A 223,394-nucleotide genomic window follows, 5' to 3' on the forward strand; every position below is an offset into this window, starting at 1 on the left:
TGTTAGATCTCCCCCGCCCCCTTTGAGATGGGATGGCCTAATGTGTGGGCTTGCAACAGTGGCTGTGGTGGCTGAACCATCCGTTCCTGCCCTTCAGCCTAGATGATAGCAGCCAAGTGCAGGTCTTTCCCCACTTCTGAATTGCAGGTGGTCAGCAGGGCATAGATTCTGAGATCTCCCACATCTGATATAAGGCAGCTGTTCCAGAAAGTGCATCACCTTTGCAGTGTTTCACTGTGGTCTAACTGGTTCTCCAGGAGGCAGTGCATCTTTGCTGTGTGGCAGAGACCAGTGGTTGGCCGGTCCCTTTGTCTGCAGTTTACAAAAGTCTTTTCCTTAGACCTGGGGGCTGCTACCTTCACAGTGATCAAATTCATCAGTCTGCATTCTGGATGGAAGAGGGAAGAAGCAGAGGGCAGTCTCACCTGTGGGTTCTGCTGAGGTGATGTGCAGATCACTCAGATTCTGCTCTCACTGCTGGCTGGCATTCCTAAATCTGAGGACATTTTTGCTTTCTGTATTTTTTCCTAGCATTTGTCCATATCCAGTTTCTAGAGGGACCATATTCCTGAGCTTCTATTATGCTCTGAGGTGGAACAGAGTAAGAACCTAGGATGACCCACCCCTCACCAACCCCATCCACCCCCATTAGGCCATTTTGAGTGCAGTGAAGTGGCTTGCATCCCAGGAGTTGGAAAGTGCCTTCCCTGGACTATACTTGGCTGGGCTCTAAGAAGAGTCCTGAGACCTCCCAAGTCCTCACAGGCTGATCCCAGCCTAGCTGGGATACACTAGATTTCACCTAAGCCAATCTAGAAATACTGTACTTCCCAAAAGCATTCTCTGTGTTTCCTCTTTTGTACTGAAGTCGTTCATTCATTCATCTACCAAGCACTGCACATCTAGTGTGTGCAAGGCATCAAGCTAGGCTCTGTGAGTAATAACATTAAAGTGTTTTCACTCTAATGTAGGAAGAGACCTAGAGGAGACTGGCTAATAAACAGCAAAGTCAAGTAATGGTTCTCGAAAGAACTGCAGGCTCTATAGGGAGGTGAATATTCCCAATTAGAAGGAGTTAGGGGTAGCACCCTATAGGAGGTGACCGAGCCAAGACTTGGAGGATATCTGGCAGCTAGAACCATATTCTGCATATTTAGGAATTCAAATACTCCTTATTCAGCCTGAGTGAGAAGGGAGCACAAACGGAGGTGAGTGGGGAGAGGACAAAGGCACACTCCCCATACACTGAGGTTTCTGGGAGGCAGTTTTGGGGACACTTGTCCTTAGTGAAGAAAGTCAAAACCCTGACTGCCCTTGCTGGACGCTGGCCCGTCAGCTTTATTCTGCTGTGCAGCGGCAAGCTAAGGCCTTCCTGCGGGGGCCGTGTGGGGAGTGGGAGGTGGGACGTTCGGCCACTTACTAAGATAAAAGCCTCAGTTCTGCCTCTTCTAGTTTTGACAGGACCGCCTGTAGGACTGTTGCCCGTCTCTGCTTCTTTCATCGAGATTACCACTTGACCAAGTGCCCCCCATGTTATCTCCCAGACACCAGGTTTGGGGGCTAGTGTGACCTGGAAGGCACGATGTCCCACACTGCCAAGCGTACAGGTCACTACCTGGGCTTCTCCGAGGCGCCAACTCAGGGCCTTCGACAGCAGGTGGCAGCAGCGCGGTGGTGGTGTCACTAGTGGCAAGGAGCCAAGGATAAAGCTGAAGGCTTGTTTGCTTCTGGCTTAGAGCACCTCCTCTCATCTCCGGGTCTCCACTGCTGTCCTCAGCCTTTAAAGGACCACCCAGCTAGCTTGCTGACACTGCGCAGCTGTGTGATCCTAAACAAAGCACTGCTATAGAAATGGGGTTGAGAAATATAAGACAAGGGCCATCTGTTGCTAATGTTGCTGATGTTATTTGATTCTCATTTAAGGAGCTGCTGTGTAGTCTCTGAGCAACTGGCGAGACTAACTCAAGTATTTGCAAAGGACAAGGAATCCTGGGGTGGACAGGACAGGAGAGGGAGGAAAAGGGCTCTGATACAGTGAGAGATAAAAAAGCTTTCTTAAAAGTGAAACATGTATATTATCTAGGGTGAAACAGATCACCAGCCCAGGTTGGATGCATGAGACAAGTGCTTGGGCCTGGTGCACTGGGAAGACCCAGAGGAATCAGGTGGAGAGGGAGGTGGGAGGGGGGATCGGGATGGGGAATACATGTAAATCCATGGCTGATTCATGTCAATGTATGACAGAAACCACTACAGTATTGTAAAGTAATTAGCCTCCAACTAATAAAAATAAATGAAAAAAAAAGTGAACAATGCAAAGAAATAGAGGAAAACAACAGAATAGGAAAGACTGGAGATCTCTTCAAGAAAATTAGAGATACCAAGGGAACATGTCATGCAAAGAGGGGCTCAATAAAGACAGAAACATATAGGACAGTAAGGACCTAACAAGAAGAAGAGATTAAGAAGAGGTTAAGAAGAGGTGGCAAGAATACACAGAACTGTACAAAAAAGGCCTTACAGCCGGGATAACCAAGATGGTGTGGTCACTCATCTAGAGCCAGACATCCTGGAGTGTAGTTCCTAGTTTGTTACTACAAACAAAACTAGTGGAGCTGATGAATTCCAGCTGACCTATTTCAAATCCTAAAAGACAATGCTGTTAAAGTCCTGCACTCAACATGCCAGCAAATTTGGAAAACTCAGCAGTGGCCACAGGACTGGAAAAGGCCATTTTCATTCCAGTCCCAAAGAAAGGCAATGCCAGAGAATGTTCAAACTACTGCACAATTGCACTCATTTTACATGCTAGCAAGGTAATGCTCAAAATCCTTCAAAGTTAGACTTCAACAATATATGGACCGAGAACTTCCATATGTACAACAAGCTGGATTTAGAAAAGGCAGAGGAACCAGAGATCAAATTGCCAACATCCACTTGATCATAGCAAAACCAAGGGAATTCAGAAAAAGACATACTTCTGCTTCATTAACTATGCTTAAAGCCTTTGATGGTATGGATCACAACAAACTGGAAAACTCTTAAAGAGATGGGGATACCAGACCATCTTACTTGCCTCCTGGGAAACCTGTATGCAGGTCATAAAGCAACAGGTAGAACTAGACATGGAACAGCGGAATGATTCCAGATTGGGAGAGGAATATGTCAAGGCTGTATATTGTCACCCTGCTTATTTAACTTGTATGCAGAGTACATCATGCAAGATGCCAGGCTGGATGAAGCAAAAGCTTCAAGATTGCCGGGAGAAATATCAATAACCTCAGATATGCAGATGACACCAGCCTCATGGCAGAAAGTGAAAAGGAACTAAAAGCCTCTTGATGAAAGTGAAAGAGGAGAGTGGAAAAGCTGGCTTAAAACACAGCATTCAAAAAACTAAGATCATGGCATCCGGTTCCATAACTTCATGGCAAGTAGATGGATAAAAAGTCAAAACAGTGACAGGCTGGGCTCCAAAATCACTGCAGCTGGTAACTGCAGCCATGAAATTAAAAGACGCTTGCTCCTTGGAAGAAAAGCTAAGACAAACCTAGACAGCATATTAAAAAGCAGAGACATCACTGCTGACAAAGGTCCCTATAGTCAAAGCTGTGGTTTTTCCAGTAGTCATGTACGGATATGAGAGTTGGATCATAAAGAAGGCTGAGCGCCAAAGAATTTATGCTTTTGAACTGTGGTGCTGGAGAGGACTCTTTAAGAGTCCCTTGGACTGCAGGGAGATCAAACCAGTCAATCATAAAGGATATGAATATTCATTGGAAGGACCAATGCCGAAGCTCCAATACTTTGGCCACCTGATGCAAAGAGTCAACTCATTGGAAAAGACCCTGATGCTAGGAAAGACTGAAGGCAGGAGAAGGGGATGACAGAGGATGAGATGGTTGGATGGCATCACCGACTCAATGGACATGAGTTTGAGCAAACTCCTGGGAGATGGTGAAGGACAGGGAGGCCTGGTGTGCTGCAGTTCATGGGTTGCAGGAAATTAGACATGACTGAGCAACTGAACAACAGCAACAGTGAGAGACCTTACTGGCTTGTTCAGATTTAATGAGATGAGTATTTTTCTGTCCTGACAGTTGGTCCTTGAAATACGTACAGATTAGACAGGTCTCTGGATGGACCACAGGATATATTCATGACAAGGGTTCAGCCTTGAGCCCCAGCTATCTCCAGTCTAGAAGGAACTGTGGAGGTGATGTGGCTACAAAGGTTGAAGAAGGAAACTAGTGTGTACTGAGTTACTACTCTGAACCTGACATGTTAAGGTACCTGAGTGCCTGTTATGTGCTGCACATTATTAGGCACTTCCAAATGCTTTATATCATTGCTTATCAGCTCAAATGTGATATAATGGGGATAGCACAGGATTTGCTTTGGGAAGTTCTGGATTCAGATTCCACACTGTCACTGGTATAGTAAGTGTCCTTGGGCCAACTACTCAATCTTTGTGTATTGCAGATTTCTCATCTATAAAATGAACATTGTATTCATTTTATGTGGGGACACAGAAACCAAGAGGGTCTTCCTTCTGGGTGATAATGTGGATTAAGGCATTTAGCACAGTACCTGGGGCAAGGCTGATACTGGGCCACTGCTGTTTTTCCTCCGGTCTGCAGGTGGGTGTAGCAGTTGTGCTTTACAGGGCTCTCAGTGACAAGACGAGAATCTTGAAAAGTTAAGTCATCCTACATAAGCAGTGTTGAAGGCTGTTGCCATGGGCTGTCATGTTTGCTGTACACTACAACGGGACACGGTGAGAACGGGGAAGACAACAGAGGCGAGGGAGCAAAGGGTAACTAGCATTTGGGGTTCAGGAGATCAGAAGGAGTGGAACTGAGCTTTTCTGTTAATGGCCATTGCAGATGATGGGGTCCCAGGCTGGTGTGGCATCTGGGATCCAAGCACAGCTCAGCTCTGACCTCCCTTAAGGGACAGTCAGAAGGGACACCCTCCTGAGTGTTACCAGGCTTCTAAGGGCAGCTCCTTCCCACAGTGACAGTGACTGCTGGGCAGCGGCCTTGGCACTTGGGTTCAGCCTCTGTGCCCCTCAGAGTCCCTGAGGGAAGAGGCGGTGCCGGGGCAGGAGACTGTGCGCCCACCCACGGGGTACAGACAGCCCCAGGTAAATCCATGGGAGAGTGACGAGAAATCAGAGTTTTCACCCTCAGGCAAAGGAAAGTGGCTGTGAGCACAGCCGTATATGACTACAAGAGGGGGCAGAGCTGGATCATCCTTCTGATTTGGGAAAGGAGACACACACAATCCAAGGAGGCCTCAGGAAGTCCAGAGAATTGTCCAAGGTCTCAAAGCGTCCTTGGCCATGTGACTGAGAGAAGGAGAAACACAGCTCTGCAGCTTGAGGAGGACGAGAGATAGTTGACAGTCATCATTAATAGAAGAACAGACCAGTGGGGCTTTATTGGGTCGGTAGAAAAAACTATTGTAAACCAAGGAATTTGGGGATTAGAATATCTGCTTGCCAGAACTATAAAAAACTGCAGGCCTAAGGAAAGTGATCAGACTTCACTGGAAAGAATTCAAAGAACAAACTCAAATCTGTCAAGAACACAGTTCTACTCATGGTTATTTTTAGGAGAACAAAATAGACAAAGCTGTTTTCATTTCCCTCAGAGGGCAATTCCCTGAGCAGTATTAACAGCTTAAGAATTAAAAGCCACTTATGTTTTTCCTTTTGACACCACCATTTTGAAATATCACTAGTCATAAGTGAGTCAGACTTTCTCAGAGGAAAAGACAGTCTGGGGAGGATCACAGGCCTGAGCAGGCAAGGCCACACGAGAGTGCAGGGGAAGGAGCCTGTGTGGCTGGAAATAGGTCAGTCAGTGATGTTTAAGGAGCAGAGTCCTGTGCTGTGTTCTGATAATGGACTCCTGGATGCAAAGGTGCTTAAAACCCAACCTTCAAGACAAAAGCAAGCTGATTCAGAAATACAGTTCACTTGAAGTTTTTGGATTTTTTTTTTAAGTTAAAAAAATGCTTAGTGTTAGTCGCTGAGTCATATCTGACTCTCTGTGACCCCATGGACTGTAGGCCACCAGGCTCCTCTGTCCATGGAATTCTCCAGGCAAGAATACTAGAGTGGGTTGCCATTCCTTTCTCCAGAGGATCTTCCCAGCCCAGGGATTGAATCTGGGTTTCCTGCATTGTACGAAGATTCTTCACTGAGCCATCAGGGAAGCACCCCCCCCCCCAAATGCTTAGGATCATTATAAATCAATATTTATAAACAAGTACAAGTATATTTAGAATAATTTTGTTTACCTGATTAAATATCTGGTTTTTGGCTTGTGTAGATCTGTGCAAATTGTGAATTTGTACTTATGGACTGTGGACTTTTCTGGGTGTCTCCTCCTTTACCTGTACCCTTTTTCTGCAGATGTGTCCTTTTCTCAAGCCTCCCTTCCCACGGGCTGAAAAGAGGAAGGAGACTAAGCCAACTGTGGCACAATCCATACCACAGTCACCTAGGTACAGCATCCATGTGTTTTTAATAAACTCGTGCAAGAAAATTAGATTCATGGAATACTGTTAAATGACTGGGAAGTGACCAGGAAATACACAACAAACACTGTTAAAAAATTCTAAGTTTTAAAGGAGGATTAATGAAGAGCAGTGCTCTCCTGCTTGGTCTGCCCCACAACCAAAGCCAAAGGGCGGATGGTAGAGATTATCAGACTTGGTACAACCCCAAGGCACAGAGCTACCACATTTATCTGAGCCTGTACCTGCCAGCCCTAAAGCCATATCCCTTTTTCTGAGTGACTGAGTGGAGCACTGAGGTCCAGAGTCTGACTTGTGATCTTGGCATCCCCCCACACCCCCAAGCAGCAGATCATTGGAGTGGCCAGGACTCATCAACTCTGCCTCTGTGCAATCTTTTCTCTCCGCTGTCTTGACTGCTTGTCTGGCCTGCCCTGCTCCTTGATAACCGATTGGTGATACGCACTCAATCATGTCCAGCTCTTTGTGACCCCACAGACTGTAGCCCCCAGGCTCCGGGGAGTTCTCTCAGCAAGAATACTGGAGTGGGGGTGCCATTTTGCTCTTCAGGGGACCTCCCCAACCCAGGGACTGAACCTGCGTCTCCTGCATTGACAGGCAGATTCTATACCACTGAGCTACCACAGAAGGCCATTGTAACATACAGCACAAAACTACAAAATCAGTAAAACTAAGGCATCTAATTCCTTGGACAGATACCACTTTTTAATGTTTGGGTTGCAGTTTTAGGTTCCTAGCAAAGTTGAACCAGAAGTTCAGAATTCCTCCACTCACAGCTGCCCAGCCTCCTTCACTGTCAATATCCTGTGCCAAGTGAACACAGTGAAGTGAAGTCATTGATTTTCTCCTGTTTTTCCTGCCAGTCACCCTTGACTCCACTGAGTACTCCAGGTCTGCTCTATTAGTTTTCCAGCACGTCTCCGTTCCTATTCTAGTGGAAGAGACTGTTATTTTGTGTGCTGCAGTAACCTTTTCAGTTATTCTGTAAAGCCCTCCGACCTTTCATGTGGTCCTAACACAGCCCCTGAGACTTACAGGGTGAAACAATTTAGGGAGGAGGACACAGAAGCCCAGAGAAATCAGATAGATGGCTTGAGTAGGTCACATAACTATTTGGGAACCAGAAATAGACCCTAATGCTTTTTGAAAATCATGCAGCTGCCCTGTTTGGTTAAACCTCTAATTCCTTTCCCTTTTGACCATTTAGCATATTCCTAATACAGATACATATGTGTCCTGCCCAGACTAACAGCTAGACATTGAAGGCCAACTGAAGTTCCTGAGCCAACTAGAGTTTTCCCCTCTATCCAAAAGCCATCTGTCTTCTCTTAGCAACGTGTCCCTGGGCCCGCAGTCATCTGGGAGGAACCATTCCTGATCTCCCATGGGAATCTGGCCACACCTGTGAGTCTACTTGTGGCTCAGTCAGAGAAAGCAGCATGACAGTTTAGGGGACAGGAGACAGAATTGCCGAAGTGCTAAGTCTACAGGAACCTGTAAGATAGACCGGAGTGGAGATGCTTAAGTTGGGTGCAGGTGGACACCAGTGAGGAGCAGGACCAGGAATTAGGAGACTGGATGGTCAACATTTTCAGCTGAAATCTAGAAGGTGGAGACAGGAAGGCCAGAAGCCAGAGCTCTTCAGAACAAACTTGTGTTGATACGTTACGTGAGTATCCACGATGCTCTGAGATTGCATGGGACTAACCCTGTACTTGGGTAATGAGGCACCACTAATCATGAAAGATGGTCGTTAGAGATGAAGCACTTTGGAAGGAGAAATGAAAAAAGGGTCAAAGAGAAGTCAAAACAGAAAAGGTTATTAAATCTAGAAGAGATTTAGAAAATGGGTCAAGATAGCAAGGCATTAAATAAAAAGTCAAATTCAGGATATCATAAAACAACCAACTTCTTTAATTAGAAAGCAATAAACATGCAAATGGCAAGTATAGACATTTCTTTGAACCAATATTTTCACTATAATGAAAATTCCTCTTCAACATTGATCCAAGCTCCCACATCTGAAGGTTAGGGAAAATATTGCACTTTGCACTTTCTAGCACTCCTCACACATGGCAAAAAGTTTTAAAAACATTTTGCTAGTTTTGTTTTACACACACTCCCAAATTCATGCACGCAATCATTCCAAACCAATGTTAGGTTATCCCCCCCAAAGGGAAAAAACTCAAAAAAACCACAACCTTAAAATTGCACTAAAGCTCTGTAAAGAAAAAAAATATATAATAAATGTCTTATACAAATTTCAGAACATCTAAGTGCTTGCCAGTAGGAATTGATTATTCTTCATCCTCATTTTCATTCTCCTGACCAGAGCCTTCTGATCTGTCACTCTCCAACCGGTCTGGAAAACACAGAAGATAAAAAAACAAAAAAACACCTTTAGTATTACAATCAAAATAACTGTCAATGCCTTAAAACTGATTAAAATGTGTATAATTCAAAATATCATCATGTAAAAATCAGCTCACAGCTATGTGTAGAAGTTATTTTTGCCTCTAGAGGCAAAGAATATAAAGGAAACAGCACTATTAACTTAGAATATTCATGTAATTCTAAAGATTAAAAAAATTACAAAGTAAAAAATAAATCTTGATCTATTGTGGTCTACTGCAATGATTTCAAACTGTGTTCCTTGGAGTCTAGGAGCCCTAGGAGTTCTATCAGGTGTCACCAAAGGGAGTGAGAGGGAAGCTGTGCAAGATATCTGACAATCACTCCCTAGTTGGCTCAGATGGTAAAGAATCTGTCTGCAATGCAGGAGGCCCAGGTTCAATCCCTGGGTCAGGAAGATCCCCTGGAGAGGGAAATGGCAACCCACTCCAGTATTTCTGCCTGGAGAATCCCATGGACAGGAGCCCGGCGGGCTGCAGAGTTAGACACGACTGAAGCGACTTAGCACATAACACACATATTTCTGGTTATAAAAATATTTCTTAAATATCTGCTATGTTCCAGGATACAGTGGTGACCAAAGCAGTCACAGTGTCTTCTCTGTCCTCAAGGAGCTTATCTAGGTTGCACACTCAAGGGAGTGTACAGTACAGCCTGGTGAGCCAGCATGGTGAGTCCTCTCAAGTTCCACGCTTCACACTTGCTGCCCCTCTGCTTAGGACACTTTCACCTAGTTCTTCGGCTATGAAGGTTATGCTTACTCAATACAACTATTTTTCCCTTTGTGAAACTTTCCCCAGACTTTCTCAGATACCCAACTTGCAGAATTATGAACTCCTTCCTTCAGGTTCCAGAATATTTTATATGTACCATATGATGATGATTCTAATTACAGTACTAGTCTATTTTCACATCTTCTTGCAGACTGAGCTCCTGGGAGGGTAGGAGTTATTTCTTTTTATCTTTTATCCTCAGGGCCTAGTACAAGAGGTTCAATGAAGGTTTATCAAATAAATGAATATAAGTTTTACTAAGACAAGATATATTACATTAGGGTGTATAAAGTATCAAATCACTACTGCCACTAGGATGGAACCCTTTCTATCATAGAAACACTTCTCCAGGAAACTGGGAGGGGTAAAGGTTAGACGCAGTGGAAATAATTCAGGCTTCTCAACACCAAGAGAAGATGGAATCCTGAGATTTTATTATTCACAGGGGTTTAAATACTCCCAGTGAATTCTAAATTGTCAACACCAGTATACAGAAGGGATGTATGTTTAATTTTCCAGCACCAACTCCATTTCAGTGTCAACCTAAGGAGATAATATATGTGTATATGATTTGTAACCTGAGTTATACAAGTTTTAGTTATTATGTAAAAGTGTTCAATATACATTTGTAAGATAAAATAAGATTATAATAAATCTTCACAGGTCACTAAGGAATCTAAATACAGTGGAAGACTTTCTGATCAATAATAAGTTACCTAAGGGATGTGAGTATAAAAGAGATTATGCCGTATTTATTGTGTGATATACTTTCATGGGAGAGAACAAAAAATGAATTTGCTGTTCTGCTTACCTAGAGTATCATTAAGTAAGATGCCTGTCATCTTAGTGGAACATGTTTAAATCGCATCCACATATTTTAAAATGTGCAGGATGACCCAGTTCTTTTTGGTTGTCACATTATGAATGAAGATGGGGAAATGGAGGGTTAAGATGAAATGTCACAGCCTTGAAATCAGGGAGTTTACAGCAAAGTCCAAAGCAAGCAACATGAAGTCGAGTGAGGGCCTAGGGTCTCTTATATAGGTCACAAAGTAACTGACAGTGGCTTCTGGAATGAGGAAGAGGGCAGAATGGTGGTTCTTTTTTCAGATATTTCTCACACAACTTCTGCAGAGTCATCTCTCTCAGAATATAAACCCAATTTTTAAGAACAAAATTAAATAAAATATTTTTGTCCACAGAGTACTACTGAGGTAATAAAACTGCAAAGCAGTTGAACACTTTCACAAATCTCTGGTTGGCAATTGCAGGCCAAGGACGGCTGAGAACACTGTGTTCTTTAAAATGAGAACTAGAAATAATGGCTTGGAAAGCCACTGTTTTCAAAAGCAAGACAGCACCAAGTTGCTATTGTAAATAAGGGTTACATTTGTGGTAAGGCTCCTTTAATTCTCTTTTAAAAATACTTCTGAAATTATTTTTGATCAGGGAAAATATGAGATACTATTAATAAGCTGGCTGGGGCTGGAGAGGGGACAACAGAGATGTGAAAACAATTACCCGAAGGAAACCTGTATTCCACAAAGAATCAATACAGTACTCCTGATTAGCTAGAGATTTGATGCTAGAAGTTTATTCATTCACTCACCCATTCATTCACAAAACACTGACTGGGCAACTATTATGTGCTAGGCACTGCTGTTCTAGGAACTAGCTACCCAGATGTGAAAGAGACAAACTAGGTCTCTGGTCTTAGTGAACTCACTTTCTAGAAAAGAAAAACAGAAAACAAGACAATGTATTTTTCTCCTTTAATCTGTGTAACAAGGCAACAAATAAATGAAGTTAGAATAAGTACTTGAGGAAAAACAGGCAATGACCAGAGAGTGAGTGATGAGGAGGGTGTGCGTATTAAGCAACTTCACAGAGTGACGAGGGAACACTTCTCTAAGGAGGTGACACTGGACCTGAGGCTCAATTGTATGTTCAGTTATTAGTGAAGCTGGCAAACAAAGCTGCCTAAAAGGCAGAGAAACAGCCAGTGAAAAGGTCCTAAATATGCTAATAAGCTTTATGAGTCTGAGGAGGAAAGCAGTCACTTTTGGTTAAAATGTAGTGAACGAGCAGAAAACGAATGCGTCGACTCAGTGGCTGGCAGGTCTATCTCTTGTAGACCAGAGTATGAAGTCTAGGTTTTATTTTATGAGCAGTGGGAAGCCCCTGAGAATTTTAAGCAAGGGTGACATAACCTAATGTACTTCTTAAAAAAGGGAGTCAGCAAACTATGGCCCCTGGGAAAACCCTCCCTGAGCCCATTTTTGTAAATAAAGTAGTATTAGGGCACAGCCATGCCCTTGATCTACATATTATCTACGGCTGCTTTTGCAACACAGTGTCAGAAATGAGCAGCTGCAACAGAAACCACATGGCCCACAAAGCCTATTTACTTTCTGGCCATTTAAAGAAAAGGTTTACTAACCCACAAGCAAGGAGGGATAAGAAAGCCTTCCTCAGTGATCAATGCAAAGAAATAGAGGAAAACAATAGAATGGGAAAGACTAGAGATCTCTTCAAGAAAATTAGAGATACCAAAGGAACATTTCATGCAAAGATGGGCTCAATAAAGGACAGAAATGACATGGACCTAACAGAAGCAGAAGACATTAAGAGCTGGCAAGAATACACAGAACTATACAAAAGAGATCTTAATGACCCAGATAACCACGATGGTGTGATCACTCACCTAGACCCAGACATCCTGGAGTGTGAAGTCAAGGGGTCCTTAGGAAGCATCGATAAGAACAAAGCTAGTGGAGGTGACGGAATTCCAGTAAAGATATTTCAAATCCTAAAAGATGATGCTGTGAAAGTGCTGCACTCAATATGCCAGCAAATTTGGAAAACTCAGCAGTGGCCACAGAACTGGAAAAGGTCAGTTTTCATTCCAATCTCAAAGAAAGGCAATGCCAAAGAATGTTCAAACTACCACACAATTGCACTCATCTCACACGCTAGCAAAATAATGCTCAAAATTCTCCAAGCTAGGCTTCAACAGTACGTGAACCATGAACTTCCAGATGTTCAAGCTGGATTTAGAAAAGGCAGAGGAACCAGAGATCAAATTGCCAACATCCTTTGGATCATAGAAAAACAGAAAAAGAGACACAGACGTACAGAACAGACTTTTGGACTCTGTGGGAGAAGGCGAGGGTGGGATGTTTCGAGAGAACAGCATCGAAACATGTATATTATCTAGGGTGAAACAGATCAGCAGCCCAGGCTGGATGCATGAGACAAGTGCTCAGGCCTGGTGCACTGGGAAGACCCAGAGGAATCGGGTGGAGAGGGAGGTGGGAGGGGGGATCGGGATGGGGAACACATGTAAATCCATGGCTGATTCATGTCAATGTATGACAAAAACCACTACAATATTGTAAAGTAATTAGCCTCCCACTAACCCACAGTTTTAAAAAGCCTCCTCTTACTGCTATGGAATCAGACTATATGAAGGTGGGAGCAGAAGTGGGGAGATCACGATACATGAATGTGGACTGTATTCTGGAGTAAGGCTACCCTGACCAATGGAGTGAATCGGTACATGACTGGGTAAGCGCCTGCACATCCAGTGTGACGCTAGTCCTACAGATACGGCTATCGAGATCTACACGTGCCATGTTCCAGAGGTATGAATGAATGCTTCAGGGTTTCAGAAACCATGTTAACACTTGGGACTTTATCCTAAGAGCATGAGCAGGCACAGGAGAATTTTAAAGAGAGGAGTAAACTGAGTAGATTGTAACATATTCTAGAAGAGTTTGGAATGCTTCACACACCATCTCTCCAAAGCCTGTCAAAGCTTCTAGGAATCTCAAAACTGCCTTTATCTCTCATGAAGTTGCCTAAACTAAATGTCTTTAGTACAGCATTCATGAGAATAATTTTGGGTGCTTTTTTAAAATGCAAAAGCTCAAATCCTATTCAGATAAAATGAATCAGGATCTTTAGTGCGCAGGAACCAGTATTTGTAGTTTTGAAAAGATTTAAAGCACTCTTCATTAAAAATCACATCTACAGCAGGATGGAGCTGACTTCCCAGGAAGCCTGTGGGGTAATGGAATGGCTGAAGTATTCTGTGGCTAGCTTGTGCTTCCACAATCAAAGTCTGTTAGAAACTGTCCTTGAATATACAGACATCATTGTACTTGGAATACAGGACAATGAAGAAAAGGAGAGCAAAGGAGTAGCTGACTCATCAAATAACTAGATATCTTAAGAATAAAAGCAGGAGGGACCGCTCGAATTCCGTTTGGAGGCTTCTTTGAGCTCGCAGAGTAGACATCATGAGCAAAGCACACCCTCCCGAGTTGAAGAAATTTATGGACAAGAAGTTATCATTGAAATTAAATGGTGGCAGACATGTCCAAGGAATATTGCGGGGATTTGATCCCTTTATGAATCTTGTGATAGATGAATGTGTGGAGATGGCAACTAGTGGGCAACAGAACAATATTGGAATGGTGGTAATACGAGGAAATAGTATCATCATGTTAGAAGCCTTGGAACGAGTATGAACAACATCTGTGTTCACCAGAGAAATCAACTGCTTCCGTGTGTCCCCTTCTCCACATTTTACTACCAGAAAAATTGGGTTGTGTACATTTTCTTACTGAACTTTTTTGTTAAATAAACTTTTGTAATAGCCAAAAAAAAAAAAAAAAAAAGAATAAAAGCAGCAGAAATATCAACTCTTGGTTACCTTTTCATATCAAGGATTTTACCTAAGAGAAACAAGAGGGTGAGTTAGGTTGACTAAGCCAACTACAAAGTGTCTCCCTTTGATTGCTGGCAAAAAAAAAAAAAAAAAAAACAATAGAAGAAAGGGAACTTTACATTATAAGCATCTAATTCTAAAATCAAAGAAAGATAGTAATAACTGAGTTAACAAACCATTGATACATCAGTACCCATTTAAAATAGATTCTTGCACAAATGAAAGGAGAAAGTTTCCTACAGGCAAACTCAGAAAGAGCCATTCACCAGATGAACTCTTCATATGAACAAGCAAATTTATTTATCATAATCAGCAAATGTTTTTCCTGTTCTATAAAATGGTGCCTCCTCAAATCTGAGGTCAAGTGAATTTTAAGAGTTACTTATTCTTATTGAAGAAAACAGATCAAAAGATGTCGTAGTGAATAACATGGGGGCCAAAAGAAGTACTATGATAATATTCTGTTGGACTGCAAACATTTTCTATTTTCATTTTAGGTTTATTTTTTGTTTTGCTTTGACCATTTGAAATTTTTATTCTTTCCTTGTAATAGTTGATATTGACAATTTGAGGGTTTTCTTTCCAGCTCCTTTAATTACAGACATAAGGAGCTTCTTTCAATTCTTAGATGTACCATAATCTTCCAGGACTTAAGACAAATGCTATATACTCTTTTTTTCTGCCAGGAATACTTAATGTCTCCCTTCCCCACTCTCTGAGGAAATGATATGCAATCTGACGTTTATATAGACCTGAAGGTCTGAAACAGAAAGGTGAAAGTGAAAGTCACTCAGTCGTGTCCAACTCTCTGTGACCCCATGGACTGTAGCCCACCAGGCTCCTCTGTCCATGGAATTCTCCAGGCCAGAATACTACAGCGGGTAGCCCATTCCCTTCTCCAGAGGATCTTCCCAACCCAGGGATCGAACCTAGGACAGAAGTTATCCTAACAAAGAGTGAGGGTGGGAGGGGACAGCATGACTGTAAAGATTCTGAGGTAGGAAAGAGTTTGAGGTACCCGCACATTTAGAGAGGGCCAGAGAGGATGGAGAGGGAAATGGCAACCCACTCCAGTGTTCTTGCCTGAGAGAATCCCAGGGACGGTGGAGCCTGGCGGGCTGCCGTCTGTGGGGTCGCACAGAGTCGGACACGACTGAAGCGACTTAGCAGCAGCAGCACAGAGAATAGAGAGGACAGAGAAGGAAAGAATGGAGCAGAAAAGCAGTAAGAAAAGTAGTTTGAAATCAGGTCATCCAGAGGACTGCATGTCTTATTCATGACTTGAATACATGTTCCTGCCACTGAAATTTGTAGGTAAAAGGGGAGTGAGTGCTTGGAAACTAGTTTCAAATTCAGGCTTTACCATTTATCAGTTGTGTGACCTGGAGTGAGTTATCAAAAATAATCTACTATGTAGAGGGCAGGAGCTAACTGAGGATACATTTGTGAAATGATTGGTATGCTGCCTGATTCATTAAAGGTACTCTATACATGGTTGTTGTTGTTATTAAATAATACTCAACATATAAAGAAACTTGTGTTATCAATGAAGTGATAAACATTTTGTTTATAATCGAACTGGATACTTTCTATTGTTATGAACACACGTTATTCCATTCCTTCTTGAAAATTAAGTTGTAATATAATGTAATTAATTGTAATGTGAAGTTTTGTGTCTGAAGCACTGAACCCCATGGTTTATCATCTAAAACAAACAAAAATTTGAAAAATACATTGATCTGTTGTTTCAAATCTTTGTAGTAATACATTTATTTTTATCTGGGCTGTGATTGATTTTGGCCAAATGTATCACTAAAAGGTACTTACTATAACACATCTTAAGGTTTATGGTATGATATTCCACTCTGAGAAGAAAACCACAGCTGATAAAGTTCTGAAGTGATGTCATCTTTTTATTATGACAATTCAATAAAGTTGGCTCATGGGGATACAAATTACTGTACTAAGATCAAGAATTCATACCACTCAGTTCAAAAGTTAAGCTGCCTTCTATGTAGTCTGAGAGGACCTAATGCCAGCAAGAAATAAATTTCTTGTATTTAAAAAAAACAAGTTAAAAAGTTAAGGCCAAAAAAAAGTTGGCCTTGATTTTGTAATTTAAGGAAATTAATAGAATCTCTTTATTTTCTGGCTGCATCGTGTGGGATCCTAAGTTTCCCAACCAGGTATCAAACCCCTGCCCCTTGCAGTGGAAGTGCACGTGCCAGCCACTGGACTGTCAGGAAAATCCCTTTTTTCTCCCTTAAATATAAATCCCTTTAATGTCAATCTTAAATAATGTTTTTTTCAAATATAATAATGATTTTAATAGCACACTGACAGTTCTTACCAGCTCGAATATGGTTCAGTGAAGCCAACATCCTCAACATGAAAGAGGCTGGAACTGTAATGGTGTTTCTAGTCTCTTCCAGCATGAGTTCATTTCGAGTTATAACCTATGAGGCAAGTTAAATAACCATGTCAAAGGTCACAGAGTAACTGTATGTTTTCCTTAGATACTAGGAGAACTGTAAAGAATTAACAGGAATTACTTCATGCTTCACATGTATCTATATGGGTCTATATTACCATCTTAAGGCTACCCAATGCCAAATAATTACTTAAGCTTGTAATCAACAGAGTAAGATCAGAAAACACTACTCTTTAACTGGAAGAAAGACAAAGATCAAACGCTGAGGCTACCTGAAACTTGTAAGAATTCAATTTACTTTTACTTAAAATTTATTTATAAAAGCAAAGCAGTCTACTTTGTGTCCGCTTATTATTTTTTCCCTCTAGTGGAACTAATATTTTTAGTGAGAACACTGTTAAAATTATTATCCCTGGGTCACTTGGGCCCCTCAAGGAAAATGTTACGTTAACTTCAAAAATAAACCTCTGGATGAGAGTTACCAATGAACTGTGTCTTAAGTACGAAGAACAGGACTAAAGAACATCCATGAACATCTAGGATTTAATGCATAATTACAGGCAGAGGGAAAAAGAGGAAACCAAAGGGAATGGCAAAGGAAAAACAGAAAGGAAGGAAAGAGTGGAGGAAGAAAAGACACTAACCTGACCAGCAGCCCCCAGTGACATTACGTTTTCAGCTCACGCGGGGTCCCACGGGGCCCTGTACAGCCCGGCCTCATCTGCTGGTCCCACTGAGCTGCTTTCTTACGTGTCCTCTAGGTGTCAGCGCACGGGTGGCCTATCTACCTTACAGTAACTTGAAACACTGTAACTTGATCCTTCTGTCTCAAACGCTCCTTTGATCCTGGTCCACCTGGTAAACTCAGTTCAATTCTGATTTCCTCTGTGAACAGACCTTCCCATCCCATTTGCTCCAATTGAAAATTTCTTTCTATGAGTTTCCAGAACACTACGTGCACATTTCTGACACAGACCACACTGTATTCTGGTTGTTCATACATATGCCTGTTTTTTCTCACAGTCTTTGGGTTCTGAAAGAAGGGGTTTATCTTTTTAAATTCAGGACTCTATCTGATATAGGGGCTTCCTACGTGGCACCTGCTTGCCAATACAGGAGACAAAACAGACTTGGGTTCAATAGCTGGGTTGGGAAGACCCCCTGGAGTAGAAAATAGCAACCCACTCCAGTATTCTTGCTTGGAAAATTCCATGGACAAAGGGGCCTTAAGTGTTTAATATAGGTCTATTGACATAATGAGTAAAAATATATGTGGGAATCTCACTATGAACTATCAACTGTGGTCTAGAGAATGAGTTTTTCAATTTACTAATGTTTTTAGCAATGCACCCCTTATTGTTTTAAGAGAGGGCTGTTGTTCAGTTGCCAAGTCCTATCCAACTTTTTGCAACCCATGAACTACAGTATGCCAGGCTCCTTCACTATCTCCCAGAGTTTGCTCAAATTCATGTCCATTGAGTGATGATATCCAACCATCTCATACTCTGCCTCCTCCTTCTCCTCCCACCCTCAATTTTCCCCAGCATCAGAGTTTTTTCCAATGAGTCAGCTCTTCACCTCAGGTGGTCAAAGTATTGGAGTTTCAGCTTCAGCATCAGTCCTTCCAATGAACATTCAGGACTGATTTCCTTTAGGATGGACTGGTTTGATCTCCTTGCAGTCCAAGGGACTCTCAAGAGTCTTTTCCAACATCACAGTTCAAAAGCATCAATTCTTTAGCACTCAGCTTTCTTTATAGTCCAACTCTCACATCCATACATGACTACTGGAAAAACCATAGCTTTGACTAGATGGACCTTTGTTGGCAGAGTAATGTCTCTGCTTTTTAATATGCTGTCTAGGTTGGTCATAGCTTTTCTTCCAAGGAGCAAGCATCTTTTAATTTCATGGCTGCAGTCACCATCTTCAGTGATTTTGGAGCCCAAGAAAATAAAGTCTGTCACTGTTTCCATTGTTTCCCCATCTGTTTGCCATGAAGTGATGGGACTGGATGCCATGATCTTAGTTTTCTGAATGTTGAGTTTTAAGCCAACTTTTTCACTCTCTTTCACTTTCATCAAGAGGCTCTTTAGTTCTTTGCTTTCTGCCATAAGGGTGGTGTCATCTGCATATCTGAGGTTATTGATATTTCTCCCAGCAATCTTGATTTCAGCTTGTGCTTCATCCAGCCTGGCATTTCTCATGATGTACTCTGCATATAAGTTAAATAAGCAGGGTGACAATATACAGCCTTGACGTACTCCTTTCCTGATTTGGAACCATGTCCAGTTCTACCTGTTGATTCTTGGCCTGTATGTAGATTTCTTAGGAGGCAGGTCAAGTGGTCTGGTATTCCCATCTCTGTAAGAATTTTCCACAATTTGTTGTTATCCACAACAGATTTGTGCCTGGAGAATTTCATGGACATAGAAGCCTGACAGGCTACAGTCCATGGGGGGGGGGTCACAAAAATGATGGACACAACTGAGCAACTAACACTTTCACTTTACCTAATGGAGGAAGTAAACTTCCTCCATTGTTGTTGTTATCTCTCCTGGCATTCTTGATTCCAGCTTGTGAGTCATCCAGCCTGGCTTTTTGCATAAGGAACTCTGAATATAAGTTAAATAAACAAGGTGAGATCTCTAGTCTTTCCCATTCTATTGTTTTCCTCTATTTCTCTGCACTGATCACTGAAGAAGGCTTTCTTATCTTTCCTTGCTATTCTTTGGAACTCTGCATTCATATGGGTATATCTTTCCTTTTCTCCTTTGCCTTTAGCTTCTCTTTTCTCAGCTATTTGTAAGACCTCCTCAGACAACCATTTTGCCTTTCTGCATTTCTCTTCTTGGGGATGGTCTTGATCACCACCACCTGTACAATGTCATGAACTTCCGTAAATAGTTGTCAGGCACTCTGTGTATCAGTTCTAATCCCTTGAATCTAGTTCTCACTTTCACTATATAATAGGAAGATATTTGATTTAGGTCATACCTGAATGCTCTAGTGGTTTTCCCTACTTTCTTCAATTTGAGTCTGAATTTGGCAATAAGGAGTTCATGATCTGAGCCACAGTCAGCTCCTGGTCTTGTTTTTGCTGACTGTATAGAGCTTCTCCATCTTTGGCTGCAAAGAATATAATCAGTCTGATTTCAGTATTGACCATCTGGTGATGTCTATGTGTAGAGTCGTCTCTTGTGTTGTTGGAAGAGGGTGTTTGCTATGACCAGTGCATTCTCTTGGCAAACTCTGTTAGCCTTTGCTCTGCTTCATTTTGTACTTGGACAAATCTGCCTGTTACTACAGATATCTGTTGACTTCCTACTTTTGCATTCCAGTCCCCTATAATGAAAAGGACATTTTGGGGTGTTAGTTCTAGAAGGTCATGTAGGTCTTTATAGAACCATTCAACTTAACCTTCTTCAGCATTACTGGTTGGAGCACAGACTTGAATTTCTGTGATACTGAATGGTTTGCCTTGGAAACAAACAGAGATCATCCTGTCATTTTTGAGATTGTATTCAAATACTGCATTTCAGACTCTTTTGTTGACTATGATGGTTACTCCATTTTTTCTAAGGGATTCTTGCCCACGGTAGTAGATATAATGGTCATCTGAGTTAAAGTCACCCATTTTAGTCCATTTTAGTTCACTGATTCCTAAAATGTTGATGTTCACTCTTGCCATCTCCTTTCTGACCACTTCCAATCTGCCTTGATTCATGGGCCCAACATTCCAGGATCCTATGCAATATTGCTCTTTATAGTATCAGACTTTACTTCCATCACCAGTCACATCCACAACTGGATGTTGTTTTTGCTTTGGCTCCGTCTCTTCATTCTTTCTGGGGTTATTTCTCCACTGATCTCCAGTAGCATATTGGGCACCTACCGACCTGGGGAGTTCATCTTTCAGTGTCCTATCTTTTTGCCTTTTCATACTGTTCATGGGGTTCTCAAGGCAAGAAAACTGAAGTGGTTTGCCATTCCCTTCTCCAGTGTTACTTCCTCATTACTGTCGTCCATGAGAGTGGTATCACCTGCGTATCTAAGGTTGTTGTTACTTCTCCTGGCAATCTTGATTCCAGGTTGTGCTTCCTCCAGCCCAGCATTTTACATGATGAACTCTGCATATAGGTTAAATAAGCAAGCCTTGATGTATTCCTTTCCCAATTTTGAACCAGTCAGTTGTTCCATGTCTGGTCTAACTATTGCTTCTTGACCCGCATATTGGTTTCTCTGGAGACAAGTACTAAGTGAGTGTTTTGCTCAGTCATGTCCATCACTTTTGTGACCACTTGGATTATAGCCCACAATGATCCTCTGTCCATGGGATTCTCCAGGCAAGAATACTGGAGTGGGTTGCCATTCCCTTCTCCAGGGTATCTTCCCAACCCAGGATTGAACCTGGGTCTCCTGCACTGCAGGTGGATTCTTTACCATTCAGCCATCAGGAAAGCCCAGCGGCAGGTAAGGTGGTCCATCTCTTTAAGAATTTTCCAACACTTGTTGTGATTCATAACAAACTACAGTTTAGCATAGTTAATGAAGCAGAAGTAAATGTTTTCTTGGAATTCCCTTGCTTTCTCTGTGATCCAACAAATGTTGGCAATTTGATCTCTGATTTCTCTGCCTTTTCTAAATCCAGCTTGTACATCTGGAAGTTCTTGGTTCACATACTGTTGAAGCCTAGCTTGAAGGATTTTGAGCATAACCTTACTAGCATGTGAAATGAGTGCAATTGTGAGGTAGTTTGAACATTTTTTCACATTGCCTTTCTTTGAGATTAGAATGAAGATTGACCTTTTCCAGTCCTGTGGCCACTGCTAAATTTTCCAAATTTGCTTACACCAAGTGCACCACTTTAACAGCATTATCCTATTTTAGGATTTTAAATAGCTGAGTTGGAATTCCATCACCTCCACTAGCTTTGTTTGTAGTGATGCTTCCTAAGGCCCATGTGACTTCACACTCCAGTGTGAAGTCACATGTCTGGGGCTGTAGGTGAGTGACCACATCATTGTGGTTATCTGGGTCATTAAGACTTTTTTGTATAGTTCTGTGTATTCTTGCCACCTTCTTAATATCTTCTGCTTCTGTTAGGTCCTTACTGTTTCTGTTCTTTATTGTGCCCATCCTTACATGAAATGTTCCCTTGATATCTCCAATTTTCTTGAAGAGATCTCTAGTCTTTCCCATTCTGTTGTTTTCCTCTGTATCTCTGCATTGTTCATTTAAGAAGGCCTTTTTATCCCTCCTTGCTGTTCTCTAGAACTCTGCATTCACTTAGGTATATCTTTCCCTTTCTCCCTTGCCTTTCACTTCTGTTTTCTCAAATATTTGTAAAGCCCCCTCAGGCAACCACTTTGCCTTCTTACATTTCCTTTTCTTGGGGATGGTTCTGGTCACTGCTTCCTGTGTGTTACAAACCTCTGTCCATAGTTCTTCAGGCACTCTCCACCAGATCTAATCTCTTGAACTTATTCATCAACTCCATTGTATAATTATAAGGGATTTGATTTAGGTCATACCTGAATGGCCTAGTGATTTTCCCTACTTTCTTCAACTTAAGCCTGAATTTTGCAATAAGGAGCTCATGATCTGAGCCACAGTCAGCTCCAGGTCTTACTTTTGCTGATTGTCAAGAGCTTCTCCATTTTCAGCAGCAAAAAAATATCAATCTGATTTTGCTATAGACCACCTGGTGATGTCCATGTGTAGAGTCTTCTCTTGTGTTGTTGGGAAAAGGTGTCTTTGTGACCAGTGTTCTCTTGACAAAATTCTGTTAGCCTTTGCCTTGTTTCATTTTGTATTGCAAGGTGAAACTTGCATGTTACTCCAGCCCTGACTTCCTACTTTTGCATTCCAATCCCTATGATGAAAAGGACATCTTTTTTTGGTGTTAGTTCTAGAAGGTCTTGTAGGTCTTCACAGAACCATTCAACTTCAGCTTCTTTGGCATTAGTGATTGGGGCATAGACTTGGATTATTGTGATGTTGAATGGTTTGCCTTGGAGACAAACCAAGATCATTCTGTCGTTTTTGAGATTGCACCCAAGTACTGCATTTCAGACTCTTGTTGACTATGATGGCTACTCCATTTCTTCTAAGGGATTCTTGCCCACAGTAGTAGATACAATGGTCATCTGAATTAAATTCACCCATTCCTGTCCATTTTAATTCACTGATTCCTGGGATGTTGGTGTTTATTCTTGCCATCTCCTGCTTGACCAAGTCCAATTTACCTTGATTCATGGACCTAACATTCCTATGCAATATTGTTCTTTATAACATTGGACTTTACTGTCACCACCAGACACATGCACAACTGAGTGACATTTCTGCCTTGGCTCGGCCCCTTCTTTCTTTCTGAAGCTGTTAGTAATTGCCCTCTGCTCCTCCTCTATAGCACCTCCTGACATGGGGGCTCCTCTTCCCATGTCATATCCTTTTGCCTGTTCATACTGTTCTTGCCATTTCCTCCTCCAGTGGACCACGTTTTGTCAGAACTCTTTTTCTCTCTTGGGCAGCTCTCACGGCATGGCTCATAGCTTTATTGAGTTACAGAAGCCCCTTTGCCATGACAAGGCTGAGGTCCATGAAAGGGTAAGAGGTAGCAGTATCAACCTTAGCTGCACTCACCTCCTCACAGAAGCTCAGTAATTTGTTAGTAGCTGACTAATGCAATGGATCCTTATTTTCCTTATAAGAAATACTTGTAAGAAATGTTAAATGAAACCCATAAATGGAAACTCTGGAGTTGAGGAGGAAATACCCAGAGTTTAGCTTTCATATCATACACCTTCCTGCTCCCAATCCTGCAAAAAACCTACAGCTTCTGAGAACTTAATTTCAAGACTACTGATATAACAGCAGCTTCAGAAGCTGAGGAAACCTTAAAATAAAATCATAAAGTAAAGATTCTCTGATCATTTGTTCTGCTACCCATTTGGCTATGATTATGGAGAAAAGTTATAGTAAAACTACTTTCTTAAAAGGACACAAGTTGTTTTTTTCAATTATTATTCTTCATTGCATCAAGCCAAAATAGTCAATCTATTCAACTATAATAAATTTTATCTGTTACTACCAATAATCATCATTCTAATTATCAAAATAGTATTTCAGTTTTTACCTCTCTAGTATTGTGGGCATGTTTTATTCTTTTTTCTTAACATTTGACCTCATTAACTGAATTAACCTGTTTCATGGTACCAAGTAACAAAAACTGAGCTGCTTTGACTGTCCTTAAAACAGCATTTCAGGGGCCTCCCTGATGGCTCAATGACAGACAGTCTGCCTGCCAATGAAGGAGACAGGGGACTGACCTCTGACCTGGGAAGACCCCACATGCCGTGCAGCCACTGACCCTTTGCGCCACGACTATTGAGCCTGCGCTCCAGAGCCCGGGAGCTGCAACTACCGAACAACTGCAGCCACCTCCCACCACCGCTCCCGAAGCCCACACGCCTAGAGCCCAAGCTCTGCAACAAGAGGAGCCGCTGCAGCGAGAAGCCCGCACACCGCAGCTACGGAGCAACTCCCACTGGCTGAGACCAGAGGAAGCCCACACAGCACCGAAGGCACAGCACAACCAAAAACATGTACATACGTAAATAAAGTTACTGAAGCATTTCAGGAACAAAACAAAATACGTTCTATAATAAATATAACAAAAATCTTACTTCATCAGCAAGTTTTCGGTTAAAAATCCTTGATTCTTCTAGTGGTGACCAGATTTTTATGTCATAATCTATGCCAGATGAGGCAAGAACTAGAAAAAATCGTTCACATTAATATAAAGCTTAGAAACATGCCATTAAGTCACGTAAATGTATAATGTATATATGCATGGATGTATATGTTCAGCAAAATTGAGTTAGAATGGACATTGTTCTGATACATTTAACTGTTAACTAAGAAAACTGTTTGGAAGATTTCCTAAAAGTTACCCTATAATACAATTTTAAGACCATCTTGAAATCACTCAAACTTTTTTCCTATTTACTGTTCTTTTATGAGAAACATGGGAATTTCAAATGGAATGCAAGAACAAGTCATTGCTCCTTTGTTCTGGTAAATTAATTCTGATATGTAAATACTAAAAGGCATGGAATTTGGTTAAGCAGGGAAAAGTTCAATCAACTGAAGCTCTTACAGCTTGATAGAACTTAGAAGAACTATTAGGAGAATAAACTCTTTAGTCTACTTCTCTCCGTTTTCTGCCAAAAGCAGGTTGTAAATCTTTTTTGTTTTAAACCCAAGAAGAGCAATACTTGACCCTAGTAGCTGCCTACTAGGATAATTTGGATTATTCTTATATATTTATTCTTAAAACTAGAAAAAAGTTGGAGCTGATTAATCATACTAATGATTTTGAACCCTTGCCTTATTAAAGGTCATCTTACTTGGGTCAAATGGGTGTGGCTGCAGGCAGTTTACCACATGATTATCAGCCTCCAGAAGCATTAAATGCTCAGCAGTGTGACGATCCCAGATGAAGATATGGCCACAGTCAGAACCACTCATTACAAAGTTTGCACCCCAGAAATTGGCTTCTTTTATCTAAGAATTAAGAAAAACAGAAAATTATAAGAGATTTCAAATCAAAGTTATTAAAAAAGATTTTTCTATTCTCAAGTTTAAAAAATTAATTGGCTTAGAAAATAAAAAATTGAAGAGAGTCTTGTCTTCCAGTATATTGACCATGACAGAGATTTATTAGTAGGGATAAAATGGAAGAATATAAAAGTCCTCCATGATGAAGATAGGTATTTTATTTTGTTCAATACTATATTTACAGTGCTTGAAACAGTACCTGGGCACACAGCAGGTGTTGAGTTAATAACTGCTAAATAAATGAATGAGATTTCTGGGTTATGGATAGTATAATGAAAATTTATATATATATAGATGTCACAGAACTTTCCAAAACTGGTTCCATTTTAGCTCTAAAAGATAATAAAAACAATTCATAGGAAAAAATGAATTGTTCCCCCCAGTATTTTGCTTTATGCCAAAAGAACAAATTTACCAACCTTTTTATTAGTTATCAGAAGTTCTCACAATCAAGAAGGAAAGATATAAATACATATTTACTTACATGAAGCAATGAAACAAAGGACATGTTAAGATTATTATGATGGAGTTTTTCAGCAGATGCCCAAAACCATCAAAAATCTTTGTATTTCAGATCAGAATTTTTGAAATCATATTATGAACAGCTGCGACTTTGATATTTTTGGCAAAGCAAAGGAGGGGAGCCAATTTTCTTGTTACTTGGAACTACTATTATATTTATTTGTCTTCTATTTTTTTCCATTCCTATCCCTAGTTATTTCCATCCAAAATTTTAACCATAAAAACACAAGAAATACAAATTGATTGCTTCTATTAATAATGAGTAGTCCTTGTAAAATAAGTAAATTGCTACTACATGGTATCTATAAAAAGAGCTAATTATTTCCTCATCCCAAAGTTACTTTTTGCCTCTACCCTAAAGAAAGGAGATTGAAATCAATTTGGTAGATACTTTTTGAAAACTCAATGAATATATGAGAACACTTTCAGATATGAATGGTTCAGAGTGACAGTTGTTAATCATCTAACAAGATTTTCTCAGTAAATAACTAATATTGCATTAGGTAGACAGACTTCTGGGTTATAAACACTAGAAATGATCTTAGATATCATCTGGTCTGTTTTTATTCATAGATGAGAAAATTAAAGTTTAGAAAGACAAGGTGACTAAAATAAATCTTTGTCAATCTTTAAAAAGTTATAATTGATCTGACTATATTTTGTAATGAACCTGGATTTCATATATCCAAATCTTTCTCTTTACAACCAACAAAAGAAACTAATATGAACTAAAACAAATCTACTACGAAAGTAGATAGCAAGTGTGAGAGAGCAAAAAAGCATCAATGGTTACCTATACAAGCTAACATTTTTAAAGTTCTATAATAGTTCCTCAGTAGGGTAGAGTTTTCTTATAAAAAATAATGCTCTTTCACAACATATTATAGGACAAAAAGAACTATGTTTGGGTAAAGAGATAACTGTGAAGGTGCAATAAATGTTATGTACAGAGATAACTATATAGAATATAGTAGAATCAAACTGGCATGTATAAAAACAATCATTATGGAAAAAAATGCATTCTATGAAACTGCAGTTCTTCGAAACAATGTCATGAGTCTGTGGTACCATTGTCCTGGAGTTGCGATGGCCCTTATAAACCATCTTTACTAGTGGCCTTCTAATGTTCAAAGTATCCAGTTCCTCCATTTCTTTCCTTTCTTTTCTCCGCCTGAAGAACTCCTGAATGCGGGCAACAGCAGAGCGTCTATGAATTACATATTAAAAGAAAAATACAGAAATAAGTATAAAACATTCACGGGCCACTACAGAATGAAAGTGAGCAACATTAAAATCAAGTGAAATCTAGAAATTATTTAAACAGAACATTATCTCAATGAGGCATCCCCAGTCAAAAGCATAAAAAGGCAGACAAAACAGTAAGACTACATCAAACTAGTTGAGTTACTAAAACAAAATGTTTTAGTTGAGAGATCACTTAGAAATTTGGTACTGGTTGAGAGTAAATGAAATAGCATGCGGCACACTATTTAAATGGCTATTTTATAAAAATATAATACAGACAAAATTAATATGCAATTTACTATAAATAAAACAAAACCTAGTCAATATTATTTGTCCTCTCCATATCAGGAAATATAAAGGCATAAAGAGAAACCAAAAAAAGAAACTAAAGGTAACATATAATTGCAGTGGATGTTTTGAGATTTTGTTTAAAGGTGTTCTCAGCAAAGAACAAACTAGTCAAGGAAAGAATATTGATATCTATGAATAAAACAAGGATCTTCTAATAGAATCTATTCTACATGAACTTCATTTTAGAGTACAGAATGGAGCTAATGAGGCTGATTTTTACTCTCCTAAGAACCCAGTTGGGTCACAGAGCTAGAGAGTGAAGAACAATGGACCCTTTTTTTAAGACTGATTTTATTACTAAAAGAAACTTTCCCCAACATCTACTACTAAATAACTGTTAGTTTGAACTTGTTATTTAAAACATTATATTCTGAAGTATAACAGACAAAAATCCAAAATATATCAAGTGTCTACAAATCAGTATGAAATATAAGTACTATAATAGAAAAATAAGGACATGAACAAGGAAATTACAGAAGAAAGAGACTGTTAATAAATAGGCAAAAAGATGCTTAGCCTCACTAATAATAAAACAAATTCATCTTTTGGTATGTCTATCACATTAAAAAATTTTTTACATCTATCAGAGTGGTTAAGAGCACAGGAAAATAGGCACTACTGGTAGGAGTTTGAAGGTTTTATGTATATAAAGAAAAAGCACTCTTTGGCTGTAAATTTTTCACTTAAGTAGAAACATACAGGAAGGTATAAGTCAAAAAGGTGTAGCTCAATGCAATTTTGCAAAATAGGCCCATGTAACCAGCATAAGTATTGAGAAATAGAGAATAAATAGAATTCAGAAGTCTCCCCATTCTCCATTTCCATTATAATGCTGCACTATTCTGACTTTTAACATGATGGGTTAATTTTGCCTGTTTCATTAATTAAACAAAATCATATGATATATTTTGTATCTAGCTTCTTTAGCTCAATATTATATTTGTAAGATTCATCCATGTTACTGTATTTAGCTGTAGTTCATTCATTCTCTTTGCTGTACAATACTACTTTACATAAATACATTATAATTTATGTATCCATACAACTGTTGGTGGACATTGCGTTGTTTACAGGTTTTGATGACAAAAATAGTACCCTGATGAACATATGCACATATTTCTCTTGAGCATATATTTAGAAGTGGATATGCTGGACCACAGTATGTGCATATGATTATCCTTAATAGATACTCTCAAACAACTTTCCAAAGTGGTTACAGCAGTTTATAATCCCACTGGCAGTATATTACTGTTCCAGTACAATATATTTTTGAGGAGAAATTAAATAATATCCGTTAAAACCTAAAACATGTATTTGTTTTGATATAGCGAACTTATCTTTTAATGAATGTATGCTATAAAAAACAAATATGCAAATATGTATTTTCACAATATATATATACACACATACACACATGTATTCACCACACTACTTTGAGAAACACTGGAATAATCTAGGTGTCTTATACCTAGAAAGGATAGGTTAAATAAATTAAGGTACATCTGTACACTGGAATACTTATGTCATTAAATAACACACGTCATTAAAAATGACATAATGATCCATAAGCAAGAATATAGAAAATATCAGCATTATCTTAAAGAATCTATAATATAGGTTAAAAAATAATTCAGAGAGGAAAAATTTATATATACATAGAGAATCTAGAAAAACAGACACTAAACTTAATAACACTTTCTAAAACAATCCTATAACAATTATGTAGTCTTATAAAGTTTTCTTTTTCATAAAATGGTATATTATAAATTCTATGGGCTATTTAGAAAGTGTTTTAAAAATGTTATCCTATGTTACACATATTTAAAAAGGGGGGGGGGCAAAATTTTAAGCTAGACATGATTAGAAACTTCCACAGAGAAAGCTGACATGTTCAGTTTACTCTGATTATCTCTTTCTGATTGGGAAGTGATAAATGGGAAGGGTTGAGAGTTCAAATGCTCTCAAACGAAACAATTAATATGATTAAAGTTCTTTTTTCTAAAAGAAGAAAAAAGGACACTTGATCAGTTAAAAATATGTGAATGGCAAGAAACTGAAAAGAAAAATCTCTTGCTAAGAAAGTTGAGTATCTAGAAATGAATGCAACACTGCAAATCAACTATACTTCAATAAAAAAAAAAAAAGAATAAGTAGAGTATCAGGTAGCAGAAGAAACAGAAATAAACTTGCTGATAAAGCAGAGGCCTTAGGAGCTATAAATGGAAAAAGAAACTGTACAACACAGCAAGAATCAGAACTCAAATCATTTTTAAACAGCAGTGTGGCCAAAATTAAAGCTGAAAGAGTAATGGGAGGATAATAATTAGTGAAGATGGCACCAAACCGTAAGTGTTCGTTTCACTTAAATGTTTGCTCTAGGGACTCCCCTGGTAGTGCACTGGGCAGGAACCAGCCTGCCAATGCAGGGGACAGGGGTAGAGTGCCCGGCCTGGGAGGACCCCACAGGCCACCAGAGCGACTGAGTCCCCACGCCACCACTTCTGATCTGCGCTCAAGAGCGCGCCAGCCACAGCGCCTGAGCCATGCGCCGCAGCTACTGAAGCCACATGCCCTAGGACACACGCCACACAGATTCTGTGCCCGCGCGCTGCAGCTACTGAAGCCACGTGCCCTAGGACACACGCCACACAGATTCTGCGCCCGCGCGCTGCAGCTACTGAAGCCACGTGCCCTAGGACAGCCCTAGGCCACACGCCACACAGATTCTGTGCCCGCGCGCCGCAGCTACTGAAGCCACGTGCCCTAGGACACACGCCACACAGATTCTGCGCCCGCGCGCCGCAGCTACTGAAGCCACATGCCCTAGGCCACACGCCACACAGATTCTGTGCCCGCGCGCCGCAGCTACTGAAGCCACGTGCCCTAGGACACACGCCACACAGATTCTGTGCCCGCGCGCTGCAGCTACTGAAGCCACGTGCCCTAGGCCACACGCCACACAGATTCTGTGCCCGCGCGCCGCAGCTACTGAAGCCACGTGCCCTAGGCCACACGCCACACAGATTCTGTGCCCGCGCGCTGCAGCTACTGAAGCCACGTGCCCTAGGCCACACGCCACACAGATTCTGCGCCCGCGCGCTGCAGCTACTGAAGCCACGTGCCCTAGGCCACACGCCACACAGATTCTGTGCCCGCGCGCCGCAGCTACTGAAGCCACGTGCCCTAGGCCACACGCCACACAGATTCTGCGCCCGCGCGCTGCAGCTACTGAAGCCACGTGCCCTAGGCCACACGCCACACAGATTCTGCGCCCGCGCGCTGCAGCTACTGAAGCCACGTGCCCTAGGCCACACGCCACACAGATTCTGCGCCCGCGCGCTGCAGCTACTGAAGCCACATGCCCTAGGCCACACGCCACACAGATTCTGCGCCCGCGGGCCGCAGCTACTGAAGCCACGTGCCCTAGGCCACACGCCACACAGATTCTGTGCCCGCGCGCTGCATCTACTGAAGCCACGTGCCCTAGGACACACGCCACACAGATTCTGTGCCTGCGCGCTGCATCTACTGAAGCCACGTGCCCTAGGCCACACGCCACACAGATTCTGCGCCCGCGCGCTGCATCTACTGAAGCCACGTGCCCTAGGCCACACGCCACACAGATTCTGCGCCCGCGCGCTGCAGCTACTGAAGCCACGTGCCCTAGGCCACACGCCACACAGATTCTGCGCCCGCGCGCTGCAGCTACTGAAGCCACGTGCCCTAGGCCACACGCCACACAGATTCTGTGCCCGCGCGCTGCAGCTACTGAAGCCACGTGCCCTAGGCCACACGCCACACAGATTCTGCGCCCGCGCGCTGCAGCTACTGAAGCCACGTGCCCTAGGACACACGCCACACAGATTCTGTGCCCGCGCGCTGCATCTACTGAAGCCACGTGCCCTAGGCCACACGCCACACAGATTCTGCGCCCGCGCGCTGCAGCTACTGAAGCCACGTGCCCTAGGACACACTCCACACAGATTCTGCGCCCGCGCGCTGCAGCTACTGAAGCCACGTGCCCTAGGACACACGCCACACAGATTCTGTGCCCGCGCGCTGCAGCTACTGAAGCCACGTGCCCTAGGACACACGCCACACAGATTCTGTGCCCGCGCGCTGCAGCTACTGAAGCCATGTGCCCTAGGACACACGCCACACAGATTCTGTGCCCGCACGCTGCATCTACTGAAGCCACGTGCCCTAGGCCACACGCCACACAGATTCTGTGCCCGCGCGCTGCATCTACTGAAGCCACGTGCCCTAGGCCACACGCCACACAGATTCTGCACCCGCGCGCTGCAGCTACTGAAGCCACGTGCCCTAGGACACACGCCACACAGATTCTGTGCCCGCGCGCTGCATCTACTGAAGCCACGTGCCCTAGGCCACACGCCACACAGATTCTGCGCCCGCGCGATGCAGCTACTGAAGCCACGTGCCCTAGGCCACACGCCACACAGATTCTGCGCCCGCGCGCTGCAGCTACTGAAGCCACGTGCCCTAGGACACACGCCACACAGATTCTGTGCCCGCGCGCTGCAGCTACTGAAGCCACGTGCCCTAGGCCACACGCCACACAGATTCTGCGCCCGCGCGCTGCAGCTACTGAAGCCACGTGCCCTAGGCCACACGCCACACAGATTCTGCGCCCGTGCGCTGCAGCTACTGAAGCCACGTGCCCTAGGCCACACGCCACACAGATTCTGCGCCCGCGCGCTGAAGCTACTGAAGCCTGTGCATCTAGACCCTCTGCTCCGTAACAAGAGAAGTCACCACAATGAAGAAGCCTGCATACTGGAACAAAGGGCAGCCCCTGCTTGCAGCAAATAAAGAAAGTCCTCACACAGCAACGAAGACTGAGTACAACCAAAAAAAATAAAGTGAATTTTTTAAAAGTTTGCTCTACAGTATGGTCTAATTTACTGCTTAATGTTTGTTTGGCTTACCCATCCTGATAAAGAATAATACAGTGCAGCTTGTACTGTACAATTTAGGTCAAAGATTAGGGTACCTACCACTGTAGGAAATGATGTAAAACAGAAAAAAAGCTTAAAGTGCACAAATTTCAACTTAGAAGATAAAAAGTGACAGTAAATGCTATACTTATATATACAATCAGATAATGTCCAACACAGCAAACAGTTCTAAAGAAATGAATAAACTTAGAATGAAAACATTGAAGGAAATTCCCTGGCAGTCTAGTGGTTAGGACTCTACATTTTCACTGTCAAGAGCCTGGGTTCAGTCCCTGCTCAGGAAGCTAATATCCCACATGCTGCATGGTGTATATATATACACACATCACACATACATCACACACATCATACATAACGCATGTGTGCACCACCTATAAAACACAGGCATGTATCAAACAGATGTGCTACATATCTTCCAACCCAGTGGACCAAAAAAATGAAAAAAAAAAAAAAAAAAAAAAAGAAGGATAAAAATCTTCATCCTAAAAATGACAGGAAAGTTAAAAAAAAAGGTATAACAGGAAAATCAGAAGTAAAAAGCTGGAAAGTGAAAAGTGAAAGGTTCTCAGTCATGTCTGACTCTTTGCAACCCCATAGACTATATGTAAGTCCATGGAATTCTCCAGGCCAGAATACTGGAGTGGATAGCCTATTCCTTCTCCAGGGGATCTTCCCAACCCAGGAATTGAACCAGGGTCTCCTGGATTGCAGGCAGATTCTTTACCAACGGAGCTATGAAGGAAGTCCCCCCCACCCCCAAAAAAGTTGGAAAACAAGTCCAAAAATAGCCATGATAATAAGAAACTTAAAAAGACTAAACTGACCAACGGAAAGAAAAAGAAACTGTTTCAGACATACCTAAAGTATGAGAACAAAGCAAGGGTTTCAGGCAAAAGGATATTGTGAGAATAGTAATCAAATGAAAATGGCATAGCTATGTTAATATCAGATAAAAGAGACTATGATAAAAAGTAATGTCAAAGGTAGAAAGAATTACTACATATATAGTAAGTTCAGTTTACCAGGAAGAAATAACAATTTAATATATATATACCAAATAAAAAGCCTCAAACCTTGTTAAAAAAAAGAAAATGACAGAACTACAAGGACATAATGACTTCAATACATCTCTCTCACTATTTTACAAGTCAAGCTACCAAAGCACAGAGATAATTTGAACAGCACAATTAACAGTCTTAATCTAATGCTAAGCCTTAAATCAGAGGTGGCCACAGGTCTGGAAAAAGTCAGTTTTCATTTCAGCCCCAGAGAAAGGCAACGCCAAACAATGTTCAAATTACCATACAATTGCACTCATTTCACATGCTAGCAAGATTATGCTCAAAATCCTTCAAGCTAGGCTTCAGCAGTACGTGAACCAAGAACTTTCAGATGTACAAGCTGGATTTAGAAAAGGCAGAGGAACCAGAGATCAAATTGCCAACATCCACTGGATCATAGAAAAAGCAAGGGAATTCCAAAAACAATCTGCTTCATTGACTACGCTAAAGCCTTTGACTGTGTGGATCACAACAAACTGTGGAAAATTCTGAAGGAGATGGAACACCAGATCACCTTTACCTGTCTCCTGAGAAACCTATATGCAGGACAAGAAACAGCAGTTAGAAATGGACGTGGAACAATGGACTGGTTCAAAATTGGGAAAGGAGTTTGTCAACACGGTATACAGTCACCCTGCTTATCTAAATTACAAGCAGAGTGTATTATGCAAAATGCTGACTCAGCTAGAATCAAGATTACTGGGAGAAATATCAACAACCTCAGATAATGCAGAGGTTAATGCACTCAGATAATGCACTTTAGTGGCAGAAAGTGAAGAGGAACAAGAACCTCTTAATGAAGGTGAAGGAGGAAAGTGAAAAAAGCTGGCTTAAAACTCAACATTCAAAATACGAAGCTCATGGCATTCAGTCCCATGACTTCATGGCAAATAGACTGGGGGGATGTGGAAACAGTGACAAGATTTCGTTTTCTTGGGCTCCAAAATCATTGTGGATGGTGACTGCAGCCATGAAATTAAAAGACACTTGCTCCTTGGAAGAAAAGCTATGATGAACCTAGACAGCATGTTAAAAAGCAGAGACATCACTTGTCGACAAAGATCCAGATAGTCAAAGATACGGTTTTTCCAGCAGTCATGTACAGACATGAGAGTTGGACTATAAAGAAAGCTGAGTGCTGAAGAATTAATGCTTTCAAACTGTGGTGCTGAAGAAGACTCTTGAGAGCTTCTGGACAGCAAAGAGATCCAACCAATCAAACCTGAATATTCATTGGAAGGACTGATGTTGAAGCTGAAGCTCCAATACTTTGACCACCTGATGTGAAGAGCCAACTCACTGGAAAAGACCCTGATGCTGGGAAAGACTGAGGGCAAGAGAAGAAGGGGGCGACAGAGGATGAGATGGTTGGACTCAATGGACACAAGTTTGAGCAAACTCCAGGAGACAGTGAAGGACAGGGAAGCCTGGCATGCTGTAGTCCATGGGTTGCAAAGAGCTGGACACGACACAGCAACTGAACAACATAATGTCATGGTCACATATAAAATTCTACATTAAAAATTAAAGTCACATGCTTTTCAAGCACACATGAAACATTTACAAATTTATCACATAATAGGCCACAAAGCCAGTGTCTATAAATTTCAAAATATAGGTCTAAATCAACCATGTTCTCTGACTGCAAATTAAATGTTAATGAAAAAAAGCTGAATGCTAAATGTATAAAACTAACAAAGTTAGAAAAAGAACCAAAGAGGAATTTTAAATAATAAGGAAGGAAATGATAAAAAAAAAGAAAAAAAGTAGAAATATAAAACAAAGAGGTTAACAAATATGAGAGAAAACAATTCAGTTGTTCAGTCATGTCCGACTCTTTAAGACCCCATGAACTGCAGCATGCCAGGCTTCCCTGTCCATCACCAACTCCCAGAGCTTGCTTAAACTCACATCCATTGAGTTGCTGATGCCATCCAACCATCTCATACTCTGTCGCCCCCTTCTCCTCCTGCCTTCGATCTTTCCGAATATCAGGGACTTTTCCAACGAGTCAGTTCTTTGCATTAGGTGGCCAAATTACTGGAGTTTCAGTTTTGTCCTTCCAATGAAGAGTCAGGACTGATATCATTTAAGGATTGACTGGTTTGATCTCCTTGCAGTCCAAGGGACTCTCAAGAGTCTTCTCCAATACCACAGTTCAAAAGCATCAATTCTTCAGTGCTCAGTTTCTTTATAGTCCAACTCTCACATCCATATATGACTACTGGAAAAATCATAGCTTTGACTAGACAGACCTTTGTTGGCAAAGTAATGTCCCTGCTTTTTAATTTACTATGCTGTGTATCTTGGTCATAGCTTTTCTTTCAAGGAGCAAACATCTTTTAATTTCATGGCTGCAGTCACCATCTGCAGTGATTTTGGAGGCCGAAGAAAATAAAATCTCTCACTGTTTCCATTGTTTCCCCATCTATTTGCCATGAAGTGATGGGACCGGATGCCATGATCTTAGTTTTTGAATGTTGAGTTTTAAGCCAGTTTTTTCACTCTCTTTCACTTTCATCAAGAGACTCTTTAGTTCTTCTTTGCTTCCTGCCATAAGTGTGGTGTCATCTGCATATCTGAGGTTATTGATATTTCTCTCAGCAATCTTGATTCCAGCCTGTGCTTCATCCAGCCTGGCATTTCGCATGATGTATTCTGCATATAAGTTAAATAAGCAGGGTGACAATATACAGCCTTAGGGTGACAATATACAGCCTTGACATACTCCTTTCCTGATTTGGAACCAGTCTGTTGTTCCATGTCCAGTTCTAACTGTTGCTTCTTGACCTGCATACAGATTTCTCAGGAGGCAGGTAAGGTGGTCTGGTATTCTCATCTCTTGAAGAATTTTCCAGTTTGTTGTGATCTACACAGTCAAAGGTCTTTGGCATAATCAATAAAGCAGAAGTATTTTTACCCATTTCTCACCATTGTACATGTATTGAACCATTAGTCTACTAAAAAATGTTAGTCTTCATGAATCAATATTGATGGGGAAATAAGGCTGCAAAATGCCTAAAACACTTTTCCCAAGTACAACCCAAGGAAGACTGTTCGCACTATTCCCAGACATTTTAAACTGCCTAATGGACCATTAGAGGCCTGGTGAATGAATGCTACACAATTTACTCCATTTAACAGACATGTTTTATTTGTGGTCTGTATGTTTTCACAGTGAACCAAAAGCCAGGCTACTGTCTCTTCTGAGGATAATCTTCTTTTGGAAAAGATTATCCCTATCTGGGGAAATTCTTAACTTCACAGTGACTGGCCAGGTGCTTCAAAATGTCTATACTCTTTGGCTAATTTTACAACCTTATTACTGAACCCTCAATCTTCTGGTTTAGTTGAATGCACTACTGGCATTATTAAGATTCAATTGGCAATATTTTTAAAGGCCCTTCAAGTACCCTGGCCAAAAGCATTGCAGCTGGTCCTTCAAAAATCTCAAGTCCACCTCTTGTAACTCATAAACCCTTAGCCTTTGACATAGTCACAAGATGCCCAAAGCACTTGGCTCCTGTTTCTTTTGACCTACAACTGACAAAAGAAGAGATACTCTAATATTTTGAAAGCCTAATTGCTTCTATTGAAAATAATGTTTTGGGAATTCCCTGGCAGCCCAGTGGTTAGGATTCTGTGCTTCCACTGGAAGTGGGCTGGGTATGATCTTTGGTGAGTAAACTAAGATCCTGCAAGCCACACAGCAAGACCAAAAAAGGAAAGTTTTGACAGAGCAAATTTGGGGAAATGAAAACCTGAAGCATGACACCTTGCAACCTGGAAATTCCCTAGAAATTTTGTCTATTAATAAAGGCACTTCCAGGGAATTCTCTGGAGGTCCAGTAGTTAAAACTACACGCTTCAATTGCCAAGGGCACAGGTTTGACTCCTGGTGGAGGGGACTAAGGTCCCACAAGCTGCAAGGTACAGAAAAAAAAAAGACACTTCCACATGAACTCTCTTCAACTTGCTGGAAAGGATCCAAGTACTGCTACCAACCCTTATGTTGCCGAAGGTCAAGGAACAGACTCTTAGATTCACATGAGACACCAAAAGAAACCACCAAGCACGTGTGTGTGTGTGTGTGTGTGTGTGTGTGTAGTATGTATAATATATATTTTAGAAAACTTATGAATTTTTGCCTAACTAAAAAATTTATGACATTTTGATTCCACTTGTTTGACTTAGTATGAATAGAATGCTAGATTTCTAATTTTAAAAAATAGATATGCAACAAGCAACAAAGATTTACTGTATAGCACAGGGAACTATAGTCAGTATCTTGTAATAACCTATAATGGAAAATAATCTGAAAAATAATATATTTGTATATGTATAACTGAATCACCTTATTGTGTACCTGCAACACTGTTAAGTCAACTACACTTCAATAAAATATATATATACATAAATATAAAGGAAAAAAAAGTGAAAATTTTAAGTAGAGAAAGAAAAAGAACAAAAGAGGGACACTCTGATATTTGATATTTTGAAAACTTCAAGTCTCACAACCAAGACTTACACAGTGGCAGTTCCTGGGGAAAAGAGCGTACCATCAGGAAACAATGCCGAGCCCTGCCCCAAGGTCACGCGTGCGAGGCCCTGCACCAGGCTACAGAGGCGGAGCCCGGAGCCAAGGCCAGCTCCGAAGCCGACTGAGCCCCTTCGCACCTGCTGCCAACAGCCCTGCTCACCACTGACAAGCACTCTGACTCCCAACCAGGCAAAGATGTCCACTCCAGTGAACACCCTAGAGCGCCCTAAGTGGTCACCTAACACCAACCAGCAGGAGTCCCGTCCAGCAGGAATTTTCTTTGCCTTGAGTCTATAAAAATTGGCTATTAACCCACGAAACTGTCAACTCTCCCTGATCTGTCAGGAAGTCGTCTCACTGTGCTCTCAGTACCCACATTATCCCTGCCCTTTGTTGTTAATAAACTTATTCCCTTCTGAAATACTCTGTGTCTGAAAATTCTTTTCCAGTCTGCACTCGGACTGCCTCAACAAATAAGCTCTGAGGCTTTTCTTAGGAATGCACTAAACTTAACTCTAAAAGTAAAATATACTTCAGAAAAATCTGTAGGGGTAAAAAAAAAAAGACCACTACCTAGGCAAAGTGGTACCACTGCAATTACTGTTGTAATTATTTGTGTGTCTGTGTACACCGCTGACCAAGAGCTCAGAGATGATGTGTTATTACAGGTGCAGTGTGCCGGCTTCTCCTGTTGCGGAGCACAGGCTCTAGGCTGCATGGGCTTCAGCAGTCGTGGCCCACGGGCTCAGCAGCTGCGGTTCCCGTGCTCTAGAGCACATGCTCAATAGTTGTGGCACACGGACTCAGTTGCTCCGTGGCACGTAGGATCTTCCCAGATCGAATCTGTGTGTGTTGGCAGACAGATTCTTTACCACTGAGCCACCACGGAAGTCCCTAATTTTACATTTTGAGCCTTTCCTCTTCCCTGAAAGTCTTTATATTTAACACTTCATATTCGGGAAAATTATATTTCTAAAATGGTTCAACAAAACATTTTAAGATATCTCCAAGCTTAAATTCCCCAGGGGCTTAGTTTTAATGAAACTTCTTTAAAAAAAATTTTTTCTTAATATGTAACGTATTTTTTTTTCATTTATTTTTATTAGTTGGAGGCTAATTACTTTACAATATTGTAGTGGGTTTTGCCATACATTGACATGAATCATCCATGGATTTACATGTGTTCCTCATCCTGAACCCCCTCCCACCTCCTTCCCCATCCCATCCCAAACTAAGCTCCTCAATCAAAATCAATTAATGATTTTATACAAATCAACATGTTTCTAGACAACTACTTTAATTACATTTCAGAAAACACAGATGTTTGGTCAAAGACTTTGTGTTAAGCTGTTGCTGCTAAGAACCTATATGTACTCAAATCAATATTTCAAATTTCCTGGAAATCTTTTAATTGTACAAAACATTAAAAACTAAAGTGGATGGTCCTGAATTTAATCTTGTATAAAAGTTTGTGAGGTTATTCTTAAAGCTGCTCTAATGAAAACCTTAGCTCCAAAAACAAACAAAAAAATTCCCTGGGGGTTCAGATGGTAAAGAATCCACCTGCAATGAGGGAGACCTGGGTTTGATCCCTGGGTTGGGAAGATCCCCTGGAGGAGGGCATGGTAACCCACTCCAGCATTCTTGCCTGGAGAATCCCCATGGACAGAGGGGCCTGGCAGGCTCCAGTCCTGCGGGACTGCAGAGTTGGACACAACTGAACAACTAAGCACAGCACAAGCTTTAATTAGAAGGTTATACCAATCAAAGGGTCTACAGGCCTTATTTAAAAAAATACAAAATTGGCACACTTTAGTAGTTAAAAAAAACTTTGGCTAAACTAGACTCATTGGAAAAGACTCTGATGCTGGGAAAGATTGAAGGCGGGAGGAAAAGTGGATGACAGAGGATGAGACGGTTGGATGGCATCACCAACGCAATGGACACGAGTTTGAGTAGGCTCTGCGAGTTGGTGATGGACAGGGAAGCCTGGTGTGCTGGAGTCCAGGGAGTCGCAAGGAGTCAGACACGACTAAGCGACTGAACTGAACTGAAGGCTAAACTGTAAAGAGACATTCTTAAACAACACTAAAAACATAAAGGAAGTTAATTTACCTATTGTTTTCAACATGGCAAAAAAAAAAAAATCATTGTAAAACACATTTACACATAGCTAGAGTTGGGAATTCCCTGGCGGTCCAGTGGTTAGGACTCCATGCTTCTACTGCAGGGGCATGGGTTCAATTCCTTGTCAGGGAACTAAGATCCCCCAATCCCATGTGACATGGCCAAAAAGCCAAAAAAAAAAAATATATACAGCTAGAGAGGTACAAATTAATCAATACTATTATTAAAATAGCTTACAGAAGAACAGATGTTAAGGTAGAAAAAATGGCTTAAACAAAGATTAGGAAAGAATTGATTTATTCAACCTGGAATTAAATGACTTAAAGGGTAATTCAGTAGCCAAAAATAGGTTAATATAAAAGGACACTATACTAACGATAGAATATGAGGACATGACGAGAATTATACCTGGTGATTTTTGAAGTAACCTGTAGAAAGCCATTCTTTACTAACCAGGTGTGAAATACTAAAAGGAAATCCAAGAGTCTCTGGTCCAGATATTTAAAGAACTCAATACTCAAAATGTAGAATGTAACTTCTAGACTGCTGTCAAGAGAACACACTGGTCATAGCAAACACCCTCTCTCAACAACAACACAAGAGAAGACTCGACACATGGACATCACCAGATGGTCAACAATCAGACTGATTATATTCTTTACAGCTAAAGATGGAGAAGCAGCTCTATACAGTCAGCAAAAACAAGACAGGGAGCTGACTGTGGCTCAGATCATGAACTCTTTTATTGCCAAATTCAGACTGAAATTGAAGAAAGTAGGGAAAATTACTAGACCATTCAGGTATGACCTAAATCAAATCCTTTATGATTATACAGTGGAAGTGAGAAATAGATTCAAGGAATTAGATCTGATAGACAGAGTGCCTGAAGAACTATGGACGGAGGTTCGTGACACTGTACAGGAGACAGGGATCAAGACCATCCCCAAGAAAAAGAAATGCAAAAAGGCAAAATGGTTGTCTGAGGAGGCCTTACAAATAGCTGAGAAAAGAAGAGAAGTGAAAGGCAAAGGAGAAAAGGAAAGATATACCCATTTGAATGCAGAGTTCCAAAGAACAGCAAGGAGAGATAAGAAAGCCTTCTTCAGTGATCAATGCAAAGAAATAGAGGAAAACAATAGAACGAGAAAGACTAGAGATCTCGTCAAGAAAACTAGAGATACCAAGGGAACATTTCATGCAAAGACGGGCTCAATAAAGGACAGAAATGGTATGGACCTAACAGAAGCAGAAGATATTAAGAGGAGGTGGCAAGAATACACAGAAGAACTATACAAAAAAGTTCTTTATGACCCAGATAACCACAGTGGTGTGATCACCCATCTAGAGCCAGACATCCTGGAATGCAAGGTCAAGTGGGCCTTAGGAAGCCTGACTATGAACAAAGCTAGTGAAGGTGATGGAATTCCAGTTGAGCTATTTCTAATCCTAAAAGATGATGCTGTGAAAGTACTCCACTCAATATGCCAGCAAATTTGGAAAACTCAGCAGCGGCCACTGGACTGAAAAGGTCATTCCAATCCCAAAGAATGTTCAAACTACCACACAATTGCACTCATCTCACACTCTAGCAAAGTAATGCTCAAAATTCTCCAAGCCAGGCTTCAACAGTACATGAACCATGAACTTCCAGATGTTCAAGCTGGATTTAGAAAAGGCAGAGGAACCAGAGATCAAATTGCCAACATCCACTGGATCATGCAAAAAAGCAAGAGAGTTCCAGAAAAACATCTATTTCTGCTTTATTGACTACACCAAAGCCTTTGACTGTGTAGATCACAACAAACTGGAAAATTCTTCAAGAGATGGGAATACCAGACCACCTGACCTGCCTCCTGAGAAACCTGTATGCAGGTCAAGAAGCAACAGTTAGAACTGGACATGGAACAGACTGGTTCCAAATCGGGAAAGGAGTATGTCAAGGCTGTATATTGTCACTCTGCTTATTAATAATATGCAGAGTACATCATGTGAAATGCCGGGCTGGATGAAGCACAAGCTGGAATCAAGACTGCCAGGAGAAATATCAATAAGCTTAGGTACACAGATGATACCACCCTTATGCCAGAAAGCAAAGAAGAACCTCAAAGCAAAGAAAAGCCTCATGATGAAAGTGAAAGAGGAGAATGAAAAAGCTGGCTTAAAGTTCAACATTCAGAAAACTAAAGATCATGGCATCCAGTCCCATCACTTCATGGCAAATAGAGATGGGGAAACAATGGAAACAGTGAGAGACTATTTTCTTGGGCTCCAAAATCACTGCAGATGGTGACTGCAGCCATGAAATTTAAGACACTTGCTCCTTGGAAGAAAAGCTATGACCAACCTAGACAGCATATTAAAAAGCAGAGACGTTCAAAAAAAAAAAAAAAGCTTTGTCAACAAAGCTCTGTCTAGTTAAAGCTATGGTTTTTCCAGTAGTCATGTGTGGATGTGAAAGCTGGACTTTTAAAGAAAGCTGAGTGCCGAAGAATTGATGCTTTTGAACTATGGTGTTGGAGAAGACTCTTGGAGTGCGAGGAGATGAAACCAGTGAATCCTAAAGGAAATCAATCCTGAATATTCACTGGAAGGCCTGATGCTGAAGCTGAAACTCCAATACTTTGGCCACCTGATGCGAAGAACTGACTCACTGGAAAAGACCCTGATGCTCGGAAAGACTGAAGGCAGGAGAAGGGGACAACAGAGAATGAGATGGTTGGATGGCATCACTGACTCGATGGACATGAGTTTGAGTAAGCTCCAGGAGTTGGTGATGGACAGGGAAGCCTGGCATGCTGCAGTCCATGGGGTTGCAAAGAGTCAGACACAACTGAGCAACTGAACTGTAGACTGTAGAATGTAAACTGAAATGATCTGAAAAGCATTTTCCAAGTTGTGAGATTTTTGGAGGCTTTCCACATAACAGGTTTGTGTTCAAATAAATGTATAAAACAATGAATTAAGAAGAGCTAAAAAGGTTTCCTTGTTGCAGGTTTTCTTACAGGCTTTATTACACTAATGTGGTTTATAAGTTTCAGACAGAGGTACAATGTAGGATTTTCCAAACTTTGTGACATCACTGTAGTGTATCAGAACACTTAAGGCAACAGTAACCTCCATCTTCCTAAATTCTTATAACTAACTAAATTCTTATAAACTAAATTATAACTAAATTCTTCTATCTTAAAATAAATTGAGTATGCATTTACTTACAAAACTTGAGACTGAGTTTCCCATTCAAAGATCAAAATATTAGATATTAAGATTCTCAGTCCCTATCTCCTACCCTGTCCTCTGCAACAGGAGACTTTATGCAATAAACACTACATTCTATGTCTCTATTTTCAGCACACCTATAAAACTTTGGTATGAGATCCAAAGTTGCTACGGTATATGCCAAGGAAACATTCCTAGGCAAATGATATTATAACCAACAAATAAGTTAAATTTCATTTAGTTATGCCTCACTGAATGCTCACTTTAACTCTAAATACCAGTATATGAAGTCTACTATATACACACTTTTCTCATATTTACTTAGTGGTTTTTAGAAAGAAAACCTCACTGGCTTGAACCTCCAAATTTAGAGTCTTGGATTTTTCAGAGTTAAGCTCAAATTTACCTTTAAATTATTTTTTAAAAAAAGTTTCATGGCCATATGGATCTATGAATAAAAATTTAGAAAAGATGCTACTTGTGTTTTTTAAAAATTATACTTTTATGTGCTTTAAAGCCCTTGTTTATAGGTTGTCTATTGTTACCAATAACAAAGGCCTCTGGATTGGAATTCCAGTCACTATCTTTTACAAGTACCAGATATAAGAGACATGGATGAGTTGCTGGAGACTATCTTGCTGTTTCTACTTCTATGTCTGTGGTATGTGTTTGGAGTGGGATGGGAGTGGGGGAGAGAGTTTCAATTCTTTGCCTCAAAGTGTATTAATAAATAAAAGTAAAGGATAGCAGGCCCAATGCTGCTATCTTTAGAAGGGTCTGTTTCCAAGGCTGGCCCTTGGCTGGTGCCTGGGAACTTGACTTTATAATGTTTCCTCCATTGTTCTGCCTGCCTGGGACAATGAACCCTGATATACCTGGTTGCCAAGATGGTCTGTACAAATAATGTGATTTATGGCGAACATCTACTTTCCTTTGGGGTCTGGAACTCAGGTGGTTGTGGTTTGGTGCAGAGGGTGTCTATATGACTTTCCTTCAGTAAAACTGGTGGATTTTGAGTCTTAAGCAGGCTTCTCTGGGCAGAAACATTACACTAGTGTCAAATGCCTTTTACTGCTGGAAAAAGGAGCACATTGTATGGACCATCTTGGGTGGGAGAACATTGGAAGCTTGTGCCTGGATTCTTCTAGATTCTGTCTGATGTGTTTTTCCCTCTTCATAATAAACTATAGCCATGATTAAAAGTGACCCTCAGTTCTTTCCAGGAAGTAATCAAATGTGTGGGAATGCTGTCAGACCCCTAAAAGAGTAATTTATAGATTTTCATTTATTTCAAATTTTAGGAAGCAGAGGAAGAAAACAATAAGCCAGATCATCTAAGGAAATATGAATAAAAATTCAGTAGCTAGAATTTTAGATAAAAAGATAATCTTCTTTGCCAACTTTTATTTATGTATGTATGTATATATAATGCTGGCCTTAAAAGGAACTTACATCTTACACAGGGAAACATACACATACACATATGCAGTAAATGTTATAGGTAGCATAATATATATAAAGGCATACAGAAGAAATGTTCAGCCCTACTTGGAATTATGCAAGGTATAGGCTAAGAAAAGTTTCAAGAAGAGCAGCTGAAGATGCATGTTGAAAGATGAAATGGCCATAATGATGATGGTGGTTATAGGAGGTCATTTCAGTTAGAGGGGCATACAGTAAGTAAAGATATGGAGACACAGGTGCATTCAGAGACCCTCTGAAAATGACCAATGTAGGAAGTATAAGCAATTCTTGGCAACAATCATAACACAGAGTGCCCTCCACTTCAATGTTTTAGCTTCTCTATAACTCATTTAGAGTGACATGGTACTTTTAAGTTGCAATCTTCCCTGTAAAATCAGATTGAGTGCTTAGGATTCAAGGTATAAATCAGAAAACCAAATAGGCCTGAAACAAATCCCATTCTACTATTATATAATTAGAAAGTAGTAATTACCAATAGAATAATTTGCCAAAAGTTACATTCATATATATTTTATGTTAAAACAACCTAGAAACACTAATACAAAAGTAAAAATAACTTTGAGATGTTTAGATGCTCCTTATGAGAATAGGACTTTACCAAGGATTTCTATATACTTAAAATATTTTTGGCTTATTCCATCAATTCTGTATCCCCACCAGGAACTCTTAATTTTACATTTCTGATGGCTGCTATATATTATGTTTTATGTTTTAGAAACATATAGTAAATAACATACATGTGCCACTATAATTTTAGGTTAGTGCAAAAGTAATTGTGGTTTTACACTACTAAACTTTGCCATTTGATATTGGAATACATTCTTATGTAGGGTTATGTTACACGTCATTTTAATGAACATCTCTCACTTTATGTTTTTTTGCTAATAACTCATTAATTGCTGTTGATTTTATATTTATTTTAGATTAGGAAAATGATGTTAGACAAAAAGCAAATTCAAATGATTTTTTAATTCGAGTTCAAAGTATGTCATATAGTAGCGGAGATAACCTGCCACATCAACAACACATTTGGCCCAGGAACTGCTAACCAAAGGACAAAGCAGCAGTGGTTCAAGAAGTTTTGCAAAGGAGATGAGAGCCAAAGATGAGAAACGCAGTGGCCAGCCATCAAAAGCTGACGACGACTAACAGAGAGCAATCATCAAAGTTGATCCTCTTAAAAACTACATGAGGAGCTGCTGAAGAACTTAGTGTTGACCATTCTACACTCATTAGGCATTTGAAGCAAATTGGAAAGGTGAAAAGGCTTGATAAGTGGGTGCCTCATGAGCTGACTGAAAATTTTTTAAAAGTCGTCCTTTTCAAGTATTGTCTTCTCTTATTCTATGCAACAACACAAACCATTTCTTGATCAGACTGTGACATGTGATGAAAAGTGGACTTTAAACAACAACCCGTGACAACCAGCTTAGTGGCCAGACCAAGAAGCAGCTCCAAAAGCACTTCCCAAATCCTAACTTGCACCAAAAAAACCATCTAGATCACTGTTTGGTGGTCTACTGCCAATCTGATCCACTACAGCTTTCTGAATCCAGCAAAATCATTACATCTGAGAAGTATGCTCAGCAAATCAATGAGATGCACTGAAAACTGCAATGCCTGCAGCCGACACTGGTCAATAGAATGGGCCCAATTCTTCTCCACAACAACTCCTGACTGCATGATGCACAACCAATGCTTCAAAAGTTGAATAAATTGGGCTATGAAGTTTTGCCTCATCTGCCATATTCACCTGACCTCTCACCAAACAACTGTTGACTTCAAGCATCTCAACAACTTTTTGTAGGCAACATGCTTGCAAAAACAGCAGGAGGCAGAAAATGCTTTACAAGAGTTTGTAGAATTCCAAGGCACAGTTTTTATGCTACAAGAACAAACCTAGTTCTCATTGGCAAAAATGTATTTGGTGTAATGGTTCCCATTTTGATTAATCAAGATGTGTTTCAGCTTAGTTATAATGATTAAAATTCTCAGTTTGAAACTACAATTACTTTTGTACCAACCTAATAAGTACCAAGTTGATTTTGTCAGTAAGTCAGGTTTTGGGTAAATGAATAATAGAACTGAAACTTTAACTTAGATTTTAAAATGTATCCCCCTGTTAGTCTTTAAACTACAGAAGTCTTTGAGGGCTAAGTATCACTTGATGTGTGATACTAAGTTACCAAGCTATTCATGAGAAAGTCCCTTTCTTAAAAAAAAAAAAAAAATCAGAATTTTAAACCTATGAAGAGACTTAGAGTCAAATCCATTTTTTGTTACTGATCTCAAGCAAAAAGCTGCTAAATGCTACCCCAACTGAGTTTTTTAAAAAACACAAACTGCATTCTTCAACAAATTAGCCAATAGCTACTTGCTTTGAATATTTTGAAGAATGCAATCCAGTAATTTAGTATCACACATCACTATCAGTTAATATTTAAAGTACATCATTTTAGATTATGGGCTCCCCTGGTGGCTCAGCAGTAAAGAATCCGCCTGCAGGAAACGTGGGTTCATCCCTGGGTTGGGAAGACCCCTTGGAGAAGGAAATGGCAACCCACTCCAGCATTCTTGCCTGGGAAATCCCGTGGACAGAGGAGCCTGGCAGTCAGTCCATGGGATCATAGAGACTAGGACACACCGGGGCCACTAAGCAACAATTTCATGACAGTTACTTTATCACATGACACGCTTGAAGTGAACGTCAATCACATCTGCACACAAGAAATCTCTTTCGTTCTAGTCCCATGCAGTGCATGCAGCTAAACATGGTTTCTGAAAAGCAACCCAGTTTATAATGCTTAGCACTTAAAGAGCTCAGTTAAGTTCAAAGAAGTATTAACTGTTAATAGGAAGAGTGGTTAGCTGTGGAAAAAAGACCTAGCATATTCATCATAAAGTAAAATAATGAAGGAACATACTGAATTACCTCATTATTCTATCACCTATTGTTGTTCCTCTGATATTAAATCTAATGAAGGGAACACAATAACTAAAGTCACTCACAAAGACTTCACTTCAAAGAACCAAATATTTAAAGCATGAAGGCCACCACTTTTATCTTTAATCATATAAATCTAAAATACTTTTGTTACCCTTTGTGACTCAGGGTATTATGTGATAATATGTCATTCGACTAAATATATGAGAAAATTAAAGACACAAATAGTTCACTGAAGATAGATTAGAAGGAAAACATTGTACTTAATCCCTTTTATCTTCTAAAAAGATTAGAACCTAACCTTGTTACAGAATACAGGGAACTTGCACAGAGTCATATACCATCCACTGGAACACCTACATTAGCTCCCCAGGGCTGAACTGCTCTTTAGGAACTAAATGACTAAGCCCTGAGCTGATTCATTTGTCCTAACCATAAGACTGGATAACAAGCAAGTAAAGAATAACAGAGCTTTTAACTCCCTCGGAGTTCAGTTCTTTCTCTATGCTTATTTTTTTCTCTGCAATTTTAAAAAGAATAGACTTGAATCACTAGAAATACTGAAAAATGATTATAATGATGATTCAATAGATGACAACAAATTTACAGTATGCAAAGAATTTTGGCTTTAAAAATGAAGGCCATGTCCCAAAGTCCAGAGTAGGTAAATAGAACTGAATTTCTATGCAAATAAGAAACATATTTTTTAAAAGTGGTATCTTTAATCTTCACAGAAAAGATTTTTAGAGCATCTTAACTGAGTCTATAAAAACTATTCAAGACTATTTGAAAACTTTTTCAGAAAGCTTACTTAGATGCTTGTCTCTTTTTATAGAGTAAAAACCTGTGGGGTTTGTCAAGAGGATAAACTGTCAGGCCATCCTACCATTTACTAGAAGTTGGATTTGGTGTGCTGAAAACAGTTTACATGAAGACCATCTAAACAATAAACCTCTAAACAAAAAACCACTTTTCTTTCATTCCAAGGGCACCTGTTTATGTCTCTAAATCTAATACATAAAATTCCTAAGAGATGTACATACTACTTTTATTTATTTTTTAAACCATATTAGAAAGTAGATATGTTTGATTATTTCTTTCTTCACTTTAGTTTCCATTTAATGTTCTGAGTTCCTGCTATAAACAAAGTTAAAGGAGATCTAACATGGTGATTCACATTTGTTTTGAACTTTGGTAACCTGTCAACAGAGGAATTTTACCATATACTATAGCTTGGTTTCTCTCTGTAAGACTGATCTGCTATAAAGCAGGGATAAGTAAACTACCGCTCTTGGGCCAAATCTGACCAGCTGCCTATTTTTGTAATGAACGACTAGAGACCAGTGGTTTTTATAAATGGTTACATCTTATGTGGTTATGTAAGTGCTTACATAATAGCCTCCATTTTGCCTCCTGGCCAGTAAAGCCTAAAATATTTCCTCTTTGGCTTTTTAGGAAAAAGTCTGCTGACCTCTGCTATAGAAAGTCCCAGTTATATTTAGACTGAGACTAGCTATATTTAATAAGAAGGGATTTAAAAATACCTATGTTAGTCATTAAGGCTAACATTTTATTTTCTAAGACATTTCCTTCTCATGCTTGATCTCAGCTCAAAAGTGAAAACGTGGATCATATTTATTTAACCAAATTATAAGAATGCAAATCTTTATTTTAAAAAATTATAACTTTGTATTGCAAAGAACTGTTTTGATATTTTCATTAAATGTGTCAAAATGGCTTAGCTACAAACTTTTTAGGTTTCATTTAAAAATTAATTGTGTGGCAAAAAATTTATGAGATCCACTATATAATTCTTCATCAAATTAAAGTACAAATCTAAGTATATACTCTTTAACCATTTTTAATTTGGGAACCATCTCTCTGGCCTTACTAAACTAATCTTGACTAGGTTTCTCAAATGGGAGCAAGAGGGGACATGTATCCTTTTAGTTTGGCATTTCATCCAAGTGAGATCCAACTTCTGCTAGTCTAGTTTACTTAGACTCTAAGAACCAAATGGTATGATTTTTATGGCAGAGCTTTGGAATTCTTTATTCCTTTGGAAATAGAAATTCACAAAAACAAAAATCATATGCTTATTCTTAAGCTGGTGAATGATTTTTTTTCATGTTCTTAAGAAGTAAAATTTCTTAAACTTTCTATCTTTAGAACAAAAAAGTCAACATACTCATTCCTCCAAATTTTGGAAGTAAGATAAATGGCCAGGGATGAAGAGCCTTAGAAAGGTACAGAAATAAAAAGTATACTTTATATAGGTAGTTCAAAATTTAATCAATTTGGTACTCAGGAAGTTAGGAATTATCAAAATTATTTACAGAAAAGTCAGAAGGAAGATCTTACACCATTTGCAAATTTTTTTTGGTAAATAGCTAGGGAAGAATAATGCATATTTCAAAGGAAAACGGAGGTAATTATGAAACAGCCACTCTAATCACCTCAGCATTATCTCAGTATGTACAACTTTGTGTATGGACGTGTACACACTGATATATATATATAATATTGTACCTAATTTCATATATTTATTAAAACTGTTTTCTATTTATAAATGGCTTGTGTACTTGTCCTCTTCAATAAATTAATTTTCTCAAAATTAATTTTATTAATTTTGAAGAAGAATTTTATTATCTTTTTATTACTCTTTAATAAGTTTACTGCTATGTCCTATAGAATAATATATAGGACAAATAACTAAATAATACATAGGACAAAAAAGGCTAAATACCTAAACTGGCTATACAGAATATTAAACAATAGTTTAAAAAAAAGCAGGGAAGCAAATACAGATCAAGAGGTGGTTTCAAATCTGGATCTAACCATGAGAGCACAGACTCAAGAGCACATGCGAGAAGTGGGGTCACTTTCAGGCTGTTGAACCTGGTCACCTCTCCTCTAAAAGATTCTGCTAGTCTAGTTCAGCAAATGGGTTTCTTGGGTCAATGAAGCTATCAGCTGCCAATTCTGTGGCATGTCTAAGCCTCAGGAGAATCCCTAAAATATATAAATCATGTAAGTATTACAAAAATGATAAGTAAATGATAATGTTCAATAGAAAGATAATATAGCTTCTAGTAAGATATCCAAAATAAGGACAATATGCTGCAAGATGTTCTGTATTCTCTAGAACCCATTCTCCCCACAAATTCTCTTTTCTCATTCATGTTATACTACCGTGTTAAAAAAATTTTTTTTCCTTAGGTCTAGAATATACAAAATCTCTGCTTAGCACCTCAGTTTCCTCACCTATAATGCAGGCCAAGTAAAAGTGTTACATAATTAGCCTGAATATAAGATGTTAAATAATCATTTTTTCAAGTGTCTAATATTTACCAAAAATATATAATTCCTATTTAAGCAATCAGACCTGGTAAGTGACATGGTACATTTTACTAGAAGTGGATACTTAAATTTCATTTTCAATTACTACCTTAGTATCATTTAAGCTTTGTAAGTATAGATAAAAAATGAAGGACATATGTTTGCTTATATAATTTGAAAGCCAAAAATGTACAAGCATAAAATAGTTATAGTCTCTGGTTCTCCATCCTAGGTTTTAGAAAACATCAGTTTGATTTATAAATTGTGCCATCCTTGCCAACCTTATTTGCATACATCAAGTGGTAATAATGCTCTATGGGACTCCCTCTGAGTATGAAAAGAAATGAAACTAAGTTTTACTTGTCTAAAATATATACTAAGAATTTGAAGACTAATGTGTGTCAGGTGAAGACAAAATGTTTGTTTAAAAGTCACTACAAAGTAAACACTTTGACCAAATATGACTAAAGGCAGATACCTATCCATCTTTTCATAGTTAAGAAAAGGCAGCTAAACTGAACTTCAAGTTACTATATTCAGGAATTTTGCTTGTCTTCTCTAGAGCCATTCTTATTATAAGTAATTGCTTTTTAAAGTTTAAGTAGCACATGGAATGTCTTGGCTGTTTAATACACCTATCATTTATTTAGTGCCTTCAAAGTGAGACAAGTCCTTTGACTGATTTTTTTCTAAGTTCTGACAACAATTCTAAACAATTATAATCTCATTTTATAGATAAGGAAATCAAACCTTTAAGAGATACTAAGTAATTTGAATGAGGAAACAGCTAGTAAATGATAAAACCAGAATTCAAGTCATTATGCTCTTGATCATTGTATAACATTGCCATTCTTTAATGGTAAATTAATATTTTCATTGTATTTTTATTTTTCACTTGACAGAAATGTCAGAACATTTTATAAACAGCAGTACATTGAGCATAAATACATGTGATACAATTTCATGCCTGTGAAAACTACGATTTTAAAGGTAAAATTTGATTCTCTGGACTAGGACAGAACTTACAATGAGATATGATGGCACTAATTATAGAAATAGTTTTAGGAATGTATGAAATGCAATATACTTTGAAGATTTACTTTACCTACTAAAAAAATAAAATATATCCTTATGAATACATAAAATCAAAAATGGAAAAAGTTATGAACACATAAGCAATTTAATTCTTTACTGCAGTTAAAATATTTGTTACTTGGTATGACTTTTCATTTCTGAAACTGAGCTACTTAGTAGAAGTCAGAGAAAAACACAATGTTCTCAAAAAGAGAACCTTGTCACACTACCTTAATCCAGGGTTAAGAGAAAAGTAGAAAAACTAAATGCTAAGAAAAAACCCCAAATTGATAAAGATCAAGATCTCTATGAGGCAATGTGACAACTAAAGATAACCCTAACTCAGTAAATAACCTGCTGGTCATTCTCAATATTCCTTCCTCTGAATCTGTAAACTGAAGACGAAGCCTTTGTGCTAAAGATAAACAGCAATTCTTTGTATCTTCTTTATATTCTTTTGCTCAAAGAATGCAATACGTAATATGTGAAATTACTTATAGTTTACAAAATTCTATGAGTTTATGACTGAGACACACACTTAGAGGAAGTAACTGTCAAAAATGGAAAGACTCTTTTCCATGACTTCAAGCAAAGAAATAAAGCCTTGTGAATTATATTTTTGTAGCTCATGTTAATTAAAAATTTACCAACCTGTCACCAGGTCCTGCTCGATACCTTGCACCTGGGATCAGGACTGGGTCGTCGTCACTATCATCTGTGTCCTGGAGAGCAGAGTCCCTGGTCAACGTCTCCTCACGGGCCGGAGGCCCAGTGGCTTCTGTTTGTGACTGAGGCTCAGGGTCGCTGGTACTATGTCTGGAAGCACTTGTGCTAGTTTGATCTGAAGTTCCTGGTTCTTTGCCTTTTTCAGACAAAGTGGATTCTTCTGCAACCCCACAAGGGCTATCAAGATTGAAGTCATTTCTTTCTCCTGGGCCAGAATCCAATGACTCAGAAGTAAACTTATCTGATTGTGCTGTCAGAAAATAAAGTAGTAATAACTGGTCATGTCAGCAACACTATTTAATCTAACTTCAGACATTTTCTAATATAAATCTAATTCCCCTACATGAAGAACAAAATTCCACAATACATCTATTTGGAAATGGTCTCTAACTCTGGACAGACTAACACAGATTAAGTCTTCTTGTTTTCCTATATAAAGGAATTCTCTAAGGAGAACAAAACAACTCACCTGTATCTATATAGTTTTGAACTGTGCTTTCTGGAGATGTACCTTCCTGAAGTGTCACATCCTCTGATGATTCTTCAGGAGCTTCTGGGAATTAAACCAAATTATCATTAAATCCTAACTTTTTTTTTTTTTTTAGAAAAATAAACACCAGTTTAATTAATATTCTAGGTTTCCTATACACAAGCAGCTCTTAACCCTTTTAGGGTCATATATATTTCTGACACTCAGATAAAAACTCCCCCAGAGTATAATACAAACACTATCTTTGTACCCACAAAACTGTAAAATACTATCAGGAACAGATGTGGGTATTTGCTATTTGTTTATCAGTTCTGCCCTCTGCCTCTTCCCAAAGTCTATGCATGGACCTTCATGAACTCTATGTGAAAAATCCTGCTTGAGATTATTCCTCCCAACTGACATTCCTCAATTTTGATTTTATTTTCCCCCTAAATGTCAAAGAATATAAACTTAAAAACTGAGTATTTTTCTTCCTTTTGTCATATACTTGGTCTAATTTGAACTATCACGAGCAGAGAGTAAAGTTAGCGCCACCATAAATTCTATTTGGTTACTGGAAATATTTATTTCTGGGGTTTAACTCTAAAGACCTATGAAGGATTAGGTTTTTTGTTCCTAATTGGACATTTGCTTGCTAGACAGTCACCTTATACGTATTTTATTCTTGCAAGCTCTGCTACGCTGAAGTATGTATTCATTTAATGAAAACAATTCATGAATTCATTTATCAAATATGTACGAAAATCTACTGTGTTCTAAGGCTGTACTGACCCTTAAACTTTATATGATGATCACATAAAAATATTTCAGGAAGGGGTTCTAAAAACATTCTCCAAATGGCTCTTCTTACATGAAACAGGATTCATTCATAACCTGTTTAGATTTTATTCTTTTTTCTTTTCCTCCATAAACAACCTATATACTTTGAAAAAATCAAGATAGATACTCTGGCTTTCACTGCTAGGTATAAAAATGGTAAAGATAACTCAAACCAACATTTATATCTAATATATTGTCCGTATGATGACCATCTATCCTGGCCACTGTGCCCACAGATGGGAACTATGCTTCCCTGTGATGCCTCATCTTAAATGCTTAAGGTCCCTATCTTTGGCATTTGCTATTGATAATTCATCAACAGCAGTAAGTGGACTACTGAGGCAAAAGTGAAAAAACAAAACTGTAGCACTGATGTATCAGAAAAATAGGTAAACAAACATCCAACATCGGGTTTTGTCAGGACAAAAGCAAAATATCACCTTACTTGCTTCATTCTCTCCTTCTGATGGTTGCACTGGGCTCTGTGGGGCCAAAGATTCCTCCTGATCCTCAGATTTGCAGTGGCTCCCATTTCCTCTGGAACTTGAGGCAGTACTGCTCCTACAATCAAGACAAGCTATTTCACCAAGAAGTTAATAAATGTCAACTTTTAGGATAATTTTTGTAATTTACAACTAGAGAAGCTGATCAAAAAACTCAGACTATAATATTTTACAACTAGAGAAGTTGATCAAAAAAATTCAGGATACAAATAAAACACAAGATTTATATTAGCAGTACTTGCGAAACATCACTTAAAAAAAATCAAGGTGATTATTCTAATCCACTTTTAATATTAAAAAGAGATTAAAAAAAAGAGATTAAAAAATATAAATTCTTCACTGACTGATGCTCCTACGATCTGGTATATATATACAAGTCTCTATTGAATTTTAACTTAATTACATAATCTCTCTTCTTGTCCTCACTACAGATGTTTCACCATATTAAAATTCTTACTGATTTTACAAACTTTGATCATATACCCTTTTAGACTTTGTTGTTCTAGGCTACTTTTAAATTGATACTTGAAAAGAGGCCTAGAAGTTCCTTTGGTCTTTGAATTGCCCTTTGTAGATCACTGCCAGTTCTAGATTGCTGTTCAAATATGGCAAGTGATCGACACCATAGTTTTGTAGAAGGAGAGAATGATGTTTTCTATTTTAGTTTTAATACCTACCTGATGATAACCATAATCCTGTTAGAATTTTTGGCTAGAGCAGAATACCATACCAAGTTAAATAGATAATTTTCAATGAACATTCTGTGACAAATCATGACATATGTATAAGAAGGGGATTGAGTGGGAAAGAAAACAGAAGAAAATGTATAACAATCTTTATTAAGGTTAAAATTAAATTCAGAAAAATGGAACAATTTCTTAAATTTAGTAAAGATGTGAACAAGAATAAACTGAATGGCTACAACAACTTAAAAAACATTATTCGTAGACGAATAGCAGTGACTCAATAAACAATGCAAATTATCATGGAATGTTTGTCAAAATTTTCAAAAAGCTTTTTTTGGCTAATTATGGAAGTCAATTTAATTTTTTAAAAATACCATCCATATATAATGTATTTTTAAGAAAAATGCATATCTACATGGGTATATACACAGAGGAAAATATCAGAAAGGATATTTATCAGAAAAATATCAGAAAGATGACACCAATGTTAACTGTCATCTCAGTTGGGTTACTGTAATTTTTTTTTAACTTTTCTTTAGATTCTTATTTCTTTTGCAATGAACATGTATTTCTTTTTAACCAAAAAGTAATGTACAGCAATTCTGATAAAGATAAGCCAATGTGATATATAAATCTTTTTTTTTCCCCCATTGAGAAAGCTATGATGCAGGGTTAAATAGAATGCCCAGTGTAGAACAGTTATGACAGGGCACTGATGTAGGAATACAGAGCCATTAGTGGAAAAACAAGTAATCAAGTAAATACATTTAGCATGTGTGAATATGGTATTTTAAAATCATAGATAAATGACTAACTAGATTGTTCAATAAAAGGTACTGGGATAAAGGAAAAGACATGTGGAAAAATTGAGCTATAAGCCCTATATCATACTTTATGGTAAAATAAACTATAAAAAGATTATACATATTTTTCATATAAAAGCACAGAACTATAAAAGGAAATAAAGAAGAAATCTTCCCCTAATTCTGAGAACAACAAGGAGCATTAATTAGCTCACAGGCTGAAACCATAAAGTGAAACTACCATAAGCAAACTTAAAGACAAACAATAAACTGGGAAAAATATCTGCAACAAATGAAAGACAAATGATATTATCCTCACTTAATTCTATATAGCTCTTATAAGTCAGTAAGAAAAACATAAACACCACAGTAAAAAACTGGGCAAAGGATCTGAAAGGCAATTTATAAAAGATGACAATTGTAGCTATCAATTATTTAAAGCTTATCGTGTGCCAGTCAACGAGCTAAGCGCTATGTACTTTTTCGGCATGGTCTCATTAAATCTTCCCAAAATCCCTGAGGAAGGTTGTATTAAATATTCCCATTTTCAGATGAAAAAACTGGTATTTACAGAGGTCCAGAAGCTAGTCATGTTCAGAGTCCCAACTCTCTGTCTGTGCTCTATTGCCTTCCTGTCATCAAAGAAACTAAAATAAAAGCAAGACACCACACTAGCACAGATGAAAAAGACTGCATTTTTAAATCTTTTTTACAATGAATACAGAATATTTTTATAACCAGAAAAAAAGGCTAACTACTTTTTTTATAAAGAAATAAGAAACTAGTGAATAAGAGAATATAATTCAGGTTAGTTTTCAAAGAAGAAAAAGCACCATTCAAAAGAAGAGTGGGACTAAAGATGTTTGGTTAAAATATGCTCAGATGAGATTCTTCATAAGAAATCAGTCCCTTCTGTACAGAAACATAAGAAAAGACTTAAGAATAAATTATGATAATCTTTTGTGGTCTTAAATAATGTACTAAGAAAAAGAGCCATGGATATCATGATTTTTAAAAGCTGAGGTTAAACAGTGGAGATCATAAAGAAAGTCTATTGACCATGCCTTCAAATACACATCTAGAATCCAACCTCCTTACTACCTCCACTGCTCCCATCCTGGTCCAAGATGCCACCTCAGCCTAGCGTGCTGCAGCCCATGGGGTCACAAAGAGCCGGACACAACTAAGTGAGCAACACCTCTCACCTTGCTTACTGCCGAAGCCTTTTAACTGATCATCCAGTTTCTATCAAAGGCCTGCTCTCTACACAGCAACCAGAGACATCCTTTTTCCTTTTAAGACCCTTCTCACTTCCCTGGCTGACCTTATCTATTACTACCCTCTCCTTTGGTCACTCCACTCTAGCTACACTGTTGTTTTTTTCTTTTAAGATCTTTGAACACATTGAGACTGCTCCTACTTCAGTGCCACTGTACTAGCTTTCTCTCTGCATGGAATGCTCTTCCCCTGGATATGCACTCCTCCTTACCCTTGAAACTGCCCAAATGTCATCTTCTCAATGATGCCTACCCCTTCCGGGGATTTTACAATAATCTTTACCTGCTCTATTTTCTTCCATAGCACTTAGTACCATTTAATAGGCTTTTGCTATACAATTCATTTATTTATTATGTTTATTATCTGCCTCCCATACCTAGACAGTAAGCTTAAATAGGGCAGGGATTTTTTTTGTCTATTTTTTTCATCAGTGAATTACCAAAATCTAGAGCAGTCTTTGAAACACAGAAGGTATTCAACAATAATATATGAAAATCCTATTTAATCAAAGATTTTAATATAAAAAAACACAGAGAAAGACAAATGGAAACCTGTAAATTAGAATATCATATATCAACATATAATTAATTATATATTAATAAACAATATATAACTATATTATATATCATTTATATACAACATATTATATATTATACTAACATATAATATATAATAATGTATAATTTAATATATCAATTATCTAGAATAATTAATATATTGGTTATTAAATGACTAACATAACCACCATATATTAATCACATATGATTATATTAATATATAATTAATTATATTAAGAAAGATTGTATTGCCTATATATTAATTCATATAATAACAGCAATAAATTTAAATACAGTATTTTGGATGCTGTCTCTCATGCAAAAGGCAATGAGACAGTGGCAAAGAATTTAGGTAAGTTCACATAACTAATTTTTTAAATATCATATTTAATTAGACTAATGAACAATAAATATAATCAGAAATGCCATCAAAAAGATTCTATACAACCACTGAAGTTCAAACTCACTAATAATAATCTAAATAAAAATTATTTAAAAATCAAATACATAAGTTACAAATAAATGAATATACTGATATTGAATACTGGCCTGGAGACAGCAAAACATGTACTTTCATATGCTGTTGGGAGAAATGTAATGACAGATGATCCTTTTGAAAATAATTTTTCAATATCTTTTAATTTAGATACAGTTTTATTTCTGGAAAAAAATACCCCAAATAATCATCTTAAAAGTAGAAACAAAGCTTGTAAACAAAGATATTCATAGTCTTATTTGGTAAAAATAAGTAACTTCACTGCCTAACTAAAAGGAAATGGATAAGTAAAGCTATGGTACATCCTTTTGGTGGATTCTATTAGCTGACAAAATAATATTTATGAAAACTAAGGAGTAATATGGGAATATTTACTATAAAGTTAACTCAAATAAATGTAGGGAAGAATTAAATATATTCAGTATCATTAAAATAATGTCAAAGCAAAAATATATATGTATATATACATAAACACACATTTTTACATAGGACCAAGCCTGCAAAAAGCTCCAAAATGTTAGGCTTATTAATTTTTGCACTATTAGTATATTTATGATTGATCTTCGTTTGCATTTTCTATCAGAGAAATATCCCAGGACCAGCAATATCAGTATCACTTGGGAAGTTTTTAGAAATGCAAATTCTCTGACTCCACCTCAAATTCTGATTGTGGGGTCTAGTGATCGGTGTTTTAAGAAGCTCTCCAAGTGATCCTGAAGCACGCTAAAGTTTGAGAACCAATACATTATTACAAAACAAAGATGAACTGTTAAAAATAATATCTAATAAAATCCTACAAAATGGCTAAGAACATCTTTACAAAAATATTAACTTACCATTCATCTGTAAAGTTCAGTTTTATTGTGCTTGTAGTTGTTCCTTCTGTGCTGTAGTGCAAACTTAAAACTGGTTCACCTGTCCCTGGTTTGGGGCTCAGCTTTTCATTATTGTTATCTGAAAATTGTGTTTAAAACATTTGAAAAAAGTCTCTGAAATCAATAAAAAGATGACATTTCCTAAAATTTCTAAAACTTAAATTAGGCTGTCCTTGTCATAACTCTTTCTCACATCTGTTATGGTTCTCACTTAAAGTTCAAAAGCAAGTGTTATAGAAATACTCTATATTTCAAAGTGGCATTGAATCAAATCCTAGCTTTGCAACATGACTCCCTTTGATTCAGATGAAAATCACACACATTTGAGAACCATATTTAATTGTTAGGGAATCAAAGAACATTAACATGAAATGACATACTTTATAAACTGGTATTTTTATTTAATGGAATTCTCAGGACTTATTTTCTTCAGTTGCTAAAGCACTAAGAATAATTATCATTGGCTCCTTCAGAAATTCTGAGAAGTAAGATGCAAGGGCTCCAAAAGAAGCTGTTTAGTAAAAACTTTGTTGCAATTAACTGCTATCAAATTCTTGCTGTTCTTTCAAACTCATAGACTTACAATCTAGGGAGGGATTATAGCCTATACTCTATTGGGAAGGAGTGGGGAGAAAAATCTAGTTATTTTCTAAAACTCTGTTATAAGATCATACCTTTTGGTATATTCCATTCTCCCCTCCTGACTAATCTTGAAAGAAATTTGTTTTCTAAATTATGGGGAGGCAACTCCATCTTAAGATTTCATAGATTTTACTCATAATACATGTCTATCTCAACATATAAAATCTTTATAAAATGGTAAATAAATTTAAGAAACTCAGAAATTAATACAAGTCACTTTCAAGTCACCTCTTCCTTCCTCTACAAAAGGAGTACTCAGATATTCAAAGACAAATTTGAACAGGGCTTTATAAATTTTTCATTTTATGATGAATAACAGCTTGGAGAACATTAAAATGTATAGAGAATAAAAACTGCTATATAATCAAACATGTAATATTTCTGCCAGTTCCTTGCAGAAAGAAAACTCATCTGTAACATAATTATTTTCTGGATACTATTTCGAGCACCTGATGGTACTAAAAAGAAGCTTTCTGTCATGAAAACAGTATCAATGAAATCAAAATTACTCGATTTTTGGTTATTGGGCCCACTTTTTATTGCAATAAAGAACTTTTATCTTTCTGTATTTCTTTTGAACACGCTAGAGCACTTACTAAAAGAGAATCTGACAGAAACTCTGCTCTTGCTTTTATCCTGTAAGAGGAAAATTAACAGGACTTAAGAATACAGAATAGTAGCAGAAAGGAAAAAGGATTCTCTCCAAGAGAGGAGAAGCCAAGCTGATAAAATTCAGGAGTATCAATTCTTACATCATCACTTCTAACTCATGTGACATCCTCTCCTATAATATTAATTGCTTTTTGAAAGTAAAAGTATGAATCAAGTTATAAAGCTGGCCTACCAAACGGTATTCATTCTGTTTCTGTGCTACTTCTGTTGACTATGTCCTTGATATAAACAGCTGCTGAGAAAAAAAAATTAACCATCCATTACAACTTCCAAAGATACGGTAATTCAGTGTTTTAGAGGAGGTATTTTACCATATGGCTCTCTTATAAAATAACCAAATTAACCTATCTTGAGCTAATGTAAAATTATCAAGAACAGGACTTTTTTTTGGTCCACACCATGAGGCTTGCAGGATCTTAGTTTCCTGACCAGGGACTGTGCACTCTTGGCAGTGAAAGACAGAGTCCTAACCACTACTGGACAACCAGGGATTTCCAAATGGCACTTTTAAAGCATCTGTCCTATCCTTGAAAACCTTTGAAATATTTGTTGTTAGTCACCTGTCCACATACAGTTTTCCCTTATTCTTTAGTTATGTTGCTGAAGTTTCTGTTCCACTAATGCCAAAACCACAGTCATTCTTAAGATACGGAACTGGTAATGACAGCCAAAAGGCTGAATGATAAGATTAAGAGGTTAGTTAAGAGGTAGAGTTGGGGCTATTTTTTTCATTATCTCTCAAAAATTATACAAACTGCTTTGCTATTATTTTTCTTTTAAAGTAAAGAAGGAGTGGGGGGAAAAAAGCAGGTGTGAGAGAACCGTAGGACTGAATTTCATAAGCCTACTTTGGTTAATAGGAGCATAAGTTTTAAGAAGACATTTAACATCTGAAATTAACACAACACTGTAAATTCAACTACGCTACAATAAAAAAAATGTTTTAAAAAAAGCTATTTACTGATTCATGTTGATGTTTGGTAGAAACCAATACAATACCATAAAGAAATTATCCTTCAATTAAAAAAAGTTTAAAAAAAGAAGCCATTTAAATGTTTTACCAAAACTTCCTTTTCTAGTAAAATTAGAGGCAGCTATAGATATCTGCATGCTAAGACTAAAGGAATTTAGTAGACAAAGAGCTAGCTGTTGAGAGGTCAAGATGGTGTAGAAAACATCTACCAGCCTCCAGAAGCAAGAAGAATCCTTAAGATGACCGGTGTGAATTAACACTTTCTTCCGGGGTTACCTATTACCAAGTTATTATTTAATCTCTCTGGAATATAACCCACACATTATAAAAATTCATGCAAAGCACAGTAGTACTCATTTAATTTACAAGATGACTACAGTTGACAGAATTTGTTCATTTAAACAGTCAATGAAGTCATCAGCCTGGAGTAAAATGGGCCCATCACTATATGTCTGTTAGTTACAAATACTTCAGATCACCCCTCGCCCCCATCTGGTTCTCTCTTTGTAGCACTAAATATAAATAATATCTCAGGCAGAAACAATGCACAGCACAGAACCTAGTTTCGTCAACTGAAGCACTGATGCAAGTATATATCTGAAATTTAAAAATTTATTTCCTAGTCTTGTTCATTCTACTCTTCCTAATTTAATACTCCTTTTCTTGATTGTGTACAATCTATCAGATTGAATTTTCTCAGAAATGTAGATAAATAAACAAATAGTTTCTAATAAAGTGCAAATTTTAAGCTAAAAATATCTGTAAAAATCTAAAGAACCAAGAAACTAAATTTATTTTATTATTACCTTACTTGAAAAAATACTTGTAATCATTTTAATTTTCAGTAACTTGCTCTGTGTGTTAGAATCTGTATCAGCAAATACATCCTAAAACCTGCATTATTCAAATGCTTACTTAGAAATATATTACTGAAATATTTTTCTTAAAAAGTAGAGATTTTAATTTAGGAGGAGTCTTGGGGTTGAGAATTTAATCAAACCCAATGACTACATAGAATGCACCATCATAACAGTAACTAAAGTTTGTTGAACATTACTATGTCCCAGGATATGTATAACCTTTGTAGCACATACTTTTATCTCCATTTTATAGATGATAAAACTGATAATATTGTAGTAGATTCCTTTTCTCTAAGTTTCTTTCTATATGAAGTTCTTACTATACTATCTTGGAAATACTTTGAATACTAAGTAGAAAATAAGATTCCTTCAACACATATTTTAATTGAGAAATATCAATTGTTGGTATTATTTCTCAGAAATGATATATAATTCATATCAGCAACTTTAACAAAGTTCTGGTAATGCAAACTGTCACTTTGGCATCAGACTATTGGAAAACTAGACTGTATCTTTTCCAGGGCACTAAGAGGTTAAACTGTCAATAAAATTGTGGTGCACTCAGCACAAGGACAGTGTGAGGGGAAAAAAAAAATCACTTTAAATTTGATCAACCCTGCTAAGGTGGCCATACATATTGCTTTGAGTTCAACCATTAAGAACAACAGGTGATGTTAGTAACTTACAGTGATCTGTAACCAGGCAAACTACCACCCATTCAAACACATGCTTCAGAAGCACAGTCATAACAACATAAAAATCAAGACAATATACTGTAAAAGACTTCATTTTTTGGAGATAGAAGTGAATAGTCGGTAACATGAGATTCTGGAAAGCAAATTTAAAAGATCCTTTCCAGAAAGAGCCCTTTTCAGATTAACGCACTGGCTCAGAAAAAAAATTATAGAATGGGCTGGAATATAATTTGAAAGGAACTTCTTTGACCTTTACTTAATTAGGGAGCTTCCAAGCCTTTCACAGTAATAACCACAAATAAACTTTTTTTGTTGTTGTCTAATACACATGTTTTCAAGTCTATGCATTTTGACTATGAAATGATCATTTGTGGCTCTAAAAAAAATGCTCAAAGTAGATAACAAAATATGCTATCTTGGTAACTAGGTTTGTATATCATCTAAATATTGATATGGATGTTTGGTCTTTTAGCTAGGATGTCCCTGGAGACCTATCCTATGTATAAATTTAAACAAAGTTATCAAAATGATGATAATTAAGTAGACTATCGCCACAATAATTAGTTCAGAACCACTACGCCCAACATTTTCTCTGCTGCTAGGTCACTATTCTAACTGTACAATCATCCATTAATCAAGTAGAGTAGTTGAGATAAGCTATGGATCATGTAGAAATAATCTATTCCTTGCCTCAGGGATTTTCTATTACACAAAGAACTTGTCAATATTTCCCCTTTTGTTATGCCCAATGTTTAAAATAAAAATCAATTTACAAGGAAACAAAATGTATGATGAAATCCTCTGAAAAAATATTGACACATCAATAATGAAGCTCAACTATCTTCACAAATTTGGCACCCCCAACTTGCCTGGCATGCATAGAAAAGGCAAACATCTCAAGCATAATTTCTAGATCAAAGTGAGATTTCCATTCTTATATGTCAGGAACCTATAACTGTTCTGCATAACTCAAGACTATTGGATATCCAAGTCTTCCAATCAATAAGAAGGCATATTCTGATTCAAAGTGGAGAAATTGTTTCTAGGAGTAGATTCTAAACAGAGAACTCCTATCCACTACATAGATGACTGTGAGGCAAGGCTCTTATTTTGAAACTCAATGTTCTCACTAGTGAATCTGACTTTATACAGAAATGAACTATTTTATGAAAGACAAAAACAAAGTACAACTTTAACACTAATATTTACTAGGAAATCTCTCCTATATAATCTTTTGGAAATAACATTCTAGTCAAATTTTACTCCTGACAATCAAAATCCACCTGTATATCAATAACAATCATTTTAATCCAATATACTTTTTTCATGACATAACAGAAAAAAGTGAATTAACTTAAAACACGGGGTTGGGACACACACAGAACCAGCCTGTGCCTGGCTCCTTTTTCCCTCTGATATTTAAAATTTACGAACTGAAACACAGTTGTTGTTTTATCTATGCTTCATAGGCTGTGTTTCCCTACACTTCAGAACTTAGTCTTATACCCCTCTGTTCATAAGTCGTCTATTCCTATTTCACTTTCAGTTTTGAGGGAGAACATATAGTAAGAAATTAAGTAAAAATGCGTGTGCATGTGGCACATAAACCCTACCAAAATTCTCATCCAGTGTTTTTCTTTTCTTGACTCTTTCCTCAGCTATACTCTATTTAAAAAAAAAACTCAAATCTGTCTGTCACTCTGATTGATCAGATTACTTAGCATGGTAAAATGTGACTTCCAGATGAAAATGAAAATGAACAGCTTAGAAGAACTCTATCACCACTTTCCCCTCCAGCTACCATTCTCCTTGCTTATTGTTTTGGAGTACTTTTCTTATTTTTCATCTCCATTTTTTCTCCTAAATCTGCCCTATATCAATCCAGTGAAACTGCTCTCACTAATGAGACTGACCACCTCTGAACTCACTAATCTAGTGGGAGAATTTTTAGAACTCACCTACACTTGACCTCTCAGCAGCAGACGACTCTCTAGCATTTGAAAATTCTCCTCTCCCCGTCACATGCTCTATAATACTTCCCTATTACCTCTCAGTGTGGTCGTCGCTTCTCCATCCCCTTTATAAGCTTTCCTCTAGCAAAACATTTAATTCTGGAATTTTTTCTGATTTTTTTTTGAGATGTTTTAGACTTCTCACATCTTACTTTCATCTTAGATGATTTCACCTATTGTCATTTATCATCTACATGCAATACATACTTCAATTATCATCTACATTCATAAAGTTCTGATTTACTTCTCCAGCTCTGCCATCTTTGCTAAACTCCATAACCATACAATCAATTGCTCAACAGATCTTTTTACTTTGATGCCTCACACAGATTAGTTAAATTAAGCATATTCAAAACTAAGCTTGTGACCTCCACCTCCTTCTACACATCCTCTTCCATATATTCTTCCTTTTCCAGGGTTAACTATTTTAGGAAGTAGACGCTCATTTAATTATACTCAGTCAAAACCTGGGAGTTTTCCTTGGAGTGCTAGAAATGTCACCTAATCTCTATTATAATCTTGCCCAAACCATCACAAATAAATGTATAATCTAAGTCAAAAACACTGCATTTACTGTATAAAAGCATGTTTAAGACACAGCCTCACCCTGCTCCCTCCAAACAGGTTTTCACTGCTAAACCACCCCCCAAATAGAAATTCTGGAGTTGTTACTGCAGTTTATACTCTGGACTCCTCTTCAATTATTTGCCACATTCATCAAATCCTACATACTCCCATTCTAAATATTTCTTGACTCTCTTCACATTTCCACCTTATTTCTATCATCAGGTCAAAATCCTTACTGGAGATAAGAATTTTAAAGAGAACCTCCTAAGTGATTTAGTCTGTAGTCAATTCTTCATATTCTATTCAGAACAAATGAGATCAGGCCATATGTCCCATTTTAAATTCTTCACCAACTTCCTATTGCTCTTAAAATCTAAAACCCTAAAAAGCTCAAAAGGTCCTTCTTAGTATGGACTCTACCTATCTCTTGAAGCCACAGCACACCCCAGCCATACTGGGATTCTTCTAGCCATTCTAAGGTGATTCTCTCAGAGCCTCTGCACATGCTATTAGTGTCCATTATCCATTATCCATGCTATTAATGTCCACTATCCCCTTTACTCCTTCTCCTTGACCTAACTTGCTCACATAATCATCCTTCAGATTGCAGCTAAAATGCCTCATCCTCAGGAATACCTTATTTGAGACCATGCCAGAAGAAACAAAGACTCAGTTATATGTTCCCCACTAAACCTTGTTTCCTCTTTTAAAATTCTTATGACACTTGTATTTATTTTTCACATCATCTGTCTTTATTGTTAGATGAGGCAAAGGGTAGTGGTTATGATCAAAGACACTGGAACCAGACTGCTTTGATTTGAATCACATTTCAAACACAGACACACAATGTGTGACTTTAGACAAGTTTCTTAACCTCTCTTTACCTCAGTTTCCTTATCTGAAAATGGGGATAATAATGATACCTGCTGTATAAGACTGTGATGAGGATTAAATAAATAAACATATAAAAGGTGCTCAGAGTAAAGTTTGACACACACAAAAAATGCAATATAAGTGTCTGTTATTATTATGGTTAATAACTATATTATTATTATCACTATTAGTAATTAACTCTATGTTCCAAGCACAGGGAGCATTCGCTTTATTATCTGTGCATCCTGGTGCCAGGCCAAGTATTTGCCACAAGATAAGAGGCATTTGAGTTGAATTAATGAAATAGATACGCAGATATGACTCTACTACTTATTTCACTTGTCTTTACATATCTCTTGGAGTCTTGGCTTCTTCATCAGTAAAATGAGGATCGTTTCACCTCATTAAACTGCAACAAATGGGATAGTAGATACACACCGTGCCAGTTACATACTTAAAGCTCAATGAGAGCTATTTTTATCATAGACAATTCTGAATTAGAAAACAATTTAACTAAAAATGTAGACACTGATTTGGGTAGCAAGAGGTGGAACAAGTGAGCACAGGCAAATGAACTATCTTATCTCCTTTTCCCCAACTTCCAAAAAATAAAATATATCATTAATTGTTAGAATCTAAACTAGTAGTTGGGGAAAAGGAGATGACCTACTTCATTCTAAGCAACTAAGTGATAACCAGTTCTAGAGAATACAAAAAAAAAACCTAAATGAAATATGATTTCACCAACTTTTTTCTTCTAGAATTTACATACAGTATACACAAACATTTTCCAGTGTGAATACTGAACTTAATTTCCCAACTAATACAGCAGACTTCAATCATTAGATATTTAATAAAAATTAAATTTGTCAAAGTACATTTAAAATATCACTTGATGTAATACTGTCAAAATGACATTATTAAACTTTCAACTTGGTGACAGTATATAATCTTGAGGGAATAATACTTAACACAAGACACATTCAGTTTTTCCATTCCCAATCTACCCTAGTAGAATTAGTAAAATCTGTTTTACTGGTTTCTGACTATCCACAAGTCTTTCTGTAAGTAAACATTTCGTTAATGTCAAAAGAAGTCTGCTTATTAAATAATGGACAATTAGTATTTATGTTTCTAATGTCCCAAATTAGCATTTTTATTTCTTTAAATCTAGAATGGAAAATGAGTGTCTGACATATGCGTAATTGCCTACAGGTTTAAGTTTCAAACTTAATGCATTATCAACTTCCACTTAATGATTATCACTGTAATGAATATAAAGCAACTTACTACAGTCATGGCCATAATTTAAAACTCAGGCAAAATTATTTCCTTATACCCTCTCAAAAATTAAATGTTAAGATTATACATTTCTTTTGTCATTGTTGTTATTGTTACTAAAAGAAGGGGGAATTTCTGGCCTAAATATTTTTAACAGGAAAAATTTGCTAGTTTTATTAAGAGGCAAGAGCAGTACATGTCAGAAGAGGCTTTTTCCCCTTATGGTAAGTATAAGAGAGATATAAATAAAAGGAAAATCAAAACTACTCATTAGAATATATCATTCAAACTAAATGCGTGACAAATGTAGTGTGCTTATTCAAATAGTTTCTAGTCAGCACAGAAGGGTTGTCAATGTGTGTACACACAGCTCTAAGTTTGGAGAATAGAGCAAAGTACTTTACAACAGGAGAAAAACAACATATATGCTGTACACTTATTTCTTTAAAAAATATTTTAATAAAACAAAAACTATTGAGGCAACCAGGCAGCTGCATTTATGATCTTAAGGTTTAAACTAAATATATTAGACTAAGCTTTTTTTTAAAATTCAAAATAAATACATGAAAACACTGATTGGAATCAATCAGTTCAATAATGTATATACAATTATTGAAAGAAAATAAATCTTTGCAGTGAAACATGTCAATTACTATTAAAATTTTTTTTAATTAGTAACATTTTTATCCTGGTAATCCCTAAATCAAAATAAAGAAAATCTATGAACTCTATGGGAAATTAAGTACCTGGACATCTGGAAGATGAACACTGTCAGGAAAGTATAAAACTGAATTATCAATTTAAAAATGTAATAGTGTCTCTTTAAAAGTAAGAAAAAATGAAAAAAAAAAGTAAGAAAAAAGAAATTTAAAATATGCTTAAGATAATCATTATATATTCAGGAAAAAACAATATATTACTTTTTCCATTTTATAAGGTAAAACGGAGAACCAGGGTCTCATCAAAGACTAAAATAGCTTATCTGAGGACATTAATTATTCCCTATACATACTCTTCTACAAAGATTCTTTACTTTGTAAACATACTCAGTTAGACATTACCTTTTCTCTGTCTTTTCATTTGTAATGAAGAGCTTACTGAAAGAGTCGTCTACATAACAATGTCTCCACTTTAAAAAAAAATCTGTCTCCTTCAACCACTACTATCTGGCTTCTGCCTTCACATAATAACTGCAGTGCCAAAGCACTGCCAAATTCAAGAAAATTTCTCTGTCCTTTTCATATCTGACAGCCTTACATCGCAATGCACTTACTGACCAGTTCCTCCCAGAGCTTTACTTTTCCTGTGACTCTGGATGCAGCATTGTTTCTGCCCTATTTCCCAGCTCACTCTTTTTCTGTCTCCTCAGCCAGGTCCTTTTCTCTGCTTGCTCTCTGTAACGTAGACTTTCCTCTCTTCACTTAATCCTCTCTTCCTAGACCATTTTATCCATCCTCACCATTTCAACGGTTATCTGTAAATTGACAATTCCTATTTTTATCTCCACCTCAGACTTCTCTGGTGACTTCCAGAAACTATGATATTTCTCCATATGATGTCCAAAGGTAATTCAGACTAAACATATCAAGAAAATCTCATGTATCTTTTTTCCCCTGTAACTGGAAGTTTCTCCTGAAATCCCTTAGTTGACAGTATTACGATCTATTGCCCCATCGAGACATCTGGGTTATCATTCTCTCGTTTTTAAAAACTAATCTTTCTCAAAGTCCCATCAATTCTAGCCCTTAAATATTAAAAAAACAAACAAACAAATAGGTCATGTGACCTTTTACATGGTCTTGCCACCTTCAACTTTACTCCCTTCCAATCAACCATCTATAAAGCTGCCAAAATGATCCAACACATAAATCTGGTCATGTTTCTCCCAAGCTAGAATAATTTCTAGGGCATCTCACTGCTTAAACAATTGTTTTATTCACTCATTCAAAAAATATCTACCGTTTAATGACAACAGATATGGTGTTAGGCATTGAATATACTACAGTGAATGAAAACATTCAGAGAATACAGAGAAAGACAGGTATTAAACAATCCCTAAAATAAAGGTATGATTATAAATTCTGACAAATGTGATGAGAGACAGCAGGTCACAAAGAGATAAAGAGAGGAGAACTACTTCAGATTAGAACATCATACTACTTTTGGAAAAGTAGCATCTAAGTGAGTTTTGATGAGTAGAAGTTGCTGAAGACAAAAACATTTCGGTAGAGACAACAGCATTCACAAGAGATTTAAGAGGGAAATGAGCTTAGTGTTAGAAAAACGAAATAAGGCCAAATTGTCAAAAGCTTAGTGAGTGAGAGAAAGGGCCCGGTGTGTATGGCTCTGCAAGCCAAGGTATGGATTTAGGTTGCCTTAAGGGCAAACAGGCCGTTTAAAAGTTTCATGCAAGTGAATAATAATATGCTTAGATTTACATTTTTAAAAGTTTACTCTGCCTGGTGATAAGAGAACAGATACAGCCTGAAAGGATGTGAGGAGACCAGTTAAGAGGTTACTGTATTAGTCAAGGTGAGAAAGACAGTAGTGGGAAGTTTCAGTTCACTTTTATAGTAGAGGTTATCTCTAGGTGATAAAACCCTGTCATGTAGAAGTCCCCAGTACATTAAAAGAGGTACCGCTAAACAAAAAGGCATGTAAAACCTCAGGACCTAATTCATTTGGATATGCTGTCATTTGAACATTTCTGCTCAGAGAACTTCCTACCAAGTTACACTGTTGATGGTCTATCATCATGCAGCTTCTGCCAAGCCTACTCAGTATCTGACCTTTTATATAACATCTCCACTCATAACTACAAAGCAAACATGCTTTACATGGCCCAAAAAGTACTCCTGATTTCTGCCCCCGAACTAGCTTACCCTAGTAAATGGAATCGTTTACCCAGGCATTGATGGCAAAAATCTGGGAGCTATCTTTTATTCTCATTTCTTTCTGTCATATGTCATAACATATATAAATTAATTACCAACGTAAATATAATATTCAACATAATTCTATGGAAATTTTTCTGTAAGATTAAATAAAATATGAATGTGGCTACAAACTCTTCAGTAGTATTTACATTCATATAGACTTACCAAAAAAAAGATTATTTGATTGGAGAGCAGTTCTAAACAGTAGTACAATATATTATATATAATAATTGTGTTTTACACTTTAATCATTCTTTACTGTTAATATCTCTACAATAAATGTATAAAGATAAAACATGCATAACTTCTTAGTTCTCAAATTCACTTATGAATTCATTCATTTTCAAGAACAGAAAAACCTATAGCAAATATTTGCCATCTCAGGTCTATAACGAATAATTTAAGATCAGATGTACAGAAGGAGTTTTTAAATTTGTTTCAAAATTAGTTTCTGAATAATTCTCCAAGAAGACAGTTAAAATTAGATCTATTTCACACTAAATAGGTACTTCAGCAATATTTCATTTCCCCAATGACAAATGAGTCACCCTACATATGGAAACTTTGTCAACTAAAGCTTATGGCTTTAGGGCTAAGTTACATTTTTGAAAAATATTTGTAAAATCTACTTCATCAACCTCCGCTTAAGGCTCCAAAGTAGACTGTACACCTCTCCTACTTCAGAAGGCAAGTGGAAGAGGAAGTTATTTTCCCTTCTGATTTGTGACTTCGGAGCTTATCTCTGCATTGACAATCGTATTTCTTAAAGCTACCTAGAGTTCAACCATCAGATAAGTGAGACATAAGACCAAGTATATGACAGCAATGTAGTAATGCAGAACATTTTTATGCTCAAATAACTTTTTCAAAAGTAGCCACCAGGTAATATGCTAACCTCACACCTAAGCTCTACACACAATTTTATGACAGCTAGAATTTGTAAAAAGGGATCTTTTTTATATACATATAATACTGTTATAGGGAGAGATTTCAAATAAATTAGCTTACACAGAAAGTAATTTGTATGGTCCAAGGAGGCTCTTTGGGCATAATACCACCTAAGATAATTTAGCCCACAAAATACTGACTATTTAGACCATAATCACAATGAAATGCTATGAAAAAGTGAGAGAGAGCGTGGTTTATGCATTGCAATAAACTATGGATGGATGGGCATAGCGCATCTCCTGTTGCACGCACCCTGTTGCTCGTCAAGTGACATGGATCCAAGCTGTTTGTTAACCACAGAAGAAGGAGAATCTGAAACAAAAATGAGATTTTAACTTAAAAGTAAGCAGCAGAAAACTGCACAGCAATGTCATGATCATCTCTAAGCTTAAGAAACAAATGTATAATGGTGGGGAATAGAAGTAAGTACTGTGGTGTATTTCCCAAGCAGTGAGTAAGCAAGGCCATGTGCTTAAGATATGTTATTCCAGGCAAGCATTTAGCAACTTTGAGAATGAGTTGAGAAAATGTTCTTCTACTTCCATGCATATACTTTTTATCAAACTCATTTAGCACAGGCACAAAGTGCAAGGTAGATAAAATAGAAACAGAGTATCTCCCTCACCAAAAGAAAGACTCCTTGTCTTTCTCAAACCCTCTTTCCAGCTCCTTAAGATGGCTTTATTTTGGATTGGAGGATTCAAAGCATGAAATGAGATGCTGACTACACTTAGCTAGATGTTATCTTGAGTTGAAAAAGGAACTCAAAGACATAAGACAAGGAAAATGGCTTATGAGCAATATTTAATGATGTAATTACCATTATAGAAACATAGTAACTTTTAAAAACTCTATGGTATGTGGTACATATTAAAACTGTACTGTGAAGCCTTTGGTTTCTTTAGGTGTATGGTGAGAAAAGGAAAAGAAAGGCAAAGAAAAGGCTTATGGTTTGGGCTTCACGCTTCCTACCTTGGCTTCAAACAGAATGTTTTATTTTTACCCTTTGGATACACTGAGTTTCTATGTAAAAGAATTTGTTTTATAAATAAATGGGTTCTACTGTTTGAAAAACACTCGTATAAAGTAAGGCAGCATGATGAAATGGAAAATGCACCAGTCTAGAATTAGTCAGTGTTGATTCCAACTTTGGTTTTGACAATAAATTAACTGTGTGACAGAGGACAAGTCACAATATTTTTAGGTCTAACACGCTCCTTTCTTCCTGGTCATTCTAGAGATCTGGTAACTAAGAAAGGCATGAGGGAACAGAAGGAGGTAGCTACTATTACTGGCTTGGGTTCCAGTGTCCTAGCAGAGCTACAGGAAAAGAGAAAATGTGGATAGCAAGCATACAAAGCTCTCCACTAAATGTAAGAATAATTCCTAGTTTCTAACAACCTATGCTCTGCTGCTGCTGTGAAGTCACTTCAGTCGTGTCCGACTCTGTGCGACCCCACAGACGGCAGTCCACCAAGGCTCCGCTGTCCCTGGGATTCTCCAGGCAAGGACACTGGAGTGGGTTGCCATTTCCTTCTCCAATGCATGAAAGTGAAAAGTGAAAGTGAAAGTGAAGTTGTGTCCGACTCTTAGCGACCCCATGGACTGCAGCCCACCAGGCTCCTCTGCCCGTGGGATTCTCCAGGCAAGAGCACTGGAGTGGGGTGCCACTGCCTCCTCCGAGCCTATGCTCTAGTTCTTAGCAAAGTTGTTCATAAAAACTCTGCACTTCTGACTGATCAATAGCTATTTATAATGACACATTATTCTCCCAACGGTAAGTATTTCGATTTATGAGTGACCATAACTCAATAGCTAAGTTTTCTAATATATCCTTGATTCTTAGCAATTTTATACCACTTGACTGCTTGTACACTTAAAACTCTGAATCCTGCTACCAGGACTACTTATATTAATTTCAAATTGTCTGCCTTCTGAGGTAACCAGTTTGGTCATAAATTTTTACACTACTAGATTTTCATAAAGCATGATCATTATTTAAATAATAGTATCCTTATCACTGCTTCATCAGAATATTCAGCTCAACAAATCTGTTGCTGTCGTGTAGTCGCTCAGTTGTGTCCAAGTCTTTGCGACCCATGGACTGCAGTCTACCAGGCTCCTCTGCCCATGGGATTCTCCAGGCAAGAGTACTGGAGTGGGTTGCCATTGCCTTCTCCAGGGAATCTTCCCGACCCAGGGATCAAGCCCACATCTCCTGCAAAGGCAGGCATTTTTTACCTATGAGCCACCAGGGGAGCGCCGACATATCTGCACTAAACAAAAAAGAAAACGGGAAGATGGTAATTTAACTGGTTCCCTAATCTAGTCACACTATACGTTCTTTTATAAGACTTCTCAAATATCAGTTTCTGAGTTAGACACAATATTCCTGTTTATGTTCTTTCTGAAGAGCAGATGAGTCAATCTTTGGGAAAAAAACATAATTATATTTTTTAAGAAAAATGAAAAAATGTGAGTCAGTGAAATGAGTATTGGAAAATCTTCCTAGAAAGCCTCTTATGAAATATTTTTTATCCCTTTGGATCCATTATACATTCCATTATACTCTTCCTAAGAGCCTGAGAACAACTTTCCATGCAATCTTTTTTCAAATATTTAATTTTGTCACGAATATTATGGAATGCACAAATCTTAAGAAATAAAGTGCATCTTATGCAAGTTTTTAAATAAAACACACTGAGAAAGGATCAAAATGCTGTCATCTCAAAGAACTGTGTATGTTCAAACTCTTGAAGTATTTAATTAATGAAGCTTAGATTAAGGCAGAAAGATAATGTTAAATTAAAAGGTCTTCCTTCTTGGTTTTACAGTCTGTCCAGATATTATGTATATCTGGGGAATAATCTTTCTTCACATGTTGAAGAACAATTTTTAAGAAGAAATCCTTCTTGATCATTGCTTCCATTCTATTTTTAATTTTGGGTACTATGCAACTGTTTTTGAAAGGATTACTATCCTGTTACATAAACATTTGAAGTAAAATGTTTCTATATCACTAGATATTCATAAATATAATACCTATAACTTCTAATTTACAGAAATACTTCCAAATATCCAAATATTGACATAATAATCATCAGAATATCTAATATTAAAAAAAAGTAAGTATTATTTCAATGGTTTTTGCTTCAATGTTTGCATACTCTACTCCAACTCTCTGTGAAATATCTTCTAGAAAGCACTATCACAAAATAAAAATTGGCTATATGGTCCCATAATAATTTATTACAAAATGCAGTACAGTTGGTCAGCTTATTGCCAGTCTCTTAGATTATTATTATTTTTAAAGTATAGATAAACTTTAAGCAAAAACTCCTTCAGTCTAAGCTAAGGTGTCTCATGCCTAATTACTATATATCTCCAAATATTTCATGTTCTAGTTTTGAGAAAATTCTTTAGCCCCTTGACATTCAAACTTTCTTAACTGTAGGAAAAAATAAAGAATTATAATTTAAATAACAAAGACTCTAGTCAGACTCCCTGGGTTCAAATCTGGCTTTTCTACTCAGTAATACTGTAATCATGGGCAAGTTATTTAACATCTCTAAGTCTCAGTTTCTCCATCTGTAGAATAGGGACAATTATGATATCTACCACATACTGTTCTTGTGAGGATCTAATGAGATAATCTATGTAAGCTACTTCAATAGCACACAGGAAAGGGTCAACTAATGTTATTACTTGCTTGTTTTTCTCAAACATAGTGTTGAATGAAAAACACAGAGCACAGTCCCACATTTAAAGTTCTAAGCGACCCATCACTGTGTTGCTTAGGACCCTGTCATTTAAAGTTGTTAAAAAGTACTTGCAGAACTAAGTCAACATCACATTTGATTTACTAAATGCTCATGTTATAAACACTAAAAACCTGGGTCAAATGCATCCACTTGAGAAGTGCTACCTGTAATTAACATCATGGACACTGTGGGGAACTGGATGTTGTACAGAAGACTATTTTCACAGGACTGGGTAAATGCTGATTTTTTCCAATATGGCTCAGTTTTGAAAAGCCCTTTAAAATATTCACCAATGTTTTATACCCTTTACAGGGCATAAAAATTACTTTTTTCTTTTCCAATTGGCAAAACCGTGCCATAAAGTGAAAAAACAGTTCCTACCTGACACCCTCTCTAGGCTGGCTCCATGCTCCAGTGGGGCTCTGTGGTGGTTGGGCCAGTACCAGCAGACTCCACAGGGTGTCGTCACTCTGAGCAGGAGCCAGCAACCCATGACTTCAGGGGACCTGAAATGGAAAGAAAGAGTTGGGTTTAAAATCAGCCATATGCTGAATGCCTCTGCCACAGCTGTTTATGGCATTCATCTGAAAAACATACATACAGCTCATTCAAAACCCTGAATACTATCAATCTTTCATGGTCGTAATATGAGGATATCTTTAGGTATTTATAGTAAGTTAAAGCTACTATAATTAAGATAGTCCAATATTATGTGTACTTTTCTATTTAGGAGGATAAAAACTTTATACAGTATTCTCTATCCCATCCTTATGCCACGCTAACTAAATAAATCAATAGCTGGGAAACTGAGGCATAAAGCAACCAAATGACCTGCCCAAGGTCGTTTTTCATAAGGCCAGGAATAAGAACTCAGCCAGTCTAACACCTAGACAGTGATCTGATGAAAGTAAATTCATCTCTTTATGATTAAAAAAAAAAAATCACTGAAAGATTAGAAACGAGTTATGATGTATTTCCTAAAAGTCTAAAAAAAGTGCACTTTTTAAAAACTAAAAATGTGAATATTTTATAGAAATACATACTAATTTTGAAAAATAAAATATTAGAAATTAGCTATGAATAATTATCATTTACAGGTGTCAAAAATTGTTTTAGAGCAGTGGTTTTTCTTCTGAGAGCAGAGGTGGCTTGGGTGTGGCAAGAGGGACAAGGAATTAGGCTGTCATTTCTTAACACTCTTCTTTTTGTTCAGTCACAACAGTGTGTCATTTATGTATTTTATATTAGAATTTCCCCATGAAATTCTAATTTCACAGCTGAAAAAATGGGAGGGGGAGAATTGTTTAAAATGTATATTAACATCTATCTTATACAGATCATTTTAAATACTGCTTGGTGCCTTGGAGAATTGTTTAAAACGTATACAATCTATCTTACACAGCTCATTTTACTACTGTTTGATGCCTTAGAATGTTTTAGTCTTCAATTGCCAAGAAATATTGGCATCAGACACGTTCTCATTTGATCCCATTAAAATGTAGACTCTATAAAACGGCTTGAGGGTTTGATGCCATTTTCCTACAGAAATTAGGTATTAGGTAGCTTCATCTAATATTTATCCTGTCACAAAATATTCTCATGAGTCCTGTACTTTGAAAAAAGAATAAAATATTTACCAGACAATGTAATCACTCAGAAATTCTGCATTTGTTAAAATTTCTTGGTTTCCAAAATTACATTAATGCCTCCTTTGAATATCTTATACCTAAAAGACTTAAACAGGTGAGATGATGATAGAAATATACTTTACTGATAGTATCATCATTTGCTGACACTGTGAGGATATCAAGACACAATGGGAAAATGTTTTATGAGAACTGAGCATTAATCTATTGCTAAAAAGTTAAGATATAGAATGTTAAATTTTCTGCTAACCATATTCATGATTTTAGTAGTAATATCTAGCATGAATGAATGGATCAATTAATGCCCATAATATACACACACAAAATTGTATTCATACATTGTGAAATGTAGGAAAATGTTTTGTGAATTGTTGTTCAAATATAACCAATCTCCCTGCTGAATTTCATAAATTTAATTTCTACTCTGTATTTCTAAAATTTGGATGTTCCAAAATGAAGAATTTTGCATTAAGTCAACTCATCTTTCCTCCTTTTCAAGATTTACTAAATGAACAAGATATTCTTTGTAACAAACTAACAATACATTATTCAGCTGTTCTTAAAGTTTTTAGTTACCAAGCAGTGTTCCTGCCATGTGAAGAAAGAATAAGATAAAAGTAAGGCTAACAAATGAACCTAGGGCATGTTAGAGGTTAGATTACCAGTGGTCTTACATGCATGCTGTATCAGAAAGCATGCGGTACGGACGTATACAGCCTATCTCACGCTGTAGGGCAGAGCAGACACACACTGAGTAAGGGGCCTCTAACATTGGTCCATGTGGGCAGCCTCAGGGGCCCAAGGGAGTTGTTCAGTAACAACAAATAAAATTAACGTGTTTCTCAGCTGCAAAACTGGCAAGGTATCCGATTCAACACTGGCTCCATAAAAATTACCACAAATGCACTGGTTATCAAACTAGGTATTATTTAACAAGAATGATGCTAAGAGTGGGGAAAACAGCATCTTATTTCACAAAAAAACATATAACCACCCAAAAGCTTTTTGATTCTAAAAAGAACTGGTTTCAATTCAAATGAATGAACTAGATATAAAGACTCAGTGTCAATATTTTCCTAATGTCCACAATGTATATTTCTCTACCAATAATGTAGGCAGTTTTGTTTTATACTCAAATTCACTCTAATATTTGGTTTGTTATCTGCTAAATTTCAGTATTTTAAAAATATTTATACATGTAGAGACTTCTTTCTTATTGTTTTATATGTTGTATATTTTTACTTTTAAAACCCCTGTGCTAAGCATGTGTGTGTCCTCAGTCATGTCCCTCCCACTCTGTAACCCCATGGACTGTAGCCCACCAGGTTCCTCTGTTCATGAGATTTCCCAGGCGAGAATACTGGAGTGGGTTGCCATTTCCTTCTCCAGGGGATTTTCCTGACCCAGGGATCAAACCCAGGTCTTTGGCATTGGCAGGTGAGTTCTTTACCACTGAGCCAACAGGGAAGCCCTGTGCTATACAGCACAAAATCATAGCAAAATGTCTTAATACTAAGTGTTACAACTGTAATCGAATCAAACTTTCTTATTAATGTATGGGAAAAGATTGCTCTACGGTAAAAAAAATGAGAGAAAAACATCTTTGCCTCACTGATATTCTATTTATATAGTACCAAGTTAAAAATCAGGTCCATAATTTGTTACAAATATCACAGCTATATTGCAGTTATTTAAATCTATTTTATTTCACCATGGTATTATATAATATGCTTTTGTTACCACAGCACTTAGTGGAAACAGATATTTATTTGTAAAGAAGAGGTTATCCGCTTCTAACAATATACAGATTAATTCCAAGTAATTTAGTCAGAGTTCTCAAAGTAATTAATTCCCAACTCATCACTCCTTAGAGTGGCAAAATAAAGTATGTCAAAGTAGTAAATCTCATTAGCATGACAGCACCTACTGTAGTACCTATAGTATAAGATGTATATTTATTATCTTTCTTGAAAGAATTAAGTTGACATTACTCTATGCTGTGTCTCTCACTAATTCTTTCAACAAATGTTTACTGAGCATCATGAGCTTTTGGCTATTAAAAAAAAGTGAGCCACTAAAATACTCAATGAAAAACAGAGTAGTATAGATTATTACTGTCTTATCAGAGTTTTATATATTAAGAACAGGAACATAAAACCAGAATATTTTTCCTGCCCTACATATGAGAAAGTTGAGTATGTGTAGGAGGACTATGAAAGCAAATATTGAAAATTTTCAAATGATTACAGAATTGGATGATTGGCCAAAATCTAGCATTACTATGTTTATGTGGTAATAGAAGTACTGGTTAACTCTCAAAGCAAAAAAAAAAAGAGGAGGAGGTAGGAGCCTTAAGCACAGATATCATTTCAAGATACAGGAAATTTCAATAGAAATATCAATGCAGGCTCCAAATTCACTAGATTATTAGATGGTAGCTCATTAGCTGTAGAAGTAATAAATATTTGCCCTTCTCTAAAATTACAAATAAAATAATAAATTATTTTATATTCTTCTGGCTAGCAAGTGCTGTTGGCAATCTGTCCTTCTAGCCCTGTGATGATAAATTTCACCATATACTAAAAATGAAGAGAACAGCCTCAAGCGCATCAGCTTTCTTTGAAAGGGGAAAAGAGAAGCATCTTATACACAGCAGCAGTGTTAAAAACAAACAAAGAACGATACCAGCTGCTTAAGAACACTCGGTATTAACAACCTGCAGTCTGAGGGTCCTGTGAAGAGCCCTCGGGAGAAGACTGATCAGAGGCGGAAGGCTGTGGCTGGGGACGCGCAGCGAGCTCCTGCTGCCTCTGCTGCTCCGCCCTCTTAAGCCTCAGTTGCTGCAGGCGCTTACGGAGCAAAGCTATCTCAGGCCCCCTTAGAAATTCTGATACAGGTAGGAAAACAAAGATGAAAAGATAGCAATGAAACAGAAAATAGTAAGAACACAAGTACACTTTAAAGAGAGAAGGGTATAATTAAAACGTCTCACAGAAGAATGCTAAAAGCAAACTACTCATAAAAAGTCACTGATCATTAAATTATGAAAAACTATACACACTTATAGTTTAACTGTGTAACTACGTTTAACTACGATGAATAAGACAGAGTTCTCTAAGAACATTTATGTAATTATACAGAGTGAAAGTAAAATCTTTCATAGTGAAACATTGAAAAGTGAACATTCCTTTGCTAATTGCATCTCCTTTTACAACAATTAGAAAATATCAGTTATCTCATTTAATCTATATACAAAAACTACTTTACAAATTTCAATCAGATAATAATTAAGATTATGAAAAAGTTACACGTTTGGAAACAATTCTTGAAATTTATTAGTAGAGAGCCCTTTAAAAAGGTAAAAGCTACATATTTTTCAGCTAAAATGTTTCTTTTTATGTTAGAATTATCATTTACTTTTTCTTTTAAGATGAATAATATTTACATAATCTTTAACATTTTCTTATACTTCATCTGAAGCAGTGGCCATAGATAAAAAATAGTATAACATGAAACTGTGCAGAAAATGCTGAGTACCTAACTAAGTATGAGGCATTGTTTTAGGTTCCTGGGATAAGTAAAAATTGAACAAAAAAACAGTTCCTACTGATGTGTTCTGAGAAGAAAACATACTACTGTGTATTTGTATGTGTTTGTATCATGTAGGGATAACTGCCATGAAGTAAACTGGGCAGGGTAAGATAGGGGTGATGAAGACAGAGGGGGACTGGCTGCTGTTTTATATATGATCATCATGGAAGGCTTCTTCTCCTAAGATGACTTTTGAAAAAAGACTTCAAAGATGTAAGGGAGTAACCCACATGGCCATCTGGAGGAAAACTGTTCCAGGCAAAGAAAAAAGTACAACTGCTCAGAAGGGGAAGTGTATCTGGATGTGGGATATATATGTTACAGGTAATGACAGAAAAATTTGCTGATAGCTTGAATGTAGCGTGATCCCAGCGTTTTCAGTGTGGATAACAGGAAAAATGAAGTTGCCATTTATTGTGACAGGGAAGAGCAGAGGAGGAAGTAGTACTTAAGAAAAAAATTAGTACCCAAATGGAGAAACTGAATAGGGACTCACTATGATAGGTTAGAATTCACCAGTAAATCTGGATGTCAATGACAACGTTACTTTCAGTCACTGAAACAGTAAGTAAAAATAAAGAAGTCTAAGTACTAAACTGAAGGGAAGAGCAGCAAGAATAAGGAGAATGCAAAAAGGAGATTGGAGGACTGAGTGAACCGAGTTCTATAAGCTCAGGGATCAAAGCATTTCAGGAAGGATAAAGTTAGCAGCTGTGTCTGCTGATACAATGAAAAAGACACTGACCAAGAACTAACCACACACACACACACACAAAACTAACCACAAAGAAAATGGCTTGACAAGAGCCATTTGAGTGAAGTCACAGAGGCCAAAACCCGACTGGAATAGGTTCAAGAGAAAAGGGAAGTAAAGAAGTAGAGAGACAAAGCATATGTACTTTTTCCAGAAGTTTTGCTGTGAATGGGGAAAAGAGAAACTGGCTGACTGTTGGTGGGAGAATAGAATCAAGGGAGATTTGCTTTAGTTTTGGACAGACTACATATGTCTGTAGACTGATGGACATACACTTAATTGGAAAGAGGAGAGAAAAGAAGAAGAAGAAGTGGGCAAATGCAGGAATGATGCCCTTGAATAGACCAAAAGAGATGAGTTGCAGTAGATAAGAGGAGGAACTGACTTTAGACATGTACATAAAAATTTCATCCACTCTAACAAAGTAGATGTACTACCAAGTATATGTGTAGAAATTAGTTGTAGATCTGATGTAGGGAGTACATGGAATTTCTCTCAGTGACACAGAAAATTATATAAATTACCAAATAACTTTCAGTTAGTTCAGTTCAGTCACTCAGTCATGTCCAACTCTTTGAGACCCCATGGACTGCAGCACATCAGGCTTCCCTGTCCATCACCAACTCCTGGAGCTTGCTCAAACTCATGTCCACTGAGTCAGTGATACCATCCAACCATCTCATCCTCTGTCATCCCCTCCTCCTCCTGCCTTCAATCTTTCCCAGCATCAAGGTCTTTTCAAATGAGTCAGTTCTTCACATCAGGTGGCCAAAGTATTGGAGCTTCAGCTTCAGCATCAGTCCTTCCAATGAATATTCAGGACTGATTTCCTTTAGGATTGACTGATTGGATCTCCTTGCAGTCCAAGGGACTCTCAAGAGTCTTCTTCAACACCACAGTTCAAAAGCATCAATTCTTTGGCACTCAGCTTTCTTTATGGTCCAACTCTCACATCCATACATGACTACTGGAAAAACCACAGCTTTGACTAGACGGACCTTTGTTGGCAAAGTAATGTCTCTGCTTTTTAATATGCTGTCTAGGTTGGTCATAACTTTCCTTCCAAGGAGCAAGTGTCTTTTAATTTCATGGTTGCAGTCACCATCTGCAGTGATTTTGGAGCCCAAGAAAATAAAGTCTGTCACTGTTTCCATTGTTTCCCCATCTATTTGCCTGGATCTTAGTTTTTTGAATGCTGAATTTTAAGTCAGACTTTTCACTCTTCAGCTTCTTTTATATAGATTATAAGAGTGCAAATTTGGTTTATTGCTTCAGAATCAATCATGCCAGAGATACTAACGTTTGTTACCATGTCCTCTATTTATAAAGAATTTTATTCAATTGGCGGTTAAGATTTCACAATTCAAGTATCATCAGTCTTCAGTTCCTCCTAGAAAATTCTCCATACCAAGTAGGATAGTATTCACTAACAAATAAATTGTAATGCTCAATATTATTGTGTCTTCTTTTTAAGTATATACATATTCTACAGTTATTGTCAGCATAGTAGTAACACTTTTAGCAATATAAAATAAAGCATTATTATGCAGCCATGAAGTTTGTCATTTTATACTTCAAAAGAAATTACCATAGAGAGATAACAGATACATCAAGTTTTGCTTAAAAAAAAAAAAAATCACAAAATATTCATCCAACTTCGTGGTTGTTTCAAACCGTCTTTCTTGCAGTGACAAATGTTTTATGAGGATATGAGTCTCCATCCTTGACCCACAAGACAATGACGATGTAGCAAATCTACTGTAGCAGGCTCTAAGTATGAGCAGTGATGTTCTACAACTTGGAAAATTAAGGTTTAGTTATGATAATGTCATGAACATTAATTCAATGCTCCCAGTGCCTTTTAAAGAAGGATTTGTTTGCTTACTTACAAGGCTGGTTGTGTTTAAAAATTAAAAAAAAAAAAAAAAAAAAAAGAGAGAGGCTAGGGAAAGAAGTCATCACAGACCTAAATAGAAAAGGCAAATTTTGAATTAAAATTTCAAGCAGAAATACCAGTCTGAGCAAATAGTACTGTTAGCAGTTTGAAATATTAAAGGCATGAAAGATACATATACATTACATTCTTTTAAAAATGTATAAACAAACATATACCATCTGTGATATGAATAAATACTTGGAGACTTAGTCTTTGCTAACATTAACCAAAATCAAAAGTGAATACGAGTATCTTTGGGCTGAATTTTAAAAACAATAACAGCAACAACAACAAATGCTCAACAATGAGGCAGGAACTGCTAGCGGGAAATTTGTACTTCCATCTCCTGATACTAACTCTACTCTTCTTGCTTTTAAAGAGTCTAGGCACGTCTCCGTAATGACAATTCCTACTGATGTAAAACAACAATAAATCATAGGTAAGCTCAGCAAGTAAAGAATCCACCTGCAATGCGGGAGGACCTGGGTTTGATTCCTGGGTTGCAAAGATCCCCTGGAGGAGGGCATGGCAACCCACTCCAGTATTCTTGCCTGGAGAATCCCCATGGACAGAGGAGCCTGGCGGGCTACAGTCCATGGGGTCGCAAAGAGTCAGAGACGACTGAGCAACTAAAGAGCACAGCACAGACCCGAGGAAAGTCCATCTGGTTGTAACCTCCAGTCCTGCCTCTCTTCCAGTACATAGGTTCTTTTGTCCTGGAAGCTGGACTATTTTTACATGTAATTTGGTGGTACTTTACCTGCTTGCTATCACTCCCAACTTGCTCCTTTGTACAGGTGATCCTTGGGTATTTTTCCTCCTAGAACACAGGCAGGAAATAGATGGGCTCCAGGCTGGGTATTTACAACTGGCCTCATGTTTACATTTCTTGGGGCTAAAAAGATGGGCTTCAGGCCAGACACTTACAACTAGCCTCCTGTTTGCATTTCCTGAGACAGGAGATAGGCTAGATATTTACAACCAGCCTCCTTCAGAAACAGAAATAACAACAGAAATTGGGTAAATAGCCTGACTTTGTCTCCTTGAGGACACTTTAAGACAATAGTCATGGCAGACACAAAGAGGGGCTAAATCCTGTTGAGAAAAGATCAAGAGATCGAGTATTATCTACCCTTGGGGCAAGGGAGACATTGCACATGTTCAGAAAGGCTTCTCAGGGGTCAAAAGGAGGGGGTACCAATCCATAATGTGTGATGCCACAGGTGACCCACTGGCCTCTGAGCTGGAAATCATTTTGGAAAAAATTGTGCATGCGTACTGGAGAGGGTCCTAAAGAATTTCAGATGTGGAAAAAGAAACCAAGTAATTGGCCTGGAAGAACTCTCTATATAAATGACTTAACTTCCTCTTTAGGAAGTTAAATGTGCTCCTCCACATTAGGGAGGATGCCCACACCCTTTCTCTCAGGATGTGCATCTCTGCCTTACTTCAATTTTAACTAAACCATTTCTCTGTGTGCTCTCCCACTTGTTGTGCTGTGTCTCTAATAATAAACTTTGTACCTGTTTTACAGTTTTGCCTCCATGAGAAAAGCATTTTTCAATGGGGGCAAGAGCCAGGGAAAACTTGCTTCTAGTCAGTAGCCCTTGCTGGTCTGATGGTTAGTATTTCTGATTTTCATCCAGGCTTTTTGTTGTTGTTGTTTAATCATTAAGTTGTATCCAACTCTTTTGTGTGTAGCCTGCCAGGCTCCTCTGTCCATGGGATTTCCCAGGCAAGAATACTGGAGTGGGGTGCCATGCCTTCCTCCAGGGGATCTTCCTGACCCAGGAATCAAGCCTGTGTCTCCATTGCAGATGGATTATTTACCACTGAGGCACCAGGGAGGCCAGGCTACACACATTCAATTCCTGGGCAGGGAACTAAGATCTCACTTCATGTCGCCATTCACTGCTATCTCCAAGATTGGAACTGGTCATTCCTTTACTGATTTACAAGTTCCTCTGATCTCTTCTTTAGTTTCTCCAAAGTGGTCATTAACCTAATAGTTCCACTTTTTTCTACTCTCTAAACTGCATATATCTCATCTGATTAGACCCTGACCCTTTAAAGGAAACTGTAAACTGGATTATCTCAGCTTTGAAAAGTTTGCTTTGCTATGCCATACAAGAGTTTTTACTTCCCCAGGAATTTTTCAACAGAGCTCAATGCTGCCATAAAGATTCTGAATAGACCTAAATAAATGTAAAACTTGAGCTGACACAGAAATATGTAAATAAGCAGGAATCTACATGTAAGTCATTATGTACTATCATAAAAAAATTCCGTTCTCATGGTCTGCTGCTGCTGCTAAGTCGCTTCAGTCGTGTCCGACTCTGTGCAACCCCACAGACAGCAGCCCACCAGGCTCCCCCGTCCCTGGGACTCTCCAGGCAAGAACACTGGAGTGGATTGCCATTTCCTTCTCCAATGCATGAAAGTGAAAAGTGAAAGCGAAGTTGCTCAGCCGAGTCCGACTCTTAGCAGTGGTCCATTAATTAGAAACACATGGATCCTCTAGGTGACGCACCGCTCAAGGTGAGCCCCCCAAACTAAATTTTTTATGTACTGATATCGTTTACCCAATCCAAAGAAACTACCTTCTCTTTCTTAGATTAAAATAAGACCAAAGGAGGAAATTAAAGTATAACACATTAGAATGACTGTCTCATTTAACACACTCTCATTACAAGAAGCTCCTTACCATGGGAAAAAATTACAAATAACACACAAAGGCTTAGTTTGAGAAACAACTAAAACTGATGTCTGATAGGCATTATTGAGAAAGAAAAAAATATTTTGTAGTTACTTTGAAATATTTTTTATAAATAAAATTATGAGGATCTCATTTTAACCTTATATAGTTTCAGCTCACATTCATACCTTTCTGGTCTTTAAATAGGTAATCTTATAACCATACTTTGAAAAGCACCATCTTTTGTTAAACATTCAAGAAAAGACCACGAATAAGAAACAAAATGTCTAATCAGATTCTGTGCTATGTATACAGAATGTAGTTTCAAATGGTCTATGTGAATAAAAATAAAATTCAAGAATACAAAGGGTGAAGAAATTAAAATTTTAAAAGAGTGACCAACTGACTTCAAATTCCACTTGAGTATATTATCTTCCTAATTCAGCTACAAAACTCAAAGTCAATTCAGCGGCCCCTCTAACACTACTCTTCAGGCACATACTTTATATATTCATGTCACTGTGGCTCCATTTTTTCTCCTACCCATATTTTACCTGTCCTGATTTCATCGTATCAAAATGCTTTTTTAGGAGTATTTCCATAAGTTACCATAAAGTATTTCTGGAACAAAGTAAGAAAGAAGTATCCAGTCTTATGTTGTCTGGAAGGCTAAGGGCAAATAATGAATCCAAAAACAATAAATTACTGGATATCTATTCACAGCATCTTCCCTACATATCATCAAATTTGTGGAGCCTACTGGAAACATCCAGAATGAATGAAATGGAACTGAAACTATAAAGACTATCAAATAGCTAAATATACATTACATAGGTTATACCAGCTTAAAAGGACTTAACAGTATCTTTGAGAAACTTATGATAGATAAAATCTCTGTCTTTATGAGAGCATATTTTAATGAGAAAATAGTCATAAACAAATCTATAAAAAATAAAATAATTACAATAGGGCTATACAAGACACAATAAAATTTTGGGGCAGGAAGGAAAGGAAGATGAACCTAGCTCTGAGAGTTATGAAAGACCTCCCTTGGGTGATATTTGAGCTGAGAACCAAAAAAAAAAGGAAGAACCAAGGGAAGAGCTTCTCAAGTACAGAGATCAGTAAGTTTGTTACAAAGACTCAGAATCCAAAAGAAAGAGGCAAAAGAAAGCTTACCATATTCAAGGAACTGAACTGAAATCAGTACAGCTACGTGTGATGATCATTGGGAAGACAGAGTACGGTACGAAACGAGCCTAGAAAGGTAGACAAGGCACCAGCCATAAAGACTCAGTTCTTTTTCCTCTTTTATTTATATTTAAAATGCAATCAAAAGTCTTTGAGGAGTTTTAGATGGCAAAGTTACAAAATCTGATTTAATATTTAAAATACTCATTTTGGCTGCCTCATGGAGAATAAAGTATAAGGGAATAGGAGTACTGGGTTGGCCAAAAAGTTCATTCGGGTTTTTCCATGACATCTTGTGCAAAAAACTTGAAAGAACTTTTTGGCCAATCCAGTAAGATGAAAAGAAGTAAAGGGTATCTTAGATACAGAGAAAATAGATGATGAATTGGGTGAGGGACATGAAGGAAAGCAAGGAATCAGATCAGTAACCCATAGTCTGTTAAAATAAGAAAATAAGCAGTAATTATAATTTACTAAGATATGAAATGATCAAGATGAAAGAGATTAGTGAGATAGGAAGGGAAGGAAGATAAATTATAGTTGGACATATTAGACCAAAAACAATAAATTACTGGATATCTATTCACAGCAAAGATAACCAAAACAAAGTGTTAAATAAACAGTTGGACACAGGAGTAAGTAACTCAGGGTAGAAGATCAGATTGTCAGTATACATTTGGAGATATTAAATGCTCCAGAAATTGATACAATTTTATGAGGGACAGAGTTCATGTAGAGAAGACAGCACAGGCTATGGGGTTCTACTAAAATATTGACAAGTAATTATAGAATGAGAAATATCAACAATGGTTACTGAAAACCAGAGATGCTAGTAAGAGTTAAGTAGGCAAAAGTGGTATCACAGATGCCAAAAAAGAAAAGTGCTTCAAGAAAGAAGTGACAGACTATGCTAAATACAACTGGGTTAAAAGAAAGAAGTATACTTTAGGGGCAAAATGGAAGTCACTAGTGACTTTGACAAAAAGTTTCAGTGAAAAAGGAAGTTAAAAGGCAGATTAGGGTTGGTTGGTAAGTAAGTGGAACATGGTGAGAAAAAGGAGACAGTATATGTCAGCTACTCTCATGAAGACTCTGATTATAAAAGGAGCAAAGACATGGGTCTGGAGGGGGATGTGGGACAATGAAGAGATTTTAAGACAAGATAATAACAGAGCATGTTTGAGGCAGAAAAGAAAAATTCAGTAGAAAAGGTAATAATAATAAAGATGCAGGACAAGGAGAAAACTCCTTGAAAAGATGGAAAGAGATGGAAACTGCACTGGTTAGCTTCTGTTAGGAGCAGATACACTTCTTCCCACAATGTGACCACTTCTGTCTTAGACAATGTGAGTATAGATGCTGGAAAGTTGAGAGATTCAAAAGTAGGAAAGTGAATGCTTTTTTCCCCCTACTATGAATGAAAGAAGATTATCAGCTAGGGAGCAGGATGAGAACAAAGTGTAGTGCTAGAAGTCTGAGAGACATAAGGTGTGAAACTGACAGTTGGAGAGCAATTGTGTTAAAAGACTGTTCTAACACACAGTGCGGAGCACCCAGTGAAATCTGTGGTCATGAATCTCCTCACTAACATTCAGTGACTCAGTTACAGACTAAGAGAAGCAAATAATTCGGTTCAATGAGATGGAGTGCTGCCCAGCAAGTCTTCACATTCCCATTGTGCCTCTCCTTCACCCCAGCAAAAGTGACAGAAGAAAAGGAAGGGACGTAAATGAAAAATACAAACATTTACAATAGAGAGATATTCACAGAAAAAGCAAGAAGCATATGTTTTCATTTTCTCTATTTCTATGCAAGACAATAACAGAAATCATGGTTCCAACATGACACTCCCACCAGTATAGGCAATTCCTACCACTCAAAAACCCATCTGGACTTAGAACTGAATAAAAGATTGAAAAAACAAAACACAACATAAAGAGCATTAAGTCCTTATTGTTAAAATGCTAAAGCCTATTGTCAAAACAATCAGAGACATAATCTTTAGATGTTACATCTAACATCAAATCATTTTCCTCAGTAGCAATACTATCTTAGTAACATGGAAATATCCCCATTTTCCATAGTTTGGTCAGCCGAAATTCTTTCCATAACCTACCAGTTAAGTCTTTCTTATCTTTGAAAAATTTATAGACAAAAGTGCTAAGTAATGTTCAATGTCAGAGGATCATCACAAAATTTTTTTTTCTTTAATGATTCAATGACTGCAGTATCTAATACTTACATCAAATATTAAAAAGGATTTAATAATCTGAAATGCAGTACTAGAATGTGTTAAGAAGCTATGACAAAATGGAAAAATGAAACTCCCTACAAGGTAGTATACTCAGAAATGTGTTTAAGAAACAACTGGAATCAGGTAAGATTCAGTGGAGCATAAAAATGAGATAGACAATCTTCTTGCTAAGCTGTGATCAAACTTACAATTGATCAGACTCTTTAAGAGTATTCCCAAGAATGTTATCACTTCAAAAACTCTTATTTTTACCAATTTTACTTGTTTTGGAAAGCAAACTTTTAGCTGATTTTGTCCCAGCTTCCCAAACCCTCCAAAATATGTTATTTCCCCAAAACTTGAAATGCTGTATCAATGAGAATGTGGAAAACCTAATTTTATAGCTCATCTTTAGCTCATTGCTATAGGTAAATTATACACATCTATTATTTAACTGTCATGTAACTGACTCTGGCTTCTACTCTCATAGAAATTGAAAATAAATTACCAAAACTGGGATATACTGATAAAAGTGCTTAATTTAAAACACCTTATATTTGGTGATCTGGTATCAGATTTCAGAGAAGCAAGAATAAAGTACCAACTTGGCAGTTAGGAAAGCTGTTAGGAATTTTTTTTATAGGTTTTAGCTTAGGCCTTCCAGCTGTATCTTTATTGCTAACATTTTTAATTATATATGAGTAAAATACTTCCTTAAAAATCCCAAAGAAAAATATGAATGAACATCTTATTGGTTATTATTAATTACATGTATACAGTTAAAATGCCAAGTAAGCTACAGACACATACGCTAAATTACTGATGTAAACAGTAGTACATTCCATGGAGGAGGGGTGTGTGAACATGAGGAATACTGAAAAGAAAATACAATTTTAGTAGAATTGAGAAGTTGATTTTTTTTCATTAACATCAAATACCAAGAAGACCAAGATCTGTTAAAATTTTTTTCATGTAAACAAAGGAGAAATAATTCTTTCGGTAAATTGCATATACATATAACAAAAGACCATATAAAATTCACCATAAAGAACATATTGAAAGTATTTCATGATTTGAAGAAAAATAATTTAAAAATAAATAAATACAAAGTAACTAATAATAATCAGGGCTATATTTTCATTAAAGCCTAAGAAAGAAATTTTGTTCCATAATGGTCTATAATGGCCTATAAAAATAATCACTAAGTCAATACATTAAACTATGTCTAAACACTATCTTCTGATACTTACATTTTATAAAGAATTGTCTTGGGTAAAGTGAAGTTTCCTGCTATGTGATAAAATTCATGCAAGCGAGGCACACTTGAATTCTGTTTTTAAGTTACATATTCATGTATTACAAGTAATTTTGATCATTTTTTTCAGCAAGAATAAGTTGATGTAATTCAGTTCCTTTCAAAATAACCCATTAAAATGTTTCCATTATCAAAAATCATCAGATGAATCACAGCCTATTTAAAGAATAACATCCTCACCAGACTGATGATGTGTATGGTGTCCAGATGCCTCAACAGACTGCCTTTGGTCACTGTCTGGAGAAGACAGCACAGAAGCAGAATGAGGGCCTTCTGTAGAAGGTGACGCCAAATGGCCCTGAGCTGACACGGCAGAGGACGCAGAAGGCTGAAGAAACTGCTCATCTGGGGCATCTACTTCCATTGCAGTTTCACCCGCATCCAAATCAGCACTTGATGGGACCGCAGGAAGAGCTGAAACATCTGACTGATTCGTCCCACCTTCAAAAACACATTGTAATACAAACTGAAATATCAAACGCTTTCCAAAACTAACTCCTCTAAAGAGATACGCTCAAGAAATATATGTGCACACACATACACAGAGAAATAGATAATTTCAGGATATCAAAAGTACCCACTGGTGGTTTGGTACCTTAACCAAACATGCTAATTAATAGGGGTAAAAAACCTACCTACGGCACATTCCTGTTACATAATCAACCTTCCAAGCAAAATGCTCAACATCGTAGCTTGACTTAGACAAAGCTAAATAACAGCTTGCAAGATGCCTGTAAATAATGTCTTGTTCCTTAAGTTTGAAGATGATAATTCTGATTTAATAGATGGACAGGGAAACCTGGCATGCTGCAGTCCACAGGGTCACAAAGAGTTGGACACCACTTGGTGACTGAACAACAACAAAAGGATAAGGGACTTATATTAATATATTTCCACTCTGTAACATAATAATATCCTTGGAAAATATTTAATAAAAACTTTTATTAACAAGAGTAAAGCTACAATTAGGTCCGAATGGGATTAAGTTCCCAATTGCCATTTCATTAGCAGTAGTGCTTTAACCATTAAACTAACATGATGCAATCATGATTTTAAAAGGCTTGAATATCTGCTATGTGTTGCGGCAGGCCTTGTGCTATCTGCAACAGAATAATTAAGAATACTCAATAAACATTAAAAACTTTCCTGATTTTGCTTCAAATCTATATTATTAAAAGAAAGATACAAAATGAATTAATCAAGTTCATGTCTTAAAAGATGCTACTATAGAATATAAATTTTTTTTCCTTTAATTATCTTGATTTAAATATATCTTAGTTTAAATTTAAGCACAAATGTGATAACCCTTAAGCAAATCCATAGTCTAAGAAATTTTTTTAAGTTTATATATGCAGAATTTAACAAGAACTATTTACAAAAGAAATTCAATAGAAATTTTCATTTTGGGACTTAAAGCATTTAGGAATTAACTTTAATATTCATGATTTTTGACAGAGATAGGTAACTTGCCAAGATCATAAAGCTGGAAAGTAGTGAACCAAAATATGAAAACAGGTCAGCTAATACCTGAAATAGCAATTAATAACCATTGTAAATAAATAACCAAAAGAAGAAAACTATTCAATTATATAAAACTTACTTATCCACAGAGTTTAATCTACATCCACTCAGAGTACATACAAATGGACTTACAAGGCAAGTATCAGATTCTCTTAGTTTCCTTGAGAAAAGCAAACAATGAGGGCTAACTAAAGGAACAAATAATACCCAACACCCTTTGTCCTCTACTGCTCCACATAATACAGTAAGAACTTTATGATCACTAAGGACATAAAATATGGTATACACTAAATAATATAAATAAAATTGACTTCAAAAAATAGTCTTTGCAAGCTTTCTGGTAGCTTTAATCAGTAATGAAAATTACCTCTGGATCTAGGTCTTCCTCGTCCTCTGTTGCTTTGTGCAACTTCACTTGCTTCTTCAAACCACCTTGATAACATGTCAGACATTCTCTGCATCAATGACACATTGGGACTTTGCTCTCCTATGATAACAAAACAGGTCTCATCAGTGAACTTAGTAATCAGTCCGGATCTTTCATTAATGTAAAAATCTATATTTGAAGGCCTTTAAAGTGAAAGCAATTTTAAAAAATTAAATTGCTTAAATAAATTATATGAATGCATATGTAAATCTACTAGGGCTGTCATCACATTTTACAGTAAATGTACATATGAATCACTCTCTGTCTGCAATTTGAGCTCCTCCTGCATCTCTGCCAATCCGAGGTACTCCCACACCCCTACCCTTACCCCAGCCCACATCTTTAGGCCTGAGAGTACACAGATAGGAAGAGCTCGTGGATTTTAAGTTGGATAGACTGAAAACAAAGCATGACCTCTCACCTAAATTTCCCTAAACTGAATTTATTTTCATCATCATTTACTGCAAATTACATACAGTTGAAATTAAATGAAACCAGAAAATGTTTTATCTTTTTCCTCCCCCCTTTTCTTCCTTCAAATATTTGAGCAGTCTTAAGGGCATTATCAAATTAACTATCCCATCAAATTGAAACTGTGGTAATTCTATTCTACAATCATATAATTTAAAATAAGAACTATTTTTGTATTTTCTATGAAAACAGAATTTATTCTATGCTTTATTACCTTTATATAATATAGCTTTATATTTTAAAATATGATGTCAAATAATACAAACACTAATATATTGGAAAATATGCTTTTGATCTTAAAAGCTTCCAGAAATCATTAGAATAAGACTTTGGCTATAGACTCATTTATTATATAAAATCACAAACATTACTTCTATTTTACATGTGCACCTTAACACTCCCAAATAGTAATTTCTTATGCTTACCAAAGGCATCTGATAGGAGGGGAAAAAAAATTTTTTTACGTGCTCTTATAAACTCTCAGACTGGAAATTGGGAGTTTTCAATTCTCTCTATATCAAATACAAAGGTAAAAATTATAAAGTTTGATAATACCTAATCTTTCTGTGGCAAAAAATGTATTCTTGGACTTTCAGTGGAAATGCAAAATAGTATATACTTTTCAGAGGGTAATTTGATAACTATCAATATTAAAATCCACTTATCCAGCGACCCACACATTCCACTTTTAGGAATTCATCCTAAGACACACTTGCACAAGTACATGTACAAAGATATATGTACAAAGATGTTTGTTATAATATCACTTATAAAGCAAAAAAATGGAAACAAGCTAAAATATTTTTTTAAAAGTTGACCAAATATAGTTACCATCTCTTTCTCGTTCACTCTCAGGCCTTGCTCGGGGTCCAGTATCTGACCAATCACCACGAAGTCTCAAACGTTTAACTGGAGGCTGTCGTAACTAAAAGATGAGAAGAAAACTCGTTTGCTAAATTCTTAAAGCACACTGTAACTCTAATAGAGTCTTTCCATTTTTTTTTAACTTTCTTTATTGAGATGCTAAATCAAAATATGGGGCTTACCTGGTGGCTCGGTGGTAAATAATCCACCTGCCAATGCATAAGACATGGGCTCAATCCCTGGATTGAAAAGGTCCCATGGAGAAGAAAATGGCAACCCACTTCAGTATTTTTGCCTCAGAAATCCCATGGACAGAGGAGCCTGGCAGGCTACAGTCCATGGGGTTGCAAAAGAGTTGGACATGACTTAGCGACTAAACAACAAAAAAACCAAAATATGAAAGACAGCCATAAATATCCATTGATGTTGACAGCCTATACTTAGTATCTTCAACCTAAAGACTGAATGCAACTTTAAAATCATGTAAATGTGATATCAAATCCCATCATTTTTCAACTGACAAGAGAAAAGTTATCTAACTACATTAAACCTAAGCCTCCTATTATGAATGATAAATATAGTATAGGTAAAGTAGCTACACACCTAGTTGGCAATAGGAGTACCCACTATTTTCTTATTATTACTGACCATTTGCTCTCTGGTTCTCCCCCAGCATCTATTCCAACCTGCATTACTCACCTCAGTGTCTTTACCTTGTTCCCATTCTCAGCTACTAACTCTTCCTACTACTTCAGAAAAAATAAAGCCAGTTCTATAGAAACGACAACAATCTCCTCAAGTTCATTCTATAAACTTATCTACTTCTTAATTTCTTCCAGTCTTTCTTAGCTGATGGATCATTTGTTGTGTTTAAGCCTAATCTCTATTTGTGCTTTTTATTTCATCCCTTGAATAATTATTCTATTTCTATACCTACATTCCTCTCTTCTTTCTTGATTCTTCCTCACAATATACTAAAGGTTCTTATCATTTTTAATAGGTAAAACACTGCAATTTACTATTTCTATTCAGCTACATTCTTTTCACATGCTTTCTGAAGCTTTACTGTCAATCTTCTTTTAAAAAGTCTGTATTTATTCTATTTTTATCTACCACTCTTCACTCAATTCACTGAAGTCAACTCATTTTTCCATGGAATTCTCACTCATATCACCAGTGAACGATCAATTGCTAAGTTCACTGATCAATGATAAAATGATCAAAAATCCATTTCCAATTTGAATGGCACCTTTTAGAGATTCTTCTATTTGATACATATGGTATCTGACACTCTTAATCACTCCCTTTAACTTTCACATTTTTAACATCTTTTTATTGATGTATAATTCACATACCATAATATTTACCCTTTTAAAAATATTTATCCTTTTAAAGCAGACAAATCAGTGGTATATATTCACAAAAGCTATGCAGCTACTTGTATCTCACTAATCCAGATCATTTTCATCACTCCCCATTTGCCCCTCAACTCTCCTCCTGACAACCACTCATCCACTCTGTCTCTATGGATATGCTTATTCTGGACACATCATGTAAGTGTAATAATATAATATGTGGCCATTGTGTATTATTTCTTTCATTTAGCATAGTATTTTTCAAGGTGCATCCACACTGTAGCATGTGTCAGTATTTCATCGCTATTTTTATGGCTCAATAACATTCCACTTTTTAAACATACTACATTTTGTTTACTCATTCACCAGCTGATGAAAACAGCTCTTTCCACTTTTTGGCTATTGTAACTAATGCTGCTATGAACATACGTGCAAGTTTTTATGGGGACATGTTTTCAATTTTCTTGGGTATATAACCTAGCATGGAATTGCTAAATCATATGATAGCTTCCATGTTTAAATTTTGAGGAACTGCCAAGCTGTTTTCCAAGGCACCTGCACTATTTCATACTCCTATCAGTAATGTATGAGAGCTCTGATTTCCCCCACATTGTCACGAACGCTTACACTTGTCACTGGCTTTTCAGTCAATCTATGCAGTGGTGCCTCACCGTGGCTTTGATCAGTGATGTCGAACATCTCCAAATGTGCTTAGTGGCCACTTGTACACCTTTTCTGGAGAAATGTCTATTCAAATCCTTTATCAATTTTTTAAATTAAGATATTTCTCTTTTCATTGCTGTGTAGCAAGTGTTCTTTATATAACATATTCTGGATACTAGATTCTAAATCATAAACTAGATGTATGATTTGCAAATATTTTCTCCAATGTTGTGGGTCACTCCCTTATATTTTAACATAACATTCACTTTTTCCTCCTCACAATTTAGCAAGTTTTGATAGAAATTTAGTGATAGCTTAGTGGTAAATTTTCTATTTTCTCCTGGAAACTATACTGAGCAACAAGGAGAACGGGGGCGGGACGGGGATGGGGGGTGGGGGGGGGGTGGGGAATGGGGGACTTTCCATCCTTAGCAAAGGAAACAGAAACTCCTTTAAAATAGTCCGTATTATATATAAGTATGGTTAAAAGCAACTGAGAATAACAAAACCTGCAGAGGAAGTCACAAGTGTGAAAAGGAACAATTAGAAGATGCCTGGTGTGGTAGCTGTTTAAATGTCAGACAAATAATCATTTCCAGAGAGAATCTCACTTGTATATAAACTGTACTTAGAATAACAAACTAGAGCTCTGTTCCATGGTTACAAGAGAGAAATTTTTATATTGTACAGGCAAAGAACTGATGTTATAATCTCAGCAAGTATATCTGGAACAAGATCTTCAAGTTAAAAACAGTCCCAAGTTTGATTTTTTGAGATATGCAAAATAATCTAGTCAAGAATCCTGAAAATGGTACAATCAGTCATTCCATAAAAAATCTTAAAAATGATATTCAGTCAGTCATTCCATAAAAAATTTTTCAGCACCTTTTATGTGTCAGCCACTACACTTGGTATCAGGGAAAGATCAACAGACAAAACATAAATTCTCAATGTCACAGAGTTTACAAAATACGTGAAATTAAACAAGTAAAATATACAGAGAAAGTTGTGTTACAGAATAAAATCAAGTGGAAAAGGGAGAGGTAGTACCAGAGAATTAAGAGATACAATTCTAAATAACGTGGTATGTTAGGGTCTAATGGAGAAAAAAACAAGTGCAAAGCACTTTAAGAGGTAAAGGAAGAAGAAATCCAGATAATCTGGGGGAGGTCATTTCAGGCAAAGTAAATGCAAAAACTGTAAGGCAGAAGCACACTTAGCCTGCCTGAGTTAATAAGTAACTAGATGTGGCTAGAGCAGAGCAAACAAAGGAGAGAGCCACAGAAGTGACAAGAACCAGGTAACATAAGATCCACTATATGGACCTCAGTTTTGAGTGAGGTGGTGGGCCATTTTGGAGTGTGAATCAGAACAGTGGTATGATTTGACTTATGTTTTAAAAGATTACTTTGGCTACTGTGTAACTAAAGGATTGGAGAGGGTGGAATGAAAGCAGGGACCTAGTAAGAAAGCTATCATAATAATCCAGGAGAGGTGCTGATGCCTTGGATCAGTGTTAGTGGTAAAATGGAAGTAATACTAACACATTTTAGATACAGGTTTCCCCTGCTATCTGAAAGCAGAATGCTCCTATGAAAACCTTCATAAGTCAAAGTGGAGTAACACAAAGAAGCAATTACATTAAGACACATCTTGCTAACTGATGCACAAAATAAATCAAGACAAGGCACAGATGTTTACAGATGCAATTCAACACTACAGAGCTTAATGCTGAGATATAAACACAATTCAAAGCCAGGGCAGCTTGACACTGAAATGCCAAGGGTAGCTCCCTGGGAAGGAGTGTGGTGGTAGCACTGGCTGCTCAGGGTGCGCACTGCAAACAATCACTAGGTGCTAGTTTCACTTTTCACCTTTCTTTTCTGTAAAAGTGAAAATCCTCTTTGGATTTTTTAGTCAGTGAGATCAGGTACTGATGCAGGTCTTCAGTAAAAGCAAAGTGATATAGAAGCAAACTTTCAAAAAGCTGAGGATATGTGTAAAACTTTTAGGGATAAATCATGAGGACCAGGAGAAAATGCGAGATGGGATTCAACAAAGCAATCCAATAATGTGCTAGGCAGGTGGGGAAAAAACATCAAAAAGATACGAGAGAAAAAGGAAAGAAGAAAGAAAAGGCAATAAAAAGAAAAAAGGAACACCAAAATAAAAGGAGAAGTGGGAAAAAAAATCTGAATAAGACAAAAGAATATGGTAAATAAAGAAGGGGAACATGAACTCCCTGGTGGTCCAGTGGTTAGGACTCCATGCTTTCATTGTGAGAGCCAGGATTCAGTCCCTGGTGGGGAACTGAGACCCCACATGCTGTGCAACATGGCCAAAAAAAAGGGAACAGGAGCAAAAGAGAAATTATTAGAGGATGTAGGAAATAATCCTGCAGAAGGAAAAGGCTACCCACTATAGTATTCTGGCCTGGAGAATTCCATGGACTATATAGTCCATGGGGTTGCAAAGAGTTGGACGCGACACAACTGACCAACTTTCACTCACTCAAAGGAAATAATATGGAAAAGAGACCCCTACAAATTAAGAAAGTATAAAAATATGAAAACACAAGAAAAAAATCATATATTAAACTTTTATTAATACGTTAAAAACCTGCTCAACAGTTTCTTATGCTCCAAATTAAATACAATTATTCTGTCTTTGGTCTACTTATATGGAACATTAATTCTTACATATAATTGTTATTTTAACTTTCACAATTTGCTTATAAATCTTACTATTTTATCTACTTATTTGCAAACTCCTGAATGACAGGTCATATCTTTGTAACAGTCAGCCTTGATTTTCTCAAGTTTAGTAGATTTCTCAAGTTTACTGTACTATCATACAGTAGATACCAAATAATTATTTGGTGAGCTGAGAACAGCTTGTCTGAACGTTACCACAAAAAATTTAACATAAAACACTGAAAGAAAAGATGGTTATATTAAGAGGAAGACAGTTTATTAATTTCTTTTCCTAGACAGACCTGTAAATTGTTTCATTTATTATAATAAGCATAATTTTTATACTTTTAATCCATTTCCAAAATTATTTTTCTTAATTTAGTTAATTCAACAAAGAACATTGAGAAAAACATGTTAAAAAAAACAACTGCTCATGACTCAGCCTCATTCACTCTGATTATATAAACATCCTTTGGCTAAATTTTCTATGGCATAAAATCTAGTTGGCTCGCTTAAAATGTTTCTGCATTTCCAACTCTTTCATTATGTAACAACATTCACACAGTTTGACTGTAACATTACTAAAGTTCAGTCTTTCAAGAGGAAATTACATAGTAACAACAGAACAGATTTCACATTTTCAATCAGACCAATAATCTCAAAAATAGCTTTCATTAGCAACATACTCTCTTCATAAATCTCTTAATTCAGTTAAATACAGTGCCACAAGTAATCTTGATTTTTTGTTTTATAGCCCTGTCAACCTGCAAATATAAGAAATGGATTTAGTTTTCCATCTCATAGGAATTACAAAATCATTGTTGTTCTTTAGTACCTTTAAAATTATTAGTAAGAGGTGAACCAATACTTAACAGTCACTGATAATTAATAAAAAGCAATGGTTTACTTCAAAAGACATTAACAATCCAAAGAATAGAGTGGTTAAACACAGGACATGTAAAAAAAAAAAAAAAAAAAAAAAACGCCAAAAAAACCCAAAGTGAAAAATACAAGGTGAAAGAAGCTTAAGAGACAAACATTATTCTACTGATGTATACTGTCAATGACATATTATTTCTGGTGTCTGCTTTTCATAAGAAAATGATTGACTATTTTAAAGTCATTTTAGGAACAGTAATTCTTTCACCTATCTTTCAAAACATAGTATATCTGTATCTAGAAATTGATGAAGAAAAGGGTATCTATAGATACCAGTTCAGTTCAGTTCAGTCACTCAGTTGTGTCCAACTCTTTGCAACCCCATGGACTGCAGCACACCAGGCTTCCCTGTCCATCACCAACTCCCAGAGCCTGCTAGATATAGGTATGTATACAGATACATATACATATGTATCTGTATATAAAATGTAATGTATCAACTTCCAAGGCACAAAATGTTTATATACATGTACCAACAGGAGTTTCACCTATTACCATTTACTATTCATATGTAGACAGCAAGCTCCTCCTCTCCTGATTCTGTATATGTGTTGTGTTGTGTGTGAATGTAGACACATTTTAACTTACCTTTTCTCACTCACTCATGTGTATTTTATAAAATGTACCTACAGATAATAATACATGCCACTAGCTCATGATTGTGAACAAGGCAGAATCCGAAGAGAGGAAGGAGGGCTATCCACATGTGAATAGTAAATATTTTTGCATGAATATAAACAGTAAGTCTCTTGGAAGCTTATATATCACATTTTTTAAAATTATTTTAATTACCTTTTCTGCAACTATCAGAACTGTTACTTTTTCTTGGTGCTGCTATACATTCATAAACATGGAGAAACATTTTGCTACTAGACATTTACTCTTTAAAATATTATACAATACTTTCATCTGGTACCTTTTCCTAACTTATTACTCCCATTCTTTCATGCATGTTTCATGTCTTTGCTCCACAGACTGTAAATGCCGTGAAAACAAACTATTTTTTGAAGCCCTTAAGGCTTCAAATTTAGTAGTTACTGAATTAATGCCCCAAGAGTTAGTGAGTTAATGTTTTCTGAATCGAATAAAAGAACATAGTTTTGAGGAAATTTACCTCTTCTCTTCTCTCTTCTGCAGAAGGAGTTTTAAGTTCTCGTGCTGTATCATCTTTCGGGTCAAAAAGATATATATAGTCTGAAGAGTAACTAACAAGAATCTCCTGACCATCTTCACTGTAACACAGAGATGTCACCCTGCATGACTTATTATTCAGATGGGAAGGGATAAAACGAGCAACCATCCCAGTCGTTCCTCGGCCGGCATAGTTCCCTAATAATAAAAAAGAAACTGTTTACAATTTACAATGTTTTTCAAGAAAAACACTTTAAAAACTCATCTGAATTATAAGATATGTATTTAATGTGGCAAAGTAAATCCAAGCTATCATATTCTATTTCTGGAAAAGACTTTGTTATCAACAATCAGATTTTGTAACAAAATGAAAAAGAATAGAGCATAAAGGTTATATTATCTTCCAAAAAGAATTCATGATTTCCTAGAATTCCAGATTAAGTCAATGTGGTTTTTTTCCAAAATATTAGCTATTTAATCATTTAAAATGATCTATGATTAGAGGATTAGAGTCATACTAAATCATCTCTTAAAATTCTCCAAATTAAGATAATATAATTTTCATAAGGTAAATCAGAAAGTTAACATTTACTAATATACTAGATAAAACAGTATAGTATCTTTTTAATAAGATTTATCTTTTACTTTATATCATTAAAAGATTTTATATTGCTGTGAAATTCACCTCTTATAAAATAACAGAGTGGGAATATCACTTTAATTTTAATTAATTTTGACGGTCATCAACATAATGCAATATAACAGGGAGAGGTACAGTTGGCACTTGGTGCTTTGCAGGCCCAGAAATGCTAAATTTACACAAAGCTGCATTATCTTGCACTCTGGGGTTTTGCCTTGCCCAAAAGAGCAATCATGTCTCAACCAGTGAGAAATGATAGTTGGGCCTACAGTTTCATATTATATTACTACTGTTCCCATTAAATATGTCTATTCAAATAGATAAGACTTCTCAATCATAGTGCAAAAAATGGAAAAAGATCCCCTCTGGTTTTCCCATTTCAACATTGTATGTCCACTTTCACTGGACATAAACTGACATTGAGATAAACACTGTTAATTTATGATCAAATCCACTTTTATTTTTATTTACAAATCTTTATGTATATATGGGGTGTGTATGTGTGTGTGAGAGAAAGAGGAAATCTTGACATTCCTTGGCAGAAAATTTTGACCTTCCTAACAGAAGTTGGCTTTGAAGTGAATATTTCAGAAGTGGTTTGATCTCAAAGCAAAGGAGAAACAAATAAAGAGTTTAATGCAAATTCAAATTCAGTACTGCAGCACCATTTACAGTACTTTAGCTAGGCTACATGAGATGATTAGATAGCATTACTGACTCAATGGACAAGAGTTTGCACGAATGCCAGGAGACAGTGGAGGGCAGAGAAACCTAGTGTGCTGCAGTCCACGGGGTCACAAAGAGTTGGACTCGACTTAGCAACTGAACAATAAGAAGCTAGACTATGAAGTAGGCATGAACATATGATACACATTAATACACACCCAAGTCACTGTTCTTTCCTAAACTTTTCTCCCCACCACGCTTACTATTGATTGAAAAGATGGCAAACAAAAACCAGGAGAGCCAAGTGTTGTGGGCTGAAGTGTGCCCCCTGAAAACGTATGTATGCCAAGAACCACAGAATGTGATCTTGTTTAGAAATAAGGTCTTTGTAGATGCAATAATTATCAAGATGAGGTCATAGTGGATTTCAGTGGATCTTAAATACAACTTAACTAGTGTCCTTATGAGGGGGAAATGTAGACAGAGATACACACAGGAGAGAATGGCACGTCAAGATGGAATTAGAAATTCGACTGATACATTTAAAAGCTAAGGGATGCTAAAGAGTGTCAGCAACCTCCAGAATATAAGAAAAAAGCAGGCAAAAGATTCTTCCAGACAGCCTCCAACAGAAAACCACTCTGCAACACCTTGATTTCAGCCATTAAGCCTCCATATATGTGCGAATAAATTTGTTATTTTAAGTCACCCAATGCAATTCCAGTTGAGCTATTTCAAATCCTGCAAGATGACGCTGTGAAAGTGCTGGACTCAATACGCCAACAAATTTGGAAAATTCTGCGGGGGCCACAGGACTGGAAAAGGTCAGCTTTCATTCCAATCCCAAAGAAAGGCAATGCCAAAGAATGCTCAAACTACCACACAATTGCACTCATCTCACACGCTAGTAAAGTAATGCTCAAAATTCTCCAAGCCAGGCTTCAACAGTACATGAAATTTGAACCTCCAGACGTTCAAGCTGGTTTTAGAAAAGGATGAGGAATCAGAGATCAAATTGCCAACATCTGCTGGATCATCAAAAAAGAAACAGAGTTCCAAAAAAACATCTATTTCTGCTTTATTGACTATGCCAAAGCCTTTGACTGTGTGGATCACAATAAACTGTGGAAAATTCTGAAAGAGATGGGAATACCAGACCACCTAACCTGCCTCTTGAGAAACCTGTATGCAGGTCAGGAAGCAACAGGTAGAACTGGACATGGAACAACAGACTGATTCCAAATAGGAAAAGGAGTATGTCAAGGCTGTATACTGTCACCCTGTTTATTTAACTTATATGCAGAGTACATCATGAGAAACTCTGGGCTGGAAGAAGCACAAGCTGGAATCAAGATTGCCGGGAGAAATATCAATAACCTCAGATATGCAGATGACACCATCCTTATGGCAGAAAGTGAAGAACTAAAGAGCCTCTTGATGAAAGTGAAAAGGGAGAGTGAAAAAGTTGGTTTAAGAGCTTAACATTCAGAAAACTAAGATCATGGCATCTGGTCCCATCACTTCATGGCAAATAGATGGGGAAACAGTGGAAACAATGGCTGACTTTATTTTTCTGGGCTCCAAAATCACTGCAGATGGTGACAGCAGCCATGAAATTAAAAGACGCTTACTCCTTGGAAGGAAAGTTATAACCAACCTGGACAGCATATGAAAAAGCAGAGACATTACTTTGCCAACAAGGTTCATCTAGTCAAGGCTATGGTTTTTCCAGTGGTCATGTATAGATGTGAGAGTTGCAGCTGTACTATAAAGAAAGCTGAGCGCCAAAGAATCGATGCTTTTGAACTGTGGTGTTGGAGAAGACTCTGGAGAGTCCCTTGGACTGCAAGGAGATCCAAACAGTCCATCCTAAAGGAGATCAGTCATGGGTGTTCATTGGAAGGACTGATGCTGAAGTTGAAGCTCCAATACTTTGGCCACCTGATGTGAAGAGCTAACTCATTTGGAAAGATCCTGATGCTGGGAAAGATTGAAGGCAGGAGGAGAAGGGGACGACAGAGGATGAGATGGTTGGATGGCATCACCGACTCGATGGACATGGGTTTGGGTAGACTCCAGGAGTTGGTGATGGACAGGGAGGCCTGGCGTGCTGCGGTTCATGGGGTCGCAAAGAGTTGGACACGACTGAGTGACTGAACTCAACTGAATTTATAATAATTTGTTATGACAGCTCCAGGAAACTAATATATGAAGTGCTACAACATTCTAAAGTGATAAACTGCAAAAGCATCACCTTGATGGGGTCATAAAAACTTGGTGAAATGCTATTTTTTATAATAATTCATAGTTTTTAAATAAGCTCTATATATTGAATTTTATGTCAAACTAAAGAAATTTTAAAATCATAACAGGTCATAAAGATGTATCCTTTGAATTGATACAGTCTCATATTTTCTCTAATATATGTCTTCTTACCTGTAGCTCTTGTGCCTAGCATTCGCCGATCATATATACGTACTGAGCTATCAGAACAACCAACAGCAAGATAATATGGTATTGGTGGACAAATAGCTACAGATGTGGCAGCACGTCGGCAGTTGATTAAAATATCCTACAAGAGATAAAAGAATATTAGTTACTAAGTTTTACAACAGATAATAATCTACTTAAAACATTTTCCCTTCAATTAGAAGAAAATCTTTCTCAGAAATCCTAATTCAGCCAGTATGACAATGCAGCAGAAAAAACAACATGCTTCCTAAATATTCCCATACTCAAGAATAAAATGAACATTATAATTAGAAATACTAGAAAATGCAAATATTTCCTATGTAATATGTCATTACATTAATATCATTAAAAATGTCTGCTATTATTGGTCCACTGGACAGTAAAGATGGAGGTATAATCCACCTTTGTCTATGATAAGTGTATTGATTATTTATATGGTACTCATGATATCTTAATTTTAGTTAGTTATTAAAATATAACAAAAGTATCATGACCTGATTTTAAAATATCATGACCTTATAAAACCATCCTCCTCACCAGTTCAAAAACAAAGTATGTACACACATATATACAAACTACGTCAAAGACAGGCTTTATGATAATGTCACTACTTCTCTCCACACAAGCATTAGAAAATGTAAGGGCTATCATCCCAAAGATATAGTCTTAAGGTATTCTGTTAATATACTCTTTTGTCTATAGGCTAATACCTCACTCCTCTCAGAAAAGTCAAGTTTTTAAGGTACAGTTATGCTATTTTATGTATTTAATTATTGACCTCAGAACTTTATTCCTATTACAAACAACTTATTCATCAAATTCTATTCATTCTAAATTTTTAGTACTTAAGAATTACCCTACTTACCTGCTTTTTTTATACTGTATCTATTCACTTTTACATATAAAGACTTCAGACGTATTATTGAGGAAAAATACAACAATATTTTACTGTTGCTGTTTTAGTCGCTAAGCAGCGTCTGACTCTTTTGCAATCCCATGGACTGTAGCCCACCAGGCTCCTCTGTCCATGGGACTTCCCAGGCAAGAATACTGGAATGGGTTGCCATTTCCTTCTCCAGGGGATCTTCCTGACCCAGGGATTGAACTCACACTTCCACGTATTGTCAGGTGGATTCTTTACCACTGAGCCACCAGGGAAGCCCTTATTAGTTTTATTTATTCTTTAGTTTTACAACAAAGTTTCTAATTATAAAAGCGAAATTAAATCCAACTACACTGTACAATACTGCTTAAAAGAATCTGACTTAACAAATTTTAGGACTTATTATTTAACAAAAAACAGGTATACTAAATGCCCCTCATAAACAACCGACTATTTCAAACTTATTTCTGCCTTCAGTTCAATACTCCTAGTTGTATGTGTATACACATATATACAACACAAAAACTGATAAAAATTTTTTATTTCTATTTTTTCTTTTTCTTCTCTGTTTTGAAGTATAAAATAACCTCTTCTCCTAAGGCATGTTAACAACAATAACCAGCTTCATTAGTGAACACTCAGCCTGATTATGGCAACCCGCTCCGGGATTCCTGACTGGAAAATGCCACGGACAGAGGATTCCGGAGGGTGGGCTACAGTCCATAGAGTCACAAAGAGTCAGACACGACTGGGTTACTAACAACCTGGTTACTAATAATTCTTTTTTTGGTAACTGTCAAGAAAAATGTATTTAGAGTACTTTAAAAATCTTTTTAATTGGAAGATAACTGTTTCACAGTATTGGATTGGTTTCTGCCGTATATCTCAGCCATAGGTTGGCAGTATTTTCTTATTTCATTTACAACTCCAAAATGATCCGAGACAAAAGCTACTGTCTCTGAGTAACATTTAGGGTTAGTAGTCTGGGGCCTTAGACTGACTGATTTCACAGGTGTTTTTCAAGTTTAAAATATCATTTTAAAAAATATAAAACTAAGGCCACTCTCAGCTTCTGACACAGCCCACACTCTAAATAAATCCACTTCTTATTCAACTCCCCCTTCTTATTCAACTCCCCCTTCTTATTCAACTCCCCCCCAAAATACAAAATTGACAGTGAAGCTCTATATTTAGAGAAATGAGCTAAATCAACAATGAACATGTGGATAAAATGGAACCTAACTGTCTAAAACAAAAGATACATAAATAAGTCTTGGATTACAGGACAGGGTAAAAATAAAGAGAAGACATCAAATTACTATATGCTTTTATCAGTGCTACTGGTAAAGCCAAAGTTGCCTCCATACATAAATGAAATACTTCTAAGTTTTTACAATGCCATGGTATATACTGAACAATTATATAAATCTTCATAAATGTATTTGAATTGCCTGGTTTAATATACCTTCCTTAACTTCACTACCAACATTTTAATTAAGAAAATTTTTAATAAAAAATTAAAATTTATAAAATAATTTTAATTATTTTATAATTAAAATACATATTTATTAAAGATTTTAAAAATAAAAAAATGTTAAATTTACTGATAAGCTCATAACTCAGAGATAACTTACTGTCCAACTTTAATCTTAATTTTTTTCATTATTTATATAAAAACTTGATTCTTACATCTTTGCAATCTTCTTTTGTACAGCTAGTTTTGATGCGTGTATCAAACCACCTAACAGTTCCATCTTCACCACAAGACAGAAAGGTATACGGGTCATTAGGTACAGTCATAATCTGAAGATGGAAAGGTAATTGTACAGGTAATGTTAGTGAACATTTAAACAGATGACTTTGAAAAATATTACTGCTATATCATAAAATGATTAAGGCAAAAGCAACTAAGAACCATTTATTGGAATTATTTATGACTTACCCATACCATAATGCAAAATAGTGCTATACATATAGATATATGCAAAACATAACTGCTGAATTAATGTGATTCATTTACTTTCATTTGAAATCAATGTACCTCCAGATACAAAATTCTTTAAAATTATAAATGTCTTACAACATGACACCCTTGGAAGCCTGTTCAAACTTTAAATAGTCAAATTTTTATGTTTTCTGGATATGAATTTACACTTGCTTTAGAAATAAAGTATAAAATTTTCTTCTCTGACAATCTTTATAAAACCCGGTAGTGCTAAATCAAGCATTCAAACTGACCTCTCAAAAAATTTTTGAGTGATGGTAATGGTTCTATAACCACATAAAAGTACTAAATTGTCATGAAGTGTACAGTTAAAAATGGTAGGAATGGCAAATGTTACATTATGCATATTTTATAAAAAATTAAATTTTTTAAAGAAATGAAACATTTTAGATATTCCTGTATCTATTTCTGGTTTAGCAATAAGGCAGTAAATTGAGCCTCTGTGTACCCTCCTATCCAACATATTCCCCCACCCTTCTCTGTCCCAAGAAATAGAAACTACCAAAATTGGGTGTTCAGCAATCCCACAGAGACTTTTATGCACACATAAACAATGAAAAGTAGGTTCCCATGTTTTAAAACTCTGTATACACAAAAAGGTATTCGGATTAACTAGTCTTCAAGGAAAAAAAATTATATTTGTATTAATTAGGTATTTATTAGGATTTGTATTTATTAGGATTAAATACAAATTATAATCCTAAGTAAGTATCACTAGACATCACTGGAATGACCAAAACGAAAGGGATTTGATGATATCAAATGTCAGTGAGGATACAGAACAACTAGAGTTCTCATACATCACTGATGAGACGGTAAAATGGTACCATCACTTTGAAAAACCATGTGTTAGTATCTACTGAAATTGGTAATATGCTTCTTCTATGACCCAGCAATTCCACTACAAATAAATGTCTGCATAAAGTCACCTAAAGCTGTGTACTACAATGTTCAAGGCAGCACAATTCATATCAAAGACTGGAAAGAACCCAAATAACCAGAAAGACAATAACTGATTTATTCTTAAAATACTAAAGCAAGAACAATAAACAAACACATTATTTTCAAGTTACATAAAACCAATGACTAAAAGTAAGAAAATTTCTTGCCAGAAAAGAGTGGAGTAACATCTTTAAAGCAGCAAAAGAAAAAAACTGTCAAACTAGAATTCTATATCCACAGAAATATATTTTTAAAACAAAAATAAAATAGAGTTTTTCAAAAATAAAAAAGCTGAAAGATTATTCAATAACATAGAAGTTAGCAAAGGTTGGGTGCATGAGACAAGTGCTCGGGCCTGGTGCACTGGGAAGACCCAGAGGGATCGGGTGGAGAGGGAGGTGGGAGGGGGGACTGGGATGGGGAATACATGTAAATCCATGGCTAATTCATTTCAATGTATGACAAAAACCACTGCAATGATGTAAAGTAATTAGCCTCCAACTAATAAAAATAAATGGGAAAAAAAAAAAAAGAAGTTAGCAAAGGACACCTCTTACCTATTGACCACTATTTTTATAAGAGTTTATATGCAAATCAGCCATATCAAGTCATTTACATATTATCCAAGTCTGTTTTCCTGATACAAGGACATATTTGAGTAGTTGTGATAGATTATATGGCTCCCAAAGCCTAAAATATATACTATACACTATCCTGTTACAGGATAATTTTCTGTAAAACCCTTGCATTAATAGACCAGCACAATAAAAACTGTATTTTTTAAAATTCTTCATGTAAAAAGAAAATAATCCCAGTAGTAATCTGGATCTATGCAAAGGAATAAAAGATTGGAAATAATAAATATGTAAGTAAATATAACATATTTTTTGTTTTAAAATAATTTTAAAGATAATTAACTATTAAAGGAAGAATATTAACAATATATTAAAGAGTTCATAAAATATGTAAGAATAAAAGGTTAAAAAAAACAACGAATTTCTAGGAGAGGAAAAATGGAAGCAGAGTGTTGTAAGATTCTTATACCATATTTGAAGTGGTACAATATTACTTGATGGTACACTGTGATAAAGTTTATAATGTGTAATTCCTAAAGCATACACTAAAACAACAGAGTCACAGCTAATATATCAACACAGGAGATAAAGTAGAATCACAAAAATACTCAGTTCTTCTAGAAGACAGGAAAATTGATGGAACAGAAAAAGAGAAAAAACAAAAACCAAGACACAAAATTTAAATTCAGCAACTTCTATATCAATTATATGAACTGTAAATGATTAAACAGCCCAATTAAAAAGCAAACATTGCTAGACTGGATTAAAAAAAAAACTATAACTTGATTATAAGAATGAAATATAAAACCACAGATAGGTAGACTAGAAGTAAAAGGATAGAGGTAAGAAATACCGCAATAACTGCAAAGATGCGAAAGCTAGATGTGCTGCGTGTGTATATGTGTGTTTGCCACTCAGTCGTGTCCAACTCTGTGATATGATGGAGTGTAGCCCGCCAGGCTCCTTTGTCCATGGAATTCTCCCAGCAAGAATACTAGAGTGGGTAGCCAATCCCTTCACCATGGGATCTTCCCGACCCTGGGGTCAAGCCCAAGTCTCCTGCATTGCAGGCAGATTCTTTACCATCCAAGCCACCAGGAAGTCCCAGATTTGCTATATAAACAGCAAATTTCAAAGCAAAGAGTGTAATGGGAATAAAGAGAGTGATTTTACAATTATAAATGAGTCAATCCATGAACAGAAACATTAAAATCCTGAATGTTTAGGTACTTAAAAACAGATCTTCAAAATATATGAAGCAAAAATTGAGGACTGAGAGGAGAAATCAACAATACGTAAATATTAGATTTCAACATTCACCTTTCAATAACTGATAGAACAAGTGATCAGAAAATCAATAACTACATAGAAGAACTGAACATGGTTATCAGCCACTTTGACATAATTGATAATTATGGAACATTCCACAAACAAAAAAATAAACATTTTTTAAATGTATAAATTTACCAATAGACTATATTCTGGGATGTAAAATCAGACTGATTAAAATTTAAAAGATTCAAAAAAATAAATAAATAAATAAAATTTAAAAATTTAAAAGATTCACATCATATAAAGTACATATTTAACTATAAATGAAACATCAGAAATCAGTCCATACAAAGACAGTTAAACAAATGACTAAAACACCTTCAACTGCAATAATCCAAAGGGGAAAAATAACTCAAATGTTCAAATATTTCCAAGTATTTGGAAACTAAATGACACACTTCTCAATAAACAATGAATCAAGAAAGAAATCACAATGGAAATTAGAAAATACATTTAATACAAGAGAAATGAAAGTTCAGTATATCAAAATTAGGAAAACCTAAGGAAATACTCAGATTTCACCAGTGGCTCAGCAGTAAAGAAACTGCCTGCAATGCAGGAGACGCAGGTTTGATGGATCCCTGGGTGGGGAAGATCCCCTGGAGGAGGGAATGGCAACCCACTCCAGTAACCTTGCCTGGAAAATGCCATGGACAGAGGAGCCTGGTGGGCTACAGTTTATGGAGTAGTGGAAGAGTCAAATACTACTGAGCAACTAAAAAACAACAAAGAAATTACCCAGCAACTAAAAAACAACAAAGAACTACTCAGTGGAAATTTTGTTTTACTAATTGCCTCTATTGGAAAGGATAAAGGTCTCAAATCAGTCACTTCAGCCTCTACTTTAAGAAACTAGAAGAAAGAGAACAATGAAACCCACCACAGTAAACAGAGAAGAAAGAAAAAAGCAGATACCAAAAACAGAAAAAGAAAACAGGAAAATAAAGAAAATCATGGAAACCAAAGTTGGTTCTTAGAGATGATCATTAAAAGCAACTGAATCTCTTATCAGGCTGATAAGAAAAATAAAAAGAGAGGGAATACAAACTATCAATATAAAAAATGTTAGAGGTGGTATCACTATAGCTTCTACAGATGTTAAAAGGATAAGAGGACTTTTCCTGGTGTCTAATGGCTAACACTCCCTACTCCCAACACAGGGAGCCCAGGTCCAATCCTTAGTAGTGAGCTAGATCGCACATGCTACAATTAAGACCCAGCACAGATTGTGCTTCTCTGGTAGCTCAGCTGGTAAAGAATCTGCCTGCAAAGTGGGAGATCTGGGTTCAATTCCTGGATTGGGAAGATTCCCCTGGAGGAGAGCACTCCATATTCTTGCCTGGAGAATCCCTATGGATAGAAGAGCCCGGCGGGCTACAGTCCATGGGGTCGCAAAGAGTCAGGCGCAACTGACAAAATAAGCACAGCACAGCAAATAAATTAAAATATTTTTAAAAAAAAGTATAGTGAGTATTGTGAACAACTAACACCCACAAATTCAGCAATATAGGTGAAAGACGGGTTCCTTAAAATGGGTAAAATACTGAACCTATTAAAGCATAAAGATACAGCCTGAATAACCAAATATTCATTTTAAGAATTAAATATGTAGTTATAAACATCTTATAAAGAAAACTCCAGGATCACATGGCTCTGTTGGTAAATGTTCCCAAAGGTACAGAGACAAATACTACCACTTCTATACAAAAAATGAAACGGACAAACATTACAAGTCACCCCAACGAATCAGCATTACGCTGACAACAATAGACAGTGCTTAGGAACACATCTGCAAAAAAAAACCTTAACAAAATAAACAGAACAACACATAAAATGGGTAATATATAAAATACGACTATGTGAGGTTCATCTCTGGAATACTAAATTGATATTAACATTTGAAAAATAAATGTAGTTCACTGTGTTAAGAAACTAAAAGAAAAAATATATAATGTTTTTTCAAATAACACAGAGAAAAACATTTGACAAAATCCAACATCCACTCCTGGTTAAGTTTAATATATAAATAGAAAGGAATTAACTGGATAAAAAAGCATTACTAAAATATACTTGCTGTTATACTTAATAGTGAAACATCAAAGATCAGGAAGAATGTTTAGTCTTACTATTTTTATTCAATATTGAACTGAAAATTCTAATAACAACAAAAAGAAATAAAAGAAGTCCAGATGGGAAAAAGAAGTAAAAGTGTCTCTATATTCACAGATGACATAATCATCTAAGCAGAAAATTTCTATGTGATTTTTTTTCCCTAAAAAGTTATTGGAACTAGTAAGTGAATATAGCAAAACAGGGGAATACAAGATTGAACATAAAAATACTAGCAACAAAACCATCAGAAATTGACATTTTAAAAATAGTACCATTTACAATAACATGACAAGTATGAAGCATTAAGAATAAGTCCTGAGACACACAAAGCACTGCCAGTAGCACAGAGCCCGCGTAAGGGAGACCTGCCGTGACCACAGACTGGGCTGAGCTTCCCAAGCCGACACACAGACTCAGATAAACCACAGGAGAGCTGCGGTGAGCACTGACCGCTACCAAAGTCATGCGGAAATACAGAAATCTAAAACACCTCAACCAATCTCAAAAAGAAGAAAGGACTTATACTACCTGGTTTTAAGAGTTAATATTAAGTTACAGCAATTAAAAACAGGGTGGTACACGCATAGTGATTAATCACGGGAAGAGAAAAACATACTGCCCAGAAAGAGACAAAAATAGATATGGTCAAATGACCTATGATAATGACGCAAAAAAAGTTCAGAGGCAAGAAACAATGTTGGAAAACTGGATATCCACATGCAAAATAATGAAATTAAAGCAGTATCTCAGACTCCACTAAAAAGCTAACACAAAATGGATCATCAATCTAAATGGAAAACATAAAACTACAGACCTTTTAGGAGAAAATTTTTGTGACATTTGGTGAAATAAAGATTTTTACTCATGACATTGGCTCCCCCTCCTCCAAACAATAAACTTGATAAAACGGACTTCTTTAAAATGAAAAAATTTCTTTTTGAAAGACAGTGTAAACAAAATGAAAAGACTAGCCACTGACTCTGAGGAAAAAAATTATAAGTCATATGCCTGAAAAATATACAGAACAAACTTTTAAAACCCCTCAAAATTCAATAATAAGAATTAAAACAATGGGCAAGGGCTTCCCTGATGGTCCGGTGTCTAAGACACTGCCCTAATAATACAGCAGGCCTGGTTCAATCCCTGATCAGGGAACTAGATTCTACATGCTGCAACTAAAAGGTCACACGCCACTGCAACTTAAAAGATCCTGCATTCCACAGTTAACACCTAGAGCAGCCAAATAAAGAAATAAAAATGTTTTTTAAAAAATGGGCAAAAGACTGAACAGACAATTCACCAAAGAAGCACATGAAGAAATGGGAAAACATGACTCAAACAAAAGAACAAAGTAAATCTCCAGAAACTGACTCTAATAAAATGGAGATATATGAATCACCTAAAAAAGAACTGAAAGTAATGGTAATAAACATATTCAATATGCTATGTGCGTGTGAGTGTGTGCACTAGGTCACTTCAGGCATTTCTGATTCTGCAATCCCCTGGACTGTAGCCAGCCAGGCTCCTCTGTCCATGGGATTCTCCAGGCAAAAATACTGGAGTGGGTTGCCATGTCCTTCTTCAGGGGATCTTCCTGACCCAGAGATTGAACCCGGGTCTCTCACATCTCCTGAATTTGCAGGCGGGTTCTTTACTATTAGTGACACATGGGAAGCCCCAATATGCTACAAGAGAATACAAATAGATAACTAAACAAAATCAGGAAAACAATGCATGAACAAAATGAGAATATTACCAGGGAGAAAGAAACTGGAAAAATGAGAGAAACAGAAACTACAGAGTTGAAGAATGTAACTAAATTCACTAGAGGAGGATCAACAACAGGCTCAATCAGGCAGAAAAAAGAAACAGCAAATTCAAAACCTGCCATTTGAAATTACCAAGTCAAGAACAAAAGAAGAATGAAGAAAAGTGAAAAGATCCTAAGGGAACTTACAGGATAACACTAAGATGACCAATATTTCCACTATGGGATTTCCAGAAGGAAAAAGGCGGAGTGGATAGAAAGCTTATCTGAAAAAGTAATGGCCAAAACTTCTCATATCTGAGGGAAAAAAAGAACATCCAGATTCAAGAAACTCAGGAACTTCAACTAGGATGGACCCAAAGAGGCCCAAATCAAGACCCACTATAAACTACTTGTCAAAAGTAAGTTAATCTTGAAAGCTGCAAAAGTAACATGAACCATTACATATAAAGGAGCTCCCACGAGATCAGTGGGTTTTCTCAACAGAAACATTAGCTGTCAGAAGGGAGTAGGATAATATATCCCAAGTACTAAAAGAAAAAACCTGCAAACCAGGAATACTATATCCCCCCAACTGTCCACTACAACTGAAAGGGAAAAAAGACCTTCTCAGATAAAGAGTACAGAAGGTTAGCACAAGACCTGTCTTACAAGAACTGCTAAACAAAGTCTTTCAAGTTGAAATTAAAGACATCAGACAGTAATACACAGCATATGATAATATAAAGATTGTCACAAAAGTAAATATACAAATACAGAAATCTGTAATACTGTACTGGTGATGCAAAGTCACTTTAAATTTAAGTATAGAATTTAAAGAATAGAAGCATTACAAGTTGTCATGCTTTTATGGTGTCTGTGACACTGGTAACAAAGTGGGGTAAGGATGAAAAGGAACAGAATTTTTGTATGTGATTTAAGTTAAACTGTTCTCAGTGCAAGACAGATTTTGTAACTATGTTTCATGTAGTCCTCATAATGAACACAATGAAAAAAATCTATAAAATACGCTCCCCAAAAAGGAGTTAAAGCATGCCGCTACAAAAGAAAGAGCAATAACAACAATAAAACACAAGAGAAAGCAGACAAGAGAAAAAGAGTGAAAAAATATTTGTAAGACATACAGAAAAAAATTTTTTAATGGCAGGAGTAAGTATTTTCCTATCAGTAACTACTTTAAATGTAAACCGTACAGTACTAAGGGGGAAGTTTATAGTAATAAATATCTACATTAAAAAACATCTCAAATCAACAACCTAACTTTACACTTCAAAGAACTGAAAAATAACAAATTAAAGCCAAAGTTAATAGAGGAAAGAGATAATAAAGATTAGAGCAGAAATAAATGATACAGAGAACAAAAAAAAAGTAATTAAGTTTTTTTAAAGAGCATCAAAATCAACAAACCCTCACTGAGACTAACAAGAAAAAAGTAACATGATTCAACAAAAGTCAGAAACAAAACAGGAAATATTACAACTTATACCACAGAAATAAAAAGGATCCTAAGGGACTATGAACACCACAATGGAATGACAGAAGTAATAAATTTTTAGAAATATACAGCTTACCAAGACTAAAAGATAGATAAACAAAGGGACAAACCAAACAAACCAACACTACAGTAAGGAGACTGAATTAGTAACCAAAACATCTGAGGAAAGGAAAGCTCAAGACCAGATGGCTTGAAAACATGTATATTTAAAAATTTTTCTTCCAAGAAGCAAGCACCTTTTAATTTCATGGCTGCAGTCACCATCTGCAGTGATTTTGGAGCCCCCCAAAATAGTCTGTCACTGTTTCCATTGTTTCCCCATCTATCTGCCATGAAGTGATGGGACTGAATGCCATGACCTTAGTTTTCTGAATGTTGAGCTTAAGCCAACTTTTTCACTCTCCTCCTTCACTGTCATCAAGAGGCTCTTCAGTTCTTCGATTTCTGCCATAAGGGTGGTGTCATCTGCATATCTGAGGTTACTGATATTTCTCCCGGCAATCTTGATTCCAGCTTGTGCTTCATCCAGCCATGTATTAATTCATTAATCCATGAAATTAAGACGCTTGCTCCTTGGAAGAAAAGTTATGACCAACCTAGACAGCATATTAAAAAGCAGAGACATTACTTTGCCAACAAAGGTCATCTAGTCAAAGCTATGGTTTTTCCAGTAGTCATGTATGGATATGAGAGTTGGACTATAAAGAAAGCTGAGCACCGAAGAATTGATGCTTTTGAACTGTGGTGTTGGAGAAGACTCTTGAGAGTCCCTTGGACTGCAAGGAAATAAAACCAGTCCACCCTAAAGAAAATCAGTCCTGGGTGTTCATTGGAAGGACTGATGCTGAAGCTTAAACTCCAATACCTTTGCCACCTGATGTGAAGAACTGACTCACTGGAAAAGACCCTGATATTGGGAAAGAATGAAGACAGAAGGAGAAAGGGATGACAGAGGATGAAATGGTTGGATGGCATCACCGACTCAATAGACATGAGTTTGGATAAACTCCAGGAGTTGGTGATGGACAGGGAGGCCTGGTGTGCTGCGGTTCATGGGGTCGTGAAGAATCGGACACCACTGAGAGACTGAACTGAACTGAACTGAAATAAAAATCCTCAGCAAAATGCTAATAAAAAAAAACTCCAACATAGTAACATACTAACAAGATTATTCATCATGGTTAAGTGGAATTTACTTCTGGAATGCAAGGATGGTTAAACATACACAAGTTATTCAATGTAATTTCATCATAATAACAAAATGAACAAAGCCAGTGGAGGAGATGGAATTCCAGCTGAGCTATTTCAAATCCTAAAAGATGATACTGTTCAAGTGCTGAACTCAGTATGTCAGCAAATTTGGAAAACTCAGAGGACTGGAAAAGGTCAGTCTTCATTCCAATCCCAAAGAAAGGCAATGCCAAAGAATGTTTAAACTACTATACAATGTTACTACCATACAACTACCATACCACTCATTTCACATGCTAGTAAGGTTATGCTCAAAATTCTTCAAGCTAGGCTTCAGCAGTACATGAACCAAGAACTTTCAGATGTACAAGCTGGATTTAGAAAAGGCAGAGGAACCAAAGATCAAATTGCCAACATTCACTGAATCATAGAAAAAGCAGGAAACTCTAGAAAAACATCTATTTCTATTTCAATGACTATGTTAAAGCCTCTGACTGTGTGAATCACAACAAACTTGAAAATTCTTAAAATAATGGGAATACTAGACCACTCTACCTGTCTCCTGAGAAACCTGTATGTGGTCAAGAAACAGAAAGTTAGAGCCTTACATGAAACAACTGAATGGTTCAAAGTTGGAAAAGGGGTATGACAAGGCTGTATACTGTCAACCTACTTACTTAACTCATTTAAAGAGTGTATCATGTGAAATGCTGAGCTGGATGAATCACCAGCTGGAATCAAGATTGCTGGGAGAAACATCAATAACCTCAGATACGAAGATGATGCCACTCTTAACATCAGAAAGTGAAGAGGAAGTAAAGAGCTTCTTGATGATGGTAAATGAGCAGAGTGAAAAAGCTGGCTTAAACTCTACATTCAAAAAACTAAATAAGATTATGGTATCCAGTCCCATCACTTCATGGCAAATAGAAGGGCAAAAAGTAGAAACATTAACAGATTTCATTTTCCTGGGCTCCAAAATCACTGTGGACAGTAATTGTAGCCATGAAATTAAAAGATGATTGCTCCTTGAAAGGTAAGCTATGACAAACCTAGGCAGTGTATTAAAAAGCAAAGATCAGTTTGCTGACAAAGGTACATATAATCAAAAATATGGTTTTTAAAGGAGTCATGTATGGATGTGAGAGCTGGATCCTAAAGAAGGTTGAACCAAAAAATTGAATGCTGAGTACTTTAGAACTATAGTGGTGCTGCAGAAGACTTCTGAGAGTCCCTTGGGATGCAAGGAGATCAAACCAGTCAGTCCTAAAGGAAACCAGTCCTGAATATTCACTGGAAGAAATGATGCTGGAGCTGAAGCTACAATACTTTGGCCACCTGAAGAGCAGACTCACTGGAAAACATCCTGATGCTGGGAAAGATTGAAGGCAAGATGAGAAGGGGGTGGCAGAGGATGAGATGGTTATATAGCATCACTGACTCAATGGACAGGGGTCCATTTGAGAAAATTTAGGAAATAGTGATTTTGAGAAAACTCCGGAAGATAGTGAAGGACAGACAAGCCTGGTGTACTGCTGTCCATGGGGTCACAAAGAGTCAGACAGGACTTAGCAACTGAACAAGAGCAAATCAAAATTTAAACGCAAAAGACAAAACAATAATCTTTCTAAAAGAGAATCTAAAACAGAAGAACATCTCCCTAACGTTCAGAAAGGAAAAGATTTTTTTGAGCAGGATACAGAAAGCACGTACAATTTTTTTTTTTTAAAGACCAATACATTAGACAACACAGAGAACTTCTGTTCATGAAAAGATACAATCAGGAGAGTGAAAATACAACCACAGAGTTGGAAGAGATAGTTTCACATGCTGAAGATAAAAGAAATTTCAATAAATCAACAGTAATAATGAAATAAAATGGAGAACCCAATAGAAAGATCAGGAAAGAATTCTGAATAGGCACTTGACAAAATAGTATATCTAAATAACCAATAAACTATGCAGTAACCTCAGCAGTAACAACAGTAAAAGGCATTTAAATAAGCCTGTTTAAAATTAGAGATTAACCATATTTACTGTTGGCAAAGATGAAGAGCAAAAGGAATTCTTATTATATGCTATTGGTGGGAACGTACGCTGTTACAGTTTGGAAAAGTACTTGGCACTATCTCTAAAATAAACAAATACATATCCTATGACAGAAAAAGTTTACTTCTAAACATAAATATACTGAAAGTCATGTAAAGTATGTTCTTCAAATTGGAAATCAAATTTAAAATTTTCATCAGCAGTAGAACAGATCCATCAGCTGTGGTTTATTCACACAATCAAACACTAAAAAGCAGTGAAAATAAACACACTATAGTGGCACCCAACATGGATGCGTTCCACAAATGTAAGGTAAGATTTTGTTCAGCAAATGATATAAAATTTAAAAATAAACAAAAGACCATTTAATATGAGTCACTGCATATAATGTTCAAAAACTAAAAAACTAAAGTGGTTAGAAAAATAAGATGATGGAAATCAGGATAAAGCAGCTTCGGGGAAGTCCTTAATGCCTGATATTTCTTGATCTTTGTGACGGTTACATGAACAAATTCACTTTGTGATAATTTACTGAGATATTCTCAGTGTTTTGTACTTTTCCTTTATGCTTTGTACATCAATGGGGGAAAAAAGTTTAATGCTAGATGGAATAAGAAGGTTAACATATATCTAAGCAGAATTCCAGAATAAAAAAAATACAGAGAATGGTAAAGAACTAAAAACTTATTATCTATAAATTTCCCTCATTTTTCAAGATTCCAATTTTTCAGACTAAGAAAACATATAAATTCCAAGAAAAATCAAAAGGAAATCCATACCTCGATACATTGTTGTGACATCAATGAAGGAAAAACAAAAAAAAAAAACACAAAGAAAAACAGAATTAAATTCAGTCAAGGAAGAGATAACTTAAATACAAAGGTATCACAATTAAACTGTTGATTGACTGCTCAACTTCAAAAGTAAAGTCAGAATACAGTGGAATATCACCTGAAATAGAGTAACTGTCAAACTAGAAGCCTGTATCTAGTAAGACTACCTCTGAAGAACTGACATAAAAAAGGTATTTTCTAGAAAAGGATGAAAAAGGAAGAAGTGAATGATATAAAAGGAATATAGGACTAAAATTGTTTTATATCTGCAAACTCTGACTTAAAGGAACTGGTAAAGAATGTACTTTAGCTCTGGAGCACTAGCACAATGGCATCTGGCTGCAAAATTGGCCCGTGCATCCACAACAGTGACCTGGCCAGTTTAGGGGCCGAGTACCTCCAGGTGTTGGACTCTGAGGCTTATTATCTGCACCTGGATGTAATAGATGGGCACTTTGTTCCCAACATCACCTTTGGTCACCCTGTGGTAGAAAGCCTCCAAAAGCAGCTAGGCCCAGACCCTTCCTTTGACATGCACATGATGGTGTCCAGGCCCGAACAGTGGGTTAAAACCGATGGCTGTAGCAGGAGCCAATCAACATACCTTTCATCTGGAGGCTACTGACAACCCAGGAGCTTTGACCAAAGACATTCAAGAGAATGGAATGAAGGCTGGCCTTGCTATCAAACCAGGAACTACAGTTGAGTATTTGACACCATGGGCTAATCAATCAGATAGATACGGCCTTGGTTATGACAGTGAAACATGGGCTTGTAGGGCAGAAACTCATGAAAGATGTGATGCCAAAGGTTCACTGGCTGAGGACCCAGCTCCCACCTTTGGACACTGAGGTTAACGGTGGAGGAGGTCCAGACGCCACCCATAAATGTGCAGAGGCAGGAGCTAACAGAGTTGTGTCTGGCAGTGCCATTATGAAAAGTGAAGACTCCAGATCTGTGATCAACCTGCTAAGAAATGTTTGCTCAGAAGCTGCTCAGAAATGTTTTCTTGATCGATGAATTCACAAGGAGCCCAAGGCTCCTGCTTATGAGATCTTTACTAGAAAACGAGAATACTGACTACCAAATCATACCACAGTTGAGGCAATGCTGCTTTTCTGAGAAATCAGTCATTCCAATGACTAAAATCCATCATGCAGAGTGCTGCAAGAGGCTGAAAATTGTTGTGTATAACTACATTTTTAGTGATGGAATTGAAAGATTAGTGTGGTAAAATATCATTTTTACTGGGAGACTTGATTTTCATAAAGAGTAAAAATATGGATGCATTAAGGCTACAAGCAGAAAAAAGTGTGTTAATGCCTAAAGAAGGCATGTTAGCTGCTATGAAAGAAAATTTTTTTCTGAATTTCTAAAATGAACTGTCTTCGGTTTCTTCGCTGTTTTCTGAAAGCAAAAGAAGTTCTTCAGTTTTTCCTGTTTCATGTCATTTTTGATTTGTGTGTGTGATAACTAAGTTTGTATCTGACTAGGAATAGCATACTTACTCTCCTAGCTTCAAAAACATTTGTTTTTCACTTTGCACCTTATATTTGATACATTAAAAAAAAAACTGTATAATAATAATATAAAAAAATGTGCTTTAGGTACCAAATGACCCCATACAGAAAACCTGTAACAGAAAAGGCAAAAGTACAAGCAAAAATGTAGGTAAATCTAATAATAAGAGTAAATACTAATAAAATAATAATAATATTTTTGATTCAGAAGAAGATAGACTACACCTACACTGTGAACAATATAAGCATATAAAATTAGACAAGGGATGGAAAGATTATAATGAGCTAAGGTATATGCTCAGGAGAAAGGCAAAGGTACTTATTGACTGTAGACTTTGTTAACTACTCTGTAAAATACGGATGTCTATCTTCCTTGCAATAGCAGAATCAAAACGGGCCAAAGGCAAATTTTCAAGAATTTCAAAAGGATGTCAAAAAGAGGATGGGGAAATCAATAACAAAATATTTTCAAATGAAAAACTTATAATAAGATATACAAATAATCCAAATATATCAGCACTCACAATAAACATAAATTGACTGAAATCTCCAGTTAAAAGCCAAATTTGTGAGAAACAGATTAAAAAAAAAAATCCAGCTACAGAATACTATTTTTGTAAGGATGTATAACATGAGGGTACAGAAGAACTGAAATTCAAGTAATGAAAAAAATATACCATGTCAGCACCATATGAGAAAACAATGAATCATTTGATACAAAGAAAATGAAATGACAAGATTACAAAAGAGCTTTCTGAAGAGTAAGCAGTTTTTCTGAACCAAAGCAATATAACTGAGTCTCAGCTTCATTTCACCTCATTTTAATTCAGCTCAGGGCTTGTGCTAATATTAATAACCTTTAGGAATCAGATTCCTTTGTCTAAGTGTACTAGCATCTCTTCTGACATTTTGATAACCATGCCAGCAACGACTTCATATAAAACAGTGAGAAAGTGGTAATGAGATTAAAGCCTAGTATAGAGCCCTATAGCACAATAAAGAAGCATCTTTAAAGTCTGATATCTGTTTTCTTATAGTTGCTCAAGGAATTACAAACCCCATTACTATTATTCACATCTTATTCCTTAACTTTATTCACAAGCCTATCAAGGTACAGTTTCTCAAAAACTGAAATCTAGACATTTTGTCAATAATAACTTTACTTATTTATGCATGAATATGTACATACACACATCTATCTACACATACATACACACTTACACAAAACACATACATTTATATATGTATATATATACATATATATCTCATATAGATAAATCATAGTAATACTGTACCTCATAGGTAGTTCCATAATGGCATGTAAATTGGCACTGTCTGTTAGTTTCTGCATCTTGCTCAACATTGGTATAAAATATTACTCCATCTCCAGAGCAGGATACAATCTGCTTATCATTTGTGCATGGTAAGAACTTTGCACTAAATATATTTGCTCGGTGCCCTGAACGAATTGTTGTCAAAACCTAAAACACAGAGAGGAGTTTTTAGTAATTTATTACTAAATTACTAAAGAGTAAATTTATTACTAATTACTAAATTACTAAGAGCAATTTTTAGCAATTTATTATTTCCTAAAAAGAAGCATTCAAATTCAAACTTAATATAATCCTAGCCAGGAATAAATTCTCATTAACACTCTCAGCTCAAATGAAAAATTACCATTTGATTCCAAGCTATTGGGTTGGCTAAAAAGTTTGTTCAAGTTTTTGTGTAACATGGAAAATCCCAAATGAACTTTTTGGCTAACCCAATATTATAATTAGAAGAAAAAAAATCGGAATCTCACATATTTTATTTCCCTCTGAGATGTAAAGAAGATTAAGTATATCAACAGGAATAGTGCTGAAACAGAGTCCCCCTAAAACTAAGTTCCTCTGCAGAGTTTATGATTAACTTCTCTATCCAAATTTTATTTCCTGTCTACTCCAATATCTGTTTCTCTCATTACTGAGGAGAATCAAAGAAAATGGGACTGAGACCAAGCAGGAACCTGTGAGGCCATCCCAGGCATAAAAGTCTTTCAGTGTCTTCCGTCTCTTGTTTGTAGGAAAACAGCTTTCAGCCTCCTAGACCTTCCCTGAGTTCCAAAAGGCAGATTCAGTTACTAATTAGAAGACAGGAAATGTAGAATGGGTTCTGGTTCTTTGCAGGGGAGTAGAAGGGGTTGTGCATGACCGTTTGATATACATCTCTGAGTTCTACAAGAACTTAAGGCCCCTAGCCAGAAGGAGGATGGTAACTTTAGGCTGAGCATCTGGACCACAGGCTGGAGATTCCTAGAACAATGTTACCTCACCACCAGCCAATCAGGGGGGGTTACACACCTGGCAGCCCTCCCCCCAAATTCTACTTGTAAAAATTTCTTCCCTGAAAACCATGGGGAGTTTGGGTCTCTTAAGCAGGAGCCTACCTGTTCTTCTTGCATGATCCTTGCAATAAACCTTGCTCTGCTCCAAATTCTAAAATTTTGGTTTGTCTGGCCTCATTGTGCAGGCACACAAACGGGTTTTGCAACAGTGCCTATTTGGTATATGTGACTCATTCATAAACTCATAGTAAATATGAAAAGACTATCTTGGTTGACTTTTGAAATTGTTTCCTAAATGATTATTAAGTCATTCCCTTTCAGGATGAAAAAATAAAAACAAACTGAATCTCAAAGAAGCATAAAAGTAAAGCAATAAAATGGTACAGAAGTTCCCACTTCTGTAAAGAATAAAGAAGTTCCTACACCTAAATCCTTAATAATTTAAAAGATCAGAATTCCTGTGACAGAAGTATGGTTTAAAATAAACATTGCAATATTTGTAACATACATAGCAGATAAAAGACCAAATCCCCCTACAGTGCTTAAAAATTGAGAGGAAAAAAAAGGGCAAAAGATCTGAACATAGTCCAAAGATAAACAAATGGGCCTTAAAATTTTGAAAAAGCATCAAGTTCATATAGGAAATGCAAATTGAAACTACACTGAGATCACCGATTTCCACTTTTTAGATTAGCAAAAATTGAAAAGCTTGACAGCATACTGTATAAGTGAGTGTGGTGGGGAGGGGGACACCAGGCTCTTTAAACAAAGCTGGCGGGATGCTAAATGGTGCGAGACCAATAGAAAGGCATTTAGCAATCCCTCACAAAACTACATATGCAGTAACTCTTTGATCAGACAAGTCTATTTCTAAGAATTTACTCTGAAGGTATATACATCCAACAATATATATATTTTTTAAAAAGCAGTTATTTACTGAGTCATTCACGATAGCAAACAAAACACAGGAGACTGGCTGAATAAATTCCAGTACATCCCGACAATGTATATACAATGGAGATTTAGCGCAATGAAAGTATCTGTTGTGGTTTTGTATTTTAAAATATGCTTGAAAAAAAGGGAGAGTATGTCAAAACAGAAACACAAAGTTTCTTTAGCTCACTTTAAATGTCTTACTGAATAAAACTAACATACTACTGTAAATCAACTATACTCCAATAAAATTTTTTTTAATAAATAAAAGAACAAAAACAAAAAATGTTTTACTGAACAAACTGGAGCAATTTGAGGAAATGCTCATATTTACCAAATAATGTCAATTAGTAAATGTGGAAGAAACGGTAAAATTAAAAAACACTATTTGTAATGACATTATAACAACTGATTAAGGCAAGAATCAATGAATATTGAGACCACTTTATGAAAGATAGCTATGAAAAAGAGTATTTACACAATCTCCTTAGATAAAATCACAAAGGGTAAATATACCCTCACAATGGAAAGATCGAATTTATCATCACCAGTCAGGGAACAAATTAATATCATGCACCACATCATCATCCATAGAGAATTCTTAGCAAAAATGTTTACTTTTAATCAACTCATGAAGAAACAATCGGACAAATCCAAATGGAGGGACATTCTATATTGACTTGATAGTCAATATAACAATAAAACAACATATCAATATCATGAAAGACCAAGAAGTTGCATGAACTATTCTACAGCAGACAAAGGAAATATGACAACTAAATGAAATGTGTGATGCTGCATTGGGGGCTAGATTAAGAGATGCAAGGCAGTGCTAAAGAACATTACTAAAACAAATGGGAAAATTTGAATATATACAGGTACATATGTACATGTACTATGTGTGGATATATGTAATATACTATAGATACATGGTAATATATATTTAATATGCTGGTTTAGTCACTAAGTCATGTCCAACTCTTGTGACCCCATGGACTACAGCCTGCCAGGCTCCTCTGTCCATGGGATTCTCCCCAGGCAAGAATACTGGAATGGGTTGCCATTTCCTTCTCCAGGGGATCTTCCCAATCCAGGATCAAAGGCTGGGTCTCCTGCACTGCAGGCAGATTCTTTCCCAATTGAGATATAAGGGAAGCTATATAATATACTATAGATACTATGTATACTATAGATATGGCAGGCATATACTAGGATATGCCTGCATAACACTGGAGAGAGGATGTTACATTCAACAGTCACTGCAGTCACCCCAAATGGTTAACCCTGAGGGGAACTTAGAACAGCGATAAATAGGCTGCCAGTCATCAAGCCATCAGTCTCTGCAGACACCCCCAATGGTGTACCCTGAGGGGATTCAGGATGGAGGGAAAAAAGAACCTTAGATAGTTAAGGGACAGGACAAAGGAACAATTTCATTAAGCCCAGATTCCATTATCTTCCTCAAGAAAAGAAAAAATTTATCTTCCTAAATTTATTACCCTGAGATGTTTGGGTTTTCTAAAATTAGCATTAATCTTTTGATGTTCTGATTACCTGGAGTTTTGTGAGTTGTTTTTTCTTTTGCAGAAACTTTTATACTTATCCTGGCTCCCCTTCACCTCTTCAGAACAGCCCTTCAGAGCTATCCGAGAGGCTGTCTCCCGGGCTTAAGTCCTCAGAATGTCCACTGAATAAAACACAATTCTCAACATTTAGGATGTGCATTTTTTTAGTTGACAGTACAAAACCATATATATTATATATATAGCATACAGGCAATTCTCATTACTACTGATAGTTGTGTTCTATAAAGTCACCACTAAGATTACATTGTTTTTAATCAATAAGTTGTGTCTGACTCTTTTGTGACTCCATGGACTAAAGCCCATTGGGCTCCTCTGTCCAAGGGAATACCCAGGCCAAACACTGGAGTGGGCTGCCATTTCCTTCTCCAAGGGATCTCTCCAACCCAGTTATCGAACATATCCTGAACTGGCATGTGGATTCTTTACCACTGAGCCACCAAGGAAGTCCTGACACTGCCTTAGCAAGTGTTGTATCCACTAGCAACTGCTCCCATGGACATACAGGGTTAGGTTTCTGTGAGGCTCTGGTCGCAAACTTTTCATCAACAAATCAATAAGTAACTCTGTTGTTTGTGTTTGTTTAAAGACACTTTATTTAATACATAATGTTGATTCATTAACAATGAACTTAGGGCAAAGAGTACTATAATTCATATCTAAATATTCATTGGAAGGACTGATGCCAAAGGTGAAGCTACAATACGTTAGCCACTTGATGTGAAGAAATGAGTTATTAGAAAAGACCTTGATGCTGAGAAAGACTGAAGGCAAAAAGAAAAGGGGGAGGCAGAGGATGAGATAGTGTCACTGACTCAATGAACATGAATCTGAGAGAATTACGGGAGATAATGAAGAACAGGTGAGCCTGGCAGGCTGCAGTCCATGGGGTCACAGAGTTGGACACGACTGAGCGACTGGACAACAAACAGTAACAAATGAAACTCATCTAACATATTTTCTCTATAAAGTATATTCCAGGTTTCTTATACCTAGGAAGACTAGACGGTACTTAACAAGATAACTGGGGACCCTTTTAACCATTGAAGTCACCAACAAAAAGCACAAAAATGCAAAATGAGTGATGTTCAATACATCACAAAAAGGATGCAGTATGCTTACAGTATTCAAGGTGAAACAAGAAGTATCAAGCAGCACCTTGTTTGATCTCATCTGAGAACATGTGTACTGATGTATTAGTTATGCAATTCAAATTCTTTGCCACTCTCTACATGTGAATGGCCTTCAATGACCAGAAAAGCACTGAAAGTTACGACATGGAAGGGTAAAAGTAAATTTAATGAGTTCGTAAATTTGCAAACAGGATCTGTAAGTAGAGAGGATCAGCCCTATACTCAATATGACACGTCCTGGCCGTGGTAACTGCACTACAGTTACACAGGATGATGTTCCTGTTCTTAGCAGACAGACGTCAGAGTATTCATGAATTCGGGACACCTCCAAGTTATGCTGAAATACTGTTTTCAAAAGTCTATTTCTGGATGTTGATTGTATTACCTTTTTAACTTATCAATCAGTTTTCAAATTTAAAAAAAAATTAGGAAAAGATACATCAACTTTATTTCTGGTTTGGTTTCAAGTAACTATTTACAGTATAAGACTAATTGACAAATTCACTAACTGACAGTAGGACACTAAACCAGAACACAGATAAATATTAGCAGCTAATTACCCTGACAACTTCAGTGAAGCAAATACTTAAATTTAGATACTTAAGTATTACAAGTCACTTCACCTAAGTCCTGGGGTCACAAACAAAACAAGGATTTGCTGAGTACCATACAGTACTCCACTGTAAGTCTTATCTGTTGTTGATCAGTCATTTAGCCATGTCCTACTCTCTGCAGAACTCCAGGCTTCTCTGTCCATTAACGCACATTTAATTAGGGCCAAATAAAAAAAGAGAAGAGTCTTTGCACCTACATTAATCAAAGCCAACGGGCAATAAAAATTGTCTGTAAAACATGTTAAACTTTTTCATTCCTCTCTCCAAGTGTAAGACACTGAGACCTGCTCAAGTAAAGTACAAGAAATAACAGAGAATAATTAATGTAAAGCTTTTAAACAAGACAGAATCATACACTTTAATGTCATCATATATTTCAGCATAATTTACCAACTCACATATATTTCAGCATGGTTTACCAAGTAGCTAAGTACATATAATTACACACAATGTATGCTAGGTCTTTCACAGTTTTAATCTGATAGGTCTTTGACTGTAGCACCTTCAGCAGACATTATTAACAATTTGATTTATCTCCATTCAACAGGTTTATGCATAGCTTCAAAAACAAAAGCAGGAATCTCATTCAATATACTAATGTGTGTTGGCCTATCACATATCACTCAAAAATGCAAAGAAATTTCTTTATTAATCAGAGTAACAATTAAAGTAATTAGTAAAAACTGAAGTCCTTTCCACTGAACAAATCTGTTCTCTCTGAAAAAAATCTCTTCATTTCAGATATCCCACTCGAAATTTATTCCCTCTCTAGTAGTCCACACCTTAATAACATCACTATCCACCCACACCTAGTTGATCACTATCCACCACACCTTGACCACCTAGTTGATCAAGTCAAAAACTAACATTTCTCTTTCCTTAATCCACTATATAAGAAAGTGGCAATACTAACAAAGGCAATGCCAAATAATGCTCAAACTACTGCTCAATTGCACTCAATATGCCAGCAAATTTGGAAAACTCAGCAGTGGCCACAGGAGTGGAAAAGGTCAGTTTTCATTCCAATCCCCAAAAATGTTTAAACTACCACACAATTGCACTGATCTCACACGGTAGCAAAGTAATGCTAAAAATCTTCCAAGCCAGGCTTCAACAGTACATGAAACTTGAACTTCCAGACGTTCAAGTTGGTTTTAGAAAAGGCAGAGGAACCAGAGATTAAATTGCCAACACCCGCTGGATCATCGAAAAAGCAAGAGAGTTCCAGAAAAACATCTCTTTCTGCTTTAGTGACTATGCCAAAGCCTTTGAATGTGTGGATCACAATAAATTGTGGAAAGTTCTGAAAGAGATGGGAATACCAGACCATCTGACCTGCCTCTTGAGAAACCTATATGCAGGTCAGGACACAACATTTACAACTGGACACGGAACAACAAACTGGTTCCAAATAGGAAAAGGAGTGTGTCCAAGGCTGTATATTGTCACCTTGCTTATTTAACTTATATGCAAAGTACATCATGAGAAATGCTGGGCTGGATGAAGCACAAGCTGGAATCAACATTGCTGGGAGAAATATCAATAACCTCAGATATGCAGATGACACCACCCTTATGGCAGAAGGTGAAGAAGAACTAAAGAGCCTCTTGATGAAAGTAAAAGAGGAGAGTGAAAAAGTTGGCTTAAAGCTCAACATTCAGAAAACAAAGATCATGGCATCTGGTCCCATCACTTCATGGCAAATAGATGGAGAAACAGTGGAAACAGTGGCAGACTTTATTTTTGGGGGCTCCAAAATCACTGCAGATGGTGACTGCAGCCATGAAATTAAAAGACGCTTACTCCTTGGAAGAAAAGTTATGACCAACCTAGATAGCATGTCAAAAAGCAGACATATTACTTTGCCACCAAAGTTCGTCTAGTCAAGGCTATGGTTTTTCCAGTAGTCATGTATGGATATGAGAGTTGGACAATAAAGAAAGCTGAGCACTGAAGAACTGATGCTTTTCAACTGTGGTGTTGGAGAAGACTCTTGAGAGTCCCTTGGACTGCAAGGAGATCCAACCAGTGTATCTTAAAGGAATCGGTCCTGAGTGTTCATTAGAAGGACTGATGCTGAAGCTGAAACTCCAATACTTTGGCCACCTGATACAAACATACTACTCACTGGAAAAGACCCTGATGCTAGAGAAGACTGAAGGCAGAAGGAGCAGGGGTGATAGAGGATGAGATGCTTGGATAGCATCATCAACTCAGTGTACAGCCTAGTATGCTGTAGTCCATGGCATTGCAGAGTCGGACATGACTTAGTGTCTGAACTGAACTTCCCTAATTAATAGATAATTGTTGAACTAATTGTATTTATGTGCATACAATTAACAATTTTACCAAAGGTTGGAATTTGTTTTTAATTGTGGAAATAGGTCAATGTAATCAATAGAGAGGCATGCTACTGGAGGTAAACTGCAATAAGGTCTCAATTTAAGAAAAAATAGATGGGCAGGTGCAAACAGTTATACATTTTAAAAACTCAAGTATTTTCCTATGTATGCTTTCCTTGGATTAACGGGGTATAAAACTTTTTCAGAAAACATCTAAAACTAATGGCCAACAGAGATGTAAGTTGGCAGAGTAACAATATGAAATGAATATAACATATTGTAAAATACGATTAGCAACAAATGTGAAAGTGAACTAGCTACAATGTGTATCACTTTGCTGATCATCAGGTTACTGTCACTCATCTAGCTGGCCAAGCAGGTATTGCTTTCTTCATGCATCATGTTACACACAACACTTCTAAAACTTCAAGCTTGGTCCAGGAGTATCCAATTAGAAGATATTAGCTCTTCAATCTCTTAGTAAAAATCATCCCTCCCCAAATTCACCCCTACTCCTGTCTAAGGCACTGAATACAGAAATTTCTTGCCTTCTTTTACTCACACTTATTGAGCACCTACTGTATAACAGATAATCTATTAAGTGTTGAGGAAACTAAAAAGAAATTGTCATTGTCCCAAATAAGTTAGAATCTAATAGTGAGCAACATGCGAACACAAACAAAGCAATTGCTGCTGCTGCTAAGTCGCTTCAATCGTGTCCGACTCTGTGCGACCCTATGGACAGCAGCCCCGTCCCTGTGATTCTCCAGGCAAGAACACTGGAGTGGGTTGCCATTTCCTTCTCCAATGCATGAAAGGAAAAGCGAAAGTGAAGTCACTCAGTTTTGTTGACTGTTAGCGACCCCATGGACTGCAGACTACCAAGCTCCTCCATCCGTGGGATTTTCCAGGCAAGAGTACCAGAGTGGGTTGCCATTGCCATCTCCACACAGTAATTGAGTTATCCATAAAATACAAGAACATGGGGAAGGAATGCCTACATTCACCTAGAGGAAATTAGAAATTATTACATTACTTCGGATGAAGCTGAAGATCCAATACTTTGGCTACCTGATGTGAAGAACTGACTCACTGGAAAAGACCCTGATGCTGGGAAAGATTGAGGCAGGAGGAGAAGGGGATGACAGAGGATGAGATGGTTGGATGGCATCACCAACTCAGTGGACATGAGTTTGAGCAGGCTCTGGGAGTTGGTGATGGACAGGGAGGCCTGGCATGCTGCAGTCCATGGGGTCTCAAAGAGTTGGACACGACTGAGCAACTGAACTGAACAGGTAAGAGCTGAGGCTCAAAGGATGAAATTAAACTTGCCAAGTAGGTAGGAGGCGCATGGGAAAGGAGAACACACCACTAACTGAGAAAAGTAGAAGCAAAGCATAGAAGAAACAAATAACATTTTATGCTCTAAGAACTAAAGGTAGCTGGATGAAGCCAAATCAAACTTTCGCATATACTCAGGGTTTCTTTAACAGAGGATGCTCCAAGGCTACCAGAGGACTAACCTCCTTCTGTTCCATCTATACCATGAGAAAAACTTTCGGGAGTGCTCATGGTACAGACAGAGCCCCAAAATACTGCATAAAGTCTCTACAGGAGTCCACACATGATCGGGACCCTGAGCTCTGTTTCTAGTCACCTTGGCCTTCAAGGCCGCCGAAACTGAAGTGTAGATACAAGGCTGACAAGCATCTTCAGGGCAAAAGTTGTCACGCTCACTTCTCTGGATTCACCTTTTCCCCTCCATTTTGTATAATTTTATTTATTTATGTACTTTTGGCTCTGCTGGGTCTTCGTTGCTGGGTGGGTTTTTCTCCAGGTGTGGAGGGCAAGGTCTACTGTCTAGTTGCAATGCGCAGGCGTCTCACTGTGGTGGCTTCTCTTGCTGTGGGGCACAGGCTCTAGCGTGCACGGGCTCAGGGCTGCCACTCCCAGGCTCAAGGGTTGTGGCTCGCGGGCTTAGCTGCCCCACAGCACATGGAATCCTCCCAGATCACGGACTGAACCCGTGTCTCCTGCACTGGCGGGCGGATTCTTTACCACCGAGCCACTAGGGAAGACTTCCCTTCTATTTTAGACTGATAATTCTTCACTGTCAAGATAGCTTTTTGTTACTTTTAGTATAACTTTTTAATCAAGTATTTTTGAGTTCATTTCAGTAGGAGAATGGGTCCAAAGAATCTAGCCTGTAACTTTAAGGGGTAAAAGCTTTTATATATATATTTGAGATCTATGATATATATAATTAAGATATGATGCCATTAATAAGGAACACTTAAATCTTTTAAAAGTTTCAAAAATTTTATATGCCATAAATTAATTTTCCCATTAACTCACAGGATCTAAAAATAGAGTGGAACTATAAGAACAGGTAAGATCTGACTTAAGATCAAAAAACTTTACTTTCCTATGTAATGAATTATCAGTGCTTGAAAACAATAAATATTCCTATATGAGAGCAAATTTAGTCTATTAAAACCACAATAAGAAAACTATAAAGTTTTTTTATACTTAAAATCTATTAAAGTATTATCTGTTAGTCATTTCTCAAATTGAAAAGAGTAATCACTTTAAAGGGAAAACAAAGTCTTTTAAAAATTATTCTAATAGGTATATTCAGAAAATAATTGAAAGCAGGGGCCTGGAGAGATATTTGTACTGTTAAGCTCATAGCAGCATTATTCACAATAGCCAAAAAGGTGGAAATAACCCAAGTGTCCACTGGCAGATGAAAGCATAAACAAAATGTGATATATACATACAATTATCAGCTTTAAAAAGAAAAGAAATTCTGACACATGGATGAACCTTCCGGACCTTATTCTAAGTAAAATGAGCCAGTCATAAGGAAAAATACTGTATACAAACACTTTATGAGGTACCTGCATTAGACAAATTCAAGAAGATGGAAAATAGAATAGTGGTTGCCACATGCTGGAGAAGGGAAGAAAGGAGCGTTACGGATTAACGAGCAGCATCAGCTTTGCAAGACTAGAGTTCTGTGGCTCAGTGATGGTGATGGTATCACAACACTGTGAATCAACTCAATGCTGGTACACTGAACTCTAGAAAATGGTTAACATGCTGAATTTTATGTAATGTATATTTTCACAATTTTTACTTCAAAAAGGAAAGCTCTATATTTTTTAAAAAATCAAAAAAAATATTCCATTGGTATCTAGATGAGTGATTTAAATACTATAAATATTAAGCTTCTGATGTGTGCTGCATGCTGTCACTACACTTGTGTCTGACTCTTTGCAACCCCATAGACTGTAGCCCACCAGGCTCCTCTGTCATGGAATTCTCCAGACAGGAATACTGGAGTGGGTAGCCATTCCCTTCTCCGGAGGATCTTCCTACCCTAGGAACTGAATCTGGGTCTCCCGCATTGCAGGCAGATTCTCTATCTGACTCACCAGGGAAGGTCCAATTTCTGAATGTGATAATCCAAAAGTATTCCACATATACATTATTCTAGGAAGTTTTCTCTGTTGTAAGAAAAAGGTTCTTTGAGTATTTGCAGAGCTAAGACAAGATTTGGAAACAACAGGTTTCCCTCTGCTAAGTCAGGACAGTTAAGTAAAGCTATCTCTCCTTCAATGAAGGAGAGCCTCTATATGAACCTCTTTTTAGGCTGCAGAACCACAAACATTTATTTAATTATCTAAGCTATTTAAATGTAGAAAAATTTTTTTAAAAAATGAACCATTTATTCTGTAAGATTGCTAATATTAAAACTTTAGTCTGATAACCTACAATGTTTTCATTCACATCAAAGTATCTGTATACCTACTTACTTACATAAAGTCAGAAAAAGAGCCAATAAAAATTAGAACATAATCCTAATTAAAACTCAGTATGACATCCCAGTTTACTGAATTGGATGTTATGAGCATTTTATGAGAACCTAGCCACTCTGTGTAAACCGAAAAAATTCAGTTTCTTAAAATGCTTGGCTGATTCTGTGATTATAAGATTAATTCTGTGAGCATAAAAGAAAAAAAAAAATCACATTTTTCCCCATGAAGAATGGTTTATTGAGATGCCATTTTTTGCAATTTTATCCACATGAATAAATGAAGCATATTTAAATTTTCTAGAGTTGAATGAAATCTAATGTTTTCCTAAAGAAACTAAGTAACTGCATGCAATAACTTCTATTTATGTAATAAACTTTAGCAAAATAACAACATTCTTTGCAAATGCCCACTTCATGATTATGCACCATTTGATTTCTAGCTTCTGGTTTTTTTTTCTTGTTAAGTTGTAGATTTTTAAAAACCACTTTACCTTTCTGCTGTAAGGATTACTAATTACTAGCTTGGTGTCATCTGAGCCAGATAAAATATATTCTCCAGTCTCATTCCAACAGATTGTATTAACCTAAGAAGAAAGCAAAAGAAGAAATTTAAGCAGACTCAAAGTAATAATAAGTATGCCATCTTCACTTAGTTGATGGTTCAGAATTTTATATCACTAATGAGATTACACCTATGGTAAATAATATTTACCAGTTTACTTAGTGAAAATATATACTGAATACCATTTAGCAAACACGATGTTCTATAAATTTATAAAGACACATAAATTAAGTATGAGTCTTTCTTAAGTTTTATTTAAATTTATTTTAAATAGTCCATTTTATATACAGGGATATAAAACCAAGTCACCTAAAAAGGAATTAGAAAAACTCACTAAAGAGCTATAGCAATTAAGGCTGTGTGGTACTGTCATGATCACAAACATATATATAAATCAATGGCATGGAACTGAGTCCAGAAATAACCCTTATACTTATGGTCAGATAATTCTTCATAAAGGGGCTAACTAAGACCATTGAATGGAGAAAGAACAATCTTTTCAACAAATGGTGCAATAACCACTAGATATACACAAGCAAAAGAACAAATTTGGAACCCTACTTCACATCATATACAAAAAGTAACTAAAAATGATCAAAGATTTAAATGTAAGAACCAAAACTTTATAACTCATAGAAGGAAACAGGTCTCAATCTTCATGAAAACTAAAACCACAATAACCACTTTACGTCCATTAAGATGGCTATAATAATTTAAGAAAAAACATAGAATATAAGAAGAAAATGCCAAGAAATTGGAACTCTGATACATTTCTGGTAGGTATGCATTACAGTACAACTATCTGGAAAGCAGTTTGGAAGTTGTCAAAAACTGAAACAGTTATCCTATGAGCCAGCAATTCCATAACAAAATGTATATACCCAAGAGAACTGAAAACATATCACATGAAATCTTGTACACAAAAGTTCATAGCTACATTATTCACAATAGGCAAAAACGGAAGGGAAGTAATTCAAATGTCTACCAACTCATACTGAGTGAAGTAAGTCAGACAGAGGAGAAATATCTTATGATATCCCTTACATGTGGAATCTAAAAAGAAATTATACAAATGAACTTACTTACAAAATAGAAAGAGACTCACAGACTTAGAAAATAAACTTATGGTTGCCAGGAGGAAGGGAGTTTCAGAAAGTCACGTACAGGTTGCTAAACTCAAAATGGACAACCAACAAGGACCTACTGTATAGCACATGGGAGTCTCTTCAATGTTATGTGCCAGCCTGGACAGGACGGGGGTATGGGGGTGAATGGATACACATATATATATGTATGGCTGAGTCCCTTTGTTTTTTGTTTTTTTTTTTTTCCCTTTGTTATTCAACTGAAACTACCACAACATTGTTAATCAACTCTAACCCAACACAATAAAAAGTTTTGAAGTTTGGAAAAAAAAAATATTTTCCCCCCTACCAAAAAAAGTGACTAATTCATTTGCTCATAATAAAATACCCACACAATGAAGTATTATTCAGCCATAAAAAGAAATAATAATACATGGTGCAACACGGATGAACCTTAAAAATATTACAGTAAGTAAAAGAAACCAGTCTGAAAGGCTACATATTATATGGTTCATTTACATTAAAATTACAAAATAAGCTTATCTAGAGAGACCAGAAAGCAGATTTAGTGACTGCCAAGAGCTGGCAGAGGGGGAATGGGTGTGACTGATAACTGGTATGAACTTTCTCTTTTGGATGGTGAAAATACACTGGAATTAGGTAGTGGTGACTGCTATACAACCTTATGAATATATAGTAAAAAGGCACTGAACCAAACACTTGAAACAGATGAATTTTTATGAAATGTGAACTATATCTAAGTAGTTTCAAAAAAATGACTGACTTCCACTATTCAGTCAAGATGGAATAACAAGAACCAGATTTACTATGACATCTGAAACAACCAAAAACAGCAGAATATACATTCTTTTTAAGTACACATGAAATATTTACCAATACAGAAAACATTTACTTATGGGCCATAAAATAAGCCTCAAGATATTTAAAAGACTTCAAGTTCCACATAAATATGCTGTGTCCAAAACAGAATTAAATTAGAAATCACTAACACAAAGAAATATTTGAAAACTATAAAATAACAGACGGTCAAAAAAGAAATCACAGAATTACAAAATATTTTTAACTTTTGTTTGGCTTTTATTAAAGCAAAAAATATCTCAATTTATGGACTGCAGGTAACACAGTGCTTAAAAGCAAATTTATAGTACAAAAACACTTATATTAGAAAGATAAAGGTCCTATAAAAATGACTTTCGCTTCCACTCTGAAAACTATAACAAGGAGACCAATGAAATCAAAAGTCAAAAGACAGTTGGAAATAATGAATATAAGAGCAGACATCAATTAAAAAGAAAACAGGAAAACACAGAAAACTGGTAAAACCAGAAACTGGTGCTTTGAAAAGACAAATAAAATTAATGCACCTCTACTCGGATTAATCAAGCAAAAGAAGGGGTGGAGGAACTTATTACCAATACCAAAAATGAGAGCAATAACACATAACATCATTATGAATACCTGAGCATGTAATATAATACCATGAACAACTTTATACAATGAATTCAATGACAGAGAGAGCTAACAAAAGTCTTGAAACATATATACTAAACAAAATTTACTCAAGACATTGTCCATTTTTATTAAAGTGTAGTTAAAATTTTCACCAAAGGAAACTCTCCAGGCCCAGACTGCCCTACTGGTGAAATCTGCTGAATATTTTTTTTTAAATAATGAAAATTCTGTACCAACTCTTTCAGAAAATTAAAAAGAATTGAACACTTCTAAACTCACTGGCACAAGCTGATGGATCGATATCCTTAATGTACACAGAAAAATTCTAAAACAATTTTAGCAAACTGAATAAAACAGTGTAAGAAAATAGATAAGGCATCACAACTCAAGATTTATCTCTGAAATGCAAGAACAGTTTGACACTCAAATCAATACAATCCATGATATTAACAAACGAAAACAGAAAATCATGATCACTGCAATAAATGCAGAATAGACATTTGAAAAATATCCAAGTAACAATTCATAATAAGAGCTCTAAGCAAAATTGAAAGGAACTTTCTTCAATCTGACAATGAATATTTATTAAAAAACAATCATACTAAATAATGAAAGACTGGATGCTTTCCCTCTATGATTAGAACAAGACAAGGAAGTTGGCTCTCACCACTCCTGTTCAACACTCTAGAATTTTAGAGAGTACAATAAGATAAGAAAAAGAAATAAAAGGAAATCAGACAGAAAAGAAGTAAAATATATCCTCAGATTACATGACTGCTTATGTAGAATAATGAAGCTGGCTTAAAGCTCAACATTCGGAAAACAAAGATCATGGCATCCGGATTCATCACTATATAGCAAATAGATGGAGAAACAGTGGAAACAGTGGTTGACTTTATTTTGGGGGGCTCCAAAATCACTGCAGATGGTGACTGCAGTCTTGAAATTAAAAGACGCTTACCCCTTGGGAGAAAAGTTATAACCAACCAAGACGACATATTAAAAAGTAGAGAAGTTACTTCGCCAACAAAGGTCTGTCTAGTCAAGGCTATGGTTTCTCCAGTGGTCATGTATGGATGTGAGAGTTGGACTATAAAGAAAGCTGAGCACCGAAGAATTGATGCTTTTGAACTGTGGTGTTGGAGAAGACTCTTGAGAGTCCCTTGGACTGCAAGGAGATCCAACCAGTCCATCCTAAAGGAAATCAGTCCTGGGTGTTCATTGGAAGGACTGATGTTGAAGCTGAAACTCCAATACTTTGGCCACCTGATGTGAAGAACTGACTCATTTGAAAAGACCCTGATGCTGGGAAAGATTGAAGGTGGGAGGAGAAGGGGATGACAGAGGATGAGATGGTTGGATGGCATCACCAACTCAATGGACATGAGCTCCGGGAGTTGGTGATAGACAGGGAGGCCTGGCGTGCTGCAGTCCGTGGGGTCACGGAGAGTCGGACACGACTACTGAGAGAATCATAAAAAAAGGGAATGGACTAACAAGTAAGTTTAGGAAGTTTGACGGACACAGATCTACACCATACTCCCTGGCTATCCATGAGGATGAGTTCCAGGACAACCTAACAAATACCAAATCTGTGGATGCTCAAGTCCCTTACACAAAATGGAACAGTACAGTCAATCCTCAGTATCCATATAAGAAACTTGTGGACATGGAGGGATGACCATATGTAAAAATAGACAACATAAGGGATTAAAACCACATTTTAGGGACTTGCCTGGCAATCCAGTGATTAAGATTTTGCCTTCCAATGCAGGAGGCATGGGTTTGATCCCTGGTCGGGGAGCTAAGATTCTGTATGCCTCACAGCCAAAACATCAAAACATAAAACAGAAGCAATACTGTAACAAATTCAATGGTCTACATTAAAATAAAAAAATTTAAAAAAAAAACACATTTTGATATCACTTTTTGATATCTACTTGTTGTTCGGTCACTAAGTCGTGTCCGACTCTTTGTAACCCATGAATTGCAGCACACCAGGCTTCCCTGTTCTTCACTATCTCCCACAGTTTGTTCGAACTCATATTCATTGAGTTGGTGATGCCATCCAGCCATCTCAGCCTCTGTCCCTCCCTTCTCCCCTTGCCTTCAATCTTTCCCAGCATCAGTCTTTTCCAATGAATTGGCTCTTTGCATCAGGTGGCCAAAGTATTGGAGCTTCAGCTTCAGCATCAGTCCTTTCAATGAATATTCAGGGTTGATGTCCATTACAATCGACTGGTTTGATCTCCGTGCTGTCCAAGGAACTCTCAAGTCTTCTCTAGCACCACAATTTGAAAGCACTCAGCATTCAATTCTTCAGCATTCAGCTTTCTCTAGGGTCCTACTCTCACATCCCTGTATGACTACTAAAAAAAAAAAAAACAATGTAGCTTTGATTACACAGTCCTTTGCCAGCAAGGTACTGTCTCTGCTTTTTAATATAGTGTCTAGGTTTGTCATAGTTTTTCTTCCAAGGAGCAAGTGTCTTTTAATTCCATAGCTGCAGGCACCATCCATAGTGACTTCAGAGCCCAAGAAAATAAAGTCTCACTGCTTCCTTTTCTTCCCCATCTATTTGCCATGAAGTGATGGGACCAGATGCCATGATGTTAACTTTCTGAATATTGAGCTTAAAGCCCACTTTTTCACTCTTCTTTCACTACCATCAACAGGCTCTTTATTCCTCTTTGCTTTCTGCCATTAGAGTGGCATCATCTGCATATCTGAGGTTGTTGATATTTCTTCCGGCAATCTTGATTCCAGCTTGTGAGTCATCCAGCCCAACATTTCACATGATGTACTCTGCATATAAGTTAAATAAGCAGAGTGACAATATACAGCCTTGACATACTCCTTGCCCAATCTGGAACCAGTTCCTTGTTCACGTCTGGTCTTAATTGTTGCTTCTGTCTTGAATATAGGTTTCTCAGGAGGCAGATAAAGTGGTCTGATATTCTCATCTCTTTAAGAATTTTCCAGTTTGTTTTGATCCACACAGTCAAAGGCTTTAGTGTAGTCAATGAAGCAAATGTAGATGTGTTATGGAATTCCCTTGCTTTTTCTATGAGATCCAGTGGATGTTGGCAATCTGATCTTTGGTTCCTCTGCATTTTCTAAAACCAGGTTTTACATGTGGAAGTTCTCGGTTTATATACTGTTGAAGCCTAATTGAAGGATTTGAGCACTACCTTGCTAGTATGTGATATGAGTGCAACTGGACAGTAGTTTGAACATTCTTTGGCATTGCCTTTTTTGGGGATTGGAATGAAAACTGACTTTTCCAGTCCTGTGGCCACTGCTGAGTTTTCCAAGTTTGCTGGCATACTGAATGCAGCACTTTAACAGCATCATCTTTTAGGATTTGAAATAGCTCAGCTAGAATTCCATCACCTCCTCTAGCTTTGTTTGTAGTAATGCTTCCTAAGATGCACTTGACTTCACACTCCAGTATGTCTGCCTCTAGTATCTACTAGAATGTCTAAAATTTTTTTTAAAATGAGTATATCAGGTTTGAAGGAAGAAAGCTAAAACAGTGTAACAGTAGCAAATTTCAACATACCACATAAACAATGAATAAATCATACCGACAGAAAGTCAACAAGGAAACATTAGATTTGAAATATTTAGATCAAATGAATCTAATACATATGGAGAATATTTGATCCAACAGCAGCAGAACATTCTTCTTAAGTGCACATAGAACATTCTCCAAGATAAATCATATTAGATCACAGAACACGTAGGAGCAAACTTTAAAGAATAAATCATACTAAGTATCTTTTCTGACCACAGTGCTATGAAAATAGAAATCAATAGGAAGAAAACTGAAAATTTTACCACATGTGGAAGTTAAATAACACACTTCTGGACAACCAGAGCACCAAAGAAAAAAAAATAATCAAAAATATCTTGATACAACTGAAAATAGAAATAAAACATATGGGATGCGGCAAAAGTAGTTCTAAGTAGGAAGTTCACAGCAATCAATGCCTACATTAAAAAAAAAGAAAGATCTCAAATAAACCACCTAAATTTACACACTGAAGAACTAGAAAAGAAAATGTCCAAAGTTGGCAGAAGGAAAGAGACAATAAATATTAGAGCAGAAAGGACTGCTGTTGCCAGTGACCCTATCCCCTCTGTGAGCCACTGCTGACCCACGCCTCCACAGGAGACCCTCCAACACTAGCAGAGGATGCTATAATATCCTTAATGATATCCATGGCAACTGTACTTCTAATTGGAGGATTTATTTGAGCTTTATCACAAAGAAGAGCCAGTACCCTCATCTCACAGTACAGTTCAGGCCAGAGATCCAGGGCTTCTTACACCCATGGCCTCAAAGGAACTGGATTTTACCGTCACAGTGCCTGTGAACATCAAAGCAACCTCAGCCTGGCGAGCCTCACTTTTCAGCAGCAAGTTTCCTCGGAACAAGCCGATTCCTTTCCAAGAAAATCAACCTTCAGCAACTCAACTTTCCATCCTTTCCTGCAAAGTCCACCATTTCCCGTGGAAACTGAGTCATCTGGTGACTCTCCCTTCTTCCAGTATCTCCTTCACCATCAACACTTTCCACAGTCTGGGCCATCCTGACTTCCAATGGCACAATAACAGTCTTTGAATTGGCCTTTCAATACTACCCTCACCTGCCTAAGTCAATCATAAAGGTTTTCCCTGAATCCTAAGTAGGAGCTTTTGTTTTCATTTCTTTTTATCTTTTACTGAAAGGAAATCACAAATATACTGAACAGAATTCTGAGGATATGGCCTAAATGCCTAATGAGTTTCCAAGCTAAAACGTACACACACTAGCTGGACATGAAAAAAAGTGAAAGTGAAAGTCACTCAGTCGTGCCCGACTCTCTGTAACTCCATGGACTATAAGTCCGTGGAATTCTCCAGGACAGAATACTGGAGTGGGTAGCTATTCCTTTCTCTAGGGGATCTTCCCAACCCAGGGATCGAACCCAGGTCTCCTGCATTACAGGCAGATTCTTTACCAGCTGAGCCACCAGGGAAGTCCAGGAATACTGGAGTGGGTAGCCTATCCCTTCTCCAAGGGATTTTCCTGACCCAGGAATCAAACCGGGGTCTTCTACATTGCAGATGGATTCTTTACCAACTGAGCTACAGGGAAGTCCTAGTTGGACATTACAATGTAAAAAATATTTTGTCTCAGAAAAAAATACTATTTTTCCAAACAGCTACATATTTATGTCTTTTTGTATTAAATGTAGGAATTATTAAAGATAGTGATTCTTACCTACAAATTTCTCATGTTTCAGTGGTTTCGGTTGTAATGTCCTCTTTCATCTATATCTTTATAATCTTGTTAAGTCTAGCACAAAGTTTGTCAATTTTGCTAATCTTTACAAAAAACCAACTATTAGTTTCACTAATCTTTTATTTTCCTATTCTCTATTTTATTCATTTCTGCTCTGATCTTTTTTTTTTAACCACAAATTTTCTAAAGTTTTTATTTTAGTGTAAAATGTGCTGTGCTAAGTTGCTTCAGTCGTGTCTGACTCTATGGACCATAGCCCACCAGGTTCCTCCGTCCATGGTAGTCTCCAAGCAAGAATACTGGAGTGGATTGCCATGCCACCCTCCAGGGGATCTCCCTGACTCAGGTACTGAACCTCTCTGAGGTTTCCTGCATAGGCAGGCCTGCTCTTACCTACAAATTACCCTGGGATTCCCAGGTTGAGCAAGCGGTAAAGATGCAGGAAACCTCAAAGAAACGGGTTCAAAAAAAAAGATCAGAGCAGAAATGAATAAAATAGAGAACAGGAAAATAAAACAAAAAGATCAGTGAAAGTAAGAGTTGGTTTTTGGAAAAGATTAACAAAATTGACAAACTTTGTGTTAGACTTAACAAGATTATAAAAATATAGATGAAAGAAAAGACATTACAACTGAAACCACTGAAACATATAAGATACTAATATGAAAAAATATACAGCAACAAATTACATAATCACCAATAAATTCAGAGGAACATATACCTGACCAAGACTGAATCATGAGAAAAGAAAATCTGAAGAGACAAATAATGAGCAAAGAGATTAAATTAAAAACTTCCCAACAACAACAGGAAAGCCTTTGGCCAGATAGCTTCACAGGCTTTAAATGTTTTCCACACATTTAAAGAATTAATACCAATCCTTCTCAAACTCTTCCAAAAAACTGAAGAGGAGAGAACACTCCCAAACTCATTTTCTGAGGTAAGCCTCAGAAACGTAACCTTCACATCAAGGCCAGATAAGGATACTACAAGAAAACTACAAGCCAACATTTCTGATGAATACAGAGGCAAAAATTCTCAACAAAATACTAGCAAATCAAATTGAAAAGCACATTAAAAGTATCATACACCATAATCATGTGGGAGTTACCACCTGGATGCAAGGATGATTCAATATAAAGAAATCAATCATTGTAATACACCTCATTAATGGAATGAAAGGTAAAAATCATATGATTGTCTCAAAAGATGCAGAAAAGCATCTAATTCAACATCTTTCAAGATAAAAATTCTTAGCAAACTAGGTATAGAAGGAATATACCTCAACATACTAAAGGCCATACATGACAAGTCCACAGTACAGGTAACGTCATACTCAATGGTGAAGCTGAAGAAAGCTTTTCCACTACAATCAAGAGCAAGACGAGGAAGTCCAATTTCATCACTTTTATTCAACACAGTACAGGAAGTTCCAGTCAGAGTAATAACTGGACAGGAAAAAGAAACAGAAGGCATCTAAACTGGAAACGAAAAATAAAACTCTCTCCGATTGAAGATGACCTCATCTTATATACAGAAAATTCTGAACAATCCACCAAAAATTTGTCAGTGCTAACAAGTGAATTGAGTAGCTCTGAGATATAACATAAACAAAAAACAGTTGCATTTCTATACAATAAAACAATGAACTATCTGAAAAAGAAACAAAGAAAATGGCCCATTAGCATCAAAAACATTAAAATATATTCAGGAATAAATTTAATCAGGAAGCTGAAAGATCTATCTGGTATCTATATAACACAAAGATGAGAAACACTGAAGTCACATATAAATGGAAAGACAGGTGTCCTCATGTATGAGAACAGTTAATATTATAGTATACTACCAAACAGCCATATATATATATGTATATATGTATATTCATGGCTGCTGTTGCTAAGTCGCTTCAGTCGTGTCCGACTCTGCGTGACCCCATAGACGGCAGCCCATGAGGCTCCACCGTCCTGGGATTCTACAGGCAAGAACACTGGAGTGGGTTGCCATTTCCTTCTTCAATGCATGAAAGTGAAAATTGGAAGTGAAGTCGCTCAGTCGTGTCTGACTCTTTGCGAACCCATGGACTGCAGCCTACCAGGCTCCTCCATCCATGGGATTTTCCAGGCAAGATACTGGAGTGGGTTGCCATTGCCTTCTCCAATATTCATGGCAATCCCCATCAAAATACCAAAGGCATTTTTTCACAGAAATAGAATTCTAAGAAATCCTAAAATTTGTATGGAATCACCAAAGACTCCAAATAGCCAAAGCAATCTTAAAAGATTAAAATAAGGCTGAAGGCATCAAACGTCTTGATCTCAGACTATATTGCAAAATTGTTTAATCAAAACAATATGGTATTGTTTTAAGAACAGATACATAGACCAATGAAACAGAACAGAGCCAAGAAAATAACCCACGCATATATGGTAAATTAATTTACAACAAAGGAGCAAAGACTACCCAATGGGGAAAGAATATTCTCTTCACTAAATGGTGCTGGGAAAACTGGATGTTCATATGCCAAAGAAAATTACCATGAAATGGATTAAAGACTTAAACATAGGATCTGAAGGCAATAAAATTTCTAGGGCGGGGGGGAAATGTGAAAAGCTCTTGACCTTGATCTTGGCAAAGATATTTTTGGACATGACAAAATCAAAAGCAAAAATCAACAACTGATAATTACATCAAACTTAAAAGCTCTGTATAGCAACAGAAGCAACCAACAACATTAAGCAACCTACAGAAGAGGAGAAAAATATATGCAAACCTTCTATTTGATAAGTGATTAACATTCAAAATATATAAGAACTCATATAACTCAATAGCAAAAAAAAAAAAAACCACAAGTAATCCAATTTTAAAAAATGGGCAAAGGCTCTGAATAAATATTTTTACAAAGAAAACATACAAATGGGCAAAAAGGACACTAAAAGGTGCTCAACATCACAAATCATCAGAAAAATGCAAATCAAAACCACAATAAGGGAGGTGCCTCGTGGTCTCATGGTTAGGACTTGGTGTTTTCAATGCTCTGGCATCGGTTCAACCCGCAAGATGTGCAAAATGGACCAAAAATAAATAAATAAATAAGTAAAGCACAATGAAATATTTTCTCACATTGTTTAGAATGGCTATCACCAAAAATACAAGAGATAAGAAGTACCGATAAAGGCATGGAGAAAAGGGGACCCTTGTGCACCATTTGTGGTAAGGAAAACTGATACAGTCAACACAGGAAAACAGTATGGAGCTTCCTCAAAAAATTTTAACTAGAACTATCATATAATCCAGCAATCCCACTCTTGGGTATATATCTGAAGGAAATGAAAATACCATCTTACAGCAAACATTATCCTCAATGGTGACAAATTGAAAGCATTTCCCCTAAGTCAGGAACAAGACAAGGGTGCCCACTCTCACCACTACCATTCAACATAGTTTTGGAAGTTTAGCCACAGCAATCAGAGAAGAAAAAGAAATAAAAGGAATCCAGATTGGAAAAAAAAGAAGTAAAACTCTGTTTGCAGATGACATGATCCTCTACATAGAAAACCCTAAAGACTCCACCAGAAAATTACTAGAGCTAATCAATGAATATAGTAAAGTTGCAGGATATAAAATTAACACACAGAAATCCCTTGCATTCCTATACACTAACAATGAGAAAACAGAAAGAGAAATTAAGGAAATAATTCCATTCACCATTGCAATGAAAAGAATAAAATACTTAGGAATAAATCTACCTAAAGAAACAAAAGACCTATATATAGAAAACTATAAAACACTGATGAAAGAAATCAAAGAGGACACAAATAGATGGAGAAATATACCATGTTCATGGATTGGAAGAATCAATATAGTGAAAATGAGTATACCACCCAAAGCAATCTATAGATTCAATGCAATCCCTATCAAGCTACCAATGGTATTTTTCACAGAACTAGAACAAATAATTTCACAATTTGTATGGAAATACAAAAAACCCTCAAACAGTCAGAGCAATCTTGAGAAAGAAGAATGGAACTGGAAGAATCAACCTGCCTGACTTCAGACTATACTACAAAGCTATAGTCATCAAGACAGTATGGTACTGGCACAAAGACAGAAATATAGATCATGGAACAAAGATAGAAAGCCCAGAGATAAATCCACACACCTATGGACACCTTATCTTTGACAAAGGAGGCAAGAATATACAATGGAGAAAAGACAATCTCTTTAACAAGTGGTGCTGGGAAAACTGGTCAACCACTTGTAAAGAATGAAACTAGAACACCTTCAAACACCATACACAAAAATAAACCCAAAATGGATTAAAGATCTAAACATTAAGACCAGAAACTATAAAACTCCTAGAGGAAAACATAGGCAAAACACCCTCTGACATAAATCACAGCAGGATCCTCTATGACTCACCTCCCAGAGTAATGGAAATAAAAGCAAAAATAAACAAATGGGACCTAATGAAACTTAAAAGCTTTTGCACAACAAAGGAAACTATAAGCAAGGTGAAAAGACAGCCTTCAGAATGGGAGAAAATAATAGCAAACAAAGCAACTGACAAAGAATTAATCTCAAAAATATACAAGCAGCTCCTACAGCTCAATTCCAGAAAAATAAATGATCCGAATCAAAAAATGGGCCAAAGAACTAAACAGACATTTCTCCAAAGAAGACATACAAATGGCTAACAAACACATGAAAAGATGCTCAACATCACTCATTATCAGGGAAATGCAAATCAAAACCACAATGAGGTAGCATCTCATGCCAATGAGAATGGCTGCTATCAAAAAGTCTACAAACAATAAATGCTGTAAAGGGTGTGGAGAAAAGGGAACCCTCTTACACTGCTGGTGGGAATGCAAACTTGTACAGCCACTATGGAGAACAGTGTGGAGATTCCTTTAAAAACTGGAAATAGAACTGCCATATGACCCAGCAATCCCACTGCTGGGCATACATACACACCAAGGAAACCAAAATTGAAAGAGACACGTGTACACCAATGCTCATCATAGCACTATTTACAACAGCCAGGACATGGAAGCAACCTAGATGTCCATCGGCAGATGACTGGATAAGGAAACTGTGGTACATATATACAACGGAATATTCCTCAGCTATTAAAAGAGAATGTATTTGAATCAGTTCTAATGAGGTGGATGAAACTATTATACACAGTGAAGTAAATCAGAAAGAAAAACACCAATACAGGTGTTTGTCAATGGATTAACACATAAAGAAAATAAGATAAACACACACACACACACACACACACACATACCCACAATGGAATATTAGCCATAAAAATGAAGGAAATCCTGACATTTGCAACACAAAAATGAACACTGAAGGCAAGATAAAGAATGACAAATACTGTGTAAGATCACTTATATGTGGACTCTAAAAATGCTCTACTAATACAAACAGAGAAGACTGGTAGCAGAGGTTGGAAGATGGAGGAAATAAGATGTTCAGAAGAATATAAACTTCCAGTTATGAGTAAGTTCTGGAATCTAATGTACAGCATGGTGGTTACAGTCAACATTACTGCGCTATATACTTGAAAGATGCTGAGAGAGTAAATATATTAAATGTTCTCACAACCGTCATGATGACAAAATGGCAATTACGTGACATGATAAATGGGATGACTAAGCTTACTGTGGCAATCATTTTGAAATACATATATGTATCAAATTATTCTAATGATATATATAAAGTATATCACAATAAAGGTGGGAAAAAATAGAGTAAAAGGATATCCATGAAACTAAAACGAGTGATTATATGCTTCAGGGAGCAGAAAGAAGTGGAGAAGACACAAACAGAAGTGGGAGCCATATATACTTTATTTTTATACCATGAGAAGTTCAATTCAGTCACTCAGTTGTGGCCAACTCTTTGCAACCCCATGGACTGCAGCATGACAGGCTTCCCTGTCCATCACCAACTCCCAGAGCTTGCTCAAACTTATGTCCATCAAGTCAGTGATGCCATCCAACCATCTCATCCTCTGTTGTCCCCTTCTCCTCCTGCCTTCAATCTTTCCCAGCATCAGGGTCTTTTCCAATGAGTCAGTTCTTCGCATCAGGTAGCCAAAGTATTGGAGCTTCAGCTTCAGCATCAGTCCTTCCAGTGAATATTCAGGATTGATTTCCTTTAGGATTGACTGGTTGGATCTCCTTGCAGTCCAAGGGACTCTCAAGAGTCTTCTCCAACACCACAGTTCAAAAGCATCAATTCTTCAGCACTAAGCTTTCTTTGTAAGTCCAACTCTCACATCCATGACTACTGGAAAAAACAAAACTTTGACTAGATGGACCTTTGTTGGCAAGGTTATGTCTCTGCTTTTTAATTTACTATGCTGTCTAGGTCAGTCATAGCTTTTCTTCCAAGGAGCAAGCATCTTTTAATTTCATGACTGCAGTCACCATCTGCAGTGATTTTGGAGCCCAAGAAAATAAAAGTCTCTCACTGTTTCCATTGTTTCCCCATCTATTTGCCATGAAGTGATGGGACCAGATGCCATGATCTTAGTTTTCTGAATGCTGAGTTTTAAGCCAATTTTTTCACTCTCCTCTTTCACTTTCATCAAGAGGCTCTTTAGTTCTTCTTCGCTTTCTGCCATAAGGGTGGTGTCATCTGTGTATCTGAGGTTACTGATATTTCTCCCAGCAATCTTGATTCCAACTTGTGCTTCATCCAGACTGGCATTTCTCATGATGTACTCTGCTTATAAGTTAAATAAGCAGGGTGACAATATACAGCCTTGATGTACTCTACCATGAGAAGGCATTACCTATTTAAAAATTAATGCAAAATAGGACAAAAATCTTTGTGCAAGCAGACAAAAAACAATGTGCAAGCAGAAAAGATATATTTAATCTTGTAAGAAGTTTACTTTCTACTCATCCTTAGAAAAATATTTGAATCCATGGCTAATTCATTTCAATGTATAACAAAAACTACTGTAATGATGTAAAGTAATTAGCCTCCAACTAATAAAAATAAAAAAAAATAAATAAAAAAATAAAAAAGAAAAAAAAAAGAAAAAGAAAAATATTTGAGTATACCCAGTTAAATCTCACAGTGAATTCCAAACTGGAAAGGTACAGAATCCACAGCTTGTAAAAACTTGAGAAAATCTTAAAGGCAGTCATACAGTATGGGAGAATCCATTTGAAATCAACACCAGGAAACTCTCCTTTGAGGAAGGAGAAAGATTTGATCTCAGATTCTTAAAGAAGGAAATAAAATTCAACATGTACACATGATTTATCTCTTCAATAAACACTTCGTAAGTACCAAATATATGCAAAGCACTCATCTTGACACTAGACGAAGAAAATAAGTTTATGACGATGTATCTCGGGTCTAGAGTGGTGCAGCAGAGGGAGGCAGGTGGCTAGACTACGAAAAAATAAATGCATGATTATAATGTCACTACAGTGGGGTAAAAAAACAAAAGAGAAAGATATTGATGCAATGTGGAGAGCTTTTAGGGTGGTCAAGGAAAGCATCTCTGTTAGGTAACACTTAGAACTACTAACAAAATGAGGAGGTAATCTTAAAGATATGTGAGGAGGAGAGTTCTAGGTAAGAAACATAAAATACCTATGGCAGAGGAGTACTTGGTATATTTAAAGAAACAGCAAAAAGATTAGTGTGACTAAAACAAATATATGTAAGCCAGAAACCCACTGGGGAGTTTTGAGCAGTTAAGCATGTTCATGTATAAAACAGATGACATATTATATAATTTTCTTCCTACTCTCTCCTTATTGTGAAGAGTTTTAACAAAAACAAAGAAATGTACATATGTATAACATTGTTAACTGAATTTTGACTTTTAGAATACATAAATTTTAAAAAAAAGTATACATAAATTTCAGAAGACAACAATGGCTACAGAATACAAAGTAAATGTAATCAACATCGACAATACAGAATTATATATAGCTGAAAGAGATGTGAAATAGAGACAGGAAGGTGGAAGAAGGGTGAAAGCTTTATATAACTATTTTACAGAATCGGGATTCAAGAAACACTGTCTACAAATGACAGAAAAAAAAGACGTTTAAGTATGTAATTTACGATTAAAGTGACAACTAGAGAGACTGAGAACAGTAACAAAATTTGGGGGAAGCCTACGTCTTATAAATTAGTTAATTTCTCTTCTGTAATAGCAAGAAATTAATGGACAATGCTCAACGTTGGCAAGTCAAGAAAGATAAGAGTATCAGAGATGAAAGAAATTACCAGAAGATCTGAAATAAAAATCGATTAAAAAAGTTTGCTTAAGAGGGTAAGAAAGAAATAAGGGAGTGCAGGATATGTCTGTTGCTTTTTGTTATATTCCACTTTGAACCATTGTTGTTCAGTCGCTAAATTGTGTCCAGGTCTTTGTAGCCTCATGAACTGCAGCATGCCAGGCTTTCCTGTCTTTTGCTATCTCCCTGAGTTTGCTCAAACTCATGCCCATTGAGTCAATGACACCATTCAACTATCTCTTCCTCTGTTGCCCCTTCTCCTCTTCCCTCAGTCATTCCCAGCATCAGGATCTTTTCCAAATGAGTCAGTTCTTCGCATCAGATGGCCAAAGTATTAGAGCTTCAGCTTTAGCATCAGTCCTTCCAATGAATATTTAGGGTTGATTTCCTTTAGGATTGACTGGTTTGATCTCCTTGCAGTCCAAGGGACTCTCAAGAGTCTTCTCCAGCACCACAGTTTGAAAGCATCAATTCTTTGGTGCTCAGCCTTCTTTATGGTCCAACTCTCACATCCATACATGACTACTGGAAAAACCATAGCTTTGACTAGACGGACCTTTGTTGGCAAAGTGACATCTCTGCTTGATAAGTCTAGGTCTGTCACAGCTCTTCTTCCAAGGAGCAAGCGTCTTTTTAATTTTGTGGCTGCAGTCACCATCCACAGTGATTTTGGAGCCCAAGAAAATGAAATATGACACTGTTTCCACTTTTTCTCCCATCAGTTTGCCATAAGCATATATCATTTTGATTCATTCCCCTCAAGAATGGTTTTGAGTTTTAAAATAAATAATACATTTCTAAACTGTATTTATACATTATTCCACAATCAAAGATAGGAAAAAAAAAAATAACAGCTTAGTAGTCACGGCACACAGGCTTAGTTGCTCTGTGGCATGTAGAATCTTCCCAGATCAGGGATCGAACCCACATCGTCTGCATTAGCAGACATATTCTTTACCACTTTACCACTGTGCCACCAGGGAAGCCCAACACAAAGGATATAGAAACAAAGTAAATGACATCACAAGGAAATAAACCAGTATTTAGTATGAGGGACAATGTTTAGGAAAATTGACTCCATTTCTAAAACAAGTCAATGGCAGGGACAAAAAAGGGAAAGATTATTCTACACTAATAGGGATTTAAGAGGTACAGCCATCAAAGTATGGATGTCACCTGGATCCTCTTTTGAACAAACAACTATAAAAAAATATTTTTAAACAATGGGGAAATTTTTATTTTGAACTGTATATTAGATGATATCAAAAATATACTGTCAGTCATTAAATTATAAAATGCCATTTTGATTATGTAGGGAAAATGTCCCATTACTCTAGCACATGAGAATGAATGACCCATCAATAACCAGCAATGAAATGGAGATCCTGTTATGATAATTGTATAGCACTAATGGAACCACAGTAGCCACAATTTTCATGGATTCAGATTTACAGAACATTAGCTAATAAATTTCAGGTATCTGAAGCTGCTTAAAAAAAAAAGAAAAAAATGCCCATTACTTTTAGGTTACATATAAAAGTGAAATGATATATCTGAGATTTGCTTTAAAATAATTCAGCAAGGAAAAAACATGAAATAGAAAATGTGCCAAAATCTTAACTGCTAAATCCAAGTGCTGAGTATATAAGAAGCAGGACTCAAGTTTTCGTAACAAAAATTTTAAAGGACTTTATTTTTATCTGATTAATTTCAGGGTGCTACTAGACATGCAATTCGGAATGTTTAGTACATAATTTTATATATAAATTGAGTTCTGGGAAGAAGTAGAAAATTAGAAGTTATGTGTTCTAGCCATGGGACTGAACAGAATCACTTAGAAAAGTGAGAGGGTGGGAGAAGCCAAGATAGAGTGTTGGTATGTCTAACAGTTGAAGGTGGAGAAGTAGAGAAGTCAGGGAAGAAGACAGAGAAGATGCAAGAAGTCACTGAGATAGAAAGAAATCCAAGAGAGTGTGGTGTTACCAGAAACCAAGAGAAAAGTACTTCAAAAGGGAAAATGTATTCAATGAATGTCTAAAAGTTTCTGGAAAGTTTGGAACTTTCCTAGAAGTTCAGTGGTTGGGGGTCTGCCTTGCAATGAGGGAGACGTGGGTTCACTCCCTGGTGGGGAACTAAGATCCCATATGCCACAGAGCAGCAAGACTCACATGCTGCAACTAAGATCCAACACAGCCAAATAAATAAATACTTAAAACAAAAAATTTCTGAAAAGTGACTAATAGATTCGGAGACATGAAGATCACTAGTGACCCCTCACAAAAGCAGCACCAACAGTGAAAGAGATGAAGGCCTTTTGATCATCATTCTTCAAAAAATCTCCCATATATTTTCCTAAATTCAACATATGTTTTAATGTACAACAATTCTCCCATTTTATTACAGTTAGTCCAACCTCCTCTGGAAGCATTGGGGCATTTCCTCAAATATCTGAATACTTAGTATTACAGTTCTCCACAGTTGAGAATTAACTATTACTTACACAGCCATCATGCACATTCAAGGTTGCTTCAAGTTTTAATCTTTGGATAAATTCTCTTCTTCCTGTTTAAAAAGAAAGAACTCAATAAATCAAACAACTCAATGCTTAGAAAAGTGTAACACTGTTAAGAGCCTAGCAACTGACCTGAGTTAGATTCAAGCTCTAACTTGAGTGACAGTGGGCAAATTAACCCCTCCTCAGCCCTAGTTTCCTCACTAGAGTACCTGCCTACCTCCTGTGGTTACTGTTAAGAAGTAAGTGACTCAAGGATATAAAGGGCTTAGCACATTATCTAGAACCACAATAAATACTCAAATGTTCCCTTCCTTCATTCATTCACCAAATATACTACCTGCTTACTCCATTTCAGGTGGTGTTATAGGAGCTAGGGATACAATGGTAAAATAAAAAAGATTCCTGACTCTAGTTAGCTTAACAAAAGACAATATACAATACGTGACAATACACAAAACAGTATAAGGAAAAATAAAGCAGCTAGAAAAAGACTTAAAGAAGATTGGAGGTGGGTAATACAGTTTTCAATTTTAAACTGGGTGGCAAACAGTGTTTTATAAGATTCCACCTATTTTTAAACACATCTCAATTTCAGAAATGCTAAAATACTTAAAATTCATTTCACAATGATGAAATGTGACAGGAAAAAAATAAAATCAGCCTCACTGTCCATCAATAGCAGAACAGTTATAATACTTCAAAAGTAGAATAAATTACTCCTTTGAAAAACAGAAACATGTTTCTTTAGGAACGAATCATCTTTACCAAAAATGGACCAAAAAAGCTTCATGTTTATTCAGAAGCTGTAATGAAAAGAAGCTGAATATATGACAAAGAGTGGTAATTAGCTAAGAAATCAGGCTGATGAGATTTCAAAATTAAATTTGACTATGCTCTCTGTATACTGTCACAAGGGACAGATTTCTCTACTACAATTTTCTTGTGTTCAGTGTGAAAACCAAGATCTTGAAGACAAACTGTTTTCTTAGTCCTTGTTTATAACTGGTTAAGATGGCTATATAATGGATGAACATGTGGTTAAAAATTCTGTGTGTGGGGAAGGTGGGAAAAGGGGAGTATGGTTCTTATTAGAATAAACTTATTAGAATAAAACAACCTGCAGAAATTCAGCAAAGTATTTTCACAAATTACATTATACTTTATATATAATCAACTTTCCACATCTGATTTTCAGTTTTTTTTCTTTTTCTCATTGACTTTATAATTGATTTAGTTGCCCTATTGTCTATTTCAGCCAGTTTTAAAACATTTCCTTCACACTGGATATGTGATATGATTCATTCTATTTTTAATCAAGTTTAATTTTCTATCAGATCCATTACATACTATAATAGTGAAGTGAAAGTTGCCCAGTCGTGTTTGACTCTTTATAACCCAAAGGACTATACAGACCATGGAATTCTCCAGGCCAGAATACTGGAATGGGTAGCCGTTACCCTCTCCAGGGTAATCTTCCTAGGTCTTATATGAACCCAGGTCTATAATACAGCCTACATAAACAGACAAATGTATTGATTTGTTTCTTCAAATTGGTAGCAAATTAAAACTGTAAGCCTTCGAAAAGAATATAAAGTTAACCACCAAATTAATGTGCAATGTCTTCAAGATGGATTTAATTTGTGCCACTTGATAACAACCTTTACTGGATTTGTAACTGTCTCTTTCCACTGGCTCGCTGCTTCATGGTTACTGTTTTCCCTTATCCAAATCTGTCCCAAAAAATGTCTTTAAAAAATGCTAACTGTGGTAAACATAAAATTTTTAGAAATCTTTCCTTTGGCTGTCAGCATCTGTGGTAATCTTAATGAGCTGCAAATTTAGAGTTCAGAAATAAAGTATTCAAATTAACATGATGGTAACTAAAATTCATTAAAATGCTAAGAAAAAAGTATTAAAACTTTTTTCTAAATTTCTAAACATCTGGGTTTGAAAACATGGCTCTAGCCATTTCCAACTAGAGGAAATGGCAGTGCAACATAAGAGAACAGAAGACGAAGTGAGTAATTTGAGCAAGAGCTCTCATACATGAGCCTGTACATAAAAACGTGCCCTGAGACAAGACAGCTCCCGAATGATATTTTTATATGTGACTTAGGAGCTCAAAATGACTACTGTCCACACATTCCATAAAAAGGGCTTCAAGAACAACCTAGTATAAACCTCCTCAACTCTTCTGATAATTAAATGCACTACACCGAGAAACAGAAGCTGAAACCTAGGACAAAATAAGAACTGGAAGTTAAAAAACTGAGTCTTCTCAAATTAAAACAAAAATAAATTATTACCTATTATCAAGAACTTTGGCCTAGCTGTAAGCTAACAAGTTACCTGCCACCATCTTATGGATGCTAGCAGAAGACACAAGACTCCACTCAGAGGCAAAGAACCATTCTACTCTAGCAGAGTGAGCTTCAGGATCAATGGTTCCTCTTGTCCAATTCCCACATGGCAATGTAGAGAGGGGCCTGGGGGGATACTGCACATGCAATGGCTTTGAATCACAGCTGGAGTACCCTGAACTGAGGAAACCCAAATCTTATATCAAGCACATCTACCTAACCTTTGTCCCAAAAGACATTATCTTTATTATTTCGGACAATAAACAAATCTGCCTTCTGCTTCACACACATACTGAATGCTCTATCTCCCAAGGCTGTTCCCTAAAAAAAAAAAAAAAAAAAAAAATCTTGTAAAGACAGTCCAGAGCAAAGAAGCCAGTGCCTCTGCTCAAAAGATGTACAGAAATACAAAGGCGACATGGAGAACTGTCTCCCAGCTATTACACATTTATTATGGATCAATGTACCTACCATTGTGGCTTTCTATTCAAGTGTTTCTGTAGCCCAAGCTGCCTCATTTAATTCCATCTCTTTTACATTCTATTCTATGTGATAGATTGTAAGCTGCATTAAAAAAAAAGGAACACTCTTTTGTTGACCGAAGTATCCTAAATGCCTAGAACAGTGCCTAAGACAATGTAGAAACTGAACATAGGTTTTCTGAATCAGTGAGTAAAATAACAGGATCATAATACTTATTTTGCTCTTTAACATGTTTCCTCTCAAAAAGGTGAACATCTTTCATTGCAATAGTGCTCATATTTAATGGTTTTGTAACTTACTAAACTGTTTCATAACTCATTTATTCACGTACTTATCCCTGTTATTAGACCACGAGTTGCTTGGGACAAGAATTGTTAGGCTTAAATATCTAACTTGGATCATTACACATGTATATGGGGCAAAACTTAACAACTCAGGGCCTTAGTACTATATTTGTAAAAATTTTATATTTGATGGGAATAATACCATCAACTTCATAGGCTTATTGTCATAAGCAAATTAATCAGCATATGCAAAACTCATAGATATGTCTGATCTACTACAGACACTTAAGAATAGTTCTCTCCTAAAGGGAACCCTCCTACACTATTGGTAGGAACGTAAATCAGTTCAGAAAAGAATGGAGGTTCCTTAAAAAACTAAAAATAGAGCTACCATATGACCCTGCAATCCAACTCCTGGGCATATATCCAGAGAAAAACATGATCTGAAATGATACATGCACCCCAATATTCACTGCAGCACTGTTTACAATAGCCAAGACATGGAAGCAACCTAAATGTCCATCAACAGATGTATGGATAGAGAAAATGTGGTACAATGGAATACTACTCTCTGAGTAATTCTGCTTCTTTGATTGAACTCATTTATGATTAACACTTTCAGCAAACTAGCAACAGAGGGAAACTTCCTCAATCTGATAATAAGCACCAGTAAAAGACCTAAAACTTATACTATTTAATGGTGAAAGACTGAATGCTTCCCATTTAAGATGAAGACAATACAAGGAAGTTTCACTTTCACCACTACTATTAAACATGTTCCTGGAAGTTTTAGAGATAGAGATAATGTAAGAAAGAAAAAGAAAGGTACATACTTTGGAAAGTAAGAAATAAGACAGTCCCTACTGAAAGATGATATAATTTTCCATGTAAAAAATCTCCTGGTATATACCTCAAAACCTCAAAAGATGTATATACAGACTACATCATGCAAAATGCCAGACTGGATGAAGCACGAGCTGGAATCAAGACTGCTGGGAGTAATATCAATAACCTCAGACATCAGATGACACTACCATTATGGCAGAAAGCGAAGAAGAACTAAAGAACCTCTTGATGAAAGTGAAAGAGGAGAATGAAAAAGCTGGCTTAAAACTCAACATTCAAAAAACTAAGATCATGGCATCCAGTCCCATCACTTCATGGCAAATAGATGGGGAAACAATGGAAACAGTGACAGACTTTATTTTCTTGGGGCTCCAGAATCACTGCAGATGGTGACTGCAGCCATGAAATTAAAAGACACTTGCTCCCTGGAAGAAAAGCTATGACCAACCTAGACAAAGCAGAGACATTACTTTGCCAACAAAGGTCCGTCTAGTCAAAGCTATGGTTTTTCTAGTAGTCAGTTATGGCTCTGAGTTGGACTATAAAGAAAGCTGAGAGCCGAAGAATTGATGCTTTTAAATTGTGGTGTTGGAGAAGACTCTTGAGAGTCACCTGGACTGCAAGGAGATCCAACCAGTCCATCCTAAAGAAGATCAGTCCTGAGTGTTCATTGGAAGGACTGATGTTGAAGCTGAATCTCCAATACTTTGGCCACCTGATGCAAAGAGCTAACTCACTGAAAGGACCCTGATGCTGGGAAAGATTGAAGGCAGGAGGAGAAGGGGACGACAGAGAATGAGATGGTTGGATGGCATCAACGACTCAATGGACATGAGTTTGAGCAAGCTCTGGGAGTTGGTGATAGACAAGCTGGCGTGCTGCAGTCCAAGGGGTCGCAAAGAGTCGGACAGGACTGAGTAACTGAACTGAACTGAGGAAGATTACAGGATATAAGACCAACACATACCAAAAAAGAAAAACATACTGTTATATACTAATAATGAATGGGCAGAAGTTGAACTTTAACACAATACACTTAAAACTGCTCTTAATTAAAAGATTATTAAACATTTAGACATAAGTATAACAAATTTTGCTGAGGATCTGTATCCTAATAATTACTGAGTTGGCCAAAAAGTTCAAATAAACTTGTAGGCCAATCCAATACAAAATGCTGATGAAGGAAACCAAAGAACTAAATAAATGTAGCAATATACTGTGTCTATGGATCAGAAGACTCAACATAGTCAAGATATCAGTTCTTTTCAAACTGATATGTAAGTCCAATGCAATTCCTATCAAAATTCCAACAAGGTATTTTGGAGATAAAGACAACCTTACTATAAAATTCACATAAAAAGGCAAAAGACCTAGAAGAGCTAAAACAATTTTGAAAAAGAAGAGTTGAAGGGGGAAACATTATTCAACCTGATGTAAAAACTTACTATATAGCTACAATAAGCAAACAGTATGATATTTACAGAGAGATAGACACACATACCAATGGAAGAGAATAGATAACACAGATTAGACACACACAAATATGCCCAAAAGGTACAATAGGAATTCAACAGAGACAGTTTTTTAAATAGTGCTAGAGCAAGTGGACATTCACAAGCATGAAAATGAACTTCAAGTTAAATCACATACTCTTACAAAAATTCACACATCATTGACAAGAAACATATTAATTTATCTTTTGTTACTTGAAAGTATTGAACTGAAATGTTCAATATTCACTTACATAACAAATCACCAGCCACAGGAGTTAGTTTCTGCAAAAATCCCCCAGTCAATAATGTGACAACACAATCGACCCTGAAATTAAACGTAAAAATGTAAGATTATAAAACTTCAGAGAAAACACACAGGAGGTGATCTTTAGGACCTGGGGCTAAGTTAAGAGTTTTTAAAAATGATACCAAAAGCAAAGGCCATAAAAGAAAAACACTGATAAATCGAACCTCATCAAAGTTAAAAAGCTTTACTCTGCAAAAGACTCTGTTAAGAGAAGAAAAAGACAACTACATGTTGGGAGAAAATATTTGCCAATGGCATATCTGACAAAGGACTAGTACCTAAAATATGTAAATAAGTCTCAAAACATAACAGTAAAGAAAATAATAATCCAAACAGAAAGTGAGCAAGAGACATGAAAAGACATGCCACTGAAAATATCAAGACAGCAGGACTCCTCCAAGCACCAACAACCAGCTGCCTTAGGACCTGGTCTTACCTGCCAGCAGGCAAGAATCAGACCCAGGATTCCTTCACTGCATAACCAGCCATACCATGACCTGACCCCAGCCACAAACAGCTGGAAGCCTCTGTACTATGAAAAGCCTGCAAGCTGGCCCCATGTACCAGACTGCCACAGCAGTCAACCTCAACTACATCAAAAGGGATACCCCAAGGTCATACAATTCTAGCAACCTGAGAGGAATGTACTTACTGACTCACCAAGATAACTACTATATTAGGCACTTATCCAACATCAGGAAATACAATGGGCCTATCTAATACACAGAAATAGATAATTAGGCAAAATGAGACGACAGAGGTTCCAACTGAAAGAACAAAATAAAAATCCCAGAAGAAAAACTAAATTGGAGACAAGCAATTTATCTGACAGAGTTCAAGATAATGCTCAAAAGGATGCTCAGTGAACTTGGGAGAAGAAAGAACACAGTGAATAGTTTACTAAAGATTTAGAAAATATAAAGAAGAACCAAACAAAGTTGAAGAATACAAAAGCTGAAATTAAAACTACACTAGAAGTAAATAAGATGGCAGAGAGAAAAGAATCAGCAAACTGGATGATAGAGTAATGGAAATCACACAAGCTGAGCAGAAAAAGGAAAAAAACAATCTTATAAAGTAAGGATAGTTTAAGAAACCTCAGGATTTTCCTTCATAGTCCAGTGGTCAAGATTCTGAGCTTCCACTTCAGGGGACATGGGTCTGATTCCTGGTCAAAGTACTAAGATCCTATATGCTGTAAGGTATGGTAAAAGACACACAAAAAAAGAAAGAAAGACTTTGGAAACAACATCAAGCACACGAACATTCACATTATGGAAGTTCCAGGAAAAGAAGAGAAAAAAGGACACAGGACTTATTTGAAGAAATAATCACTGAAAACTTCCCCGTGCATGTGTGCTAAGTCTTATCAGTCGTGTCTGACTCTGCGTGAACCTAAGGACTGTAGCCCGCCAGGCTCCTCTATCCATGGATTCTCCAGGCAAGCAATCTCCCCAACCCAGGGATCAAACCCACATCTCTTACATCTCCTGCATTGGCAGGTGGATTCTTTACCACTAGCGCCATCTGGGAAGCCCTGCTGCTGCTGCCGCTAAGTTGCTTCAGTCGTGTCCAACTCTGTTGGACCCCACAGACAGCAGCCCACCGGGCTCCCCCGTCCCTGGGATTCTCCAGACAAGAACACTGGAGTGGGTTGCCATTTCCTTCTCCAATGCATGAAAGTGAAAAGTGAAAGTGAAGTTGCTCAGTCGTGTCCGACTCTTCGCGACCCCATGGACTGCAGCCCACCAGGCTCCTCCATCCATGGGATTTTCCAGGCAAGAGTACTGGAGTGGGCTGCCATTAACTCTATAGCTAAGTTTTCTAATATATCCTTGATTCTTAGCAATTTTATACCACTTGACTGCTTGTACACTTAAAACTCTGAATCCTGCTACCAGGACTACTTATATTAATTTCAAATTGTCTGCCTTCTGAGGTAACCAGTTTGGTCATAAATTTTTACACTACTAGATTTTCATAAAGCATGATCATTATTTAAATAATAGTATCCTTATCACTGCTTCATCAGAATATTCAGCTCAACAAATCTGTTGCTGTTGTGTAGTCGCTCAGTTGTGTCCAACTCTTCGCGACCCCATGGACCGCAGCCCACCAGGCTCCTCCATCCATGGGATTCTCCAGGCAAGAGCACTGGAGTGGGGCACCATTGCCTCCGCTGGGAAGCCCTAACCTGCCTAAACTTCCCTAAGCTGGGTGAAAACAAAAGACATCCAGGTCACAAAACTGACTATCCCAAAAACATCCACACTGAGACAAAATATAATGAAAAAGGCAAAACTGAAAGAAAAACAATCTTCCAAGCAATTAAAAAGGAAAAACAGTTACCTACAAGGAAACTCCCAAAAGACTACTAGATCACTTCTTAACAAAAGCTTTGCAGTTCAAAAGGGAGTCGTATGATATATTTTAAGTGATGAAAGGGAAAAAACCTACAGCCAAAAATACTCTATCCAGCAAGGCATTCAGATTTGATGACGAGTTCATTTTACAAATAAAAGCTAGAAGAATTCAGCACAAGTAAACTAGCTTTACAGTAAAATTTTAAAGTATTTAAGCAAAAAAAGAAAAGATTAAAACTAGAAAAATGAAAATTATGAAATAAAAAATTTCACCAGTAAAGGCAAATATATGGTAAAGGTAACAAATCAACCACTTATAAAGCTAGTAGGAATGTTAAATGACAAAGGTAGTAAAATCATCTATATCAACAATAAGTAATCAAGAGAAATACAAAACAAAAATTGTAAAATATGACGTCAAAAACATTAAACAAGGGACTTCCCTGGTGGCCCAGTAGTTAAGACTCCACCTGTCAAAGGAGGGGAAACAGGTTCAATCCCTGGGCCTTGAAGATCCCACAAGCCATGGAGCAACAAAGCCAGCACACCACGACTACTGCACCCAGGCACCACCACTACTGAAGCTCACGCACCTAGAGCCTGTGCTCTGCAAAATAAGAAGCTACCACAACGAGGCCTGCACGCCTAATCTAGAGTAGCCCCCTACTGCACAACGAGAGAAAGCCTGCAAGTAGCAACGAAGACCCAGCACAGTCAAAAGGAAAAAAAAAAAATGAGGGAAGAAGTAAAAATTCAGGGTTGTTAGAATGCATTTGAACTTAAAATCATCAACTTAAAATAAGCACACATGTATAAAGATGCTTTATATAAACTTTATAGTAGCCAAAAACCAAAAAATCTATAAAACATACATATAACCAAAAAAGGGCTTCTCAGGTGGCTCAGTGGTAAAGAATCTGCCTGCCACTGCAGGAGACACAGGTTCAATCCTTGGATCAGGAAGATCCCGTAGAGATGCAAATGGCAATCCACTCCATTTCTTTCCTGGAAAGTCCCATGGACAGAAGAGCCTGGTGGGCTACCGTACATAAGGTCACAAAGAGTTGAACATGACTGAGCATACACACACATACATATCAAAAAAACTGACACCAAACACTAAGGATGGTCAACAAATCATAAGAGAGCAAAAGAAGAATGCAACTACAAAAACCTCAAAACAATTAACAAAACTGCAATAAGTGCAAATTTATCAATAATTGCTTTCAATGTAAATAGACTAAATACTTTAATTAAAGACAAAGAATAGCTGAATGGATGAAAAAAATAAGACCCATAAAAATGCTGTCCACAAGAGACTCACTTCAGGATGAAAGATACAAAAAGACTGAAAGTGAGAGAATGGAAAACGTATTCGACACAAATGAAAACAAAAAGAAAGTTGGGGTAGCAATACTTATATCAGAGAAATCAGACTTTATAACAAAGACTGTAAAAAGAGACAAAGAAGTAAATTACATAATGATAAAATGATCGATCAAAAAAGATATAGGGAATTCCTTGGTTCTCCAGTGGTTAGTTCGTGGGGTTTTCACTGCTGAAGCCCAAGTTCAGTCCCTGGTAGGGGTCCCACAAGCTGCATGATACAGCCAAAAGAGACAAAAGAAAAAAATATAATAATTGTAAATATAGATGCACCTAACATAGGAGCACATACATACATAACACAAATATTAACAAAGAAACTGACAGTAACATAATAATACTAGGGAACTTTAACACTCCACTTACACCAATGGATAGATCATCCAGACAGAAAATCAATAAGGAAACACTGGCCTTAAAACAATACATCATGCCACTACTGGGCATTTATCATGAGAAGACCATAACAGAAAAAGACACATGTAACCCAATGTTCATTGCAGCACTATTTACATTAGCAAGACATGGAAGCAAGCTACATGTCCACTGACAGATGGATAAAAAAATGCTGTACTATATATATACAATGGAATATTATTCAGTCATAAAAATTAATGCATCTGAGTCAGTTCTAATAAGGTGGATGAACTTCAAGCCCATTATACATACTAAAGTCAGAAAGAAAAAACCAAATCTTACGTATTAATACATATATATATATATATATATATATATAATCTAGAAAGATGGTACTGATGAACCTGTCTGCATAGCAGCAATGGAGAAGCAGACGTGGAGAACAGACTTAAGGACATGGCAGGGAAAGGGAAAGGAGAGGGTGGGATGAATGGAGAAAGCAGCATGGGAACATGTAATTACCATATGTAAAAGAGATAGTCAGTGGGACTCTGCGGTGTGACTCAGGGAGTTCAAATCTGTACTCCGTGACAACCTGGAGGGTGGGATGCAGTGGGAAGCGGGAGGGAGGTTCAAGAGGACGGGGACGTACGCATACCCACGGCTGATTCACACAGATATACAGCAGAAAACATGACAATATTCTGAGGCAAATATACCTTGATTAAAAAATACTTTAAGTAACTCCCAAATAAGAAAAAAACTATTCTGTTCATCAGTTCAGTTCAGCGGCCCAGTTGTGTGCAACTCTTTGTGACCCCATGCACTGCAGCATTGAGTAGGTGACACCATCCAACCTTCTCAACCTCTGTTGTCCCTGTTATTCAAAAGCAGAATACACATTCTTCTCAAGTGCACAAGGAATATCTCAAGGACAGATCATAAGCTGGCTGACAAAGCAAGTCACTATAAATCTTCTTAAGACTGAAATCAGCTGTTGAGAACAAGAGAGTGGAGGAGTAGGTGGACGGTGGAGAGCATCTCTCTCCACGGATACTTCAGGAATACACCTTCAGACACAGAAGTGCAGGCAGAACACCAGCTGAGAGTGGACAGGAGTACCTGACCAGTGGGAAAGAATATATAGAACCACGCAAAACTGGTAGGATGAAGGAACTAGGGGGAAAAACAGGAGTGTTAGTAGGACTGGACCTGCCCTCAGTGGATGGGGGAACTGAAGCAGGGGTCCAATCCCCACATTGGAGCAACTGTCTGAGTCAGAGGAGAAACACTTAAGGCTGAGAGTGAAACAGCTGATCTGTGGCAGCCTAAATGGGATGAGAATCAGACAGTCCTTGTCGCAGCTATACACACCCTGGATACCGACACAGGTGCCCAGGAAGGTGCAGCAGTTGGGAGCTGCAGTTTAGGGACTGTGGAGCAATCCCAGGGCGAGGGTTGCAGAGAGACTGCAGAAAGAAGTATCAAGGGGATGTGAGGGAGGAGACTGTGGTGGGAAATGCCTGTGGAGGAAAGCTGGGCAGCCATGGAAGCAAGGCAGTACTGCTGAGTCATGCCTCAGGGGTGGAACCAGCCATAGCCTCTCTCTCCCCGAGGCCAGCATCGGCAGCTGAACAACAGAGACAGGCCCACCAAACACCCGACGCGCTGAACTACAGAGGAGCCCGCCCACAGCGCCCCTGTAAGTGCCTGACACACCAGCCTACAGAGTGGGACTCCAGCCAGGGGGGCCCTCTATGCGCCTGATGCCCCGAACAGCAGAGAAGCACTTCAGGCAAGAGAGCCCTTTGAGTGCCTGACCGGGCGGAGCTACAGAGGAAGACTGGCCAAAGAGGCCTTCTGACTGCCAGCTACAAGAGGCTCAAAAAGAGACTCTGATAGGGCCATAACTCCTGTGGCTGGGGCAGTCCACTTTGCACTGCCAGGGTCCCCTCAAGCCAAGCAGCTACCATCTTCATGCTCAACTCTCACTGGGGCAGAGCTGCCACAGGCAAAAAAGTCTTGCATCTATGCATGCAGGGCCGCTTCGGTCATTTCCAACTCTTTGCTACCTGGCAGACTGTGGCCTGCCAGGCTTCTCTGTCAAGGGGGTTCTCCGGGCAAGAACACTGGAGTGTATTGGCCAATACTGGTTGCCATACCCTTCTAGAGCACTATATTTCCTGCTGCCCTAGCCGCCAACCCCCCTGAGTACCTGGTGCTGCCAGAACCCCTGTGACCCAAGCAGCTGCACCACCTCCACACCTGGCCCTCACTGGGGCAGACCCAAGTCCTCCAGGGCAGCCTCAGGAGCAAACCCCAGTGGACGACCCACATGCAGAGGTGGAAATAAAACCACAATTGAAACCCAGGGGCAGTGTGGCTAAGGAAGAAGACCCAAAACCTTCCCACCAGCTGTACAAGCTGCAGATTAAATCCACACGATCAACAACTCAAGGCAGACTCTGTGTCTATGGAATATATAAAAGGTCACTGAGAGCTCCCACAAAAGAAAATGCACTAGTTCTGATAGCTGTGGACACTGGAGGCAAGAACACACAGGAGTAGGACCAGATTAGAATCTGAGCTGCCCCCACAGCAGGTCCAGAGATCAGCACAGTGTTGGAGGGCATCCTAGGGAGGTGAGGTGGACTGTGACTCCCAGCGAGGGAAAGGACTCTGACAGCAGTGACTCAAGAAAAACATTCATTATTTATGTTTTGACTTGTTCTATAGATTTCTTTTTGATTTTTGTTCTTTGTCCTTACACCCCCCCTGTTGTAGTTGTCGGTGTTGTTGGCACTGTGAAATCTAATTAAGCTTTTGAGCTTTTTTTTTCTTCCTCAGTCACATTTTTTATTATTGTAATAAACCTAAATGTTGGGCTTTTGCAGTTTTGTGGAGTTTTCCTTTTTTTTCCTTTACTTTTTAATTTCTTAAACCTATCATTATTTTTTCTACATTTACTCCTTTGTTTGCTTTTCCTACTGCTCTTTTCCCCTTGCAGTTAATCTTTAATGCATACAAATCTTCACCTACCTCTATTTAACTATGCTTTCTTTCTTTTCTTTCCTCTCAAACTTATTTTTCAGTTTTGTTTTCACTACTTTATTCCCCACTTGGTACCTTGCTTTAGTTCTGTTTTCTGGTATGTGCTTTAGTTAGTCTTGCTCTTAACTGGTAAATATAATTTTTTATTTCCTTTGTTCGCCAGCTCAATCTACTGTGTACTTTATTTTAGTTGGACTGTTTTCACTTTGCTTATGGGTGTATATGTATATTCCATTATTTTAATTATTATTTGCCTGATTTTATAACTGCCATTTGTCTGGGGTTCATCTTTGGTTTCTGGTTTTTGGGTATTTGTTTTAATCTCACTTAATGCCATAACAAACCACTTGCGGTATCTTCGTTCCTGACCAGAGATCAAACCCTGAGCCTTCGGAGTGGGAATACTGACTCCAAGAGCCTAGACTACCAGACAACTAATACTAGGGAGCATCGAATAGTGAGAAGTTTCACACAGGAAACCACTTGAATACAAGACCAGGCATCACCCAACCACCAGTAGCACCCTGTGCAGGACGCCTCATCTAAACAACAAACAAAACAAAAATACAAACCCAGTCATCAGCAGACAGGATGACCACCTCACTCAGCCTTGCCCATCAGAGGAAAAACAAACAAACAAACTCAGCACAAATCTCACCCTTTACAAGCTTATGCAAACCACTGGACCAACCTTGAAAGTGAAAGTGAAGTCGCTCAGTTGTGTCTGACTCTTTGCGACCCCATGGACTGTAGCCTACCAGGCTTCTCAGTCCATGGGATTTTCCAGGCAAGAGTACTGGAGTGGGCTGCCATTTCCTTCTCCAGGGGATCTTCCCGACCCAGGGATCAAACCCGGGTCTCCCGCATTGTAGGCAGACACTTTACCTCTGAGCCACCAGGGACCAACCTTAGGAGGGCAGAAACCAAAAGGAAGAAAGAATTCAACCTTGAAGCCTGGGAAAAGGAGACCTCAAACACAGTAAGTTAAAAAAAAAAAAAAATGAAAAGGCAGAGAAATACTACACAAATGAAGGAACAAACTAGAAACACAGAAGTCCAAATAAATGAAGAGGAAATAGGCAAACTACCTGAAAAAGAATTCAGAATAATGATAGTAAAAATGATCAAAAACCTTGAAAACAAAATGGAGAAAATGCAAGAATCAATTAACAAACACCTAGAAGAATTAAAGAATAAACATAGAGAGACAACACAATTACTGAAATTAAAAAAACTCTGGAAGGAATCATAGCAGAACATCTGAAGCAGAAGAACGAATCAGTGAGCAGGAACATAAAACGGTGGAAATAACTTCTGAAGAGCAGAATAAAGTAAAAAGAATGAAAAGAACTGAGGACAGTCTCAGAGACCTCTGGGACCATATCAAACACACCAACATTCGAATTATAGGGGTCCCAGAAGAAGAGAAAAAGAAAGGGTATGAGAAAATTTTTGAAGAGTTGAAAATTTCCCCAACATGGAAAAGAAAATAGTCAATCAAGTCCAAGAGGCACAAACAGTGCCATACAGGATAAGCCCAAGAAGAAACATGCCGAGACACATAATAATCAAACTAAGACTAAACACACACACACACACAAAGACTAAACACAAAGTAAGAATATTAAAAGCAGCAAGGGAAAAGCAACAAGTAACATACAAGGGAAACCCCATACGTTTAACAGCTGATCTTTCAGCAGAAACTCTGCAGGCCAGAAGGGAATGGCAGGATATATTTAAAGTACTGAAAGGGAAAAATCTACAACCAAGATTACTGTACCCGGCAAGGATCTCATTCAAAATTGATGGAGAAATAAAAAGCTTTTCAGACAAGCAACAGTTACGAGAATTCAGCACCACCAAAACAGCTTTAAAACAAACGTTAAAAGGACTTATATAATCAAGCAAACACAAGGAAGATCTACAAAATCAACCCCAAACAATTAAGAAAATGCTAATAGGAATATGTATATCAATAATTACTTTAAATGTAAATAAATTACATGCTTCAACCAAAAGACACAGACTAGCTGAATGGATACAAAAACAAGACCCATATATATGTTGTCTACAAAAAATCCACTTCAGACCTAAACACACATATAGACTGAAAGTGAGAGAATACAAAAATATATTCCATGTAAATGGGAAGCAACAGAAAGCTGGAGTAGCAATCCTCATATCAGACATTATAGACCTTAAAATAAAGAAGATAACAAGAGATAAGGAAGGACACTACATAATGATCAATCCAAGAGGAAGACACAATTGTAAACATCTATGCACCAACATAGGAGCACCTCAATACATAAGACAAACACTAACAGACATAAAAAGAGAAACTGACAGAAACACAATAGTAGGAGATGTTAACACACCACTCACACCAATGGACACAGCATCAAAACAGAAAATTAATAAGGAAATACACATCTTAAATGATATCTTGAGGATATTCCGTCCAAATGCAAAGGAATACACCTTCTTCTCAAGTGCACATGGAACATTCTCCAGGACAGACCACATCTTGGGTCACAAATCAAACCTCAGTAAATTTAAGAAAACTGAAATCGTATCAAGCATCTTCTCCAACCACAACGCTATGAGACTAGATATCAATTACAAGAAAAAACTGTAAGAAACACAAACACATGGAGATTAAACAATACATTTCTAAATAACCAACAGGTTACTGAAGAAATCAAAAGGGAAATAAAAAAATTTCTAGAAACAAATGACAATGAAAACATGACAACTCAAAACCTATGGGATGCAGCAAAAGCAGTTCTAAGAGGGAAGTTTATAGCAATACAATCCTACCTCAAGAAACAAGAAAAACATTGAATAGACAACCTAACTTTACACCTAAAACAACTGGAAAAAGAACAACCCCCCCAAAAAAAAATTAGCAGAAGGAAAGAAATCATAAAGATCAGAGCAGAAACAAATGGAAAGAAATGAAAGAAACAATAGTAAAGATTAGTAAAACTAAAAGCTGGTTCTTTGAGAAGATAAACAAAATTGACAAACCTTTAGCCAGACTCATCAAAAAAAAAAGAGAAGAATCAAATCAACAAAATTAGAAATTAAAAAGGAGAGGTTACAACAGACCATATAGAAATACAAAGGACTATAAAAGACTAACTATATGGCAATAAAATGCATAATCTGGAAGAAATGGACTGATTCTTAGAAAAGTTCAATCTTCCAAGACTGAACCAGGAAGAAATAGAAATTATGAACAACCCAATTACAAGCACTGAAATTGAAGCTGTGATCAAAAATCTCCCAAAAAAACAAAAGCCCAGGACCAGATGGCTTCACAGGAGAATTCTATCAAACATTTAGAGAAGAGCTAATGCCTATCCTTCTAAAACTCTTTCAAAAAATTTCAGAGGAAGGCAACACTTCCAAACTCATTCTACAAGGCCACCATCACCCTGATACCAAAACCAGACAAAGACAATACAAAAAAAGAAAACTACAGGCCAATATCACTGATGAACACAGATGCAAAAATCCTCAACAAAATTTTAGCAAACAGAATTCAGCAACACATCAAAAAGTTCATACACCATGATCAAGTTGGGTTTATTCCAGGAATGCAAGGATTCTTCAATATATGCAAATCAATCAATGTAATACACCATATTAAATTCAAAGGTAAAAACCATATGATAATCTCAATAGATGCAGAAAAAGCCTTTGACAAAATTCAGCATCCATTTATGATTAAAACTCTTCAAAAAATGGGCATAGAAGGAACCTACCTCAACATAGTAAAGGCCATATATGATAAGCCTACAGCAAACATTATTCTCAATGGTGAAAAACTGAAAGCATTCCCCCTAAGATCAGGAACAAGACAAGGGTGTCCACTTTCACCACTATTATTCAACATAGTTCTGGAAGTCCTAGCTATAGCAATCAGAGAAGAAAAAGAAATAAAAGGAATCCAGATTGGAAAAGAAGTAAAGCTCTCACTGTTTGCAGATGACATAATACTGTACATAGAAAACCCTAAAGATAGTATCAGAAAATTACTAGATCTCATCAGTCAATTTTGCAAAGTTGCAGGATACAAAATCAATACACAGATATCACTTGCATTTCTATACAGTAACAATGAAAAATCAGAAAGAGAAATTAATGAATCAATCCCACTCACCACTGCAACAAAAAGAATTAAATATCTAGGAATAAACTTACCTAAGGAGACAAAAGAGCTGTACACAGAAAATTATAAGATACTGATGAAAGAAATCAAAGATGACATAAACAGATAGAGAGATATTCCATATTCCTGGGTAGGAAGAATCAATATTGTGAAAATGACAATACTACAAAACGCAATCTCCAGATTCAATGCGATCCCTACCAAATTACCAAAGACATTTTCACAGAACTAGAACAAATAATTTCACAATCCATATGGAAACACAAAACACCCCTAATAGTCAATGCAGTCTTGAGAAAGCATAATGGAGCTGGAGGAATCAACCTTCCTGACCTCAGATTATACTTTAAAGCTACAGTCATCAAGACAGTATGGTACTGGCACAAAACAGAAATATAAGACCAACAGAACAAGATAGAAAGCCCAGAAATAAACCCATGCACCTATGGGTACCTTATTTTTGACAAAGGAGGCAAGAACATACAATGGGGCAAAGACAGTCTCTTCAATAAATGGGAAAACTAAACAGCTACATGTTAAAGAATGAAATTAGAACACTTCCTAACATCATACACAAAGATAAACTCAAAATGGATTAAAGACCTAAATGTAAGACCAGAAACTGTAAAACTCTTAGAGAAAAACACTGCCAGAACACTCGATGACATAAATCAAAGCAAAATCCTCTAAGACCCACCTCCAAGAGTAACAGAAATAAAAACAAAAGTAAACAAGTAGGACCTCATTAAACTTAAAAACTTTTGCATAGCAAAGGAACCTATAAGCAAGGTGAAAAGACAACCCTCAGAATGGGAGAAAATAATAGCAAATGAAACAACTGACAAAGGATTAATTTCCAAAATATACAAGCAGCTCATACAACTCAATACCAGAAAAACAAACAACCCAATCAAAAAGAAGGAAAAAAGGCATTTCTCCAAAGACATACAGATGGCTAACAAACACATGAAAAGATGCTCAACATTGCTCATTATTAGAGAAATGCAAATCAAAACTACAACGAGATATCACCTCACACTGGTCAGAATGGCCATCATCAAAAAGTCTACAAACAATAAATGCTGGAGAGGGTGTGGAGAAAAGGGAATGCTCTTGCACTGTTGGTGGGAATGTAAATTGACAGAGCCACTATGGAAAATGGTACGGAGATTCCTTAAAAAAACTAGGAATAAAAGCAGCACATGACCCAGCAATCCCCCTCGGAGGCATATATCCTGAGGAAACCAAAACTGAAAAAGACACATGTATCCCATTATTCACTGCAGCCCTATTTACAATAGCTAGAACATGGAAGAAACCTAGATGTTCACTGACAGATGAATGGATAAAGAAAATGTGGTATATGCACACAATGGAATGTTACTCAGCCATAAAAGGAAATGCATTTAAGTCAGTTCTAATGAGGTGGATGAACCTAGAACCTATTATACAGAGTGAAGTAAGTCAGAAAGAGAAAGATAAATATAGTATTCTAACACATATATATGAAAACTAGAAAAATGGTACTGAAGAATTTGCTTACAGGGCAGCAATGGAGAAAGACACAGAGAATAGACTTGTGGGCATGGAGTCAGGGGAGGGGAGGGTGAGATGTATGGAAAGAGTAACATGGAAACTTACCTTACTGTATGTAAAATAGACAGCCAATGGAAATTTGCTGTATGGCTAAGGAAACTCAAACAGGGGCTCTGTATCAATCTAGAGGGGTTGGGATGGGAAGGGAGATGGGAGGGAGGTTCAAAAGGGAGGGGATATATGTATACCTATGGCTGATTCATGTTGAGGTTTGACAGAAAACAACAAAATTCTGTAAAGCAATTATCCTTCAATAAAAAAATAAATTAAAAAAAGACTGAAGTCATATCAAACATCTTTTCTGAACACAGTGCTATGAGACTAGAAATCAACTATAAAGAGAAAAACCCCAGACATCACAAATACGTGGAAGCTAAACATGCTACTAACCAACCAATGGAATCACTGACGAAATCGAAGAGAAAATTAAAAAATACCTGAAGACAAATGAAAAAGGAAACACAACGATCAGAAATTTATAGGACTCAACACAAGTAGTTCTAAGAGGTAAGTTTATAATGATAAAAGCCTAACTCAGGAAACAAGAAAAACTCCACACAGCCTAACTTTACACCTAAAAGATACTAAAGAAAAGAACAAACAAAACCCACAGTTAGCAGAAAGAGCTAATAAATAATAAAATTAATGAAATAAAGACTAAAAAACGAATAGAAAAGATTGATGAAACTAAGAGCTGGTTTGTTGAAAAGACAGACCAAGCTGACACACCTTTAGCTACATGCACCAAGAAAAAAAGAGAGACTACAAATGAATAAAATCAGAAATGAAAAAGGAGAACACAAAGGATCATAAGAGTTTACTCTGAAAAACTATACAGGAATAAAATGGACAACCTAAAAGAAACAGAAAAATTCCTAGAAATGTACAATTTCCCAAGATTGAATCAGGAAGAAAAACAAAACTTGAACAGACCAATTATCAGTAATGAAATTGAGTGAACAACTAAAAAACTAAGAATTATCAAATGTCTAGGATCAGACAAAAAACAACACCCAGCTGTAGATGTGACTGGTGATAGAAGCAAGGTCCGAAGCTGTAAAGAGCAATATTGCATAGGAACCTGGACTGTTAGGTCCATGAATCAAGGTAAATTGGAAGTGGTCACACCGGAGATGACGAGAGTGAATGTCGACATTCTAGGAATCGGCAAACTAAAATGGACTGGAATGGGTGAATTTAACTCAGATGACCATTATATCTACTACTGCAGGCAGGAATCCCTTAGAAGAAATGGAATAGCCATCACAGTCAACAAAAGAAATATAGTACTTGGATGCAATCTCAAAAATGACAGAATGATCTCTGTTCGTTTCCAAGGCAAACCATTCAATATCACGGTAATCCAAGTCTATGCCCCGACCAGTAACGCTGAAGAAGCTGAACGGTTCTATGAAGACCTACAAGACCTTTTAGAACTAACACCCAAAAAAGATGTCCTTTTCATTATAGGGGACTAGAATGCAAAAGTAGGAAGTCAAGAAATACCTGGAATAACAGACAAATTTGGCCTTGGAGTACAGAATGAAGCAGGGCAAAGGCTAATAGAGTTTTGTCAAGAGAACGCACTGGTCATAGCAAACACCCTCTTCCAACAACACAAGAGAAGACTCTACACATGGATATCACCAGATGGTCAACACCGAAATCAGATTGATTATATTCTTTGCAGCCAAAGATGGAGAAGCTCTATACAGTCAGCAAAAACAAGACCAGGAGCTGAGTGTGGCTCAGATCATGAACTCCTTATTGCAAAATTCAGACTTAAGCTGAAGAAAGTGGGGAAAAACACTAGACCATTCAGGTATGACCTAAATCAAATCCCTTATGCTTATACAGTGGAAGTGAGAAATAGATTTAAGGGACTAGACTGACAGACAGAGTGCCTGATGAACTATGGACGGAGGTTCATGACACTGGACAGGAGACAGGGAGCAAGACCATCCCCAAGAAAAAGAAATGCAAAAAAGCAAAATGGCTGTCTGAGGAGGCCTTACAAATAGCTGTGAAAAGAAGAGAAGCAAAAAGCAAAGGAAAAAAGGAAAGATATACCCATTTGAATGCAGAGTTCCAAAGAACAGCAAGGAGAGATAAGAAAGCCATCCTCAGTGATCAATGCAAAGGAATCAAGGAAAACAATAGAATAAGAAAGACTAGATATCTCTTCAAGAAAATTAGAGATACCAAGGGAACATTTCATGCAAAGATAGGTACAACAAAGGACAGAAATGGTATGGACCTAACAGAAGCAGAAGATATTAAGAAGAGGTGACAAGAATACATAGAAGAATTATACAAAAAAAGATCTTCATGACCCAGATAATCACGATGGTATGATCACTCACTTAGAGCCAGACATCCTGGAATGTGAAGTCAAGTGGGCCTTAGAAGTATCACTACAAACAAAGCTAGTGGAGGTGATGGAATTCCAACTGAGCTATTTCAAATCCTAAAAGATGATGCTGTGAAAGTGCTGCACTCAATACGTCAGCAAATTTGGAAAACTCAGCAGTGGCCACAGGACTAGAAAAGGTCAGTTTTCATTTCAATCCCAAAGAAAGGCAGTGCCAAAGAATGCTCAAACTACCACACAATTGCACTCATCTCACACACTAGTAAAGTAATGCTCAAAATTCTCCAAGCCAGGCTTCAGCAATACATGAACCATGAACTTCCAGATGTTCAAGCTGGTTTTAGAAAAGGCAGAGGAACCAGAGATCAAATTGCCAACATCCACTGGATCATCAAAAAAGCAAGAGAGTTCCAGAAAAACATCTCTTTCTGCTTTATTGACTATGCCAAAGCCTTTGATTGTGTGGATCACAGTAAACTGTGGAAAATTCTGAAAGAGATGGGAATACCAGACTACCTGACCTGCCTCCTGAGAAACCTGTATGCAGGTCAGGAAGCAACAGTTAGAAATGGACATGGAACAACAGACTGGTTCCAAATAGGAAAAGGAGTACATCAAGGATGTATATTGTCACCCTGCTTATTTAACTTATATGCAGAGTACATCATGAGAAATGCTGGGCTGGAGGAAGCACAAGCTGGAATCAACATTGCTGGGAGAAGTACCAATAACCTCAGATATGCAGATGACACCACCCTTATGGCAGAAAGTGAAGAAGAATTAAAAAGCCTCTTGATGAAAGTGAAAGAGGAGAGTGAAAAAGTTGCTTAAAAGCTCAACATTCAGAAAACTAAGATCATGGCATCCAGTCCCATCACTTCATGGCAAATAGATGGGGAAACTGTGGGAAGAGTGGCTGACTTTATCTTTTGGGGCTCCAAAATCACTGCAGATGGTGACTGCAGCCATGAAATTAAAAGATGCTTATTCCTTGGGAGAAAACTTATGACCATCCTAGACAGTATATTAAAAAGCAGAGACATTACTTTGTCAACAAAGGTTCGTCTAGTCAAGGCTATGGTTTTTCCAGTGGTCATGTATGGATGTGAGAGTTGGACTATAAAGAAAGTTGAGTGCAGAAGAATTGATGCTTTTGAACTGTGGTGTTAGAGAGACTCTTGAGAGTCCCTTGGACTGCAAGGAGATCCAGTCAGTCCATCCTAAAGGAGATCAGTCCTAGGTGTTCATTGGAAGGACTGATGTTGAAGCTGAAACTCCAGTACTTTGGCACCTGATGTGAAGAGCTGACTCATTTGAAAAGACCCTGATGTTGGGAAAGATTGAAGGCAGGAGAAGGGGACGACAGAGGATGAGATGGTGAGATGGCATCACCTACTCACAATGGACATGAGTTTGGGTAAATTCCAGGAGTCGGTGATGAGGTGGGCTGGTGTACTGTGGTTCACCGGGTTGCAAAGAGTTGGACATGACTGAGCGACTAAACTGAACTGAGGATCAGACAGGTAATTTCCACCATTTAAAAAAGAGCTAATAACCATTCTCAAACTATTCAAAAAAACTAAAGAAGAACTTCTGAACTCATTCTATGAAGCCAGAGGCACCTTCATCCCAAAACCTAATAAAGACAATACAAAAATAATAAAGGAAATTATAGGCCCATAGGACTGATGAGCACAAAAGCAAAAAGTCCTCAACAAAATATTAGCACATCAAACTCAACAACATATTATAAGGATCATATACCATATTCAAGTTGCGTTTATACTAGGAATGCAAGCATGATTCAATATCTGCAAATCAGTCAATGTGAGAGGCCAAGCCACGTGTCCCAAATTGACCAGCTCATGCCACCTAAGGCTGAAGAAGGCTCTAGGCTTGCCCATAGCAAGAGTGCCGCACCATTCTTTCATTTACTGAGTGCCTTCTGAGTGTTGACAATACCAGGAATCAAACCCTACTCTCTTTCCCAGCCCCTGCTCCTAGCCCTGGACAGGAAACAGGGCAAGGCCCTGGTGGAGATTGGGGATATACCATATTAACCAATTTAAGAATAAAAATCGTGTCATCATGTGGTCATCTCCACAGATGCAGAAAAAGACTGTGACTTAATAATCACTTATTATTAAAAAAAAAGGGGGGGTATAAAGAGAACACACCTCAATGTAATAAAAGCCCACTTCACTGACAAGTCCACAGCTAACATCATACTCAACAGAAGAAACCTAAAAGCATTTCCCCTAAAGTCAAGAAATGAGACGAGGATGCTCACTCTTGACATTTTTATTCAACATAGGACTGAACGTACTAAACAAAGCAATGAGAGAAGAAAAATAAAAGGAATCTAAATTAAAAAGAAAGAAGTAAAACCATCACCATTTGCTAATGACATGATACTATACAAAAAAAGTTTTAAAAGATGCCATCAAAAAACTGTCAGAATAAATGAATTCAATAAAGTAACAGGACTCAAAATTAATATACAGAAACCCATTGTTCCTATATACTCAATGAACTATCTAAGAAACTTAGTTTCGTAAAGAAAGAAACTAAGAAGACAATCTCATTTACAATTGCATCAAAAAGAATAAAACACTTAGGAATATATCTAACTAAGGAGGCAAAAGACTCAAAAAAAACTATAAAACACTGACAAAAGAAATTGAAGATGACACAATTGGAATTATACTGATTTTGTGAACTGGAAGAATATCATTAAAATGTTTATACTACCCAAGGCAAGTTACAGATTTCATCCAATGACTATCAAAACACAAATGGCGTTTATCACAGAAGAAATAATTTCAAAATTTGTATGGAGACACAAAACATCCCAAATAATCAAAACAATCTTTATTAAGAAGCTAAAAGTATCACACTCTTGATTTCAAACTATACTACAAGCTAATGCAAAAATAGTATTGTACTGGCATAAAAACAGATACAGACAATGGAACAAAACAGAAAACCCAGAAATGAATGCACACATATGTAGTCAATCTATGACAACGGAGGCAAGTATATACAATGAGGGCAAAAACCTCTTCAATAAATGGTGTGGTAAATAGTATAATTAAGTGGATAACCAACAAAAACCTATTGAATAGCACATGAAGTCTGTCCAATGTTAAGGGCCAGTCTGGATGGAAGGGGCTTTGGGGGGAAAATGGATGCATGTTTCTGCATGGCTGAGTTCCTTCACTGTTCACCTGAAACTATCACAACATTGTTGATTGGCTACACCCCCAAACAAAATGTCTTTGGTATTAAAAAAATACTAAAAACTTTTTTTAAAGGCCAAAACAAAAAAATGGAGTAGTAAAATTGGACAGCTACATGCAAAAGCATCAAACTAAACGAACTTTCTCACATCATATGCAAAAATTCAAAATGAATTAAAGATTTACATGTCAGACTTGAAACCATAAAACTTCTAGAAGAAAACATAGGCAGTAAGCTCTTTGACATCAGTCTTAGTAGTTTTCTTATATGCTTCCTCAGCAAGAGAAACAAAAGCAAAAATAAACAGGGTTTCATCGAACTAAAAAGTTTCTGCACAATAAAGAAAACTATAAGAGGCCACCAACTGAATGTGAGGAGATTTTTGCAAACAATATATTTTATAAAGGGTTAATATCCAAAATATACCAACAACTCATACAACATAATATCAAGATAAAACTCAACTACAAAATGAGAAGACCTAAATACACATTTTCTTTTTTTCTTTTAATAGATCCTTTTCCCAAAGAAGACATATAGATGGCCAACTCACACATGAAAAGTTGCTCAACGTCACTAAACATCAGAGAAATGCAAGTCAAATCACCATGAGGTATCATCTCACACCTGTCAGAATGGCTATTATTAAAAAGATAACAAATAAGTGTGTGAGAGGATGTGAAAGAGAGGAAGCCACACTGTTGGTGGGAATGCAAACTGGCACAGTCACTATGGAAAGTGATGTGCAGGTTTCTCAAAAAACTGAAAAGAGGACTACCTTACTATCCAGCGATTTCACTTCTGGGTATCTTCCAGAAGAAAAGAAAAACAGTAACTAAAACAATATATGCTCCCCTGTTTTCTTTGCTGCATTATTTATACTAGTCAAGATGTGGAAGCAACCTAACAGACCATCAACACATATTTTGATGTGGACTACTTCTAGTACTTTGGCCACCTCATGCGAAGAGTTGGAAGAGACCTCATTGGAAAAGACCCTGATGCTGGGAAGGATTGGGGGCAGGAGGAGAAGGGAATGACAGAAGATGAGATGGCTGGATGGCATCACTGACTCGATGGACATGAGTTTGAGTAAACTCCGGGAGTTGGTGATGGACAGGAAGGCCTGGAGTGCTGCGATTCATGGGGTCGCAAAGAGTCAGACACGACTGAGCTGAACTGAACTTCTTGCTTAGTCACTAAGTTTTGTCCAATTCTCTGCAACCCCATGGACTGCAACATGCCAGGCTCCTCTGTCCTCCACTATCCCCTGATGTTTGCTCAAATTCATATCCAACGAGTCAGTGATGCTATGCAACAATAACATCCTCTGCCTCCCCCTTCTCCTTTTGCCCTCATCTTTCCCAGCATCAAGATCTTTTCCAATGAGTCAGCTCTTTGCATCTTGTGGCCAAAGTATTGACCTTCAGCTTCAGCATCAGTCCCTCCAATGAATATTCAGAGTTGATTTCTTTTAGGATTGACTGGTTTGATCTCCCTGCTGTCCAAGGACTCTCAAGAGTCTTCTCCAGCACCACAGCTCCAAAGCATCAAATCTTCACCACTTAGCCTTCTCTTCATGGTCCTACTCTCATATCCATACGTGACTACCAGAAAAACCACAGTTTTAACTATACAGACCTGTGTCAACAAAGTGACGTCTCTGCTTTTGAATACGCTATCTAGGTATATAATAGCTTTTCTTCCAAGGGGTATCTTTTAATTTCATGGTTGCAATCACTGTCCACAGTGACTTTTGGAAGCCAAATCTGTCACTGTTTCCATTTTTATCCATCTATTTGCCATGAAATGATGGGACTGGATGCCGTGATCTTAAGTTTTTTGAATGTTGAGTTTTAAGCCAGCTTTTTCACTCTCCTCTTTCACTTTCATCAAGAAGCTCTTTAGTTCCTCCTTGCTTTCTGCCATTAGAGTGGTATCATCTGCATATCTGAGGTCACTGATATTTCTCCCAGCAATCTTGATTTCAGCTTGTGATTCATCCAGCCCAGCATTTTGCATGATGTATTCTGCATATAAGTTAAACAAGCAGGGTGACAATATACAGCCTTGATGTACTCTTCCCAATATGGAACCAGTTTGCTGTTCCATGTCTGGTTCTAACTGTTGCTTCTTGACCTGTATACAGGTTTCCCAGAAGACAAGTAAGGTGATCTGGCATTTCCATCTCTAAGAATTTTCCAGTTTGTTGTGATTCAAACAGTCAAAGGCTGTTTTCATTTCATAGCAAAGAAGCAGAAGTAGATGTTTTTCTGGAATTCTCTTGCTTTCTCTATGATCCAGCAAATGTTGGCAATTTGATCTCTGGTTCCTCTGCCTCTTTGAAACCCAACTTGTACATCTGGAAGTTCTCAGTTCACATATTGTTGAAGCCTAGCTTGAAGGATTTTGAGCATTACCTTGCTAGCATGTGAAATGAGAGCTAGTACAGTATTTTGAACATTCTTTAGCATTGCCATTCTTTGGGACTGGAATGAAAACTGACCTTTTCCAGTCCTGTGGCCACTGCTGAGTTTTCCAAACTTGCTGACATATTGAGTGCATCATCTTTCAGGATTTGAAAGAGCTCAGCTGGAATTCCATCACCTCCACTAGCTTTGTTCTTAGTTATGCTTCCTAGGGCCCACTTGACTTCACACTCCAGAATGTCTGGCTCTAGGTGAGTGACCACACCATTGTGGTTATCCTGGTCATTAAGACTTTTTTTTTTGTATAGTTCTTCTGTGTATTCTTGCCACCTCTTCTTAATCTCTTCTGCTTCTCTTAGGTCCTCGCTGTTTCTGTCCTTTATTGTGCCCATCTTGCCATGAAATGTTACTTTGTTATCTCCAATTTTCCTGAAGAGATCTCTAGTGTTTCCCATTCTATTGTTTTCCTCTAATTCTTTGCATTGTTACTTAAGAAGGCTTTCTTATATCTCCTCATTATTCCTTGGAACTCTGCATTCAGTTACCTATATCTCTGCCTTTCTCCTTTGTCTTTTGCTTCACTTCTTTTCTCAGTTCCTTTTAAGGCCTCCTCAGACAACCATTTTACCTTTTTGTATTCCTTTTTCTTGGGGATGGTTTTGGTCACCACCTCCTATACATTGTTACGAACCTCTTTAGTTCTTCAGGTACTGTCTACCAGATCTAATTCCTTGAATCTATTTGTCACTTCCACTGTATAATTGTAACGGATTTGATCTAGGTCATATCAAAAGGCCTAGTGGTTTTCCCTACTTTCTTCAATTTAAGCCTGAGTTTTGCAATAAGGAGCTCATGATCTGAGCCACAGTCAGCCCCCAGTCTTGTCTTTGCTGACTGTACAGAGCTTCTTCATCTTTGACTGCAGAGAATATAATCAATCTGATCTTGGTATTGACCATCCAGTGATGTCCATGTGTAGAGTTGTCTCTTGTATTGTTGGAAAAGGCTGTTTGCTATGACCAGAGTGTGCTCTTGGCAAAACTGTTAAGACTTTGCCTTGCTTCATTTTGTACTCCAAGGCCAAACCTGCCGTGTTACTCCAGGTATCTCTTGACTTCCTACTTTTCCATTCCAGTCTTCTGTGATGAAAAAGACATCTTTTCTGGTGTTAGTTCTAGAAGGTATTGTAGGTCTTTATAGAATCATTCAACTTTAGCTTCTTCAGCATTAGTAGTTGGGGCACAGACTTGAATTACTGTGACGCTGAATGGTTTGTCTTGGAAACAAAGAGAGATCGTTCTGTAATTTTTGAGATTGCACCCCAAGTATTGCACTTCAGACTCTTTTGCTGACTATGGCTACTTCATTTCTTCTAAGGGATTCTTGCCCACAGTAGTAGATATAATGGTCATCTGAATTAAATTCACCCATTCCTGTCCATTTTAGTCACTGATTCCTAAAATGTGTACTCTTCCCATCTCCTGTATGATCACATCCAAGTTACCTTGGTTCATGGACCTAACATTCCAGGTTCTATGCAATATTGCTCTTTACAGCATCAGACTGCTTTCACCACCAGACATACCGACACACCTGAGTGACATTTCCATTCTGGCCCAGCCTCAGTAATATACTGGACACCTCCCAGGGCTTCCTCTTGGCTCAGCCAGTAAACAACCTGCCGACAATGCAGGGGACCTGGGTTTATCCATGGGTCCAGAAGACCCCTGGAGAAGAGAATGGCAACCCACTCCAGAGGTGCCTGGCAGGTCACAGTCCATGGGACTGCAAAGAGTCAGATGTGACTGAGTGACTGACACCTTCACCTTCACCAACCTGGGGGGCTCATCTTCCAGTGTCGTACCTTTTTGCCTTTTCATACTGTTCACAGGGTTCTTAAGGCAAGAATACTGAAGCGTTCTGCCATTCCCCTCTCCAGTGGACCTTGTTTTGTCATGCTTCAATTTAAAATATTAGGTCAGTGCAAAAGTAATCGAGGTTTTGAATCATGGAATTTTGCTGTTCGAGATTGGAATACATTCTTAGATAAATGTGATTATGTTACATATTACTTAAAGCACATTTCTCGATTTATGTTGTTTTGCTAATGACATTACTTGCTGTTTATTTTATATTTATTTTAGACTAGAGAAATGACATTAGACAAAAAGCAAATTTGAGTTTTTGTTTTTTACTCAAATTCAAAATGGGTCATAAAGCAGTGGAAACAACTCACAGTGTCAACAATGCACTTTGCCCAGGAACTGCTAACAAAAATATACATGCACTGCACTACACTGCAGTGGTGGTTCAAGAAATTTTGCAAAGGAGATGAGAGCCTTGAAAATGAGAAGCACAGTGGTTGGCCACTGGAAGCTGACAATGACCAACAGAGTGGATTATCAAAGCTGATCCTCTGACAACTTCACAAGAAATTGCTGAAGAACTCAATGCCAATCCTTCTAAGTGGTGAATCACTTGCATTTGAAGCAAATTGGGAAGGTGAAAAAACTCCATAAGTGGGTGCCTCATGAACTGACCACAGCTCAAAAGTTCATCATTTTGAAGTGTCATCTTCTCTTATTCTATGCAATACAATGAACCATTTCTTGATCAGATTGTGACATGAGGTGAAAAGTGGATTTTATGCAACAACCAGAGATGGTTGGACTGCAGCTCAGTGGTTGGACCAAAAAGCTCCAAAGTACTTCTAAAACCCAAACCTGTACCAAAAAGGCCAGGGTCACTGTTTGATGGTCTGCAGCCAGTCTAATCGACTACAGCTTGCTGAATCCTGACGAAACCATTACATCTGAGAAGGATACTCAGCAGCAGATCGATGAGATGCGCCAAAAACTGCACCACCTACAGCCAACATTGGTTAACAGAAAGGACTCAATTCTCTACTCCAACGTCCAACCAAACCTCGCACAACCAATGCTTTAAAAAGTTAATGAATTGGGCTTCCAAGTTTTGCCTCATATGCCATTTTCACCTGACCTCTTGCCAACCAATTACCACTTCTTCAAGCATCCTGACAACTTTTTGCAGGGAAAATGCTTCCACAACCAACAGGATGCAGAAAATGCTTTCCAAGAGTCAGATTTTTATGCTACAGGAATAAACAAACTTATTTCTCATCAGCAAAAATGTGTTGATTGTAATGCTTCCTATTTTGATTAATAAAGATGTGCTGCGACTTTGGACCAAAACAACAATTACATTTGCCCTAAAACTTCAATCTTTAAAAAGTAGAAAAAAATATAAAGATAGTAAAAGGAAAAGCATATGAAGAGATGTTCAACTCAGCCTTTAGGGAAATTATGACTTTAAACCACGATTTATTACTACATACTTATTAGAATTACTAAATAAAAAACAACAGCAACATCAAAAGCTGGTGATGATGTAGAGAAAATAGATTACTCATACATGGGTGATGGGAACATAAAATGGTTCAGCCACACTGGAAAAAAATAGGGCCATTTCTTACAGAAGTAAACAATGTGCTTATCATATACTGCAATAACTACAATTCTTGGACATTTATCCCAGAAATGAAAATTTATGTTCATACAAAAACCTGTATATGGATATTCTTAACAGCTCTCTAATAGTCAAAACCTGGAAACAATATATAAACATCAGTCAACAAATGAATGATTTGATAGTTGTACATCTGTTATCACAAAACAACAATCGACAATAGAAAGAAATAAACTATTGATACACACAATTTGGATGGATCTTAATGGAATTATGTGCAGAATGAAAACTCAATCTCCAAAGTTTACATGCTGTTATTTACAACATTTGTTACTGTTTAGTCGCCAAGTCAGGTCTGATTCTTTGCAACCCCATGAACTGTAGCCCGCCAGGCTCCTCTGTCCATGAGATTTCCCAGGTGAGAATACTGGAGTGGGTCACTATTTCCTTCTCCACAGGATCTTCCCAAACCCAGGGATTGAACCTATGTCTCCTGTATTGACAGGCAGATTCTTTACCACTGAGCCACCACGGAAGTCCCCAATTTATAATAATACATAACAACATGTTATTTATATAACATTCTTGAAATGACAAAATTATAGAAATAGAGATCAGTAGTTACCAGGGGTTAGCAGTCAGGAGAAAAGGATGTAGCTGTGATTAAAAATGGTATCACAAAGAATTATTGTGATAGAACTGTTCTATGTCTTAAATATGCTGGTAACCACTTTAATCTATTAACATTAATTGACAATTTATTAAAATTAATTAAAACCAATGTTAAAATTGCATGGAACAAAATACACAAACGCACACATAAAACTGGGGAAATGGGAATAAGATTTCTCGATCTATGTCAATTTCAAGATTGTGACACATTAATACACCAATAGTTGTGCAAGATATTACCATTGGGGAACTGACTGACGGGTATGTGGGATCTTTGCATTATTTCTAACAACTGCATATGATCTACAGTTATCTCAAAATCAGAAGTACCAAACAAAACAAAACCTTCCCACAAAGAAAACTCCAAGCTCAGATGGTTGCAATGATGAAATCTATCAAACATTTACGGAAAAAGTAACTTCCGAGTCTACACAAAGTCTTCAGAAAAAAAGAACACTTCCAACTCATTTATGAGGCCAGCATTATCCAGACACCCAAAACAGACAAAAATATAACAAGAAAACTGTAGGCTAATAGCCTTAATGAACAAAAACAGCAAATTCTTACCAAAAGTGAAACCAGCAATACATAAAGATTTATAGCCATAGCCCACAAATTGAATGTTGTGTCAATTCAAAAATCAATGTTTATGTATTAATATAATCTATGAAAAACAAATCATATTATCAACTCAATAGAATAAATCTTGACAAAATTCAACAGCTAGTCATGATAAACACTCTCAGCAACTTAAGAGCAGAAAGGGATTTCTTCAATGGATACCTACAAACACCTACAGTCAACATTTGTAATAGTTAAAGACTGAATTCTTGCTAGGACAAGGAATAAAGCAATGATCTCCACTCTTACTACTTCAAGATTCTACTGGAGTCCTAAGTACAATTAAGCAATAAAACTGGAAAAAGGAAGAAAAAAATAACAGAGATGAGAAAGAGGAAATCTTTTTTTTTTTTTTTGGCCACACCACGTGGCTTGTGGGAGCTCAGTTCCCTAAACTTGGATTGAACCCAAGTCCTCAGCAGTGAGAGCATGGAGTTCTAACCACTGTACTGCCAGAAAATTCCCAGGAAGAAATCTCAATACACAATGACATAATCATTTACAAAAAAATCCAGGCTCATGGCTCATGTGGGAAAGAATCCACATGCCAACGCAGGAGACATGGGTTCAGTCCCTGACCCAGGAAGACCCTGCATGCCATGGAGCAACTAAGACTGTGCTCCAGCCCTGCTGAGCCTGCGCTCTAGAACTGGGGAGCACAACTACTGAGCTCACACGCCAAGCGCCTGTGCTCAGGAACGAGAGAAGCCACCACAGTGTGAGAGTCAAACATTTAAAAATTCTAGGAAAAAGCACAGTATATCTTTGTCACCTTGGATTAGGTAAAGATTAACGATAAAGATTAATCTTTAAACAGCACACAAAAAAGCATGAACTATAAAAATAAAAGATGCTGTCAAGAAAAAGACAAGACACAACAGGGAGAAAATATCTGCAAAATACACTATCTGGTTAAGGATTTGTATCAAAGGCTACATAAAAAACTATTACAATATTAAGAAGGTAAATCTAAATATTAAACCAAAGCATATGGATGGCAAATAAGCCATGAAAATATACTCAAAATCATTAATCATGAGAATTAAATCAAATGCAAATTAAAACAATAATGGTATCATTATACCTACATATCTATTTAAAAAGCTAAAATTAACGAGACATAATGCCAAGTGTTGATAAGAAGTAACAACTAGAACTCTCAAACATTATAGATGTGAACGCCATATGGTATGATTATTTTGAAAAAGTTTCTTACGGAGTTAAACACACCACACAACTCAGAAATCCCATGGTAAGTATTACTCAAGAAACAAGGATTTAGGAATTCCCCAGCAGTCCAGTGGTTAAAACTCTGGGCTTTAACTGCCAAGGCTCTGGGTTCAATCCCTGGTTGGAGAACTAAGAAAAGGCCTCAGGACACAAAGGCCAAGTATTTAAGTGTCCTACCCTACTTATTCTTTGCCAAAGTATAAATTTAAAGTTTTATTATCTGTATCTTCATTAGCTATCAGCAGTATTCAAAAAAAAATTTTTTTAATCTGCCACCCTAAGTCAGTCACCCTAACATTCAATTACAACTATAAAAAACACACACCACCTAGTAGTTTTGCAAACCTCAAGCCAATACTCATCAGTGGATATTCTACTGGGTAAACACCAACATTTTTTAATAACATGATATGAAAACAGAACGCACCATACCTGCTGCTGCTGCTGCTAAAGCGCTTCAGTCGTGTCCGACTGTGCGACCCCATAGACGGCAGCCCACCAGGCTCCTCCATCCCTGGGATTCTCCAAGCAAGAATACCGGAGTGGGTTGCCATTGCCTTCTCCAATGCATGCATGCATGCATGCTTAGTCGCTTCAGTCGTGTCCGACTCTATGCAGGACAGCAGTCCACCAGGTTCCTCCGTCCACAGGACTCTCCAGGCAAGAATACTGGAGTGGGTTGCCATTTCCTGCTCTGGCACCATACTTAGTAAGGTTAAATGTCATTTGGGAAATCTTTTTAGTTATGTGTGTATCACAAATTGCCATGTAACTGTAATATTACTGTGGATAATGGTCAAAACATTTGAAAAACACTGACATAAAACATACCTGTAATATAAATTTCATGCTATCAGAAGTTCCTATCCCTTTTAAACACTTTAATTCTACACCAAGTAGGAATGAAATCTACAACAGAGCTATTCAATGGTCTGCCATCATTATGATTAATAATATGCATTTGGTGGCCTAATCTTCAGGAATTATCAGTATATTCTCTAACATATATTTGTCATATCTGTCACTCACTATTAAAATCAGACATTTTTCAGCTTTCAATGAGATTTTTTTTTTTGAAGACTAAGGAAACAAAATACAAATATTTTCACTTACTTTCCCCAGTAGCTAACAAAGGGGCAACACTCAGAATTTTCTGACCCTTATAAAATATATTGTAACTTTGCAACACTTTGTGAAGAACTTTGTAAGTCTGAATATAGATGTACTCAAGATACACTACAAGACTAATCTAAATGCAAAATTAACCATTTCAATACATAGTGACCCTAATGATATTCAAAGGACAGAGACATTCTAATCCCCTTACAAAAAGATATTTCAATCTTCACTATAAAGTTGTCACTGGCTTCGTGGTTCCTATTCCCCCAACCGCCTCCTCCGGACAAATTTCTCTGTTGAAATTCTATCCCCCAAGGTATTAGTATTAGGAGACAGGAATTTCGGGGAGGTGATTAGGCTTGGGTGTGTGCATGCTCAGTTGTGTCAGACTCTTTGCAACCCCACGGACTGTAACCCAACCAGGCTCCTCTGTCCATGGGATTTTCCAGGCAAGAATTCTGGAGTGGAGTTGCCATTTCCTTCTCCAAGACTTGGGTTAGGGCCCTTATCAAAAAGACCCCAGAGAATGAGCTCACCTCTTGTGCCTTGTGAGGTTACAGTGAAAAGATGGTTATGAACCAGGAAGCAGGCCCCCAGCAGACTTAAAACCTGACCATGTGAACACACATGGTGTGTTCCAACTTCCCAAATTTTGAAACATAAATTTCTGTTGAAATAATTTTCTTTGATAGGAGGAAGAGAGATAAATAACCAAATTTAAATAAAATCACCTGTAATGTTTCAATACTGCTATTCAAAAGATACATGTTATGATTAATTTGAAATGCATGTTACAAAAAAAAGTTGCTTCTATCCCATTTTACTGTTATTTAGAAGTAATTCACTATTATAAGTATATATAATGGACATAATTAGAGAAATATTTAATCTATGATATTATAAACAATCAAAACGTTTAAATACTGAAGTCTCCCAAAAAAAAGAATCCATTTACTTTTTAAAACCCTTTTTAAAAAGGGGCTTTTTAAAAAGATTTTATGAGTACTTCAGGTACAATCACTGACCAATCAGAGAACCAGATCCCACATGCGGCAACTAAGAGCTTGCAGGTCACAACTAAGGATTCATTATACTGCAACAAAAACAGAAGATCCGACATGCCACCACTAAGGCCCTGTGCACCAAATAAATAAATTTTTAAAAATTATTTTTAGAAAATCTCATTAATTCAGCCAGTGCTAATATGAATTTTGCTGTTTCCTGAATGCTAAGCCAAGATTAGCACTGGAGTGTGGATGAGCTAGATAAACTAAAAGTGTAAAGAAAGTCTCTTAAGGCTAAGAAATTACTTTTCAAACTATTTCTGAATACTTTAAAAAACCCACTTTTAAAAAAACCCCACTTTTAAAGGAAGCTGTTCCAAGAATGCAATAAAGTATATATCACTAGCACATTTAAAATAGTATGTAAGACATGGAATTCATTGTATGAATATACATGTTTGAAAAATCTGTAATTTAGACTTTCTACTAAAGACAGTGAAGTCACATTCTTCAATTCCCCTCCACCCAAGACAAACTTCACTTCCATTATAGAGCTAGAAGAGAAAGGGAAAAAGAAAATTTATGATCTTAACTATATTTTAATTGACTCTATCATAGATACAACTGAACTGTGCCAGCAGAAAACATTAATAATAAAACTAAATATAATCACTACTCATTCAAATGCTCCAACTAATTGAAATAAAGGACCACATATAAATTCACTCATATAGAACATGTATTCTGTTTATTAAGCTAAAATTAAGTTCTCAGCAAGTAAATATTAAAAGAAATATTGCACATCTTTTAGGTTATGGTTTAAAAAAGCATTCTCTATTCATATTAAATTTTAAAATGATTAATCACCACTCCAGGTACTTATCCTAGAAGAAATGCACAAAAACCACGTACTGATAAAAGGATGTTCACTGTTAATAACAGCAAAAGTACAGGAAAAGAAAGAAGGCTGAGTCAATCTTGACACCTTCATACTGTTAAATACTATGCAACAGTTTAAAAGACTGCACAGATATATTTCTACGACCATGCAAAGATCTCCAAGATGTAATGGAAAGGCAAGCTGCAAAACAATATTTACAATATGACATCATACATGTAGGTCACACACACACACTCCTACAGCATTTCTATATGTACACATGTGCTTGTAAGAATTCAAAGGAAAAGGTCTAGAAGAATATTCAGGTAACAGAACACTGTTACCTCTAAGGATGTGTGTGTGAAACGAATGGGAAGAATCATAAGAATTTGTGCTTCATTTTTACAAGGAGAATGTACTCATGTCACTTGAGACACTAAAAAAGCAGGAGGAAAGAAAAAAAATGCCTGTCAACTTCTCTCAAATAATCACAAACCAGAACTATTAGGTGCAATGAGATTTCAATTTCTTTCACTGATTTTAAGTCAAAACCATCTGACTTAAAATCATTTAAATGACATTTAAAGCATTTAAATGACATCAACAAATACCTAAGTTAAAAGTGACAAAATTGGTAAGAAAAAAATTTTAATGATGTTGTCTTGCCTTCAAATTAAAAATAAAAAAGAATAAAGAGTAATAAGATTGCAGAGGAAGGAAGAAAAAAGAGTCTTACTAAATCCATCCACTTTTAGCTCAAGCGTGACCCAGAATCCTCACAAATCCACTTATACAAAACGAAAAAAAAAAAAAAAAAAAACTGGACTACCGTTCCCTCAAGTATCGAAGGTTGTTTTTAGAAAGCTTAACTAAGAAACAGTAAATGCCAAGTGTTTCACCGGTGTGGGAATGGGAACGCGAAACCCTACACCTCCTTAAAGCAATCTAAACGACTCAACAGCAGAGTCCAACTGGGAAAGCGCGCGGGGGTGGGGACAGCTCGGCTATCACTTTTAGGTTCTGGCTCGGAGCCGCGGAACAGTTTACCCCCAGTCTTCTGTTTGGAGCGTGGAGTCCCCGAGGGTGGTCAACGCGTCGCCGCCGACACCTAAGCCCAACCGAGACTTCAGAGGAGGGGCGGTCAACACAAACTTAGATCCTTCGGCTGAGCCGGGAGAGCGCTGAAGAGCAAAAGCGCCAACTTTTGCTCTAAACGCGGCAGCTCCGGGAGGTTCGACAAGTCTTCCCGCAAGCCCCACTCCTGAAACGATCCCAACACCTTTCCCGGCCAATACTGTCCGCCCCAGGTCCGGCCCCCGGAGGAAAACCCGACCAGGGCGGCGGCTGGCAGCGTGAAAGAGTGCCTTAGCCGTGGGAGGACGACAAGGGCGCGGGGTCCGTCGGCTGCGGGCCACCCGGCACCTCAGAGTCTCCGGGACGCCCCCGCCCAGCAGCTGTCCCGTCTCCAACAGACCGCGACGCGGCCCCCTCCCCCACCTCGGGGCGGCGACCTCCGCGCCCCCGCCCCGGGGCCCCTGCTCACCGAGGTAGCGGCTCCGCAGCCGGGACGGGTCCTCCAGCCCGAGGGACCTTCTCCTCACGTCCCACAACAGGTGTGGGCAGGAGCCACCCCGAGACATGGCTCTGCCAGGCTGGGGGAGGAGGGGAGACCACCGCGTGGGGGAGGGGAGCAGGGGGAAGAGACACGCGGATCAACACCCGAGCCGCCCCGGGACCATCCACGCGCCGGGTCTCTCAAGCGCAGCGAGCTAGATGGCGGCGGCGGCGGCGGCGGCAGCGCCTTCGCCTGCGAAGTCCGGCCGTGCCCGGGCTGGCGCTCGCTTCATACTCTCCTTCTCAGACTACCCAGAACAACCAGAGATCAGCAACAGTCCCCTCCCTCGGCACCCCCTCCTGAAGGAGGAGGCGGAGGCGGCCTCGACTCCTCCCTCTCCTGGTTCTCTACACCCGCCTTCCAAACCTTTCTCGCGATATGACTACCCCTGGGCACTGAGGCAGGTGTGCGCCATGACCGCCCTTACCCTAGAAAACTGGGTTCAGGCCATTCTAATTAAATCCTTAATACTCTATGGATAAATGAGGAATAGAGAAGTAGCTGAAGTCGTAAGTCTCGCGCTCACGAGTCTCATTCCAAAGGAAGCAAGAGAGTTATGCGGCGTCATCTTTAGTCGGGGCCCGGAAGGCCCAAATAGTCCATTTTATTTAGGGGCCTCCTTAACCAAAGTGAAAGTGTATCCGCCGATGCAGCTTCACTTTCCCTTCTCCAACATGGCTTCCAGAGCAGGAAGAAGAAATTGGAGGCTTGCTTTGGACCCTGCCTGCGCCCGGGACGGGCCAATCAGTGCGGGCAGCTCTGGTTGCGCAAGCGCGCTGCCTGTAGGCCTCTGGGTTGACTCGGTGAGGCCATCCTTTAGCCACCTGTTTTAGCCACTCCTCCCGGGTCCCGGCGGTGAGAAGCCAGTAGGCGGGCTCGGGGCGGGCCGTCACAGAGTCTCCGCCCCCACAACCTTTTCTGGGCGAGGGCCAAAGGGTGGTTCGCTGTGGGGTCAGGCTCAGCCACGGGGAGGGCAGGCACCCGGGGAGAGAGGGCGCGAGGCGTTGATACAGGGGAGAGTGACGGGCTGCCCTACATTGCCAGCCAGGGACGAGCACGCGGCCACGCTACCACCCGGCTGCCCACGATCACTCGTCCGCAGAAATGTCAGCCGCCGGCGTCCGGGGCCTGCGGGCCACCTACCACCGGGTCCTTGATAGAGTGGAGCTCCTGCTGCCTGAAAAACTGAGGCCGTTGTACAACCACCCGGCAGGTAATGAACCCAGAGTGGCTCCCACCGAGACCTCCCTTCCTGTCCCTTTCCTCCCTCTCCCGATCCGCTGACAACTCTGCCAGTGGACAGTTCACCCACAGCCCCAACCCCTGTTCCTCAAGTGAATCAGTGTACTTTCCCATGCTCCTTGCTTTTCACATTTTCTTTTCCAACATGTCTAAAGCTCGTGATTTTCAAGTCTGCGCCCTTTGCGACCTTTGTTGCACTGCTTCTCTTAGGCACCACTCAGATCCGCACCAGGCCTCTTGGTTTGACCCTTCTCCGTTTCTGCGGCCAGAAAAGGGCCTGGGCCACCAGGAAACCTCATTCTCTCCCCTTTCCTTCCATGAGTAGTGATATATTGACCCACGCGCAGAAGAGCTGTCTTACCGCCCCAGAGTGTTTGGAGTAAAGGTCATACTTCCTTCAGCTCCAGCTGACAGGCCTGCAGAAGCCTTAGCCAGTTTCTGAGTCCGTGTCATTCCTAGGTCTAGTTTGTTTAAGTCTATCCTAAATTACTACTGAACAAGCTCCTTCTGAACCTTTTTGTGTGAACAGACCTGGATTTAAATTCTGCTCTGCTGCTAACTGTAGATGTGACCTTGGGTAAAATCCTAGATCTTAGTTTCTGTGAAATGTGGTCGATGTGAAAGTTAAAGATAACATATGTGTTTGATTCTTCGTAAACGCTCAATAAATATTAGCTCTCTCTTTAACCTATTGGAAAACAGCGTTCTTGTAGTTGAAAAAATAATTCTGTAAGAAACTGGAAGATCCCAATGCCTCCAACTCTTTATTTTAAGGTCTAAAATCCTGTTACCTCTTATATAAACGTTAGTAATAGTACTTACTTGGCTGGGAACTCAAACCAGGTACATTCTGAAGTCACTTTCAAGCCTAAGACTTAGCAAAGGAGAAAGTGTGTTATAAATAGAAAGATTGAAGTGCAACCCCCCTGTGGCCCTTTTCTCTACATGGTTGAATCTATCTCTGCAGTCGGTGTCCTTAGGAAAGTTGTATACCTCCCCACATAGCTGACTATGAAGCAGCTCTTGGGAATCTAAGATGATTGTTAAATCTGATTTCCAAGTTTGATAATGGATTAATCTGTGTCTTGGAATTATGCTTTAGTATATTATTTATTGCAGTAGTTTACCCTCTATAAAACTGACCTTTAAGGAGAGATTTTTATTAATGAAGAAGATTAGTTTATTTGCTTTTTGGTTCTTTAAGACACAGTTTTTGGAAATTGTCCTCTGTTTTGTGGCAGAGATTTTCAGGAGGAAGAGTTGAGCAATGCTTCTGTAATAATCTTTGCTTTTTTTTTTTTTTTTCCAGCCACACTGTATGGCATGATTATGGCATGATTATGGCCTGCATGATTTTGGCCAATTGTTTGGCATGTGGGGAATCTTAGTTCCTCAACCAGGAACTGAATGCTCATTCCCTGCATTGGAAACTCCAAGTTTTAACCACTGGGCCACCAGGGAAGTCCCTCGGCTTTAGTCTCAACTGAATTCTTGTAGTCAGTGCTGACCCTCTTAAGCTTTGTATTTGGTCTGTAGGATAAAGACAGGCTAGAGGAGGAACAATTTTAAACTACTTTAAAACAGAATTGGAGGGTAGTTTTATAGTGATCTTTTCCAGGGTCTTGGCTTTAACCACTTATAGTCATTGTTTATAATAGTTTATTCAACTTTTAGAATGAAAGGGAATTATCTTTCTTTTGAGATTGGTTTGTAGATCTTGTATTTTAACTAGATACTCTTGGACTAGTTCAGTTATTCTAACCCTTTTTTCAGTGTGATGGAAGGAGCTAGACTTTGAAGCCAGATTGACCAGTGTGACCTTGATCTTGAATCCCCTAAACTTTAGCTCTAATATATAAAATGGGAATAATAATTATCTCCAAAATAATGGACATGAATTTGAGCAAGCTTCGGTAGTTGGCGATAGACAGGGAAGCCTGGCGTGCTGGAGTCCATGGGGTCACAAAGAGTCGAACACGACTGGACTAAACTGAACTGAACTGAATTATCACCATTTAAGGATTGTTGTGAAAGTTAAGTGATGTATTGTCTGTAAAATGTAGCTGTGTTTGCACATAGACTTTCAACAAATGTTAGTGTTAGTTCTCTCTTATTTACTAATATCCGGAGTAAGAATACCCATCACTGCAAAATTGTGATTAAAAAGTTGTAGGCACACCAATGCAGTAATGAAGAAACATGAAAAATATAACTTGTTGATTGTCACAAGTATTGAATAAAATCTGAGGAAACTATTGTTCTAAGACTTAACAGGGAATATTCAAGGTTTTTGTGTACTAGTTTACATTATAGTGTGTTTTTGAATCATTAAATGATATATCTAATCATCATTAGACTGGATTCACATATTGGAGGTTTTCACAGTAATATGCAAGGCTGGGTTCTAAATTTTTGAGATTTAATCATATCATTGACAAATATGTCTAGACAAGTCACAAGAATATGTCTTTATATAAATACCTATTAGACTTAGAATATTGCATTCTATATATGTATAGTTAGACCTGTGGTCTTCATCATGCATTTATCTACATATTGTCTATGGCACATAATCATCTACTTCTTTAGAGTAAGAATAGAGTTCTATCCAAATGTGTGTCCTGGCAAGTTCAGTTCTCAGTCCCCCCACAGTCTCCTGACTGTCAAAGTATGCTGTCCAGTGTTTACTGTAAAAATCATGCTGCCCAATGTTTACTTAAAAGCTTAGTTTGGGGGAAAAAAATTATTAGTGGAAAAGTATCTTTCATTTGTATTTATGAGCTCCAGAATGGGGTGAATTGTCCCAAAGGATGCACAAAATGAAACTTTGGACTATAGGAAGAAAACAGTAGAACTTCTGTTAGTACTTACTTTATCTTTTTAAAGTTTCCATTTTGTGTATATTTTATAATATATAATGTATTAGTGCACATTTACATATATGTGTATGTGTAAATAGACAGTCCCTTCTTAGGATGGTTCAACTCAAGATTTTTCAACTCTACATGATGGCTCAAAAGCAGTATAAATTCAGTAGAAATCCAAATTTTGATCTTTTCCTGGGCTAGTGATATGTGGTACAGTGCCCTTACAGGTGGCAGCGACAAACCACAACTCCCAGTCAACCATAGAGTAAACAACCATGCCTCTCTTCTGCACCCATGTAACCATTCGTTTTTCACTCTCAGTACGTGTGTGCCGCATTCTTGGTCTCTCAGTCGTGTCTCTTTGTGACCCCGTGGCTCTTCTGTTCATAAAGTGGGTTGCCAAGATCTCCTCCAGGAGATCTTCCCTACCCAAGCATTGAACCTGCATCTCCTGTGTCTCCTGCATTGGCAAGCAGATTCTTTACCACTGTGCCACCTGGGAAGCCCCACTTTTCAATAAATTGCATGAGATATTCAACAATTTATTATAAGCTTTATTTATTTACTATATATTAACAATTTATTATAAATAAGCTTTGTCTTAGATGATTTTGCCTGATTTAAGGGTAGGTTAGACTAAGCTAGGTGTATTAAATAAATTTTCAATTTATGATATTTTCAACTTTCAATGGATTTATTGGGGTTTAACCCCATCATAAATTGAGGAAAATCTGTACACGCCTGAATTCCATGGAGTCAACATGTATATATAAATTGTATATAGAGGGTATATGCTCACATATTTTTTAAACTGATGGGGCAGTATGTTCCAAAGAAGTTAGGAAAGGACTTCCCTGGCGGTCCAGTGGTTAAGAATCCTCCTGCCAATGCACAAGTTCAGTCCCTGCTCCAGAAAGATCCCACATGCCTTGGGACAACTGAACCCACGCGCCACACCTACTCTAGAGCTTTGGAGCCTATGTTACGCAACTAGACAGTAGCGCCCGCTCACCTCAGCTGGAGAGAGCCTGCATGCAATGAAGACCCAGTGCAGCCGTAAATAAATTTGTAAAAATTGTAAAAAAGTTAGGAGACCACAGCTCTAAAGAGTTGTACCTTAGAAATTACCTGGTTAGGACTTTGAACTTTCACTGCTGTGGCCCAGGTTCAGTCCCTGCTTGGGGAACTAAGATCCCACAAGCGGTGAGGTGCAGCCAAAAAAAAAAAAAAGTTATATCTCAATAAAACTGGGGAGGAAATTAAATGAGAAATAAATAATAAAAATAAGAACTATCCTTCAATTAAGTCAGCACAGAAAATAACTATCTTAACCATATAATTTTTGCTTACCATAGTTTTGCTTATAATGAGTTATATTTTGGCTTAAGTGGAAGAACTTTTGGAAAAATATTTCTGCAAAATATGTTGCTGTGTTTAGCTTACTATTGCTAAGAATATTCTTTACATTGCATGATGTTCTCTCTGTGAAGGCTGATGAGAAAAGTTACGTTAAGGTGTTCACAACAGGAATATTTGCTTTTTCCTAGACCAGAGAATTACTTTTTCCTTTTTAATCTTATAGACCTAGAGAGTATTTTTAAAATAAAAACATACTAAATGAACTATTATTAGCAGTGTTTAATATATATTATGATTAAATATACAGTAAATATATAAGTATACATATATAATATTATTTATTATAGTACTAACTTCTATTAGCTTAAAATTAAAGAATGAGAACCAAAAGGGAAAGTTGGGATTTCAAATGTTTAAGTTATTGATGTCAAATAGAATATCTTTAAACTAGTTAGCTCCAATAAAGTTGAATTATTTAATATTTATTGAGGGCCTACTGTATATTGGATACTGTTTTGGCATTTGAGTTATTTTAATGAATAAAATAAAAATCCCTAGCCACAGAGATTTTGTATTCTCAGAAGAGATCATAAAAGTAATACAATCCTTGCTGTAATTGTTAGCTTGACACTTAACATAACTTTTGATTTTAAACTAATTTTAGGAAGTTAAGATTGTTTATGCCTCATCTAATTTGATTCATTAGATACACTAAAGGAGAAGCAAGCCCTTAGAGAAGCTATAAATAGTTATATACATGTTACTGTTTATAAAATAGATAACCAAATGTATAGCACAGGGAACTATACTCAGTATTTTGTAATAACCTATAAGGGAAAAGAATCTGAAAAAGTGTTTACATATATATATAAATCAATGAATCATTTTGCTGTACACCTGAAATTAACACAACATTATAAATCAACTGTACATCAATAAATAATAGTTTATTGTTTCTCAAACATCATAATTTTGGCTATAAAAAATGGAAATATGTTTAAAGTATGGTATGACATAGTAGAAAGACGGCTGGGATCAAAGAAGCCTGTATTCTGGTTCTTACTCTATCTGCAACTATCTGAATATGAGACAAATTAACTTTGAAGAAATGCCTTTTCTTTTTCATCTATAAAAATAAGAGGGTTTGTATTTTCTTTAAGGTCCTTTCCAGCTGTAACAGTTTACAATTTGGTATTTCTGCTGTGACTTTTCTTAGTTTCAGAGGCTTCAGGAAACTCAGATTTCATCAGGGAAGACTATATAATTATTGTTAGTTTAGGTTTTAGGCATCTAAATTTTTATCCTTGCTGTGCTATATATTTTATATAAGTAATTTTACCTTTCTTGACCTCATATACCTGGCTTATAAGATGAATGCTTGAACTAGATAATTTAAACAATCTTTCTAAATCTAGAAGTCATTGAGTTTGTTATTGAAGAAATAGATAAATTTAAAATGTATCAACCCTAAAATGCATATTACCTATCGTAGTTAGTCACTTCACCTGTTATTTTCTTTGGCATTTTCACCAAAGCCTGTTTTCATTCAACATTTTAAAAATCATTATTCACCCATGATGCTCTGGGTACTATTTCAGTAAGCTCTTTCCAAGGCCTTACAGAAGATAGAAAGATTGCTCTGAAATGGTAGCCCCATCATGTTCTCCATGTGAAATCAGAACTAGGTTTAGTACAAATAAAAATGAGTAATTTTTGACAGTCAGTATCTGTGTCAAAGAATAATAACCCGTATGAATTCTAAGAATTTGTAAGTAGCTGGTTCCATGATAGCAAAAAGGTGGACTTAATTGACACAAGGAACTTCAGAGGAAAGTTCAGGGATGTTGAAAGCAATAAACTGTAAAGAAAAGGTATGAAAGGATCTCGGTGGGGTAGTGGACAGCTTTCAATAAGAATTTTATTTTCAACATTGGGAGCAGCTCTATTCAATATTTGTATATGTGTATATTTGCATGTGTGTAAAAGTTATTTATTCTGTTCCAGGAAGGAAATCTTTCCCTAGGAAGAGAATTATACAATAAATGACATTCTTTCTGGGTAGAATTTATGAAGTATTTCATTAGCAGAAATTCCTCTCAGATAAGGAAATTAGGAAATAAAACTATCAATGTCATTGTTTTATTAACAAGTTCATCAAGGCAACTAGATTTGTTAATTTGTTTGAAAATATATGTCTCTTACATATTTGGTTGTATTATTCTCTTGCAGAATTCCTCAAATTCTTCATAAAAATTTGAACTTTAAAGAACATCAGTTTCACTTTAAAAACCAGACAAACATTTAACAACACAAGAGAAAATGACCATTATATTATTCTTTGTATTTTTTTTGTTATGCTTAAAAATAGTTCATAGTTTTACAGGAAATCCTTGCTGCGGCTCTAGTTTATGTATAATAGTTTATATCTGTTAATCCTATACTCCTAATTTGTCCCTCCCCACCTTCCTTTTTCCCTTTTGTAACCATACATTTGTTTTACATTACACTTTATAGTTTTAAGTAGTCAGCATTTGACATCTTTTTCAGCTTCCAAAAGTGGACTTGTAAGAAACAAGATGAAAATGTATTGTTAGGTAATTGTTTATCTAAAAGAATGTATGTTTACATCTGATGGGAATACATTTTTCTCATCTTAGACTTTAGGTTAAGTTTCTTAAAAGCTGCTTTTTATTCAGTATATTTTCAGCCATTTAAAATTTCTGCCTAATCAAGTTTTTTCATTCATCATAATGATAGCTAGATACTCTAGTTATGCTTATCTTGGTATTCTGGTATTATGATTATTTAATGACTTTATTATTTTAAGGCTCTTCAGTGAGAATAGCCGTGTCATTGTAGAACATAAACCAGTTTTTCCCAGACCTAGGAAAGATAGTGTAACAGTGTATTCTCACTGTTTGAGTGGTACCTATTTGCAAAACATTTTTGTCTAATCTTCATGTTTTAGGTAAATAGCAAGGATCTATTTTATATATACTTCAAGGACCAACTGTGAAAGTGAAAGTCGCTCAGTCGTGTTCGACCACAGAGTCCATGGAATTCTCCAGGCCAGAATACTGGAGTGGGTAGCCTTTCCCTTCTCCAAATCCCAACCCAGGGATCGAACCCAGGTCTCTCACACTGCAGGCGGATTCTTTACTAGCTGAGCCACCAGGGAAGCAGAGTTTTCATGTTCACACATTCAACATCTTGTAATAACCTGTGATGGAAAAGAATCTAAAAAAGAACAAAAATTTTTATATATACATTTATATATGTATAACTGAATCACTTTGCTGTACCCCTGAAACTAACACAACATTGTAAATCCACCATCCTTCAATTAAAAAATGTGTTTAACTTGTTTCATGTTTTAAATGTCAAAATCAGTTGGGATGTTTCCTCATTATGATTTTCATTATTGATTGACTGCTGTTTTTAAGAAAGTAGCCTCTATACCTAAATTAATACATGTCTACATTTATTTGACTTCTTTACTTTTAAGGTAGAAAATGGCTACTTAAAAGTGGAAGGATAAAATGAAATGTTTTCTTTGAAAAATTTTGTTTACTTATTGTATGATCATGGGTATTGCTATTTCCCCCCTTTTTTTTAAACAATGAAGAAAACACTACTTGTTGTTTGCACTTACACATCTCTAATTATTTGTGTCAGTTGTTAGCATCCTCTAATATTTCAGAAAAATTAGAAATTTAGAGTGTCTTATTATTACTATATATATATATGCTACTTATGTTTTTAAATTCAGTGCTTAGCCGTCGTTAAACTAATTTAGGCTTTGTTTTGTAGTTTAAAATTATTCCCTAAATAAAATATCTAAACTTCTTTTGGCCTTTGTTCTAGCAACAGTAATTTACTGTTTGAAGTTTTTGTTTGGTTTGGTTACGTGGGAGAAGGGCAGTTGATATTTTAAAACCACCACCAAGCACAGGGCAGTAGAGTAAATCAGTTACCAGGCAAAGCTACTGACAAGCCTGACTGTTCATTAACCCTGAAGGGTCAACCATTTCAGCTCGTAAAGAAACTAGAACCCTAGAGGAAACAGTTTTGGGGGTGACAGAAGAGGAAGCATCAGTTTTCAAACAGAAGAGTGGAGCCTGTTTGGGGACCCAAAGCCAGAGACTAAAAACAATGTATTGGCTTATCCTTGAGTGATGAAGCCAAACTTCACGCAGGGATAAAAAATAAACTTGGTAATTGATACTGCATATGACCCCGAGACTTTGTAAATGACAAAGAAAAATAAACCAAGTGTGATGACAGGAATCTCAGAAACTCAAGCTAAATAAAGTAACCAGAGAGTTTGAAAAGATTGACTTATAGGATTAGTACTTTATGGCATCAGACTGATGGAAAGAATTTTCAAGAGCGAAAAAGGGGAGTATAGTGGTGCAACAGTAGAGTAACTAATGAGTCAAAGTCTAGTACAGCCCTGATGTAAAGAGAACCTGGTGTCCTGAAGTTCATCCTTGAAGATGCATTAGTATCCAGGCAAATATTCAAATTTCCTAAAATTTGAATATCTCTGATTAGCATCTCTCCTGGATATGGTTCATCCAGTTCAATTCTGTTCAAAAATATTTGTCTAGGAAAACTAAGAAACAGTCTTTAACTTCAGGACTTTGTCTAATTAAAGTAATGGATGCATAAATAGTTCAGTTTAATTGTTACGTGCAGAAAACAATAGAAGAATAGACAGACTGCTGCTTTGAGAGTTCGGAGAAGGAGCATTTAATCTAGTCCTTGAGGAGACAAAACCTACAATGAGTTTTAGAAGGATGTTGGAGTTAGCCAGATGAAGACAAGGCCAAATATTGAGAGGAGATAGTATGAACTGAGATTTAGAACCATGAAACAGCATGAAACTAGTTGCATGTTTGCCTAGCTTGTCAGTCCACCTAGACAAAGGTTTCCTAACCTTGCACAATAGATATTTTGGGTGCTGGATTATTGTTGTAGGGGGGTTGTCCTTTGCATTGTCAGTGTCTCCTGAGGAGCAAAATCACCTCTGGCTGAGAACAAGTGACCTGGGCTAAAATTTAATTAACTTAGGTTTCCCTGGTGGCTCGGGAGTAAAGAATCTGCCTACCAATGCAGGAGATGTGGGCTCGACCCATGGGTTGAGAAAATTCCCTGGAGAAGGGAATAGCTACCCACTCCAGTATTCTTGCCTGGGAAATCCTATGGACAGAGGAGCCTGGCAGGCTACAGTCCATGGGGTTGCAAAGAGTCAGACATGACTTAACGACTAAACAACAAGTTCGGATTAGGAATTTATATTTTGAAACTCAATGCCTTCATGTTTTCTATCCTTTAAACATTTCTTTCGAAATGCCAACCTAATCTACTAAAGATTTCCCTATCTTGTTCAAATATTGAGAAGAGGGAATCATTATGTGCCAGAGTTCTAGAAGTGTAATAGTGGCTGTGATCAGAACAGTACAAAATTTAGGACACTGGATTAAAGATTAATAACTCAGGAATTAAACATAGATTTTCACTCAGTTAAAAGAACATTAAAATTTAGAATTCCTAAATAGTTTTAACTCTCCCAGCAACCATTTCAGTACTGTCTAGATTTGCTCTAATTTAAAATATAGAAAACTTACACTACATAGTCAAGCATAAAAATGACTCACTGTCATATGTATGTAAGAAGATGAATAATTGTTTTGGACCATAAGGAAAGACAGGGGTTATGCCATGATACTCTAATGTTCGAAGAATTATTAGTTTAAAGATGGTATCCAGCTCCCTGAAGATTGAGAAAATAAGATAAATTACAGAGGAACTTTAGGATTAAGTTTAAATGTTCTAGGAGCAAGAGGGGAAGGCCCAATGCCCCTAGCCATCCCAGCTCAGCAGGAAGTAGCCAGAGAGACCTCGACACCCCTATTCCCAAAGAATTGGGCCTCCCATCTCTTGAGGGGGGAATGTTAGGTAGTTAGAATAGGAAAAGGAGCCCAAAATGGTGGTGGCTAAAAGACAAAGGAAAAAGCCTGCAAAAACAGAACAAAGGAAAATCAACTGACACGAGTGAGAACTTCAGGTGAAACAGGCCCCCTTCTGAGCCAGCCCAATTTGCATAGGGCAGGCTCAAGGAGGGGAGGAGACAAACATATAAAAGAAGGAGGCCAAAGAGGGACTGAGGCCTCTCCTTTTGGGCTGGCCTGCCCTCAGGCCTAGAGGGTGTACTATCCTTTGCTTGCCAATAAAACTGAGTTGTAACTGGAAAAAAAAAATGTTCTAGGGAATCAATAAGCTTACTTAGAAACTCCTATGTATAAGCCAGACTAATCAATATAAGTAAATGCAGAGCTAATTACAGTAGATTATTAGTAAAATATTAGTAATAGTACATCTGATTTTTAAATCTAGTTGTATTTAAACCACATTGAACAATGTGAATTAGTTTGAGAGGACTACAAAAATATTCCAAGAATATGTTGAATAGTGGCATAGTCCAAACTGTAACATTACAATCACTTAGTATTGCTAAAGGTGAGCAATAGTTTATACTGTTTGATACTTTTTAAGAACTAATTAATAAGCAAAAGTTACACAAGGATCAGATACCATTTTTTATATTTTTCAAATTTCTCTCCTTATTGTTAACATTAACCAACTACTTTTGATAGTAATTCAGCCAAAATGCATCCAAAAAAGAAAGATTATCATTGCTTTAATTTTTACTTTTGAGTGGTAGTATTATATAACTGAAAATAGAGTGGTTTTGATGAAAAGCACTTTAGAATTGTTTCCCTAAAATGTTTTTATACAGCTTACAGATATGATTTTACTTAACCTGCCTGTGCTTAAGTTATGAAAAACCAGCTCTGTGTTTTATTTGCCAATGTATCCCTAGTGCCTAGGGGACTATAAAGCATGAAGTAATTACTATGAGTGAATGAATGAATGATCTCTGCAACAAACTGAAGCCACAACTGCAACTAAATCTTAGCTTAAATCCCGGCTTTTTCTTTTTTTAGCTCCATGCTTTTTCAATTTCATTATCTGTTATGTTTAAATAATAGGTTTAATTCAATTTTATCTTTTAAATGTTATTTATGTATGTGATTGGAAACATTTCTTTATTAATGACAGTGAATATTCACCTTGTTATTGTTGTTCAGTTGCTCAGTCATGTCCAACTCTTTGTGACCACATGGACTGCAGCACACCAGGCTTCCCTGTCCTTCACCATCTCCTGGAACTTGCTCAAACTCATGTCCATCGAGTCGGTGATGCCATCCAACCATCTCATCCTCTGTCGTCCCCTTCTCCTCCTGCCCTCAGTCTTTCCCAGCATCAGGGTCTTTTCCAATGAGTCAGTTCTTTGCATCAGGTGGCCAAAGTATTAGAGCTTCAGCTTCAGCATCAGCCCTTCCAGTGAATATTCAGGGTTGATTTCCTTTAGGATTGACTGGTTTGATCTCCTTGCTGTCCAAGGGACTCTCAAGAGTTCTCCAGCACCACAGTTTGAAAGCATCAATTCTTCGGTGTTCAGCCTTCTTTATGGTCCAACTCTCACATCCATACATGACTACTAGAAAAACCATAGCTTTGACTGTATGGACCTTTGTTGGCAAAGTAATGTCTCTGCTTTGAATACACTGTCTAGGTTTGTCATAGCTTTTCTACAAGGAGTGTCTTTTGATTTCATGGCTGTGGTCACTGTCCACAGTGACTTTTGGAGCCCCAGAAGACAAAGTCTGTCACTGTTTCCATTGTTTCCCCGTCTATTTGCCACGAAGGGATGGGACCAGATGCAATGATCTTATTTTCTTCAATGCTGAAATTTAAACCAGATTTTAGACTCTCCTCTTTCACCTTCATCAAGAGGCTCCTTAGTTCCTCTTTGCTTTCTGCCATAAGAGTGGTGTCATCTGCATATCTGAGGTTATTGATATTTCTCCTGGCAATCTTGATTCCAGCTTGTGCTTCATCCAGCCCAGCATTTTGCATGATGTACTCTGCATATAAGTTAAATAATCAGGGTGACAATATACAGCCTTGACGTATTCGTTTTCCAGTTTTGAACCAGTCTGTTCCAAGTTCGGTTCTAACTGTTGCTTCTTGACCTGCGTACAGGTTTCTCAGGAGGCAGGTGAGGTGGTCTGGTATTCCCATGCTTACCTACTAGGGGTAAAATCGGGGAAAAAAAATCATTCTTACCTGATAGTGCTATTGAGAAATATTACTGGAGTAGATGAAGAGAAATAAATGTGTTACATTTGGGTGATTATGCCCTTTTAGATGTGATTTATTTATTTTTACAAAGTTAAGTGGAATATTAAGGTAGAAATAATATTCATGAATATAATTAGACTTTTTAAATTTTGAATTTGCTTAAAAATCTTATGTGAAATTATGTTAAGAAATAAATGTCTTTTGTTGATCCGGTGTGTCGAGAACATTACAGACCATATTAAGTGCTCTGATTTGTATTAGATTTAGCTTTTGATTTACCATGGACAAATCTGTTTTTTTCCTGTCACTGTGTGCCCTGAAAGATTAAAAGAGATCTGTGATTTGGAAGAGTAAGAAGTTATGTTATTGGTTATTGGTTAAAGAGCACAAGTTTTGAGAGTTAGAACATTTAGTTTCTAGTTACAATGCTGGGCTTACTACCCGCATGACTTAAGTAGGTCATGGAACTTCTCTCAGCCTATTGGTAAAATGAAGGATGATCTGTGAGTTTACTTCTAGCTCTGACACAAATTGCTTATTTGTTTCTGAAATTCACAGTGCTTCTCAAATTCCAGGTTATCTGGAAAACCAGAGTTGTTTTTCAAAATACTGTCACTATTTTGAAATTCAAATATATTCAAAATACTGACAGTATTTCAAAAATACTGTCAACATTTATTGAACATTTTGCATGAGGTGGATGAGTACCAGGATAACTAAAACAAGGACTTTCCCCTTTCTTGTTTGCCCTTTAAAGTTAGGTTAAATTAATTTAGGTTAGGGTCATTAATTTTTTTTGTAAGAACTTTTACTAGAATACATGTGGTGACATCATTTATAATAATAAATATTAATAGAATTAGTGAATATATACATATATATATATCTACTGAAGTTTATATCACAAAAATTCCATAATTTATCATTTCCTCAAATTGAAGATTATCCTTAAATAAAATGATATTAAGTTCCATGTTCAAAGCAAAATACACTGAGAGTAGTTTCCAAAACCACCTCTATTATACTTTAGCTAATTTTAATAGTTCTCAAAAATACAGAGAATTGATGTGGAAATCAAAACAACTTGTATGAAAAATTGATGCCATGGTGACTCTCTAAATTTTAACTTAAATACAAGCATGCAGAAAGCACAGTAATAATTATTAGAAATAGATTCATAAATCTTTGAGTTTTTGAAATGTGATGGCTGTTTAAAAGGCATATAGAAAATAGTTGGTTTATTGCTAAATTTTTCTCTTTTTTTTTTTCCAGGTCCCAGAACAGTATTTTTCTGGGCTCCAATTATGAAATGGGTAAGTCTTGGATTTTGGCTGATGCTACTGAAAAAGATATTCTTTAAAAGAGCTTATTAATTTGAAGTAATTTTTCTGAAGGATGTCTTTATGTATTTTTTTTTGAAGGATGTACTTTAAATGTTCATGGTACAGCTTGAAATAATTTCATGCAAATACTCTCAGATGTATCATTTTTACTCTATAAGCATACTACCTACCTGGGGTCTTTTGAACTCTTTAGATAAGGAGCCCTTTGGGGAACTTATTATCATCAAAAAGCTTATAATTACGGGCCCTAAGAACATGAAACTTCATTCTAAAATTTTGTGAGTATATAAAACATTAAATTGGTTTGAACTCCTCCCGTGCCCAAAATTAACTTTTGTTATTAACTTAGTTTGAGAACTTAAGATACTAACACCAAAACAGAGGCAAGGAAAATTAGTCTCAAAAAGTAGAAGAATTTATCCAGGATATATATATATGTATATATGTTAACATTTGGTAAACGATAGAATCCAGAACTTCTGACTCCACAGTAAATGCTTTTATCCTATGCCAGTTTCCATTCATAAAGTTCTCCTTTGGCTGAAAAGAAGTAATTGTAATGGCTATTAATAACAAATCACTGATTTTATGTTGGAAAGGCCAGTTTTGGCTTGATGAAGTGCTTCTCAAAATATCATCCCCGGACCTGCAACCTTGGCATCATCCAGGAACATGTTAGAAACACAAATTTTCAGGCCCCATTGCAGATTTACTAAGTTTGAAACTATGGGGATGGAGCCCAGTAATTTGTGTTTTAATAATAAGCCCTATATCTGTTGCAGGAAGGGGTCCCCTTCCAGGGCCCGAAACTGGGCCCTTGTCTAACACTCAGGAATGAATTGTCCGAGGAGACACATGTGCTAACAAAGCAAGAGATTTTATTGGAAAGGGCACCCGGGCGGAGAGCAGGAGAGTGAGGGGACCCAGGAGAACTGCTCTGCTCCCTGGCTAGCAGTCTCGGGTTTTATGGTGATGGGATTAGTCTTTGGCCAATCATTCTAATTCTTTCCTGGTGGCGCACGCATCGCTCAGCCAAGATGGATGCTAGTGAGAGGGATTCTGGGAAGTGGACGGACACGCGGTGTCTCCTTTCGACCTTTCCCAAACTCTTCCGGTTGGTGGTGGCTTATTAGTTCTGTATTCCTTATCAGGATCTCCTGTCATAAAACAACTCATGCAAATGGTTACTATGGTGCCTGGCCAGGGTGGGCGGTTTCAATCAGTGTGCTTCCCCTAACAGATCTACAGGCTTTCTTTTTTTATTGTAATAAAATGCACATAAAATTTAACATCTTAACCTCTTTTTTAGATTTGAGTATATCACTATTCAACCAATCTCTAGTACTTTTCTTTTAATTTATTTTTAAATTATAGGTTAATTGTTCCACAGTATTGTGATCTAGTACTCTTGATCTTGCAGAACTAAAACTATGAACCCATTAAACCATAGCTCTTCACTTCCCTCTTCCCCAGCCCCTGGCAATTATCATTCTACTTTCTCTGTGAATTTCTATAGATGAAATCATACAGTATTTCAGTATTTGTCTTTTTGTGCCTGGTGTTTTTCACTTAGCATAATATCCTAAGGTTGTTCTGTGTCAGAATTCCCTTCCTTTTCAAGTCTGAGTAATATTTCATTGTATGTATCTATCACATTTTGTTTTTTCAGTTTTCTGTTGATAGACACCTGGGTGTCCATACAATATCTGTTTCAGACCCTGCTTTCTGTTCTTCTGTGTAAATAACTACAAATAGAATGTTGAATCATATGGTAATTCTATATTTAATCTTTTAATGAACCGCTTAACTATCATCCACAGTGGCTGCACTGTTTTACATTTCCACCAGCAATTCACAAGGTTTCCAGTTTCCATTCATCCCTGCCAACACTTGCTACTTTTGTTGTTGCTTTATAATACCCTTCCTAATGGGTGTGAAGTGGTGCGTTGTTTTGATGTGCATTTAGCTGTGCTAAGCATCTTTTCATATGCTTATTGACCACTTTTACATTTTCTTTGGAAAACTATCTATTTAAACTCTGCCCAAGTTTTAATAAAGTTGTTTTTTGTTGTTGGGTTGTAGGATATTTTAATTCTTTTAAATGTGTAGTTTTAAATTGTTAGAACAGTTCAGAAACTCAGTTGTAAATCTAAGTAGTTGAGAATGTTAGAACTGGAATTAGCTATCCCTCAATTTTATGGCGGAGAAGGCAATGGCAACCCACTCCAGTTCTCTTGCCTGGAAAATCCCATGGATGGAGGAGCCTGGTAGGCTGCAGTCCATGGGGTCGCAAAGAGTCGGACACGATTGAGCGACTTCACTTTCACTTTTCACTTTCATGCACTGGAGAAGGAAATGGCAACCCACTCCAGTGTTCTTGCCTGGAGAATCCCAGGGACGGAGGAGCCTGGTGGGCTGCCGTCTATGGGGTCGCACAGAGTCAGACAACGACTGAAGCGACTCAGCAGCAGCAGCAGCAGCAGCAATTTTATGGCCTTACGCAAATTCTATCTGTGCCCTTTTGTCTCATCTATAAAACAGGACTAGAGTAAATTAGTGATAGGGGACTATATTTACAGAGAACTAGGGAGCAGTTCTTTTTTTAGATTCGTATATTGCAAAAAGGCTCTATCAGTTTAAAAAAGAAATTACAGAATATCAGCTATAATGATTCTGCCCATACTCTAAGCATTTAAAAGTACTGTAGTATTAAAAAAAAATACTGTGAAAGGTATATTACTATTTCCTTCCTCTTCTCTCCTACCAACACTTAAAATTATGCATCTACAAAGTTGAATTAATTTCTGAAATATTGTTTCTAGAAATATTATTTAAAAAGTAAGAATAACAAAATAGATAACTAATGAAGATCTACTGTGTAGCACAGGGAACTAGTGCATAGCAATAGGGAACTTTATTCAATACCTTGTAATGACCTGTATGGGAACAAGTATCTAAAAAGAGTGGATATATGTGTATGTATAACTGATTCACTTTGCTACACACTGAAGCTAATACAACATTGTAAATCAACTATACTCCAATAAAAAAATTACCAAAAAAAAGTTAAAAGAATGATTTACTGTATTTACAGTAAATTTGTGAGGGGTCCTCTGATCACAAATTTGCCACAATTTAGATGTTTGTTTATGTTACCAATAGCTTTGGTGGTTCTTTGGTCTGGTCTATCAGTGTTTTGAAACATTAACGGTATTATATACTCATAAGTGCTTTCTCCACTATCTCCTTTAAAAACATCTATTTTAAGTTCATGTTGACATCATGCATAGTCTCCTGATGACAGCACAACCATAGAAACTCCTGTGTCTTGTTCTCACATAAGTTCTACATTAAGAATTTTAGACTGTGCTTCTTTAGATATTTAACTATGGTTGAATCCTTCTTAGCCACTTTAGTTGAAATCAGATAATCATAAAGGTCAAACTGGATAATTCTAAAAAATAACACTACATACTTTTAACTATTTTAACCCTAAGACTATAAACACATATTCATTTATCAATCATTTACTATAGTGCCAGGGCTTCGTGTGTGGATCCACTGATTTTAAGTTCCACATGATTTATCATGGAAGAATTATAGCCACAGTGCATCCTGTATAATTTTAGTTTAGTTTTCTTCAAATCAGAGCAAGTTTATAGACTCTTTCATAATAGTCTGATAACAGAAACCTGCTAGATTTCTGTTTCCCCCCCACCAATCTTTTTGTATCTGTCTTGTTTAGACCAAATTTGATAGCAAGTTTAACAACTTACCTTTATTCAGTCTTTCCAAAGTAATCACTTTAGTTTCATAGAAATAGCAACCCTCTTTTTGTATATCAGCTATTTACCTAGTTCATGAAATTAGATAAATTATATTAAAAAATAAAACTGTTACCGAGTCCAAGCTCACTCTGCTCTGCTCGCTGCACAACAGGCCGGTGAATCTGAGAGATGAGGGATTGAGGCAAGGAAGACTTTGATTGAGGAGCTGGCTGACCGAGAAGATGGCAGCTAACGCCTCAAAATAACCATCTTACTGGGGTCTGGATGCCAGGTTCTTTTATAGATCAGAGATGGGGGGAGGTGAGGAAGCAAAGTAAAAAGGCCATTAATCTTGCAAACATCTCCTAGAATGGCAAGCCTCAGGCAGGGGATGTGTTGATTTCTTCCCTCCTTCTGTCTACAGGTACACAGGATTCTGAACAAAGGCACTTTATAGTCAGACAGAGGGGCAGGATCTCTGAGGCAGGCCATTCTGTATGATTATAATAACAAAAGCAACAAAAAGCAAGTCAAAGAAACAGTTCCAACATGGAGTCAGAATTGGCTTCTCTGCAACAAAACTGGTATAAACAGGTCTGAGGACAACTACAGTGACTTGATTAAAAATAAAAACTGGTGAGAGCAAAAATGCATGAGTACTATACAGAATAAACCCAGTATACAGTCTATGGAATTCTCCAGGCCAGAATACTGGAGTGGGTAGCCTCCAGGGATCGAACCCAGGTCTCCCACACTGCAGGTAGATTCTTTATCAGCTGAACCACAAGGGAAGCCCAAGAATACTGGAGTGGGTAGCCTATCCCTTCTCCAGGGGATCTTCCTGACCCAGGAATCAAACTGGGGTCTCCTGCATTGCAGGCAAATTCTTTACCAACTGAGCTATCAGGGAAGCCCCTTGGCTAACCTGCGGAAACTATTATGTGAAGGTCAGTTCTGAGAGCTTTTTTTTTCTTTCTGCTCGTAGTCTTTTTGCACAGACTAGGTTATATTTAACTCTTGAACAGTATACCATATTGTGTAGCTAATTTTTTTTTCTTTCTGTTCTTAGGAATAAGTCAAACTCTTTTAAGATTATCTATGCTGATTTTTAGTATCTAACTACTTGCTTTTCCAGCTGTAACTCCTAACATAGGCTAATTCACAGTTTAGAATCTTGAAAACTTTGCTATCTCTTAAGTGTTTGGAATTGGAATATTATATAGTGGTTTTTCATTGTTTTTTACACTCCTCTAAAAGTGTTATATGAGGTTTTTTTTTTTAACTAGAGGAGAAAATACTGGAAGAAAAGAAGGAAAAAAGTGTTCACACTATCTGATGAGTATTTACTCCACCCAGTGGAGATAACAAGGTGCCAAAAAGAATCACACACATTTGAAAACCAGTTTTTAATTGATGGAAGCAGAGAAATAACTTGAATTTGCTAGATGCCAAAGTGTCTGTATTGGATTATTTAATACATTGTCTCATATTTAATCTTTACCAGAAAAAATCTGAGATGTAAAGATACTGAGGTTCAAAGAACTAAAACTGTTGTTAAGTGATGACCGACTCAGGATGTGAGCCCTCAGGTCTAATTTGACTTCAAAGCCTAGGCTCTTAAATACTTCCATGACCCCCTTTAAAAGTCAGTTTGGACCTTTCTACAATTGGTACTTTCTTCCTATGTTAGGGAGTAATTTACACAATCTTTTGGTATACTCCACGCACTCTCTGACTCTACAGTTCTATTATTTGAGTAAAATTCATAATAAAGAAGAGGAACATTGACCTTCTAGCCCCTGAGGCTAGAAATACAGGAAAGGGTACAGAGACTAATATTCCCTTACCTCTGTTTCTCTAAAAATGTAAACTACTATTTGTCGTTGCTAACAGTAATATTTTCCAGACACTGTGCTAACTATCTTTAAAGCATATTATCTCATTTAATAATATATCACTCTTGCAAGGGTAGCTATTAATATTCTCACTCTGTACATGAAGAATATAAGACAAGTGTCATGGGGAATTCCATGGCTGTCCAGTGGTTAGGATTCAGCGCTCCCACTGCAGGGTGCCCAAATTCAATCCCTTGTCAGGGAACTAAGATCCAATAAGCTTTATGGCCAAAAAAAAAGAGAGAGAGAGAGTATTATATAACTTGACCAAAGTCATCAAACTAGTAAATGACAGAGATAAGTAAATTCACAATAAGATTTTCTAAGGTAATTTACATGAGATTAGAGTGGTATAGAAATTGAAAGGGCTTTTTAGAAATTCAGGAAAGGAAACTAAGTAATATAGTATTATAAACCAACTATACTTCAGTTTCAGAAGAAGACTAAAAGGTGTAACATCCAAATGCAGTGTATTTTCCTGACCTAACTACTCTAGACAAGAAAAAACAATTTTTTTTAAGACATTTTGGGATGGTTTTAACTACGTCACAATTTAACTGTGAACTGTACATTAGACAACAGTGTCTTGTCCATGTTAAATTTTGTGATTAGATTATGGATTAAGAAAATGGGAAGATAGTCTTGTTCTTAGCAAATATACACTAAAATACTAGAAAGTCAAAGGGCATGATATCTCCAATGTCTTTGTAAATGGATCAGAAAATATATACATCTATATTAAGAGAGAAAATGATTTCAAGAAGAAAAGAAGAATAACTGTGGGAGAGGGCACTCAGGACCTTTGTGAGAGAGAACGATTACTAACATGTCCTAGAAAAATGAAATGTATACTCAGCATAAACAAAATCATGGCTGTTACCTTCTTCCAAAAGACAATGCTAGAATATAGCCTCTAGTCTATTTGAAAAGCCACAGTGTAGTAATACATGGACCGAGTACAATAATGGTAGAAACCAGTCCCCTTCTTCCCCTATACAAGGGCAGTATTCCACCCTGCCAAAGTGGAACAAATATGCAGGAGAGAAAATGTATATTAGGACCTGGAAGGAAAAAGTAAGAGTGATGATCCGGAGCTGTTAGAGAAGGAATCACCTGACTGTGGGTGAAAAGAAGAAAAGTAGTGTTAGTTATGGTACACCTCTACTCCCACTTCGGTATTCAACCATTTGCCACTTTTTGAGCCAGAATCACTGCTTTCTCGAACCAATGACTTTATTAAATAAAAGTCATTTTAATTGGTTTAAATTTGTGTATAAATTCACTAGTATGCATGTGTTGTATTTAGGAGGAAAAAACTTTTTTTTAATGTTTCATGCATCTTTTAGGAACTGAATAAAACCTGAAAATGAATTTATTTATTTATTTTTGGCTTTCTTGGGTCTTCGTTGCTGCACACAGGCTTTCTCTAATTGCAGTGAGCAGTGGCTTCTTTTGTCGCAGAGCACCACCTCTGGAGCACTCAGGCTTCAGTAGCTTCACTAGGTGGGCTCAGTAGTTACTGAACTCGGACACTCGAACACCCGAGCTTCGATAGTTGTGGCTCTGGGCTTAGCGGCTCCTTCCCAGACCAGGGATCCAGCTCATGTCCTCCGCATTGGCATACATACTCCTAACCCCTGGACCCCAAGGGAGGTCGAAAATGAATTTCTTAAGACCGTATTTTCTAATGACATGTTTAGAATTTGATTTAAATACTTAAAGAAAAAAGGAGAAAGGGAGGAGGAAAGGTAAATATGGCAGATCTCAATAATTGTTGACTGGGTGATGGGTATATAGGGGTTCATTCTCTTAGTATCTCTTTATTTTGTGTAGGAGTGAATTTTTCATCAATAAAAATCATTCTATTATGTATTCTAATCTGTGTAGTAGAGTAGCATAAGTAATATTCTATTAGGACTCATTACTCAACTTTCTGACTGATGCTGGTGGTGGAGCATGAGTAGAATGATTCTATAAAAGACAGTATTAAAAATATGCCAGAGAAGAAATGACCATGTATACTTTGACATTAAGGAAAAATTACCTAACCAAGAAATTTAAAATTATACCAACTTTCCGATACTTCCATTTCTAAAAAAGAGTAACACTGAAAAAAACATCTATTTCCAGGGGCTGGTGTGTGCTGGATTGGCTGACATGGCCAGACCTGCAGAAAAACTCAGCACGGCTCAATCTGCTGTTTTGATGGCTACAGGTAAGTTAAATGAATATCTTCCATATAGGACATTCGATAATTAGTTTTACATCAATTTACTTGACTGTTTAGCATTTGAAATACACACACGCACACACACACAAAGAAATTAATGGTATTACCTGTAGGCAGTTATTAGACTATAGCCGAAGAAGGCAGAAGGAGGGTTATGAAAGTTTTTCTTTGATGTAATAACTGAGTGTTTTGTGTAATCCTGAATTATACCAACTTCATTAAATCTCAGATTATAACCTTTTTCCCCTACTTTATGCTGTTGTTTTTCAGTTGCTAAGTTATGTCTGAATCTTTGTGACCCCATGGACTGAAGCATGCCAGGTTACTCTGTTTCACTATCTCCCGGAGTTTGCTCAAACTCATGTCTATTGAGTTGGTGATGCCATCCAGTCATCTCATCCTCTGTTACCCCATTCTCCTCCTGCCCTCAATCTTTGCCAGCATTAGGATCTTTTCCAGTGAGTCAGCTCTATAGCCATAGTACTGAAACTTCAGCTTTAGCATCAGTCCTTCCAATGAATATTCAGGGTTGATCTCCTTTAGGATTGACTGGTTTGATCTTCTTGCTGTCCAAGGGACTCTCAAGAGTCTTCTCAAAAAAAAAAAAAGAGTCTTCTCCAGCACCACAATTTGAAAACATCAGTTCTTCAGCACTCAGCCTTCTTTATGGTCCAACTCTCATATCCATACATGACTACTGGAAAAACCATACCTTTGACTATTGTTGGCAAAGGGATATCTCTACTTTTTAGTATCCTCACTAGGTTTGTCATAGCTTTTATTCCAAGGAACAAGCATCTATTAATTTCATGGCTGCAGTTACCATCTGCAGTGATTTTGGAGCCCAAGAAAATAAAATCTTAGTCTAAGTATTTTACTCTAATATTAAATGTTTAGATAAGATTGCAGCAATACCTATGCTGTTTTTTAAAAATATTTTATTTCAACAGGCTTTATTTGGTCAAGATACTCACTTGTAATTATTCCAAAAAACTGGAGTCTATTTGCTGTTAATTTCTTTGTTGGGACAGCAGGAGCCTCTCAGCTCTTTCGTATTTGGAGGTAAGCTCTCCATGTTTTTGTTGTTGTTTAGTCATTCAGTTGTGTCCGACTCTTTGTGACCCTATGAACTGTAGCCCACCAGGCTCTTCTGTCCATGGGATTTCTCAGGCAAGAATACTAGAGTGGGTTGCCATTTCCTTCTCCAGGGAATCTTCCCCACCCAGGAATCAAACCCGCATCTCCTATATTGCAGACAGATTCTTTACCACTGAGCCACCTGGGAAGCCCTTGAAACTATTTATTCAGTAATTAATATTATTTGTCAGTGACTAGCTAACACTTTGGAATGAGCTTAGATGAAGGCTCTGGCTTTGTTTGAACCATAGGACCTTCCAAAATTACAAAAAAAAAAATGTTATGAATAACAGCTTTCTTTGGCTAAAAAAATTGAATGATCTCAATAAAAAATTAGAAAACATTGAGTTATGTAATATTCCTTCTTTTCAGAAAGCATTGTATTTTGTAGTGTATAGTACATTTAATTTCATTTATCTGTACCATACCTAGCTTTACTTGCAGCTTAACTGTATAATCTTTTCATAATAATCTAAGACATAACAGATAGATGAATACTCACTTATTCTACAAATGCCTGTTAACCATTTTTAGGTCTTAACTTATATCAATATAAACTTCAGTTTGTGCATTGATTTTATTCACAGAGTACTTTTCTCATACACCATCTTATTTTAACCTTATATTAACTCATGATAGTAAAACTATGAGAACACTAAGTGCCACATTCAAAAATGTTATTTCTAATAGCAGAAATTCAGATACAATTTAATAAAAGGATATTTAGCCTTACAATTAAAATAGCAGATTGAGAGATTTAGTTAGAAATACAAATGTTGGACTCTGGAGCACTCAGGAAAATAGGGTTTAATATTTGAAATCAGGACCTTTTGAGAAGTATAGGAGGTATGATAGGCTTCATAGAATAGCTTCCTTTTTGTGCTTGTTCAGTTTTCCACTCTATTTTCAGCTGAGAAGATTAGTAAATTAAGCCCGGGGTGTTGTAAAACAGAAAGATTTTGTAGCTTTGTGGTTAATTCTTTGAATTAATGAAAATTGAGGATTAATGAGAACTGAAGAAATTGTCCTTAGTTTCAAAAAACTTAAATGTTACATCTCCTAAGCCAGTAGCCAGCCTGTGTCACAGAATTATATTTTTAGTGACTAGACAGGCTCATTCCCAACTGATTTTATTCTCAGGGAAGATGCTTTGTGAATATAAAATTAAAAGCTCTAGGTGACTACGTTTTGGTAAATTTTATACATATGTTCACATTTGTCATACTCTCATATAGTTCAAGAATGAAAATATTCTTACATTAAATTAATACTTTTGTATAGCAAACTGTAAGTCAGTTAAGACTTTTTGACAGTTTCAAGCCAGATTCAAATAAAGTCCTTAGGTTATTCTCCTTTCTGCATATTTCTACCTATAAGCCCCTGGCAAGATTGTATTTACAACTGTATAGCCTCTTGACTAGTGAAAAAGAAGAAATGGAATATGCTTCTCATTCCCATCTTATTATAAATATTATCTAGGGACTTCCTGGTGGTCCAGTGGTTAAGATTCCACATTTCCACTGCAGGGGGCATGGGTTCTATCCCTGGTCAGGGAATTAAGATCCCACATGCTATGCAGTGCAACCAAAAAAAGAAAAAAAAATTTTAGTTAAAAAATGAATGTGTTTATTGTGATTCATCCTTTTTTCTTTCTGTTTTCTTTATAGATATAACCAAGAACTAAAAGCTAAAGCAAATAAATAAGAGTTCCTGATCACCCTGGCAATCTAGATATGGACATAACCACCGGGACCTAGTTTGATTTATTATTCAGTTGTTGATGAGGTGATACTAACTGTGCTAATGTTTGTAAGGCATAAAATGTAATTGGGAGATAGTATTGATACTTGATTCAACAGAAAAATAAAGCAAACTTTTAATAATATTGTCTCTTTACATATGACTTAAGGAACTTATCTGTGGATATTAGTAGCATTTTTTCTACTATTTGTCCATAATAAATCATATTGCTCATACATACCACTGGCCTCCTTCTAGTCACCCAAAGTGTGTGCATATAAGAGCACACATATTCCAGTGAGTCAAAAGATAGTTGGAAGGTTTAATAACTTATACAGTGAAGGATGATGAAGTAGCTAATGGTAAAAGGAAACAGAGCTAAAGAGAGTAAGAAATGGGTCATGGAATATCCAGCAACATGACCTCAAACTGTCTTAACATATTTTAACTTGAAAAGAAGAATAAATTTTTTTTATGTATTTGTTGCAGGAAGGGGGACCCATGGGAGCTCTTGTCTAACGCTCAGAAATGAATTGTTTGAGGAGACACGTATTGACAAAGCAAGAGATTTTATTAAGAAAGGGGCCCTTAGGCGAAGAGCAGGAGGACTCTGCTACGTGACTCGCAGCCTCCGGTTTAATGGTGATGGGATTAGTTTCCAGGTTGTCTCTGGCCAGTCACTCTGACTCAGGGTCCTTCCTGGTGGCTCAGCCATTGCTCAACCAAAATGAATTTCAATGAGGAGGATTCTGGGAGATCAGTAGGACAGGTGGCATCTCTTTTTGACCTTTCCTGAATTCTTCTGGCTGGTGGTTACTTGTTAGTTCTGCATTCTTTACCTGGCCCACCTGTCAAAAAATAGTTCATGCAAATGGTTGCTATGGTGCCTAGCCAGGGCAGGCAGTTTCAATGTTTTCCCTAACATACTGTGTGAAATCCTTTTACAGCTACAGAGTAAAAATGGATTTATAAATTTTTGAAATACATTCAAGAATCAATGTGATGTGGCAGAAAAGCTCTGCAGTCAGGCAGACCTGAATATGAATCCTAGCTCTGTGACATAATTTCTGACTTTGGGCAAGTTAAAGTGTCCTGCCGAGTGCCTGGGGCGTAAGTCAGTTTTCTGTAAATGTGGCCTTTGTCCCATTATGAAGGTTCATATATGATTCAAAAACCCATTTGTAGTACTGAGCTTTCTTTTGAAAATCCGAGTAAAACCAGTCCTGTTAGAACTGTAGTCAGAGGAACGAACAAAGCCAGTTATTTCTAAATTGGAAGAAGCAAGTGACAAAGAGCTTTTTGAATAATAATATACTATAAACAAAATTTGGCAATTAACAATTGAAAAATTTATCTTTTCTTCTTTCAGCATTCTATATACTTGAAGAGGAACGATTAAAAAATTTGACAAAAGCAAAAGGTCCTGAAGGGTCAAATTATTACTGCTTTCTCTTTTCAAGCCACCCTGTTAAATTTGTTTGTTATAGGAGCACACCCATGTGTACATGTTTTCTAGGGTTAAGCATTTACGATAAAATTTACTGTGAAAAATGGCCTAAATACAAAAAAGTTTATTAAAATGCGTGTATTGAATTGGTATTTCATTTCCTTCCCTTAAAACCTGCTCTTTCCCGTGTGGGTTCTCTAATGCCCAATTGTCAGTCAAATTAATTGTAGTATTTAGAAGCAATCACTTACTCTTCATTCTCAAAATTTCTGACAGACTACATCATGCTTCTTTTCTACCCAAAAACTTTAATCCATCCCATTACTGAATCTTCAGTTCAGTTCAGTTACTCAGTAGTGTCCAACTGTTTGTGACCACATGGACTGCAGCACACCAGGCTTCCCTATCCATCACCACTCCCAGAGCTTGCTCAAACTCATGTCCATTGAGTCGGTCATGCCATCCAACCATCTCATCCTCTGTCGTCCAATTCTCCTGCCTTGAATCTTTCCCAGCATCAGTGTCTTTTCTGAGTCAGTTCTTTGCATCAGGTGGCTAAACTGTTAGAGCTTCAGCTTCAGCATCTGTCCTTCCAATGAATATGCAGGACTGATTTGAGTCCTTGGGATGGACTGGTTTGAGCTCCTTGCAGTCCAAGGGACTCTCGAGTCTTTTCCAACACCACAGTTCAAAAGCATCAATTCTTCGGCACTCAGCTTTCTTTATGATCCAACTCTCACATCCATACATGACCACTGGAAAAACCATAGCTTTGACTATACAGATCTTTGTCAGCAAAGTAATGTCTCTGCTTTTTAATATGCTGCCTAGGTTGATCATAGCTTTTCTTCCAAGGAGCATCTTTTAACTTCATGCCTACAGTCTGCATCGCCAGTGATTTTCAAGCCAAAGAAAAAAAGAGTCTGTCACTGTTTCCTCATCTATTTGCCATGAAGTGATAAAACCGGATGCCATGATCTTCATTTTTTGAATGTTGAGTTTTAAGCCAACTTTTCCATTCTCCTCTTTCACTTTCATCAAGAGGCTTTTAGTTCCTCTTCACTTTCTTCAGTAAGGGTGGTGTCATCTGCATATCTGAAGTTGTTGATATTTCTTCAGGCATTCTTGATTCCAACTTGTGCTTCATCCAGGTACAGCATTTCACGTGATGTACTCTGCATTTAAGTTAAATAAACAGGGTGACAACCTACAGCCTTGACGCACTCCTCTCCCAGTTTGGAGCCAGACTACTGTTCTATGTCTGGTTCTAACTGTTGTTTCTTGACCTGCACACAGATTTCTCAGGAGGCAAGGAAGCTGATCTGCTATTCCCTTCTTGGACAATTTTCCAGTTTGTTGTGATCCACACAAAGACTTTGGCATAGTCAATAAAGCAGAAGTAGATATTTTTCTGGAATTCTCAGGCTTTTTCTTTGATCCATTGGATGTTGGCAACTTGATCTCTGGCTCCTCTGCCTTTCTTGTATCTAGTTTGAACATCAAGAAGTTCTCAGTTCATGTAATGTTGAAGCCTGGCTTGGAGAATTTTGAGCATTACTTTGCTAGCATGTGAGATGAGTACAGTTGCGCAGTAGTTGATCATTCTTTGGCATTTCCTTTCTTTGGAGTTGGAATGAAAACTGACCTTTTCCAGTCCTGTGGCCACTGCTGAGTTTTCCCAATTTGCTGTCATATTGAGTGCAGCACTTTCACAGCATCATCTTTTAGGATTTGAAATAGCTCAACAGGAATTCCATTACCTCCCCTACCTATATTTGTAGTGATGCTCCCTAAGGCCCACTTGACTTCACACTCCAGGATGTCTGGCTCTAGGTGAGTAATCACACCATCGTGATTATCTGGATCATCAGGATTTTTTTTTTTTTTATAGATCTTTTGTATATTCTTGCCACCTCCTCTTAATATCTTCTGCTTCTGTTAGGTTCCATACCATTTCAGTCCTCTATTGTGCCCATCTTTGCATGAAATGTTCCCTTAGTATCTCTAATTTTCTTGAAGAGATCTCTAGTCTTTCCCATTCTATTGTTTTCCTCTATTTCTTTACATTGATCACTTAGGAAGGCTTTCTTATCTCTCCTTGCTGTTCTTTGGAACTCTACATTCAGGTGGATATATCTTTCCTTTTCCCTATGCCTTTTACTTGTCTTCTTTCCTCAGCTATTTGTAAGGCCTCCTCAGACAACTATTTTACCTTTTTGAACTTCTGTTTCTTAAGGATGGTTTTGATCACCCCCTTCTTTACCATGTCACAAACCCCTGTCCATAATTCTTCAGGCATTCTATCAGATCTAATCCCTTGAATCTTTATTTGTCACTTCCACTGTATAATCATCAGGGGTTTGATTTACCTCATACTTGAATGATCGAGTGGTTTTCTCTAGTTTGTTCAATTTAAGTCTGAATATTACAATAAGGAGTTTATGATCTGAGCCCCGCTCAGTTCCCAGTCTTATTTTTGCTGACTGTATAGAACTTCTCCATCTTTGGCTGCAAAGAACAGAATCAATCTGATTTCAGTACTGACCATCTGGTGATGTTCACAGGTAGAGTCTTCTCTTGTGTTGTTGGAAGAGGCTGTTTGCTATGACCAGTGTGTTCTCTTGGGAAAACTCTGCTAGCCTTTGCCCTGCTTCATTTTATACTCCAACACCAAACTTGCCTGTTACTCCAGTTATCTCTTGTCTTCCTAGTTTTGCATTCCAGTCTCCTGTGATGAAAAGGACGTTTGGGGTGGCATGGCACCCCACTCTAGTGTTCTTGCCTGGAGAATCCCGTGGTCGGAGGAGCCTGGTAGGCTACAGTCCACGGGGTGGCAAAGAGTCGGACACAACTGAGTGAAAATAAATAAAAATTAAAAATAAGTAGTTCTAGAAGGTCTTGTAGGTCTTCATAGAACCATTCAACTTCAGCTTCTTTGGCATTAGTGGTTGGGGCATAGACTTGGATTACTGTGATATTGAATGGTTTGCCTTGGAAACAAACCAAGATTGTACCCAAGTATTGCATTTCATACTCTTTCAATGACTATGAGGAATACACCATTTCTTCTAAGAGATTCTTGCCCATTGTGGTATATATAATGGTCATTGAATTAAATTTGCCCATTCTGATCCATTTTAGCTCACTGATACCTAAAATGTCAATCTTCACTCTAGCCATCTTCCAATTTGCCTTGATTCGTGGACCTAACATTCCAGGGTCCTATGCAATATTGTTTCTTTACAGTATCTGACTTTACTTCCATCACCAGTCACATCCACAACTGGGCACTTTTTTCGCTTTGGCTCCGTCTCTTCCTTCTCTCTGGAGCTATTTCTCCACTCCTCTCCAGCAGCATATTGGGCACCTACCGACCTGGGGAGTTCATCTTTCCATGTCATATCTTTTTTCTGTTTTCATACTGTCCATCGGGTTCTCAAGGTTCTCAAGTTCTGAAGTGGTTTGCCATTCCCTTCTCCAGTGGACCATGTTTTGTCAAAATCTCTACCATGACCCATCTGTCTTGGGTGGTCCTACAAGGCATGGCTCATAGTTTCACTGAGTTAGACAAGTCTGTGATCCATGTGATCATTTTGGTTAGTTTTCTGTGATTGTGGTTTTCATTCTCTCTGCCCTCTGATGGATAAGGATAAGAGGCTATGGAAGCTTATGGAAGCTTCCTAATGGGAGGGACTGGCTGTGGGGAAATCTGGGTCTTGCTCTGATGGAGCAAGGCCATGCTCAGTAAATCTTTAATCCAATTTTCTGTTGATGGCTGTTCCCTCCCTGTAGTTTAGCCTGAGGCCAAACTATGGTAGGGGTAGTTCAGTTAAGTCCTGTCTGATTCTTTGCAAACCCATGGACTGCAGCATGCCAGGCTTCTCTGTCCATCACCAACTCCCAGAGCTTACTGAAACTCATGTCCATGAGTCAGTGATGCCATCCAACTATCTCATCATCAGTCATCCACATCTCCTCCCACCTTCAATCTTTCCCAGAATCAGGGTCTTTTCAAATGAGTCAGCTCTTCACATCAGGTGGCTAAAGTACTGGAGTTTCAGCTTCATCATCAGGCCTTCCAATGAATATTCAGAAAAACCCAGTTGTGGATGTGACTGGTGATGGAAGTAAAGTTCAATGCTGTAAAGAGCATATTGCATAGGAACCTGGAATGTTAGGTCCATGAATCAAGGTAAATTGGAAGTGGTCAAACAGGAGATGGCAAGAGTGAACGTCATCATTCTAGGAATCAGCAAACTAAAATGGACTGGAATGGGTGAATTTAACTCAGATGACCATTTTTATCTACTACTGTGAGCAAGAATCTCTTAGAAGAAATGGAATAGCCATCAAAAGAGTCCAAAATGCAGTACTTGGATGCAATCTCAAAAATGACAGAATGATCTCTGTTCGTTTCCAAGGCAAACCATTCAATATCACAGTAATCCAAGTCTATGCCCCGACCAGTAATGCTGAAGAAGCTGAAGTTGAACAGTTCTATGAAGACCTACAAGACCTTCTAGAACTAACACCCAAAAAAGATGTCCTTTTCATTATAGGGGACTGGAATGCAAAAGTAGGAAGTCAAGAGACACGTGGAGTAACAGGCAAGGTCGGCGTGGTAGTACAGAATGAAGCAGGGCAAAGGCTAACAGAGCTTTGCCAATCGCACCTGTCACAGCAAACACCATCGCCCAACAACACAAGACTCTACACGTGGACATCACCAGATGGTCAGTACCGAAATCAGATTGATCATATTCTTGGCAGCCAAAGATGGAGACTTTCTATACTGTCAGCAAAAATAAGACTGGGAGCTGAGTGTGGCTCAGATCATAAACTCCTTATTGTAAAATTCAGACTTACATTGAAGAAATTAGGGAAAACCAAACCACTAGACCATTCAGGTATGACCTAAATCAAATCCTTTATGATTATACAGTGGAAGTGACAAATAGATTCAAGGGATTAGATCTGATAGACAGAGTGCCTGAAGAACTATGGACAGAGGTTCGTGACATTGTACAGGAGGCAGTGATCAAGACCATCCCCAAGAAAAAGAAATGCAAAAAGG

The 223,394-nt window shown here is 37.2% G+C and overlaps 3 protein-coding genes and 2 pseudogenes across 11 annotated transcripts; 4 read left to right on the top strand and 1 right to left on the bottom strand.

Moving 5' to 3' along the window:
- Window positions 1–8,439: 8,439 nt before the first annotated feature.
- On the bottom strand, window positions 8,440–191,324 carry DCAF6 (DDB1 and CUL4 associated factor 6). Of its 9 annotated transcripts, XM_020891867.2 has the most exons (22): window positions 191,011–191,324; window positions 153,698–153,759; window positions 135,000–135,092; window positions 123,053–123,238; window positions 107,625–107,738; window positions 105,017–105,152; window positions 101,258–101,472; window positions 94,461–94,554; window positions 93,099–93,218; window positions 91,391–91,651; window positions 80,212–80,382; window positions 72,341–72,400; window positions 59,591–59,708; window positions 54,877–54,992; window positions 53,592–53,675; window positions 53,048–53,372; window positions 47,972–48,013; window positions 27,104–27,242; window positions 25,303–25,459; window positions 24,580–24,668; window positions 16,814–16,919; window positions 8,440–8,908 (listed from the first exon to the last, which is right to left on the bottom strand). In XM_020891867.2, exons 1-22 carry the CDS (start codon window positions 191,105–191,107, stop codon window positions 8,844–8,846), a joined length of 2,850 nt encoding a protein of 949 aa, XP_020747526.1. In that variant the 5' UTR covers window positions 191,108–191,324; the 3' UTR covers window positions 8,440–8,843. The 9 variants fall into 9 exon arrangements, with proteins under 9 accessions (XP_020747526.1, XP_070318825.1, XP_020747528.1 ...); XM_070462724.1 differs by lacking the exon at window positions 123,053–123,238; XM_020891869.2 differs by lacking the exon at window positions 80,212–80,382 and having other exon boundaries at window positions 191,011–191,322.
- LOC139033501 (small nuclear ribonucleoprotein G) lies at window positions 13,979–16,215 on the top strand. The gene has a single exon (XM_070462733.1). It carries the CDS (start codon window positions 14,033–14,035, stop codon window positions 14,261–14,263), a length of 231 nt encoding a protein of 76 aa, XP_070318834.1. The 5' UTR covers window positions 13,979–14,032; the 3' UTR covers window positions 14,264–16,215.
- On the top strand, window positions 120,566–121,257 carry LOC139033500 (ribulose-phosphate 3-epimerase-like; annotated as a pseudogene).
- LOC110136278 (myc target protein 1 pseudogene) lies at window positions 136,752–142,319 on the top strand (annotated as a pseudogene).
- An 862-nt stretch (window positions 191,325–192,186) lies between the features above and the next one.
- On the top strand, window positions 192,187–217,113 carry MPC2 (mitochondrial pyruvate carrier 2). The gene is made up of 5 exons (XM_020891878.2): window positions 192,187–192,295; window positions 206,034–206,074; window positions 213,897–213,981; window positions 214,947–215,058; window positions 216,801–217,113. The coding sequence occupies exons 1-5, from the start codon at window positions 192,187–192,189 to the stop codon at window positions 216,835–216,837; spliced, it is 384 nt and encodes a 127-aa protein (XP_020747537.1). The 3' UTR covers window positions 216,838–217,113.
- The last annotated feature ends 6,281 nt before the right edge of the window (window positions 217,114–223,394 follow it).

The sequence above is a fragment of the Odocoileus virginianus genome, unplaced genomic scaffold (assembly GCF_023699985.2).
Source record: "Odocoileus virginianus isolate 20LAN1187 ecotype Illinois unplaced genomic scaffold, Ovbor_1.2 Unplaced_Scaffold_12, whole genome shotgun sequence".
In the NCBI taxonomy this organism is placed as follows: domain Eukaryota; kingdom Metazoa; phylum Chordata; class Mammalia; order Artiodactyla; family Cervidae; genus Odocoileus; species Odocoileus virginianus.

Excerpts from the sequence above, each read along its gene's own strand:
- LOC139033501 (XM_070462733.1), top strand. The coding sequence starts at position 14,033 with ATGAGCAAAGCACACCCTCCCGAGTTGAAGAAATTTATGGACAAGAAG.
- DCAF6 (XM_020891867.2), bottom strand. The coding sequence starts at position 191,107 with ATGTCTCGGGGTGGCTCCTGCCCACACCTGTTGTGGGACGTGAGGAGA. Across the intron at positions 153,760-191,010 it reads GCTGCGGAGCCGCTACCTCG|GAAGAAGAGAATTTATCCAA; the intron begins GTGAGCAGGGGC and ends CTTTTTAAACAG. Across the intron at positions 53,676-54,876 it reads AGAAGGAGAGAATGAAGCAA|AAGCTCCTGAAGAATCATCA; the intron begins GTAAGGTGATAT and ends TTTAATTCCCAG.
- MPC2 (XM_020891878.2), top strand. The coding sequence starts at position 192,187 with ATGTCAGCCGCCGGCGTCCGGGGCCTGCGGGCCACCTACCACCGGGTC. Across the intron at positions 192,296-206,033 it reads GTTGTACAACCACCCGGCAG|GTCCCAGAACAGTATTTTTC; the intron begins GTAATGAACCCA and ends TTTTTTTTCCAG. Across the intron at positions 213,982-214,946 it reads TGCTGTTTTGATGGCTACAG|GCTTTATTTGGTCAAGATAC; the intron begins GTAAGTTAAATG and ends TTATTTCAACAG.